The 288358-nt window shown below is 43.6% G+C and overlaps 1 protein-coding gene across 1 annotated transcript; it reads right to left on the reverse strand.

Moving 5' to 3' along the window:
* Positions 1–1523: 1523 nt before the first annotated feature.
* On the reverse strand, positions 1524–225326 carry LOC147683568 (galactose-3-O-sulfotransferase 2-like). The gene is made up of 4 exons (XM_086942547.1): positions 225307–225326; positions 224463–224573; positions 215640–216567; positions 1524–4455 (listed from the first exon to the last, which is right to left on the reverse strand). The coding sequence occupies exons 1-4, from the start codon at positions 225324–225326 to the stop codon at positions 3592–3594; spliced, it is 1923 nt and encodes a 640-aa protein (XP_086798673.1). The 3' UTR covers positions 1524–3591.
* Positions 225327–288358: the final 63032 nt, after the last annotated feature.

The following is a 288358-nucleotide window of genomic DNA, read 5'->3' on the forward strand; positions in this document are numbered from 1 at the left end:
TGGGATATGTATTTTACTCTTCCAAGTAAGTTCAGAGATACTCTCTCTTCACCAGCTCTTGATATGAGCACGCACTTTTGCTAATACTAATGGGCCTTTTAATTTCTTTACTTAGGATGAAATGCTTATATCAACCCTAACAAATTAATTTAACTCAGCAACACTGATTCAATCAGGTTAGTCTGACCTTGTGTGTATACCCTTATGTAACTCATCGAGTACCCGGTTCTTTAAATAATCTACTAAATCCTAAATATTCATTTGAATTTAGGTTGCCTGCCCCGCCACCCCCCTCCCGTCCTGATGAAGACCCTACTGCAAGGATTTTAATGCGTCCTGCTTCCCGTGGGTCGAAACGTCGACTTTCTCAGCTCTTACACAGCCTCCTCCTACCCCAATTTTGTATAATACGGACTTAGGGGCATGTGTTTTCTGAACTTTTAAGCTGATTTAATATCTGTATGTTGTCCAATTGACACTGAACCTATGACAATGTTTGAATAAAACGTGCTTTTATTGTCACCAATTACCCCCCTCACACTACCCTCACGACTGCACGTCCCCCCTTATTCCCCCCAGGGGCACTAATACGATTTTGTATTGTATATTTGATTTTGTCAACTTTTTTCCTATAATGTGAATAAAACATTATAGATGCATTTATCTCTTTCTACTTTGTCCTAAATTTCCTCTATTAATACGTCCTTCTTACTGGGACCCCCTCCTTTCAACGCTAAATACCCAGGTCCCAGTGACTCCTTTGGGTTAACCCTTTCTCTCATACCATTATTATGATTTATGGCATCCGGGATGTGCATTTCAACGTTCTTTTCCATTTCTCTATGAATTTATGTCTTGTTTTGTCTGTTGAGCTGTATTATTGATTTCAAAGTTATGCCATAATTTTTATGTATAAAATAAGAAGCAGAAAAGAATAAACTTTGTAAAAAAAACTTGTTTTTGTGCTACAAGAATTGTCTGAAGGGATGGTTCCCTACTGTGGTGTAGTGGGCTATAATGCAACACTTTGTGCTCTTAATTGTATTATTTCCCATTATAATGGTATTTATTCACCAGACAGGAATTGCTTTTGTTTACAAGTATCCCTTTCCCCTGGTCCTGCTGGTGTATCTGTTCTCAAGGGCCACCTGCTTTTCGTTTTTCTGCCCCTGACATTGTAACCACACTCTAAATGAGACTCATTGAAATGAATTGCCGTCTTGGCAGTTCCTGTCAATGCACTGTCAATGTGCCGTGCTGCTCCATCAACATGACAGAGCCATATGGCATGGTTTCAATCTCTTTTTTTATTTTAAAAAAGAAAATCCTAACAAGAAAAGCAATGATCCCCTCGCCATGGAGTAATTTAACCCCTTGCGTTCGTGGCGAATTTTCGCGCTGTGCGGCCGTTTTAAAGAGTGGGCGTGTTCATGACGGCCCCCAGCCGTCATCAGCACACGCCCACTGTGATGCATGACGGACGGGGGCCGTCATCAGCATGCAAGGGGTTAAATGTGTTTTCTATGATTTACCGCTAGGTTTTGGATGGCGGTATGCGAAAGTAAAAACTTGCAATTTGTTTGACCACTCTAAATAGTGGGCGGATAAATGGTAAATCCTGAAGGTTCACCTGACTCTATTGAAAGTGGGTGGACCTTCAAAACTGCAGAAATTGTACTCTTTAGCCATTGCGAGGGGGTAGCCTTTCTACTTCACTCTAAGTCAGGCCAAAATGTTTGAAATTGGATGAAAAAGAATATGGCACTAGCGGGACATGTTGGATTGTACAGGAGAGAGAGGGAAACCCTAAAGTTAAGTAGATAATATGAGGACTAAATCTGAGCAGAGGATGATCATAGGAATGTATAAACAGTTGAAAGTAACTAAATGGATAGGGGCTGTTGAGCTGACCTGAGGAAGGCAAGACCATGGAGGAGTGTGAATGCAGTTGTAAGTAACTGTAAATGAAATTGAAAGTGAAGTAGTAGCCAGGTCAAGAGAAGACGTTTAACAGTTGGAGTGCAGACTGTTAAAGAGTAATTCTGCAATAGTATCATATACCTTTTGGCAGGTGGTTTGAGTGGAATGCCCTGCTCACTTACTAGTAATTTTGATTACTCTGAGTACTATTTTTCACTATTAAGTCCATACACATGAGGGTTGTAATCTAGCAGATGAAGACATGGTTTAAGCTTCAGCTGCTTCCTAATTAGGCCCCATCCTATGAGATGTAGAATCAGTCTTCTGAAAGTAACAAGCTCCAGAAAAAACAGGACCAGAAAAGAACAAAGAAATCCCGGGGCAGTAGATGGGGCACAAGACTGTAACAAGGAACAGTAGGACAGTAATTTGGCGTTATGGCAAGTTATCCAAGCTTTGCCTCCTTGTCCCAGCTCATGCATTTGAAGATGTAGCACCACAGAAGGAACTGGAGAAACTAGCTTGTACTTAGGAGGAGCCAGAGAGGAACCCCCACAAGCAGAGGAGAACAAGGGAGAGGTCAATGGGAGCAATCCTGGTTATAGAGCTTTACAAACTACCTCTTGTTTATGCATCCCATCGGCATGAGCGGAATGAAGGGATCTTCTAGTGTCATGAAGTCTGACTTTGAGATTGCTTTCTACCGTCCAACACAGCACAACCTGACAACCACCTAAAGAAACAGCAAAACACAGTACCACAACAAAGCAAAGAACACTCTCCCTTCCTCGCAGATAGCTCATAGAAATACCCTCAAATGCCCATCTGCTGGTCCAGAATTGCTAACACTGACTACAGTACACCAGAAGCAAAAATGGCAAGCATGAAGTGATGAACCACAACCCAGTGAAAAATGAAAGCAAAATCGGCAGTTTGTATTCATGCTGACACCTCGCCTACGTGGTCGGGGGAGTTCCATCTGACAGAACAGGATTAAAAGAGTAAAGCACAGGTCATATATAGCATTTTTATGGCAGTGCCAGCATCTCTGGATCCTAAGGTGTGATACCCTGTATTCTGCTTATAGGTCCTACAAAGGGGAATCAGAGGGTTTAAAATTAACACATCTTCAGATAAAGGAAAGAAGTGATGAGTCATGCCGCCACTCACATATATAACAGTGAGAGACCCATCCTACACCAACAGGCAGTTCTTCTAGTAAGATGAGGTCCTTACAAGGGAGAACGCCATTCAAATAAAAAACGTTTGAAAACATTGCTCCAATTATTATTGGCCTGCTGTCAGGAGGATACATGCCCCTCATGGGTATGGACTGTGATAAGAAAGTGGGAGGTAATTGGAGATTGGAAAAGTGTAGTATGAATATGTACAGCAAACTTAAACAGCCATCAAAGTGCATCATTCGAACCTGATACTGGATATTCATGTTGATTAGTAATGAACAAGTAAGCTGCATGACCTACTTTTGTGGCTGGTGGAGTTCATCATAAATGTTAGACTCAGGCATAAAGACTGCTTGACCGATTCATCCTTGGTTGTGTCAAATACAAACCTCTATTTGTGATACAGTGTGTTGTTTTTGTCTACAAGTCACAGGTGAACCATCTTGGAATTCTTCAGTGAAAGACGTTGGACACAATTTGAGAAACGTTAATTTGGCCTCACAGCTGTGGAAGGAGAAATTATATTTGTTATTTTATGGTGGGCCAGTTTGATTTTCTGAAGAGCTTTTGCTTTTTTTGGGAACTGCTTCTTGTACAGGATGCTACTGTACTGAAGCTCTGGCCGGATCAGACTCTCGCAAAGTTGCCTCTTTTCCTTGTTGAGTCCTGCTTTAATATTGTAGCCTTGGATTCGGGCCCTTCCATACTGCAGAGGTACCAGCGACTCATCTTTGATGCTCTTCGGATCCACTTTGCTACCTTCTTCGAGGCATGTCTGGGCAAGCTGCTCCCTCCTTTGACGCAGCTCTGCTACTTCTTGCTGCATCCGTTCCCTGCCTAGGACCCTGTCAATCTTATTCCAGAATGTCCTGTTGAAGTAGTTATACAGCTCCCAGTCAAGTTTGTTCCAGTCCTTTATTTGCTCTGCAGTATCCTCAGAAAGAGTCAACCTGGTGCTGTCATTCCTGCTGTTCAAGGGGAAGGACAGTACATCATTCATGTTCCAGCAGAGCGTCTCCTTCAGAAGAATCATAGATTCATCAAAGTACTCAGCAATAAGAACCAGGTTGAAAATGGATTCAATTGCCAGGATGTCCATCTGAGAATATATGGAAGAGGAATTTCCATTGTTGTTGAAGCCAAAGTCAAAGGTCATGAGGTTCTTGGCATAATGGCTATCGTGGTCACTGGGAGTATAGAAGAGAGAGGGTTCAGCTAGAAATTCCTCCAATGTTTTCGTTCTGGAAAAAGAAGAGATGCCCTTGTAGTAGGCAAAAGAAGACTCCATGAGCTGGACCGGATTACGCAAGATAGCAAAGTAAAAAGTATTGTACGGCATTATTTTTTCAACCTGCAGAAAAGGAGAGGGGCAAAGAACAAACAAGTAAAACATGAGAATTCAACAGTGACAATTTCTATTTATGATGTTTCAGTTTTCAGATGAGTTCCCTCCCAGGTTTATCACTATGAATTAGATATTTTAAATAGGACACAATCCACCTTAGGGTGCTAAAGCATGCTTTCCACAGTAGAGAAATATACTATGTGCAAATACTCATGGAGGGTAAACTGTATAAAAGAAGTATGTGTTGCAACTATGCAATGACAGTGAGAGGCGATTATGCTTCCAAATTCCAGTGGTAGTATATTATATTCTGTTTCACAGATTCCTAACACCACAGGGGTCCAAGGCTGCTTGAGAGGTTATCAGTCACGAGAATGGAAAGGACATGTCCTCCCTCTTTTATATACTATTAACCCAGCAAAATGTCCATCCGATGGCCTCTTTTTGTGTTTACAACTCAAGTGATGGAGAAACAATCAAACGAAGACAATCAAAATGGGTGGGGGATTCCTACGTGTGTAATGGTGATTCTCTCAAGTACAGAGTTACTGAGCGGATCAAATATGAAGCCACCTGCTGCTGCGGGTGGGAAGGGAAAGAGACCCTTTTCTTTTAATTGCCTTCACTCACTCTAGTAGTGACATGCAAAGTCCTGGAGTCCCATGTCACTCAAACCCTTACTTCTTTTATTGAGGACTCTTGTGTTTTGGACCCCCAGCAGGCTGGGTTCAGACCTGCGCATTCCACAGAAGCAGTCATCCTCTCTGTGATGGACGAACTACGCAGGGGCGCCGACTCTAACACCTGTCAGGCCCTGGTTCTTCTAGACCTGTCAGCCGCCTTTGACACGGTCGACCACGATATTTTGGTCGACCGTGTCAGAGAGGCTGGCATCCAGGGCACTGCCCTGGATTGGGTGCGCTCTTTTCTGACTCACCGCCATCAAGCTGTCAGACTGTCCCAGTTTTCTGCCTCTCAAGTCGAGCTGACCTGTGGTGTCCCGCAGGGATCCTCCTTATCCCCTCTCCTTTTTAATTTATACCTAGCCCCGCTTATCCGTTCCCTCCGCCAATTCAATGTCTCCGCGTTCAACTACGCGGATGACATTCAACTGGTCTTCACTATCGACTCCAGTGACCAATCCATCTCCACTTTCCAAAACACCCTCTGCTTCATCAGCGATTGGATGGGCACAAACCATCTGAAACTTAACCCCGACAAGACTGAGCTGGTGCTTGTCGGGGGGCCCTCTAATCCCTGGCACTCTTCCTTTTGGCCTGCCAGTCTGGGCAGCCCCCCTTGCCCTGTCAACTCAGCAAAAAGTCTGGGAGTTGTCATAAGCAACGACCTTTCTATGACACCCCAGATCAGCGCTGTAGTCTCCTCCAGCCATTTCCAGCTCAGGAAAATACGCAAAATCTCCCGCCTACTTACCACCGATGCCCTCACTTTGGCCCTGCTTGCGTTAGTCATGTCTAGGCTTGACTACGCAAATGCACTTTACGTGGGCATTCCTGCATACCAACTTAGGAGACTCCAGCTGATCCAAAATCAAGCTGCCCGCTTGATCTATTATCAACCTAGAGATCAGCACGTCCAACCTCTCCTAAAAAGTCTCCACTGGCTTCCGGTTTCTGCCCGCTGCAACTTTAAGCTTGGTTGCATCATTTTTAAATCCCTCACTGGTCATGGTCCCTCCTTCATTTCTTCTTTGCTTCATCCTTATGTTCCCTCCCGCACTCTTCGGTCATCTCAATTGGCCTTACTTTCTGTCCCCAGATTCAAGCGGAAGAAACACGGTGGCCTCAGGTTTTCTTTCTTAGCCCCGTCTTTTTGGAACACCTTACCTCTTTCTCTTAGGTTGCCCTCCCCCTACACCACATTCAGATCCTCCCTCAAAACTCACCTTTTCACTGTAGCTTATTACTAGCCATCATTCTGTGTTATGTTATCTTCTGTCTCTCCTCCCTGCTCCCTCTGTATAGCGCCAAGAAACCTAATGGTGTTAGCGCGCTCAATAAGTTAATTTAACATAACATAACATAACATGCTTCATCATTGGGCCATCCAGACTCCTACAGGTCGGGGTGGGCTCAACCATTTTTCAGGGAGCACTTAGAGATATTTTGTAAGGGGGCATACCATTAAACATAAAATTCCTCAACCACACCTAAAGAAATCTTTAATAGTGGAGTGGGAGAGAAGGTTAAAATATACACAAACAGGTTTTGAAGGGAGCCGCACTTGCCTCTTCAGTGGAAACCTGCTCTGAACCATTAGTGCACAGTGGAAACATGTATTACAGACAGGTGGTCACCACTATGTAGTTAGGTAAGAGTTTCCATAGGAAGCAAGTTTTTTATTTTGCTAATGATTGGCATTATTTGACTAATGTTCACACTACTCTCAACCCAAAAAATCATAACATTTTAGCTCCTTTACAGAACGTTTCAGGGTGATCCATCCAGCAGGGTCGGAGAAAAAGGGGGTGCCTCAAAACATGGTTTTTGTCATGCTGGTTCCCATTGGAACTTTGGAAATAATCTTACCAAATTTGGCAAAAGGTTAGACCTTTACAGAGCAAGAGTGATTTCAGCTGTTTTTGGTTAATTAAAGATCAAAATATCATAGAATCTGGATGGTTGATACCACAGTACTCCTGTGGTACCGCAAGTTAAAATACATATGCAAATCATTGGCCAATAGGGCATTTTTAACCCTTGGCCCCTAGTAATCTGACTGCCTGGTCCCAACATCAACAGAAATGTTCCAACTACCATTTCAGGACTCAGTCTCCATTCCTGAATGTCTTAAAAAATATTATTCATTGAGGTAGGGGTACTCTAACACATTGGTCCTTATGAGGAGGACCCCCTCCAAACTTGGGGCTAAAACTAAAAAAATAAAAAAATCTTTGCTGTGGGTCCACCGGTACTCACATGGAACAAAGCAAAGCCTCCTTTTATGCCCAGTAGCACTCCCACAGGACCCAGTACTACCCTCCCAGTAGTACCATGGGGTACCACGAGACTGTGAAAGAATTAAAACATGAATATTGCCCTGTCCTTGGAGAGCCTTTTCCGCAGTGATAGTGCAGAAGTACTGCGCTACTGTGATTTTTTTGTTTTTTTAATTGAAAATGTGGGGAGTTGTGTAACAATGGGGAGCATTGGCTGCCTGCAGGGGGTTTGGTGCTACTGTGATTTTTTTGTTTTTTAATTGAAAATATGGGGAGTTGTGTAACAATGGGGTTGGCCAGCAATGGGGAGCGTTGGCTGCCTGTAGGGGGTTTGCTGCAGGGCCTGGCTATAGGCCTGATCCTGAAACCAACTCACCAGTGTACATGGCCAAATGCTGTGTACAAATGGGGGTTGGCTGCTTGTGGAGGGTAGGAGGCCCTACATCCAAACCCCTACTATGCACAGTCAGAAGCTATGCATTGTGAAAAAGTTGGATGAATATGATTAAAAAAATAGAAATATAGTTAGGTACGGGTAAGAAGATCTTACTTTGCATAATTGAAAAATATTAGAAATTCACTGAAAAAAGCTAAGGTTAAAGTAACATTATAGGTAAGGTACTTAGGCCCAGATTTACTATTATTTGGTGCAACGCAGTCCAGCAAATCAACTTGCAGCACATCGTCAAATGGGCCATATTTACTAATATATAGCACATTCCTGCTCTATCTCTGCATTGTCACACACAGTGCAGCCTTGCTCTAGTGCAGGCAGCCTTGCACCACGGTGCAAGGGTGCCTGCATTACAGGCAGTATTGTTTTTGTGCAGGAAAGGATACCTTCCGGCACACAAACGATCATCAGATGCATTTTCCGCTTTCTATGTGTGCTGCAGAATACATATTTCTCCTCATTACGCTTCTGTTGGGAAGGTATAGCATTTTGACACATTCCCAGGTGTGCTTGTCTTAGTAAATCAGGAATGTACCAAAATCCATGGGTGGATGTGGGAGAACAGTTATGCTCCACCCATAGAACGCCTTCCCAATGCAGAGTAACGCAAGGCAGTGACTTACACTGCCTTGCATTTCTCTGGATTTACTATGCCACGCAGAGCCATGCAAGGTGGCAATGCGTGGCTTAGTAAATCTCACTGAAGACCTTGTGCGGCCTAGTGACGAACTGGCAAAGCAAGGGCTTTGTAAATCTGGGCCAAAAATGTTTGCGTACATACAAAAAAGCTAAAAATTAATTGAAAAAAACAAAGGTTAAAGTGATGTTGTGGTTAGGCCTTTTAATAATATAAAACTATTGTTTTTTATTAAATATTCAAAATATTCAAATTCCAGCTTGGCAACGATTATGTTGTCACAGACAATATATGCTGGTTGACCTTGAGTATATTAAATACAATCCATTTCCCAATATCCTCTATTTCTAAGTTCTTCACTGAGATCTTATTGTGCAAGCACGAATAAGAAGGAAATTATGTTCAATAGGTTCAGGAAATCAGAGTGTTCCTCAGTAAACGTACAAGTCAATAAAAACTAGGAATTTTAATATCACAAACAAAGTGTCAAAATGGTCTGAGGGGTAATACACTTCATTGTGGTAAAACATGAAAAAATGTGACTCGATTTGTATGGATCATGACGAAACATGTTGGCTGGCTGGAATTATTAATATTTGAAGTAACTAATAAAAGAAGGAATATTACATCAGGTACGTGACGTTACAGGTATGGACAATTTCTATTCATCTTAATGGCATTGCCCACTTAAATCCATCACATGACCTGCCATTTAAAATCAACAGGTTAACAGGTATACATTTGCCTCAGTGAAGGTACTTTCTGCTAGACTCTATGGACTACACTTCACAGTTTAGTATGATACACTACAGACATTCCTGAGATGGGATAGTAATTTATTTATTAATTCATGTTCGAATAATTTAAACCATTGCATGACTAAGAACTGTGCAATACATTTTCTCTTGGAATAAAACAATACCTACAACCACCAAGATGGAGTTTGGAGCAATTAAAAGCAATACCGACTAGATCATGTCAAAAAAAGAAAGAAAAGAGTTAAAAGCAACCCTACATGATTAAGATAAAAAAAACAGTGTCCTAGATTTTACAAATAAAGTGGTGAAGTGCATTATACAGTATATATGCTAATAGGACCTCCAAGTGTATGGCTGGGGTTACTGAGGTCTCAATACCCCAGAGTCTTTGTGTGCAGCACATGATCATATTTTCTGGGTTAACAATCCCCACATCCCAGGGCCGCCTGACCATGAAGGATACTGCACGTGTCCCTTGAATTTACCAGTTCCCATTGGTGGCTCTCCTAATAGCTAGATACTGGATGCTGTTCTGGGTTCTATGGCCATTGGCTTTTGTCATTGCTTCAATAAGCAAAAAGCGAATAGAACTCATAAATTTCCCCACTCTCGCTAAGGTGCTTGGCATATTTTCAGTAAAGCACATATCTGATGCCTCCTTACAGCCAGGGCCGTTGCTAGGCATGGGCAGAGTGGACAGCTGCAAAGGACCTCGCGCTCAGCCTACCAGCATGGGGCCCGAACCGATCTTGTGCCCTATTGTTTCCCTGTCACCTTGCAATTAGGGTCCAGGGTAGCCCCTCCCCTCTCCCTGGGCATCTCAGGAATGGTGTTTGGAGGCCTAGGGGAGGGAGACGCTTCGACTTGTCCCAATTGCAAGGAGACCCATTCAGAGACAATGAAGGCTCATTGTACAGGATTTTGGCACACCCACAGTGTTAACTCTCAGCCCACAAGCAATTCTTACACCTATCAGGCTGGAGGTGTGAGAATTGCTTGCGGGCTGAAAGGTAAAACTGTGGGCACTAAAATACTGTACAATGGGCCTCCTGCAGTGTCTCTGAATGGTTTCCTTGCATAGGGTCACTTAAGTAAATTAGAGGGGCCTCGCGCATTTCCTTTTGGCTCAGGGCCTCGCAAATCATAGAACCGGCCCTGCTTACAGCACCCAACACCTTTTATGCAGCATAGCAAGAAAATCCCTTAAAACCCATCTTTTCATAAACATTTAAAAACCACCTATTTAATTTAATCAGCCACTTTTCTGACCATGGACTAGCACAATCTGTATTCCTCCTACTGGCAAAAGCGCGGAGATAACCCTTCGGGGGTCGAATCAGGCGCTCTACAAGAATATAAAATAAAAAATAAAGAAGAGCAGGTGCACAAATGATGGACAAATTAAGACAGTTTAGTCACTAACCCATGCTCTCAGTGAGACACATTTAATCACTCTCTCATACAGTCAGTCATGCACCTACTAAATCTTTCATCCAGACACTTATACATCCACTCATTCTTCAATATGTAGGACATATTTTAACTTTACAGAAACATACAGTCACTGGATGATGTCATCAGTGATGTCATCAGTGATGTCACTGACCATGTCATGAATGATGTAATATGTGACATCATCAGCAGTGGATTGCGGGTGCGCGATATATAGTTAGTGCAACTAACTATATATGGAATTTCAATGGTTTTGTGTGAGTAAAATAAGGTTTTGTAAATGCTAATTCCTAACTATATATGGTCTATAACCTATGGTTTTTTCAGTGAATTTTCAAGGTTTTGTAAATGCTAATTCCTAACTATATATGGTCTATAACCTATGGTTTTTTCAGTGAATATATATATATATATATGTATATGTAGGTACGCCTGTTTGCACATGGGGTACTGGGGTACTGGGAGGAGCAGGTCCTGATGGTAGAACATTCTGTCACCATGAATACTAAGGTGAAACTCTGGTCTAGGTACATAGATGATTTGTTTTTTGCTTGGGATGGGACTGAGACTGAGGTGAGAGATTTCATACACAAGCTTAACAACAATAATCTCAATATCCAGCTGACTAGCACCATCAGCATGCAGTCCGTTGTGTTCCTGGACGTTGAAATTTATGTTCAGGAAGGCACTCTCCAAACGAAATTGTACCGCAAGCCCACGGCAGGTAATACGCTGCTGCATGCGGATAGCCATCATCCTGCCCATCTGATTCGCAGCATCCCCTACGGGGAGATGCTGCGCGTCAGAAGAATATGCAGCAGTGAAGATCAATGCCGTGTAGCGCAATCACAGTGTAGGGATCGCTTCCTGCAACGAGGCTACAAACCAGCCATCATAGATGATGCCTTTGCTAGGGCTAACAGGACAAATAGGTTGGAACTCCTAGGCTTAGGAGGTGATAGTCAACCAATTGTCCCTGCTAGTGGATCTGATGAAGTAACCAGATTAATCATTGGGTTTAGCAACCAGCATAGATCAATTGAAAAGATAATCAAAAACAATTGGTCACTAATCTCAAATGATCCCATACTAGGTACTATCATGCCGAAACACCCTAGCATTACATACCGCAAAGCAAGATCTATGAAAGATAGCTTGGTATCAAGCAGCCCCGAGGTCATAACTGGCTCATGGTTAGATGACAGCAAGGGATTTTTACGTTGTTCCACCTGCAAAGCATGCAAGCATGGGGTGAGTAAAAGTGAGGTAGTCACACCTTTATCTCCGACTCCCATTAAGATCCAACAAAAACTAAACTGCAAAACAGAGTTTGCGGTCTATGTTTTGGAATGCCCATGCGGGCTCAGGTATGTAGGCAGCACGAGACCCCAGGTCCACAAGCGGATCTTACAACATCTACGTGCGATTGCACATGCTGATCCTACATATCCTGTAGCGAGGCATTTTGAGCTAGCGCATGTTAAAGATGCATCGGCCTTGCGCTATTTTGTTATAGACTGTATTCCCCCACAGAGGAGAGGTGGTGATAGGGAAGCCCTACTTAGAAAGTTGGAGACCCGCTATATAATATCCCTCGACACCAAGACGCCTCAAGGTCTCAATATGGGAGAGGATTGTTACACTCATCTATAACATGTACATGCCCTTGCTGTCTATACATTGCACTTTAACCTCAATCAATTGTATCTGTCCTGCAATTCCAACTTGTAATGAACAATTGTTGAGGCTATTTCTTTACATGAACCCTGGACCCTCGTCTTTTTGACCTGTGTTTTTTAAAAAAAAATCAAAAAAATAATGATTTAACATTTATTATTGCACATTTTCACTTTATGGTAGCACTTTAGCCATCTAACATGTAATGTACTTGATATAGCGTTTTTGCACAATTGACTTAGAAACTGACAATTGAAATGAAATTAAATGAAATTGGATTTATAAAGCGCATGGCTGCCCGTAAGCGTTCCAGCGCTACCATGCGAAAATAAGAGGCTCTGAAGAGGGGCAGGGGAATTTAAGAGGCTTTGGGAAAAAGAAAGAATTTAAGACATTTGCGGACTTTGCTGAGGGATGGTTCAGTGCGAATGTGTCTCGGGAGGGCGTTCCAGGTCTTTGCCGCAATTTCAATATGTAGTAGCCCACTTGGGCAGTATATCAACTTCTGTTTTCCGTTTTGTTTGACATGAAGGTTACTATGATTTGTGGCCCGCTCTATATGTACTGCAGTACTTGTTATTTAATCAATGGTGGAACTAGCTAATCCAACAAGTACCTGCTGCAGTGAAAATTTGAATGGCAACATAATTATTTATAATTATTTATTGGCTTTTAACTTTTGTATATTATGAAGTTTATTTATTAGCCATGCCATGAATCTTAACAATGTGAGTCAAACGAATGTAGATATTTTCTCTGTGCGACAAATCAGACCCTCCAGGATTTCGCGATTTCGCGATTTCCAAAAAATCGCGAAATCGGCCGTTTTGTAAAATTGCCGCGATTTTTACAAAACGGCCCGCGAAATTTGAAAAATGTGAATCCATGCCGGGATTTATTTCTGCGTTCTCGATGGCACAGAAGTTTTAAATGTGGGGAAACATTTTGATCGTAATCTCTTGGCCTTCCTTCCATAATAGATAGTTGTATATCGCCCTCAAGTGGCTATTTATAGAATTACGCTGCAGATTATTCTGAGAGGTATTTAAAAAGTGCGCAGACCTGGAAACGAAGCACACTGCGGCCAGCGAGGGACAACAGCACCAGCCAGAGAAAAAGGACAGGACAAGGGGGCTTGAAAGCTACAGGCGTAACAGGAATAAAAAGTGACAATTGCTGGGGTGTCAGATGTGCTCGATTGAAAAAATAAAATTGAGTACGTTTAAATCTAGCATTACTGGCTATTCAGCAGACCTGTGTAAATGCTCTCATCCACTCGCCCTCCGAAAGCGGAGCAGCAAGGTACGCTTCCCACCTATCTTTAGTTTGAGAATACCACACAGGATTAATTCTTGACCAAGGTTCCACCAGAGGATTGATCTCGAGTCTATATAAATCCCTAAAGGCAGATCGTACTATTGAGCTTCCCACCTATCTTTAGTTTGAGAAAGCTCAATAGTACCATCTGCCTTTAGGGATTTATATAGACTCGAGATCAATCCTCTGGTGGAACCTTGGTCAAGAATTAATCCTGTGTGGTATTCTACCCGTTCATCTGGGAACGAGGGCCAGATCTCCTGGGCTGTGCGTGTTATTTTTGCATGTTGCAAGACCTGGCCATCTGTGACCAGGTACCAGTCTTTCTCCTCTTGGAACGTCAAAAACGTTCCATTTGTATTTCGGTCTCCGGCAGTTAGACAACCCCTTTCATACCACTTCCTGATGTCCGTTACTGTTTTGATTTGGGAAAATCCCTGCAACCATTGCAGGGGGAGTGCTGTGGCTTATGGGGCCCTCCGGATAATCAGGGTGACTGCTTGTTCCCATGCTGTCGCCACTTGCCGTACTATGCGAGAGCATTCTTTAGGGGTGCGAGCGCCCATCATGACGTAGTGTGGGAGTGTCATACTGTTATTCCGATCCGCCAACAGTTCTTTCTCTGTGTTCCAGCCCTCCGCGCACCATTGTGTCGCATATTGTATAAGTCCCGCCAGATAGTAGAGCCTAAACCCTGGGAGACCCAGGCGACCCGATTCTGTATCAGGCTTAAGGAGATCTAATTTGACTCTGCTGCACCCTCCAGCCCATACTAAGGAGATCAAGAGACTGTTCAGTGTGTCAAAAATGGCTTTTCGTATTGTACAGATAAGGTGCTTGTTGTATCTTTCAAGCACCTACGCAGCTGTTTGGAAGAAAAGATTTATGGCCCTGAGAATGGGCGAATGGCCATTTTTAAAACACTTGCCTGCATGGCGTGGTTCAAATGAGGACACTAATTGTAGGGGCTGTGGTCATTAAACGGAATCAATTGAGCATGTCGTGTGTGTTTGCCCAGCATTTCTCAAGGATAGAAGGCGATTGTTGCGAGGTGAATGGATCAAGCACAAGCAATGAAGATATCCAGTAGGGTGTGTCTGTCAAGTTGGAGCAAAAGATGGCGGAGAAGTACAGGGCACCTCCTTCCTCAAGAAGATCCCTGGCAGAGAAGGCAAGGACACTGCACTCTTTTGCATATGGCAAGGGTGATGAGGGGAATACTAGGGATTATGGGGACAGAAATGCTATATGGTCAGCTGTAGTATTGGTCCTTAAGCATAGTGGTAGTGTGAGCGAGGGGATAGAGAGTAGAAGGCAAGGGTTAAGGTTGTCCGGCATGGCAAGAGTAGGACCGGACGTATGTAAATTCTACATTTCAATAAAACCAAAGTGTCTACATTGTAAATAAACCAAATATACATAGCTTTGTGCTGTTAAATAACTAAAAAAACAAAGATATATGTGTTTGTTGTAGGAAAAATGGCCAAATTAAATGCCGCAAAATTGCTGCAAAATTTCCATATTTGTGCCGCTAAATTTTCATTTTTGTGCCGCTAAATTTGCTAATCCATGCCGCTATATCCTGGGGGGTCTGACAAATGCATTTATGCAGTGATTTTACAATAACTTTGTAACTTAATTGAAAGTTGAGTATGTTTTCGCTTTCTATTACATGTGATGGCACTACTTGCACTTTAAAAGGGGTGGTCATCCCTCGTGACGTTGTCATGTGATCAAGGCTATCTCTAGCCGAAACGTGTCATGGCGGATTGGTGCTGGGCTGAACTTTAAATAAAATCAATTTGCACCACGTTGGGTCTCGCTGGTTCCTGATTGACGGTGTGGCTGACTGCGCTGCGCTGCGCTAGAGACTGGACGTACCTCATATATATATATATATATATATATATATATATATATATATATTCACTGAAAAAAAACATAGGTTATAGACCATATATAGTTAGGGATTAGCATTTACAAAACCTTATTTTACTCACACAAAACCATTGAAATTCGCATATATAGTTAGTTGCACTAACTATATATCGCGCACCCGCAATCCACTGCTAATGATGTCACATATTACATCATTCATGACATGGTCAGTGACATCACTGATGACATCACTGATGACATCATCCAGTGACTGTATGTTTCTCTAAAGTTAAAATATGTCTTATATATTTAAGAATGAGTGGATGTATAAGTGTCTGGATGAAGGATTTAGTAGGTGCATGACTGACTGTATGAGAGAGTGATTAAATGTGTCTCACTGAGTGCATGGGTTAGTGACTAAACTGTCTTAATTTGTGCATCATTATATCTGTTGTTCTGTAAACTGCTGCATGTGTTTATCAGTAGCTATATGAGTAACTATATGGGTTATTGATTGGTTGCCCAAGTATTTGTATGGGAGAGTGAGTGTGTGTGTGTGGGTGGCTGGGAGGTGTGTGACTCTGTGCATAGATGTGTGAACAGTTGATTCACTAGATGTATGGGTTCAAAACTGCATGTAGAAACAGCTGTATGGGTGGTTGACTGTGTGCATGAGTGTATTGGTGAGTGAATGGATATCTCAGTGCTACATGTCAAAGTTAGTACATATGTAAAACACAGTACATGTGAGAGTTGACATATATAAATTACTGTGTATAAGAGCCAGTGAATGTGTGAGTGGCTGCATGGATCATTGAAAACTTGTATCAGTGATTGTATAAGAGAGTAAATATGTGTTAGAATATGTTTGAATAAGTAAGGTGTGTATAACTGTATAGTTGAGGAAATGGAGGTGTGATTGATTCTTTGCATGACTGACTCGGTGTGTGAGTAACTCGATGGATGAGTGACAGTCTGTGAGTGTCTGTTTACACTGAGTGTATCTAAGGTTATATTAGAGTCTGAAGAGGTTCATCGTATTATCACATGAATGATGTCATCAGTGATGTTGTCAGTGATGTCATTTGAGTTGTCATCAGTGATGTCATCAGTGATGTCACTGACCATGTCATGAATGATGTAATATGTGACATCATCAGCAGTGGATTGCGGGTGCGCGATATATAGTTAGTGCAACTAACTATATATGCAAATTTCAATGGATTTGTGTGAGTAAAATAAGGTTTTGTAAATACTAATCCCTAACTATATATGGTCTATAACCTATGGTTTTTTCAGTGAATTTTCAAGGTTTTGTAAATGCTAATTCCTAACTATATATGGTCTATAACCTATGGTTTTTTCAGTGAATTTCAATAGTTTTTTAATAGCAAATATCAAAAGCTGTAAAATGTATTGTTCTTTTAAAGGAAAAATATATTTTATATGTATTTATTAAAAAATGTTATGCATCTGCCAAACCCTGATCTCTAATAGTGCACTGTGGTGAAAATGATTTGGGCACTATGACTGGGGTAGGTCTGGAAATGCTTTTCAAGGACACCTTTGAGCAATTGATGGCACTTTTTTCCTCAAACTGCCTTGGTATATTCAAATATATGCCAAAGACAGAAATGGAGGTGGTCCAATCAAATTTGTCCACAAATTGAGAAAACGAGGAAGCATGTAAATAAGTCTGTTTCAGCTTACTTGAGAGACCATGGAATGGTCTCCATCTACAACAATAACTTGCGTTACTACATGCAAGATATCTACAGAGGAGATGGTGTGCACTTCTCAGATGAGGGGAACAGAGTTTTCATCCAGAATTTTAGACTGTGTATTGATACCTACTTATAAGTACCTAAATCTTCCACAGACCCAAAAGCTCTTTTCAGAGCTACCCTAACTATGATCACTCTAAATAAATTTTAAATGTAACTTTTTTTTTTCTAATTTTCACGATTTACGCTTTCTGGAGCGCTACCCGGTTCGCGCACCGGGCGCTAACCGCGCGAAAATGTGAATTTTTTTTTCTTTTTTTTGGGCATATATGGGCCTCCTCATCCACCCTCAAAAAAAGTAGGGGATCAGGATATGTCTCCCTTGCCCCCTTTTACACAATCCCAGCATTGTTTATCATCCATCTTGTGTCCAAATTAGACCTTAACGCAAGATGGCGAACACCCGTTACGCTGCCGGTAAGCTACCCGGTGCGCGAACCGGGGCACGCAACAGAACACGTAGCAAAAAAAAATGTGGGAAGTTAATGTACCAAAAAAGCACTGGAGACACTTTCACCAAATTTTGAATAGTCCCTACTACATACCAGTCCCTACCATTTTCCCAAATTTGATGGAATTCCATAGAGCCTTTCAAGTTGTAGCCCTGTCTAAATAACCTGAGGTAAATTACATGGCAAAAACACATTAGGAAGAGTTGACATTTTCAACCACTGATAACATTACTTTCAAGTTGCATTTGTATGTGCTGACTCTTGATTGGTTTGCTACATGAATATATATGAAAAATAAGAGGGAAAGACAGCCATTTTGACTGGAACTCCCTGATACATATTTACAGAGCATTTCCTGAGAAACCTAAGACACTTTTCCAAAAGTAAGTTAATAGTTTCTGAGGAGAAATATGTTGTGCACCTAAAGTTATTTTTTTAAAAAAGTTTCCTGTTAGATATTTACTGTCCCTCAGTTATAGTTATAGATTGAGTTAGGCTTCTCTGTTGTAGTCATGGATTGAGTTAGACTTGATCACATGCAGTACTTTATATTTCTACTTCCTGCCTTGTACAATACACTGCCCAAACATAAATTCACTCCTAAAAACTCAGAACTATGTAGTACACGTTAAGTTAAACATAAAAATGTTGAAGTTTCTTACTTAAACTCTATTTCTCTCTCTCTTTTTATTCTACCTTAACAGCAATTATGGATAAAGAATCACAGGAACCCAAAGTACAATCAGAAATACAGGACAATATTGACGATTTTTTTAATGTGACAGTAGACGAACAACCGGTGGAATTTATGGACAATTTTGAAAAACAAGAGACAATTTATGAAAATAAAGATCATGAAATTTCAGATGAAGTAATACTTGAAATTTCCAAAGATTATTAAAATTAATATCAATAAAATTTTATTTATAAATTAAAAATTGTTTAAGACATTATTCATTTTTTTTCAAAATTTAAGATATAATAGTAGAGTAATTATAAAAAAAAGTCAGACTAATGGTAAAGAGTACAACATTTTTATATTACTATGTGCTCAGGGAGTGCTCAAAGGATCTGTTCTACTTTCCCATGAATCTTGGAGAATAATTTACTTACTTAATGTGTTTTAAAAATGTGTTTTTTGACTTAAAATGGCTCAAAGGCTTTGTAAATATGCCCCATGCTGACTATGAAACTCTAGCAGTACATATCAAGAAACCTAAATGAGTTCAAGAAACGTTTTTAAACACATCAAGTAAGCAAATTATTCTCCCCCATTCATGGGGAAGTGACTTAAAATGCCCTAACACACATGAGGGCGTATTTACAAGGCCCTTGCACCACTTTTGCATCACTTTTAACATGGGGAAAATAACTTGAAAGAGGCTCAAAGGCCTTGTAAATATGCCCCATGCTGGCTATGAAACTCTAGCAGTACATATCAAGAAACCTAAATGACTTCAAGAAACGTTTTTATACACATCAAGTAAGCAAATTATTCTCCCTGAATCATGGGGCAAGTGAAATATTTGTTTAAAGAAGCAGACACCATTTTTTCCTTCTCTTAAATTTAAAAAGCATTGCTTTTCCATAAAAATGATTTTCAAGTCATAATTTGAAAACACAGCACAGCTCCTATGTACAAGCACACCCTGTCAGTACTAATACTTCTCATTATCTCCAATTACAATTTCTCAAAGAAACAAAATCTTTTTGTAAAACATTTGACACAAAGCAACATTTTAAATACACAACTTTCTTCCTAATTTTCTCCCAAAAGCATACTAGTCTCTATCTAAATTAAATGAATCCTTTCTCACCTTAGCAAATGCTTTTTGAATTTCAAAACAGTCTCAGACACACACCAATTTTTCTTTAGCAGAGCAAAGGGTATGCACTCCAGAGGCTGCAACCAACAATGGCACAGAAATGCTGTATTTCATCACACATATCTCTCATGTCACCCAATCAAAACTCTTCCCTCACTTTTTTCAAATCAACACCCTTCCCCCCTCTGCCCTTTCTGCCCTTTTTCCATAGCAACTACCTCCTGAAAGACCTCTCATGTTTAGAAGTTCACACAACAATGTTTCAAATGAACTCTGAACTCTCAGTACACCTGCTAATCCACTCCAATGTTTCTTAAAATCATTATTTCTTAACCATTCAAATTACATCTTTCAAAGAACACATCCATGCACCCTAACTTTCTGTTTTCAGAAATGGAAATCCACCAATCACTGCTAGTGAATCATCAGCACTGAAACTCCACAGTTTTTTTTCTTTACAAACTCCTACTGTTTCAACTGCCATTTCATTCCCACACTTCATCTGACTGCAGCAGAACCTCCTCTCACCATGTTTTCTGTCTGGATTCTTGGACAGAGCTACATCCACTGGGCTCACAGGTATGCTGATAAGAGAAATTTACACAACCTCAATTTACAAAATGTGGAAATCAAATGGATTGGCCAGAGAGGATTGAGATGTCACCAATTGATACCATTGGTGAAAACCTTTTTGCATTTGCCAAACCCTGACCTCATAATAGTGCACTGTAAAGGAAATGAGTTGGGCACTTTGACTGGGGTAGGTCTGGAAATGCTTTTAAAGGACACCTTTGAGCAATTGATGGCACTTTTTCCTCAATCTGCCTTGGTATATTCCAATATATGCCAAAGACTGAAATGGAGGTGGTCCAATTTATTTATTTATTTATTTATTTATTTAAATTATATAGCGCGTTATAACCACAGGGGTCTCTAAGCGCTGTTTGTCCAGATTACGTAGTGAGGTGTGGCATTTACTTGATCCCAGCAATGCGCCTAGAGGCTGCTCCATGCTTGCTTGAATAGTACAGTTTTTAACTTTTTCCTGAAGGATAGCAAATTGCATTCCTTCCTAAGTTCTGGGGCCAGTTTGTTCCACAAAGCTGGGAGTGTGTTGGAAAAAGCGCGTCCCCCCACCGTGGCCAGTTTGAAACGGGATTGGGACAAGAGGGTAGCGTCCGACGAGCGCAAAGTCCTGCCCGGTATATATGGGAATAGGCGGGATTTCAAATATCTTGGTGCTTTACCATACAGCGCCTTATGTACGATGCACAATCCTTTAAATACAACCCTCTGCCGAATCGGGAGCCAATGTAGCTCCTGCATCAGGGGGGAAGAGTGGGCAGTCCTGGGTTTCTTATAGATCAGCCTGGCTGCATCATTCATAACCCCCTGTAGCTTATCCAGCAGCCGCTGGGGTAAACCTATATACAGGGAGTTTCCGTAGTCCAGCCTAGCCAGGATTATGGCTGAGACCACATGTCTCAAGGTGGAAAATGAGAGTAATGCAGAGATCTTCCTTAGTTGTCGTATCAGGCCTATACAAGTACCCACTACCGTAGTGACTTGTTTTTTCATGGATAGTTTATCATCCACATATAGGCCCAGACTTTTGACTGCAGTCGCCGGTTTCGGTGGCACACCCAGCTCCACAGGCCAGAATTTCTCGCTCCAGGGGTTGCCCGAGATGGAAATGGCCAACACTTCCGTCTTGTCCGGGTTGATTTTTAAGGAGTTCTCGGACATCCAATTAACCGTGGCTTTGAGTATGTCCTGCAACCTGGTGGACGCTCCCGGGCCATCATCCAGCCGGATGATTATCAGCGTAGTTGTATACTAGGCAATCCATCCTATTCAGGAGTGCGATTAATGGCTGCAGGTAAATATTAAAGAGTAGGGGTGACAGGGCAGATCCCTGTGGAACCCTGCAGGTGATGGGAGCAGAGGTGGAAAGTAAGTCCCCCAACTGTACTCTTTGTGTCCTGCCCTGCAGGAATGATGTAAGCCATGCATGTGCTGTACCCCTGATACCAAAAGATCTCAACCGCGACTAAAGCTGTTCATGACACACGGTATCAAAGGCCGCGGAGAGATCCAGTAGTACCAGGGCGCTCGGTGTTTTTATATCAGCCCGAGTTCTCAATTCATCCAGGATTGATAGCATGACTAATTCCGTGCTATGGTTAGCACGGAACCCTGCCTGATTGGACTCCAGCAGGTTGTTGCTCTGTAGATGACCTGAGAGTAATGCCAACACATGCTGCTCAATCACCTTAGCCAGGAAAGGCAACTGGGAGATGGGTCGGAAGTTCTTCAAACACTTCGTGTCAGATCTGGGTTTTTTTAGTAGAGGAATCAGGCGAGCCTCTTTAAAAGCTAGAGGGACCTGTCCTGTGTGAAGGGAGGTGTTCAGCAGATGCAAAACCTCTTCCTCAATTCCTGGCAATGCCAACTTGAACACATCAGGAGGGCATGGATCCACCAGGGAACCCGATTTGACTCGGTCCGTGATCGTAAATAGTTCCTGTTTTGAAATTGGGGAGAACTCAACTAACGGTGTAATATCTGGCGGGGCAGTGAAGTCCGGTGGGCAAGGACATTCGAGGGGTGTAGTTGCAGCAATTTCTCCCAGAATATCGGAGATCTTATTCACAAAGAAATCCTGGAACCTCTGGCAATCCTCCTGGGTGAACTCAGTGCTTTGCTCTTTATTTATCCTGAGCTCCGCCAGGACCCAAAAGATTTCCTTCTGTGGATTTCTAGCTGCAACTATTCTTTCCTCAAAGAAAGCAGCCTTCCTAGTTTGGATGGCTAGTTTGTAATTCGCTAAGGATGAAATGTATTCTTTCTTGGCAGTGGCGTCATACTCTGTCCGCCATGCTCGTTCTTTCTTCCTCACCCCACGTTTCATATCCCGTAGGGAGCATTGTACCAAGGGGCCCCAGCTCCTCTCTCCACCTTCTTCACCCTACGAAGGGGTGCCACCAAATCAATGGCTCTCCCTAGTTTATGCTGAAGGTGACCACAGAGGGCATCAATGTTAGCGTCCTGCTCCTTTACTGAAGGAGACTGTTCCAGGAGGTACACCATTTTCTCCCCATCAAAGTTTCTCCACTTCCGGGTCATTTTCCAACCTTCCCCAGGCTTGGACAGATGGCTGCTCAATAAAATTCTGCCCAATCAATTTTGTCCACAAATTGAGAAAGCGAGGAAGCATGTAAATAAGTCTGTTTCAGCTTATATGAGAGACCGTGGAATGGGCTCCATCTACAACAATAACTTGCGTTACTACATGCAAAATATCTACAGAGGAGATGGTGTGCACTTCTCAGATGAGGGAAACAGAGTTTTCATACAAAATTTAAGACTGTGTATTGGTACCTACTTATAAGTACCTAGAACTTACACAGAACCCAAAAGCTCTTTTCAGAGCTACCTTAACTATAATTACTCTTTTAAAATTTCGAATGTACCTTTTTTCACTAATTTTCACTTATGTTCGCTTCCCGGTTCGCTATCCGGTTCGTGTACCGGCAGCTAACCGCGCGAAAAATGCAATTTTTTTTCCCGACATATATGAGCCTCCTCAGCCACCCTCAGAAAACCTAGGGGGTCAGGATACGTCTCCCGTGCCCCCTTATACCCATTTCCCACATTGTTTTTCCTCCATCTTGTGATTAAATTCGACCGAAACACAAAATGGCGAACTCCCGTTACGCTACCGGTGAGCTACCCGGTTCGCGTACCGGGTAGCGCTTCTACCGCGAGAAATCGAATTTTTTTGCCCCACGGGACCATTTAATAGCCCCCACATCATTCCTAGGGGGTCAGGAGGGGTCTACCTTGCCCTCTTTCATTAATTTCCCCCTTCGTTTTTCTCCACCTCTTGTCTCTCGATCCTACAGAGAGACAAGATGGCGGCCGTTCCGGAGTGCTTAGAATGTTGACAGACACCGGAGAGCCAATCAGCTTCACTTCGCGAAGTTCCGTTACGCGTCAGGTACGCAAACCGGGGTGCTAACCGGAGCGCTGTCACAGATATATCTGTTTTTTAAAACGTTAATTTCTCAAAATCCACTGGAGCATATATATTGAGACATAGCAAAGGCACGTAGGACAAACCATATCTACAATTTTGCCAAGTTTCATGTAAATCCATTCAGCCTTTCGAGCTAAAACTGATTCCAACCGCCCTATAGAAAAATGAATGGGAAAAACGCGTTTTGGGACCCCCCTTTTTTCTCGTCCCCCCCTTGACTAAACCCCCCCAAATTTTCAGGGGCTGCTCAGAAACAAAATGTGCCATTTTCCTGAAAATTTCAGCCAATTCCGTCCACAAACGCCAAAATTATTCGACATAGAATTTTCAGAAATCCCATATGAAAAAAATCCTAACTATATATACCTACTGGCGACCGCCAGTAGGTAATATATATATATATATATATATATTCACTGAAAAAACCATAGGTTATAGACCATATATAGTTAGTAATTAGCATTTACAAAACCTTAATTTACTCGCACAAAACCATAGAAATTCGAATATATAGTTAGTTGCAATAACTATATATCGCGCACCCGCAATCCACTGCTGATGATGTCACATATTACATCATTCATGACATGGTCAGTGACATCACTGATGACATCACTGATGACATCATCCAGAGACTGTCTGTTTTTGTAAAGTTAAAATATGTCTTACATATTGAAGAATGAGTGGATGTATAAGTGTCTGGATGAAGGATTTAGTAGGTGCATGAGTGAGTGAGTGATTAAATGTGTCTCACTGAGTGCATGGGTTAGTGACTAAACTGTCTTAATTTGTGCATCATTATATCTGTTGTTTTGTAAACTGCTGCATGTGTTGATCAGTAGCTATATGAGTAACTATATGGGTTATTGATTGGTTGCCCAAGTATTTGTATGGGAGAGTGAGTGTGTGTGTGGGGGTGTCTGGGAGGTGTGTGACTCTGTGCATAGATGTGTGAACAGTTGATTCACTAGATGTATGAGTTCAAAACTGCATGTGGAAACAGCTGTATGGGCGGTTGACTGTGTGCATGAGTGTATTGGTGAGTGAATGGATATCTCAGTGCTAAATTTCAAAGTAAGTACATATGTAAAACACAGTACACGTGAGAGTTGGCATATATAAATAACTGTGCATAAGAGCCACTGAATGTGTGAGTGGCTGTATGGATCATTGTGAACTTGTATCAGGGATTGTATAAGAGAGTTAATATGTGTTAGTATATGTTTGAATAAGTAAGGTGTGTATAACTGTATAGTTGAGGAAATGGAGGTGTGATTGATTCTTTGCATGACTGACTAGGTATGTGAGTAACTCCATGGACGAGTGACAGTCTGTGAGTGTCTGTTTACACTGATTGTATCTAAGGTTATATTAGAGTCTGAAGAGGTTCATCGTATTATCACATGAATAATATTATCAGTGATGTGATCAGTAATGTCAAATGAGATGTCATCAGTGATGTCATCAGTGATGCCATTTGAGATGTCATCCGTGATGTCATTTGAGACGTCATCAGTGATGTCATTTAAGATGTCATCAGTGATGTCATCAGTGATGTCACTGACCATGTCATGAATGATGTAATATGTGACATCATCAGCAGTGGATTGCGGGTGCGCGATATATAGTTATTGCAACTAACTATATATTCGAATTTCTATGGTTTTGTGCGAGTAAATTAAGGTTTTGTAAATGCTAATTCCTAGCTATATATGGTCTATAACCTATGGTTTTTTCTGTGAATTTCAATGGTTTTTTAATAGCAAATATGAAAAGCTGTAAAATGTCAAGTACGTGGTAAGTAAAAACATTTTCGTATTTATGCACGCTGATGATTCTTGGAAGAGGTTGACACAGATGACATCTTTGTTCACTCTTGACACCCCAGGTGCTGTGTATGCAGATTTCGGCCTTATTTATTGCCTCTAGTTTTCAAAGGCAAATTTCTGTGGAAAACGTGCACATTAAGGGTTGCCTTTCCTTAAACCTTTGTTTTTAAAAAAAATTGGAAGAAACAAAAAATCTTCCCTTCCATAAATAACCCAAGACTTTTTTTTTGTTATGGCAAGGTAACGAAATAGAGAATAAACTATAGTTGGTCACCATGGTCCGGACGAAAATGAAAAATCAATGATACTAAGTACCTGTAAACACTGAGCAGACATGTGAATGTGACATTCTGATTATTGCTATGCCTGAATATGTATATAACTGCTCCAATCTCTATGCTAATAAACAATCTTTTGTTCTGTTTTGTAAAGTAAAACTATTGTGAACGCAAGTATTATACATAGTAAGTGTTTAATATAGCATTTGTCAGTCATTGGTTAAGCAGCTAGGACCTGTTCACTCTTGACACCCCAGGTGCTGTGTATGCAGATTTCGGCCTTATTTATTGCCTCTAGTTTTCAAAGGCAAATTTCTGTGGAAAACATGCACATTAAGGGTTGCCTTTCCTTAAACCTTTGTTTTTAAAAAAAATTGGAAGAAACAAAAAATCTTCCCTTCCATAAATAACCCAAGACTTTTTTTTTTGTTATGGCAAGGTAACGAAATAGAGAATAAACTATAGTTGGTCACCATGGTCCGGACGAAAATGAAAAATCAATGATACTAAGTACCTGTAAACACTGAGCAGACATGTGAATGTGACATTCTGATTATTGCTATGCCCGAATATGTATATAACTGCTCCAATCCCTATGCTAATAAACAATCTTTTGTTCTGTTTTGTAAAGTAAAACTATTGTGAACGCAAGTATTATACATAGTAAGTGTTTAATATAGCATTTGTCAGTCATTGGTTAAGCAGCTAGGACCTGTTCACTCTTGACACCCCAGGTGCTGTGTATGTTGCACTATAGTGCTGAATCGGGTAAATTTTTCTATTGTTTTCTACAGCACCCTCAGTGCATGAACAACTATAGCAAGAGTAGAAAATATGATCATTGCCTTTTAGTCTAGACTTCATTTTATATGGTTTGAGTGGGAGAAACGCCGTCTTTCACCATTTTATGTGTTTTGAGTGGGAGACACGACGTCTTTTGCCATTTTATATGTTTTGAGTGGGAGACACGCCGTCTTTCGCCATTGTATGTATTTTGAGTGGGAGACACGCCGTCTTTCGGCGCAGCATTGTAGGATGGCCACACCAGTGCGGCAACTTGCTGGACACCACCTCGGTGCCATCCGGATCTCGGCGCGTTGTGCTGCCTTCGGCCTATTCGCACATCGGTCCGCTACTGACGCCGCCTCATGGGCCAACGAGTTTTGTATGCTTTTTATAACCCAAAGCCGCATAACAGGTCATGTGACTTGTTTATAAAACTTTTCATTGGTTCATTTTACTTTTGGTTTCCTAATGATGGAAGGCTTGATCATATGACCTAAAAATAACACTTTTCATTGGATTAAAACATTTTTTTTTCCCAAACGATGAAAGACCCACCTTTTTTTTTCTCACTCGGCAATCAAAAAAGGTTCCGTTAGATGACAACAGAGGGGACAGGCAACAAGAACCATCACTCAAAAAAGGGGAGGGCAAGTTCTTCCCTACCGGGTCACGTTGGGGCTCCACTGGAACTCATCGAATTGATAGTCTACAGTGTTTCTGGATGTTTCAGACTGAAGCTGGCGTCAGCATGAGAGCACCACCACCTCGTAGCTCCGTCGTGGCCATTCCTCAAGCAATTATGGCAGCCGCTCCCCACCGGAAGACTGCGGGAGTCGGGGGACCCCAAGACTTTTATAGAATCTTCAAGGCTGAGGGGACGCTTTCGGGAATGGGGCCCATGCCCTAGCAGACAAGCGTCCGAATTCCAAGGTGTCCCAGGGCCATTTTAGTGGACCACGCCCAAATCCGAAGAGCCGGCCACCATTTTAAGAGTCCTGTGGCAGCCGCCTATCGCTGCACCGCAAGAGTGGAAGCAACTCAACTACATGGTGAGCGAGACGCTGTAGCTGCAAGAGCGGGCGGTAAATAGCTGAATGGCGGAAGAGGCACAGTGTAGCAAAAGCGGGCGGAATGGCAACTGAAATGGTAAAGGGGCGCCCCACTACAGCAGACGAGCCTCCACCTGGGGAGGCCCATTCACGCCGCCTCCCCCCCCCCCCGGGGCGCCCCACGCCGTTTTTCAGAACAGCATTGTAGGATACCAAAACCAGTGCGGCAACTTACTGGACATGACCTGGGTGCCGTCCAGATCTCAGCGCGTTCTGCTGCCTTGGGACTATTCGCACAACAGACCGCTACTGACGAGACACAGTGCAGCAAAAGCGGGCGGAAAACCGCTGAATGGCAAGTGAAATGCTAGAACAACGCTAGAATAACATCTGGAATAATTGTCGCTCAGAAGAACAACACACAAAACTCTGTAGTGTCTGAGGAAAGTAAAACAGAGAAGGTCACTGTAGTTTCAGACACACTTAACACTAATGACTTAACAAAGATATCGTCTGTCAATGAAGCAGCTGTCATGTTCACAGAATTGACAAAGAAGTGTGCAGACACCAATGCTATTAAGAAACACAAGGAAATCCCTAATGCATCTGCATTCTCGGAAGAGGTTGACACAGATGACATCTTAAGGAACAAAGAAAGACAAATTAAGGATGAGGAAGTTGTCACTTTAGTTTTTTCAATAATGGAAAATATGCAGTCATTGGCTATGAAGGATGTCTAGTGAAGCAGAAAAAATGCCATTTGATTAATCATCGAAAATTGAGTAATTGCGTAATTTGGGCATAAAAGTTATATTATTGGAAGTAGATGGTTATAGTTCTGGTTAATTTCCATTCAGAGTGTCCTACACAGCACCACTCTAGGTAAACACTACTTTATGTAAAACATGGGACATAGCACTCATTGGAATGTTTGTGATCTTTCCTGTTAAGTTGCATCATAAGTTATTTTAACCATTCCATATAAAGTCATGCATAAAAATGAATACACAGACACAAATAACATGTGTATCCAAAAACAAAATACAGATTTCGGCCTTATTTATTGCCTCTAGTTTTCAAAGGCAAATTTCTGTTGAAAACATGCATATTAAGGGTTGCCTTTCCTTAAACCTTTGTTTTTTTTTAAAAAGTTGGAAGAAACAAAAAGTCTTCCCTTCCATAAATAACCCATGACTTTTATTTTGTTATGGCAAGGAAACGAAATAGAGAATGAACTATAGTTGGTCACCATGGGGTTTAAAAAAGGGATGGTTCTTCACCAGATTAGATATTTACCCAGACCCTCATTCTCCAATGTGATGAACTAGGCTAAAATTCTTCTGGTGCCTGCACCCTGTCACAGAATATCACCCCAAAACATGAAAGCGCCCAAACACCAGATTGAGTTGAACCCCACAGTAAGCCTTATTTCTTCAGGGCCTCAGAATTTCTTTTGCTTTGCTCATGGAAATTGTGGGATATAGGAAAGATAAGGTGTCACCATTAAGCAAGGGTAGTATTTAAATTTGCATATCAATTATGTTTAACCTTTTAAAAATATGATATGCTAGCTTGAACTTATGCTTTACATTTGAAGCCGAATTCAACAGCTTAAGTAAGTAGGTTTTCGTAGTTGTAACTTTAAAGGGTGATGTAGTAAACTGTGAAGATTTTCTAAAACAGTGGAGCGTATTTAGTTTTTTAATGTACATGTTTTTGAAACGATTACACAAATGAAACATTTGTGAGTTTTAAATTTCCGAAGAAGTATAATTTACCAATAGTTTTCTCTGTAGATGTTTTTCCATTAACAAACCCAGTTCCATCACCCGCCCAGGATATCACTACTGTTCCCCATGTCATAAAACCTTAGGATGTTCAATAACTGAAACAGCTAATATGGGTTTACTTATAGGGGACATCTTTTGTTCTGTTTTGTAAAGTAAAACTATTGTGAACGCAAGTATTATACATAGTAAGTGTTTAATATAGCATTTGTCAGTCATTGGTAAAGCAGCTAGGACCTGTTCACTCTTGACACCCCAGGTGCTGTGTATGTTGCACTATAGTGCTGCATCGGGAATACGGACAACCCTATTGATGTCGATTTTTCATTATTGATTATTGTAAAGAAATGGCGACTCCCCCCTTTAGCAGATTAGCTAAATCTTTGCGTAATTTGGGCATAAAAGTTATATTATTGGAAGTAGATGGTTATAGTTCTGGTTAATTTCCATTCAGAATGTCCTACACAGCACCACTCTAGATAAATATGCTGCCTTGGGACTATTCGCACAACAGACCGCTACTGACCATTGTTCCTTCTGTTTTAATAAAAAAATGTTTTAAGGTGTTTACTGTTTTTGTTGCGATGTATATATTTATAAGTTATTAAAGTGTTACAATCCTACTACTTTGTTGGAGTGCTATATATTTTTAATGTGACACATAATTGTGAAGACTTTGATGTACAAAAAGGCATCCCTGGAATCTTCCGCTTCAGGCTCGGTCCCACCCACCCTCACAGTGAGAATCCCCTCCCCAATCACAATACAGGATGGTTATCAGATTGTAGGAACGCTTGTAGTGTGACGGATCTCATCGGGTGGGGGCCTTGATCTACTGTAACTCCTTTGAAGAGGGGTGATTCTTTACAGTTGAGACCATAAACTACATCCGCAGGGCTAGGTGATAGCCTGGGACCGGCCTGGACAATCGGACACAGAGGAAGAGGAGTGTCAGAGGGTGCGGTAGTGAATAGGGTGAAAGGGAGGTGTCGGACGGGCACAGGGTGTGATTCTCAGGGAAGAGCAGCGCAAATGGGGGGAGGTTTATGGCCCATGCATAAGACAGAGAGCGGGGGTGACCAGTGCGTGGGGGAGATGCTTGCAAGGGTGGGGAGCCATGCTGAGGATCGGCAGCGTGCAGAGAGTGGGTCTGGTCAAAGCATCTAAAATGGCTGCCGTGCACGACAAAAGTGTGGCATTGGAAAAAAAGCAAGATGGCGCACACAATGTTTATCAATACGGATTAATTTATAACAATCATTTTTAACAATATATTTACTTGCAGTGTCAAAATGGCGGTCAACACTTCCTGATTTCCTTCGAATCGAACGCCAACAGACGTCACGCAGAAAAAAAAAAATGCTCACGCGCAGCTGCTGGAAGACAAGTATCAACATATATGAGCCTCCTCAACCACCCTCAGACAACATAGGATACGACTCCCGTACCCCCTTATACCCATTTCTCACATTGTTTTTCCTCCATCTTGTAATTTAATTAAATCGAAACACAAAATGGCGAATTCCCGTTTTGCTACCAGTTTGCGACCCGGTTCACGAACCAGGAAGCGCTTCTACCGCGAAAAATTAAATTTTTTTTATTTGCCCCACGGGACCCTTTAATAACCCCAACATCATTCCTAGGGGGTCAAGAGGGGTCTACCTTGCCCCCTTCCATTAAATTCCCCCTTCGTTTTTCTCCTCCTCTTGTCTCTCGATCCTACCGAGAGACAAGATGGCGGCCGCACCGGACTGTTTAGAATGTTGACAGACACCGGAGAGCCAATCAGCTTCGCTGGTCCCGTGGGGCAAATAAAAAAAAAATTGATTTTTTTGCGGTAGAAGCGCTTTCCGGTTCGCGAACCGGGTAGCGAACCGGGTCGCGAAACGGGAATTCGCCATTTTGTGTTTCGTTTTAATTAAATTACAAGATGGAGGAAAAACAATGTGAGAAATGGGTATAAGGGGGTACGGGAGACGTATCCTGACCCCCTATGTTTTCTGAGGGTGGCTGAGGATGCTTATATATGTTGATACATGTCTTCCAGCGGCTGCGCCTTAACCTTTTTTTTTTATTTTTTTGCTGCGTGACGTCTGTTAACGTTCGATTCGAAGGAAATCAGAAAGTGTTGACCGCCATTTTGACACTGCGAGTAAATATATTGTTAAAAATAATTGTTATAAATTAATCCGTATTGATAAACATTGTCTGCGCCATCTTGCCTTTTTTCCAATGCCACACTTTTGTCGTGCACGGCAGCCATTTTAGATGCCGTGACCAGACCCACTCTCTGCACGCCGCTGATCCTCAGCATGGCTCCCCACCCTCGCAAGCATCTCCCCCACGCACTGGTCCCCCACGCTCTCTCTCTCATGCATGGGCCATAAACCTCCCCCCATCTGCACTGCTCTTCCCTGAGAATCACACCCTGTGCCCGCCCGACACCTCCCTTTCACCCTATTCACTACCGCACCCTCTGACACTCCTCTTCCTCTGTGTCTGATTGTCCAGGCCGGTCCCAGGCTATCACTTAGCCCTGCGTATGTAGTTTATGGCCCCAACTGTAAAGAATCACCCCTCTTCAAAGAGTTACAGTAGATCAAGGCCCCCACTCCATGAGATCCGTCACACCACACGCGTTCCTACTATCTGATAATGATCCTGTATTGTGATTGGGGAGGGGATTCTCACTGTGAGGGTGTGTGGGACCGAGCCTGAAGCGGAAGATTCCAGGGATGCCTTTTTGTACATCAAAGTCTTCACAATTATGTGTCACATCAAAAATATATAGCACTCCAACAAAGTAGTAGGATTATAACACTTTAATAACTTATAAATATATACAACGCTCCAACAAAGTAAACACGTTAAAAAAAATTTTTTTTAAACAAAGCAACAATGGGATGCTGTGAGGTGGCGTCAGTAGCGGTCTGTTGTGCGAATAGTCCGAAGGCAGCACAACGCGCTGAGATCCGGACGGCACCCAGGTGATGTCCAGTAAGTTGCTGCACTGGTCTTGGCATCCTACAATGCTGCACCGAAAGACGGCGTGGGGCGCCCCGGGGGGGGGAGGCGGCGCGAACGGGCTTCCCCAGGTGGAGGCTCCTTTGCTGCAGTGGGGCGCCCCTTTACCGTTTCAGTTGCCATTCAGCGGTTTTACGCCCGCTTTTGCTGGACTGTGCCTTATCCGCCATTCAGCTGTTTACCGCCCGCTCTTGCGGCTACAGCGTCTCGCCCACCATCCAGTTGAGTTGCACCCGCTCTTGCGGCTACAGCGTCTCGCCCACCATCCAGTTGAATTGCGCCCACTCTTGCGGTGCAGCGATAGGCGGCTGCTACAGGACTCTTAAAATGGCGGCCGGCTCTTCGGATTTGGGCCTGGTCCACTAAAATGGCCTTGGGACACATTTGAACTCGGACATTTGCCTGCTAGGGCTTGGGCCCCATTCTCGAAAGCGTCCCCTCAGCCTTGAAGATTCTACAAAAGTCATTGGGGCCCCCGACTCCCGCAGGCTTCCGGTGGGGAGCGGCTGCCATGATTGCTTGCGGAATGGCCACGACGGAGCTACGAGATGGTGGTGCTCTCATGCTGACGCCAGCTTCAGTCTGAAACATCCAGAAACACTGTAGACTATCAATTCGATGACTTCCGGTGGAGCCCCAACGTGACCCGGTAGGGAAGAACTTGCCCTCCCCTCTTTGACTGATGGTTCTTGTTGCCTGTCCCCTCTGCTGTCATCTAACGGAACCTTTTTGGATTGCCGAGTGAGAAAAAAAAGGTGGGGCTTTCATCGTTTGGGAAAAAAAAATGTTTCAATCCAATGAAAAGTGTTATTTTTAGGTCATATGATCAAGCCTTCCATCATTAGGAAACCAAAAGTAAAATGAACCAATGAAAAGTTTTATAAACAAGTCACATGACCTGTTATGCGGCTTTGGGCTATAAAAAGCCTACAAAATCTGTTGGCCTGTGAGGCGGCGTCAGTAGCGGACCGATGTGCGAATAGGCCGAAGGCAGCACAACGCGCCGAGATCCGGATGGCACCAAGGTGGTGTCCAGCAAGTTGCCGCACTGGTGTGGCCATCCTACAATGCTGCGCCGAAATACAGCGTGGGGTGCCCGGGGGGTGGGGGGGTGGGGGTGAGGCGGCGTGAACTGGCCTCTCCCGCCTCCCCAGGTGGAGGCACCTCATCTGCAGTGCGGCGCCCCTTACCGTTTCACTCGCCGTCCAGCAGAGTTGCGCCCGCACTTGCTGCTACAGTTGGCCGAAGGCAGCACAACGCGCCGAGATCCGGATGGCACCGAGGTGGTGTCCAGCAAGTTTCACTGGTGTGGCCATCCTACAATGCTGCGCTGAAAGACGGCGTGGGGTGCCCGGGGTGGGAGGCTGCGCAAACGGGCCTCTCCCGCCTCCCCAGGTGGAGGTACCTCATCTGCAGTGGGGTGCCTCTTAGCGTTTCCCTCGCCATCCAGCTGAGTTCCGTTCGCTCTTGTGGCACAGTGCCTCACCCGCCATCCAGCTGAGTTGCGTTCGCTCTTGCGGTACAGCGTCTCACCCGCCATCCAGCTGAGTTCCGCCCGCTCTTGCGGTACAGTGCCTCACCCCCCATCCAGCTGAGTTCCGCCCGCTCTTGCGGTACAGTGACTCACCCGCCATCCAGCTGAATTGCGCCCACTCTTGCGGTGCAGAGGTAGCCGGCTGCAACAGGACTCTCAAAATGGTGGCCGGCTCTTTGGATTTGGGCCTGGTCCACTAAAATGGCCCTGGGACACCTTGGAACTCGGACGCTTGCCTGCTAGGGCATGGGCCCCATTAACGAAAGCGTCCCCTCTTTTGACTGATTGTTCTTGTTACCTATCTCTTCTGTTGTCATTTAACGGAACCTTTTTGGACTGCCAAAAGGGGTTCTGGTCCGACCACTGGTGGTATCCTGGACCTGCCCGGCCTTGCCCAAAATGGCGCCGGTATAAATGGGACTCGTAACTCCTTGTTGTGTACTGGTTGCCCAACCTTGATATCACGAGATACGTCTGCAGTTTTGAAGCACATGGCAGGCGGGGACGAGTACTGATTGAACATTTGGACATCCCTATTGATATTAAGTTCTGATGTGTTATTGATTACTGTACTATTGAAAGTTCGAATTAACGTCACCCATGGTACTTGCCCGCAAATGTATATCTAGATAATTTTATTGTAACTGGCCCTGTCGTACTTTAATTATAAAATGTACGTCCACCGATTTCGCAACTGTTAGACACCTTAGTTCTTGCAACCTAATGGGTCGCCCGTTACGTTCTTCTACAGTGTAAATGTCCCCTCATCATATACGATTCCAGTTTGCTCCGTGGCCGGCCCACGTGGTTATAGGCCCGTATTTGTATACTGACATTTTCACAATAAAGGTTTTTAAAACAAAACATGGTAGTAGTACCTAGATTGGTAAAGTTTTGAATAATAGCCACTGTTTTCGAATCAGTAAAAGGCAAGTGAAATAAAGCAGCCCGATTACATGACGGTTAAAAGGTATAATATGCAGGAAAGCAGTAAAGATAAATGGTCAAGGTCTGTTGTGTTTTCCACTCCTGCAACATAAAGTGATCGATAAGAATCCGATATTCATGCCTATCAGCGACTAAGACAGCAGGCCGAGCCTCTTTTGTTCAACGGCTCCCTCATGGGATGAAGAAACGCCCTTTTTCTCGAAATAGGAATATTTTACTTGCAGGACAGTTGTAAATTTCCCGGGAAAATACATTAGCCTGGAACATTGTTAGTGATAAACTGTAAATGCATCTGGGTCCTTTGCTTTACAAGTCAGAGTGAGAAAAAAAAAGGTGGAGCTTTCATCATTTGGGAAAAACAAATGTTCGAAAGCAATGAAAAGTGTTATTTTTAGGTCATATGACCAAGCCTTTCATCATTAGAATAACAAAAGTTAAATGAACCAATGAAAAGTTTTATTAACAAGTCACATGACCTGTTATGCTTACGTTACGCGCTGCGTGCCGCGCTCTGGATCGTTTCCGGGAAGCTGCGCCTCGCGCACCGGAGCACTTCCGGGTGCGCTAACGTGGCGCGTCATATGACGCATTACGCGACAACGCAGGTCCAGAATATAGTCAAAATGTCTCCACCAACCAGCGGTCAGAACACAACCCCTTTCAGCAGTCCAAAAAGTTCTGTTAAATGACAAGAGAAGGGACAGGCAACAAGAACCATCAGTCAAAGAGGGGAGGGCAAGTTCTTCTCTACCGGGTCACTTTGGGGCTCCACCGGAACTGATCGAATTGGTAGTCTACAGTGTTTCTGGATGTTTCAGACTGAAGCTGGCATCAGCATGAGAGCACCACCATCTCGTGGCTACGTCGTGGCCATTCCGCGAGCAATCATGGCAGTCGCTCCCCACCGGAAGTCTACGGGAGTCGGGGGTCCCGGTGACTCTTGTAGAATCTTCAAGGCTGAGGGGACTCTTTTGGGAATGGGGCCCATGCCCTAGCAGTCAAGCTTCCGAGTTCCACGGTTGCCCAGAGCCATCTTTGCAGGCCAGGCCCAAGTCTGTGGAGCCGACCGCCATTTCGTGAGCTCCGTAGCAGCCGCCTGTCACTGTACCGCAAGATTGGATGCAATTCCGTTGGATGGCGGGTGAGACGTTGTATTAGCAAGAGCAGGCGCAATTCAGCTGGCCGAGCGAGGCACTGTGTCGCAAGAGCGGGTGCAAGTCAGCTGGTCGAGAGAAGCGCTGGGGTGTAGCTGAGAAACCTCCACCTGGGGAGGTGGGGGAGGCTCGTTCGCGCCGCCTCTCCCTTCTACTGCACCCCACGCCGTCTCCTGGCGCAGGTATATGTGATGGTCGGACCAGGGCACTGCAGGACGTGTCTTCAGGTCAAACGGATTGTGGGACAAGGTGTGGAGCATGCGCAATTATCTCGGGGGCCTCCGTCAAGTGGTTCAGGGAGGCACCGCATCACATTGTTTTCCAATGCAGTCAGGTCCACAAACAGCCCCCATTTACTTTGAGAATAGTGAAGCTGCAGCAGGTGCAAATAAGCTTCAGACAGTGTTACAAGCGCTGCTCGGAACCCTCAACTATGGCACCCAACATCCAGGACTTATGCCATTTGTGCAAGGCAGTGACATCGAAGCATCTCAGGGACCAAGCAACATACTATATCCAGAGTCCTTCCCACAACCTCTGCCTTCCTTCTTACCTAGTTATTGTTCTTTCACTCCCACTCCAGGCTTTTAGTCTGTGGATGGAAAACCATGAACCTACACTCACCTATGGAAATCTTACTATTGATGGTTGATTTTGAGCCCCAAATACAAAGGCTTGTTTGGATCGATGTTGAAGCAGGCTGCCATGTAAATAGATATTTAATAAAACGTTTTACCTTGTTACTTGTTGATTTTGAGTCCCAAATAAAAAAGCTTGTTTGGATCGATGTTGCAGCAGGCTGCCATGTAAATAGTTATTTAATAAAACGTTTTACCCTGTTACTTTGCTGGTGTGTTGTATATATTTATAATATTTGCATAGGGTTTGTCGTTATTTTGGGTGGGGTGGGCGGCGGAGCCGAGCTGTCTTGCAGCCATCATGGTGTCGAGCTCAGTTCCTCTCACTAGTTTCGTATTTGTCATGAGGAGTTGTTCATAATGTTTCTATTTTAGCGAGGTCAAAAAGAGATCCCATTAGTGGCCTACTGATTTTGCTTGATTCCTTTTGTTTTTTTAACGATTTTTCACTATCTGCAAAGACTAAACAGAGTATTGCGACTCTGTGCTTGTTTGTAAATAGAGAATGAACCAAAGGGAACCAATTCCAAAACAATAAATGCTAGGATAACAATCAATCAAATGGAGAGGGAAGCAGGCACGACGCATTACAACGGGGGCAAAGGCCTGTGTTACCTACCCTTCACTATCTGCAAAGAGAGAATACTCCTAAAAGAAAAGAGGAGGGGGGGCAGAGTTCAAAGCACATCAGTGTGCATAAACACGAAAATGTTTTTACCTACCACATACTTGACATTTTAAAGCTTTTGATATTTGCTATTAAAAAACCATTGAAATTCACTGAAAGAACCATAGGTTATAGACCATATATAGTTAGGAATTAGCATTTACAAAACCTTGAAAATTCACTGAAAAAACCATAGGTTATAGACCATATATAGTTAGGGATTAGCATTTACAAAACCTTATTTTACTCGCACAAAACCATTGAAATTCCCATATATAGTTAGTTGCACTAACTATATATCGCGCACCCGCAATCCACTGCTGATGATGTCACATATTACATCATTCATGACATGGTCAGTGACATCACTGATGACATCACTGATGACATCTCAAATGGCATCACTGATGACATCTCATTTGACATTACTCATCACATCACTGATGATATCATGCATGTGATAATACTATGAACCTCTTCAGATTCTAATACAACCTTAGATACAATCAGTGTAAACAGACACTCACAGACTGTCACTCATCCATGGAGTTACTCACACACCTAGTCAGTCATGCAAAAAATCAATCACACCTCCATTTCCTCAACTATACAGTTATACACACCTTACTTATTCAAACATATACTAACACATATTTACTCTCTTATACAATCCCTGATACAAGTTTACAATGATCCATACAGCCACTCACACATTCACTGGCTCTTATGCACAGTTATTTATATATGTCAACTCTCACATGTACTGTGTTTTACATATTTACTTAGTTTGACATGTAGCACTGAGATATCCTTCACTCACCAATACACTCATGCACACAGTCAACCGCCCATACAGCTGATTCCACATGCACTTTTGAACCCATACATCTAGTGAATCAACTGTTCACACATCTATGCACAGAGTCACACACCTCCCAGCCACCCACACACACACACTCAGTCTCCCATACAAATACTTGGGCAACCAATCAATAACCCATATAGTTACTCATATAGCTACTGATCAACACATGCAGCAGTTTACAGAACAACAGACATAATGATGCACAAATTAAGACAGTTTAGTCACTAACCCATGCACTCAGTGAGACACATTTAATCACTCACTCATACAGTCAGTCATGCACCTACTAAATTCTTCATCCAGACACTTATACATCCACTCATTCTTCAATATGTAAGACATATTTGAACTTTACAGAAACATACAGTCACTGGATGATGTCATCAGTGATGTCATCAGTGATGTCACTGACCATGTCCTGAATGATGTAATATGTGACATCATCAGCAGTGGATTGCGGGTGCGCGATATATAGTTAGTGCAACAAACTAAATATGGGAATTTCAATGGTTTTGTGCGAGTAAAATAAGGTTTTGTAAATGCTAATCCCTAACTATATATGGTCTATAACCTATGGTTTTTTCAGTGAATATATATATATATATATATATATATATATATATATATATATATATATATATATATATATATATTCGAAACAAACACTCCCAGTTTGCGATTAGCAATGACGGAGAAACGGACAACTCGGTTTTCTTCTTCTTGAAGCGTGTATTTTATTTTCAAGAAAATATTTCAAGTGAACTGCTGTTAAAACATCCAGACGCGTTTAGGCAAACGCAGTCGCCTTGCTCACCGGAACCGGGTGATTAGTGACCCAACAAAATTTTTTAAATACACCATCGACCAATCCTGTTTGAGCAGATCACATGGCTAGTTGATAAACATGAAAAACAGACTTTGTAATTCACGTTCTATCTGACAAAGACACTGGTATGGACCAAAGTGCAAAGACAACATTTCCCCAAATTATACAAAGCTGGGCGAAATAATGTTAACATTACTGAAATTGAAGTAAATCATAACTGTACAAATACATTGGGATAAGTTGTGTTTAGAGCGAGTGTAACAATAAAAACATATCAAATCAGTATATTAATTGCAAAAGGACAGTTGAATATATAGAATGCAAAATACATTAATTAAGTGAAAGGTGGCAATACCGTCAGGACAATGATAACTGCATAATACGTCTTTTCAAATTGTATACCTGAAATTGCCATTTTCCATATATTACTAGTAAGTTATTATTGCACTGATTAACTACACCCGAAAACTATCCCTATCATTCATTATTTGATGAATCTCTAAATATGGCCCATACCCTATCTACACCATGATCTGCACAAAGTGCTAGTGCTAAAGTGCATATGTAAAAAAACTTTTCTGGCAATTTGATATTGATTGAAAACATTGCCTGTATACTAACCCCCTCAAAATTCATAGGAAAATGTATTTGTTTGGACAAATTATAAAATATCCACCAAATCCAGCCGAATTTGGTATCATGGGGCTAGAGAAGTTGGGACGAGAGAGAGACTGTATGGAGGAGAGAAAATCTCTATACTAGCAGCGAATGAATGATAATTAATATGATTCTCAAAAAATGTATATGAAATAAATATCTAGTTGAAAACTATTATTCATAATACAAAAATGAGTGGGCAAAAATGACGAACGTACAAATATGTGCAAATATAGATGGCAAGACAGCATTTACATAAAGTGCACAGCACCAGCCTTGTCAGGGTATATTGAATCCCAGGTCAATCCAGAGACAGTTGATAAAACCGGAAATGAAAGTCAATAAATAGCATAAAACCAACTATTCACAAAACATAGTTTCATAAATTCATGGCTCAACACACATAAACCGACCACAAAAACCGACATAAAAACCGTCATAGCTAAAAAGACCATAAAAAACCCAATAAATATTCACTGTAATAAAATACCCTCATAAAATCAGATAATTCATATATATACACACATTTGTACAGTATACAGGTAAGCATCGTCAGATTAAAAACATGCCCTATAAGTAATGATACAAATCTTCACAAATGTTAAGACCTCTCGGACTCTTGGTATCTAGTTCGATGATATACCTTGTTTCCAATTGTCTGAGGGTCTTTTCACTGTTGCCTCCCCTTTTGGTCTGTGGGACACTACCTATCACAAAATATTGCAGAACATTAAGATTGTTGTTGTGTTCTGTTTTTACGTGTCTTGCAACAGGGTATGTAGGATCTGAATTGACCGTCGCCCTCAAATGCTGCAAAATTCGGGCATGGACTTGAAGCTTGGTGCTTCCTACATATCTGAGTCCGCAAATGCATTTTAAAACATAAACGGCATAGTCGGTTCTGCAAGTGAAATGTCCACTTATTTTGATTGGAACCTCAGAGAAAGCATTTGAATAACAGTTGGTATTGATGCCAAACTTGCATGCCCTGCATGTGCTGCATTTTTAAAAGCCTTTTTTAGATGATAGCCAATTGCTTTTGTTGTGAAGTTAAGAACTTCCCAACAGTGATACGCACATCAAAAAAATAAAGTTCATAATTTTTTTGTTTCTCTCTGTTACAAGTATTACAAGTTTATAGGACATATATATAAAATATATATATATATATATAAAGTAGCGTGATCAAGGACATAACTTGCCAGAAACGCGTAGCTGATCTCTGTGAATCAATAAACTCACTGATGCTGATTCGTTGTAGTCCGTCTCCCTTGCTTGCTTGTGTGCGAGGCTGTGCCTGAGACGCCGAGAGATTCGAGGTGGAGCTACATATTATATATATATATATATATTTACTACGGCGTGGTCCAGCCGTGGGAGCAGCGCACAGTCAGCCAGAGCGCCATCATTTCCCTAACAAGGACTATTGCTTAAACACCGTGAATGCGGAACACAAGGGAAGCGGCTGCCGCTGGAGACCGGCTCCAGCATGACTCCTGCCTGTACCTGAAGAGGGGTCAAAGCGGGGCACTAGGCGAGTGAAAAGCCACTGGAGGACTAATTCAATGCAGGGAAGGACTACAAGGACCAGCATGCCCACCAGAGGGAAATGAAAAAAATGCAATATAAGCATCACTAATTAACCAAGCTGGAACTGTGGGAACTCCGTGCAAACAAAAGCGGCATACCTTTGAAAAAGTCGAAAGCTCGACGAAACGCGTCAGGACTGTCCAACCTGCTGAAATGAAATAAAGAAACTCAGCCCAGTGAAGTGCGACTCCGCTTTCCTTAAGCAGAGAAGGAAGATTTTTTTAATTTACTACGGCGTGGTCCAGCCGTGGGAGCAGTGCACAGTCAGCCAGAGCGCCATCATTTCCCTAACAAGGACTATAGCTTAAACACCGTGAATGCGGAACACAAGGGAAGCGGCTGCCGCTGGAGACCGGCCCCAGCATGACTCCTGCCTGTACCTGAAGAGGGGTCAAAGCGGGGCACTAGGTGAGTGAAAAGCCACTGGAGGACTAATTCAATGCAGGGAAGGACTACAAGGACCAGCATGTCCACCAGAGGGTAATGAAAAAAATGCAATATAAGCATCACTAATTAAACAAGCTGGAACTGTGGGAACTCCGTGCAAACAAAAGCGGCATACCTTTGAAAAAGTCGAAAGCTCGACGAAACACGTCAGGACTGCCCAACCTGCTGAAATGAAATAAAGAAACTCAGCCCAGTGAAGTGCGACTCCGCTTTCCTTAAGCAGAGAAGGAAGATTTTTGTAATATATATATATATATTCAATGAAAAAACCATAGGTTATAGGCCATATATAGTTAGGAATTAGCATTTACAAAACCTTATTTTACTCGCATAAAACCATTGAAATTCCATATATAGTTAGAAGCGCTAACTATATATCGCGCACCCGCAATCCACTGCTGATGATGTCACATATTACATCATTCATGACATGGTCAGTGACATCACTGATGACATCACTGATGACATCTCAAATGACATCACTGATGACATCACTGATCACAACATCCAGTGATTGTATGTGTCTGTAAAGTTTAAATATGTTTTACATATTGAAGAATGAGTGGATGTATAAGTGTCTGGATGAAGAATTTAGTAGGTGCATGACTGACTGTATGAAAGAGTGATTAAATGTGTCTCACTGAGTGCATGGGTTAGTGACTAAACTGTCTTAATTTGTGCATCAGTATGTTTGTTGTTGTGTAAGCTGCTGCATGTGTTGATCAGTAGCTATAAGAGTGGCCATATGGGTTATTGATTGGTTGCCCAAGTATTTGAATGGGAGGCTGAGTGTGTGTGTGGGTGGCTGGGAGGTGCGTGACTCTGTGCATAGATGTGTAAGCAGTTGATTCACTAGGAGTATGAGTTCAAGAGTGCATGTGGAAACAGCTATATGGGCGGTTGACTGTGCATGGGTGTGTTGGTGAGTGAATGGATTTCTCATTGCTACATGTGCAAGTAAGTACGTATGTAAAACACAATACATGTGAGAGTTGAGATATATAAATAACTGAACATAAGAGCCAGTGAATGTGTGAGTGGCTGTATCGATCACTGTGAGCTTGTATCAGGGATTATATAAGAGAGTAAATATGTGTTATTATATGTTTGAATAAGTAAGATGTGTATAACTGTATAGTTGAGGAAATGGAGGTGTGATTGATTCTTTGCATGACTGACTAGGTGTGTGAGTAACTCCATGGATGAGTGACAGTCTGTGAGTGTCTGTTTATACTGAGTGTATGTAAGGTTATATTAGAGTCTGAAGAGGTTCATTGTATTATCACATGAGTGATGTGATCAGTGATGACAAATGAGATCTCATGAGTGATGTCATTTGAGTTGTCATCAGTGATGTCATCAGTGATGTCATTTGAGATGTCATCATTGATATCATTTGAGTTGTCATCAGTGATGTCATTTGAGATGTCATCAGTGATGTCATCAGTGATGTCACTGACCATGTCATGAATGATGTAATATGTGACATCATCAGCAGTGGATTGCGGGTGCGCGATATATAGTTAGCGCTTCTAACTATATATGGAATTTCAATGGTTTTATGCGAGTAAAATAAGGTTTTGTAAATGCTAATTCCTAACTATATATGGCCTATAACCTATGGTTTTTTCATTGAATTTTCAAGGTTTTGTAAATGCAAATTCCTAACTATATATCCACTATAACCTATGGTTTTTTCTGTGAATTTCATTGGTTTTTTAATAGCAAATATGAAAAGCTTTAAAATGTCAAGTACGTGATAGATAAAAACATTTTCGTATTTATGCACGCTGATGTGCTTTGAACGCTGCACCCCCCCCTCCCCTCTTTTGCCTTAGTAGTACTCTCTCTTTGCAGATACTGAAGGGTAGTTAACGCAGGCCTTTACCCCCGTTGTAATCCGTCGTGCCTCCTTGTCTCTCCATTTGATTGATTGTTGTCCAAGCATTTACTGTTTTAGAATTGGTTCTCTTTGGATCATTCTCTATTTACAAACAAGCACAAAGTCGCAATACTCTGTTTAGTCTTTGCAGATAGTGAAAAATCGTGTAAAAAAATAAAAGTAATCGAGCAAAATCAGTAGGCCACTAATTGGATCTCTTTTTGACCTCGCTAAAATAGAAATATTAGGAACAACCCTTCTTGAGAAATACGAAAATAGTGAGATGAACTGAGCTCCACACCATGAGGGCTGCAAGACAGCTCGGCTCCATCACCCATCCCGCACAAAATAACGACAAACCCTATGCAAATATTAAAAATATAGACAACACACCAGCAAAGAAACAGGGTAAAACATTTTATTAAAAAACTATTTACATAACGTTGGTTTATAAGATGATGTCAGTAGTGGACCGATGTGTGAATAGATCGAAAACAGCACAAGGCTCCAAGATCCGGATAGCAAGCTCCTGGATGTTGGGTGCCATAGTTTAGAGTTCTGAATTTCAGCCTTTTTCAATGCCTGTGCTTTGTTGAATCAAAATGGCGGCTTGACACAAAGCTGACTCAAGCGTTGTTACTGATGCTATGCAGACCAAAACTGGTTTTCAGTTTGTACATTTTTCTAGATTTTTCAATCCAAGTTTGGTTGACTTTGTAGAACGATGGCTTCAGATTTTCAACATACGGTGTGGTGGCGCTGACTGGGAGGGGGCGCTTCGCTCCTGCCCCCTCCCCAAGTAAGATTTTCATACGTGAAAGTACGTTAATGGTTTTGGTCCCTGAGATGCTTCGATGTCACTACCATTCTCAAATAGCATAAGTTCTGGATGTTGGGTGCCATAGTTAAGAGTTCTGAGCAGTGCTTGTAACACTGTCTGAAGCTTATTTCCACCTACTGCAGCTTCACTATTCTCAAAGTAAGTGAGTGTCGTTTGTGGACCTGACTGCATTAGAAAACAATGTGATATGTTACCTTCCTAAACAGCTTGACGGAGGCCCCTGAGGGGCGGTGTGATGGCCATGGACTCGGAGAAGACGCTTGGCTCCGACACCCTCCCCAAGTCTTATAGCACTGGTGTAGCCTGAGATCGCCCCCGACATAGGCGGCCGGCTCCCGGGGTCCGGCGGAACTTTTTGCCTTTTGATGACTCTTCAATTCTGGACCTTGTCCCACAATCCGTTTGACCTGAAGACAAGCTGTAGTGGGGCGCCCCTTTATCGTTTTAGTTGCCATTCCGCCCGCTTTTGCTACACTGTGCCTCTTCCGCCATTCAGCTGTTTACCGCCCGCTCTTGCGACTACAGCGTCTCGCTCACCATGTAGTTGAGATGCGCCCGCTCTTGCGGTGCAGCGATAGGCGGCTGCCACAGGACTCTCAAAATGGCGGCCGGCTCTTCGGTTTTGGGCCTGGTCCACTAAAATGGCCCTGGGACACCTTGGAACTCGGACGCTTGTCTGCTAGGGCTTGGGTCCCATTCTCGAAAAGCGTCCCCTCAGCCGTGAAGATTCTACAAAAGTCTTGGGGGCCTCCGACTCCCGCAGGCTTCTGGTGGGGAGCGGCTGCCATGATTGCTCGTGGAATGGCCACGACGGAGCTACGAGATGGTAGTGGTCTCATGCTGACGCCAGCTTTAGTCTGAAACATCCAGAAACACTGTAGACTACCAATTCGATCAGTTCCGGTAGCGCCCCAACATGACCCGGAAAAGAAGAACTTGCCCTCCCCTCTTTGACTGATGGTTCTTGTTGCCTGTCCCCTCTGTTGTCATTTAACAGAACTTTTTGGACTGCTGAAAGGGGTTGTGTTCTGAACGCTGGTTGGTGGAGACATTTAGACTATATTCTTGACCTACGTTGTCGCGTAATGCGTTTTATGACACGCCGCGTTAGCGCACCCGGAAGTGATCCGAGGCGCGGCGCGCAGCGCGTAACGTAAGCATAACAGGTCATGTGACTTGTTAATAAAACTTTTCATTGGTTCATTTTACTTTTGTTAATTTAATGATGAAAAGCTTGGTCATATGACCTAAAAATTACGCTTTTTATTATTTTCGAACAATATTTTTTTTTCAAACATATGTTATAATATTCCAGGCGAATGTACTTTCCCGGAAAATTTACAACTGTCTTGCAAGTAAAATATATTCCTTTTTCGAGAAAAAGGGCGTTTCTTCCTTCCATGACGGAGCCCTTGAGTAAAAGAGATTCGGCCTGCTGTCTTAGTCGCCGATACGCCTGATTATCAGATTCTTATCGATCACTTTATGTTGCAGACATGAAAAACACAACTGCCCTTGACCATTTATCTTTACTGCGTTCCTACATATTATACCTTTTATCCGTCATGTAATTGGACTGCTTTATTTCACTTGCCTTTTACTGATTCGAAAACAGTCACTAAAAGTAAAAACTTTACAAATGAAAATACTACTACCGTGTTTTGTTTTAAAAACCTTTATTGTGAAAATGTCAGTATACAAATACGGGCCTATAACCACGTGGGCCGGCCACGGAGCAAACTGAAATCGTATATGATGAGGAGACATTTACACTGTAGAAGAACGTAACGAGCGGGCCATTAGGTGACAAGAACAAAGGTGTCTAACAGTTGCGGAATCGGTGGACGTACATTTTGTAATTAAAATACGACAGGGCCACTTACAATAACATTTTCTAGATATACATTTGCGGGCAAAGAGTTACGAGTCCCATTTATACCGGCGCCATTTTGGGCGAGGCCGGGCAGGTCCAAGATATAGTCAAAATGTCTCCACCAACCATCGGCCAGACCAGAACCCCTTTCGGCCCTTTATGCTACAAGATGGTGTCTTCCATTCAGAAAATATTGGTGGCAGCATTTTGAAAGGAAACAGAAACAGCCGTTCTCCTAGTGAGTTTCACATTGTTACATTTAGGAAGAATGTTGAAGAGTAGTATGTGGAAAATCTGAAGCCATTTTTCTACAAACTCTCAATCAGACTTGGATGGAAAAAAAAAACCTGAAGAATGTACAAACTGAAAACCAATTTTTGTCTGTATAGCACCAACAGTAACGCTTGAGTCAGCTTTGTGTCAAGCCGCCATTTTCATTCAATCAATAGCGTCCCCCTGCACACATTCAGGGACCTGGTCGTGTCTTCAGATGAAACGCATTGTAGGAAAAGAAGCAGAAAGGAAAAGGAAAAAAGTTCCGCCGGACCTAGTGAAGCTGCAGCAGGTGCAAATAAGCTTCAGACAGTCTTACAAGCACTGCTCAGAAATCTCAACTGAGGCACTCAACATCCAGGACTTGCCATTCGGATCTTGGTGCCTTGTGCTGGTTCCGACCTATTCACACATCGGTCCACTACTGACATCACCTCATAAGCCAACGGGGCACCCCACGCCGACTTTCGGCGCAGCATTGTAGGATGGCCACACCAGTGCGGCAACTTGCTGGACACAACATCGGGGCCATCCAGATCTCGGCGCGTTCGACTCACTGTACCGCAACAGTGACCGCAACTCAGCTGGACACGCCGTCTTTCGGCGCAGCATTGTAGGATGCCACACCAGTGCGGCAATTTGCTGGACACCACCTCGGTGCCATCCGGATCTCGGCGCGTTCGAGTCACTGTACCGCAACAGTGACCGCAATTCAGCTGGACACGCCGTCTTTCGGCGCAGCATTGTAGGATGGCCACACCAGTGCGGCAATTTGCTGGACACCACCTCGGTGCCATCCGGATCTCGGCGCGTTCGAGTCACTGTACCGCAACAGTGACCGCAATTCAGCTGGACACGCCGTCTTTCGCCGCAGCATTGTAGGATGGCCACACCAGTGCGGCAATTAGCTGGACACCACCTCGGTACCATCCGGATCTCGGCCCATTGTGCTGCCTTCGGCCTATTCGCACATCGGTCCGCTACTGACGCCGCCTCACGTGCCAACGGATTTTCTACGCTTTTTGTAGCCCTATGCCGCATAACAGGTCATGTGACTTGTTTATAAAACTTTTCATTGGTTCATTTTACTTTTGGTTTCCTAAAGATGGAAGGCTTGGTCATATGACCTAAAAATAACACTTTTCATTGGTTTAGAACATTTTTTTTCCCCAAACGATGAAAGCCCCACCTTGTTTCTGGATCATTCAGACTGAAGCTGGCGTCAGCATGAGAGCACCACCATCTCGTGGCTCCGTCGTGGTCATTCCGCGAGCAATCATGGCAGCCGCTCCCCACCGGAAGCCTGCGGGAGTCGGGGGCCCCCAAGACTATTATACAATCTTCACGGCTGAGGGGACGCTTTTCGAGAATGGAACCCAAGCCCTAGCAGGCAAGCGTCCGAGTTCCAAAGTGTCCCAGGACCATTTCAGTGGACCAGGCCTAAAACCGAGGAGCTGTCCGCCATTTTAAGAGCCATGTGGCAGCCGGCTATCACTGCACCACAAGAGTGGGAGCAACTCAACAACATGGTGAGCGAGACGCTGTGGCCGCAAGAGCGAGCGCAACTCAGCTAGATGGCCGCCACCTGGGGAGGCCCGTTCACGCCGGCTCCCCCACGCCCCCCCCCCCGGGCCGCCGCACGCCAATTTTCGGAGCAGCATTGTAGGATACCAAAACCAGTGCGGCAGTTTACTGGACATCACCTGGGTGCCTGTCGTACATGTTGTGTCAGCCATGTGACACTGGACACAGACCGCTACTGACGAGGCCTCCCCCCGCACCACCCGGGACGCCCCACGCTGTTTTTCTGTGCTGCATTGTAGGATCCCTAAACCAGTGCGGCACCCAGGCGACATCACCTGGGTGCCGTCCAGAACTCTGCACGTTGTGCTGCCTTGGGACTATTCGCACAACAGACCGCTACTGACGAGGCCTCCCCCCGCCCCACCCGGGACGCCCCACGCCAATTTTCGGAGCAGCATTGTAGGATCCCTAAACCAGTGCGGCACCCAGGCGACATCACCTGGGTGCCGTCCAGAACTCTGCACGTTGTGCTGCCTTGGGACTATTCGCACAAAAGACAGCTTCTAACCATTGTTGCTTTTTGTATTGAGAAATGTTTAAATGTTTTTAGTTTTTGTTCCGTTTGTTAAAGTTAGTAGTTAATAAAGTTTTATAACCTTATTTTGTTGGAGTGTTATCTATTTTTTTAAAAACGGGTGAATGGGGCCTTGAATCGGGTTATTGTCATGTGTGGGCTTTGGAAGTGTGCTGCTGCAGGATCGGACATTTCAAACTCAAATGCACGTTCTTTTTCTTACCTTTCCGAAGCATGGAGCGCAATAGCAGGCAGAGAAAGGGTGATGCACGTGTTGAACACTACCTGACCTGGCAAGTTGCTGGCAGTGCCCCCCCGCCCGCTCCTGAAAGAGGGCACACACACACCGCCGCCCCGAGTACTTCACAAATCTTTAAAAGACCATGCGCTTGTTCATGAGGCTTAAATGGTTTATCACCTCTTCTAGAACCCCTGCATCGACCCTCTGACGTTTCATGGAAAAATTACCATGTAACACAATACCAAGCCCTGTCAGCTGAAACCCCCAAGGAATCGTGGGGCATATTATCAAGGGGGTTTATCTCCGCTTTTTTGGCTTTAAAAACCATGAAAGCGGAGATAAAATTATTCCCCTATTATCAAGCTGTCGCTAACACCAGTTAGTGACAGCTAAAAGGAGATAGCGACCATCTTGGGCCCCGCTTTGCATGTCAGTGATACTTATCACTAATGACATGCAAAGTGGCGTGCCAAGATGTTAGCGACTGGAAACAGTCCCTAACATCGCTACCTTCTATTACCAACTTTTGGAGATATTCGCGCTAAGCGCGAATATCTCCAAAATCTAACACCTGCCCTGAGCAGTTCTTAGCCATGTTATCCAATGGGAGGTGGATAACATGGCTAAGAGCATTAGGTCGATAATACATGAATATCGCTGACTTTTCTGCGATAATAGCAAGGTTTATCTGCGATAAAAATCGCCGATGTGCGGCGATAATTTTTGTCTCTAAACAAGTTAGAGACAAAAATTATCGCTAGTTGTTCGTAATATGCCCCCGGGTTTTTGCTTGCAGAAATCGGGAGGCGGGAGACTAGCACTGAAATCAGTACTCACACGCCTGAATCAGGAGGATTGGCATGTCTGAATTCTCTACAGCTGGGGCCATAAACTACATCCGCAGGGTTAGGTGATAGCCTGGGACCAGCCTGGCATCTAAAATGGCTGCCGTGCACGACAAAATTGTGGCATTCGAAAAAAGGCAAGATGGCGCAGCCGCTGGAAGAGATGTATCAACATATATCAGCCTCCTCAGCCACCCTCAGGAAACATAGGGGATTAGGATACGTCTCCCGCACCCCCTTATACCTAGTACTTTAATTAACGAAGCACAAAATGGCGAATTCCCGTTTCGCTACCAGTTTGCGGCCCAGTTCGCGGCCCGTGAAGCGCTTCTACCGTGAAAAATCATTTTTTTTTTATTTTCCCCACGGGACCCTTTAATAACCCCAACAACATTCCTAGGGGGTCAAGAGGGGGATACCTTGCCCCCTTTCATTAAATTCCCCCTTAGTTTTTCACCTTTTCTTCTCTCTCGATCCTACCGAGAGACAAGATGGCGGCCGCTCCGGACTGTCACGCAGCAAAAAAAAAAAAAAAGCTCACGCACAGCCGCTGGAAGAGATGTATCAACATATATCAGCCTCCTCACCCACCCTCAGGAAACATAGGGGATTAGGATACGTCTCCCGCACCCACTTATAACTAGTAATTTAATTTACGAAGCACAAAATGGCGAATTCCCGTTTCGCTACCAGTTCGCGGCCACGCTTCTACCGTGAAAAATCATTTTTTTTTTATTTTCCCCACGGGACCCTTTAATAACCCCAACAACATTCCTAGGGGGTCAAGAGGGGTCTACCTTGCCCCCTTTCATTAAATTCCCCCTTCGTTTTCCACCTCTTCTTCTCTCTCGATCCTACCGAGAGACAAGATGGCGTCCGCTCCGGACTGTTTAGAATGTTGACAGACACCGGAGAGCCAATCAGCTTTCTGCGCGCAAAGTTCCGATAAGCGAAAAGTAAGCGGACCGGATCGCTGCCCAGAGCGCCGTTACAGATATATATCTTGGTTTGAACGTTAATTTCTCAAAAACTACTGGAGCACATATATTGAGACCTAGCAAAGGCACATCGGGCTAACAGTCCCTACAATTTTGCCAAGTTTCGTGCAAATCCATTCAGCCGTTCGAGCTAAAAGTGAGTCCAACCGCCCTATGGAAAACTCAATGCAAAAAACGCGTTTTGGGACCCCCCTTTTTTCTCAGCCCCCCCTTGACGAAACCCCCCCAAATTTTCAGGGGCTGCTCAGAAACAAAATGTGCCATTTTCCTGAAAATTTCAGCCAATTCCGTCCACAAACGCCAAAGTTATTAGACATAGAATTTTCAAAAGTCCCATAGAGAAAAAATTCTAACTATATATACCTACTGGCGATAGCCAGTAGGTAATATATATATATACATACATACATATATATATATATATATATAAAAAAACATCACGAGTTCCGGTAAGAGATCTCCAGCTGTCATGGACGGTCCCAGTAAGGTCACCGGCAGACCTGTATCTTCGTTCCAAACAAACCTCCCGTTACAGGAAGAGACTTAGACACCCAGAGCTTCTTGCCGGAAAATGTATTGTGCAAGTGGAAAAATGACACGTTTCACCATTACGGCTTGATCACGCTCGTCAAACAGTGTAAGTAGCCATCTTAAATACGCATTGTAATCACCTCAAAGTATATCACACAGTGAAAAGTAATCATATGGCGGACATTTTAGCACAGGCAAATTAACCTTGTCAGTACATGCTTTCAGTGCCTATTCCATAATCAATAATGAAATAAACATATATCATAAATTGCAACCAATGTGTCACATCACATGGGGCAATTATAACGCCCGTTATATTCCAACACCAAAATTGAATATATTGTACATATACCTGTGTTTTAACAAAATACAAGCTCAGCGAGTCTAATACTATTTCTTAAGATTAACCTCGGTGTGTTTAGGCAATTTTACTGAACTCCGTGTCACATGATACGATCAAAATATAACAAAGCTTCTGATTGGTTCGGCCACAGGTGACTTTTCTATCATCACAATTCATTGGTTTAACCGCATGTTTATACGTTGCTGGGTTACTTAACATAGTTCCGAAATTTGCGGTTTATGCGAGCCAAATAGCATAATTCTAACTCAATTCAGAGAGGAAAATGCCCCAGTGGGCAGAAATTGTAAACAGAAAAAACGCCATACACAATTTTCAAGAGGACGTTTCTTCTATAGTAAACAAAAGTCTTTGCCCAAGTGGGCATAACCTGAAGAAACTCCATATCCAGTCCACGACCCATGGCAACTTGAATTTCATTTGTTAAAGTCTTGTCAAAAGAACCCAGAAGTGCCATCTAAAAATAATAATAAAATCACGTTTAAAACCTCACAGACTGCAGACTTCTTTGTCACTAACTTTCAGTTTATTATACTTTACTCATGTAAATGAATTGCCAATTCTTCGTTTATGTTTAGCCCATTAGGCGCTAAACACTCGAGGTCTATAATGTACCTTGATTCAAGTTTTCTTAGAGATAATTCTCGATTACCTCCTCTGACACCCAAGTCTACACAATCTATTACAACCAATTGAACCAAAGTATCATCTTGCATGTGTTTGTCTTAGAAGTGTTGTTTTATGGGATATTGCTTATTGTGATTTCGAATAGCACGTAGATGTTCTAACACTCTTTTCTTTGCCTCGTGATTAGTGCTTCCAACATACCACTTGTTGCAGGGACAAATTAGAATATAGATACTGTAAGGTGTATTGCATTTCAGTTTCTTCCTGAGAATGAACTCCCTTGATGAATTAGGCACTGTTAATTTCTTGCAATCCTTACTGTTCTTACATGCCTTACATTTACGACAACATTTGAATCCAAGTGTACTATTACTTTGACTCACTGCCTTAGTTGTTACGTAATTGTGGCTCAGTTCATCTCTTAAAGATCTCCCTTTCCTAAAAGTGATCTGAGGGTTGTCATTAATGTAGCCCTTTAAATGATCATCCGTCATGAGGACATGCCAATGTTTCTTAAATATTCTACGAATCTCCTGCGACTGTCCTGAAAATGTGGTGATTAATCTGATGCTTTCTGCTTCTTCTGTTTCCCTTCTAGGATGTAACAATTATTCTCTGGTTTTAGACTCAACTCTCGCCACAGCTGTATCTATCATTTGCTTGCTGTAGCCTCTGCTGAAAAAATCTTTGACGCATAGTCACCTCCTCTTCCTTATAGGCATCCTGCGTACTACAGTTTCTCTTGGCGCATAAAAGTTCGCCATATGGAATAATGTATACCAGGTTGCGGGGATGGCAACTAGTGGCACTCAAGATGCTATTGCCAGTTGTACTTTTGTGGAATAATTTAGTAGTTAGTTGGTTGTTTTTAACTTCCAACACTACATCCAAAAATTCCATCACCTCTCTACTAATGTGTTGGATGAATTGAAGATTCAATGTATTCTGATTAGGTTTGTCAATGATTGCTTTAACTGATACTGCATCTCCTGAAGGACTGGGTTCTTTAAGACCCAGCGGTGCCAGGGGACAACACCTGAAACCTTCGTGGGTAACCTGCTCCGGCGTACGAATGACAGAGACACGGGACACTTCCTTCGGCGTCAAAGATTCAAGGTTTATTTACTGCAGGGAAACACAGAAGTCACAGGAAGTACAACAAGTGTAGTTCGGGGAGACTGCTTCAAATTGGTTCTGTGGATCTCTCCTTTTATACACGATTCTCCCATAGGTTAACATGCTACACAAAGGTTTACAACTTGGTTCCCACAATTATCCCCGGGAGGGGTCGCTTTGGTCACTTTGATACATCCAAGGTCCGGAATATAAGTGCGGAATCATTTGGCGGTTCCCAACTGTAAAAACCCGTCTTCCCACCATTAGTACATTCCAATCAGCAGTAAAACAGATCGAAGAAGGAACAAGAACAGCTGTGGAGGAAGATGGAGACAGTGGGGAGATTGGAAAGGGTGTAAAAGGGGAGGTATCGGGAAACACGAGCTACAGGCATCAAAGGGACGTGCCTAATGAGATGCACGGCTGAGACAATAAACCGGCACGGCGAGATGGGCCTCGAGCGGGGCCATCTGCCTTACAGTATCATCCCCCTCATCATAAAGACACTTACAAAGGACATGTGTCTTCCGCAAATATCTTGGGAGCCCCAGGGTCGCGAAGCGGACAACGTCCGTTCGCTGGCTACTTGAGGGCAAGAGACAAAATGGATGCCGTATCTAAGATGGAACCCGTGGGTACAGATAGAAAAACCCACGTAACAGACGAACGGTTTAGGTTAGCACAGCGAAACTGCGTACACCCACTAAACTCGTCATTTGCGGTTCATAGATACCAGACTCGACCATATTCGTGCGAGTCGAAAACACCACTTATAATTGTCACGGAACCTCAGACGCTCCTTTTGCCCTCATGTAGGCAAGCACTAGTCGGAATCATACTCGATATTCATCAGACCATCTAGATGTTGCTGTAGCATAGCTCTGTCCAACCGAGTTCCATTGGTAACAGGCGGCTGTCTCATACACGTTGTAGCACAGAGGTCACACAAGGCAGGGCCGCACTGCACACAAAGGCAACACGTGAACAGGAACGCCACAACGACTCCGATAATCATCAGAATCTTCCAACCCCAAGTCGACATCAGGCCCCAGAACCACCCAAGTAGCGTCCAATCCCCTACATCCACGTGTATGGATTCAGAGATCTTATGCAACTTTGAGATGGCTTGATAGACAGTCGGAGCGTTATCAGGAATGAAAATACAGCAGCTCGAATGGATCACCTTACATACCCCACCTCGATCTGCTAAGATCACGTCTAAAACCATACGGTTTTGTAACGTCATAAGTCTATCCGCCTGAAGTTCTGTGGTGATATTACCAAGGGCACTGGCAGTAATATTAGCTGTCGATTCTACCACTCGAGTCAACCGTCTCAGGTTCCTACTATTAACCATAGGTCCCCAAAACGGGAGGAAACCCTTGAAAAAGTCTCCTGCCTCTTGACCGGCAGTATCCTCTTCGCTAATTACGCCTCTCACAACTCTAGTCTTGTGATAATCTGCATCTACAGTGAACGTCGGAGGCAACAAGTTTGCGATAAAGCATGAGCCCATGAAGTCAGAGGGCAACCACGCATATGCACGGTCATGACAGACAAAGTAGGTACCCTTGGCAGCCAGAAACACAGGGGACGAGATCATCGGCAGCATGTAATTTTCAGTGCAAGCACTCTCTCCAAGTCGGGCTTTCGGTCTTCGGCCACGACCCATTAGACAAAAATTACCAATGTGGGGAACGACCCATATCGGAGGCGAGCTTTTAAGCTGCTTATCACTCGTGAGCGCACTATACTCAACCTTACTCAGGACCCTATAGGCTTGTACCTCTTCCACTGGAATGAGCGACGGCTCATAGATATCTCTATCTAAGTCTTCTATCGCTATAGACAAAGGCTTATAGTACGAGCCAGGGCCAAGGTAGGAAGAACGTGGCTCTCGACTGGGGTGCGAATCTAGTGCGCTTCGAAACATTGTTTGAAATGCTCGAGCAGACCCTTGGGAACTATACGGTAACACCAGATATGGAATTCCCTTATCCGTGGTATATGGCATCAACCCACACACCCAACAATTAGTAGTGTTAACCACTAACTGGTGCTGGTGAAGAAGCTGAATAAAGGAATTATTGCAGAATTCTGCACGTCTAGCCTGCTCGTGTTCGGGTAAGATATGAAAAGAATGGGGAGATGCAACGGTGGTAAGTTTAGGGTCAGGAGTAGGAGTAGGTATGGCAGGAGATAAGAAACAAGACATCATGTAATACACCCCACCCGCCAATAATGCAGAAACAGTCAAAAGCAATACGAAAATTTGAAACATAAAACATTTGGTACGACTAAGTTGTTGTAGCTTGAACCTTTGCGCCTGAGCTTCTTCCAAGTCCATCAGCTTTGAGAATGCCATCCCCTACGACCGTCCGCAACGTTTCTTGACGCACTTCGTTCTGTGTAGCAGTAGTCAATCCCTAGGAGTTCCCAGGAACCGACGGTTTTTAACCTAGTGTCAAGACCTACTAACCAGAAGGAAGTACACGCGCGGCCCTACGGCCTTTATTCACAATTATGTGTATGCAGAATGTCTCTCAGCTGTGGAAGCAAAAATATGAGGAACGAAACTCAATGTATATATACAAGAATAATTACAATGATACGAGTGTTCAAACTGATCGTGGATAACGGGATAATGCAATTGTCAAGGGACAAAACAGGATCTTTTATTAGTCTTTAGTGCTGGATCGCAAAAAGTATCGGGTTTTCCCAGGACGTGTCTGTTCGTCAAACAAAGGATCCGTTGAAGAGACAGCGTCCTGTTGATCAGTTGAATGTTCTGGTCTTGAGTCTTTTGATGACAAATGTTCAACAGTGTCTTTCTGCTGCACTGAGGATTCTCCGACAGGTTGTGCATTCTGAAAGGTACAAACGCCGGCAATCCTTCGGTTTCAGTTGATGCAATGCCTCTCCTCACCCACGAGTCTGCCGGCAACGGAATAGGGACTTTTTTCGTATGGGTGGCGTGCACCCAGTTTTTCCGACCCTCTAAACGAACAGCAGTTCTCGTGGCAAGGAGAACCTGATAGGGTCCAGTGAATCTGGGCTCCAAATTCTTCTTGCGCATAAAATTGCGCGTCACCACCCAGTCTCCGGGCTGGAGCTGGTGGCCTGGACCCTCCGTCTGCGTCGGCAATGCTTCGTAAACCTGTTGGTGAATTAACCTCAGTTTAGCAGTCAAGTCATGGAGATAATCAATCAACATTGGGTACTCAAGATCACAGAGCACACCCGGCCTAGGGACCCCCCAAACATTTGCAGGACGACCGAACACTATTTCATAGGGACTGAGCCCTACTCGGGAGTGTACAGTTGCCTTTGTTGACAGTAATGCTAAGGGTAAAGCGTCAGGCCACGAGAGACCAGTGGTAGCCTGAATCTTCGCTAGCTTTAGTTTAAGGGTGCCGTTATACCCTTCAACCAAACCAGCCGACTGGGGATGATTGGCGCTATGGAATTTTTGATTAATTCCAAGGCCCTTACACACACTCTTCATCACACTCCCCACAAACTCACTTCCGTTATCTGACCATACAATCCGAGGCATTCCATACCGAGGAAAGTATTCCTTCAGTAGGATTTTCGCAGTAGACAAAGCAGTGTTGTCCTTGAGGGGATAGGCTTCAATCCATCGGGAGAACGCGCAAACCACAACTAAAACGTATTTCAGGTTATTGCATCGCTCCATATGGATGAAGTCTAATTGGATCACCTCAAAGGGACATGAAGGGGGAGCAAAACTACCAGGAGGAGTTGGGGTCCCCTTACCAGGATTGTACAACATACACACCATACAATTCTTAACCAATCGTTCAGCACATTTCGCGATACCATCATTCTTCCACACAGGGGACAGCAACTTACAAATACCTTTCACGCTAATATGTGCTAACCCATGCGCCATTGTCACAACAGCTAGCACATATGCATCCGGTAACATCCATCTCTTATGTTCTGACAAATCAACCCAACAACCATTCACATCCAACTTTCCCGTACTTTCTTTCCACTTTGTCTTTTCAGTCTCGGTGGCCTCATTCTGCATTGCTTTCACACTCTCGATAGTGTCCTCACACATACTCGATTCAGTAGGCCACCTAACCGAACTCATCACATACATTCTAGTGCTAAGATCCCGTGCAGTCTCCTTAGCAATCTCATCCGCAAAGGCATTACCGCGACCAACATCATCCGTCACCTTACGATGCGCACTACATTTAACAATCGCTACTTGCTTAGGCAACGTAAGTGCATCCAAAAGATCATTCACAAGCTGGCCATGCTGAATCTTCGTACCATGCGACGTCAGAAAACCTCTCTCTCTCCACAACCGTCCAAAGCTATTTGGCTGTCGGTAAACACATTCACACGTTTCCCTTTCGCTAACACACACGCTCTAGTTAGAGCGATCAGCTCTGCAGCCTGGGCAGAGTTCTGATTCAATCTCGCAGTTTCCACAACAGTATTCAAAGTCACAACAGCATACGCGGTAGTCACATCGCCATTCGGTAATTTAAAACATGAACCATCCACATACAACGTTCCATCTGGATCTTCCAAAGGAGTGTTTTTAAGGTCCACTCGACCTTTTGTTTCCTCTTCCGTTCTCAAATAGCAGTCATGGGCTGCTATTTCATCTGACTCTGTGCTAATGGGTAACAAAGTCGCCGGGTTCAGGACATTACAACGTTTTATCTGAATGTGGCTTGCCAACAACGTCAACTCGTACCCAGACAACCTCGCACTCGTCAAGTGCTGAGTTTTCGTACGATTCAAAAGAGTATCGACTGCATGCGGAACCATCACCGTAAGCATATTATCCATGACCAATCCTGCTGATTGTCGGATGGACACTGCAGCTGCCGCTGTTGCTCTCAAACAACTCGGCAATGCTCTAGCTACCGGGTCCAAGGTCGAGGAAAAATATGCACATGGACGTTGCTTACCACCAAAAGGTTGCGTTAAGACACTCAAAGCACAACCTTCCCTCTCGTGAACATATAATGTAAACGGCTTACTGTAGTCAGGAGTACCTAACACAGGAGCCGAACATAATGAGTCACGTAATTCAGAAAAACTTTTCTGACATTCTTCCGTCCATGGTAAAGGAGTTGAAACATCCTTGCACGTAAGAGCCACCAATGGTTTCGCTAGCAATGAAAAATTTGGAATCCATTGCCTGCAGTACGACGTGATACCTAGAAAGGCACGCACATCTCTTTGGGTTGTTGGCACAGCCATTCGCGCAATCTCTGCAATTCTCTCTGGGGTCAACCGTCTTCCCTCCTTTGACAATAAGTGACCTAGATAGGTTACTTCTTGACAACAATATTGGAGTTTAGAAGGTGACACCTTGTGATGTAAGTCACAGAGATGTTGCAGCAACGAGACCGTAGCAATTTTACAAATGTCCTGAGTATCTGCGTCCACCAAGAGAGAAACCGAAAAGGTCTCTACTCTCTTCTGCAATGGGAATGCTGAAAAACGCATTCTTCAAATCGATCACTGAAAACCACGATGCAGAAGCTGGAATCAGAGTCAGTAGCGCCGTGATGTCAGGCACAACAGGAAACTGAGGAATCACAATTTTATTTACCTCCCGTAAATCGATAACAAAACGATAAACAGGTGGTTTCGAAGGATCAGTACGTTTTAGAATGGGCAGTACAGGGCTGTTGCACACGTTTCCCCGTGTTTCTTCAATGACGTCTTTCTCGATCAAATCATAAATGATCGCTAACAATGCTCGTTCACCATCAAGAGAGATACGATACTGGGGAATACGTGGCAACCGCACATTAGATTTCAACTGAACAACATAAGGGGAAATGTCAAGCAGGCCCACATCATTGGGACCTGTGGCCCACAAAGATGCAGGAAGAGAACTCAATTCCGGTGGAAGCTTATCGAGAGACAAGTACATAGGAGAGACAACCCTCTCTCCTAAAGTAAGCTTTACACCCGCAGGAGAACAATACAGAGTTGCATACAAACGTTTTAGCAAATCCAGGCCCAAAAGATTTTCACCACAACCAGTAGGTAAAATCAACGGAGCTTGAAGCGCACAAGGCCCAATTGTAAGGGGCAAAGGGCGCGAAACTGGATTGCTAACGGGGGCGCCAGAGAATCCAACGGAAACATTTGTTAAGCTAGAGAAAGGTGCGCCAGGGAGTTTCGAGTGCATTATGGAACTTTTCGCTGCACCAGTGTCCAACAGAAAAGGCTCAACGACGCTCGAGGTAGCAACTGCGACGTAAGGCCCTCTCTGATCAACCGGAACTGATACCACTCCCTCTCCTTGTCTATGGCTGTCCTATTAATTACTGTCGTCAGTTCCCTGATCGACGTAATAATCGTCTACATTGTACTGCCCAGATCGACCTTGCGATGATCCACGTTGATCAAAACAGTTATTAGAATTTGATGAGTTATCTGAACGATCATTTTGAGCACCACGACCCCTACCGCGTGATGTCTGCTGTGAACCACCACGACCCCCTCTAGATGTATTACCACTATTACGATCGTTTAGAACAGGACAATTGAATTTTAAATGACCCTCCTGTCTACAATAGGCACATTGATTGTACCCCAACGAAGATCTTTGGGAAGAGGAGTCATTTCGAGGTTGTGACCTATTTGATTGCGACTGCGGTCTATTTTGTTGCGAAGTATTCTGATTCGAACGCGCAGGATACGCTTGCTGTAGCAACACTTTAGTTTTGAGTTCTTTCGGCTTTTTATCGGCACGGTCGTTCTCCTCTTTTTCTCTGTTCTCATAATACTGTGCCGTAGCCAATATTTGAGCAGAGGTAGAAACGGCCCACGCACTTTCTGAATTCTTCAATTTATTGCTCAAATCGGGCAATAAGTTTGAAACAAATTTATCCACGAACAACCGTTGGCCACCCTCAGTACCCATATCCTGACCACTATGGTCGATAAATGCCTCCTCAAACCTCGTAAAGAAGTCGGAGACATTCTCGTCCTTCTTCTGTCTACAGGCTGACAATTTGTCCCAATTCACCCTCATAGCTGGCATAAGAGTTTTCATTAGCGTGATTATTCTTTGAGGAAGAGCAGCAATCAACTGCTCGGGTTTAGCACCACCAGTTTGTCGACCATCCGCCGCTATAATGGCAGCCCAATCACCACCTAATTCATTCGGATGATTTTCCTGACGAATCTTAGCCCACACCGGTTGCGGTACAACATTACCAAAGAGCATGTCAATATCGGCAAGATTCATTACCGTAGCGTCTACGAGCTGCGATAATTCCTTGTAATACCCTGCAGGATTTTTGCGAGGGTCAGGCAAAGATTGCTTCACCTGTAAAACTTCTGATCGTTTCCATGGGAGGTGTATCCATACTCTCTGAAAGAACGGCAAGATCGGAGGTTGAGCTGCAGGATTACCTGGCATCCACACTGGTGGAACTTCACGCATAGGAAACTGGCCAGACTCATCTGACTGTCTTTCAACATCCTCAACAAACAGGGCTTGAGGTATAGGAGTGGGACGAAAAGATAGCAACCGCTCAACAGCACGCCGAACGTTGGTATCCACTATCAGTCCATTCGAGAACTGAAGCTGTAGATCAGACAAAGCGGTCAGCACCTCATCAGGTGCATCGGCAGATATCTGATCACGAAGGACCTTACACATTTCTTCGAACACGAATCTTTGGGTTGGCTCATTGAATTGGCAAAACGTATCGAGTACGACACGCGGAGGATTTCTAAGTCAAGTCAAGTCAAGTCATAAAATTTATATAGCGCACTACATACCCAGAGGGTTTCAAGGCGCTTGGGGAGGGGAGGGGGGTTATTTGTCAAATATCCACGTTTTAAGTTGTTTTCTGAACGCTAGGTGATTCTGGGTGAGGCGAAGGTAAGCGGGGAGTGAGTTCCATGTTTTGGCAGCCAGGTATGAGAAGGATCTGCCTCCCATGGTGGTTTTGTTGATGCGGGGGACAGTGGCGAATGCTTGGCTGGAAGATCGAAGTTGGCGGGAGGGGGTGTAGAAGGACAGTCGAGAGTTGAGGCAATCTGGTCCGATGTCGTAGAGTGATTTGTGTGCGTGGGTAAGCAGTCGGAAAGTGATCCTCTTATTGACGGGTAGCCAGTGGAGGTCTTTAAGGTGACCAGAGATGTGTTCGTTGCGTGGGATGTCTAATATGAGCCTGGCTGAGCCGTTTTGGATTCGTTGTAGTTTCTTCTGTAGTTTGGCGGTGGTACCTGCGTAGAGGGTGTTTCCGTAGTCCAGTCGGCTCGTGACCAGAGCATGGGTGACTGTTTTCCTTGTTTCGGTGGGGATCCAGCGAAATGTTTTTCTGAGCATGCGAAGGATGTTGAAGCAGGATGAGGATACGGCGCTGACTTGTCTGTTCATTGAAAGTGAAGAGTCCAGGATGACGCCAAGGTTCCGTGCGTGGTCTGTCGGGATGGGTGCTTTTCCGAGGGCTTCCGGCCACCAGGAGTCGTCCCAAGCAGAGGGGGATTTACCTAAGATGAGGACTTCTGTTTTGTCTGAGTTCAGTTTCAGACGGCTTTGTTTCATCCATTCGGCGACTTCTTTCATTCCTTCGTGTAGGTTAGTTTTGGCGGTGCTGGGGTCCTTGGTGAGAGAAAGGATCAGTTGAGTGTCATCCGCGTAAGAGATGATGTTAAGGTTGTGTTGGGTGCGTCATCCATCCCATCGCCATATTATATAGCGAAGCACGTTCCCTGTTACCAGGAAGCTGACTACGCCTCTGAGGACCATCTGAACCAGCGGACCCAAGAACAGGTCCGAGAGAATGAAAGAAGCTAGCCGCAAGAGGAGAAGTACGACTACGAGTAGAGGGAGAAGTATAACACACAGGACTAACAAGCGAAGGAGTAGAGACAGAAGCAACAGCAGGAGTTAACAGAGCAGGAGCAGTAGCGGGAGCAGGAGTATGTGAAAGCGGAGGAGCAGTAGGGATAGCAACAGGCAAAGGAGCAGGAACAGTCGGAAGAACGGGTGCAGGTTGAGGAACAGGCGGAGGAATAGGTGGAAGAATAGGAGGAAGAACAGGTACAGGGGGAACCACAGGAGCTGCGGCACCCTGTACATACGGAGGTGGCGACTTCATAAGATAGGACATTAAAGGATCCTCAACTATTTCTTCCTTCTTATCCGACTCCGTAGGCAAAGCAGGATAGCATTTATCTATAGTCATACGCTGTAGCCTATCAAACACTTCCTTTTTCTTAACCTCCTTATCACGCTGAAATTGCTCTGCTTTCTTTACAATGGCAGCAACACCATCCCTCTGATTACGTTTAGTCTGTCTGATCTCTTTCTGTCGGGCTTCTTTACGCCACAACCGAAAGGCGTCAAACATGGCCGGCCTTGACTTTTTCTCGAACAATTTAGCCTCTAGGTTATCTAAGATCGGGGTCTCAAAGCTACCATGAGGTGGCCAACTAAGGACACCGTCCTTCTTAGTATAGCGAATCCAATAATCATTAAAGGTAATCGGGCCGAGCCCGTGTTTACTGTACAGCTCATAAGTCGGAGTTCCAACCGGAGGTATCGGACACGAGTCCTCCAGTCGGGAATCCGCACCACAACGTCTGAAACAACTAAACAAAGTACTACGACCAGGCATCTTGCACACTAGCCAAGTTTCACAAACGTCAAGGGTTACGGGATTTACCAAGTCCCAGCAAAGAGCAAAAACCCTCGGTTTTTGGCGACTGCAGACGTCAAATATCACAACAAAGTACCAAGAACTACAAATGCAATGGAACCATGCAACCACTAAGCAACCACAACCAAGAACTCTGGGAGCGACCCACAAATACTTAACTCAAAGATCAATGGCGTCACCAGGAAGGCCCGTCAGTCGTCTCGATCTACCAAGGTCTACGCCAGGCGCCAAAACAGGTCTACAGTCAGGGCAGCAGTCCGTCGCAGCCGTCAGGAGGCGGGAATCTTCGCGGGAAAAGTCTTCGGGCCACTTGTTTCGACAACAGGATCGATGAAGCGGAGTGCACCTTCCCTCGGAGATTTCACACGAAGTTCCTCACGATCGTCGGGCTTGGACCGGTACCACTGATGCAGCCCCACGTTGGGCGCCAACTGAAGGACTGGGTTCTTTAAGACCCAGCGGTGCCAGGGGACAACACCTGAAACCTTCGTGGGTAACCTGCTCCGGCGTACGAATGACAGAGACATGGGACACTTCCTTCGGCGTCAAAGATTCAAGGTTTATTTACTGCAGGGAAACACAGAAGTCACAGGAAGTACAACGAGTGTAGTTCGGGGAGACTGCTTCAAATTGGTTATGTGGATCGCTCCTTTTATACACGATTCTCCCATAGGTTAACATGCTACACAAAGGTTTACGACTTGGTTCCCACAATTATCCCCGGGAGGGGTCGCTTTGGTCACTTTGATACATCCAAGGTCCGGAATATAAGTGCGGAAACATTTGGCGGTTCCCAACTGTAAAAACCCGTCTTCCCACCATAAGTACATTCAAATCAGCAGTAAAACAGATCGAAGAAGGAACAAGAACAGGTGTGGAGGAAGATGGAGACAGTGGGGAGATTGGAAAGGGTGTAAAAGGGGAGGTATCGGGAAACACGAGCTACAGGCATCAAAGGGACGTGCCTAATGGGATGCACGGCTGAGACAATAAACCGGCACGGCGAGATGGGCCTCGAGCGGGGCCATCTGCCTTACAGTATCATCCCCCTCATCATAAAGACACTTACAAAGGACATGTGTCTTCCGCAAATATCTTGGGAGCCCCAGGGTCGCGAAGCGGACAACGTCCGTTCGCTGGCTACTTGAGGGCAAGAGACAAAATGGATGCCGTATCTAAGATGGAACCCGTGGGTACAGATAGAAAAACCCACGTAACAGACGAACGGTTTAGGTTAGCACAGCGAAACTGCATACACCCACTAAACTCGTCATTTGCGGTTCATAGATACCAGACTCGATCATATTCGTGCGAGTCGAAAACACCACTTATAATTGTCACGGAACCTCACTCCACACCAAATGAAAAAAATATCATCAATGTACCACAGCCACAGGGCTACGTTGTTGAATTCAGCCATTTCTATGACAACCTGCTCCTCCCACCAGCCCATGAATAAATTTGCGTAGCTGGGGGCGAAGCAGGTTCCCATGGCTGTGCCCTGTGACTGCCGGTACACGATGTCGTCAAAATAAAAAAAGGTGGTTGTCAAGCAGAATTCGATCATAGATATGATCATCTGTGAGTGAAAGAGAAAGGAGACTGAACAGGTCTTCAAAAAGTGTTGTACAGCATCGAGACCCTGATTATGTTGGATACTAGTATATTGGTTACTCACATCTAAAGTTACCAATGTAAAATGGTTCTCCCAATGTATCCCATTGATAACAGTAAGGAAATGAATAGTATCCCTTATATAGGAAGGCAGGGCTACCACATAAGGTCTTAAATAGTGTTCAATGTATTTTGATGTGTGCTCTAATAGTGATCCTATAGAGGACACTATTGGGCGTCCGGGGGGATTGCTTTGATCTTTGTGCAATTTCGGAAGTAGATATAGAATGGGGATTCTGGGATGAGCACAATATAAGTAATGATACTCCTCCCATTCCAATAGTCCTCTCTCCCTCCATTGTGTCAATTTGTCTCTGAATACAGTGTTCGATTTCAAGACCTCATCTTGATTAGTTTTACAGTAACAGGTTCTGTCGCTGAGTTGTCTTAACCCTTCTTGTAGATATTTTTCTTTATCTAATACAACAACATTACCACCTTTATCGAATTGTCGAATGACAATCCCATTATCTGATCTCAAATTATCAATTGCTGTGATCTGATTATGAGTAAGATTCTTCCTATTCCCTGCTGTTTTTCTATAACGATTCCTAATCAAATCCTGTAAAACACCTTTCTCAAATATATCAACCGCTTCACACTGCACATTGGGGAGAAATATTGATTTAGGTTTAAAACTGGAAATAGGCTTGTCCCCCAATTCTACTCCCCAAGCCCCCCGATCTGGTGTAGAGTCCATATTCTCAGGCCCTTCATATCACACATGTAACAATTCACATCATACATGTCAAAATTACTTTGAGTGATTCTGTTACTCACAGTTCCAGAGCCTTTGGGCTTTGTACAGAACCACATCTTAAGTTTCAGCTTCCTAGAAAATAAGAACAGGTCGATTCTTGTCCGAGCAAAATTGATGTTTCAAGATGGGCAGAATGAGAGTCCTAGAGCTAGGGTCTCCATTTCATTAATCGAAAGAGTCAGCTGAGATAAATTTACTACTGTCATATTTGTTACTGTTTTTTGCTCCTTGTCTCCATTCCCACATGAGTTTTGGCGGCGCTTGTTCCCCTCTTTTTGGCCTGTTGGTTGCGTTTGATCCACTTCTGTTTCCTCGACCACGTCCTCTTTGAGTGCCCCCCTCCTGTTGTATTTCTGTCCTGTTTTGGCTTATCATCTGGAATTGTAACAAAAAATTTGATTTCCTATTGGGATCATTTACTATCTCTTGGTTCAAGCCAGAAGTGGAGGCATCCGACATATTGCCATCTGGTTCTTCACTCTCAACAATTTCTCTTGTTACTCCTCCTGTTTTAGAGGTTGTAACTACAACCCCCGTTTTTTTATCAAAAAGATGATCATACTTCTTTTGAAATGTGAGAGTGCGCCCCGATTGGTAATCCTTGTAGTCACGCAAGAACTTTCTTTGTTTCTTAGTGGTAATTTCTTCCTCCAATTTATCCATTTTCATTAGGAGTTTCTTCAGATGTTCTTCCAGAGCTTCCTTTGACATTAATTGACTGTTTTTCAGATGTAAGCTTGTCGATTTCCACTAATAGTTTTGCACGATCTTTGAGGGCATATTTTACAAGGATCTGCATCATAATTATTGAACATGCGGCAGAATTTTCCGACCATTCCTCCAACATATCAGGGTCCGGGTCTTCGTAAGTTGGTATTGTGAAGATACGAAGACCTCTCGCGACACGTTTGACATCTATGTATCGTTGTTATAATTCGGCTTCCCACCACTTAGATAGCTCTCTTCTGTAGAACCTTTCCAAAGTGCTTAACTGTGCTTGTAAGTTAATCTCAGAACCAATGCTAGATATGGTTTTTAATTCATCAGAGCTCGGTTCCGTGTTGACAAAAAATAGTCTGTCTGCAGTCTATTTACTCTAGAAGAAACGTCCTCTTGAAAATTGTGTATGGCGTTTTTTCTGCTTACAATTTCTGCCCACTGGGGCATTTTGCTGTCTGTAAGTAAGTACGTAAGTAATGTTTATTGTTTAGTTAGTTAAAACCATAACAATTTAAAACAAGTAGCAAAAGCGCAATTTTACAATAAGCAGTTAAAAGCAGGAATTTAAGTATGAAATCATTTTGTTTCTTAAAAGTTCAATGCAGAAAGTTAGACCTCATTTGCCCAGCTTCCGACCCTTTTAACAAAGCTTTTTAAAGGCTATAAGAAATTTGATCAGTCGGCCATGCAGTGGGGGGTCTGATGGGCTTAGGCATGCCATTATTGCGGCTCTGCAGGATCTTTCGTTGAAACTTGTCTTTAGAAAGATTGCACGTTCAGCCCACAGTTTTTTACATGTGCACAGCCGGCATGATTTAGGGCCTGTGTGCAGCCAAGCTGGCTGCTCAGCCTGAGATGGTAGTGTTCCAAAACGCAGTGCCATAAGTTGTTTTTTTATGTTAATTTAGTAGGTTTCGCATAAATAAGCTGCCGGTGCAAGGGACTTATAGTGATTTATCACCATACAGGCGTGCGACCTTGATCTTAGGATATTTTTGTCCACTAGCAATGAATGGGTTTTTGATGCTTTATTTACAACTTGTTTAAACGATTGGTACGATAGGTTTTTGTTCCATGTTTCTGTCGTACAGTGGCCGAAAGGGATTTGCAAAGGTATTGATTGAAAGGAGAAGATTTATCTTGGTTTAGTTCAGACCAGATGGCCTCGTTGATTTTTGATGTAGCAGCGTTTAGCTTGAAGCGATACCAGGTTTTCACCATTGCGTACGTTCTGCCAACTTCTTCATTTGTAAGGCCAAATTCCAGACGAACCTGGGCTGGGGAAGCTGACCTTGGAATCTGGAATACTTTTTTATAGATGGAAGCTATTAGTTGGTTTAGGTGCGCTCCATCCTCGCCATGGAAGGCCGCGCTGGCATATGTTAGAGTTGGCAGGATTTTTGCCTTCATTACGGCGAGCAAAGGTTTATAGGAGGGGCCCTTCAGCTTTTTAGCTAATAGGCTGAAAGCAAATGTTAGTGCTCTTGATCTCTGAGACATATATTTTTTATGCTCCGTAAGATTTCTTGAGTTGTCGCTATAAAAGCCTAAGTATTTGTATTTTTTTACCTCCTCGAGTTGGATTCCATTAGGCCAGATTGTCTGTTTTCTTAACTGTTTTTTCCAATTACCATAGTTTTTGTTTTGGATGTGTTTATTTTAAGTTTGTTTTCTGAAATGTAAACTGACATTTCATTCAGGCATTGCTCTCTGAATTGAGTTAGAATTATGCTATTTGGCTCGCAGAAACTGCAAATAACGGAAGTATGTTAAGTAACCCAGCAACGTATAAACATGCAGTTAACCCAATGAATTGTGATGATATAAAAGTCACCTGTGGCCGAACCAATCAGAAGCTTTGTTACATTTTGATCGTATCATGTGACAAGGAGTTCAGTAAAATTGCCTAAACACACCGAGGTTAATAATCCTATGAAATAGTATTAGACTCGCTGAACTTGTATTTTGTTAAAACACAGGCATATGTACAATATATTCAATTTTGGTGCTGGAATATAACGGGCGTAATAATTGCCCCACGTGATGTGACAAATTGGTGCAATTTATGATATATGTTTAATTTCATTATAGATTATGGAATAGGCACTGAAAGCATGTACTGACAAGGTTAATTTGCCTGTGCTAAAATGTCCGCCATATGATTACTTTTCACTGTGTGATATACTTTGAGGTGAGTACAATGCGTATTTAAGATGGCCGCTTACACTGTTTGATGAGCGTGATCAAGCCGTAATGGCGAAACGCGTCGTTTTTTCACTTGCACAATAAATTTTCCTGCAAGAAGCTCTGGGTGTCCGAGTCTCTTCCTGTAACGGGAGGTTTGTTTGGAACGAATATATATATATATATATATATATATTACCTACTGGCGGTCGCCAGTAGGTATATATAGTTAGGATTTTTTCCCTATGGGATTTCTGAAAATTCTATGTCTAATAACTTTGGCGTTTGTGGATGGAATTGGCTGAAATTTTCTGGAAAATGGCACATTTTGTTTCTGAGCAGCTCCTGGAAATTTGGGGGGTGTTCTGCAAGGGGGGGCTGAGATAAAAGGGGGTCCCAAAACGCGTTTTTCCCATGTTAATTTCCATAGGGCGGTTGGCCTCACTTTTAGCCCGAACGGCTGAATGGATTTCCACCAAACTTGGCAAAATTGTAGGGACTGTTAGCCTGATGTGCCTTTGCTAGGTCTTAATATATGTGTTTCAGTGGATTTTGAGAAATTAACGTTTAAAACAAGATATATATCTGTAACAGCGCTCCGGGCAGCGATCCGGTTAGCGAACTTTTCGCGTATCGGAACTTTGCGAAGCGAAGCTGATTGGCTCTCCGGTGTCTGTCAACATTCTAAACAGTCCGGAGCGGCCGCCATCTTGTCTCTCGGTAGGAACGAGAGACAAGAGGAGGCCAAAACAAAGGGGGAAATTACCATAAGGGGGCATAGTAGATCCTCGTTGACCCCCTAGGTTTTATGTGGAGGTTTTAAAAGGGCCCAGGAGGGTCAAAAAAAAAAATTTTTTTTTTTTGCGTGGTAAGCGCCAAGTTCGCGAACCGGAAAGCGTTCTGGGCAGCGTACTTTAAGGATAAAAGAATGATAGACTTTTCTAATACTGTATGTTAATTATTTGTTGTTTTTGTTGTTTTTTTTGTTTTGTTTATTTTAAATTTTTATTTTTTATTTTGATTGTGTGTCATAATTCATTAAACTTTTAACATTCAATAAACATATAAAAATAAATAATGTGTCAAACAATTTTTGAATTAAGAAATTAAAATTTATTTTTCATTTTGTTTTTCAAAATTTAAAAGAAAATCTAAAAAATCGTGATAATTTTTTTCTTCATTTTTTAGTAGAAAATCAACTGCATCTACGCATTGGACAAGTTCATTATTTATTGTGTCGTCGTAGAAATCCATGTCATCTTGTGTCTCAATTTTTTCTTCTGTTTCAGTTTTCATGTTGTTGTGTTGTTCTTCCATTTTCAATTCTGAAAAATGAATTTTTAAAAAATATATCAGTACAGAAAGGGCATTGTTGGGTTTCGGTACAGATTGGCAGTTTGGTTATTTATATAGAGTTTTTTTCACAAAGAAAGGTGTCGCCTGCAATTAAGGTCTATTGCAGGGGGCCCCCTCCTTGGGCCTCCCATGGATGATGTCAGGAGGTATAGGGGAGGGAGAAGGAGACGCTCCCTCAATTGCAAGGAGACCATTCACAGGCACTGAGGGGGCCCATTGTCCAGCATTTTTGCGCCCCCACAGTTTTAACTTTTAGACCACAATCAATTCTCACACCTATGAAGGTGTGAGATATGCGTGTGGATTTAAAGTTAAAACTGTGGGGGCGTCAAAATGCTGGACAATGGGGCCCCTCAGTGCCTGTGAATGGTCTCCTTGCAAGGGGTCACTTATGTAAATTGGAGGGGGCTTCGCGCACGTTCCTTTTTAGCCTATGGTCTTGCAAATTCTTGGAATGGCTCTGCCATAACTAAAACAGAGTAGTCTATTTTTTTCTATAAGTATTACAGAGTGATAGAATATAATTCTCAGAAAATGTTTTTCTAATTAGGTTTCAGTACAGAACATATTTAAGTTTTATAAATAATATCTTACCTTTCAAATATAAGTTGAAGTTATCAGTTGATTTTTTGTTGTGCACTTCACGAAGTAGCAGTCAAAATGGCTGTGTTTCCTTCTCTTCCTTTATATATATTCAGGTATATAACCAATCAAATGTCAGGTAATAAAAGTTGAAAATGAAAGTAACATTTTCATTGGTTGTCAATTCCAACACTTCAGATGTGTTTTGTGAAGTAATTTACCTCACGGTACTTAGAGAGGTCTACAGGCTAAATGGCTAAATGAAATTTCAATAAATTTGTGAGAATGAAAGGGATTGTTATGTAGTATGAGCTAATCTATATTTGGTGAGAGTGTCTCTAGTCGTTTTTCTGTAAATTACTTTCCCACCTTTTTTTAGGACCGCTTTCCGGAAAGCGGCCCGGTTAGCGAACCTTAAGCGTCACGGGAGTCCACCATTTTGTGTTTCGGTCGCATTAAGATACAAGATGGAGGGCAAATAATGTTTAGAATGGGTAGAAGGGGTCATGGTAGACTTATCTTGACCCCCTAGGTTTTCTGAGGGTGGCTGAGGAGGCTTATATGTGCGGAAAAAAAACATTTTTAAAAAAAAATCCGCGAGGTTAGCTTTCGGTTAGCGAACCGGGTAGCGCTCCGGGGAGCGTATTTTGTGGAAAATTAGTGAAAAAAGTTAGAGAAAAATAATAATTGTGAGTGATCAGATGTAGGGTAGCTCTGAGAAGAGCTTTTGGGTTTATGGTACATTTAGGTACTTATAAGTAGGTACCAATGCACAGTCTTAAATTCAGAATGAAAATTCTGTTGCCCTCATCTGAGAAGTGAACTCCATCTCCTCTGTAGATATCTTGCATGTAGTAACACAAGTTATTGTTGTACAGGGAGCCCATTCCATGGTCTCTCATGAAAGCTGAAACAGATTTGTTTACATGCTTCCTCGCTTTCTCAATTTGTGGAGAAAATTGGTTGGACCACCTCCATTTCTGTCTTTGGCATATATTGGAATATACCAAGGCAGTTTGAGGAAAAAGTGCCATTAATTGCTCAAAGGTGTCCTTTAAAAGCATTTCCAGACCTACCCCTGTCAAAGTGCCCAAATCATTACCTCCACAGTGCACAATTAACAGGTCAGGTTTTGGCAAATGCATAAAGGTTTTCACCAATGGTATCAATTGGTGACATTTTAATCCTCTTTGGCCCAACCACTTAATTTCCACATCTTGTAAATTGAGGTTAGGTAAATTTCTGTTCTCAGCATACCTTTGAGCCCAGTGGATGTAACTATGTCCAACAATCCAGACCTTAAACATGGTTGGAGAAGGTTGTGCTGCAGTCAGATGAAGTGTGGTAATGAAAGGGCAGTTGAAACAGTAGGAGTTTGTAAAGAAAAAAAACTGAGGATTTCCAATGCTAATGATTCATTAGCAGTGATTGGTGCATTTCCATTTCTTAAAACAGAAAGTTAGGGTGCATGGATGTGTTCTTTGAAAGATGTAATTTGAATGGTCAAGGAAGAAACATTTAATGAAAGATTGCACTGGATACGCAGGTGCACTGAGAGTTCAGAGTTCAATTGAAACATTGTTGTGTGAATTTGCAAACATGAGAGGTCTTCCAGGAGGTGGTTGCTATGGAAAAAAGGCAGAGAGGGCAGAGGGGGGAAGGGTTTTGATTTGAAAAAAGTGAGGGAAGAGTTATGATTGGCTAATATGAGAGATATGTGAAATGAATATCTGTATTCCTGTGCTTTGAATAGCTGCAGCCTCTGGAGTGCATCCTTTTTCTTCTGCTGAAGACAATTTGGTGTATTTCTGAGACTGTTTTCAAAACTCAAAAAGTATTTGCTAAGGTGAGAAAAGATTTATTTAATTTAGATAGAGAATAGTATGATTTAAGGAGAAAATGATGAAGAAAGCTGTGTTTTTAAAATGTGGCTTTGTCTCTAGTGATATACAAATAGATTTTGTTTCTTTGAGAAATTGTAATTGCATATTCGGTGTAGCATTCTGGCATGCAGTAACACAAGTTATTGTTGTACATGGATGGAGCCCATTCCATGGTCTCTTATGTAAGCTGAAACAGATATGTTGTTTTTAAAAACGATTTTTGAAATCACTTACATTTCTGGATATGTACTGCTAGAGCTTCATAGGTTGTTTTGGGTCATATTTATAAGGCATTTGAGTGTCTTTGATGTTATTTTTTCCTTTTTAAATGGAAAGCATTCCTCATGGGGAAAGTGTCTTGTAAATACGCTCCCATCTGCGCTTGGCAAATTTAGATTTTGATTATGGGAGTTACATAGCCATGTTAATAATGTCCAAAAAATTGTGCTAGGGCATTCCAGAAAACGCTTTCATGTGTCTCAAGGACATTTTCAGTCATTTCCTCTTGAATGCAGGTATACAATTGATTTATATGCTGTGTTTAAAAACGATTTTTTGAAATCAATTACATTTCTGGATATGTACTGCTAGAGCTTCATAGGTTGTTTTGGGTCATATTTATAAGGCATTTGAGTGTCTTTGATGTTATTTTTTCCTTTTTAAATGGAAAGCATTCCTCATGGGGCAAGTGTCTTGTAAATACGCTCCCACCTGTGCTTGGCAAATTTAGATTTTGATTATAGGAGTTACATAGCCATGTTAATAATGTCCAAAAAATGGTGCTAGGGTATTCCAGAAAACACTTTCATGTCTCTCAAGGAGATTTTCAGTCATTTCCTCTTGAATGCAGGTATACAATTGATTTATATGCTGTGTTTAAAAACGATTTTTTGAAATCAATTACATTTCTGGATATGTACTGCTAGAGCTTCATAGGTTGTTTTGGGTCATATTTATAAGGCATATGAGTGTCTATGATGTTATTTTTCCTTTTTAAATGGAAAGCGTTCTTCATGGTGCAAGTTTTTTGTAAATACGCTCCCTCTTGCGGTTGGCAAATTTAGATTTTGATTATGGGAGTTACATAGCCATGTTAATAATGTCAAAAAAATGGTGTTAGGGCATTCTAAAAAAACGCTTTCATGTGTCTCAAGGACATTTTCAGTCATTTCCTCTTGAATGCAGGTATACAATTGATTTATATGCTGTGTTTAAAAACGATTTTTCGAAATCAATTACATTTCTGGATATGTCCTGCTAGAGCTTCATAGGTTGTTTTGGGTCATATTTATAAGGCATTTGAGTGTCTATTATGTTATTTTACCCTTTTCAAATGGAAAGCGTACCTCATGGGGCAAGTTTCTTGTAAATACGCTCCCACTTGCGGTTGGCAAATTTAGATTTTGATTATGGGAGTTACATAGGCATGTTAATAATGTCCCAAAAATGGTGTAAGGGCATAATCAAAATCTAAATTTGCCAACTGCAGGTGGGAGCGTATTTACAAGAAACTTGCCCCATAAGGTACGCTTTCCATTTAAAAAGGAAAAATAACATCATAGACACTCATATGCCTTATAAATATGACCCAAAACAACCTATGAAGCTCTAGAAGTACATATCCAGAAATGTAATTGATTTCAAAAAATCGTTTTTAAACACAGCATATAAATCAATTGTATATCTGCATTCAAGAGGAAATGACTGAAAATGTCCTTGAGACACATGAAAGCGTTTTCTGGAATGCCCTAGCACCATTTTTTGGACATTATTAACATGGCTATGTAACTCCCATAATCAAAATCTAAATTTGCCAAGCACAGGTGGGAGCGTATTTACAAGACACTTGCCCCATGAGGTACGCTTTCCATTTAAAAAGGAAAAAATAACATCAAAGACACTCAAATGCCTTATAAATATGACCCAAAACAACCTATGAAGCTCTAGCAGGACATATCCAGAAATGTAATTGATTTCAAGAATGACTTACTTCATTGGTAGGCTTTCTCATGTATTATCTCCTTTGTTTTCTTCAGTGAAAATCTTATCTGCAACCATGTGTTGGCCTCACCTCAAACAAACAAAACAGGTGATGGACCGAATGTGGATCAATGACACACATTCACCCCAGTCCAAAGATCTGGGCCTAAACAAACCTTTAGATAGGCCACACCTTATCGTCATCCTGAAATAATCATTTAAAATATTAGGGAGAGATTTATGATTGTTGTATGCCTGTTTTGTACCACTGTGTGTCATTTTTGTGATGCAGTGCTGATGCAAAAGATTTGCTATGTTAAATAATAAGTAGGGCATTAAGTTTTTGATGACTGTTATTCATTTACTGTTTGGTAATAGTGGTTAATAACATTTTTTATTATATTTTTCCACAGATTCAACTGCAGATCTTTTCTTAATTTGAAAAATGCCAACGTAAAATCGAATTAGAAAGGCTAGAAAACGTCAAAGACAGCAGGATGATCTTTTATTGCAGCAGTCCTCTTCCCCAAATACTTTTCAAAACACCAAGAAAGCTCCGGGTAAGAGCACAAAATCATTCTTAAGAAATATTTTTAGTAAAAAAAGTATTTATCCCAAAAATGTTTCAGTTCAGAAAAAGAAAAGCAATTTAAATGGAAAGGAAAGACCCATCAAAAATGTTACTGGTAGAGGAAGAGATAACTCTGTGCATGATAGTAGAAGGAAACAACAGTTTAGGGACATTCGAAAACGAATGTTCCGTAACAGGATAATAGTTAATTTATTAAAAAATATTAAGAAAGGCCAACAGAAAGAGGCATTTTATAAGAAGAAGAAAAATGTAGAGAAAATTATTGATCATGCTTTTGAAATTAAGCGAAAGTTGTTTATTTTGGTAAGCAATAGAATTAGGAAACTAAGCAAGGTAATTTCTGATTTCAAAACAAAAAGTAGATGGAAGAGAGTAGTAAATCGTAGCAACTTTTGTGAAGTTTTTTCCGGAGAATGGATGCATAGTTCAAGTTGTGAGGCATTTTTTAATGAGGAGAGTTATTTTCAGGATAATGATTTGGTGTTTGCAGTTGACACCAGTGGTCGAGCTTATGAAGTGAAGGATGGTTGTCCAGTTGAAAAAGAAAAACTTGTGACAACAGAGACAGAAGAGGCGCTAAGTGATGAGGTTTTAGGAAGACGTCCTAAGGGTCCTGTGTACATTTGGAAGTGTATTTCTATTTGCAGTGTGCGACAGGTTTCCATCAATTTGCTTTGTGATTTTATACGGACATTTAATAAGAAAAGTTTGAAGCAGAAAATGAAGTTGTTGCAAGATTTAGATCCTTGCAGAGTGAGACAAATAACAGGTTTGCGTGGTCATTCACTGGCTTGTCTTACCAGGAGAGTATGCCAGAGTGTTTTTCATCATTTTAGGATGCTAGCAGTGCATCATAATAAAGTGAGAAAATTAGTGAGAATGTTGTATTATGCTAAGAGTCCAGCAATTATGCTTAAACAATTATGTGCTGCTCTTTTGCATGGTTCTGAAATAGATGTGAAGAATATTTGTGAAGAAATTGAGTTTTGTTACTTTGGTAGTAAAGATGAGAATGTTCAAATTGACCCAGAAGTAGAGGGTAATGTTGAAGATAATGTACAGGTTTCCAGTACAGATAATTTTCAGAAGGAAATTGCCACGTTTCAGATGAAATCAAGTGAGAGGCCTAATTTCACTTGTGTATGTTGTCGACGCACTTATTATAAGAATCAGACTAAGTTAGTGGATTTATATGCAAAAAGTGAAAGGGAAAATAATAGTGAATGGAAGGATTTTGCCACATACTTGATGGTAGAAAATTATTTTGATTTGGGATCGGATCAACGTGTGTGTACTTATTGTTGTAATAAATTAAACCAAAACCAGATGCCTGCTAGGGCAGTTCATAATAATCTGGAATTGGTTGAGATTCCTTCTGAATTGAAGGATTTAAATACTTATGAATCTATTTTGATTCAAAGTATCCATCCCTTTCAGGCTATTGTAAGAATGGAGCCAAAGACAGGGAAGTTGCCTCCAGCAGATTTACAGAGAGGATTAAAGGGAAGAGTTGTTTATTTGCCTCTAGATTTGAACAAAAACATTAACACAATTGGAGTAGAAAAAGTGGAAGAGGAACCTTTGGTTATCTTGGTTAATGGGGTTCCGACAAAGAGTAAGAAAATATGGCAAGATTTAGTGGATGTTAGGAAAGTCAAAAAGGCAACATTGTATTTGAAGAAAAATAATAAGTACTATAAGAATGTATATGTTGCAGAAGAGGAAGTAAGTGATGAAGAGGATAGCGATTTGTGTGCTGGCCAAATTGAGAAAGTAGAGGCCTCTAAAAGTGAAGAAATATATGAACATTATAGTGTTCATCCTTTGCATTCCAAGGAAGTCATGGGGAATGCTATTGAGTTGTTTCAAATGAAACAAGCCAAAGGGAGTCCCATTAGTGTTTGGGAGGAAAGTTTGGAAGCTCGGTGTTTCCCACAGCTATTTCCCACAGGTCGAGGAGGAAGATATGATGAGCGACCTCATCAAATTCCTGCATCTGAATACCGGACTTTACGATTGTATGCAGAAGATCCTAGGTTTCGTCAATGCATTCCCTATTTGTTTCATCTTCTGTTTGAAAGCGATCTGTCTGGACTGTCATATGCAGTGAACCACATCTTAAAAAGTGGTATACAGATGCGAAATATCTCGGCAAGGGACTTTATGCATAAAGTCAATGTCCAAGACAGTATTTTGGATTCTCACTTAATTAATCTCATGGCGTGTCAGCGTGGTACTAATGAGTACTGGTACCATCGTCATGGTGATTTAAAATGTATGCTGAGGAACTTAGGAACTCCGACATGGTTCCTCACTCTGAGCTGTGCCGAGTATGGCTGGGAAGACTTACTTGAATTTCTACGAGAGGCAAATGGAAATATTGAAAACATTGAATTCAAGACACCTGGAGAACTGTGTTCTTTGGATCCAGTGAATGTATGCAGGTACTTCAATCATAGATTTGAAGCTATGATGTCTTTCATCACAAATAAGAAGAATCCACCTCTTGGAGAGCTGTTGGATTTCTTCTGGAGAAAGGAGTACCAAGCAAGAGGTGCTCCTCATATACATATGTTGTTGTGGATCAAGGATGCACCTAAATTTGGAACAGATCCGGATGACTTAGTGATGAATTTCATAAAACAGTATTCTACGTGTGCTGTTCCAAACGCAACGGAGAAGAAAAGCCTAAGAGAACAAGTTCTACATTTCCAAAGCCATCATTGTGGAAAGTACTGTCGTCGTAAATTCAGAAACAAGGACAAGTTCTACACCAAATGTTGTTTCAACTTTCCACGACCGGTGATTTCTAAAGGAAGAGTGAACAGTTTGATGTCTTCACTGCGACATAATGTGACGAGGAAATCACCCAAAAATACATACAATTTGAAAAGGAACGAAGAGTCCAAGTACATCAACGACTACAACCCAGTGATTTTGTCCATGTGGAATGCTAACATGGATATACAGTTTGTGGCTGACAACTGTATGGCTGTGGCTCGGTATGTGACATCTTACATCACCAAAAAAGAAAAGACAGAACTGAAGGATATGTGGGAGGACATTTCCCATGAAAAGAGCCTCAGCAAGAAGTTGTACAGTTTCAGTCTGAAGATGTTGTGGCATCGAGAAATCGGAGCTTACGAATGTTCTGATCGATTGTCTTCAGCAAGTCTCTATGCCATATCCAGGAGTATCGTTTGGGCGAGTCTTGGTCTTGCTGCAACGCGAAATCGAGTTCTAAAACCTGTCCGGGAAATTGAGTATTTGGCAGAAAAGGAACCAAACAGTACCGACATTTTGAAGACCAACATGTTGGATACATATTATCCAAATCGAAGCAGTCACCTTGAGAATGTTTGTCTATATGAGGTTCTACAAAATTATATATTCAAGAGGAACATCAAAGAAGATATTGAGAAAGGAGTGTATGCTGTAATTGGAAGTGAGGGATGCCTGGTCAAGCAAAGAAAATGCCAATTAGTAAACCATTGAAAATTGAGTGGCGAATCTCCAGAAAAAAAGGAGTTCTTCTATTTAGCACTTTTGCAACTTTTCAAGCCGTGGCGTGCAGAAGAGGAACTGCTTGGAGATTTCCTCTGTTACGAAGACTCTTTCACTGCTGCTAAGGAGACCATAGAATGTCCTGCTTTTCACAAATATCAAGAAATGCTAACTTTGGAAATTGAGCAGGAAGCAACGATTGCAGCCGAGATTGCCAGAGACAGTTCTCAGGACAGTCAGAGTTCTGTTTCATTGAGTCAAGATCCACTTGGAGGACCTATTATCGAAAATGAAGCTGCCACTGCTATGAATGAAGTGGAAAGAGCCATGGCACATGCTCAGGAGGATTCAGTTAACTTAGAAGACTTGGAAAAACAACTCAACGTTGAGCAGAGGAAAATATATGATGAAGTTACCAAGCAAATTGAGCATGGATTAAGTCATGAGAAGAAAGAGTGCTCATGTACATCGTTGAAGCCTGTCCGACTGTACGTGAGTGGAGAAGCGGGAACTGGAAAAAGTTTCCTCATTAAAGCAATTTCTTGTTATTTGCAGGAAAGGACTGAGTCATCGCTGTCTTGTGTTGTCACCGCTCCTACTGGACTGGCAGCACATAACATTAAAGGTATTACTTTGCATCGTCTACTGATGCTGCCAGTGGAGCATGACAACAAATTACAATACCACAAGTTATCTGGGGATGCTTGCTGTGAAGTTTCAAGAGTCTTGAGGAAAATGAAACTACTTATCATTGACGAAGTAAGCATGGTTTCCAATGTCATGCTTGCCTTTGTGCATTTGAGAATGCAAGAAGTACTTAAAACTGAATATGATGTGTTATTTGGTGGCAAACACATCATTGTTTTCGGAGATCTTCTGCAGCTGACACCAGTAAAAGGTCAACCTGTGTTCAAAATACTCACGCATGAAGATACCAGGAAGTGCCTAGGGAGCATTGGCAACGTCAATATATGGTTAAACTTCAATTATGCTGAACTGCATGAAAATATGCGTCAGGCGAAGGATGAAGATTACAAGAAAATTCTACAAGATATTAGAATTGGAAAAGTGACCGAGCATGGAAAAGAAGCTTTAAATGCACGATTACTTTCAAATTTATATCCCGAACAAGAGATTGTGCCTGAGAATATTTTTCAGAAAATTACTGAGAAGAAATCCGGAATATGTTTGATGCCAACTCTTGCAGAATGTGCCTTCTTCAACAACAAAATGTTGAATTTAGAAAAGCAAGAGATTGTGAAACTTGAAGCTATTGACAAAATAGAGCATATGGGATCAACAATTATTTTGTCAGAGCATTTGAAATCAAAATTGGATTCATTAGAGAAGACTATATCTAAAACAGCGGGTTTTGAAAAGACTTTGAATGTGTGTTTAAATTGCCGAATCATTTTGAGAAGGAATTTACATGTTGAAAGAGGTCTGGTAAATGGATCAATGGGTAATGTTGTTGATTTTGAGAAATACAGAAATAGAGATGGAATAGAATTTTTAAAAATTAAATTTGATGGCATTGAGGAAGTACAGCTAATTGGTCGTTGTTCTGCTAGGTTTTTGCTTGTTAAAGACTTATATGTTCGCCGTAAACAGTTTCCTGTTTGCTTGGCATATGCGGTGACAATCCATAAAACGCAAGGTTTAAGTGTAGACAGTGCATTGGTGAATATTGGCAGTTCTGTGTTCAAGGAGGGTATGGCATATGTGGCATTGTCACGAGTTAGAACTTTATCGGGATTGTACTTGATTGACTGTGATGTCACAAACATTTGTGCGGATCTAGATTGTGTTAAGGAATACAATAGGTTAAGAAGAGAGTATGCGCCACATTTGCCTCAATATCCTTTGTTTGAGAAACGTGTGGTAGGCCGGAAACGTAGAAATATCAGTAATAGTAGGGAGGTTGTAGCAAAAAGACCAAAAGTCAATGAACCGAAAATAGTTAGCAGAAAGAAAGTGGATTCTGTTGAAGATGTTGTCGGTTTTCAATTTGAAAACAGTTCTGGTGTCAACTGCTATGCAAATGTAGTGGTTAATGTTCTCTTTTCACTAGAGAGTTTAAAAGAACAGATTCTGTTGAATTCGGGACAAAGTTTATGCTGTTTGTTGAATTCTGTTTTCGAGAAATGTAGCACTGATCGAACAAAAGTAGAAAGTGTGTCTGAAGTTCGTTATCTGTTAGATGAATGTTCAGGTCAAACAGACTTCTCTGAAAATAATCAGCAAGATTGTCAAGAGTTTTTAATGTATATGCTTGATGTATTGCAAGATGAGGGTGTAGATGTAGATCACCTGTTTGGGCTTTCTTATCAATGGCAGCATGACTGCGAGAACTGTATGGTATCAAGTACTACTAGTGTAGACTCAGAAAGATTTATATATTTAACTTTGCCAGACAGTAAATCAGTCTCCTTTAATAAGCTAGTAAATGCAGCGGATCACAACATGGAGTGTAGCCAATGTAAATCTGAAATGATGTCAACATTATTTATACGTAGATATGGCCAGTATGTCATTTTAATGATCCAACGATGTAGGCCTGATGGATCAAAATTGTCAACTTTAATAAAAAAATTTGTGGCTTCTCAGCTGTCAATATCAGGAAGGACTTTTGTAACTGTAGCAATTATCTATCACGATGGTCCTTCAACAACATCAGGACATTATACAGCTTATTTAAAGTCTCGAAACGGCTGGTCATTCTGCAATGATTCCGTTGTAACTTTCAAAAAAAAATTGCCGTTTGACCTTAAAAATTCTTACCTGGTGTTTTTAAAAAAAAATTTTAAAGAAAGAATCTCGGGATTTCCTGTGAGGAATTGCAAAAGGTTCATCAAGTAGAGGGAATGTAAGTCTGCAATGCTGTCTAGATTATTGGTCCAAAACTTTTAATTATAATGTCAATTTAAAAATCCAACTATATAAACCTGATGCAAGTAAGTCTGCTTCATAGTAAGCAGTATCAGTGTCATAGGAAAAGGAGAACATGACTGACAAAGAAGGGTAAGATATTAGTAGTCCAGGATTGTGAAAATAATCTTAAATGTTTTCTTTTTGAAAGTTGCGAAAATAGAAAATGACGGGATTTGATTGGAAGAATTACAAGACTTGTGAATCGCTGCAACATGATTTGGCCTAGTGGAAACATGTGGTAGAATGTGAGAAGTCTTTTCTTGTATGTAACATATTTTTCAAAACGATGGAGGTTTTCTTTCAGAAAGTGGCGGGCTGAAAATATTTATAGCACAACAGAGTGGACGCTGTTCATAGGACATCCTTCGACGTCATTGAAAGTAAGTTAATTTTAAGGAGTTTTGAAATCAGATTTCTTAGGTTGTATGGGTTTTTTAAACACAATCATTTTGATTGTGTTTTTTTTCCCCGCTGTTACATGATGAATACCTTCAAGTCACTGATTTAAGTGAAATTTGATACATTCTGAGAACAGCAAAAATAAACCATTTAACATGTATAATTAATGTTCTGCTTTTTGTACTTATGATATACATTTAGAAATGTGAGGTAGATATGGAGAAACTGAGTCTTCTGTAAGGGTCAATTTTAATGCTTACAGTGCTGTACTTCTGGGTACTGTTTTTTTTAAAAAAAAGAAATAGGCCTCACCTCAAAGAAAGCTCTTGAAAGCACACATCTTATTTGCATCCTGAAACAATCATTTAAAATGTTAGACACAATTTTATGATGGCTTTACATCTTTTTTGCGCTGCTATTGCATCACTATTGTGAGACATCAGCAGTGCAAAAGAAGCACCATGTTCCAAAATAGGCCTCAGTTCATCAGCATGAAGATACTGTTTGTTTAAAATATATATCTTTAGGATTGTGTAGGGGACGTAGAGAAGCAGAGGCTTCTGTAAATGTCAAAGTTGTTCAAAAACTGTTTCTTCTTGAACGTTTTCCCTTTTCTTTTCTAATTTTTAAATACATGTTTTAATATTTTTGGAAATGTTTGTTCTCTCTTTTACAGATTGAAAGTATGAAAAAATATTTTAAAAAGGTAACAAGAATTATAAGATAAATATTTTCTACTCTTTTTACCCGCAATGCACTGCTGATGATGTCACTGACCATGTCATGAATGATGTAATAAGAGGACATGACTTACTTCATTGGTAGGCCTTCACATGCATTATCTGCTCTGTATTCTTCAACAAGTGTAAAATTGATCTGTAACCCTGAGTAGGTCTCACCTTAAACAAACCTCAGGAGAGATCACACCTTATCGTCATCCTGAATTAATAAATAGATCTATTAAACAGTATCTCTGGTTTCCTCCCTATAGCTGTCTTTCTTTTAACATTACTCTCTGTTTACTTCCCTTATACTAACTCTTCTTTTTTTTAAAAAAATATTTTTTTGGTTCGCTTCAAGTTCGCGAACCGGGCAGCGAACCGGAAAGCGAACCAAAAGAAATAGAGCTTGCCAGAGTGCTAAACATTCTAGCAATTTTATTTGAAAGGGGAGGTAGTTCTGAAAAGAACTTTTTTTTAATGTTTTTGTTGTTTTTTTTTTCTGAACATTTTTCGGTTTTTTTGTATTTTTTAGAACAGTTTTATGTTTTTTTTGTGTTTTTCATGGATGGGAAACAACAAAAAAACAGGCATTGAAAAGGGCTCAACAGGAGCAAAAAAAAAAATTACTGTTTGGGTGGGTTAGGGCACTTATGGTTTTCAAACACCAAGTTGATTAAGTTCACGCTCATGTTCCCACATGAGAGCAGAGCACCACAATATATGCACGTAAACTTCATGTGCTTGAAGTTTGGCTGTATGTTTGGCACAGTTTCCTGTGCCTCTCTTCCAGTCAAAGATATAGTTGATGTTGATCTCGCCACAGGAGTTGTCGGGGGATTATCTTGAAGGTCCCTTAACTCTGCCCGGCTGTAGTTTAAAGGATGCCACCTGGCCATATGGCGATGCATAGTATAGTTGCCCATACTATACTTTTTGTCAGTGCCTCGAGATAATCTGTATTTGCAGATTAGGCAGGTGGCATACTTGGCATTAACCTTCTTCTCCCCTCGAGGGATTGAGAAAAACTGCCATATAAAACTTGTTTTCCTTCGGGAAACACGGGGCAACTCCTGTATAAATTGAGGTTCATCTGTGTCCTCTTCTTCTAGGTCCTCCTCTTCCTCCTCTCTGTTGGAGATGAATTGTGATGGTGGTCCTCTCTTGTCATGAGGAGGTTGAGGTGGTGGTGGGGGTCCACCAGCTGAAGCAAGGATAGAAGCCATTGCTGTAATATTAGAAAATGGTCTTTCTCTCACCAAGATGAAAGTCAGAGTGAGGAAAGAAGGAGGGGTTTACATGATTTGGGAAAAGCAAAAGTTCTGAACCAATGAAAAGTGTTATTTTTAGGTCACATGACCTAGTCATACATCATTTGGAAACCAAAAGTGAAATGAACCAATGAAAAGTTTGATAAACAAGTCACAAGACCTGTTCCGCTTACGTTACGCGGTGCGCGCCGCGTCCCGGATCGTTTCCGGTTCGCGGTCCGGAGCACTTCCGGGAGCGCTAACGCGGCGCGTCATAAGACGCATTACGCGACAACGTGATACGTCGCGCTTCCGGGACGCGTCACAGTTCCGCTAACAAAACGTATACCGGTTCGCGTACTAGATCGCGGCATCAAGATGAGCTAACGGAAAGCTTCCCGGTTTGCTTACCGGAAGCGAAGAAAAAAAATATTTAAAAAAAAATTATCAATAAACATCTAAAATATATTTTGGGATTTAAAGAAGAATACATTTTACAGCTACAGATGTTAGCTTTTAAAAAACCAATGAAATTCACAGAAAAAACCATAGGTTATAGACCATATATAGTTAGGAATTTGCATTTACAAAACCTTGAAAATTCACTGAAAAAACCATAGGTTATAGACCATATATAGTTAGGGTTTAGCATTTACAAAACCTTATTTTACTCGCATAAAACCATTGAAATTTCATATATAGTAAGTTGCGCTAACTATATATCGCGCACCCGCAATCCACTGCTCATGATGTCACATATTACATCATTCATGACATGGTCAGTGACATCACTGATGACATCACTGATGACATCTCAAATGACATCACTGATGACATCACTGATGACATCTCAAATGACATCACTGATGACATCTCAAATGACATCACTGATGACATCTCATTTGACATTACTGATCACATTACTGATGATATCATTCATGTGATAATACGATGAACCTCTTCAGACTCTAATATAACCTTAGATACAATCAGTGTAAACAGACACTCACAGACTGTCACTCATCCATGGAGTTACTCACACACCTAGTCAGTCATGCAAAGAATCAATCACACCTCCATTTCCTCAACTATACAGTTATACACACCTTACTTATTCAAACATATACTAACACATATTTACTCTCTTATACAATCCCTGATACAAGTTCACAATGATCCATACAGCCACTCACACATTCACTGGCTCTTATGCACAGTTATTTATATATGTCAACTCTCACATGTACTGTGTTGTACATATGTACTTACTTTGACATGTAGCACTGAGATATCCATTCACTCACCAATACACTCATGCACACAGTCAACCGCCCATACAGCTGTTTCCACATGCACTTTTGAAACCATACATCTAGTGAATCAACTGCTCACACATCTATGCACAGAGTCATACACCTCCCAGCCACCCACACACACACTCAGTCTCCCATACAAATACTTGGGCAACCAATCAATAACCCATATAGTTACTCATATAGCTACTTATCAACACATGCAACAGTTTACAGAACAACAGACATAATGATGCACAAATTAAGACAGTTTAGTCACTAACCCATGTACTCAGTGAGACACATTTAATCACTCACTCATACAGTCAGTCATGCACCTACTAAATCCTTCATCCAGACACTTATACATCCACTCATTCTTCAATATGTAAGACATATTTTAACTTTACAGAAACATACAGTCACTGGATGTTGTCATCAGTGATGTCATCAGTGATGTCATTTGAGATGTCATCAGTGATGTCATCAGTGATGTCACTGACCATGTCATGAATGATGTTATATGTGACATCATGAGCAGTGGATTGCGGGTGCGTGATATATAGTTAGCGCAACTAACTATATATGAAATTTCAATGGTTTTATGCGAGTAAAATAAGGTTTTGTAAATGCTAAACCCTAACTATATATGGTCTATAACCTATGGTTTTTTCAGTGAATTTTCAAGGTTTTGTAAATGCAAATTCCTAACTATATATGGTCTATAACCTATGGTTTTTTCTGTGAATATATATATATATATATATATATATTGCAGCTCCGTTGCACCAAAGATCCGGGTCACTCGCAGGCGGGTGCCTCTCGTGGTGGCGCCCCACGTGAAAAATATCAGCTCCGTTTCTCTCAGTTTTTCCAGAAAGAAATTGCGGCACTCGCAGGGAAAGTGTTCGATATGTTTTTAATCAACACACTCAGCAGACAAACGCGTTTCGGTTTTCCTTCGTCAGTGTCTACCATTGACACGGAAGGAAGCAAGTTTAAAAGCTCTACAGCGCCTTGTTGCATATACATAGAAAGAGGACTGACGTTTACCCCCGTGATAGACAATTTCACTTAGTACATTACTTTTTACTTTAACATTCAAAGAAAACACATTCACGAAAGGCACTGTGAAATACATTTCAACCAATAATTTCGAGTATTTAGCCTTTCTTATTTACGAAATTAATCACATTTTGTGTGAATTATATTTGCCTTTCGTGTGTGGTGTAAGTTATTCAGCCGTGGATCGGCATTGCTCACGGGGTGTGATGAATTAGTTACAGAGTTTATGCTTTTCCTAAATGGGAAGCTAATTCCTCATTCCTGTTTAATCCCAAAGGGGCCTTTGTCTGGAGGTCTATTATGTAGCGGGATTCAAGTCTTCTTAATTTCCGCAACCTGTCTCCACCCCTAGGGTCCACTGGTATATGATCTAGCGCAAAGAATTGCAACAGTTCCCTATTGCTGTTGTGTCTAAGGGCAAAATGTTTTGCTACGGGATAGTTGAAGTCCTTATTCATGATAGCACGTTGGTGCTCTAATACACGTAACTTGACGTTTTTCACTGTGCTGCCTATGTATTTTAAACCACATGGGCACATTAGGCAGTAGACAACATGGGTGGTATTGCAAGTGAGAAACTTAGATATTCTCTTGCTGTGTCCTGACCCTGGTATTTCATATGTAGTTCTTTTCTTACTCTTCTCGCAGGCTTTGCATTTGCCGCAGGGATAGAATCCTGGCATGTCCCTAATTCTGCCTGTCGTTGTGATTCTGTCTGGCAGATGGCTGTGTACAATTTTATCCCTGATGGACCTCCCTTTTCTAAAGGTGATTAAAGGAAAAGCCGGAATCTCTTTTCCAATGACCTGATCCGTTTTTAGGATATGCCAACTCCTCTTAAGGATATTTCTCAGATGATTAGAGTCTTCTGAGAAAGTGGTTATCATTCTGAATTTTCCTTCATTCAGACTTGATTCTGTGTTCTTCGTTTGTTCTTTTAGAAGTTTCTCTCTAGGGATTCTTTCTACTCTTTTTAGAGTGTTTTCCAGAAGTAGTTTGTTATATCCTCTGGCTTGAAATCTATCAATGCTTTCTCTTGCGGCTTTTGCAAAGTCTGCCTCTCTAGAGCAATTTCTTTTTATCCTAAGAAGTTCTCCGTAAGGGATACTTCTAATTAGGGTCGGGGGATGGCTGCTTCCGGCATGTAAAACTGAATTGCCGGCTGTTGTCTTTCTAAACAGTTCTGTCTCAATTTTTCCACCAGTCAAGTTCACTTTCAAGTCCAGATAATTCACTGTTGATGCGCTGATGTCTGTAGTGAATTTCAGATTTAATTCATTCAAATTTAGATGTGCCACAAACTCTTCTGCTGAAGTTACAGATCCCTCCCATACTAGAAAGAGGTCATCAATGTACCTATACCAGACTTTAAGATTTCCTATCCATTTTTGGAAATCCAGGCTTTGGGCAACCTGCTCCTCCCACCAGCCCACGAATAAATTCGCGTAGCTGGGGGCGAAGCAGGTTCCCATCGCCGTCCCAGTAACCTGCCTGTACATTTGTCCTTGAAACAAGAAAATGTTATTAAACAGACAAAATTCAATGAATTCAAGCAGCATTTGGCTATGTTTGGTGAATTTCATTGGTCTCTTGCCAAGGTAGTATTTCATTGCCAATAGCCCCTGATTGTGATCAATGCTTGTGTATAAGCTGGTAATATCCATAGTTATTAATATACACGAGGTATTGCACTTCACCGTTTCGATCTTATTCACAAAGTCTTTAGTGTCCCTGATATAGGATTTTAGTTGTGAGACACTCTGATAAAGAAAGTGGTCAATGTAAATAGACATATTCTCGGAGACACTTCCTATCGAGGAAACTATTGGTCTGCCAGGTGGGTTACTGCTGTCTTTATGTATTTTAGGCAACTGGTAGAAGGTGGGCACAGTTGGGTTGTTATTTTTCAAAAAGAAATACTCATCAGTGTCCAGCATATCATTGTTGTGCCATTTATTCACAAGTGCTTGAAATTTTAGGACACTTTCATCATACATCTTTTTAGTTGTTTTCTCGTATGACATTGGATCCTCCAATTGTCTATATGCTTCTTGGCAATATTGTGCTCTTGACATCACTACGATATTACCACCCTTATCTGATGGCTTGCAGATAATATCCGGATCGTTGTCTAAGGTTTTGAGGATTTCTCTTTGCTCAGTTGTCATATTCGGTCTTTTTCGTGTCATAGTTCTTTGTTGTGATCTGAATTTCACTAGATCCTTTGTCACTGCCTCCGAGAAGGCATCAATCGCATCATAAGGCATTATTGGTACGAATGTCGAGGGAGGTTTAAAATTTGTTGTAGGTGCTTCTTGTTCGACACCAATCCTTCTAGTTCTTTGAGTGATGGAGTCTGTGTTTTCTCCATCGCCACTTTCCTCAGTTCTTAATTCTTCTAGAAGCTCCCAGGTTGTGATATCATTTGTTGTCAAGATATCGGTTTCTCGTGTTCTTAGTTGTCTCGTTTCTTTCGTGGATGGTTTTAGTTTGAAATATTTATGAAGTTTCATTTTCCGCACAAAGGTAAACAAATCGATTCTAGTTTGGGTAAATTCGAGTCTCTCATTTGGGCAATATGATAGTCCCAATTTCAAAGTTTTCTCTTCTAATGGTGACAAGACTTTATCCGTCAGGTTTACAATTGTTAAACTGTCTACCATTTCGCTCCTCTCTTGCTCCTGGTAATTCTCGGCGTGAAGTTGCCTTGGTTTCTGCCTCTGCCTCTGCCTCGGCCCCTTCCAACCCCCTCTTCGGGTTCGTCTGTGGCCTCCGGGGGACTGCTTTTTCCTCCCCTTAGCCATGTTGACCGATATAGGTCGTACTCCATATGAAAAGGGGTCTTCTCCTGTGAGGTGCTTGCCAATTCATCTCCGGACTGTTCATTTTCCGTTACCTCCGATTCGGAAGTTTCTACTCTTGGCTGGGCTGCACGGGCGGCTCTCTTCTTCATCTCTCTTCGTGGAGCATCGAATTTTTTGGCAAATGTCAATATTCTGCCTAGGGAATAATCCCTTTCATCCCGCTCGAATTTTTCTTGTTTTCTTTGGCGGATTTTCAATTCATATTTCTCTAATCGTTTTCTCATTTCGGATCTTAACTCATCTTTCCTTTGAGTGTTCGTATCCTTGTTAATTTCGTCCTCCAATGCCTTGATTTCATTAATGGCTTTTTCTCTGTCGCTCCATGCGAATCGTATCAGCAATTTCAACATCCCTTGACTGGATAGGGCTGTGTGCTCTGCCCATAATTCCAACAGTCGGGGATCTGGGTTCTCGTATGCCGGGACAGTATATATCCTGAGTCCTCTCGGCACTCTATCCATGTCTACGTAGCTTTGTAGGGAGGTGGCTTCCCACCATTTTCTAGTTTCCCTTTCGCGCAATCTCTCAAGTTTGGTAAAGAGATTAACCAGTGTGTCTTTGCCGTTTTGGTTTTTCTTCCCGTTAGGTTTAGCACCCTCTGTCTCTTTTGGGCGTTTTTGGAATATGCCTGTGGCTGCTTCCTGCCGAGCCTTGTCACCAAACATTTCATCCTCCATAGTTTGGTATTGTATTTAACACTTCCCCTTCGCCTTGCGTTTCACAGACACAGTCAACACACCTGCACGCATTCGATCTTACCCGGTCGCGAAGCCTCGCTGTGTCGGGTTCCTTGCGTGGTCTCCGGTGTTTTTTTTGTTGTTCTGTAAACGCGGTGCCCCGTATTGTATTGCAGCTCCGTTGCACCAAAGATCCGGGTCACTCGCAGGCGGGTGCCTCTCGTGGTGGCGCCCCACGTGAAAAATATCAGCTCCGTTTCTCTCAGTTTTTCCAGAAAGAGATTGCGGCACTCGCAGGGAAAGTGTTCGATATGTTTTTAATCAACACACTCAGCAGACAAACGCGTTTCGGTTTTCCTTCGTCAGTGTCTACCATTGACACGGAAGGAAGCAAGTTTAAAAGCTCTACAGCGCCTTGTTGCATATACATAGAAAGAGGACTGACGTTTACCCCCGTGATAGACAATTTCACTTAGTACATTACTTTTTACTTTAACATTCAAAGAAAACACATTCACGAAAGGCACTGTGAAATACATTTCAACCAATAATTTCGAGTATTTAGCCTTTCTTATTTACGAAATTAATCACATTTTGTGTGAATTATATTTGCCTTCTGGAAAAACTGAGAGAAATATATATATATATATTACCTACTGGCGGTCGCCAGTAGGTAGTTATAGTTAGGATTTTTTTCAATGTTAAATCTCAAAATTCTATTTGGAATAACTTTGGCGCCGGTTGACGAATCTGCCTGAAAATTTCCTGAAAATGGCCTCGCGGGGTTCCGGTCCTTCCCTGAAAGTTTGGGGGGGATACGTTAAGCGGGGGCCGAGATAAAAGGGGGGTCCCAAAACGCGTTTTCCCCATGTTAATTTCCATAGGGCGGTCGATTTCACTTTTAGCCCGAACGGCTGAATGGATTTCCACCAAACTTGGCAAAATTGTAGGGACTGGTAGCCCGATGTGCCTTTGCTATGTCTCAAGATATGTGCTCCAGTGGATTTTGAGTAATTTAGGTTCAAAAAAATATATATATCTATAGGCGCTCTCCCGTGCGCGCACCGGAGTGCGCTCCAGGCGCGACACGCGACTTGCGCGCAGGAAGCTGATTGGCTCTCAGTTGTCTGTAAACATTCTAAACAGTCCGGAGCGGCCGCCATCTTGTGTCTCGGTAAAATCGAGACACAAGGGGTTTGAAAAAAAAAGGGGCAAATGACCATAAGGGCGAAGAGTAGACCCCCTCTGACCCCCTAGGTTTGATGTAGGGACTAAAATAGGGTCCTGCAGGGCATTAAAAAAATTTTTTCGTTTTGCGCGGGGGAAGCGCATGGTACGCGCACCGGCGAAGCACGGGGAAAATCCAGGACCATTTTTATGAAGGCCTTGCGCTGTTAGTTTTGCGCTTCTTGTGCGTCAATTTTTGTGACGCACCAGCGGTGTAAAAAAATGCGCATTGTTATGCAATATTTAAAAAGTGACGCATCTATCTAGATGCGTCACTTTTTAAATATAGTGCAACGAGGTACATTTTATTACACTGCTGGTGTTATGCGTCACTTTTCTGTGCGCACTCCTTATGACATTCCAGATGTGTCATATTTAATGTATGACGAATCATGTTGCAAGGAGTTACAGATACGTCAGTATTTCTGACATATCTGTAAACATAAAAGTGATGCGAGGCAGGTGCAAGATTTTGACGCAACAGCATCCTAAAAGTGACGCAGAGAAATCTTATAGATTTCAGTACGTCGTTATTACCAAGCTTTTTGCGGGGGAATGCCCCCTTTGCATACATTATACCTGACGCAGATATAATGTGGCGCAGAGTTTTAAAAAGTGACCCATGTACCTAGTTGCGTCACTTTTTAAAAATAGCGTCAGGTATAATGCATGCAGAGGGGGTGTTCTCCCGCAAAAAGCTTTGTAATAGCGACGCAGTGAAATCTTTGAGATTTCACTGCGTCAGTTTTAGGATGCTGTTGCGTCAAAATCTTGTGCCTGCTTTACAGCAGGTGTTAGACTGAGGCAAGACCTTTCACATGCTGCTTTCCACATTTGAAAGGACACATTACTGGAGTTGCGTCACTTTTGTGACGCACTCCAGCAATGCGTTACTTGGAATGTCATAAGGAGTGCGCACAGAAAAGTGACGCATCGCACCAGTAGTGTAAAAAAATGTGCCTCGTTGCGTTATATTTAAAAAGTGAGGTATCTAGGTAGATGGGTCACTTTTTAAAATCAAGCGCCACATTATATCTGCGTGAGGTATAATGCATGCAGAGGGGGTGTTCCCCCACTAAAAGCTTTGTAATAGCGACGCAGTGAAATGTTTGAGATTTCACTGCGTCACTTTTAGGATGCTGTTGCATCCTTTAAATATAGTGCAACGAGGCACATTTTATTACACTGCTGGTGTGATGCGTCACTTTTCTGTGCACAGTCCTTATGACATTCCAGATGTGTCATATTTAATGTATGAAGAATCATGTTGCAAGGAGTTACAGATACGTCAGTATTTCTGACATATCTGTAAACATAAAAGTGATGCGAGGCCGGCGCAAGATTTTGACGCAACAGCATCCTAAAAGTGACGCAGAGAAATCTCATAGATTTCAGTACGTCGTTATTACCAAGCTTTTTGCGAGGGATTGCCCCCTCTGCATACATTATACCTGATGCAGATACAATATGGCGCAGAGTTTTAAAAAGTGACCCATGTACCTAGATGCGTCACTTTTTAAAAAATAGTGTCAGGTATAATGCATGCAGAGGGGGTGTTCCTTGCAAAAAGCTTGGTAATAATGACGCAGTGCGTCACTTTTAGGATGCAGTTGCGCCAAAATCTTGCGCCTGCTTCACAGCAAACCTTTCACATGGTGCTTTTTCCATGTGAAAGGACACATTACTGGAGTTGCGTCACTTTTGTGACGCACTCCTGCAATGCGTTACTTTTGTGTTTACAGATATGTCAGAAATACTGACATATCTGTAACTCCTTGCGAATTGATTAGTCATATATTAAATATGACATATCTGGAATGTCATAAGGAGTGCGTCCAGAAAAGTGACGCATCGCTGTTTTCACGTAGCGATGCGTCACTTTTCAGAAATGAGGCCTCCAGTTTATTCACTGTGTCATAACTTTCTTTTCTAACACTCACCTTCTTTCATTCCTCCTACTTCACTTCCTTTCACCTCTCATACCTTTCTGTTCTTTCTTACTCATTCTCCTTTCAATTATCAATGCACTATATTTCACTTACTCTTCATTTTTTAAGATTATAGCTCTTTGATGAGAATTGGAGGTAGTTCTGAAAAGAACTTTTGGTTTTCTTCTTTTAACTGAACAGGAACAAAAACAGGGAATAGAAACTGCTCAACAGGAGCAAAAAGAAAAGAAAAAAATTAGGGGTGGGAAGGGCAGTGATGGTTCTCCAATGCCCGAACCATGAGCAGGACACTTTGCTCCCCATAGGTGAGGAGTTGATTGCAGTATCTGCATCTGACGACCCCATGGTTAAATGCAGGTTGAATGTTTGCTACCTGCCCCTGCGATTGTTCTCTTCCAGAAGAAGTTGCTCCTCCTGTTGATGTAGAGGCCCCATCTCTGGGAACCTCTTGTGCCAGAGCCCTGACACTTTCCCGGGCAAAATTCTGGGGGTGCCTCCTCTCCACATGGCGAATCATGGTGAAGTTGCCAAAAGAGTATTTTTTTGGGGGGTTACCCCATGACAGGACCTGTTTGCAGATCCTGCACTCTACTTTTGGTGCATTCACCTTCTTCTGGTCTGCTGGAAACTTAAATAATTTCCAGATGAAATGTTCTTTGACCTTCGGCTGAGGAGGCTCTTCATCAATGAAATCATTGGAGTCATCTTCACTGCTGGATGGTCTGGCAGCCATGATGAATCCAGGAATATGGAGCAGCAAAAAAGGCAGGTCTTTCAGTCACAAAAGTGAAAGAAGAAGTGAAGGAAATGGGTGGGGATTTCATTAATTGTAAAAAAAAACTGTTAGCAACCAATGAAAAGTGTTATTTTAGGGTCACATGACCCGACGCGTTTACGCTGCGCGCTCCGGAGCACTTCCGGTGCATTTACGCAGCGCGATCGTAGGCGCTTCCGGGGCGCAAATGTGGCGCGATCGTAGGCGCTTTTGCGTGCGTTTAGGCGCCGCGCACGTAGGCGCTTCCGAGGGCACTTACGTTGCGCGCCGAAGTGACGTCATCAATCTTTTATAGAAATGCATAATCATTTTCCATATTAAAAAAAACAAATTTTATTTGTATGGTACGAAATGTTTTGCATTATTATTAACTTTTCATTCATATTTTTTTTTCACGAACGACAGTTGCGCTCTGGGTGCGCTTTCAGATGAGCTCTCGGAGAAGCTTACAGGAGAGCTTAGCTGAAAGCTTCCCGGAGCGCGCACCCAGAGCGCAAAAGAAAAAAATTATATAAAAAAAATGAATACTTAAAAAAAAACAGCAAATTGTAAAAAAAAAAAAGGTTAGAAACTCGATATACAAAGGAATTAGCATTTAAAAAACCTATGAAATTCACTGAAAAAACCATAGGTTTCACACCAGTTATAGTTAGGAATTAGCATTTAAAAAACCTATGAAATTCACTGAAAAAACCATAGGTTTCACACCAGTTATAGTTAGGAATTAGCATTTAAAAAACCTATTAAATTCACTGAAAAAACCATAGGTTTCACACCAGTTATAGTTAGCTGGAAATTTTACTGATATAAAACCATTGAAATTCCCACGTTATAGTTAGATGGACTCACTATAACTTGCGCGTGCAATGCACTGCTGATGATGTCTTATTAAGCCAGTTAACCAATCAATTTTTAAAAACCATCCATTTAGACACTTATTTAAACATTTATTCTTCCATCAACTTTTACATATACATATATAAAATATATTTATTTTCCAGAAAGACACACATTCACTGGATGGTGTCATCAGTGATGTCATGAGTGATGTCACTGACCATGTCATGAGTGATGTAATATGTGATGTCATCAGCAGTGCATTGCACGCGCAAGTTATAGTGAGTCCATCTAACTATAACGTGGGAATTTCAATGGTTTTATATCAGTAAAATTTCCAGCTAACTATAACTGGTGTGAAACCTATGGTTTTTTCAGTGAATATATATATATATATATTCACTGAAAAAACCATAGGTTTCACACCAGTTATAGTTAGCTGGAAATTTTACTGATATAAAACCATTGAAATTCCCACGTTATAGTTAGTCGGACTCACTATAACTTGCGCGTACAATGCACTGCTGATGACGTCACATATTACATCACTCATGACATGGTCAGTGACATCACTCATGACATCACTGATGACACCATCCTTGTGACAGAGTGACAGACCTAATTTCAGTGTAATGTAATGCTTGAAACACATATTCAAAAATAGAAACAAACATTTTCAAAACAATGGAGATACCCAGACCAGTAACAACAACCAATTCAGTAATTCCACCATCTATATATACATCCACTCATTCACCAACAGTTCTATATAGTCACTCATATATACTCACTCATCATATGTAGTGATACACCTATACATCCTGTTACACATCAGCAATCATCCAAAAGTTACTCACACACATAATCACACATGCAAATAAACTATTGAACATCCATTTATTTGCATATACATTTATACACACACTGCCACCTTACTTCTAAGGAAACTTACCCATACTTACTCTCTTAAACAATCACTTATAGAAACACATACTTATTTAAACAGGAACTCCTACAATCTCTCACTATATATACTATACTCACTTATATACATCAATACTCACATATACTAGATTAAAACATATGTCGTTACTAATGAAGACACTAGTGAGACAGTCATTCACTCACTAACACACACATATATACACTCATCCACCCATACAGTCCTGCACATATGCTGTCTTCAAAACACATACAAACAGTGAGTCAGTCACCAACCCCTGTAGCCACTTATACACAAAGAGAAACACTGATACAAACATTTAAATATCTAAACAATACTCGCTAATATATGTATTCACTAAGATACACATAATAAGCCAGTTACCCAACCAATTTTTTTTAAAAAAACATCCATTTACACACTTATTTAAACATTTATTCTTCCATCGACCTTTACAAATACATATATAAAACAAATTTATTTTTCAGAAAGACACACATTCACTGGATGGTGTCATCAGTGATGTCATGAGTGATGTCACTGACCATGTCATGAGTGATGTAATATGTGACGTCATCAGCAGTGCATTGTACGCGCAAGTTATAGTGAGTCCGACTAACTATAACGTGGGAATTTCAATGGTTTTATATCAGTAAAATTTCCAGCTAACTATAACTGGTGTGAAACCTATGGTTTTTTCAGTGAATTTCAAAGGTTTTTTAAATGCTAATTCCTAACTATAACTGGTGTGAAACCTATGGTTTTTTCAGTGAATTTCAAAGGTTTTTTTAATGCTAATTCCTAACTATAAGTTTCACTTTATAAATAAGACTGTTAGCACTCTAGTTGTTCTTTTTAACACTCTGGTACATTCTCTCATTGGGCTACAGTTGGGCTACATCTAGTTGAATTTTGGGCTACATTTTCAATTTTTGATCTCTGGTGGCCATCTTTGGGCTACATTGGGCTACTTTGGGCTACATTTGGGCTACATTTTGGCTCTAACATATATTAAGCCCAATGTAGCACAATACATATTTTTCTAAAGTTAATGTTTTTTACAAACCACTTCAGAATAGGGCTACCTGTCCCTACAATTATCCCAAATTTTTTTTTTTAATTATTTTGGGGAGCGCTCCCGGAGCGCGCCCCGGGGAGCGCCCCGAAAAGTGTATTTCTGAAAAGCGCCCCGGGGCGCGCTCCGGGGAGCGTCCCGTGAGCGCCAATATCGCAAACGAAAACATGATCGTGACGTATCGCGTAGCCGCGACCGCGTGATACGCACGGCGTAAGCGCACCCGGAAGTACTCGAGCGAATACGATCGCACAACGTAAACTTCCGACGCGCTTACGCTGCGCGACCCGGGGCGCGCCCCCGGGCGCGCCCCGGGCGCGTAGCGTAAGCGCGTCGGGTCATGTGAGCAGAAAATAACACTTTTCATTGGTTCATAACAGTTTTGGTTTCATAATGATGAAGCCCCTGGTCTTGTGACCTGAAAATAACACTTCTCATTGGTTCAGGACAGTTTTTTTTTCTAAATGATGAAAGACCCCACCTTTTTTCCTTATTCTGACTTTGTCCTTTGACTGAGGAAGACCTGTTTGTTGCTCTGTCTACTTTTTTGCTCTAAATAATGGCTTCATTAGTAGCATCAGCTGGTGCATCTGCCCCACCACCACCACCACAACAACCAAGAGGACCAGCTCCAAATTATATTGGTGGTCAAGAACAGGAGGAGGAAGAGGAAGAGGAAGAGGAGGAGGGGAGAAGAAGATGGCTGCCAGAAGAAAATACACCTTATAAACCCAAACCACACTTTATTTGGCAGTTTTTTTCAATTCCAGAGGGGAAAAAAAAGGTGAATGCGCCCAAAGTCACTTGCCTCATCTGCAATGATGAACTTTCACGGGGCAACCCAAATAAGAAATATTCTTTTGGTAACTATACCATGATTCGGCACATGACAAGAAAGCATCCAAACAACTACTCTCGTGCAGAGTTCCGGGAACTGGCCAGTAACCTCCCCCATTCATCAAGGACCCCCTCCCAAAGAAACCAACCCACTTCCTCGGAACCAGAAACATCAGAGGTGATGCCTTGCATTCAGCCGAGATTTGCTGATTTTAAAATGACTTGCACTGCTTGTGGCAAGCTTATCTCCTATGGGGAACAAAGTGTGAAACTCATCGTCCTTGCAGGTGATAATCACAAGTGCCCCAAAAAGAAGTAATTTTTTGGGTTTTTTGTTTTTTTGCTCCAGTTGAGCCAGTTTCAATTCCTTTTTTTTGTTTCTCCCCCCAAAAAAATACAAAAAAATATATAAAACTGTTTTGAAAAGCCAAAAAAAGTTCAAAAAGTTCAAAAAACACAAAAAAATATAAAACAACAAAAAGAAGAAAAAAAAAAGTTCTTTTTAGAACTACCTCCAATTTCTAAATCAAAACTTCATTTTTTGAAAAATCTGTCACCTTTTTTCCTCATAGTACGCTCCCAGGGCCGCTCCCCGGTGCGCGCACCGGGCGCTTCCCCCGCGCAAAACGAAAAAAAAAAAAATAATTTAAATGCCCCGCGGGGCCCTTTTATAGCCCCCACATCAAACCTAGGGGGTCAAAGGGGTCTATCACTGACGCCTTATGGTCAGTTCCCACTTTGTTTTAGCCACCTCTTATGTCTCGATTTTACCGAGACACAAGATGGCGACCGCTCTGGACTGTTTCGAATGTTTACAGACACCCGAGAGCCAATCAGCTTTCCATGCGCACCTCGCGTCACGCGCCCGGAGCGCTCCCTGGTGCGCGCACCGGTGCGCTGCTATAGATATATATATTTTTTGGAACCTAAATTACTCAAAATCCACTGGAGCACATATCTTGAGACATAGCAAAGGCACATCGGGCTACCAGTCCCTACAATTTTGCCAAGTTTGGTGTAAATCCATTCAGCCGTTCGGGCTAAAAGTGAAATCGACCGCCCTATGGAAATTAACATGGGGAAAACGCGTTTTGGGACCCCCCTTTTATCTCGGCCCCCGCTTATTGTATCCCCCCCAAACTTTCAGGGAAGGACCGGAGCTCGACGAGGCCATTTTCATGAAATTTTCAGGCAGATTCGTCAACCGGTGCCAAAGTTATTCAAAATAGAATTTTGAGATTTAACATTGAAAAAAATCCTAACTATAACTACCTACTGGCGACCGCCAGTAGGTAATATATATATATATATATATATATATATATATATATATATATATATATATATATATGTATATTACCTACTGGCGGTCGCCAGTAGGTATATATAGTTAGGATTTTTTCCCTATGGGATTTTTGAAAATTCTATGTCTAATAACTTTGGCGTTTGTGGATGGAATCGGCTGAAATTTTTTAGGAAAATGGCACATTTTGTTTCTGAGCAGCCCCTGAAAATTTGGTGGGGTTTCGTCAAGGGGGGGCCGAGAAAAAAGGGGGGTCCCAAAACGCGTTTTTCCCATTCATTTTTCCATAGGGCGGTTGGACTCACTTTTAGCTCGAACGGCTGAATGGATTTGCACGAAACTTGGCAAAATTGTAGGGACTGTTAGCCCGATGTGCCTTTGCTAGGTCTCAATATATGTGCTCCAGTAGTTTTTGAGAAATTAACGTTCAAAACAAGATATATATCTGTAACAGCGCTCTGGGCAGCGATCCGGTCCGCTTACTTTTCGCGAAACGGAACTTTGCGCGCAGAAAGCTGATTGGCTCTCCGGTGTCTGTCAACATTCTAAACAGTCCGGAGCGGCCGCCATCTTATCTCTCGGTAGGATCGAGAGAGAAGAAGAGGTGAAAAACGAAGGAGGAATTTATTGAAAGGGGGCAAGGTAGACCCCTCTTGACCCCCTAGGAATGATGTTGGGGTTATTAAAGGGTCCCGTGGGGAAAATAAAAAAAAAATGATTTTTCACGGTAGAAGCGCTTCACGGGCCGCGAACTGGGCCGCAAACTGGTAGCGAAAAATGAATTCGCCATTTTGTGCTTCGTTTTAATTGTTTAGAGACAAAAATTATCGCCGCACATCGGCCACAATGCATGAATATCGCTGAAAAGTCAGCGATATTCATGCATTATCCAGCAAATGCTCTTAGCCATGTTATCCACCTTCCATTGGATAACAGAAAGCTGATTGGCTCTCCGGTGTCTGTCAACATTCTAAACAGTCCGGAGCGGCCGCCATCTTATCTCTCAGTAGGATCGAGAGAGAAGAAGAGGTGAAAAACGAAGGGGGAATTTATTGAAAGGGGGCAAGGTATACCCCTCTTGACCCCCTAGGATTGTTGTTGGGGTTATTAAAGGGTCCCGTGGGGAAAATAAAAAAAAATGATTTTTCACGGTAGAAGCGCTTCACGGGCCGCGAACTGGGCCGCAAACTGGTAGCGAAACGGGAATTCGCCATTTTGTGCTTCGTTTTAATTGTTTAGAGACAAAAATTATCGCCGCACATCGGCCACAATGCATGAATATTGCTGAAAAGTCAGCGATATTCATGCATTATCCAGCAAATGCTCTTAGCCATGTTATCCACCTTCCATTGGATAACATGGCTAAAAACTGCTCTGTGCGTGAGCTTTTTTTTTTTTTTTTTGCTGCGTGACGTTTGTTAACGTTCGATTCGATGGAAATCAGGAAGTGTTGACCACCATTTTGTCACTGCGAGTAAATATTTTGTTATAAATGAATCCTTATTGATAAACATTGTCTGCGCCATCTTGCGTTTTTGTCCAATGCCACAATTTTGTCGTGCACGGCAGCCATTTTAGATGCCTTGACCAGGGCCACTCTCTGCACGCCGCCGATCCTCAGCATGGCTCCCCACCCTCGCAAGCATCTCCCCCACGCACTGGTCACCCCCGCTGTTTCTCTCATGCATGGGCCATATACTTCCCCCCATCTGCGCTGCTCTTCTCTGAGAATCACACCCTGTGCCCGCCCGACACCTCCCTTTCACCCTATTCACTACCGCACCCTCTGACACTCCTCTTCCTCTGTGTCCGATTGTCCAGGCCGGACCTAGGCTATCACCTAGCCCTGCGGATGTAGTTTATGGCCCCAGCTGTAGAGTATCCAGACATGCCAACCCTCCCGATTCAGGCGTGAGACTACTGATTTCAGTGCTAGTCTCCCGCCTCCCGATTCCTGCAAGCAAAAACCCGGGGGCATATTACCAACAACTAGCGATAATTTTTGTCTCTAACTTGTTTAGAGACAAAAATTATCGCCGCACATCGGCAAATTTTATCGCATATAAACCTTGCTATTAGCAAGGTTTATCGCAAATGCGATAAAAAACGGCCGCAATGCATGAATATCGTTGAAAAGTCAGCGATATTCATGCATTATCCAGCAAATGCTCTTAGCCATGTTATCCACTTCCCATTGGATAACATGGCTAAAACTGCTCAGGGCAGGTGTTAGGTTTTGGAGATATTCGCGCTTAGCGCGAATATCTCCAAAAGTTGGTAATAGGAGATAGCGATGGTTAGGGACTGTTTCCAGTCGCTAAAATCTTGGCACGCCCACTTTGCATGTCATTAGTGATAAATATCACTGATATGCAAAGCGGGGCCCAAGATGGTCGCTATCACCTTTTAGCTGTCACTAACTGGTGTTAGCGACACCTTGGTAATAGGGAGATAATTTTATCTCTTTTTTTTTTGGCTTTTAAAGCCCAAAAAGCGGAAATAAACCCCCTTGATAATATGCCCCATGATTTCTCTGGGGTTTCAGCTGACAGGGCTTGGTATTGTGTTACGTGCTAATTCTTCCAGGAAATGTCAGAGGGTTGATGCAGGGGTTCTAGAAGGGGTGATAAACCATTTAAGCCTCATGAACAAGCGCATGTTCTTTTAAAGATTTGTGAAGTACTCGGGGCGGCGGTGTGTGTGTGCCCTCTTTCAGGAGCGGGCGGGGGGGGGCACTGCCAGCAACTTGCCAGGCCAGGCAGTGTTCAACACGTGCATCACCCTTTCTCTGCCTGCTATTGCGCTCCATGCTTCGGAAAGGTAAGAAAAAGAACGTGCATTTGAGTTTGAAATGTCCGATCTTGTAGCAGTACACTTGCAAAGCCCACACATGACAATAACCCGATTCAAGGCCCCATTCACCCGATTTTTTAAAGATATATAGCACTCCAACAAAGTTAGATTTTAAAACTTTATTAACATTTAACTATACTGAACGGAACAAAAACTGTAAAAACATTTAAACATTTTTCACCCCAAAAAGCAACAATGGTCAGAAGCTGTCTTTTGTGCGAATAGTCCCAAGGCAGCACAACGTGCAGAGTTCTGGACGGCACCCAGGTGATGTCGCCTGGGTGCCGCACTGGTTTTGGGATCCTACAATACTGCTCCGAAAATTGACGTGCGGCGTCCCGGGTGGGGCGGGGGGAGGCCTCGTCAGTAGCGGTCTGTTGTGCGAATAGTCCCAAGGCAGCAGAACGCGCTGAGATGTTGATGGCACCCAGGTGATGTCCAGTAAACTGCCGCACTGGTTTTGGTATCCTACAATGCTGCTCCGAAAATTTGCGTGCGGCGGCCCGGGGGGGGGGGGCATGGGGGAGGCGGCGTGAACAGGCCTCCCCAGGTGGCAGCCATTCAGCTGAGTTGCGCCCGCTCTTGCGGCTACAGCGTCTCGCTCACCATGTTGTTGAGTTGCTCCCACTCTTGCAGTGCAGCGATAGGCGCCTGCCACATGACTCTTAAAATGGCGGACGGCTCTTCGGTTTTGGGCCTGGTCCACTGAAATGGCCCTGGGACACCTTGGAACTCGGACGCTTGCCTGCTAGGGCTTGGGCTCCATTCTCGAAAAGCGTCCCCTCAGCCGTGAAGATTCTACAAAAGTCTTGGGGGCCCCCGACTCCCGCAGGCTTCCGGTGGGGAGCGGCTGCCATGATTGCTCGCGGAATGACCACGACGGAGCCACGAGATGGTGGTGCTCTCATGCTGACGCCAGCTTCAGTCTGAATGATCCAGAAACAAGGTGGGGCTTTCATCGTTTGGGAAAAAAAAATGTTCTAAACCAATGAAAAGTGTTATTTTTAGGTCATATGACCAAGCCTTCCATCTTTAGGAAACCAAAAGTAAAATGATCCAATGAAAAGTTTTATAAACAAGTCACATGACCTGTTATGCGGCATAGGGCTACAAAAAGCGTAGAAAATCCGTTGGCACGTGAGGCGGCGTCAGTAGCGGACCGATGTGCGAATAGGCCGAAGGCAGCACAACGCGCCGAGATCCGGATGGCACCGAGTTAGTGTCCAGCAAGTTGCTGCACTGGTGTGGCTATCCTACAATGCTGCGCCGAAAGACGGCGTGTCCAGCTGAGTTGCGGTCACTCTTGCGGTACAGTGACTCGAACGCGCCGAGATCCGGATGGCACCGAGGTGGTGTCCAGCAAATTGCCGCACTGGTGTGGCCATCCTACAATGCTGCGCCGAAAGACGGCGTGTCCAGCTGAGTTGCGGTCACTCTTGCGGTACAGTGACTCGAACGCGCCGAGATCCGGATGGCACCGAGGTGGTGTCCAGCAAATTGCCGCACTGGTGTGGCCATCCTACAATGCTGCGCCGAAAGACGGCGTGTCCAGCTGAGTTGCGGTCACTCTTGCGGTACAGTGACTCGAACGCGCCGAGATCCGGATGGCACCGAGGTGGTGTCCAGCAAATTGCCGCACTGGTGTGGCCATCCTACAATGCTGCGCCGAAAGACGGCGTGTCCAGCTGAGTTGCGGTCACTCTTGCGGTACAGTGACTCGAACGCGCCGAGATCCGGATGGCACCGAGGTGGTGTCCAGCAAATTGCCGCACTGGTGTGGCCATCCTACAATGCTGCGCCGAAAGACGGCGTGTTCAGCTGAGTTCCGGTCACTCTTCCGGCACAGTGACTCGAACGCGCCGAGATCCGGATGGCACCGAGGTGGTGTCCAGCAAGTTGCCGCACTGGTGTGGCCATCCTACAATGCTGCGCCGAAAGTCGGCGTGGGGTGCCCCGTTGGCTTATGAGGTGATGTCAGTAGTGGACCGATGTGTGAATAGGTCGGAACCAGCACAAGGCGCCAAGATCCGAATGGCAAGTCCTGGATGTTGAGTGCCTCAGTTGAGATTTCTGAGCAGTGCTTGTAAGACTGTCTGAAGCTTATGTGCACCTGCTGCAGCTTCACTATTGCCCTGGTGTGGCCAAAGGTCGCACATGACATAGGCGGCCGGCTCCCGAGGTCCGGCGGAACTTTTTTCCTTTTCCTTTCTGCTTCTTTTCCTACAATCCGTTTCATCTGAAGACACGACCAGGTCCCTGAATGTGTGCAGGGGGACGCTATTGATTGAATGAAAATGGCGGCTTGACACAAAGCTGACTCAAGCGTTGCTGTTGATGCTATACAGACAAAAATTGGTTTTCAGTTTGTACATTCTTCAGGATTTTTTTTTCTATCCAAGTCTGATTGAGAGTTTGTAGAAAAATGGCTTCAGATTTTCCACATACTACTCTTCAACATTCTTCCTAAATGTAACAATGTGAAACTCACTAGGAGAACGGCTGTTTCTGTTTCCTTTCAAAATGCTGCCAACAATATTTTCTGAATGGAAGACACCATCTTGTAGCATAAAGGCCGAAAGGGGTTCTGGTCTGGCCGATGGTTGGTGGAGACATTTTGACTATATCCTGGACCTGCCCGGCCTCGCCCAAAATGGCGCCGGTATAAATGGGACTCGTAACTGCTTGCCCGCAAATGTATATCTAGAAAATGTTATTGTAAGTGGCCCTGTCGTATTTTAATTACAAAATGTACGTTCACCGATTCCGCAACTGTTAGACACCTTTGTTCTTGCAACCTATTGGCCCGCTCGTTACGTTCCTCTACAGTGTAAATGTCTCCTCATCATATACAATTTCAGTTTGCTCCGTGGCCGGCCCACGTGGTTATAGGCCCGTATTTGTATACTGACATTTTCACAATAAAGGTTTTTAAAACAAAACACGGTAGTAGTATTTACATTGGTAAAGTTTTTACTTTTAGTCACCGTTTTCGAATCAGTAAAAGGCAAGTGAAATAAAGCAGTCCAATTACATGACGGATAAAAGGTATAATATGTAGGAACGCAGTAAAGATAAATGGTCAAGGGCAGTTGTGTTTTTCATTTCTGCAACATAAAGTGATCGATAAGAATCTGATAATCAGGCGTATCGGCGACTAAGACAGCAGGCCGAGTCTCTTTTACTCAACGGCTCCGTCATGGAACGAAGAAACGCCCTTTTTCTCGAAAAAGGAATATATTTTACTTGCAGGACAGTTGTAAATTTTCCGGGAAAGTACATTAGCCTGGAATATTATAACATATATGTTTTAAAAAAAATAATGTTCGAAAACAATAAAAAGCGTAATTTTTAGGTCATATGACCAAGCTTTTCATCATTAAAATAACAAAAGCAAAATGAACCAATGAAAAGTTTTATTAACAAGTCACATGACCTGTTATGCTTACGTTACGCGCTGCGCGCCGCGCCTCGGATCACTTCCGGGTGCGCTAACGCGGCGTGTCATATAACGCATTACGCGACAACGTAGGTCAAGAATATAGTCAAAATGTCTCCACCAACCAGCGTTCGGAACACAACCCCTTTCAGCAGTCCAAAAAGTTCTGTTAAATGACAACAGAGGGGACAGGCAAGAAGAACCATCAGTCAAAGAGGGGTGGGCAAGTTCTTCTCTTCCGGGTCATGTTGGGGCGCTACCGGAACTGATCGAATTGGTAGTCTAAAGTGTTTCTGGATGTTTCAGACTAAAGCTGGCGTCAGCATGAGAGCACTACCATCTCGTAGCTCCGTCGTGGCCATTCCACGAGCAATCATGGCAGCCGCTCCCCACCAGAAGCCTGCTGGAGTCGGAGGCCCCCAAGACTTTTGTAGAATCTTCACGGCTGAGGGGACGCTTTCGAGAATGGGACCCAAGCCCTATCAGGGAAGCGTCCGAGTTCAAAGGTGTCCCAGGGCCATTTTAGTGGACCAGGCCCAAAACCGAAGAGCCGGCCGCCATTTTGAGAGTCCTGTGGCAGCCGCCTATCGCTGCACCGCAAGAGCGGGAGCAACTCAACTACATGATGAGCGAGACGCTGTAGTCGCAAGAGCGGGCGGTAAACAGCAGAATGGCGGAAGAGGCACAGTGTAGCAAAAGCGGGCGGAATGGCAACTGAAACGGTAAAGGGGCGCCCCACTACAGCGTGTCTTCAGGTCAAACGGATTGTGGGACAAGGTCCAGAATTGAAGAGTCATCAAAAGGCAAAAAATTCCGCCGGACCCCGGGAGCCGGCCGCTTATGTCGGGGGCGATCTCAGGCTACACCAGTGCTATAAGACTTGGGGAGGGTGTCGGAGCCAAGCGTCTTCTCCGAGTCCATGGCCATCACACCGCCCCTCAGGGGCCTCCGTCAAGCTGTTTAGGAAGGTAACATATCACATTGTTTTCTAATGCAGTCAGGTCCACAAACGACACTCACTTACTTTGAGAATAGTGAAGCTGCAGTAGGTGGAAATAAGCTTCAGACAGTGTTACAAGCACTGCTCAGAACTCTTAACTATGGCACCCAACATCCAGAACTTATGCCATTTGAGAATGGCAGTGACATTGAAGCAACTCAGGGACCAAAACCATTAACGTACTTTCACGTATGAAAAACTTACTTGGGGAGGGGGCAGGAGCGAAGCGCCTCCTCCCAGTCCGCGCCACCACACCGTATGTTGAAAATCTGAAGCCATCGTTCTACAAAGTCAACCAACCTTGGATTGAAAAATCTAGAAAAATGTACAAACTGAAAACCAGTTTTGGTCTGCATAGCATCATCATGCTCGATCGATTGAGCTAGCCGGATCGGGCAATAAAAAGTATAAAATAGTTATGTAAATAGTTATTTAATAAAATGTTTTACCCTGTTTCTTTGCTGGTGTGTTGTCTATATTTTTAATATTTGCATAGGGTTTGTCGTTATTTTGGGCGGGGTGGGTGACGGAGCCGAGCTGTCTTGCAGCCCTCATGGTGTGGAGCTCAGTTCATCTCACTATTTTCGTATTTCTCATGAAGGGTTGTTTATAATATTTCTATTTTAGCGAGGTCAAAAAGAGATCCAATTAGTGGCCTACTGATTTTGCTCGATTACTTTTATTTTTTTACACGATTTTTCACGATCTGCAAAGACTAAACAGAGTATTGCGACTTTGTGCTTGTTTGTAAATAGAGAATGAACCAAAGAGAATCAATTGTAAAACAGTAAATGCTTGGATAATAATCAATCAAATGGAGAGACAAGCAGGCAGGACGGATTACAACGGGGGTAAAGGCCTGCGTTAACTACTCTTCACTATCTGCAAAGAGAGAGTACTACTAAGAGAAAAGAGGGGAGGGGGGCAGCGTTCAAAGCACATCAGCGTGCATAAATACGAAAATGTTTTTATCTATCACGTACTTGACATTTTAAAGCTTTTCATATTTGCTATTAAAAAACCAATGAAATTCACAGAAAAAACCATAGGTTATAGTGGATATATAGTTAGGAATTTGCATTTACAAAACCTTGAAAATTCAATGAAAAAACCATTGGTTTTAGGCCATATATAGTTAGGGATTTGCATTTACAAAGCCTTATTTTACTCGCATAAAACCATTGAAATTCCATATATAGTTATAAGCGCTAACTATATATCGCGCACCCGCAATCCACTGCTGATGATGTCACATATTACATCATTCATGACATGGTTAGTGACATCACTGATGACATCACTGATGACATCTCAAATGACATCACTGATGACATCACTGAAAACATCTCATTTGACATGACTGATAACATCACTGATGATATCATTCATGTGATAATACCATGAACCTCTTCAGACTCTAATATAACCTTAGATACAATCAGTGTAAACAGACAGTCACAGACTGTCACTCATCCATGGAGTTACTCACACACCTAGTCAGTTATGCCAAAAATCAATCACACCTCCATTTTCTCAACTATACAGTTATACACACCTTACTTATTCAAACATATACTAACACATATTTACTTTACTCTCTTACAATCTCTGATACATGTTCACAATGATCCATACAGCCACTCACACATTCACTGGCTCTTATGCACAGTTATTTATAGATGTCAACTCTCACATGTACTGTGTTTTACATATGTACTTAATTTGACATGTAGCACTGAGATATCCATTCACTCACTAATACACTCATGCACAGTCAACCACCCATACAGCTGTTTGCACATGCACTTTTGAATCTATACATATAGTGAATCAACTACTCACACATCTATGTACAGAGTCACACACCTTCCAGCCACCCATACACACACACTCAGTTTCCCATACAAATACTTGGACAACCAATCAACCCATACAGTTACTCATATAGCTATTGATCAACATATGCAGCAGTTTGTAGAACAACAGATATAATGATGCACAAATTAAAACAGTTTAGTCACTAACCCATGCACTCAGTGAGACACATTTAATCACTCACTCAATCAGTCAGTCATGCACCTAGTAAATCCTTCATCCAGACACTTATATATCAACTCATTCTTAAATATGTAAAACATATTTTAGCTTTACAGAAACATACAGTCACTGGATGTTGTAATCAGTGATGTCATCAGTGATGTCATTTGAGATGTCATCAGTGATGTCATCAGTGATGTCACTAACCATGTCATGAATGATGTAATATGTGACATCATCAGCAGTGGGTGCGATATATAGTTAGCGCTTATAACTATATATGGAATTTCAATGGTTTTATGCGAGTAAAATAAGGTTTTGTAAATGCAAATCCCTAACTATATATGGCCTAAAACCAATGGTTTTTTCATTGAATTTTCAAGGTTTTGTAAATGCAAATTCCTAACTATATATCCACTATAACCTATGGTTTTTTCTGTGAATATATATATATATTAGCAGCCCGCCCCGGCGTTGCCCGGGGCAGAAGGGGGCTGGGGGCAGCATCGCAGCAGGAGTGGTGCAGCAGAGCGGCCGTTTTGTTGGTCCTGGCCGCTTCTGCCCATGCTTTGTTTTCCCCGCCGTTCCGACTTTGACGAAAATGCTTTTTAAGCACTCAGTGTTTATGGCCCCCGCCCGTCGTTGGTCCTGGCCGCTTCTGCCCACGCTTTGTTTCCCCCTACGTCCCGACTTTGAGGAAAAGGCTTTTTGAGCACTCATTGTTCATGGCCCCCTCCTGTCCCTTGGTGCGCACCCACGGATACTTCTCTTACCTCATCCGCCGCTCCTCCCCGCGCTGCTGATTTTACCGCTCCACTGCTCCTCTGCTTCTCGCCGGCTCCGCAGCTCCTCCCCGCGCTCATGTCCACCGCTGTTCCTCGGGCTCCTGTACGCCGCTCCTCCCTGCGCTGCTGATGTCAGCACGCATGTCGCGGCCGGCCGGCGCTACTTCTAAGGGACTACTTTTTTTTAATCGTACATTTTTTAAATAAGGTATATTTTTTTTTTTAGATAGCCTATGTCCTTCTGCTTGTCCTGACGTTTTCAAACATGTATTGGGTGTTTGGATTGGTGGGGTATTCACCTGTTACAACGCATTTTTTACAATGCACTACCACTACAACGCAGGCATTACAACGCATACCATTACAACGCATAGCTCTGGGGGGCGCTCTAGGATAAGAGGTAAGTTTAATTTACTATCCAACACCTTCCCTAGGGTCCACGGGGACTGGAGTTAGAATAGTAAATTATACTTACCACTATCCAGCACCCCAAAGCGCTATGCGTTGTAGTGGTATGCGTTGTGAATACCGCGTTGTAATGGTATGCGGAGTAAAAGTATGCGTTGTAACGTCATACATCCGATTGGTGGTGTAGTTTTCGAGTTTACCTGGCTTAAAGGTCACAGTTCTCTCTTTATAATAGTAGTATAGATAATGTATTTTGTTTGTTTTCATCTTGTTTTATATGGTTTTAATTGCATGAATTTTTAACTCGCTGTGTTTATTTTTAATTGCTGGGATTTTACTTGTCATCTATGGATACTTGAAGAATTAAATCAATAAAAAAATTGGGTTCTGCGACACTGTTTCAAAGACTTGCTCTAGAAGATCTGAAACTGAGCAAGGAAAGCTCTCAGGTGTGTTATTTCAAGAAAGAAAGTCATTAGTCTTTAATCTCACCTTTGGAGAAGACTGGAGAACTTCAAATTAAATATATGACGGAATTGGTGCTCCAAATTTTTTTTTCTAATTCTAAATAGCACAAGATATAAGAGCAACCTAAATTCGAATCTGACGTAGGACCTATCAGCTAAAACGTGAGCTAGCCAAAACAGTGAAACAGTGGCTGACAGATGAAACGTCTGACAGAAAATCAGTTTTTGGGGTTGGCACTTACATATAATATAGGGCTGCCACCTCTGGCCAGCTTTTTATCAGTCTGGCAGGTATTTTCACGTGAAGATACATTTTTTTTAAAGTTCTGGAAAAAACTTAAAATCAGATGTTTTTCTAATTTTAAATAGAAACAGTAAAAGCAACAATCACAATATGAAAACACTCCGCATGCATGTAATGCTTTTTATACTAATCCCAAAGGACTATTGCAGCAAACAGTGGCTGATTTGCTAGGCTCCATAAAGAATAAAAATGATTTTCCACAACTTGATGTTCAAAAGCAAGGTTTCTGGACCGTCCAGAACCCCATAACATGCCAAGCAGCCGGTATTTTTTCTGAGAAAGGTAGCAACCCCACGAGTCGCACATGAACACATTGGGGACGAGTAGGACTGTAGATATCACTGCAAAATCAAGTACTGTTAGAATGGCCTTTATTTTTAACCCCTCCCAATCCACCCTTCGGCTGTGTTTGCTTGTATACCCGCTCTATGGCATGCTCTTCACCACGTTCCATCAACTATCCCCCCTCTGCCCTTCACCCTCGTTCTCCCCATCGTATTCACTCACCCACCACACTCTGCCACGCTCCAGTTGTCTTCATCTTATGCTCTACGGGACAACCGAGTCCATCAGTTTTACCAAACCCAGCTCGGAAATATGCAAACAACTGCCGCCACCCGTTCGAATGTTTTAGCGTCAGCTTCCAGGATGACTGCAGTCCACTCATTGGTTCTTTAACCCTATCCCAACCTTGCTGCTATTGGACAAAGGCACTAAAAGTCTAAAAGTAAATAAAGCGTCTGATTGGTCAGTGCTGGATCAAGGTGTGCTTGGGTGAAATTACGACGTATTGTTTAGTTTTCGTCTTAGCAATAGCAAATCGTTAACCTTCAGAAATGGCCACTCCAGCTGAAGTGAATCTATGACACAACCTCTTATCCACTCTAAATGAAGGTAAAGGCCTGACTATTAAAATTATCTTCAGATATCCTCGCCAACTACAGACCTATATCCCTGCTTCCTACTTTCTCCAAATGTATGGAGAGACACGTGCATTCAGCTCTTTCAAATTTTGCAGAAGAAAGTTTACTTCTACACCCCTCTCAGTCTGGTTTTAGGGCAGGTTTCTCTACAGAAACCGCCCTGCTTGGAGTCACTGAACATATTCGAAAGCTGCTTGATCAAGGTCAGACGGTCGCGCTCGTGCTGTTAGATCTGAGCGCGGCCTTCGACACCATCTCACATGAAATTCTCATCAAGGAATTGCATAAGAACGGTGTACGGGGAAAGGCCCTTGAATGGATCCGTTCTTTCCTGACGGAACGAACATTCCAAATTACTTCTTCAAGAGCCGTTTCGGACACCCTGCGAGCACCCCATGGAGTGCCTCAGGGATCTATTCTGAGCCCGTTATTTTTTAATTTATATCTCAGACCCCTGGCCGACCTTGCTGAAAAATCTAGTCTCACCCTTATGACTTACGCCGACGACTCCCAAATCATCTTTTCCCTATCCAAATCCTGCCCAAACTCCCCCTCTCTACTCAAAGCAGGACTCCAAAACATCCTGAACTGGATGACGAGAAACCAGTTAAAACTCAACGGGGACAAGACAGAGATCTTGGTCCTGGGAAAGCATCGAGAATTGTGGAATCCTCTACATTGGCCTGATCAGATGGGCACCTTTCCTACCCCGGTGACCCATGCTCGAAATCTGGGTTTTATTCTGGATAACTCCTTGTCCATGAATCAACAGGCCAATAAAGTTACTGGTCTATGCCTCACCATAGTCAAATGGTTGAGAAAAATCCTCTGGATGCTGCCTCTTGCCACACAAAAGACCGTAGTCAATGCCCTTATAACATCTCGGCTTGACTACGGCAACATTCTGTACCTGGGCGCTAACAAAGCAGTAGTTGGCCGACTACAATTGGTCCAGAATGCAGCAGTCCGCCTATTGTGCAATATTCCAAAAAACATCGGAGTCTCAAGTCATCGCCGGGAACTTCATTGGCTCAGGGTTGAAAATAGAATCCGTTTTAAAGCACTGAACTACATGTTCAGAATTAAAGCAGGCACGGCACCTAAATACCTCCTAGCTCTAGCCCACCCTTACACTCCAAAGCGTAATCTTCGGTCGCAATCAGCGGCCAACTTTTGTGTGCCAAGATTTAAACTGGCAAGAGTAGGTGGCAGATCTTTTGCACACCTAGGACCTTCCCTCTGGAACACACTCCCTCCCTTTATCCGAAAGGAGGAAAATTACGCCAGGTTTAGAAGGCATGTCAAGACCTGGCTATTTGATCAATAATTCTCAATAGCCACCTTCCTTCTCCTGTTTTTCTACTAGCTGAGTCTAGGCGCCGGGAAACCCTTTTTGGGTAGCTGTTGCGCCCTACAAATCGAAAAAATAAATAAATAAATAAATAACAATAACAAACCAAGGAAGGCACCTTCGGCCGGCCGGCGCTACTTCCAAGGGACTACTTTTTTTTAATCGTACATTTTTTAAATAAGGTATATATATGTTTTTTATATAGCCTATGTCCTTCTGCTTGTCCTGACGTTTTCAAACATGTATTGGGTGTTTGGATTGGTGGTGTAGTTTTCGAGTTTACCTGGCTCAAAGGTCACAGTTCTCTCTTTATAATAGTAATATAGATGTAGAGTACCAATAATTATCAATATCTTATCAACAATATGGATGGAATTGTGGCGCCTTTATCTTTTATGCCTTGGCCAGGTGAACCAATTTTAGAGTGGAAATAATGGAAAGATGGGTTTGAAACGTATCTTGAAGCTATAGGTGAAATGTGTATTCAGACAAACATAAATTAAGCATTTTAAAACACTGTCTAGGTGCTGAAGGTAGACGTATTTTGGGTCACTTACCACCCATTAATACTAATGAGGATGATGACAATGATATTGATGTGTATGAAAGTGCTGTATTACAGTTAGATGTACACTAAAAATGTTAACAAAGTGGTTGCCAGACACAAATGTTTAAGTGGAGGTCAACTAGCTAATGAATCAATTGTTTCTTTTGTGAACAATTTAAGAATTTGGGCAGAAAAATGTTATTTCAATGATTTACATGATCAGATGTTAAGGGACCAATTGGTTCACAAGATAGGTGATACTAAGTTACAAGAAAAGTTGTTAGCAGCAGAAGATTTAACAGTAGAAAAGGCTATAGATATCTGCCATAGATTTGAAGACATGAAATCTGTTATAAAAGAGTTAGCTGCAAAACTCACCACTGAAGTACAAACTGTTAAAAAATCTGAGGAAAATACAATTTTTGCTGCAATGTTTGCTGCAAGCAACAAAGCAAAAACTAGAACAATGTCACAAAATCTTGAAAAGAAAGAGTATGTTTGTTTTAAATGTGGGCAATCAGGTCATTTAGCGAACGATAGATCGTGTCCAGCTATTGGACAAATTTGCAGAGATTGTAAGACTAAAGGCCACTTTTCTCGCATGTGCAGGAACAAGAATAAATACAAAAACAGTTACAGGTCCACTTAAGATAAAGAGATCAATCAACAATATAATGACATTCCAGGGGAGTTTTTGCTTAATATTCATGAGGTCAATGAAAGTAATAGTGATGCTCCATTCTGTGTTATTAACATTGATGTCAACAAGGTCAGAGTTATGGCTGATTCGGGAGCTCACCACACATTATTTGGAGATCAGTGGTTAAAGCAATTTCCAAGTGTATGATTTTTACCGGTTCAGTGACTTAATATCGAGGGCCATAATATAGAATGCCCAAAATATGGACTCCAAAATATCGAAGGACAGAATATAGAATCCCTATCTACAAACAGGTAAGTACTAAAATATTGAATCCAAAATATATAATGTTAAAAAATATAGTTAACTAAAATATCGATTTTTTTAAATGTATTAAAAATAATATAAAATTAATGAAATATTTAAAACAATTAAATAAAACATACTTAAAATAATGTAAAAAATCTTAAAATGTAAAAATAATAAATGTAATGTAAAAAAAGTAGAGAATTTGTTGGATAGCGAGAAGGTAAAAATTACTATTCCTACTCCAGTGAGTGCAATAGTAGGGAAAGTGTTGAATAGCGTAGGGGTAAAAATTACTCTTCCCACTCCAGAGAGTGCAACAGTAGGGAAAGCGTTGGATATCTTAGGGGTAAAAATGTAGGGAAAGCGTTGCATAGCGTAGGGGGTAAAAATTATTATTCCCACTCCAGTGAGTGCAACAGTAAGGAAAGTGTTGGATAGCGTAGGGGTAAAAATTACTATTCCCACTCCAGAGAGTGCAACAGTAGGGAAAGTAATGATTTAATATTAAAATACAATTAAATTAATTTCCAATAAAAAATGTATTAAAAATTAATTACCAAATAATAAAAATGAATTACCAAATAAAAAAAATATTTACCAATTAATAAAAAGGTATTACCAATTATTAATTAATTATCAATTAATTATCAATACATATAAATAAAAATAAATATGTTCTTTATTACAATTAAATTACTTCCCACCTTATTCCCCTACAAACCCACAACCCGCTCCAAATAATAAATATTACAATTAACATAATTATCAATTTATCAAGTAATAAAAATTAATTACCAATTAATAATTAATTATCAAGCAATTAATTATCAATACATATAAATAAAAATTAATATTTAATTTACTATAATTAAATTACTTCCCACCCTATTCCATTATAAACCCACAACCCGCTACGGAATTAAATTACCCAAAAATTAAATTACATAACATTCATTGCTTTAAAAAAATTAAACATACATTACAAAATTAATACATAATTTTAATACATATACTACCATACATAACACACAAAAAAATTCAATATTATCGAAATCGATATTATAAATTCGATATTATGGAAATCGATATTTCATACCCTAAATTCGATATTCTGACTTACTATATTTTTAATTCGATATTTTGGGCCGTCTATATTTTTGATTCGATATTTAGGGTGTTCACCATTTTTACCACCTGATATCATATTGGTGGGATATGGTAATAAACGCATTGAAGTGTTAAGTTATTTTTCAGCCAACATTAGTTTCAAAGGCAAATCTATTGTAGTGAAGGTGTATGTTGCCAAGAAAGGATCCTGTTTACTAGGATGGCCACAACAAAGGGATTTGCTGATCATTCTCAATCCCAATCATCCTGAACAGCTTTTAGGTTATAGTGTTCTAATATCTCAGGTTACTGAGGATACAGCTGTTTATTGGAAGAAACTATTTCCTAAAGTGTTTTCATTCAACCGAGGATTACTAAAGGACTTTGTAAACAAAATTATACTAAAACGTGATGCTGTGCCAAAGGTGCACCAAGTCAGAAATATACCTCTATCCATGAGAAAAGCTTTAATGGAAGAATTGGAAAGACTATGCACTCAAGATATTATTAAAGAGATTGAGTATTCAAAGTGGTTGTCACCAGTGGTTGTTGTACATACACCTAATGAAAAATGAGACTTTGTGTGGATTTAAGAGATTGTAATGCATATGTGTTGGTGGATTGTTATCCTTTACCCAACATTGGTGAAATGTTTAGAGCACTAAAAGGTAAGGTAAGGTAAGGTAATTTTATTATGCATAGTTAATTAAAACCAGTGCAAACATTTTACAAAACAGATTAAATATCATAAAAGAAGTTGTGTCTTTAAAACGTCATTAAAAGAGCAAACAGTAAAAGCCCAATACAAATTTCCAGATGCGTTACTTTTGGGTAAGAGCAGGTGTCATTAAGTTCAAATTAGTGTCTATATGCTGTGTAATGTTTTTTGGCAGTTTCTGCTCAATTAGCGCAAGGAACTTTACATACCTGCAGTTCAGTTTTGTGTTTGCAGGGTTAAGACAAGCCAGTACTGCTTGCCTTCTAGTGCGAGTTCCTATCTGTCTAAGTTGGTCCTTTAGGAACAGCTGGCGTGCTGGCCTGAACTCTTGGCAGAGGCAAGTCATATGAAGTATGTCGCCCTTCTCTGTATTGCAGAAGGTGCAGGGTTCGTGGCCATTGCTCCTTAGCCATGGTGGCAAATGCTCTCTGGTAGGCAAGACCCATAGTCTGTATTTCAGAAACTTCAGTTTTATTGTCTTGGGATAACCCTGGCTGAAGTATGGTTGATGTGTCAGGGATTTATATGTGTTTATGGTCATCCATGCATGGTTTCTTTTAGCGAATGACTCTTTATCCTCTAGTAGTGAAAGAGTTTTGACAGTTTTCCAGACCAGTTTTTTAAATGCTTTGTGGCCGAGTTGCAAATCCCAGATCGCAGTTAGTTTGGTAGTCCCCAAGGCTGTCTTCAGGTAAGATCTTGCCTGAGATGCGTCCCTGCTTTGAATGTCTTGCCATAACAGCTCATTTAAAGTGTTAGTAATAGCAGAACGAAGTTTGTGGCAACAGATGATGTAAGCTCCCTGTCTTGCAAGAGCTTGTTTTTGTAGTCCAAATTCCAGCCTGAGTTGGGCGGGCGATGTATAGGATGGGAGCGAAAACATTGTTCGGTAGGCTTTTGTCTGGATTACGGCCAGATTCTTGGCATCTCTCCCACGTAGAGCCTCGCTGCCGTAGCAGATGGATGGTAGTAGCTTAGCCTGGATGATTTTCAAGTAAGGAGTCAAAATTGGTCCTATTAGTTGGTTAGCTATGCTTTTTAATGTGGCGGCAATACAAGACGCTCTCCTTTTTGCTTCCAGCATTTGCTGTGAGAATGAACCATCTTGGTCGAAGATGACTCCCAAGTATTTATAGTCCGAAGCTGGCTCAATATTTTGGCCGCCCAGTGTCCATATCTTCTGCAGCTTTTTGTGTATGTTTATTGACATAGTGCGAGTTTTGCTTAAATTTATTTTTTAGTTTGTTTTCCATGGCATAACTATGCATTTGAATTAGTAGTTGCTTGAGGCCGATGTAGGTATGGCTCAGTAGCACGACATCGTCTGCGTACAGTAGGTTGCTCAGGGGTTTCCCTCCCAGCCTCGGGGGATGGGAATTGCAAGTGTTTAATACGCCTGGTAGATCCGCCATATACAGATTAAACAGTGTTGGGGCGAGCACACACCCTAGCTTAAGGCCTTTGGTGGTGCGGACTTTAGATGATAAATTTGTGCCGCCTCCTAGCTTCACCTGCACCCAGGTGTCGGAATGGAGAAGCTTCAGCTTGCTTAACGTGGAATGCGGTATTCCCCATTGTGCCAGTTTCCTCCAGAGTCTGTCTCTATCGATGTTATCGAATGCCGCACTGAAATCAATGTAGCACATGTGCAGCGGCAATTTCCGTGTTTTTGCTGCGTCGATCATTAGTGAGATGGCCAGAATATTTGTGGTTGTTCCAGTGTTTTTACGGAAGCCGGTCTGGTTCAAAGGTATAATCTCATTGGAGTCCGCCCATGAGACAATCTCCTCCAAGATTGTACCCGCAAAGTATTTTGCCTCGTTGTCAAGAAGGGCTACTAGACGATAGTTGTTTGGATCAGTTTTATCGCCTTTTTTATATATGGGGACGATTGTCGACCCTCTCCAGGATTATGGGATTTTATTTAGAAGTCTAATTTCACAGAATAGCGGTTGCATGATAGTGGCCCATTCTGTGCTCTTTTCCTTGAATAAAGCTGGCGGTATGCCATTGGGACCTGGAGCACCATCTTTCCTGCCCTTGCGAATTTGTGTTGATATTTGTGTTATTTGCTGAGAGGCTGATGCAACCATGATGCTTTCCTGTAGGCCTTGCTCCTTCTTAATCTGAGACTCCGACGAGGGCGTTATGCGGTGGGGCTCTTTTTTGTTGGATTCTTGGGTTCCTGCCTGTTCCAGGTGATTGTTGAAATGGCTGGAAAGGTAGTTTATCCATGTCTGTTCCATGATGTGCGAGCCTGGTTCTTTATATTCTGGACGCAGAATCCTATTCACCGATTGCCAAAAGCGTGCGCTATTACTGCTTTTGGTATCAAATAGCAGTTTTGCCCATGTTTCGTTTTCAACCTCTTGTTTTATGTTCCATTTTGTGCGTTTGAGTTCCGCTCTTTGTTTCCTCAGCTCTATCTGAAGGTTTGTTTTCTCTGCAGATGATCTTAGCTTCCGTAGGGTTGAGTTCATTTGTTTTTTGTGTGACCTTAGTTGTGCTCTCTGACCTCTTTTTAAGTTGGATGTGGTGCCCTTATTAGGAAGATTGCTTTTTTGGATGGGCTTGGTGGCCAGATCTCGTAGCAGAGATTCAGTGTATAGCTCCCAGTATTGAATGTGCCCAACCACATTTGATTGTAGCGTGTTATGTAATATAAGGGCAGTTTCTGCCAGAGATGTTAGATTGGTTGGCGTGCATTTAAGTCTTTTTTGATTGATGGAATGAATAGCCCCTATCATTTTGTCTGGCTTGAATGCAGTGGGCATTTTTGCCGTTAAATGGCATTCCTGGGGGCGGTGATCACTTTCACCCTTGTCCCCCATTCTGAATCCCAGGATGTGGGGAAATAAGGCCAAACTGGCAAATGTATAATCCAGGATGGAGCTCGCTGTTTGTGAGTAGAATGTTTCTACAGGCGGAGAGTCGGTGGAGAATCTTCCATTTAGTGCCCGAAGATTGTAGTGTTCTAGGTCTTTGAGTAGAGCATTGTTTAAATACCTTTTCATGCGTAGCGGAGAGTTTTGTGGAGGTATGGTGTAAATTTTGTTTAAAGCCAGTGCCTCTTCTTCTGTTGATGAACCGAGCATGTTTTGATTGAAATCCCCAGTCAAGAGGAGGAGTGGTTTTTCCATTTGAGCGACATACTCCGCTAGTTGGTTTGAAATTGAGTTAGAGTCATTGACTCTATGTTTGGGGTGAACATATGCGTTAATCAGGCATATCTCTTCTTCTTTGTTGCCGAGCTGTAATTTTATCTTTACTGATAAAGTTGTTGATGTGGAAGATTTCATAAGAACTGCCGATGAGACTGTTGTGTTAGATATGTATGTAGCCAAGCCTCCTGACTGGTGACCAAATCTGTTGACTCTAGTTGCTGCCGATGAAAAGCAAGTGAAGCCCATGATGTGTTGTGTGGAAGTTAACCACGTTTCTTGCAACATAACTATGTCAAATTGAGAAATATACTTTTGGAAATCCATGTCATCCATTTTTGACGAGAGGCCATTTATGTTCCACGAGCAGATGCCTATAAGTGGCGCACTGCCCTTTGTGTCGTCTGTTGTCTGTTGGTGGCATCATGCCTCCTCGGGGCGTAAGAAGATTGTTCGAGACAGTGTTTCTCTTGTAAATGCTAGATTTTGATGGGGGGCTCCCCTCAGTGTAGCTTCTGTCCGATCCCATGGTCTGCATGTATTGTTGTTTGGCTGGCTTCCTCTCAAAAATGTGGTCGTAGGAAGGGTGTGTGTCTGATTGTCATTCGGCATTGGCCTACGCCCTCTTGTTGGATGAACTTCTGATACCCTCGGTCTGTCTTCCGAGTATTGCCACGATAAGTTTTTTCTTTTTGTGGGCAAGCTGCTCAAGGCACCTCTAAGGATGCTAAGAGTGTTTGCCTGTATTGCCGCTGGTTCTGGGCTTTTCCTCCTCTGTAGTGGTGCGGGATAAGCTGGTTTTGGTACGGGGACTAACTTAATGCCCCAAGACTTAAATTGCTCCGCTTCTGCTGCAATTAAGTCTGCAACGATGCTGGAGGACCAAGTGGTTTTGGTTGCTTCCGGACTATTTGGGGTTTTGGCAGGCAGGAATTCAACAGATATTAAGTTGTTCGAACTTATTCCCTTCAGACTGGGAATGTGTTCCATTAATTTGAGAATGTTGCCACGATTTAGCGTATCGTGCTGCCCTTGCGACGTATACTCTGGAAGGAAAACAAGCATCTCCGTTGCTAGGTTAGTCCTTCTTTCCTCCTGATGTTTATTTGTTGTATAAAGTGCTAGAGCTGACGAGCCCTGAGCTGAAGGAGCTTCGTAAGTTGCCGGGGTTGTGTCTTCGCCATGCCAGTTGGCTGTGTGTGTTGTTACTTTAAGAGGGAGCATTTGCTTTGGTGATATGTGTGTTTCAGAAGACCACTTTGTTTGTGGATGTTCCAGTTGGCTTGGATCCAGGTAGATAGTCTTAACTATTGTGTCTTTAAGGTGGTCTACATGAGTTTGGCTTAAAGTTTGGCCAGTCTCTCTATTCCTGTCCCCAACCTCAGAGTTTGGCATGAGTGGGCAGTTAATTACTGATGTTAGTGGCGTATCTTGAGTGGTAATTGCTTCAATTGGTACACAGACAAAATATCGATTTTTTAATATCGATAAGCAAAAATATCGAAGTTTAAATATCGATATACAAAAATATCGAAGGTAAGTAATATCGACAGTCTAAATATCGATATTGGTATGATATCAGTAATATCGAAGTTGTAAATATCGATGTTAATAATATCGAAATTAATAACTTTGATGTTACTAATATCTATTTTTAAATACATTTAGTGTATATTATATTGTATTAATTATGTTTTATTATTTTTTTTAATGTTATTTTATTAAATATTGTGTTTTACTACTGTAGCGGGTTGTGGGTTTATAGGGGAATAGGGTGGGAAGTAATTTAATTATGTTAAATTAATTATTAATTATTAGGAATTATTAATTAATTAATTGAGAATTAATTTTAAATTATTTTTAATTAATTTATTAATTGATAAATATGTTCTGTAGCGGGTTATGGGTTTATAGGGGAATAGGGTGGGAAGTAATTTAATAATAATTAATTAATTGATATATGTTTGTACATATTTTAAATAATTAATTGGTAATTAATTTATATTAATTAGTTAATTAATTATTATAATTTTTTATCATATTTATAATTATTAATTAGTTGGTAATTAATTATTATTAATTATTTTATTAAATTAATTAAAGTAATTTGTATATATATTATTTATTGTTATTAATTAATTAATTGTGCAAAATAATATTAATTATTAAATTAAATGAATTACAGCAAATGTGCTAATATATTTATTTTATTGTTATTGTTAATTAATAATTAATTGGTAATTAAATAATATTAATTAATTGTGGGTACAGGGGTATTTTTAGGGTTCAGGGTCAGTTTTCAGTTCATGGGTACAGGGGTATTTTTAGGGTTCAGGGTCAGTTTTCAGTTCATGGGTAAAGGAGTATTTTTAGGGTTCAGGGTCAGTTTTCAGTTCATGGGTAAAGGGGTATTTTTAGGGTTCAGGGTCAGTTTTCAGTTTTTGGGTAAAGGGGTATTTTTAGGGTTCTGGGTCAGTTTTCAGTTCATGGGTAAAGGGGTATTTTTAGGGTTCAGGGTCAGTTTTCAGTTTGTGGGTAAAGGGGTATTTTTAGGGTTCAGGGTCAGTTTTCAGTTTGTGGGTAAAGGGGTATTTTTAGGGTTCAGGGTCAGTTTTCAGTTCATGGGTAAAGGGGTATTTTTAGGGTTCTGGGTCAGTTTTCAGTTCATGGGTAAAGGGGTATTTTTAGGGTTCAGTGTCAGTTTTCAGTATTTGGGTAAAGGGGTATTTTTAGGGTTCTGGGTCAGTTTTGGGTTTTTGGGGTACAGTCGTACAGGGTAAAAATTAAATAAATTTAAATTAAATCAATTAAATGAAATTACAAAATATAAAATTACATTAAATTATTACGTTTTTAATTTATTTTAAATGTATATGTATTAGTTAAAAAATTTTTATTATGTTTTAATATTTTTATTTAATATTTGTAACATTATATGTATTTTATAATTATTTTAACATTATTATTAATACATTTAAAAAAACGATATTTTTAATTCCGATATTTTTGTACTACGATATTATTTTTTCGATATTTTTGTACTTACATTGTTAGGGATAGGATTCCGATATTTTTGACTTTGATATTTTTGTCCCGATATTTTTGTATGTCGATATTTTTGATTTCGATATTTAGTCAGACATTCGCTTCAATTAGTTCCTTTTCCCTTTGAAGCGGAGGATCCATATTATGTGGTGTTGGAGCTCCCAAGTGGTCATTGAGGTCCCTCTTTGTCGTATTCTTATCACAGTTTGGCTGTATGAGTTGTTTGGACTTTACTGCCATGTCTCTGTATGTGACTGTTTGTTCTGGTTGGTCGTTTGCTGGTAGTCCTTGAAGTCCTTGCTCTTCTTGATTCTGCAGGTTGCCAATTGTATTGTGCTGCTGCTGAATTGAACTGGGGGGTGAGCGATCTTCGCCCTCTATGGAGTGGGCATTAATGATGTTAGGAGGAGATTTATCCTTCGAACCGAAGAAAATTGGGAAGTATTTGGAAGTGGATGTTTCAGTGTCAGTTTTTTGCTTCCGCCCTTTCCTTTTTTGTTGGCGCCGTTGCTTGGCGTTGGGTTTCTTTGGAAGATCCTGTCCCATCTGGCTTGTTTCTTTGTGTGCGGGAATGTGATCGACTATTGGCTCTCCTTGGTTTCCGGGTAACTCCTCCTTTCTTTGCGTTCCATCGTCATGTATAGTGAGGCCCTTTTCTGCAGTTGCGTTTCCTCTATGTAGGTTCCTTAGGTCTCCTATTAGGTCAGTTTACATAGTCGGCAGTGTGGCTACTTTGTCCAGTGCCTTGCTGCAATTGCAACTTGGGTAGATGTTTGTCTGTGCTCTCACTATTAAGTTGTTTAAGTTCCCTAGCTTGTCGTCGATGCCGGCTGTGAAAACAGCCAGTGTATTAAGAAGAGTGAGTTGGAGCTCCATTTTTTCAGATTGATACTGTAATGCATCTACTGCTAACTGAATGGTATTTAGCAGTGAATTCCACGTTCCGGTGTTTTGTTCTTTCCCCCGCCCGTTCTCCTTGGCGGTGTTGGTATGCAAGTTTGTGTTTTTGACTGCCAAAAATGGATCAAGGGCGGGGGGATCTTTGTGGTTTGGTGTGTAGGTTGCTAACATGTCTTCCCATTCTTGTGTGTTGAGATAGGACATTGTAGCCTTGCCTTCTGCTTTACGGCAGAGGTCGTGTTGACTTAGTGCCTCGTGGATTCCCTGGCCTATGGGAGGTGTTGCACATTCAGCCGTTGAGCGAGACTTAATAGGGGTACTGTGGGTTTGGCCCAAGGATTGTGAAGCCAGCACCGGGCTGAGTGGTGCTTCCTTTGTGTAGAGCTGCTCTTGTGTCTGTAGGCCTGTCTGTGGGCCTCTCCCAGAAGCCCTATCAGTTGGGCAGATGTCTGTTCTATTCGTTGGTTTTTGTGCTGAGGTTGGTTTCTCATACGCATTCACATCGGCGCTGAGATCGTCTAATGGGGTTGGTAACACAATTTCCCTGTTGTATGGGGCCTTGCTGTCTGAATGAGAGGGTAAGGAATTCTGATTCAGGTTGAACTCATCAGCAAAATTAGGTGTCTCTTTGCTTATGCTTGTGCTTGAGCTCTCCAGAGGAGTGTTTGCACTCATGTGCTTCGCAAAGCTAATTTGCGTAAGGTCTTGCGAATAATTACCCAGGGCAGATGGACTTATAGCTTCAGGCGCGGGTGATGGTGGGCGTGCTGGGCTCGCAGTGGCTGGAAGTACTGGTGTTTGCAAGCCCTGCAGATGGTTGTTACTCGAGAAGATGGCTGAGCCTGCGTCCTTTAGAAATTCAAATTTTGTGTATATTTTAGGCTGGTAGGATTTTTTGATAGATTGTAGCGCCTTTACTGTAGGCTCTGATGATAAAACCGCTGACAAGCCCTGCACTGTTGAGCTTTGATAAAGCCCTGATGTTTGCTCTAATGGCAAAAAGTTCCCCTCTGTATTAATGGCAGGGTTTGCATTTATTTTCGTTTTCTTGTGTTCTTTCTCGTTTCCAGTTGTATCATTCATTTTTGCTGTGGATTTTGGTTTTGTCTCCAGGGGCTCCCTGACTTTCCCTGACCTCATGATGGTGTTTGCGGGCTGTGAACCGCCCTGGACCGCCAAGGAGAGGTGGAAATAACTGCCCCCCTCCTTATTTGCCGCCCCTTACTAATGCGTTTGCTCTTCTGCCGATGGTTGAAAACAGAAGAATGGGGAGGTTTCGAGGTACGGTTTTGATGGGGAGGGAAAGATGGGAGCGTTGGAGCAATCTGGAGCAATCTGTGAGAGGGCTGTGTGGAAACGTAGAAACAGGCTCAGAGTAGTGCTGAGAATAAGGATGTGAGAGGAGCAGACTATGAGCGGAGCACTCGGGGAAGACCCGCTGACAAGGACGGACCTAGTCGGGCCTGCCTAGGTCGAACCCCCCGGCTCTTACTTAGCGGCCGCCTCTATCGGGAGCCGCGCTCACGTCACGTCTTTACAGTCTCGCCTCGCCTCTCCTCCTTTGAGTGGCTGCTCCTGACGGAGGGAAAAGCGGCGATGAGAACAATGAATCGCTGTATCTGTACTGAAATCTAGCCAATGCTAGTTGTCACCCTAAAGATCGCCGCCTGCATGCTCCTCTCACACAGCGACACATGGACTGTGCGGCTTCTGTCAGCGAGGTTGAGGCGCTGTGTACTGAGCTCCTGTAGACCCAGGTCCACCTCCGGTTCTAGTGCTTCAAAAGTCTTCCAGCACTCTATTCAGTTTAATAAGTAAGTTAGGGCCTTGGTTTGCCTCGGGCTGTGCCCTCTCCCCTGCACCCCTCGCCGCTATAGAGACCGCAATGGGAACTTTGGCAGCCTCAGCCCCCCTGCATCCTGGCAGACAGACTCAAACGGGCATGAAACAAGGATGAGAGGTCCCGATGGTGTTAGAGTTTAGTGGCGCTGCCGAGGGTCTGGCAGCATAGGTTACAGGATACAGGAGCAGGAGCAGGGGCAGAGGGGGGGGGGGGGAGCCACGGGTGAGAGAAGCCGCAATTTGCCAACCGGTCTTAAAAGCAACTCACCGGGACCGTTTGCTGTTTTGTTGGATTTCCCTCACAATCCTCGTGGTTGAGGCTTCAATATTGAGCTCTGTTCAGTCTCCGTAGCTCTAACCCGCTCTGTTCGCCATTCTCCTCTGCGGCTCGTTAGTTTATTCGATACGGACCTCTAGTGAGGTCCGATTTCAGCTTGCAGCGGCTCGCGGGTGCCGGGAGCAAACAGCCGGGAGTGGGAGAAGTTTTGCCTTTGCCTTCTGACGCGAGCCAGGCAGGAGATGGGCAGGAGTGCTGCTAAAACTCCTGAGGACTCCAGGAGACTTCGGTGGGGCTCAACGAGACTTGCCCCCGCTGCCCCCGCTGCCCCCGCTGCTCGCAGTCTCGCTGTTCGCCGCTGTCCACCGCGGAAGGAATGGCGACTGGTGTCCGGCGTCTGGCGTTCGCTGTGGTCCTCTGCTGCTCTCTGCTGGTCAAACACGATATCACCAGCACTAAAAGGGGCTACAGTGTTTTCAAAATTAGACTCATCTAATGCATCTCACCAGATTTCACCGCATGAAGACAGCTAACATTATACATCTTTTATTACACCTGAAGGAGTATTTAGATACAAAAGAATGCTTTTTGGACTGATTTCAGCCTCAGCGGTATTCCAAAGAGTCATGCGTAAACTATTCAAGGATGTAAAAAATGCTCTTTACTTTCAGGATGACATTTTGGCCTTTGGCAAATCAAAACAAGATCATGCTGAAACCCTATATAAAGTTCTGAACATTTTACAAAGCCATGGGATGACCTTAACTAAGGAAAAATGCAAATTTGAACTTGACTAAGTGAATTATTTTGGTCACAATATCGGCAAAGATGGTGTTTTACCAAAACATAACCTATTTAAGATAATAGAGGATGCTCCAGATCCTTGGAACATGGATGATCAACTCAGGTCTTTTCTTGGGTTGGCAGAATACTATGCTAAGTTTATGCCGTTATTTGCAGAGAAAACCAACAACATGAGGGGTCTGATAAAAAAGAATCAGCAGTTTATTTGGAGTAAAGAGTGAGCTCTTGAATTTGTATCCTTAATAAAAGACATTGCTTTCACTCCAGCTCTATCGACTTTTGATACTTGTTACAAATCTGACATAATTTCTGATGCTAGCAATGTTGGCATAGGTGCTGTTTTAATGCAAGACCAAGAGGGTAAATTGGCCACAATAGCTATTGCTTCAAAACTTTTAAGAAAGGCAGAATTCAAGTATTCCACCTTATAAAAATAAACATTAGCTTGTTGGTGGGGATTGAATATTTTAGGAAGTATGGGTATGGTACCCCATTCAAGGTAAGATCAGATCATTGTACATTGGTAAACTTGTTTACTACTAAAGGGTGTAGTACGCCCACACCTAGAATTGCCAGATGGCAATACAAACTCCAAACCTTTCATTTCAAAATTGAATATATCAAGTCTAAAATGTTATTTGTAAGAAGGGTGGATGGGTGGGACCAAAGAAGAAAAATACTACAGGGGACTGTATCGTTGTTAATTTCAATGACCCGAGGGTTGCCGAACATGTCTGTTGAGGTGTACCGGCTGATCCACAATCCCATATACAAGCAAGGGATTTGAGCTATTTCTACATACTCCCAGGCCCAACGGTTGATTTAGTGAATTTTGAACTGGCAAGAGATAGGAGGGGCCATTTTCCCAGTAGGTCAACACGCCCAAATGGGAGTAATCCATTTTATATACCTCTGCAAAATAGATTTGCACGTTTAGATTCAGTAGATTGACTGACCCTAGCTGAGGCTAATCAGGCTGTTACTGTGGTCGGGGAACTGGTGGAAGTAATCCAAGGGCCCCCAGGGAGGACGGCGCAAGAATCCCCAGGATTGGAGAAACCAGGAAATAGTAACTCCGTAGTACAATTTTTAGTAGATAATATGGGTGAGGGCTGTAGTCAATATCCAACAAGGGACAGATCCAATACACCCAGGGTACCCATTACACATTTAGCGGTCCAATCATATCAACCACCTAGCCCGGATGGGGTAGGTGGATATGCGTTCACAGGGCCTGATGTTAACGCAGGGATCCCCCGAGAGGACGTCAAGGATCTTGGTTTGGAGGTCAGGGGGATGGACACACATTGCCACGATATTATCTGAATTCTCTTGTCAACTGGGAACGTTGTAAAATTGGCACTTATTAATATCTACTCTCGCCCAGTACAATATGGAGGGACCTCTCTGATTCTGGAATCCTTAAATATTTTTTTGACAACTCTTCCAGGTCATGTTGATCTCCTAATCGGTGGGGATTTCAACTGTCATTATGAACCCCTCAATGGAATTTCACAATCTATCACCGCAGACGAGGATGCAGTTTAATCAGTTCCACCTCCAAATATGTATCCGTTTAAGGGATGGACCCCAGTGGTGCTCCAAATGATCTCCCTCACACTAACATTCTCTATAAGGGCTTGTAACGTGTGTTTCCCTAAAGATAACCCAGGCCAACCGACGTTTGAAAGAGCAGGCCAGACTTCGACAATTGATTATTTTTTAATTAGCACAGATCTCTGGCAAAAAGTTTGAGATTTTAGCATTGTGAAACGCATTGAAAGCGATCACAACCCTTTGGTTACCCTTCTAGATATTTGCCCAAGTGACGTAGCTCAAGGTTCTGAAAACACCTATGGTAGAGTGCCCCGAGTCGGTTTTCGGAGGAAGACGTATTCGCTGGGCCAAAATCACCCAATCTACCGAAACAATGGAAAGAATGTACAAAAGTATAATTCCATCGTTAGAAAAGGTAAGCCTTGTTTCAGAAAATTCCCTTAATAACGCCAGCTTGGAGGAATTGGGAGAAATCCACCAGGAAATGGTTCTAATCCTGGCTGGTTTCTTTTTTAACTCTAGGCTTAATAAGAGTAAACAACATGGCGATAAGAATCCATGGTTTAATAGGGGATGTAGAGCAGCGAAGAACTCTCTTTAATAATCTCTTAAGGAGGGTAATCGTCCACGTATTAAGGAAGCTAGGGCAGCTTTTAAAAAAATTGTTCTATATGGAAAAAAAGAGTGGGAAGCAGAAAGATGGCAAAGTATCAAGTCTGCGTTAGATGAAAAGGATGCCAAAACCTCTGGAACTTGGACACACCGGGAAGCCTGAGGGCAAATCTACCATCGATCCAAATATCTCTGAAGAAGCATGGCGCTTATACCTCAAAGACTTATATTCAAACCACTCAGTGGAAGCAAGTGAGCCCCCAGCTACTATTTGAAATCCCGATCCCACATGGCATATACCACCCTGTACAATTGCTGAGGTACAGCAGGCCCTAGCTAGGGTTCAAAGGAATAAAGCGCCCGGCTTGGACAGGATTACTGGTGATTTGTGTAGAGAGGAACAAGGAGTGTGGGCGCCTTATTTACAACTTTTATTTAACACAATTTTAAGGGGTCTCCCAGCCCCCTGCACTTGGGCGGGGGCTGAGATTATCCCTATCTATAAAAAGGGCTTTTTAGCCTTATTGACGTATCTCAAAAGATCTACGCCAAGGTCCTACTTCAACGGTTGCAAGATTGTATGGGTGAGCAAGAGATTTTGACTCCGCTCCAAGCAGGCTTTAGGGCCAAGACATCAACAATAGACCAGCTATTCAGGCTACAGCTAATCCATTGGAAGCAAGTAGTGCTGGGAGGCGGAAGTCTATACCTAACCTTCGTAGATTTAAAATCGGCATTTGACTCCAGCTTTGGAGTATTTTGCTGGCTATGGGGGTTCCACCATATCTTTGTCACCAGCCTAAATTACTACATGATGGTGCCTTTGCAAGGGAAATGTATGGAAGGAAGGGCCAATTGACGGTCCCATTTCCTGTAGAAAAGGGGTTTAGGCAGGGCCGTGTGCTCGCGCCAACCCCATTTTCTCTTTTTTTAAACGGGCTGGTGGGTGACCTTCTTGCCATCAAGGATATAGACTGTCCGAAACTGGCATCTCGCAGTTTTCCCGCACTTATATTTGCAGATGACACGCTGCTGCTCTCAAAGTCACCTATGGGCATGCAGCGTGTACTAAACAGGTTTTGACTGTTTTGCTAAAAAAGAAACCTTGTGGTCAATATCAATAAAACCAAATATATGGTGTTTAATGCCAGTTCCATTAACTGCCCCCATCCAATTATGGAGGATAGACCCCTGGAGAGGGTTTCCGTCTTTGATTATTTAGGACTCACGTTGAATGACAACATGGGGGGGCCCGCAGATTGAAAAGGCTAATCTGAGACTGAAGCAGGCTATGGAGGGAATCCTGAAAGTTCAAAAGAATTGTGTTGTTAAAACCAGCAGTCCACCTATCGAAATCTATAAAGTGCAAGCCAGGGCAGCATCGCTCTATGGGGTGGAACTGTGGGGGCATAGATCTGTTAGCACCCTCACACTAACAGAAAATGATTTTGTAAGACAAATTTTATCCCTGCCAAAAATACTCCATCAGTACCGCTTAGAATGGACCTTAACATCCTACCAATTGTTGATGTTATTGTAACACGCCCATTGCTCTATTGGTGACGGCTGTGGTCCACCCCCGAGCTAGGTAGCTATAGGAAAGAATTGAGAGCGGTAATGGGAACATTAGGGGCAGGTAGCTTACCTTGGTTAGCCTTTATAAGACACTCTTTCTGTGCAATAGGTATGGAAAACCTCTAAACAGATCCGGAAGGCACATGTCGGGAGATATAAAAAAAAAAACTGAAAATTGCACTCAAAGAGTTCAGGCTGATGGAAATGTTTAGGACTGTTAAATCCAGAAGTCTTACATATTGGTTCCTTGATTTCAAGTTCCATTATGAATTCGAACAGGTGATTGATACTATTCAGCCGACTTTGGCCAAAAAGTTTTTTCTTCAGTTAAGATATGGCACTCTCCCACTCTTTGCAATAACTGGCAAGTGGGCGAGTACCCCAAATTGCCTCTGCCCTGGATGCCTACTAGAAGAGGAAACAGCAGTTCACGTAGTACTCTTCTGTGTGGAATATAAAAAACCTAGGCAGAAATGTTTTAGAATTAAGAATCTCCAGAGACCAAGGTAAGGTGAAAGCAGGTCTGTTTATTAACCATCCACTCTCCTCACTGGAGAGTGTCTCAACATTCCATGGCAAGCTTCATGGTAGGGCATACCAACCGGGCCCCAGGGGAAGGGGTGGATGGGACATACCATTTGGGAGATTAATTACAACACATCTCATTCCCATAGGGTGATACAGAACTGGAAACAGGGTTTCCCCCCTCGGGGATAGGGCTGTACCATAGCACCATAAAAAGGAGAAGAATAGAACGCAGAACATTAATCATGTGCACTTACGATCTTGTCAAAGCTCCACCATTGGCCATTCTCAAGTTGGACCACATTCTCAAGCACTTTAACAATTTTACAAGGCATGTAATATTTACATTGGGTAGCTCTCACTTTGATGTTCTTTCTGACTTGTACCCTATCACCTACCTCCCACTTAGAATCCTTCACCCCATGCTTAGTGTCATACCACTGTTTGTACCTATCTTGGTGGAGTTGGACTTTCTCTGCTCTTGCCTCTTGGTCCGCTACTCTGGGCTCACCCCCACTCAGCCAACTAAGATTCAACTTGGTGCAGGGTTAACGCCCACGCAGTGCCACAAAGGGTGAGATGCCTGTGACCTTATTTGGGGAGGTGTGATACGCCCACAGGCACCTTCTAAGGGACACCTCTATATAATGCCAGTTGGTTGCTGCCAATTGGATGTGTTCCTTTATGATTCTATTTGCTCGTTCGACTAACCCGTTGGCTTTAGGGCAATATAGGGCAGTGGTCTCATGTTTGATGTTCAACCCCTGGAGAAATGCATGCATCTCTTCCGAGCAAAATTGCACTCCGTTATCTGTTACCAAAGTCACTGGAATGCCCTCTTCAACAAATACTCCGTTCAAAAACTCAATCACCGTCCTTGTGGTGACGGAGTGGACAAACTTCTGTTTGATCCAATGGGTTGTGTAATCAATTAACACCAGCATGAATCTTCTATTCTCTCCTAGTTCTTGCATAGGCCCGATAATGTCCATGGCCAGCTTGCTCCATGGTTTGGTTGGCACTTCCACTGGAGATAATGGTGCTTTCTGTACTGCTTTAGACTTGTCGCTTTTAGCGCACGCCCCGCAATCCTTGACGGCTTGTTCAGCCATGGCATCCATCCTGGGAAACCAGAAACTGGATCGGACTCTGGCTTTAGTAAGGCTGCGCCCTAGGTGACCTTCATGTGCCAAGTCGATGACCTTCTTCCTGAGGCCTTTGGGAGGAATCACTCTGTGATTACGATAGATTCTGCCTTTTATGAAACTTAGCTCATTTCTCACTTCCCAAAACTCTTCAATGCAAGCTTCGAGTTCACTCTTTTTGCTTGGCCATCCATTTTCCATGTACTTTTTCAGCACATTTATTTCTTTGTCCTCTTTTGTCTCTTTTTCCCATTCCTCTTCCGTGATTGCAGGTGTTTCTGTCATTAGGATAGGACTGTCTAGGGCTTCTTCTTTTTCCTCCATCTCTGGTAATGGTGACCTTGACAGGAAATCCGTGATCTTATTTTCCTTTCCTGGCACATACTTCACTTTGAAATTATAGTGTTCCAGCCCTAAGATCCACCTGCTGATGCGAGGTGTACAATTCTCTAATCCCTTCACGGAAAAGATGAAGGTGAGGCGTTTATGATTGGTTCAGATGGAGAACCTTAAACCCCACAAGAAAAACTTGAAATGTCTGACAGCCCAGAACAGGCCAGGGCCTCCCTTTCAATGACGGAGTAGTTCCGTTCTGGGTTAGTGAGACTCCGGGGTGCAAACGCAATGATTTTCTCCTCTTTACCGTCTTTTTGTATGAGTGTTGCACCCAGGCCCTTGTTAGAAGCGTCTGTGGCTAGGATGGTTTTCTTAGATGCATCAAATGTTCCTAATGCTGGGGAGGTTACCAATTCCTCTTTAAGTGATTTAACCACAGCGTCATGCTCTTTGTTCCATTGGAAATCCTTGTTTTTCTTCATTAATTCCCTCATGGGCTCACATTTGGCCGCAAAATTGTCCACATATTTTGACATATACTCTAAAAGTCCTAAGAAGGACCTTAGTTCTTCTTTGTTCTTGGGACTAGGTGCTTCCTTCACAGCTTGAATTAAACTGCCCTTCGGTCTGAAACCATCTTCTGTGATCTTGTGGCCTAAGTACTCTACTTCCTTCACTTTTATTTTACATTTTTCCTTCTTCACAGTCAGGCCGGCCTCCATAAGTCTTCTGAACACTTGTCTTGCGACCCCATCGTGTTCTTCCTCAGTTTGCCCGTACATGAGGATGTTGTCCTGGAAACACATGGTGTTCTTTATTCCTTCCAGTATTTTCTGCATCGCTTTCTGGAAAATGGCTGCTGCAGACGCCAGGCCAAAGGGCATCCTTTTGAACATGAATGCTCCTAATGGGGTGATGAACGCCGTGAGGGGCCTTGATTCTGGATGAAGTTCAATTTGGTGATATGCCATGGACAGATCGATCACACTGAAGTATTTAGCTGGACCCATGGTGCTCAGCATCTCATTAATTATAGGCAAGGGATGTCTCTCCACCCATATATTGTCGTTGAGGCTGCACAAGTCCACACACAGATGAATGCCTTCCCCACTGGCCTTGGCTGCGATGACAATCGAAGCCAACCATTCAGTGCAGGTTACAGCTTGAATTATATCCACCTCGCAAAGTTTTCGCAACTCCTCTTCTAGTGGTACCTTCAACTTGAGGGGTACGGGGCGTAGTCTATGTACAACTGGTCTTGCGTTATGTTTCAACTTGATTCTGTGTTGGAACATGTGTAGACAACCAAGCTCGTCTCTGAATAGTTGTCCAAATTCATCACAAATGTTTTCACCCCCCTTGGACCTGTCAGTGAGTAAAACCTGCTCAGCACTATTGGGATCTAGGATGATTCCCAGCTCTTTTTGGTGAACCCATCCCAGTAAGTTGGATCCTGATTCCACTACATACACTGTACCAAAAGTCTCCCTGTCTTTAAAGCGTAGATGAACATTCTTCATGCCCACTAACAGTATTTTACCCTTGTTATACCCTGTGGGAGAAATGTCAGGCATTTTTAATTGTTTTACATTACAATTTCTCATGGACACAAAATCACCTTGGTTCAGTAAGGTGTAAGGCGAGCATGAATCTGCATACATTTCTACACATTGGCCATCAAGGAAGACATCACATTTAGAGTAAATTGCATTGTAAATGTAAATGTAAATGTATAGGCATTTATATAGCGCACTACTTACCCGGAGGGTCCCAAGGCGCTTCGACCGCTGCGAAACCCTTCCTGGCTTCCCTGAGAGATGGTCCCTTAATGGGTATCTCCAGGGTGAGACCAGGCATCCCCGGCGGTCTGGTGGGGTCGTTAGTGAAGATGAGGCAAGCTAATGCCCAGAGTTGCCGAGTGTGATCGCTGATCAGAGTGGGCACCAAGGCGAGAGAATTATCGAGTCCGCTGACCCTGGTCCAGAAACCTGCCGCGCCGGGAATCGAACCCTGGTCCCGGGCCGTCCTCTGCTCTCGGGTCTGCCGCCTCTAACCAGTGAGCCACACTACTTCACTACAGTACCATCAATGTCTTTTACCTGCAAAATAATTTTCTCGCTTCTAGGTTCTATGCATTTTACTTCCCTGGCTGCATTTTTTTCCGTACTCTTACCATCAATTCTTGTGTGTTGTTCACCATCGCTACATACTCTCGCGAAATGCCCTCTCCTATTACATTTTTTACACGTAACAAACCTGGCAGGGCACTGGTAAAAGGTCGCAAAATGGTTGTTGCTGCCACACCTGTAGCACTTAGGACCCTTCTCCTTTTGATCTCCTCTCACTCCGTAATTTTCTTTTGACCTGACCTTACATACTTCATTAAAATCCTCTTCATCCTTTACAGAGGCTACTTCCTCCCCATTGGTTTTCATCTCCTTGATACATCTAGCTGTATGTTCTACAGATTTGGCTATTTCCATGGCTTCTCTTAACCCATGGGCGTCCGCAGGGGAGGGCAAGGGGGGGCACTTGCCCCCCCTGGAACACCGGTCCGTCACTATTAGCAGCCCCCACAGTGGTGTTTGCCTGCAGGGCCAACAATTTTAAAAGCGTGAGAAAGCGCTTGCAATGAAGGTCCTGCTTGATGAGCGGGAAAACTGCTGCTGATGGGCAAGAGAGAAGGTCCGGGCCTGGCTACTCCCACAGCTTGAAGCAGAGGCGCACCCAGAGTCAAATTTCGGGGAGGGGGGCACATTTTTCAAGCTAAGGAGCTGCAGCCAGGGGCCCTAGGAAGGGGTGAAAACCATCAAAGCCTCATTAACGCGGCGCACCGAATTACACAATTCGCCCAGAGATGCAATGGGTGCGTCTGCCTGTTTTTTGCGAGATCAATTGGAAAGTCCTTCTGTGCACTCGTGATTTATTCGTACTCAAGCTATATTACTTTCTTTTGTTGGTGCTACTACATCCTGGTATCTACTCTTTAGGTGCCCTTTCGTATACCATATCATGTGTGGTACAGACACTTCTGTTCCGATGGATGTGTGCACTTTTCAGCGAACATGTTTCATCAATTTCTTTTCCATGGTAATAATCAGTTTTAACTCTTTTTCAGTTGTCAACAAAATATTTTAATTCATATTTTGGTTTCCATTATTAACTGTTGTGATACGTTTTTTAATATATCCATTATTTCTAAAATAAAATAATGGATATATTAAAAAACAGTTAACAATGGAAACCAAAATATGAATTAAAATATTTTGTTGACAACTGAAAAAGAGTTAAAACTGAACAGAAGTGTCTGCACCACACACGATATGCCTGTTTTTTGCACCATAAGCACTAGTATTACAGAAGGGTCTGCATATGAGATGGATTAAAGAGTTTACGCCTTGAGCTCCAAAGGGGCAGTCCCTAATGTTCATTGCAGTATCGAGTGTAGCCCCTGGACCACTGTCTGTACTCACTGTCGCCTGACATGATTCACGAAGGGAAAGCTGTCCCACAGGGACAACTTTTCTTTTCTGAATCATGTACCAACTGCAGCTCAGTGTTGATATCAGATCAACGGTTTGCGACTGCCATTGCGTTTGAAAACCATTGATATATGTCATTGTAAATTGCAATTTGAAGATAGCACCCTTTCCACTGCCCCTCCAAATTCCAATATGAAGTAAGATGCAGAACCCCTTTTGTCAATCATGAAGGTTATACACAACTCTAAAAAGGGGTTTTGCAGTAGCAACTACTGTGATGCTGCAAATTGTAAGCTTTATGACCACAACATCCTTTTGTATTTGAGGGCCCTAGTTATTTAGATAAAGCAGGATGTGCAGTGAAAGGAATGACGTTACAAATGAGTAGTGACTTTAATGCTCTGGAAATGCTAGGATCTCCAATCTACCTCTCTACCTCTCTCTCTCTACCTCTCTCTCTCTACCTTTCTCTCTACCTCTCTCTACCTCTCTCTCTCTACGTCTCTCTCTCTATGTCTCTCTTTACCTCTACCTCTCTCTCTACACCTCTCTCTACACCTCTCTTCCTCTCGCTATCTCTCTCTCTCTACCTCTGTCTCTCTCTACCTCTCTCTCTCTACCTCTCTATCTACCTCTCTATCTACCTCTCTCTCTATCCCTCTCTCTCTCTATCCCTCTCTACCTCTCTCTCTACCTCTCTATCTACCTCTCTCGTTACCTCTCTCTCTACCTCTCTCGTTACCTCTCTCGTTACCTCTCTCTTTACCTCTCTCTCTCCACCTCTCTCTCTCTACCTCTCTACCACTACCTCTCTACCACTACCTCTCTACCTCTACCTCTCTCTCTACCTCTCTCTCTACCTCTCTACCTCTCTCTCTACCTCTCTCTACGCGTCTCTCTCTCTCTATGTGTCTCTTTACCTCTACCTCTACCTACCTCTCTACACCTCTCTCTACACCTCTCTACCTCTCGCTATCTCTCTCTCTCTCTCCACCTCTGTCTCTCTCCACCTCTGTCTCTCTCCACCTCTGTCTCTCTCTACCTCTACCTCTCTCTTTCTACCTCTCTCTCTCTCTACCTCTCTCTCTCTACCTCTCTCTCTCTCTCTCTACCTCTCTCTCTCTCTCTCTACCTCTCTCTACCTCTCTCTCTACCTCTCTCTCCCTCTCTCTACCTCTCTCTCTCTACCTCTCTCTCTCTACCTCTCTCTCCACCTCTCTCTCTCCACCTCTCTCTCTCCACCTCTCTCTCTCCACCGCTCTCTCTCCACCGCTCCCTCTCCACCGCTCCCTCTCCACCGCTCCCTCTCCACCGCTCTCTCTCCACCGCTCTCTCCACCACTCTCTCTCCACCAATCTCTCTCCACCTCTCTCTCTCCACCTCTCTCTCTCCACCTCTCTCTCTAGACCTCTCTCTCTACCTCTCTCTCTCTACCTCTCTCTCTCGCTACCTCTCTCTCGCTACCGCTCTCTCGCTACCTCTCTCTCTCTACCTCTCTCTCTCTCTACCTCACTCTCTCTACCTTCTCTCTCTCTACCTTCTCTCTCTCTACCTCTACCTCTACCTCTCTCTCTCTCCACGTCTACCTCTCTCTCTCTACCTCTCTCTCTCAACCTCTCTCTCTACCTCTCTCTCTACCTCTCTCTCTACCTCTCTCTCTACCTCTCTCTACCTCTACCTCTATCTACCTCTACCTCTCTACCTCTACCTCTCTACCTCTACCTCTCTACCTCTACCTTTCTACCTCTACCTCTTTACCTCTACCTCTTGCTCTACCTCTCGCTCTACCTCTCTCTCTCTCTCTACCTCTCTCTCCCTACCTCTACCTCTCTCTCTCTCTACTTCTCTCTACCTATCTCTCTCTACCTCTCTCTCTCTCTACCACTCTCTCTCTTGACCTCTACCTCTCTACCTCTACCTCTCTCTCTACCTCTCTCTCTCTCTACTGCTCTCTCCCTCCCTCTACCTCTCTCTACCTCTCTCTCTCTCTCTCTCTACCCCTCTCTCTACCTCTCTACCTCTACCTATCTCTACCTACCTCTCTCTCTCTACCTCTCTCTCTCTCCCTACCTCTACCTCTACCTCTCACTCTACCCCTATCTCTCTCTACCTCTCTCTACCTCTACCTCTCCCTCTCCCTACCTCTCGCTCTACCTCTCTCTCTACCACTCTCTCTACCTCTCTCTCTACCTCTCTCTCTCTCTCCCTACCTCTACCTCTACCTCTCTCTCCACCGCTCTCTCTAACCCTCTCTACCTCTCTACCCCTCTCTACTTCTCTCTCTACCTCTCTCTTCCTCTCCCGCTTCCTCTCCCTCTCTACCTCTCTCTCTCTCTCTCCCTCTCTCTCTCTCCCGCTCTACCTCTCCCTCTACCTCTCTCTCTACCTCTACCTCTCTACCTCTACCTCCCTCCCTCTCTCCCTCTACCTCTCCCTACCTCTACCTCTCTCTCTCTACCTCTATTACTCTACCTCTCTCTCTCTCTCTCTCTCTCTCTCTCTCTACCACTCTCTCTCTCTCTCGTTCTACCTGTACGTCTCTCTCTACCTCTCTCTCTCTCTACTGCGCTCTCTCTCTCTCCACCTCTCTCTCTCTCTCTCTACCCCTCTTTCTCTCTCTACCTCTCTACCTCTCTCTCTACCTCTCTCTCTCTCTCTCCCTACCTCTACCTCTCTCTCTCTACCTCTCTCTACCCCTCTCTACCTCTCTCTACCTCTCTCTACCTCTCTCTCTACCTCTCCCTCTTCCTCTCTACCTCTCTCTTTCTACCTCTCTCTCTCTACATCTCTCTCTACATCTCTCTCTCTACATCTCTCTCTCTCTACCTCTCTGTCTACCTCTCTCTACCTCTTTTATCTCTTTACCTCTCACCCTCTCTACCTCTCCCACTCTCTCTACCTCTACCTCTCTCTCTCTACCTCTCTCTCTCTACCTCTCTCTCTCTCTACCTCTCTCCCTCTACCCATGTCTCTCTCTCTACCTTTCCCTCTATCTCTATACCTCTCTCTGTACCTTTACACCTCTACCTCTCTCTCTACCTCTCTCTCTCCCTACCTCTACCTCTACCTCTTTCTACCTCTCTACCTCTCTCTCTCTACCTCTCTCTCTCTACCTCTCTCTCCCAACCTCTCTCCCTCTACCTCTCTCTCTACTTCTCTCTACCTCGCTCTCTCTACCTCTCTACACCTCCCTCTCTCTACTTCTCTCTACCTCTCTACACCTGTCTACCTCTCAACCAGTTGAATTCCGGGAAGCCCAAACCATCAGTATTTCAAATCTGCGCATGAAACGTGGGTAGGATGAGCCGTGCAGCTCAGAAAGGGATGTTCTTTTTACATCATTTGTATTTAATAGAATTGGGAAGCAGGAGAGCAGTCTCACAGTTGAGATAGGGATTAACATATACTGGTGACAGCTTTTGAATTGGCTTTAAAACCATTCAAAGATGGCTGCAGCATCTACGTGGGATGTGGTGGACTAAGTGGCAGCCGGAGCCATATAGCACTGCTTGTCATTTAAAAACAAAAACAGCATTGACATAGCCAATAGGTCTCCCCTTTGGGACCTTATAAGTGTTTAGTTGTCTAGTACAATATCCTTGGTGCAACAACTTCAAGTGTTGCATGGCTAAATACTTTAAGGTCCCAAAGGCGAGACCTATTGGCTATGCCAATGCTTGTTTGTTTTTCCTCTGTTTCATTGTGGTTGCCAGGTAATCTGCTGTGAAGCCTCACATGATTTTTCCCCCACCCCATGGGTTTCTTTGTTTATTTAAGCTCTTTGTCTTATTAGATTTTTTTATTTGTTTATTTAATACTTGTGCTCAATAATGTCGGAGGATGGTGATGAAGTAAAAATGTTGCCCCCCCCTGGAAAAATTTCTGCGGACGCCCATGTCTTAACCCTGGGTTTTTAGCTAGTAACTTTTCTTGAATTCGTGGATTATTGGTACACCTTACAAGTTGATCCCTTATAAGGGAATCAGTTAAGTTATCAAACTCGCATTGCTGTGTTAAACCCCACAATGCAGCAATGAAATTTTGCACGGATTCTTGCTTACCCTGACATCTTTTGAAAAACTTATGGCGCTCCAACACTACATTTATCTTGTCCCCAATTTTTTTTTCTAGTTTCTCCATAGTTTGCTCATATACATCTACACCTGTTTCATCCTCACCCTCCAGTTCTAACATTGGAAGAGATTCGTATACTTTTCGCCCTTGCCTACCCAAGTTGTGTAATAGAATGTGTTTTTTCCTTTCTCGCTCGTACTTTTCACCACCCACAGCTATCAAATATGATTCAAATAGCTTCACCCACTCCTTCCAGCTGATTTCTGGTTCTCCTATCTCATTAAAAAAGGGTGGGGGTTGGCTCATACTAGCTGCTGCCATGGTTGACTATAATCACCAAGAGGAAAAAAAACAATCTCCTAGGTGACACCCCAGGAGTAGACAATTGAATAACCAGGAGGACACTTATAGGTTTTCACATTAGCAAACAGAATAACTATGGACACAAAATCTATCAAAAGGTAAAATTCCTTGACAAATGTGATAATCCCAAAAGAATTACTGGCTTTCCCCTCCCTATTCGATGTCAAGAGTCAGTAAATCACTTATGTAGCGTATAATGTGCCCGCAAAGCAACATTACCAGGCAGAAGGCAGCATTCCTTGTTTGTAAAGAGTTAATGACTTCACGCAACTCCCGGCCCTCAGCTGTTGGTGCGCCGGGGAACGTCCCAAATCCGGCTAGAGAAAGCTCCGAGACGCTGACAGGAATCTTCGTGTGCCCGGCCCCCCGGCTCTCCACAATGCGGCGCAAAGACGACAGTCTGACCAGATCCACACTACAGCGGGCACCGAATCGTGTCAGCCTTCACCCAGTCCATCGACTTTCAGACGCCAGCAACCGCAGGCACTCAGGGACAGCAGGGCCCAGAACGGCGTCACACTGGTAAGACTACAGGCTCCGATGTGACCGCAGGCGTCACCCACTTTGCCGGACAGAAGCGCAGGTAGGCTCAGGTTTTTTTTTTTTTACTTCACCAAAAGAACATGAAGCAGAGCACTCGGTCAGCCCTTACACGCGCCAAACCTTACAGGCAGACAAAAGTGCATTTACGATCTTAAATACCAAGCAGTCACAATTGCGCGAGGCAAACGGGAGGACTTCAAGGACAGTCTTTTCCTTCACAAGATCACTACGGGAACGAACCCTTTTGCATCAACCTCACACGCCCAGCCTGATAAGTATTCACAGGGCTAACCGCACGTCAGTTCCTTACTCCAATCATCCACTGCATACACAGGTTCGCACAGGGACGGATGACATCTGGGAAATGTCACACCACAGAGCCTAGCGCCACACCACAGGAGTAGGTTGGCTCTCATCTCCCGTACACGTACTTCCCTGTCACTTTTTCCGACCGCTTCCTCCTTGAATTCAGAGTTCCTATTCATCCAGCGTAGATCCCTGGATCGCTGACACTTCCAGAGTCCTTTTTAAAAAAAAATTGTTTCTTCCCACACAAGGCTTCCTTTACTTCTTGTGTGTGTGTGTGGAGAGGGTACTCAAAGGGGAGATGGTTAACTTCTGCCCCCTGCGCAGTCCGTCGTCAGTGTTAGAATTAAGAATCTCCAGAGACCAAGGTAAGGTGAAAGCAGGTTTGTTTATTAACCATCCACTCTCCTCACTGGAGAGTGTCTCAACATTCCATGGCAAGCTTCATGGTAGGGCATACCAACAGGGCCCTAGGGGAAGGGGTGGATGGGACATACCATTTGGGAGATTAATTACAACAAAATGGTTAATACAATTGTGTAGGAACATGGGTATCAGGCACTATCCTGATTTTTTCAGGATCCTAACAACAGATACCAATCCAGTTTATGTGGCTTCTATAGCGAAGTTCCTGCACTCCATGTGGCTAATTCGTAGAAATTTGCTAAAATTGGACCAGGTTCATTAGTGGTATTACTTACCCGCTATCCTGTAACAGATTTACTGAGTATCAAATATCTGGTGTAGCAGGGTCTGGAACAAGTACTAACTAGCATGGGATCGGGAAGATTAGGGTGACGATTATAAACTTCGAGGTAACCTACTTATATTTTAAGATGTTTTACCAATATTAATGATTTTTATATAATTCTTAATGATTGTTATATAATTTTTTAATATGGTTGTATTATGCCCGAAAATACAAATGTACATAAAAAATATATTTTTTGCTTGTAATCATGACATGATCTGTACAGTAGTTGTTTTAATGAAATGTGCTTTTATAGTTCTAACTCAACCGCAATAACGTTTTTTTTAAAATGTAAATATATCCTTGGTGCCAGAAAAGTCCTAGCGGTTTGTATATCCAGATTGCCTATAAAAGAAGACCAAGATTTGAGTATTGTTGATGATGGATTGGAAAAAGTTTAATCCATATGTCAAGTATCTAATGGTTGTATTAAACAAGATCAATGGAAAGCAGCGTGTTACCTAGACAAAGAATTTCAAGAAGTCATTGAACATAATATGTCCGGTTGGCCAGTAAAGAATGATTTAAACAAGGATTTGTTACCTTACTTTTATGTTGTTAATGAATTGTCTGTTTTCAATATTTTTTGTTTCTCTGTAAACAATTAGTTGTACCCCAAAGCATGAGACAGGTAGTTTTGGGTATGGCTCATGTAGGTCACCCTGGCATTAGCAGTATGAAAAGAAGAATTCACAGGGAATTTTGATGGCCAGCCATTGACAAATGCATTGAAGCCAAAGTTAGATCATCTATTGAATGTGCAGTAAGTGACAAATTTCAGAAGAAAGTCACTTACGATAAGGCTCTAGACCCAGTTGGGTGTGGGAAGGAATTTCCTTGGCTATTGCAGGTGCCATGTGTTTGTCGAGTACTCAATTATTTGCCATAGTTCTGATGGATCAGTTTTCTCAATGGCTGGAGGTCAAGCTAGTACATCAGGTTGACTCTCACACTGTGATCCAGTTTTTCAAGGATGTTTTTGAGAAGTAAGGTTTTCCCAAGTGTTTGGTCACAGAAAATGGGGTGTAATTGAGTTCGTTGGAAATGAAAAAGTTTTTAGACGAATATGGAATCAGTCACATACGTACCTCGGTGTGTTATCCACAAAGTAATGGCATTGTAGAAAGGTGGACAAGATAATTGAAAGATGGTTTACAGTTGGCAATATCGAATGAGAAAAACTATTGTCAAGCTCTAAATGACTTGCTTTGGTGTTACAGGGTTACACCAGGGTCATTGGGAGATGTGTCTCCATTTGAGAAAATGAGAGGTAAAAACGCGGTTTGCAAATTAAATCAGATGTGGATGATGGAAATGAAATCAGGAAAAGTTGATCATAATTGGAGATTGAATCACAAGATTGTGGTGAAGGGTGGATGTTTTGGTTAGGTACAACTGTTCAAGGTTGGTGATTGGGCCCATGTGAGGAAGGAAAGGATGGTTAGATCATGTGAATCCAAGTTTTCCTCACCCATGAAGGTTATCAGAGTGGGACATCAGGTAGTGGAATTATCTGATGGAAACGTGTGGAGTATGAGTAAGGTTGTCAGAGTACCAATGTGGTTGTGGCCTAAAGGAACAAATGACAATAGTAGAAATATGGTGTCTAGTTATGAAAGTGATGGATACTGGGGTGGTGATGTTTTGCTTGGGTGTCAGGATAGCAGGTTGAAAAACAAACCTGTGTGGAGCAAAGCTAATGTGATTTCATGATAGGTTTCCTCTCGCTGTACAACATGACATTTTGTACTATGTGTTTTTTTTGTTTTATGAGATGATTATCTCATGCATTGCAATCTATGTGTTTTGTGTGCCGATGTTTGATTAAATCAAATGATTATTATTTATGAAGGGGAATGTGTGGTATCCTGGCCAATGGGGTTGTATGGAATCTGGTGGTTAGTGAGAGCTCCAGATTCCATACAATGACAGTTGGCACAGGCTTTCATTGTGGATAGTCACCTTTATACATATAAAGAATAAACCTACCTTGAAATTAAGCCTGTGTTGTTGTGGTGTCTCTGGAGCGGAACTCAACAAATGGCTTTGCACTCCCCTCACATGAGGATCAGGCCACCTGCCCTTTACAATGCCTACTGCACAAGCGGAGATAACCTTTTGTTGCAAATCCTCCCTGAACTTCCTTCACTGGTCTGCAGCGAAACACACCCCGATAATGCAGGCAAGATAGGTTTTATTGTCCTGAGAAACAAACTGTTCTCTCTCTGAGAAAAATCTGGACCAACTGCCACATAAAATCTCCAACCCAATCTGATTAACATTCCACCCAAAGAATCCATACCATTAAGATTCCACACTACGCGGCTGATGAACCCATAACATTGAAACATACTTTCACAAACAAGGGCATGGGCTTTGTGAACCATACCATAATATGGATGTTTGTCTGTGTCCCATTTGCCAGCTGTAGTAAACAAAAATCCTGCACTGATAGTCCCGCTCAATTTTGAAGGTAAGCTTACACAGTGATGACTTTGAACTTGTAAATATAGATTTTCAGTTTTCAACGCTTTTGTTGGGTTGTCAACACAGATCTGAGTGAGGGAAGTATGAGTACCAATTGGCTTTTCACCCAACTCTAAAATCTCCCTAATTTAATATACCATAAACATCTATCAGAATCTCCTAGTGCTAGAGCTTGTTTTCTAAGGGGTAGGACCCTCAAGGGAGCCTTTCATCCACCAGTACCTATTCTAACCTATTCTAATCTGACAATAGCACAAATTCTCAGAATGGGCAGGCAAATAGATTGTAATGTGCTGCATGGAAGGAGACCTGTAACAAAATGGCCAAACGGGTAAACAATTGCTTGCCTATAACAAATAAATAAATAAATACAGTGGTTTTGTGGTGAGGCTCAGTTGTGCAGTGTACTTTTCACCCTTTCCTTCCATGCATCATCTCTACAGGGACGAAGGATGAAGCTGTAATCAAGAATAGATCCTAAATGCTTGGCTCTCAGTCACCTCGATCTCCCCATGATCTAAACCTTTCTACACTTACAGCTCATATACACCAAATGCAGGCACTTTAGTAATGTTCAGTCAACCAGAGTCATTGGTGTTCTTGCAAGGGCTGCAACTGTAGTGAAAGGTCTACATTAAACTCTGGGCACTATCTTCTATCAATAGTGCTCAGAATGTCACAAACGATAAGAGAGTGCAAAGGCAAGAGTTATTTGGATGTTTGGCACCTAACAGCAAGAGGTGACTATGTCCATGGAGTATCCCCATTCTTCCTGACTTCAGAAATCTGATCAAATCAAACTGGATAAAAAAAGACAAAACTGGGCACTCTTGCGATGTATCAGTAGGAATGAGTTTATTTGTGGGCTTAAACCACTATGTCTCCCCTCAAATGGCCATGAATATTTCCAGTATATCTTGCTAAGAGGAGTGCTGGGCTGATATGAAAGTCAAGATATCCAGTGACAAGCAGAGGCAAACGTCGCACCAAATTTCTCCTGTTTCATCAAAATAGTGAGCGGCCCAGAAAAGAAATGACTTTCTTTTTATACATGCAGTTTTAAAATTGTCGCACGCATAGCCGCATGTATGAGGTACTTTTTTGCTGATATGTTGCTGTATACACCTTGAGGGAACCAGCAAGCATTTGTTTTGCGGCACAGGGAGCAGTACCACCCCAACAAAGGTCAGATGCTGCCCCAGCCATCATGCATCTAGCTTCAGACTTGACCTCAGAGTAGCCATGTCCGCTGCACATTCATCCTCATCACGGTGGCTGCAGAGAGGCAAATAGCTCCTACTACAAATCCACTAAATGCACTACTGCAACCAATGTTAAGGTGCTGCGTTACATGAAAGGGAGAGAGCAGGATACCGCCATATCAAGTTAGATATGACACTGTCCTGCTCTCTCCCTAGTACTAACACAAAATCATGCTGCCTAGCGCCCTAATGCTAGACCAAGCCCTAACCTCTTCACCATAGAGTCATGACTAGCATAGGTTTTGTTCTGGTAGTGTACCCTTCTAGTACAAAATGCTATCCCTAGACAAGCTTTAAAACATTTTACACTTTGGGTGCATGTTGTACGGTGAAGCACACATTCAAAGTAAGAAAGGTTGGAGAAATGAAAGCATTTCTCCAGGTTAACACCATGTAGGAAAGTGACCTTTCTGCATGGTTGCCCTAAATGTTTTTGCTTTATACCTGATGCAATTTGGCTAAGTGTGCCCTGGCTCCCTGCCAATCAGGTTCCCAGGTTCTGTGTCGTTTCCCTAAACTGTACCATTGTTACCACAATTAGCACAGCTCTGGTCTACCTGTAAGGCTCTTGTAAGGTGTACCTCTGGTACTAAGGGCATGGTAGCCAGGGAAAGGCCTCTGAGGATTGTTGAATGTATTATGCCATCCTCAGAGACTTCTCACCACAAACATGCACTAATGCCATTGCAGCCTGCATGTTCTGATGCAGCTAAATGTGAAGAGTCAACATGGCACACACCCCTGTGTGCCATACCTGCCCAGCACTGCAATAAGGCCTTGGTAAGTCACCCTTAAGGTAGGGTGCACTGTGTCTTTATGTGAGGGCCTATTGTAGGAGCAGACATGGCTCTATAACATCTAAGGCCATTCTTAGATATTATAAGTTCTCAGTTAAACCCATCCTGAATATATGATCTGGAAACTGGTCATTACGAGTTTCCTAGCATTATAATAGCTTTACTGAATCCTGAGATATTTTGGCATCAAACGTCTCAGAACAATAAACCTGCATTGACTCCAGTGTCAGATTTATTATTCCCTGCACTCATGGGGACCTTTTAGACTGGACCCCTGAACCAAACCAGCCTCTTGTGGGTTTCTGACTGGTGAACACCAGCCTGCCACAACAAGACAAGTTTCTGGACCCCTGGGGTGGGTTCTTTCTCCCTTGCTCACTTTGCCACTGGATTCAAGCAAGCCGGGCTGAAGACGGTTGAAATGCCAGAAACCTGTCCTCGGAAGCTTGTTTCCGGTCCAGGGAAGGCATGGCTTGGCAGTTCAGGCTGGACTGTTCTCATGAGGCACAAGGTCAGACTGATTTGCATATGGCCATGTCTGAACTGGGGTGGCAGAGTGGGCAAAAGAACGGTGATGGATTAAACCCAGATCTGTTCACTGGGTGTGAGTGTTTGATTGGTTCAGATGCTCCGTCCATCACCACCCCCTTTTGTACCGATTTGTTCTTCATAAGTCGGCAGGGTATGCTCAGACGTGAGTCCCTTGCTCACTTTGCCAATGGATTCAAGCAAGCCGGGCTGAAGACGGCTGAAATGCCAGAAACCGGTCCTCGGAAGCTTGTTTCTGGTCCAGGGAAGGCACGGCTTGGCAGTTCGGGCTGGACTGTTCCCATGAGGCACAGGGTCAAACTGATTTGCATATGGCCATGTCTGAACTGGGGTGGCAGAGTGTGCTAAAGAACGGTGATGGATTAAAGCTAGATCTGTTGACTGGGTGTGAGTGTTTGATTGGTTCAGATGCTCCGTCCATCACCACCCCCTTTTGCACCGGTGGGTTCTTTCACTACCTGGATGCAGAAACAAAGCTATTCCTGGATGGAGGTGCTCACACAGGAAGAACCATCTGTGGCAGGGGAGCTTCAAAGGCCTTGCCACTTTTTCAACATGATCCACATCCTCTCCTGCTATCGGAAACAGGCCCCCTTCCTATATCACCCCCTTTTTGTCTGGAGACAGATGGGAAAAAAGTAGAATATCCCAAAAGGTGTGGCCACCTCTGCCAACTCAACTCCGCAGGTGGGGGTGGCAAGCTGAAGCCCACTTCAAACTAGAAAAGTAATCACAAAGTAACTGGAAAGTAATATAAAGTAATTTCAAGTACTCTAAATTACCTACAAGCCATTTCTTTTACTGCAAAGTAATTTGTATGCTTCTACAAAACTGATACACACTGTATCTTGAAAAATATAATTGTATTGAAAGTATCACATACCTGCTGCTGAGTAAATCTTGGTTCTAGTAATAAAAATAACAAAGTAGCAATTTTTTATACAAACAATTGGTCTGGATTAAGTTTTTGAGTGTGTGACATTATTTCATACCTGAGTGTGTACAACAAATGCTTAACACTACCCTCTGATAAGCCTGACTGCTCAACCACATTACCACAAAAGAGAGTAAGGTATTATCTACGTTAGCCTCTGCTATACATCTGGGGATTCACTGGACTTTGTGCACACTAAGGACCAGATGTATGACCAGTTTTTGTGCACGTAAACAGGTTAGTGAACCATTTCTGCACGCAAACACATGACCATTTACAAACACTATTTTGCTACTTGCACAATAGTGTTTTGCGACTCGCTATTAGCAAGGGGCATCCCCTTCCTAATAGTGACTCTGTAGCCATATATGAATGTTTTGCGACTGGAATTACTGTCCTCTTGAAGAGGGTGGAAATGGAGTCGCAAATGGGAAATGGTCCCCGGGGACCCCTTCCCCTTTGTGATTGGCTCTAAAATTATTTTTTAAGGGCAAGCAGTGGTCCCAGGGACCACTGGGTGCCCTTAAAAAAATTAAACAAAAACATTGCATTTTTCTTTTTTTAAATGCATCCCGTTTTTCTTTAAGGAATTTAAATTTAAAAAAAACGCTGCTTTCTTGACAAGCAGTCCCAGGCATGGAGGTTTGCTGAACCCATTAGGCCACCAACCCTGGAAGAGCCAGCCATTCCCAATGGGGTCGCAAATTGTGAGTGGCTTATTTATATTCATGAGCCTCGCATTTTCCGACCCCATTGGGAATCACACACTGTTGTACATTCCAAATTATGACTCGCAATTGAGCGCAAATTGGGAGTCGCAATTTGGTATGGTCGTACATCTGGCCCTATACTTTACTTTGGTATAATATTTACAGAGCAAGCTTCCTACAAGCCACTTTCAAGCAGGATATTTTTGGTGCAGAAACCTGTCCACCATTGTTAGTCAAAAGGACTTTGCATCAAAACCCCTGAATGATTGCATGGGAATCCCCATGTGCCACCCATCCATGGAATTTGAAGCAAATTTTGAGTGCAAAACACGTTTTGTGCTGGGAAATATATACCAAATATACCAAGCAAACATTTTGCACCAGTTTGTGTCACTTTTGTGACGCAAATCTGGTGCAAAATGTTAGTAAATATGCCCCCTAGTGTTTTTCTCAAGTTACATTACAGATGGTTGTAATGACCATATTTTAATTCATGTCCCAGTGTAATTTCTTCTTTGTCCATTATCAGCACAGAAGATATTTATTCACACCTTTAATACTCTTTTAGAGCCACCCGTAAATTACAGAACAGATCAGTAGCAAAAACTAATTATAGATGTATAATGATGTTAGGTGGGACGGCGGTAGGGAAACAAGTTAGCCAATAATGTTTTGACCTCTCCCAACCCTTGGGTTTGGGCTTCCTTCTGAACAGAATTGTTTTTATAGAGATTTCTCTTCAAAGCATCTTTTTCAGCTTCATAAATGAATTTGTTCAAGACATTTGTCTTAGGTAGGTGAAATTTAAATAGAAGTGTAAAAAAATAAGAATTGGAAGGGTGATTGGCAGTTCATAAAATGGGTTAACCTGACTTTTCAAAGTCCGCTTTGAATAAACATGCAATTTAATTTGAGTACTACATGTGTGCACTCCGGATAAGTTGAAATTAATTACCTTGCATTGCTCTAGTTGGAGAATACTGTACGTTTTCATTGCTAACAGTGTTTTATTAGTTTTATGAGTGTTAATGTTCTCAGTTATGTAAAACAGGAGAAGAATCTGCTCTTTATAAGAAATATGCTGATTTTATTGTTACAAATACAATGTGCATACTTTAAAAAAAAATTGTTATTAAAGTTTTCAAAACTACACAACACACCAAGTTATATAACACCATAATAGCCGGTAGGCATAATGTGGAGCAGGACAGTAGGATTCTGTTCATATAATAGAGGTACAATTAGTGGCAACAACAGCCTCACCATGCCCATCAGAAGAAAGGTACTGCAATAAGAAGAGCCAGTGAGCCCTCGGGAGCAGAATTATCGCATTACTGGAGCCGTGTATTGTCACCTCTCTTTCTGAATAGACCTGCCAAGCACTACTCCCTGGATCCCCTACCCATATCAGGGGGAACAAACAGAGTGAGAAGGCAGATAGAACCAGAGGCCGCTAAGGGGACCCTCACGGGGTTGGTCCATTCATGCCAGCCTCTGGGGCAGGAAAGGATCCACCGGTGTCTAAAATCACACGCCCCTCATGATCTACTCGTGGACACACTAACAAGATACCATCCCAAGGAGGCAAATTCATTACCTTCTTTATCCTCCGAGCCCCCTCTCTGTAAATCACTCCCTTTGCAGTCTTTCCACTTTGCCAACACTAACCACCAGTGGTATACATTAAGACTCCGGACGGGCTTCCAACTCATAGTCAGTTGCCTGCGGACAAGGATCAAAGCCAGATCTAAAAACCTATCAGTAGCCGGACAAGGATCAAAGCCAGATCTAAAAACCTATCAGTAGCCTTCCCAGCCGCCGTTCATTCATAGAGGCCTAGCAGGCACAGTTGGGGTCCCAGAGGAAAGACTTTAACCATGGCCCCTCAAACCACATGGAGGACTGTCATCCTAAGGCAGTTAGAACGGGCAAGACCAGACATTGTGGAAAAAATCTGCATCTTCGACAGCACACCCGGGACACTCCAAGGCTGCAGGCGGAAACATATTGTGTATGCGCTGGGGAGGTCAAATAGGCTCAATGAAGATAAAAGAATTGAATGAGTTGGAATTGTGCATTTCTAGACACTTTAGAACTAGACTCTAGGACCTTCCAGCAGGATTAGTCAGTTATAGGTATCCCCAGGTGCTCTTCTCAATGCATCAAGGGGGTCGTGAGAGCCCACTGTGCCCCCTCTGACAAAGCCCTATGAAGTAATGTGATTGCTCTAGTCTGTTCCGTAAGAAAGAAGAGATGGTATAAACATCCATGCTTTGGAGGTTCCGCAACACCAGAGCACCACCAGTGGCATATTTTGTGAGTCAGGGCACCATAAAGAATGAAGTTGCTCACCAGGAGATCACTGGTCTCCTGGAAGTCTTAAAAAGGCCACAATTCCCCCCCACAAAAAAATCACTCAAGGACATCAACCGCAGCCGAGGGCCACTCACGGAGTACTGACCAACTCTCCTCCTCGGGTGGCCCCCAACGTCGAATCACCAAAAGAGGGAGTACTCGCGTGTACAGTGTTGGCATCCAGATCTGCCGCAAGTCCCAAACCCAGACAAAGCGCACAGTCCTATTCAGGATGTTCATGGTCCGTACGCTGGATGCAGATGTCAGTTTCAGCAGGATACCCAATAGGAGAGAGCCATACTCACAAGTTTCAATACCATACCACAGAAAGTACAGCCAGCAAGCCACCCACAGGAGTTGCACTGCCAAATAATATAATTCCAGGTAGGGTGCTGCTAGGGCCCCTTTGGCCACCGACAGATGCAATTTCCAAAGGGCAACATGGCGATGTGAGGTGACCCATGAGAGCGACAGTAACAAACCATCTAGCTCCTGGAAGAATTTTTGAGGCTGCTCAAGGAGGAGGGTCCCAAACAAATAAAGGAGATGGGGCAATAAAAATATTTCCAACACAGACACCCAGCCACTCACTGATAAAGGCAACGTAGTCCAGAATGCAACAGAGCATCAAAGCCCAGTATTCACCCGCCCGAAGTTCCCCTCATACAACAAGGCTGGGGAGCCGTAAACAGCCACACCAAGATATCGATCCTGTTGCTCCCATCGCAACATTGGTGCCGTGGGGCTAGGACTGCGCTCAGGCACTTCACCCCTCAAAGGATAAAAACATGATTTAATCCAATTGACTTCTAGTCCTGTGTGAAACCCAAACACCAACCATGCTGCCACCTACTACCTGGTGTCAGTATCCTTCCCTCTCAGATATAATATCATATCATCTGTGTACAGAGAGAGGTATGTGCAATTAGACTGCAAGGCTTAGGCCTTGTTAGTATAGGCCCCAGTGGATATTGTGAGCAAACAGTTCCATGGCCAACGCAAACATAGGTGACAGGGCCACTGTGATAAGTGCCTCGTTCCACCGAAAAGGCTTCTAAGATCAAGGCACTGGTACAGATCCTTGCTAAGGGGTTAGTATAGAGAAGCTTCATCCAACTGACAAAGGGTAAGCCCAGGTCTATGCCAAATAGGGTAGCATAGAGTAGCTCCGAGTGGAGCGAGTCAAATGACTTCCTAATATCCACGGAGATGACCAGTGTCCCAGGTGGGAGCTGCTATAAAGCATTTCCACCTCACTATACGACACCCCCGAAGGAGTACAGATCACGATAGTGCTGTAGGAACATCTCATTGACCTCCTCCTACTTAAAGACATCTTGTCATGAGGCATCGCACAGGTGAGGTTTAGTGTGACCGCCTGACATCCTGCAGAAGCTTAGCAAGCATCCTGCCTGAATTATTTCACTCCCCGTGGGTTCTGGTCACATATGCCTTATAATCAAAGCGATGAAGGCGCTTGACCAGTTTAAACAGTATCTCCCACTCCTCTAGCAGCCCCCCGTCACATCCAGAGTCTCCTCCAGTCCACCATAAAGACCACCTAATACCGCCTCCTGACGTTGAATATCTGAAAGTAGCTGAGTAAGAACCCCACTCTATTGGAAATACAATATCCCAGAATGACCACCCTCATGGCCTCCCACTCCACCCCTACTGACGAGGCTGAACCAGCATTATCATGCCAGTACTGTGAGATGTGCTCCCCCAATGAGACCCAGTAGGCGGGGTCACCCAAAAGTGCCGGATCAAAGCGCCAGGTTGGAACACTAGGGCTAGGTGAAGACGATTGAAACGTGCCCACAACAACAGGGGAACAGGGGGGTAGGGCATTGGCTCTGCAGATAGGGCAAGAGAGGACTAAGAACTTAATTTCCCATATACAGGACGAAGACAAGGAGTATATGGAGCCTAAAGACATTTTAAGGGTCTTTCAGAATTTTTATCAAAAGTTGTATGATGAGGAGGGTGACTTTGGTGTGCAGGGCCCAGGTCCTGGTTATGTGGATGGTGGTCCGGGTTTAGATGTACACTCCAGAGAAGAACTTGATAGAGACTTAGATATGTTGGCATTAACCAAGGCCTTACAGGAATTAGCTGCAGGCAAGGCTGCGGGCCCTGACGGAATCCCCCTTGAGGTTTATAAATGCTTAGAAAAGGAGATCGCCCCAATTTTACTTGATCTATTTAATGGGATCCTGTGCTCAGGTATAATACCTGAGTCCTGGAAGGAGACTAACATCATTTTTTCCATAAGAAGGGGAAACCTAAGGAACTACGGGGGCTTATCGCCCACTATCGTTAATTAATGCAGATACAAAATTATACTCTAAGGTCTGGGCTGGCAGGTTGGGGGGATCATTGGCCGTCTCGTTTCCCCGTGGCAGCATGGGTTTATACCTGGGAGAGGCACTACGGAACATACTAGAAGAGCAATAACGCTATTTGATGCGCATGGTGTCACGGGGGGGGTGGCCATGATCCTCCTCGACGCGGAGAAAGCCTTCGACCGAGTGGTCTGGGACTTTCTCTGGGGCATTCTGGCCGGCAGAGGCTTTGGTAGCAACTTCCTGAGGGCAATAAGGCTATGTACCTTGACCCGGTGGCTCGTGTTATGGTTATGGGGCAACGGTCTGATAAAATAGTGATTAAGAGAGGGACGGGCCAGGGCTGCCCTTGCTCCCCCATTTTGTTCTCCCTATATATAGATCCTTTTACACAAAAATGTTTAACCTCCCCTCAAATTAGCCCGGTGGTGTTTAATGGCTTTACTACAAAACTGCTTGCCTACGCCGATGACTTGGCGATAACTACTCCTGACCCACACCAAGCAATCCCTGCATTGGTACAACTGGCTAACAAATTTGGGCTTCGATCTGGCTATCGGTTAAATGAGGGGAAAACTCAGATTATATGAACTAAAAATATTGTGAAGACCGATTATAGATTTGTAAACTCAGATGTATATCTCGGGGTCAGAATTAGTGCATCAGTTGAGAAGATGGTTGGAGAGAATTACCTTCCCCTCATTAACTCAATCGAAAAAGATCTGAAAAGAATTGACGTGTTACATTTATCTTTGATTGGTAGAGTGAATGTTTTAAAAATGACCATGTTCCCCAAATTATTATATCTGTTTAGGGCTATTCCACTGCTGCTAGAGGAAGGTGTGTTGAGGAAAATCGAATCCACATTTGTTAGGTTTGTTTGGCAGTATGGCAAAATTAGACGCTCAATCAATCATATGCCATCACCTTGGGATAGGGGAGGCCTGGCTTTGCCGAACCTGAGATTATATCATCTGGTATGCCTCCTCACTCAAATGAATATACTGATTCAATCTGATCCCCTACCATCTGAAGGTCAAACTGAGAGTCAGGACCCTCCTCCTATCTTCGAAATATTATTAGGGAGGAAGGCCTATGGATTACTACAGTGTTAGGTGGATCGAAGGTATTATAAGAAGGCAAGGTATAAGATCATCGAATGGGTCTGGGGAACCTGGAAAGCTATTAGTAAAATTTTGAAGATCCCTAAAATAAACGCCAATACAAACCTCTGGCAATCTAACCTATTTCCTCATTTGGGCCAAAGCGCGTACTGTACAGTATGGAGAGAGCATGGGATTAGATGTCTGGGCGATATCATGACAGGCGGTGTTGTCCTAAGCTTTGATGAGATACAGAAGAAATATGGGATTCCAGGTAGTCACTGGTTTTTATATGGACAAATTGCTCAAACCCTATTGGCATATAGACTAAAGATTTTTCTACCCCCAGATAGTCAATTGGTTGAATATTTTAAAAACGGGGGAAACTAGATAGGTACTGCCTACAATCTCTCGCTGCCGGGCCTTCCAGATGATTTGGAGAAAACAGAGGCCACATGGGCACAAAAATTGGGGGATCCGGATGTTGACATAGACCTAGCCCTAATCTTAAGTAAGAAAGTATTTCGAACATCAAATTTGAGGTCCCAACATTATAAGACTCTGTTTAACCTCTATTATACCCCAGCGAAATTGTATGGGTGGGGACTAAGAGAAGATGATAAATGCCCTAAATGCAATAGAGGCCCGGCAGACTTACTGCATATGTTTTATCATTGTCCTAACTTGGTCTTAATACGCAGTGAGATAACCCTGTTTTTGGAGGGGCTGCTAGGTATTAACATCGACCTATCCCCTACCTTGGTTCTCACAGGGACAGATGATAAACGTAATGTCGGGAGAGACACCCAAGCGTTGTTGTTCATTGCAGTAGCGGTATTACGAATCTTTATCTCTGCTGGGTGGAAGGATTCCATCGCTCCCACGTTTCATATGTGGCTGTCCAGACTGCTAGGTATGCATAACCTAAAGGCCTGTCTATATGAATTTAAGGAGAGGAAAGTGCAAGAATTTGGTAGAAACATCTGGGCGCCACTGAAGAAATGGAGGAACTAATGAAAAGCCAAGTTTTATGAACACATTATTTAGGAGTGTTTTAAAGCTGATCAATGTTTTTATATTAGAAATATGAATTTTCCACGAGCTATGATTGTATTTATATTGTTATTGAATTATGTTGACTAAATTATTGCACATTTTCTATCTTTATAATGAATGAAGTGAATATGTATTGGATCTTAATGGAATTACACCTTATATCTCAATAAAAAAAATGAAAAAAATGAAAAAAAAAATGAAACGTGCCCACAACTGGAGCATGATCAGAGTATGTTTTTGCTAAATACTCCAGTCCCACTACCCTGCCATGGAGCTCCCTGCACGAATAAAGCCTAAAGAATCTATCAAATCCCTTTTTACGTTTTCTTTATTGACAACACGACAATGGAGACAAAATACAGATACAGAACATTCGGAGGGAGGAACACATTGGCAGAGTTATGGTAGAATGAATGAATCAGTTCGTAGACAGCAAAAACGACATAAAGGAAAATCAATGATCCTCATGCTCACTCCTTCATTTTTTTTTTTTTTTTTTTGTTGGTGCGCTGACGGGACGCGCACCGGTACGCGCACCGGGGCGTTCACCGGTACGCACACCGGGAGCGCTCCAGACTCAAATATAAAAAAAAAGTAAAATACTATTTTAAAACAAAAATATTATCTTAATATACAATATAGGGTTAATTTATAGAAAAACATACCTTTCTCAGCTATAGACATTTGTGAAAAAATATAGTGAAAATTTAGTGAATAGAAATTCACTAAAAAGTACATAGGTATGAAGCCCTATAAAAAGTTAAAAATTAGCAGTAAAAAAACCTATGAAATTCACAGAAAAAAACAAAGGTTTCACACCAGTTATAGTTAGAAATTAGCATTAAAAAAACCTATGAAATTCACTGAAAAAAACAGAGGTTTCACACCAGTTATAGTTAGGAATTAGCATTTAAAAAACCTATTAAATTCACTGAAAAAAACAGAGGTTTCACACCAGTTATAGTTAGCTGGAAATTTTACTGACATAAAACCATTGAAATTCCCATGTTATAGTTAGTCGGACTCACTATAACTTGCGCGTGCAATGCACTGCTGATGACATCACATATTACATCACTCATGACATGGTCAGTGACATCACTCATGACATCACTGATGACACCATCCTTGTGACACAGTGACAGACCTCCTTTCACTGTAAAGTAACCTTTGAAACACATATTCAAAAATAGAAACTAACATTTTCAAAAAAGTGGATATACCCATACCAGTAACAACAACCAAATTCAGTAATTTCACCATCTATATACACATTAACACATTCACCAACAGTTTTATATAGTCACTCATAGATATACTCACTCATCATATGTAGTGATACCCCTATTCATCCTGTTACACACCGACAATCATCAAAAAGTTACTCACACATATACTCACACATGCAATTAAACTAATAAACATCCATTTATTTGCATATACAGATTTACACACACCACCACCTTACTTCTAAGGAAACTTACACATATGTACTCTCTTAAACAATCACTTATAGAAACACATACTTATTTAAACAGGAACTCTTACAATCTCTCACTCTCACATATACTGATTTATATACATCAATACTCACATATACTAGATTAAAATATATCTTGTTACTGATAAACACACTAGTGAGACAGGCATTCAATCACTAACACACACATCCACTCATACAGTCCTGCACATATGCTGTTTTCAAAAAACATACACACAGTAAGTCAGTCATTGATACATCTATGTGCTAAGTAACACCCTCATCAAACTATACAGACACTCATACTGATACTACAAAAACATATAATAACCTATATACACACACATGTAGCTACTCACCAACCCATACAGTGACTTATACACAAAGTGAAACACTGAAACATATATTTAAATATTTAAATATTACTCGCCAATATATGTATTCACTAAGATACACTTAATAAGCCAGTTAACCAATCAATTTTTAAAAAAAAACATTAATTAAGACAATAATTTAAACATTTATTCGTCCATCGACCTTTACATATACATATTTTAAACATATTTATTTTTCAGAAAGACACACATTCACTGGATGGTGTCATCAGTGATGTCTTGAGTGATGTCACTGACCATGTCATGAGTGATGTAATATGTGATGTCATCAGCAGTGCATTGCACACGCAAGTTATAGTGAGTCCGACTAACTATATTCGTCTTTATTCATCGAAATGGCGAATGCATTTCGGCTTAACTACAGCCTTCTTCAGCGCCCAAGCATCCGGGAGGTTTCGCAGCAAGCTGATGATAAGTCCTGCCTCCTTATCTGCTATATATATATATATCATCATCAGAGCTTTATTTCGATATAAAAATATCCTAAAAGGATTTTACAACTTATATAAAAATCACATTTTAAGAAGAATACACATAAAAGTTAAATTGGGAAATCTTTAAAAAACAACTCTCAAAGGGTGCAGTTTACTGTACAGGACAATGTAGTGGCTATTCAAAATTCTAAACAATTAGTTGACTGCATACCACAACCTGAGAGATTAATTCATCATAATCATTCGATCAATAAATAACATTTTAATGCGAGATAAAAAGCTAAGAAACTCACAGGGGAAAGTTAAAAATTAATTAAACTATCTCATCTTTGATGCAAAACAAGTTTAAAAAGAGATAAAATCTTCAATCAGGTCCTAACGCTTTTGATCTTATCGCCCAAGCCCAGCTTAGGAATTTAGCCACACCGCAGGCGAAAGTTGTATTGGCGTCAGCTTGCAAAATTCTAAGAGCTTTGCGGTGGTTCCTAGTTCCAAGTTGCCAACAAATGGGTTTCAGCCACTTAATTCTTGGGTTAGTGTAGGCTGGGCATGCGAACAAAAGATGTGGGACACTTTCAACTACTCCTTCACAATGTGGGCAATTTGGAAGAGTTTGATAGGGGGGCTTCCATTTATTTGTGTGTTCACGCACAGGAAGCATGCCTAGTCTAAACTGAATAAAAAGAACCCTAAGCAGAACACCTGCTTGTACTGACAAAACTCATCGGTCAGTCTACCTGAGCTAGGGTTTCTGGTTTCCTGACTATCAACCCATGCTCAGTAGGCTCCCTTGATCTCTGACTTGGTCAACGGGGTCTCTGACTCCCACGCCCCTTTAAGTCCCAATGCTAAGAGAAACTTTTTTGTGTTTGTTAGCCAAATAATCTTATGGGATCCCACAAGATTCATCACTTCTCTAAGGCCGTCTGCATATTTTGATAGTTCAGGTGTTCGCCAAAGACGTGCTCAGTAGAGAAGAGGGCGTAGGGTAGCAAGATCCTTGATTGAGCGGCGTCCCAGATCACTTAGGAGTGGCTTGGTAGGGGTTCCCTGCGGGAGTGAGGTCAATTCTCTAAATAAATTTGTTTTCCGCTTTTGTAATGAAATCAACACTGTCAAAGCCCCAAAGCTCGGCACCATATAGTGCCGAACCTTCGGCCCTGGCAGCATAAAGTTCAAGAGCGGGAGCAATTGGCCTGGATTTTGAAGCACGATGTTCCCTCCCTATCACACCCACAACACGCTTGTGATTCAAAGCCATTTTGTCAATGTTTGGGCGCCAACTTAAGTTATCAGAGATTCTAATTCCTAAGTAATCAAATGTTTTGAGACACTCTAATGGTGCCCCATCAAGTGTGAGGGTAGACTTGGCTGACCTACTAGGATTGAAGTAGAGAAGCTTTGTTTTAGAAGTATTATTTACTAAGCCCCTCAAGTGGCAAAAAAGATGGAACCTGTTTAACAATTTCTGCAGTCCGACACGGGTTTTAGGTATTAATAAAGTGTCGTCCGCAAAAAGTAGGGCAGGCACCTTATCACCCGCGAGAGCAGGGGCATCAGCATTTATTTCCAATAAAAAAGAGACCACCCCATTCACGAACAGTGAAAAAGGGTGGGAGCCATGACGCATCCCTGATGGACCCCTCCATTAACAGGGATTTTATCTGTTTTCTGTTCCTGTGAGCCCCACCTGATTCGGGCATAGTTATCCTCATGCATACAGACCAAAAGATTTAAGATAGGCTGAGGAAACCCCATCCCCTGTAGGACCGACCACAGGCGGTCTCTAGGGACCAGGTCAAAGGCAGTCTCTAGGTCGATAAAGGCGAGATAAAGACTGCCATTGCCAATGGTCACCACTTTCCAGTGCAAAAGAGCCAACCTAAAGGCCTGATCAACCGTACTTGTGCATGCCCTAAACACTGCCTGAAATTGCGACAGGATATTGTTCTCCTCGGCCCAGGAGAGAATTCTCTCCAGTAGGACCCTGCCAACCACCTTCTGACCCGCATCTATAAGGCTGATGGAGCGATAGTTGGCAGGATCCCCCCGTGGGCCCCTCTTATAGATGGGAATTACTTCCGCCCCCTTCTAAGAATTGGGGACGGGGCCCCTTCCAGGAGAGCGTTAATAAGAAGAACAAAATATGTGGCCAATTTTCCGGGGTTTGCTTGAAATTAATCATCTGGTAGTCCATCTTGGCCAAGGGCTTTTGCCGGGACGATCTTATTTATGGCAGCCTCTACCTCGCTTTTCACTACAGGATCAAAAGGTGCTGGGGAAAATGCGGGCGGGGGGCAATATGGAGGCCCTCTTCCATCGTAACTCTCATCTCCCGCATAAAGTTTTCTAAAATGGTCATGCCATTCCCTGTCGGTAATATGATTCAGAATCTGGTCAGGGTCCCGCCCATTGGATCTCCTGCCCATGCTCCAAAACAGGTCACCGTTTTTAGACAGACTAGCATCTTTTAAGTCTTCCAAAGTAATTCCTCCCATGCCCTCTTGGCCTCTACCACAACCCGCCTGTACTCCAATCTGACCAGACGTACCTCAACAGTGTTATGACTTTTGATAGCAGATATCAGTAAAGTCTTTTTCTGTCTACATGCCTTGTTGTACCATGTTTCTGATGATTTACGAACTATAGGACGCCTATTGGGGGGAAGAGTCTCTATAAAAAGAGAACCCATCTGGTCGACGGTATGTACATAGATCGACTCAACAGCTAAAGACCCATCCTTGTCCAAACATGCTATAGATAATTTAGTGGTCTGATCACTCAGAATCTCCCCTAAGACTCGCATTTTCTGTTCGTTCACTAAAATCTTTGGCCATTTAACACACCTCTTGCAATTGGATGGTAAAACTTCTTTTGTGGATATCCTGGGGCCAGTTTTGGGGCAACATTCCTTACTGGGCCACAAATCCATCATAGAGAGGGATAAAGGATTGTGATCACTATCAGTGGATGGAGTAATGATCATATCGATCATATGTCTCCAGAGTCTCCTGTCAACAAAAATATAATCAATCCTAGAGGGACACGAAACCATGTTAAAAGTGTTGGCTCCAAAAGGGTCCGAAGGTGTACGTCCATTAGCAGCCCTTAGCCCAAATTCTAGTGCTAGGGCATTCAGTTGAATAACCACAGGTGACCATTTCTTCATTGGTGGTATAGTTAGTGATGGTATGCCCCATCTAGCATCCTCATCCTCTATTCCTGTAATGTCATCAGAGGCCAGGGGTTCAAAAGTGGAGTTTAAATCTCCGGCGACTATAACAAAGTCAGACAGGAAAGGAGTTTGTTGGATAAAATGGAAATAGTTGGGGATTTTATCCACCTCTTGTGCCTCTTGCATAGATGTTGAATAATTCATGGTGTTATCACCTGTTGGCCCCCTCAGAGTTAATCTCATCAGATCTGTGGTGGAACAGGGATGTTGGATAACTCTGCAGTTGAGGTCAATCTTTACCCAAAACATAAGCCCCCCACATGGGCGGCCACGCCCTGCAGTAGTTGCTGGTATACAGAAACACGAGTAGCCAGATTTATACAACGGCTCTAAACTCCATGTTTCTTGAAAAATGCATAGTTCGTGGCCATCTATAAGGCTATTTCAATCAGGTAGTGATAGTTTGTTATGTAGACCGGCTATATTCCAAGAGATCATTTTAAGGTTCCCCGAACTAATACTTAGGGGAACAGGACCACAAGCGGACGTGACTTTGAGAGGAGAATCCCCAGCACTAAGTAGTTCTCCTTTCTGATTAACATTAAGCATCATGGGGAAATCATCATGTTGGACTGGTGAATAAAGAGATGTTATACTTATATTGTGGGCTTCAACAAGAGTGCTGACATGATTACTAGTAGAGTTGCTACCTTGGAACAGTCAATCATTTAGATCAAAGGTGGAGTCCTCCGCCGTAGTTAAAGGATAGACGCGGTCATTCCCCTTGATGATTCCCATTGTGGGAAACCGCCTAAACTGAATCGCAGAAGAGCCTGATGGTGAAGTTCTAAAATCAAGTACTGATAGACCCTCGGCAAGCGCATGGTTAGTAAGTGTTAGCTCAATAATATATGTGCTATTATCTCCTGACCCTCTTCTTTGGGCCCTTATTATGTCTTCCCTTATCGAGGACCGACATTCCCTTACATGGCGGATCTAATGTGTAGCTTTATTGATCAAAGAGCCCTCATCTTCTCTTGAATGTGGTTTGGGCACGTTCACCATGCAGACTCTAGGTTGTCTATTCATAGATGAAAGAGGGGGATTATATGATGATGAAAGTGGTGGATTAAGGCCAGGATTATTATGCATTGAGTGCGAAACCTGTCTGAGGCTAGAGGGATGGAAAAAGTTATCAGCTGTAGGCCGATTAGGTGCTTTATTTGGATTCAAATCCTCTAGCCTATTCGGCTGCCTATAAGCTTTGCATGGATCAAAGGGAAGCACTGGTGCAGGCAACTTAGTGTTTTTGATATTGGAGATTATTTGTTTTGGTTCTCGTGATAAATCTCTATGGACATTATTACTACTGTCTAAAAATAGAGAATTGTAAGATGGCTTCTTGACAACAGAATTTCTCGCATCCACAGCTTCAACTCTGCCATTTCTATTTTGAGCGAGGCAATGGGTTGAACAACATCATGAAGGTTCCCTACATCAGAAGATTCCCTTGAATTGCCAGCTGAAATCGTAGTATTTGCCTCTTTCCCAGGTTCCTTTAGGAGGACTATGGTGTCCGCCAATACAGAATACCAATTTGTACATGAGACTACCAAAGGCTCTAATGGTATATGGTTAGGAATGGTTATGGGGCCGCCAGGTTCATGCAATGTTACCGCTCGTTTTGTAGGGGGCTTGCGAAACATTTGCGGTACAATCAATAAACTGGTAAGGCTAGTGTTTTGAGAACAACTTGTGGGGATATTACTTGTGAGGGCGGAAGAAGAGGTAGTATCTTGTAACAGGACACCCTGACACTCATCTACCAGAGTCTCAATCCTGTCAAGAATCAGGGAGGCACAAGTGTTTTTGGAGACTCTCATCACCTTTTTCCTCTTAACCGCCCCCCCCTTCAAACCAGGATCCCCACCCACAAGTTCCATTGACTTTCTTTTGCCCATGTGTAAAAAGAAAAGGAACAGTATCTAAACAAACTCTTGATTGAGACAATTCCAAATGTATCGGGCAGAAAAGTACCTTTAACACACAGTGTATTGGCCAGGTCCCAGTTCGTTGTATCTAGGTCAGAGGGGTGGCCCAGCCTAGCCTCTTCCAGGCTTTGCTCGGGCACGCCGGCATGCGTTCCGCGCTTTGGGAGCCCGTGCGCGGTTTTAAGCATGTCCAGTACGCTTCCTCTGTTATCGTGATGTCCGGCGCCACAGAAGAGGATGCTGGGGTTTGTAGTTTTCTCCTCCTTGTATCCGCTGGTTCCGGGAGCCTGAGTGAAGCTTGCCGGTGCATGCATTGCAGTCCCCTTGGACTGGAGAGCTCCTACGAGGTACAGGGCAAGGAAGAAAAAATCAGCAATGGGCGTTTGAGAAACCCGCATTGCGGGAGCCCGTGCGCGGTTTTAAGCGCGTCTTGGCGCTTCCTCTGTTATCGCGATATCCGGCGCCACAGAAGAGGATGCTGGGGTTTGTAGTTTTTTTACCCCTTGTATCCGCTGGTGCCGGGAGCCTGATGGAAGCTTGCTGGTGCATGCGTTACAGTCCCCTTGGACTGGAGAGCTCCTGAGAGTTGTACTGATCCTGTTGGTCTTCGGCAATCACTCTTGGAAGGTTTGATGCTGCAATTCCAGAAGGCCCAGTATCCCGTGGAACACTCTTGTATGACAGTCACAGGTTCCCAGGCAACTTGCTGAGAAAGTTGTTGGTAAGCAAAGATTCAGTGGGATTTTCTGTCTCATCGTGACATATGATGATTAACATCCATTTTGAAGCAACCCAAACTCGCTTGGTGCCAGCTCTTTCTAAGTGAAAATGTTAATTATGTCTCATCTCGTCAGTATTTCACAGAGTGCACAAGCACACGTCTCCCTCCCAGTAATAACACAGAGATATTTCTATACCTCTTTGAGTATATATATATTAGTATCACCAAGTTGCTGCAAAAACGATCCTCCACCTCACAACGCTGGCGCCATTGGTGGCAGCAACCGCCACACTTTATGGTGGTAACTTGATAAAGGCAAAAGCCGAAACGCGTCGTCCTTGTTCCATAAGTGCACAATAAAAGGATTTGTGCTGGATTTTCCTGGTGTGCCGTTTTCTGTGTCCAGCTATTGGAGGTGGATGGGAAGCAGGTTCAAATATATATATATTCCCACGTTATAGTTAGTTGGACTCACTATAACTTGCGCGCCTGCAATGCACTGCTGATGACGTCACATATTACATCACTCATGACATCACTGATGACACCATCCAGTGAATGTGTGTCTTTCTGAAAAAAAATATGTTTTATATATGTATTTGTAAAGGTCGATGGAAGAATAAATGTTTAAATAAGTGTCTTAATGGATGTTTTTAAAAAAAAATGTTTTGGTTAACTGGCTTATTAAGTGTATCTTAGTGAATACATATATTAGCGAGTAATTTTTAAATATTTAAATATAAGTATCAGTGCTTCACTTTGTGTATAAGTGGCTGCATGGGTTGGTAAGTAGCTACATGTGTGTGTGTATGGGTTATTAGATTTTTTTTAGTATCAGTATGAGTGTCTGTATGGTTTGGTGGGGGTGTTACTTAGCACATAGATGCATTAATGACTGGCTCACTGTTTGTATGTGTTTTGAAGACAGCATATGTGTTGGATTGTAAGGGTAGATGAGTGTGTATATGTGTGTGTTAGTGAGTGAATGACTGTCTCACTAGTGTCTTTATTAGTAACTAAATATGATTTATTCTAGTATATGTGAGTATTGATGTATATAAGTGAGTATATGTGAGAGTGAGAGATTGTAAGAGTTCCTGTTTAAATAAGTATGTGTTTCTATAAGTGATTGTTTAAGAGATTAAGTATGTGTAATTTTCCTTAAAAGTAATGTGGTGGTGTGTGTATAGCTGTATATGCAAATAAATTGATGTTCAATAGTTTATTTGTATGTGTGATTATGTGTGTGAGTAACTTTTGGATGGCTGTCGGTGTGTAACAGGATGTATAGGTGTTTCACTACATATGATGAGTGAATATATGTATGAGTGACTATATAGAACTGTTGGTGAATGAGTGGATGTGTATATAGATTGTGGTATTACTGAATTGGTTGTTGTAACTGGTATGGGTATATCCACTTTTTTGAAAATTTTAGTTTCTATTTTTGAATATATGTTTCAAGGGTTACATTACACTGAAAGGAGGTCTGTCACTCTGTCACAAGGATGGTGTCATCAGTGATGTCATGAGTGATGTCACTGACCATGTCATGAGTGATGTAATATGTGACGTCATCAGCAGTGCATTGCAGGCGCGCAAGTTATAGTGAGTCCAACTAACTATAACGTGGGAATTTCAATGGTTTTATGTCAGTAAAATTTCCAGCTAACTATAACTGGTGTGAAACCTATGGTTTTTTCAGTGAATTTAATAAGTTTTTTAAATGCTAATTCCTAACTATAACTGGTGTGAAACCTATGTTTTTTTCAGTGAATTTCATAGGTTTTTTAAATGCTAATTCCTAACTATAACTGGTGTTAAACCTATGTTTTTTTTCAGTGAATTTCATAGGTTTTTTAAATGCTAATTCCTAACTATATATAGGGCCTCAAACCTATGTTTTTTTCAGTGAATTTCAAAGGTTTTTTAATATCAAATTTCTAAAGCTATGAAATGTAATATTTTTTATAATGAATCCTATCTTGTATATTTATGTAATACTCTTTTTTTATGTATATTGTTAATGTTTTTTTTTTTTGCCCTGGAGCGCTCCCGGTGCGCGTCCCGGTGAGCGCACCGGTAAGCGCAGTCTTGCGGCGCGCCCCGGGGCACCGGTGAGCGTCCAGTTAGGGCTATAGCCGCGAACGAAAACATCATCGTGACGTATCGCGTAGTTGCGTCCGCGTGATACGCACGGCGTGAGCGCACCCGGAAGCACTTGAGCGCATACGATCGCGCTACGTAACCATTTGACGCGCTTACGCGACGCACCCCTGGGCGTGCCCCGGGCGCGTAGCGTAAGCGCGTCGGGTCATGTGACCTAAAAATAACACTTTTTTATTGGTTCAGGCCAGTTTTGGTTTCCAAATGATGAAAGCCCTGGTCATGTGACCTGAAAATAACACTTTTCATTGGTTCAGGACAGTTTTTTTTCCTAATGATGAAAGCCCCCACCTTTTTTCCTCATTCTCACTTTGTACTTTGAGTGAGGAAGACCTGTTTCCAGAGCTATTGCTAATTTGAACTCTGAAATGGCTTCAGTAGCAGCAGCAGCAGGAGCATCTCAGCCACCACCACCACCACCACCAAGAGGACCACCACAACACCACAGCGGTGGAGATGAAGAAGAGGAGGAGGAGGAGGAGGAGGAGGAGAGGAGGACGTTCCTGCCAGAAGATAATACCCCATATAGGCCAAAGCAGCACATTATCTGGGAGTTTTTTTCCATCCCAAAGGACCAAAAAAAAGTAAATGCGCCAAGGGTTACTTGCCTAATCTGTGGCACTGAACTTTCACGGGGGAACCCTAACAAAAAGTACTCTTTTGGCAATAACACTATGATTCGCCACATGCAACGCCGGCATCCTAGCAACTATGCTGCGGCAGAGGTCCGAGAACTGGCCAGAAACCATCCCCAATCTTCACCCAGCACCCAAAAGAATGCAACCCACTCCATCGGGTCCAGAGACAAGGGAGATGGTCCCAAACATACAACACCAGTTTGGACAATACAAAATCAGTTGGGACGCATTTCTATAGCGCGCACGCTGGGATTTGGTGCCGCTGAGACTTTCCCTGCTTTTGAAGATACTGCTTGCGGAACCCGCATCGCGGGTCCCGCTTCGTGTGGGGGCATCAACCATCGCCAACATCAGCAAAGTTTGTTGAGGAGCCTGTTACTCTACGCCTGAGGCTCTGACTGTGGGTGTCTGTGCAGGGCTGCGAGCAAGTGCGGGCGCAGGACTTCAAGTACCAGGAGCGACCGCCTGACCCAATAGCCAGCACCTGGGCCGCTCTCCCTGCTTTCTCCTCCCCTCTCACACTGACAATATAAATACAATTGACTAGTCCCGCTGCGCGGGAGCGACCGGGAGAAGCCCGGGACAAGGGCGGGGCCGTCTGCAGCCGTCAGAGGCCGGAAGAGACTGGACTGGGCCTAGGCTCTTGACTCTTGGTTATCCACTGAAAATATTGTCTAAGTGTCCTCTGTTTGCTTTAGCGGTAAGACCAGTGCGGGGAGTATTGAACTGTTTAGCTGTTATCTCGGTATAACCCCTTCGGAGTTAATAGTGTTTGTGGTTCTTGTTACTCCCGCTCTTTGTTTCTGGCTAAGTATATGGAGTGTCGCGAAACCAGAAGCATGGCAGCGGCGAGTGGGAAAAAACTTACCGGTACACTAGACAATTTCATTGTGCGTACCACTTCTCTGATTAATCAAGGTATCGTTCTTATGGAGAGAAGGGTATCTCACGAATTGGCATTAGCTAGGAGATCCTCTCTGGGTCTCATTGGTTCTGCCCGCACTCCAGACAAATCACTACATACACCTAACTCGGTACAGGTCCTGGCTGATATTCATAGCACGAATTGTAGTTAGCCAGGTTTACAAGATCCATCACCCCTTAATCCCCAGGCTGAGTCTTATATCCCTACGGATATTAGTACGGGACAAATCCAGCCAATCCCCCAGGTAGCCCCCCAGTTAGTACACACAAACGAACAAAGTAGGGGGAAGAGGGGGGCAATCCCTAAATGAAAGCCATCTCTAGTTATAGTTACTAGAGCCAAGAAAGCTCGTTCCACTCAAGCTGGGAACACTAGTGAGGATATAAATGAGATTGGTGGCTCGGGAGAAGCAAGAGACTCTGTAAATGAGTCCACTAGACTGAAAAGTGGGGCGGATCAAAATGACACAGAGGCCATCAGTTTACCTCTGACTATTATTGATGATACCATCCTGGATAATTTCTTGGCGGGTATTCTCGAGGACAGCACTATGGCAGATGGGTCAAGGGTCGATATAACAGGGGTAGTTAACGGGGAGGAGGAGCCAATAGGTGGTCCCATAACTAAAATCATTAAAAGCTTACTCGCACCCCTAGAAGCTAGATTGTATGGCATCGAAAAAGTGCTCCATGACATACATAAGGACATTAGGTTTCATGATAGCAACTATGCCAATAGGGCCACTAATGTCACTGCTGCAGCGTTAAATCACGGACAGCGACTAAGAGCATAGCAACAGAAAATAAAAAAACATCAAAGAACCAGACCTTGAACCCACCCATCCCTGTGACTGATAAAGTAAGCTCCCAAGCTCAATCTCAAACATTAAATAGGCCCACTGTCGAAGCTAACCCAAAAAACCCCTTAATTTCTGCCCCAAAACCTGACCTTGCCACCACCCACAAAAATCAAATATGGCGAAATATTCACCTCCCGCCAGATGCCTGTCCCTATGTAATCATTCTGACGGGGGTAACAGAATTGGTTCTCCCTAACATAGAAACTTTTCAGGCACTTAAAAATAAGGTATGCCACTGGCTTGCGAATAATTACCCCCTACCCCCAAATCTTTGTGGTAACATCTTAATGGTTGAGAGAACGCCATGGGTAGGAAATAATCGGAAAAGAATACAGGGAGGTTACATAGTAGTGACCTTTGAGGAGCCACATATTGTAGAATATATTTGTCGGGGGAATCCCCGTAAGAACAATGGCACCTTGGTTACGGCTAGACCCCTGTCTTATTTTTATATGCCCAAAGATCAACAGGACAATAGATGGCGTTGGCTTAAAAAGTCTTCAAAATGAGAGACAAGGGCGTCCCCACGAGAAGACAGTCTAGGACTGTGTCTCACACCTAGTTCCTGGAATCTAGGGTGAATGTTCCATTTTTCAAGAAACAAATTTATAAAGCATGCCAATAATCTGGCGGGAAAGGTAAAGTTACAGTGATTCGTGCTCGATTACTATCCGTGTATGTTCAAAAGAGCTATGTATATTTACTGTTCTAGTTACTTGTATCCCTAAAGATGCCAACTGTTATCGAAAGAAGACTGTTGTCTCACCGTATAATCAACATTAAGAATGACAGTTTTTTAGTAATACCCACAATGAACACAAGACCTAGTTTTCAAAAAGAATGTACATAAGTCAATGTCTTCAATAAATGTTAAAAAAAAGGAAAAGTTTTACCACACCATGAGTTACTCTGTTACACATTTATTATACATACAAATTTAAAATTCCATCATTACAAAGTATACAATTAATTGAGGAAACAACGTTAATACATTTGCATAAAAACCAATTAAAAACAAAGAATCACAGGTCGACGCGGCGTTTCGGTTTCTTGTATTTCTACCTTCTTCAGGACAGATTCTACATAAATTTAAAAAGAGATTTAAAAAAACAGAGTTACTCTACGTTGCATTGGTGCAGACCATTGTGTGTTCACAGTTATGAGTAGTTACGAACTTGTTAACTGAAACTTCATTTTTAGGCATCTCTAGTACAAACAGGCATCATTTTGTAGCCCAGACTTTTCTATTCCATATTGCTGGTGATGTTTCCACACAGTTAGGTTTCAAAACCTCATGCTTATTTTTAAAACATTAATTGAGAAAACATATCAACCATATCTTTTCTATTCATACACTTCGAACAAAACTAGTGGTGTTTACCTCTCTCATGGACTGTATAGTCCAATGCTTATGAAGCCCAAATGGAGCAATCCTATCAATACAATCGGAATAGTTATAGATTTATTGCATACCTTAAAACAAGTGGAGTGAATTTCCCCACCAGACAGTACTTTCTGTTCAAAACCTTGTTGCCATCTGATTTCTGGGCTTATTTTCGGTTTTTGTTTGGTATATTGCCTCTGGATAAAATAAATTCAATGTAAGGGTAGCACATTAATGATTTTATATCTTAAAGGTGTATATCTATATGTCACAATGGACATTCTTATAGACTAGACGGGAGGTTGTGGTAAATTCATACCTCCAGATATAGTGTGTAAATATTATTATGTACCTTGTATTTACACTTTGTACGCTTGGTCTTGGACTACCAGGAGGAGCCACCGTATTCTCCTTTGTGGGTTTCTTCAATGACCCTGGGAAATATTTTAATTGTTTAGTTATAGGTTTTTTTCACAAAGTCCAAAATGGGCTCTATTTAATTTGCAGTAACTAAATTCTCACTCACCATTAAAAGTTGCTGCTAGTTGCAGTTCCTTTGGTGTTCTGGTTCTCAGGCACCTCGTTGTGGATGTCAGAGTTCGTGCTACATTAAGTGATAGAAAAGATATTTTCTTTATTTTTCTGAGTTCCAGAAAGTTTTTCTTAGTTACTACAGTCTTTGACTCTATCATTGCCAGCGCTGTCAGATTGTTTGTCTTAAGTTAAAAGTGCTTTTTGGATATTGCTGCTAGACTCTTTTTAAGCTATTATAAGCTTTTAAGTATTTAAATTATGCCCTCTCTTTTTTAGTAGTCTTTACCTTTTAGTTTGCAAACGGCCTCCCTGCTCCTGGGTCCTGGTAGTCTTTCACAGCGTCCCTTCGCCGGTCTGCTACGATCCGTCACGAGAACTGAATGCTAGTTACCAACGCGGTATTCATATAGTAGCCGCGCGTTAATTGGATTGTTTTACCTCCAATGCCGATTGGTTCTTTATCATCCAATCAGAGTCCGGTTACCATGGTAACCGAACGCTTTCCGCCGTGTGCGGAACCGGCACTCGATTTGCCTTTCTCTTTCTTGTTAGCTCCTCTGGTTGGACAGGGGGTTGCTAAGTGACCGAACGCGTTTCTAGTTCACTAAGCGCATTGGTATGCGGTTTGGTTACGTGGGGTATTTTACAGTTTTCCGTGTGTGCTCTATGAAAGACTCACACGAAGGGGACTCGAAGGATGTGCCTCCCGTTTGTTTAAACCATTACTTTGTAGGCTTCATGATTGCTATTCGCTCAGGCAATATGTTATTGTACAGTATGAAGCTAGGTTATTTTCGCGGAGCAGCGGTTCAACTAGACCTACATTGTTGCTGCACGTCTATTTAATGGTATTACTAAATCATCCCTTATAGTATTGTTTGCCACTCCCTTAGCAGTATGGCGCTAGGTTATTTCCGCGGAGCAGCAGTTCAACTCGACCTACATTGCTGCTGCACGCCTATTTGATGGTATTACTAAATCATCCCTTATAGTATTACTTTCCACTCACTTAACATGCAATTCTCTCCTAGAGATTTCAGTACAATCTTACTCTCACTCCCGTGGTAGGAGGTAAGCTCACGGGTACACAAGTTTTGTTCAGATCTTGTTTGTATTTGCCTTATTCTTTCTATTATCCTTGGATAATTCTCTCCCAATCCTCCTTAGAATTTAAGCCACACCTAACACTATTCAGGGTTGACATAAAAAATTGTTCCCTTCTTTTCCTTTTATTATTCTGATTCCCTCCTCTGATGTTCTCACTTACTTTTTCTAGACCACACCATTTTAGGTCCTCAATTTTATGGCCAGCTTCCCTCCAGTGTTCAGTAAGAGGTGCTCCAATTTTGTTAGTCCTGATGGCTGAGCGATGTTCATTAAGCCGCAGCCTGAGTTCCCTAGAAGTTTCCCCTACATATGGTTTGTTGCAGGGGCATTGAATAAGGTAGATTGCGTTTGTGGTTCTGCAATTAATAAAGCTCCTGATGTTGATTGTTTTATCATTCACTGTGATAGTACCACCTTTAATAATATTAATACAGTTGACACAACCCGCACATGGGTGGGTTCCTGTCGGCAGCGGTTTGCCATCTATGGTGGTTTGAAGGTTCCTGTGGGCCTCCTTGTATGTGTGTACAAGGGAATTTCTGATAGTTCTGTTTCTCCTATACGAGAACATGGGCTTTGGGATGGGTTCCTGTGCTCTATCTGAGATAAGGTGCCAATTTCTATTTATGATATTTTTTACCTTATAACTAACTTGGGAGAAATTAGTAACAAACATGATAGGCTGCTCTTTATGTTGGCTATTTAGTTCATTATTAAACAGGTTTTCTCTATTAAAATATTTCGCTCTTTTAAAAGCATGTCGGATCATTCTCTTTGGGTAGCCCCTTTCTAGGAATTTTTCTTTCAATCTATTGGCATGGGTTTTGTAGTCTGTCATTGAGGTACAGTTCCTTCTCAGACACCTCCCAAGGTGCATAAAAACATTGATGATCCCCCGATGAGACCCATAGTTTCATGCATAGGGTCTCTGACTGAGCCTTCAAGCAAGTACGTTGAGGTATTCCTGCAACCACTTGTACAGCAACAGAAAGCCTATATTAAGGACACCACCTCAATGATTAAGAAAATAGAAAATCTGAGCTTCAATCCAGAGTCACAAATATTGGTGACTCTGGATATTGAAGCCTTATATACTAATATCCCTCAGGATAGCACTATTGAAATCATGGAGGATATATTAAGAGTGGGTGAACAAGACCTAACAGATCATCAGACCTTCATAATTGATTGCATCACGATAATTCTTAAGAATAATATCTTTCTATACAGGGACAACCTATTTAGACAGATCAAGGGGACCAGCATGGGGGCCACCTGTGCCCCCAGCTTGGCATGTCTTTATGTATCCAAATTTGAGGAGAAACATGTCTACAATGTGGCGGCCCCATTCTATGAAAACATCTCGGAGTGGGGCCGTTATATTGATGACATTTTCTTTATATGGACAGGTGAAATGGATACCCTGAACGAATTTTTGATATGGTTGAACCTGGGAGATGCAAATCTAAGGTTCACATCCCACATCAGCAGAACTCAGGTAGAATTCTTGGACATTCTTATTAGACATCGAGAAGGGAGACTAATAGTGGAATTATACACCAAACCATCCGATATGAATAGCATGCTGTATTACAAAAGCAACCACCCACCGTCACAGAAAAATAATATTCCTTTTGGCCAGTTCCTTCGTCTGAGAAGGAACTGTACCTCAATGACAGACTACGAAACCCATGCCAATAGATTGAAAGAAAAATTCCTAGAAAGGGGCTACCCAAAGAGAATGATCCGACATGCTTTTAAAAGAGCGAAATATTTTAATAGAGAAAACCTGTTTAATAATGAACTAAATAGCCAACATAAAGAGCAGCCTATCATGTTTGTTACTAATTTCTCCCAAGTTAGTTATAAGGTAAAAAATATCATAAATAGAAATTGGCACCTTATCTCAGATAGAGCACAGGAACCCATCCCAAAGCCCATGTTCTCGTATAGGAGAAACAGAACTATCAGAAATTCCCTTGTACACACATACAAGGAGGCCCACAGGAACCTTCAAACCACCATAGATGGCAAACCGCTGCCGACAGGAACCCACCCATGTGCGGGTTGTGTCAACTGTATTAATATTATTAAAGGTGGTACTATCACAGTGAATGATAAAACAATCAACATCAGGAGCTTTATTAATTGCAGAACCACAAACGCAATCTACCTTATTCAATGCCCCTGCAACAAACCATATGTAGGGGAAACTTCTAGGGAACTCAGGCTGCGGCTTAATGAACATCGCTCAGCCATCAGGACTAACAAAATTGGAGCACCTCTTACTGAACACTGGAGGGAAGCTGGCCATAAAATTGAGGACCTAAAATGGTGTGGTCTAGAAAAAGTAAGTGAGAACATCAGAGGAGGGAATCAGAATAATAAAAGGAAAAGAAGGGAACAATTTTTTATGTCAACCCTGAATAGTGTTAGGTGTGGCTTAAATTATAAGGAGGATTGGGAGAGAATTATCCAAGGATAATAGAAAGAATAAGGCAAATACACACAAGATCTGAACAAAACTTGTGTACCCGTGAGCTTACCTCCTACCACGGGATTGAGAGTAAGATTGTACTGATCTCTCTAGGAGAGAATTGTATGTTAAGTGAGTGGAAAGTAATACTATAGGGGATGATTTAGTAATACCATCAAATAGGCGTGCAGCAGCAATGTAGGTCGAGTTGAACTGCTGCTCCGCGGAAATAACCTAGCGCCATACTGCTAAGGGAGTGGCAAACAATACTATAAGGGATGATTTAGTAATACCATTAAATAGACGTGCAGCAACAATGTAGGTCTAGTTGAACCGCTGCTCCGCGAAAATAACCTAGCTTCATACTGTACAATAACATATTGCCTGAGCGAATAGCAATCATGAAGCCTACAAAGTAATGGTTTAAACAAACGGGAGGCACATCCTTCGAGTCCCCTTCGTGTGAGTCTTTCATAGAGCACACACGGAAAACTGTAAAATACCCCACGTAACCAAACCGCATACCAATGCGCTTAGTGAACTAGAAACGCGTTCGGTCACTTAGCAACCCCCTGTCCAACCAGAGGAGCTAACAAGAAAGAGAAAGGCAAATCGAGTGCCGGTTCCGCACACGGCGGAAAGCGTTCGGTTACCATGGTAACCGGACTCTGATTGGATGATAAAGAACCAATCGGCATTGGAGGTAAAACAATCCAATTAACGCGCGGCTACTATATGAATACCGCGTTGGTAACTAGCATTCAGTTCTCGTGACGGATCGTAGCAGACCGGCGAAGGGACGCTGTGAAAGACTACCAGGACCCAGGAGCAGGGAGGCCGTTTGCAAACTAAAAGGTAAAGACTACTAAAAAAGAGAGGGCATAATTTAAATACTTAAAAGCTTATAATAGCTTAAAAAGAGTCTAGCAGCAATATCCAAAAAGCACTTTTAACTTAAGACAAACAATCTGACAGCGCTGGCAATGATAGAGTCAAAGACTGTAGTAACTAAGAAAAACTTTCTGGAACTCAGAAAAATATAGAAAATATCTTTTCTATCACTTAATGTAGCACGAACTCTGACATCCACAACGAGGTGCCTGAGAACCAGAACACCAAAGGAACTGCAACTAGCAGCAACTTTTAATGGTGAGTGAGAATTTAGTTACTGCAAATTAAATAGAGCCCATTTTGGACTTTGTGAAAAAAACCTATAACTAAACGATTAAAATATTTCCCAGGGTCATTGAAGAAACCCACAAAGGAGAATACGGTGGCTCCTCCTGGTAGTCCAAGACCAAGCGTACAAAGTGTAAATACAAGGTACATAATAATATTTACACACTATATCTGGAGGTATGAATTTACCACAACCTCCCGTCTAGTCTATAAGAATGTCCATTGCGACATATAGATATACACCTTTAAGATATAAAATCATTAATGTGCTACCCTTACATTGAATTTATTTTATCCAGAGGCAATATACCAAACAAAAACCGAAAATAAGCCCAGAAATCAGATGGCAACAAGGTTTTGAACAGAAAGTACTGTCTGGTGGGGAAATTCACTCCACTTGTTTTAAGGTATGCAATAAATCTATAACTAATCCGATTGTATTGATAGGATTGCTCCATTTGGGCTTCATAAGCATTGGACTATACAGTCCATGGGAGAGGTAAACACCACTAGTTTTGTTCGAAGTGTATGAATAGAAAAGATATGGTCGATATGTTTTCTCAATTAATGTTTTAAAAATAAGCATGAGGTTTTGAAACCTAACTGTGTGGAAACATCACCAGCAATATGGAATAGAAAAGTCTGGGCTACAAAATGATGCCTGTTTGTACTAGAGATGCCTAAAAATGAAGTTTCAGTTAACAAGTTCGTAACTACTCATAACTGTGAACACACAATGGTCTGCACCAATGCAACGTAGAGTAACTCTGTTTTTTTAAATCTCTTTTTAAATTTATGTAGAATCTGTCCTGAAGAAGGTACATAATAATATTTACACACTATATCTGGAGGTATGAATTTACCACAACCTCCCGTCTAGTCTATAAGAATGTCCATTGCGACATATAGATATACACCTTTAAGATATAAAATCATTAATGTGCTACCCTTACATTGAATTTATTTTATCCAGAGGCAATATACCAAACAAAAACCGAAAATAAGCCCAGAAATCAGATGGCAACAAGGTTTTGAACAGAAAGTACTGTCTGGTGGGGAAATTCACTCCACTTGTTTTAAGGTATGCAATAAATCTATAACTATTCCGAATGTATTGATAGGATTGCTCCATTTGGGCTTCATAAGCATTGGATGCCGAAGTGTATGAATAACTATTCCGATTGTATTGATAGGATTGCTCCATTTGGGCTTCATAAGCATTGGACTATACAGTCCATGGGAGAGGTAAACACCACTAGTTTTGTTCGAAATCAGATGACAACAAGGTTTTGAACAGAAAGTACTGTCTGGTGGGGAAATTCACTCCACTTGTTTTAAGGTATGCAATAAATCTATAACTATTCCGATTGTACTGATAGGATTGCTCCATTTGGGCTTCATAAGCATTGGACTATACAGTCCATGGGAGAGGTAAACACCACTAGTTTTGTTCGAAGTGTATGAATAGAAAAGATATGGTCGATATGTTTTCTCAATTAATGTTTTAAAAATAAGCATGAGGTTTTGAAACCTAACTGTGTGGAAACATCACCAGCAATATGGAATAGAAAAGTCTGGGCTACAAAATGATGCCTGTTTGTACTAGAGATGCCTAAAAATGAAGTTTCAGTTAACAAGTTCGTAACTACTCATAACTGTGAACACACAATGGTCTGCACCAATGCAACGTAGAGTAACTCTGTTTTTTTAAATCTCTTTTTAAATTTATGTAGAATCTGTCCTGAAGAAGGTAGAAATACAAGAAACCGAAACGCCGCGTCGACCTGTGATTCTTTGTTTTTAATTGGTTTTTAGGCAAATGTATTAACGTTGTTTCCTCAATTAATTGTATACTTTGTAATGATGGAATTTTAAATTTGTATGTATAATAAATGTGTAACAGAGTAACTCATGGTGTGGTAAAACTTTTCCTTTTTTTTAACATTTATTGAAGACATTGACTTATGTACATTCTTTTTGAAAACTAGGTCTTGTGTTCATTGTGGGTATTACTAAAAAACTGTCATTCTTAATGTTGATTATACGGTGAGACAACAGTCTTCTTTCGATAACAGTTGGCATCTTTAGGGATACAAGTAACTAGAACAGTAAATATACATAGCTCTTTTGAACATACACGGATAGTAATCGAGCACGAATCACTGTAACTTTACCTTTCCCGCCAGATTATTGGCATGCTTTATAAATTTGTTTCTTGAAAAATGGAACATTCACCCTAGATTCCAGGAACTAGATGTGAGACACAGTCCTAGACTGTCTTCTCGTGGGGACGCCCTCGTCTCTCATTTTGAAGATTTACTATCCCCCCAGTCCCCTATTAGTCTGTGTGGGGTCCTCCTTTTCTTTTTAACGTTGGCTTAAAAAGCCAATCTTTTATAGAGGAGTAATGAGGCAAGAGGTACCCGGGGAAATGAGGCAAGAGGCACCTAGGGAAATGAACCCCTATGGCTGGGACAGGGCTGGTGAGGAGGGGTGGAATTTAGTTCAGAACAGAGGAGGCAGGTATAACCATGACTTCAGAATAAGCATGGGCGGAAAATCCGTTACGCTCGCGGATTTTGCGGATTTTTGGGAAATTCGCAATCCGCGAGATTTGCGAATTTCCCGCAAAATCCGCAAATTCGCACGCAGCGGATTTTTTTGGCGGCGCGCGGCGTTGGTGATACAATTTTTGCGGCGCGCGGCGTTTATCATCGTTTGCCGAGTTGTTTTTCTCGATATTTTGCGAGTGCTGCGCCATTTTGGATCTTGCTGTGTGATCCCGCGGGAATTTGGCGAGCGCGATTACGTAATCGCGGCTTGCCAACTTGCACAGCGAGAGTTTGTCAACGCGAGTACGGCGAGATCACGTCTCGCGGTACTTCGCAATTGCGAGATTTGAGATGCGGCGAGCGAAAATATAAATTTGCAATTCTGCACAAGAAATCCACCAGCAAGCAGCATAAACCTTCTAGAAATGATGATTTTTATCTGAATAACTCCTTAGTTTGACATTTGCCTGCACTTTTTTAGCGAGGAGTCCATTTTGGGGAGGGGGCAGGGGGGTGGGAGGAAGGAAGTGCCCCACAGTCTTCAACTTCCTGTTCCTGTTCAGCAGGCTCCTCCCAGTGCTTTGTCCATCTCCTGGTCACTTTTCATTTGGGTCTGGAGCTGGAAGGATTACTTTTTGTGGATGCTGCTGGATATTTGGATTTGAGGCCTTTTTGACTTTCTTTGGATCACTGTTGGATTAGAAATTTTACAAGTAAGTTTGTTTGGGGCATTACAGTTGCTGCAATTAAAATTTTGGAATTTTCGATTTTTGGGCTGTTTTGGGGCCTTTTGCCCAGGGGTACTCAGTGGTGGGTGGACTGAGTCTTTCTGTGGGTTGTCTTGAACTTAAACATCATGGAGGCCATGGATGAATTGGGATTGTGCTGATTTTTCTGTGTTTTTCGATTTTTGACCTGTTGTTGGGGCCTTGACCAGGGGTAGTGAGTGGTGCATGGGCCTAGTCTTTCTGTGGGCTGTCTTGAACTTAAACATCATGGAGGGCATGGATGGAATGGGATTGTGCTGATTTTTCTGTGTTTTTCGATTTTTGACCTGTTGTTGGGGCCTTGACCAGGGGTAGTGAGTGGTGCATGGGCCTAGTCTTTCTGTGGGGTGTCTTGAATTTAAACATCATGGAGGGCATGGATGCCATGGGGATTGTGCTGATTTTTCTGTGTTTTTCGAATTTTTGGATTGCTCATGGGGACAGGCCATGTGGGTGGGGGCCATTTTGAGTGCTGGTACAGGCAGGCCCTGGCCATGTGCTAGGAGGCAAGTGGCCATTTTGAATGCAGGCTTTGTTGTTAGGCCTCCAACCATTTTGCCTACTTTTCAACCTTTATTTATGCCCAGGGGTAGTGAGTCTTGCATGGGCCTAGTCTTTCTGTGGGTTGTCTTGAATTTAAACATCATGGAGGCCATGGATGGAATGGGATTGTGCTGATTTTGCAGTGTTTTTCGATTTTTGGGGGTGTTCATGGGGAGGGACATGCCATGTGGCTGGTGGCCATTTTGAGTGCAGCTACAGGCACTGGCCATGTGCTGGCAGGCAAGTGGCCATTTTGAATGCAGGCTTTGTTGTTAGGCCTCCAACCATTTTGCCTACTTTTCAACCTTTATTTATGCCCAGGGGTAGTGAGTCTTGCATGGGCCTAGTCTTTCTGTGGGTTGTCTTGAATTTAAACATCATGGAGGCCATGGATGGAATGGGATTGTGCTGATTTTGCAGTGTTTTTCGATTTTTGGGGGTGTTCATGGGGAGGGACATGCCATGTGGCTGGTGGCCATTTTGAGTGCAGCTACAGGCACTGGCCATGTGCTGGCAGGCAAGTGGCCATTTTGAATGCAGGCTTTGTTGTTAGGCCTCCAACCATTTTGCCTACTTTTCAACCTTTATTTATGCCCAGGGGTAGTGAGTCTTGCATGGGCCTAGTCTTTCTGTGGGTTGTCTTGAATTTAAACATCATGGAGGCCATGGATGGAATGGGATTGTGCAGATTTTTCAGTGATTTTCGTTTTTTGGGCCTGTACTTGTGGCCTTTTCACCAGGGGTATTTGAGTCTAGCATGGGCCTAGTCTTTCTGTGGGCTGTCTTGAACTTAAACATCATGGAGGGCATGGATGGAATGGGATTGCGCTGATTTTTCTGTGTTTTTTGATTTTTGACCTGTTGTTGGGGCCTTGACCAGGGGTAGTGAGTGGTGCATGGGCCTAGTCTTTCTGTGGGGTGTCTTGAATTTAAACATCATGGAGGGCATGGATGGAATGGGATTGTGCTGATTTTGCAGTGTTTTTCGATTTTTGGGGGTGTTCATGGGGACAGGCCATGTGGGTGGGGGCCATTTTGAGTGCTGGTACAGGCAGGCCCTGGCCATGTGCTAGGAGGCAAGTGGCCATTTTGAATGCAGGCTTTGTTGTTAGGCCTCCAACCATTTTGCCTACTTTTCAACCTTTATTTATGCCCAGGGGTAGTGAGTCTTGCATGGGCCTAGTCTTTCTGTGGGTTGTCTTGAATTTAAACATCATGGAGGCCATGGATGGAATGGGATTGTGCTGATTTTGCAGTGTTTTTCGATTTTTGGGGGTGTTCATGGGGAGGGACATGCCATGTGGCTGGTGGCCATTTTGAGTGCAGCTACAGGCACTGGCCATGTGCTGGCAGGCAAGTGGCCATTTTGAATGCAGGCTTTGTTGTTAGGCCTCCAACCATTTTGCCTACTTTTCAACCTTTATTTATGCCCAGGGGTAGTGAGTCTTGCATGCGCCTAGTCTTTCTGTAGGTTGTCTTGAATTTAAACATCATGGAGGCCATGGATGGAATGGGATTGTGCTGATTTTGCAGTGTTTTTCGATTTTTGGGGGTGTTCATGGGGAGGGACATGCCATGTGGCTGGTGGCCATTTTGAGTGCAGCTACAGGCACTGGCCATGTGCTGGCAGGCAAGTGGCCATTTTGAATGCAGGCTTTGTTGTTAGGCCTCCAACCATTTTGCCTACTTTTCAACCTTTATTTATGCCCAGGGGTAGTGAGTCTTGCATGGGCCTAGTCTTTCTGTGGGTTGTCTTGAATTTAAACATCATGGAGGCCATGGATGGAATGGGATTGTGCAGATTTTTCAGTGATTTTCGTTTTTTGGGCCTGTACTTGTGGCCTTTTCACCAGGGGTATTTGAGTCTAGCATGGGCCTAGTCTTTCTGTGGGCTGTCTTGAACTTAAACATCATGGAGGGCATGGATGGAATGGGATTGTGCTGATTTTTCTGTGTTTTTCGATTTTTGACCTGTTGTTGGGGCCTTGACCAGGGGTAGTAAGTGGTGCATGGGCCTAGTCTTTCTGTGGGGTGTCTTGAATTTAAACATCATGGAGGGCATGGATGGAATGGGATTGTGCTGATTTTGCAGTGTTTTTCGATTTTTGGGGGTGTTCATGGGGACAGGCCATGTGGGTGGGGCCATTTTGAGTGCTGGTACAGGCAGGCCCTGGCCATGTGCTAGGAGGCAAGTGGCCATTTTGAATGCAGGCTTTGTTGTTAGGCCTCCAACCATTTTGCCTACTTTTCAACCTTTATTTATGCCCAGGGGTAGTGAGTCTTGCATGGGCCTAGTCTTTCTGTGGGTTGTCTTGAATTTAAACATTATGGAGGGCATGGATGGATTGGGATTGTGCTGATTTTGCAGTGTTTTTCGATTTTTTTGTGCTCTATAACTGATTTGATGTTCCTCTGTCTTCCATTTTTTTTAGGTGCACAAGACTCAAGAGAACCACCAGTGCCAGGAAGAAGTCCTGCAGCGGTGTGTGTGTGCAGCATAACGTCACGCGACGTCACGTCTGGCCTCAGACAACTCTACAATTCGTGCAACTGCGGTCTGCTGTCTGACCTGCTCTGAAGAAGATGGCCCCAAAGAAAGTTCTCCGTAGCTCCTCTAGCAAGAAAGTTGCTAGTAAGGAGCAGAAGAAGCAAGTTACCAAGGAGGCTGGTGTGCCACCCGCCACGTTTTTTGGGAGAAAAAAAAAAGTACGCCTGCAGCAGCAGGATCTGCTGGGGACCAAGCTGGGAGCAGCACCCCTGCTCCATTGGGTTCAGTGCCTCCACCACCACGCCAACTTAAGTCAAAGCCCTTGAGTGCTTCAGAGGCAGTCAGTGTACTTCTCCAATCACCATCGACCAGTGATGTTGGCTCATCGCAAGAAAGTAGCAGCAATGTCCCTGAATCAACACAGGTTGTTGTAACTCATCTGACAAGTGTTGAACAACCACAGCCGCAACAACAACACCATGTGCAAGTACACGCCCAAGTACATGTGGAAGGAGAGGCAGCAAAAGGAGATGCGCAAGCAAAGGTGCATGGAGGTTCACAAGTGCCCACAATAGTTGTTCCTCCCGAAGTAGGGGCACATCAGGAAATCGACAATGAAGCCGAGGTATCATTGGAAGCCACTCCTCCTGATGATCATTCATTGTCTTCCACATCCCTAGCAAGGAAAAGATCAAGGGGGGTGTCTACATCTTCTTCAAGCCCACCTCGTTCTGATGCAAGTGATCTGTCTTGGGAACCACAACTGCGGTCTGACAGTGAGGCACACCATGATCTGACACCGGTACCTAAGCGTAAAAGGAAGGTCGTCCAAAAACTCAAACCTATGGAGTGTGATGAGGCTCAACAAGAAGTGACAGATACTGCTGGTGATGAAGCCTCTCACGATGACGAAGAGCCAGTCATCACAAAGGTCACTGCAGCCCCACCGGGCATGCAGCAGAGAGACATTTTGACCCTATCCCGAGAAGCTGCTGAGCGTGATGATGATGTCGGCGAGGAGGCAATGGAAATGGAATCATTAGATTTGGAGTTAAGTAGTACACCAAAACCTACCGCTTCCATATTTCTTCCTCGCAAGAAGGTACCCACCTCGTCCTCGACCTCAATTCGTGGTGGTGAAAGTGCAAAACGTACTGAAGTTCGGCAATCCACATCCTCCACTTCATCTGGCATTAGCAGCAGGACCACCACCACCAGTATCGCCGCCTCCTCCGGCCCCCAAAGACATTTCAAGTCTCCGGTTTGGGACTTCTTTAGTGTTTGCCCAAAAATGGAAAACGTAACCATTTGTAGCCTTTGTAAGGTTCGAGTTGGTCGTGGTAAGCTTGGTTCTAACTATGGTACCGGAGGCCAGAGAGGTCATCTTAAGAGAGCGCACCCTGTCCAATGGCTTCCGCACCTAAAGGCGTTTATGCAAGCCAGAATTGCACGTAATGAAAACGTTGATTTTTCATCTGATGATGACGAGGAGGAAGAAGACGATTCAAACACTTCACTTACACCCAGTTCCCCTGTCAGCAGCACACCCCATGGGAGCCACACTAAGAGTGTGGGAGAGAGTGAGACATCAATGCGGAAAAGTTCATCAGCGAGCGTAACTGGGTCGAAGAGATCATCATCATCCTGTAAATCCTTGGTCCAGGGCAACATTAAAAAGATGTTGTTTACAGAAGCGCAATATGAACGCAACCACCCAATGACCCGTCTGTATAACACTAAGCTGGCTAAAATGCTAGCTCTGGACCTTCTCCCTTTTTCTTTTGTAGAATGGGTTGGTTTTCTAGAATTAGTGGCAGCGCTCTGCCCTAAATGGAAGGTTCCTAGCCGGTTCTATTTTGCCCGAGTTGCGGTTCCAGCACTACATGAAGATGTTCTGAAGGTGATTGGGGCAGCTTTGCAGAAGAGTGCTGTTCACACTATACATCTGACAACAGACATGTGGACCAGTGGCGCAGGCGCTGATTACATGTGCATCACTGCACACTGGGTCTCTTTTTCAGGGGCTAAAGCAAAGCTAAACACAGGTGTTGACACGAACATTGTTTTTAAAGCTGCTCGGAAACATGCAACACTAGCCATGTTTGGTTTGGAGAAACGTCACACAGCAGAAAACATTTTGGATGTCTTTAACACAAAGGTCCTTAACTGGCTGTCCCCACTAAAACGCAAGGTTGGTTATGTTTCCACGGACAATGGCGCCAATATAGTGAAGGCCATGAGGGACGGTTACTATTTCAGAGTGCCGTGTTTGGCGCACTGTATAAACCTGGTTGTCCAAAAATTCTTGGGTAATAAAGGCAGTGCAGCGTACAGTGTATTGGAGACCTGCCGAAAAATGTGCAAGCATTTCAGCCATTCTTTTAAGGCCCGGAAGCAGCTGAGGAGCCTGCTATATCAACGTCAAATGCCAGTGAAAGCACTCATCCAGGAGGTGGTAACACGTTGGAACTCAACCTTCTACATGCTTGAGCGTCTGTATGAGCAGTATACGGAACTCGATCAATATTTCCTTAAAGAGGGTACAGAGGAGCTGAGGATGGGTGGGCCGCAATGGAACATAGTTGAAAGCCTGACACGCATGCTTCGTCCTTTTGAGTTCTTCACGCGTGCAGTCAGCAAGGAGGACTCTAATTTGGGAAAAGCTATCCCATTGTTGTACATGCTGGAGGACCAACTGAAGGAGGTGTGTTCTGTGTTTGGAAAAGATGACAAAAACCAAGACTCTTTGCTTCTGGCTGAGCAATTATTAGAGCTCCTACAAGGTGATGAACGTCTTAAAAAGATCCACTCAGAACAGCATTACATTTGTGCTACTATTCTGGATCCACGCTACAAAAAGGCGCTGGCAGGCCAAGCATTCTTTCCTTTTGATGATGAACATGTTCCAAAGTACAAACGTTGGCTAGCCTTGTCAGCCAAGAGGTTTGAAACAGAACGGCTGGAAATTGAAGGAAATGGCAGTACATCAGCAGGCCATCCCCAGTCAAAAATATCCACTTCTGCACCTGTGGCTGTGGCACAAGTGACCTCTCAGCCGTTAAAGACACCGGCAACCGGATCATCTGCACGAAACACAACAGAAACATTGGAGGCTGAAGAGGATTGGCTAGCTCTGCGTGGGTTTGGTTCTCAAAAGGTCAGAGGCACAGCAAGAGCTAAGCAAAGTGGAGGAACCTTGGATGAGGACCTTGAGTCGATGGTGAAGGACTATCTGAATGACTCAACAGAGGTCTATGTTAATTCTGACCCATTGGCGTATTGGCATGGGAAAAAAGAATTGTGGCCACAGCTCACCAACCTGGCTTTAAACTACTTGTCTTGCCCACTCGCAAGCGTGTCTTCTGAACGGGTTTTCAGTGCGGCTGGTGGGATTGTAACTCCCAAACGGAGCCGCCTCTCGCCCAAAAATGTGGAGAGGTTAACAATGATCAAGATGAATCAGCACCTCATACCACCAGATTTCAGAGTACGAGAGAGCGTGCCGGATGAAGAGGAGGTGGCCAGCAACATAGATGAGGGAATTTCTACTCTGTCAGGTGACACTGAGCTCACCCTGCCTGAATTCGCAGAGTATGATGACAAAGCCTTATTCTCATTCCTGGACCGTGATACCGAGCCCTGAAAATGAGACAACGAATCAATAACTTTCTTTTTCGTCCCTATTCACTTTTATTCCTGTGTGTCTGTCTTTCTTTGTTGTGCACAGTTAATATATTTCAAACTTTAATCAGATAATCACAAAATCAAGCCCATCAGCAGAACTGTCTTCGCTGGTTTGCTAATTGATTTGAAGTTGCCGCAGTCTGCATTCCTCAGGTTCACAAGTTCAGAAGAACATGCTCCTCTATCCTCCTCCTCCAGACTCCTATTTCCATCAAACCAGAGGGCTGGTTTACGCCCAATGAAGAAAGACTCAGCACTTGTGGGGTTGTTGTTGTACCTCTTTGCAGGTGAGTTGACGGCTCTGGGACCATTGTTGGGAAGCTCTAATACCGGATAAAAGTGGTTTGGACCAAATCCCAGGAAGAAATTTTTGTGTGTTTTTGATGACTTGCTTGCCTTTTAGGTGCTCTTAGGGAAGGTTCCGTCTGTTTGTGGGTGAGTTTCGTGGTCTGGGAGCATTGCTGGGACACTCTAATCTTGATTGCATTTGCTTTTCAGGAAATCCGTCGTGCCAACCCCGACTTATGGCCTAGCTACGCAGCGCGTTTGGACCGAAGGCCGAGAAATATTGCAAGTATGAGATTTTGCTTTTGGCCTGTTTGGGGGTGTTATGCTTCTTGGCGGGTGGTTTGGCGGGTCTTGGGGCATTCCTGGGAAGGTCTAATACCGGGTAGAAGTGGTTGGGACAAAATCCAGGCCGATTTTTTTTTGGCTATTTCTGACATTTTGCTCTATGTAGCGTTTTCGGGGGCCTGTTTGGGGGGCTTCCTGGTGTTTGTGGGTGAGTTTCGTGGTCTGGGAGCACTGCTGGGACACTCTAATCTTGATTGCATTTGCTTTTCAGGAAATCCGTCGTGGCAACCCCGACTTATGGCCTAGCTACGCAGCGCGTTTGGACCGAAGGCCCAGAAATATTGCAAGTATGAGATTTTGCTTTTGGCCTGTTTGGGGGTGATATGCTTCTTGGCGGGTGGTTTGGCGGGTCTTGGGGCATTCCTGGGAAGGTCTAATACCGGGTAGAAGTGGTTGGGACAAAATCCAGGCCGATTTTTTTTTTGGCTATTTCTGACATTTTGCTCTATGTAGCGTTTTCGGGGGCCTGTTTGGGGGGCTTCCTGGTGTTTGTGGGTGAGTTTCGTGGTCTGGGAGCACTGCTGGGACACTTTAATCTTGATTGCATTTGCTTTTCAGGAAATCCGTCGTGGCAACCCCGACTTATGGCCTAGCTACGCAGCGCATTTGGACCGAAGGCCCAGAAATATTGCAAGTATGAGATTTTGCTTTTGGCCTGTTTGGGGGTGTTATGCTTCTTGGCGGGTGGTTTGGCGGGTCTTAGGGCATTCCTGGGAAGGTCTAATACCGGGTAGAAGTGGTTGGGACAAAATCCAGGCCGATTTTTTTTTGGCTATTTCTGACATTTTGCTCTATGTAGCGTTTTCGGGGGCCTGTTTGGGGGGCTTCCTGGTGTTTGTGGGTGAGTTTCGTGGTCTGGGAGCACTGCTGGCTATATATACTTTACTTTGCAAGAGGTTTCAAGCAAATCCATGGTGGCAGAGGGGAGTTAGGGCCTAGCTGCAGAGCGTGCGCGGAGTGATTTGGGAAATTTGTGAAAAATTGACTAAGTCCCCATTTTTGTACTTTTGCTCTTTGGCTGTTTGGGGGTCTTCTACTCGTTTTCTCCTGGGTTGACGGCTCTGGGGCCATTGCTAGGAAGCTCTAATACCGGATAAAAGTGTTTTGGACCAAATCCCAGGCGGAATTTTTTTTGTGTTTTTGATGACTTGCTTGCCTTTGAGGTGCTCTTAGGGGGGGTTCCGTCTGTTTGTGGGTGAGTTTCGTGGTCTGGGAGCACTGCTGGGACACTCTAATCTTGATTGCATTTGCTTTTCATGAAATCCGTCGTGGCAACCCCGACTTATGGCCTAGCTACGCAGTGCGTTTGGACCGAAGGCCCAGAAATATTGCAAGTATGAGATTTTGCTTTTGGCCTGTTTGGGGGTGTTATGCTTCTTGGCGGGTGGGTTGGCGGGTCTTGGGGCATTCCTGGGAAGGTCTAATACCGGGTAGAAGTGGTTGGGACAAAATCCTCGCGGAAAAGCCTTTTGGCACTTTTTGTAACTTAGGGTTCGTTAGGGTTAGCCCTAGCAGCAGGATTGCATGTGTTTCGGGGTGTTCTAGATTTTTCCAACTGAGTTCTGGGGTCTTAGAGCACTCGTGAGAATGTGTAATTTTGGTTGCAAGTCATTTGAAGAAAATCCATGGTGGGAAAGGGGGGATTTGGCATAGTTAAAGAAAGCCTTTGCCACTATTCTTAACTTAGGGTTCGTTAGGGTTAGCAGTATTTCTATTGCATGTGTTTGAGTGGGGGGGATTTCGAGTCTTGGAGCGATGCTGGCTATGGCTACTTTTGCTTGGTTGCTTGCAAGTGGTTTGAATGCAATCCACGGTGGGTAATGGGTAATTAGGAAGGGGGTACTTCGGCCTACTTTTACTTTCAAAGTAAGTTTTGTCACCAGTTTTCTGCTAGGCCTCGTTTTTTGAGATTTGATTGGGAGTCTTCTACATTTTTGCGACTGGCTTTAGTAAGGGTCTGGGTGGGAGCACTGCTAGGAAGATCTAATTTTGTTCTAAAACACAGTTTACAGTACACCTAGCTTGAGGGGCAAGATCCGCTACATTAATTTGCCCATACTTATTTATCCTTCAAAAGGTGACTCAGAGTACGCACTTTCAAAAATATTGTACTGTCTACTAGGAAAATCAAATTGTGACTTTTTGCACTCCACAGCCTACATACCTTATATTTATTTATCAGTGGTGTTGTAATATTATATCACTTCCTGTTTTTCGTTGAATAATTACAGGCCGGGTTTCAGTCTCTACAATGGGGAAAAAAGGATGGAGTCAGGCTTCACAGTAGCGAGCCACAATTCAGCATCAGGCAGGCGGTGGACAGGGTGTCTTCTGGTGACCAACATCGATGGAAGAAGCGTCGGCTGCAATGGAGGAGTGCCGCTAATAGGAGGATTTTTTTTCTGCAGGCAACTTACTTACCACTTCCAACAGGACCACTACAACCACATAGATACAGTATCCCTTGCCTTTTTCTCTGACTGTGACTGCATTTCTTGGATCTCTCTCTGCTTCTAAATTGATCCCTTAACACATCACTTAGTCCACTCCACTATCACATCTGCACCACACATAGTCATTTGTAAGTGCTCCTACGTAATTCGCAAGTCGCAGCACGCCCCAGGCCGTAGAGGACTGGGATGGCCCCAATGATGAAGCATGTCACCAAGGGGCAACCCTGGTGAGTGAGGGGACACCTAGAAAACAAGCAATTTCTCCTTTTCTATCTACTATACCTTCCAGACCAACCCCACTGAGTGTTGTTGTGAATGGATTTATAGTGACCAGCAAGGCTCTCGGGTATCTGGCTAAGTACAGAGACCTTATGTTGAATATCGTTATCAATAATTCCACACAGGCCCTGTACTGTCGCATTCTTTCTTCCACAGTTGTCAAATGTACTACTTACTTTTCACTGACATGCATGCAGTAGTGCATGCACTTTCAAAGATTGATGGATAGGTTTGTACCCAAAGAATTGTTTATGTTCCATTGTTTGTCTATGCTGTGCTTTTTTTTACAGGGTGTCTTCTGGTGACCAACATCGATGGACGAAGCGTCGGCTGCAATGGAGGAGTGCCGCTAATAGGAGGATTTTTTTTCTGCAGGCAACTTACTTACCACTTCCAACAGGACCACTACAACCACATAGATACAGTATCCCTTGCCTTTTTCTCTGACTGTGACTGCATTTCTTGGATCTCTCTCTGCTTCTAAATTGATCCCTTAACACATCACTTAGTCCACTCCACTATCACATCTGCACCACACATAGTCATTTGAAAGTGCTCCTACGTAATTCGCAAGTCGCAGCACGCCCCAGCCCGTAGAGGACTGGGATGGCCCCAATGATGAAGCATGTCACCAAGGGGCAACCCTGGTGAGTGAGGGGACACCTAGAAAAAAAACAATTTCTCCTTTTCTATCTACTATACCTTCCAGACCAACCCCATTGAGTGTTGTTGTGAATGGATTTATAGTGACCAGCAAGGCTCTCAGGTATCTGGCTACAGAGACCTTATGTTGAATATAGTTATCAATATTTCCACCCACGCCCTGTACTGTCGCATTCTTTCTTCCACAGTTGTCGAAAGTGCTACTTACTTTTAACTGACATGCATGCAGTAGTGTATGCACTTTCAAAGATTGATGGATAGGTTTGTACCCAAAGATTTGTTTATGTTCACATTTGTTTGTCCATGCTGTGCTACTTTTTCTTGTCTCCCAAAACCTTTCCCAAAAACCCCCGTACCCATCCATTTTTCAAACCCTAACCCTCTTCCCCCGGGCTGTGTGGTTTTGATTGATGTGTGACTAAATTACAGCAATAAATCCACACACTTGCTTGGGAGGATAAGGTGATAGCAACAGGCTGGTGAAGAAATCCGAGGATATATTCTTACTCTGCTTGACAAAGACCCATGGCTAATGTCAAAGAACTTCAACCGAATTAGTTATACTTTAACATTTGTTAGGCTACAATGTGGCACTGTTCTAGTGTACTTCTGTCACCTGCTATATTCTGTATTGTACCTTTGTATTGCTCAGGAGGACAAACCAGATTTAATTTTCTTTTTTTTCATAGGCAAGCAACTGCCACTGTGTCACACCACTAGTACCACCGCTATGAGGAAATTTTATTCGCCCAGGATTGCCAACCTTATTTGCTGTTTCCTGTGGAGCCAGCCCTGGGCCTAGCCCTACTTGCAAACAGAAATTACAGGTAAGATAGGCGTTTGGTTGGAGGTAGTATAATGGAGTATTAGGAGAGACGAGAGATTTGATTGACGGTAGTACTACTAAAGTCCTAGAACTATTCAGGAAAACAAACTTACTGTTATGTTAAACCCCCACCCACCAGACTCAAAAGCAGTAAAAAACAGGTATGGTCAGATAAAGTTTCAAAAAGTATATTTTTATAGCCCTAACAAAAGAATCTCCCGCAAGACCCTCCCTAACCCCAACAATTGTCCTTCAAAAGTCCCCAAAAATCACAACTCCCAATTCCCACCCCCCAAAAGTCTCTAAAAAAGGGGCAAGGGACACTATGGCAGGGTGCTGTTGGAATTAGCAGCCAGGGCATCATGCTCCTTGCGGAGGGTGGCAAGTTCGAAGCGGAGGCCCTCCACCACATTCTTATAATTATGGACCTCCTGCTCCAGGTAGGACAGTCTGAGGGATAAGCGGCGCCGGTGTGCCTTGCAAATCCTGTGAGGGGCAGCTGCTTTCTTTGCTGCTGGGCGGTGGCGTTTGGCTTTGGTAGCCCGGCTCCATACCGCTGGAGCACTGCGCTGGCTGGCAGCACGCACGGAGGAGGATGCAGCTGTCCCAGTGGACGTTGTTGTTGTACCAGACTGCGTCTCCTCCTCCTCCAGGGCCACCAGCCGCCGATATTCAGCAACAGTGGCATCCAGCCTCCGTTGCCGGGCCATTCGAGCCAGCTCCTTCCTCCTTGATGGTGTCTTGGATTTGGAAGGAGCAACTACACGAAAAAAGAAAGACATAGTCTGTAACCAATGCTCCTTAAGATTAACACAAAATGATTGAGCAGAAAGTTGTCACAGTACAAGTAGCAAATTGAAAGCACAGTGCATAACTATTGAGGACAGTATCTATGTAACCTCCGACTTCTTCATCCTTGCTCTAACATTAGTGGGAGTTTAAGGAACAAATTCTACGAGCACTATGGACTTCTATTACAGTCGACTATGACAGTACACCACTCTTATTCTTTTTCTTCTCTCTTGTTTAGGAAAATTGGTACGTTATCTTATGCAAGCCGGCATAATGCCAGCGCAGTGAACTTGCACCCGAGAAAAACAGACGCACACCATGGTGAGTGAGACAGACTTGCGTTACTGTACCGGTCCAGTACATGCAGGTGGTGAAGCTCTTACTTTTCTATTACGGGTGGCACTGAGAATACTCTGTTAAAAGGGCTACTGCTTAATTAATTTAGCTTTCACCCTACAGTGCAAATGAGTATTAGAAAAGGAAAATGAAGAAGCTAAATTATCTGATTATCTATCACTTCACATGGGATGTATTTGATGACATATGGGATGACTTTAGGTGCTTTGCTTATTATTGAGTGAACAGTGATACCCCCACACATGAATGACGTGCTACTACTAAACTAAAGTTATTAAGGGAGGTAGGGAGTGTCCACCGTAATAACTGGATATATGCTGTGCTTGCAGTTGCAATACAAACTACTGCTACTATTCATGGTAGTCTTTGGACAACGTTACAACTTCTTTTCCTTCCCTTTCCTACACTGGAACGGACGTGCGGGTGCGGTGTTACATGCTCTTCAAAGTAACACTTAGTTCATCCAGTGACCGTCTACTCTCTCTAGATTCACATATGCTATCTAAGAGTCAGATAGTACCATGAATGATCCAGGCATCCATCCATTCAAAGTATATTGCACACATACAGTTTCTGTCTCACCCACCCAGGCTGTTCTCCTTCCACCCATCCTTGCTTCATCATTCACCCAGCCATGCACCATACCATTTTCTTACCTTCCCAGCCACCTCGGGGACCAAGCAAACACATATCATTCTTCTTTGCCAGTCATCATTACATTTCTCGTGCTTCCACACTTACACCCTTCTTTCGCTTTTCGTTCATCCCATCCATCAAGTTCACCTCAGATCTGATTGGGATTCTTCTCGCCAAAAACTTCACAGCTAAGTCGAAGTACATTTAGAGGAGGGTACTACCTGCTTTTTTTATAATACACCCGTGCAGAAAGCACACTCTGCAGTCTTCAATCCCAATGACTAAGGAATGTATAGCTTACCTCTGCCCGCCACCACCGTGTGAACCCTCACAGGCATGTCCTTGTCCGGCACTTGCACCGCCTCCTCCCCAGAGTTGTCCTCCTCGTCCAATGCCACCACCACCTCCGCGCTGGCCCCGTCTCCAGATGTTCCACCTACAAAGTACATTTAATAATGTTAGAATACACCACTCACTACTATATAATATTTGGTCTAGGAGGAAGAAAGAAATGTGAAAAAAAGTGTACAATTTAATAATTTTTGACTGTGTACTCTAGAGTAAAAATGTCCCTTTTTCCAGGGAAGGCTGTTGTCTTGCTGCACTTTTTGGCACAACTGATGAATGTTTGCTTTTTACTTTTTAACACGCACCACTTTTTCTCCTAACAGACAGAACCTTGACTTCTAAGAACACGAGCAGGATCAAGTTCAAACCAGGTGAGAGCTCGGCTCGACCACAAGAAATGTGTCCAATTAATCGTCAGCACTAAGCACTTTTCCATTTTCAGTTACACGTTCACTTTTATGACAAACTTGAATTTAATAAATGTGTTTACTTTTAATAAAGCTTTTAAACTTAAATAGACTCTGTGGTTTTTGGTCCTCCAGACTAGAGTGGATGAGCTAAAGGTTTTCGAATTTTTGCAAGCATGCCTCTGCCATCGGTGACTTTGGGAGCTAAATGACTCTGCCACACTATCTAGTCAGTAAGGAGATTGGGGGTTCAACTACAAAGTCTGTTATCACTGAGGTATGTGGAAAGTCTAACAGTTACAGCACCTATTATAATTGATAAGCTAAGCGATGCATTATTTAGTGTCCATAGTTCTGTTTGTGCAGATTTGTCCCTGCAACAGTAGTAGAATAGATTGTCCTCCTATCCAAACCAAAAGTAAAGTAGTATCTTATTATTTCTTGGTGGTGGTCATTCACCTTTTTATTGTTGGCAATGGTCAAAGCATTAACATTTAGAATACTTGAAAAGACATTATGGACAATCCCAGAGGACTACACTCAGTGCATAGAGCTATTGCTGACTAGAATGGGAGTCCAATGGAATTGCCAAATGTGCAATCTTAGTTAGCTACACAGACAGACTAATAAGAATAATCTAGTAATACCACACGGAGTCATAGTCGAGGCAGGATAAGAATTTAGATCCTGTCTACAAGAAGATCAAAGGCGATTTAGAAAAAATTGAATGAGGAACGCTAGGAAAAAATAAGTACTCTATATTAAAATTAAAACTTACTGGGGCCAGCAAAGGAGCCCTCGACTGCCCGGTCCTGGCCTGCATCGACAACAGCACCCTCCTCCTCCTCCTCCTGTGTCCTCCTCTTGCCCCTGGGGGAAGCTGATGTACAACATGAAAGAAAGAAAAACAGAAAACATGGATGATATTTCTCAACCAAATCAAACATTTAAAAAAGAACTAACAAAGTAACAAAATATTTTTGCGAAATAGCAAATAGGGAACGACTCCACGGGATATATTATTGACCAATCTCATGTGGTCGACTACGTCATTACTTTAGTATTGCTTGATTTGAGGACCGTCGAATTGGAAACTACCCTATGTAACTCACTAAACAAAGTACTAAAAAGGTTTGCCTAGGATTGGCAGGCAGCAGTCCGCAGCACGCAAAGTGACAGCCAAAGTCCATCGTGATTGAAGATCAGCGACAACACTAAAGTTTCCTACTACATTCACCAGTCATTAAAATACTCAAACTATTAATCCACCACCACTATTTCTTCTTATCGCCATGTGTACAAAGGAAGGACTGGACTTGAGTCTGTAGGGGCTGATTTAGAAGGCCCTTCCGGCTCTTTTGCTCCATTGTTGCGTGACTTTTGTGACGCAGCGACAGCACAAAAGAGGCGCAATGGTGCGGCGTATATTAACAACGTGACGCATCTGGGAGATGCATCACGTTGTAAAGCCCTGCGCCAATAGGGGTGTTCCGGCGCAAGGGAGGGCGTTCCTGCGCAGGAACGCATCCTAAAACTGGCTGAGGGAAATCTACAAGATTTCAATCAGTCACTTTGAGGACAATGATGCGTGACTCAAACCCTGCGCCTGCTTGAAGCAGACGTACGGCTTGACGCAGCATTGGGGAGATAGGGCACCCCAGAGCATTGATGGAGTTACACCATCGTTGCGACGCAACTCCAGCAATGCGCCGCCTTTACGGCACAGATGCGTAACGCTTTGGTGACGTTTTGGGCCCATGGCGCGCCGCATTGTAAATACGGCGCACCATGGGTGATGGTGGCGTGACGCACAATTACTGGCGCATTCCTGCAACTTTGCAGGGATGCGCCGGTAATTAAAAATCTGAACCTTAGTGTGTAGCATTACGCAGTTCTTTCAACTACACTCATACATAATTTCACAGGCCAATGAAATGAACACAAAATCTAAAACAAATAAGCATAGTAGCAACACTACTGAGAAGAAGGAGAGCAGTGTACCTGAAATGCACAGAAGATTTTGAAATAAAATTTACCTACAATGTAATGAGCAGCATTATTGCTCTTGGTAAAAAACAAAAATTTGCAATATAATAACACAGCAGGAGAAAACATAGTAGTAAAGACATAGCTACTACTACTCACCAAGCCCGGGGATCTCAAGGCCAAGGAGGTCGAGCAGATCTCGCTCACGGGTCAGGACATCCGTCCAGCGGTGGGTGGCCTGGTTGTAGGTGCGCCAGACCCGGGAGTTGGTGGTAAATGGCCTGGCACACCTTCTCCCACCGCTTCCGGCGCTCCCGGGCCCCGTACCCGGCACTGATCTTGCCGCCTCCCATGATGGTCCTGGGGAGGCGGCGCTGAACATAAAAAATGAGTTGGGCCACCTCCTCCGGGGTAAAGATCTCCCGTGGCATCACTAGCTCCCCCCTCAAACGCCCGCACGGGAGCCGGACACGGGGTGCGGGACCCTTCCCCTTCTCGGGATGCTTCCCGGCTCCCTTCACCATGGTCTGGGCGGAAAGGAATAAAGAAAATAGAATAGGGAAGAGAAGAAAAGAAAAGAGTTTACAAAAGTAGTTTAAAATTAACCAAAAGTAGCAGTAAACACACAAATATAGGGCTAGAAAAATAGAGGGATAGATAATAAGTAAAATAGATAAAAAAAAACTTCAAACAAGCAAAGGATGGCAGAGATTGACAGAGGATACAAAGACCATGCCCAGAACCATAGCAATGAATGAGAAACAAGATGGCCGCGCCCGTTCACGACCGCGCGGGTAAGTTCGCGCGAGATTTTCCTTGCGAACACGCGCGAGACTGTACTGGCAAGCCACGGACTTTGCGAGATTACACTTCGCGCCCGGAAACGGAAATACGTCAGGCAAACAAGATGGCTGCGCCCTTGAACGACCGCGAGGGTAACTTCGCGTCTTGCGCTACGAGCGGCTCGCAAAAACGCACAAAACCTTGCCAACTAACACGCCGCAAAAAAAAACAAATTGCATATTCGCACGAATTTGCGGCTTCCGAATCCGATCTCGCGCGTGTTTGCACCCCGCGAACCCCGCGAAATTGCAGAAAAACGAGTTTTTCAAAACTGAAAGCACTCGGCAGGGGCAAGAGTTCAAACTCATCATTAGTAACAATTCCCGGTAGTGCTTCCTGACTGGGGCCCCTCCAGAATTCAGTTGCTAGTTGCAACAATTGTATGACCCTGCTCTGACCCTCACAGCAGGCTCATACAATAGCTACAAGTAGGCCACAAAGAAGGTCCTGGGGAAAAAAATGCACTGCAACAGAAAGCAAAATTACAGATAAGGAAGCAGGTGCCAGACTGGAATTTTAAAACAGTGACACATTAATAAACTAACCCCAAATTAATTCATCTCAGTTGAAGCAGGGCTGGTGTGCTTGCTTTTCCCCCCCATAATCTACAGTAATGATGAACCAGAGGGTGGCATTGATGTAACAGAGGGTTGCAGTGGTGAAACAGAGGGTGCTGGGAACCTGTGATGATGAACCAGACGTAGAAACAACATAATTCGCGACCGTTGCGTGACGAAATGTAAGTTCGCAATTGCGAACTGGTACGAACCCCTCGCGAACTGGCAGAAATCCTTGCGAACACACAAAAAAAAAATCCGCAAATTCGCAAGAATTCGCGGATTTTGCGGATTGCGAGTTCGCAAATCCGCAAAATTCGCGAACGCGAGATTCGCAAAATTCGCCCATGCTTACTTTAGAACCCATGTAGACAGGTCCAGGGGCAATGGCATGAACTCTGGTTACATTCATAACTATGTTGAGGCCCCTTATTCATTAACTAACCCCTATAATGTCCCGATGGTTAATCGGTACGAGTGTCTGGCCAACTTAGATTGGGTTGATTGACAACAGGCGGTCACTATATCAGGAATTGATAAAAGAAAAAAGCCTACTCCGGTTTCTCCGACAAACATGGTCTTGGAGACCAGGGACATAAACACAGATAACCGGGTATTAGCTCAAATCTCCAATGAGCCCGGCATTGGTAAGGCGTCAATAATTAGTTTAGCAAATCAAATGGAGTGTATGATAGCCCCTAGAGATAAAAGATATACTAAGGTAGGAACTTGGAACATCGCTGGGCTTAGGAATAAAATTAATGATCCTATCTGGAGGGAACTCATAGGCTCTACCGACATTATTGCTCTACAAGAGACATGGGACACAAATAACATACTTACCCTGGATGGTTACACCACCTATTTTCTCCCTGCAGTTACAACCACTAGAGGTAGAGCAAGGGGAGGTCTGGTAACCCTAGTGGCAGCCAATATTACAGGAAAACACATGATGGTTGATTCAGGTTCCCCCTACTGTTTGGTAGTTAAAATCGTCTGTAAGGGGGCCCACAATGTGTTAATTGTGAATTTTTACAATTCTTTTGATAGAGCCACCTCAACCAGCAACCTGACAGCGCTACACTCTTTTTTAGCAGATTATAAGGATCTGATGCCTGCCCCACGACCCCTTAGCCCCTTTTGAGCAGGTTGACTCTCATTTTGAGCATACGGAGCAGGGGAACTTACTGGAATATATTTTGGCGGAAAATGGTTTGATGCTGCCTATGGGGGATGACATGAAAACACCAACTTTTAAGGGTAATGGTAGTGGGTCCACTATTGATTTTATTTTCACAAGCTTAACATTAGGGAGTAATATAGTGGACTATTCCCCGGTCTGGTCTCATTTTAGTGATCATAATCCCGTTTTTTTACGAGTTAGTGGAATTCTCAGTAGATCCGATTTGCAATCAAATAGGGTGGACAAACTGGATATCCGGGCCACAGATCAGGCTCGGAGAATTAAATGGTACAAAATCGTCCCCGAGGATTTTTTAGGCAACCTCTCCCGCAGTAGAGGCGAGGAGATGCGTATCTGTATGGACAAGGAAGCAGGGGACAGTGAGGTAGTGGAGGCATACCAAATGGTTTGTCGCCAGATTATGACTGACCTAATAAATAATGGTAAAGCCAAAGAATCAGGATCTGTTGGTTGGTTTGATCACAACTGCTCAACCTCTAATCGCAAACTGAAGGAGGCCCTGAAATGTAAGCCCGTTGATAGGAAACGTGTGGCACTCCTAAGGAAAGCTTATAAAGGAGCAGTAGAACAGAGGAGGCGGGAGATCAGGGAAGACGCCTGGGCAGAATTGACCTCAATAGACGTCATAAAAAATAGCGCCAAATTTTGGGCTGTGATCAATCAACCTTATTTTACGGATTCAAGCAATAATGTTTTAGATTGCGGTATTCAGGAGGACAAGTGGTTCTCCCATTTCAAGTCAGTCTATGAACATATGTCCACAGGGGTCGTTGACTCAACTATGGGGGCTACCCATTCTTATACCTTAGAGGTGAATGAGGCTGAGGTGGCTGAAGCCATCAGTAAAATGACTAGTAATAAGGCCCCCGGACCCAATGGCGTTCCAGCCGACCTCTTTAAGTTCAACGTAGTAACATGGTCCAAAGTTTTATCCAACGTATTTAACAGAATTCCCACAACTGGCATCCCAAAGACCTGGTCGCAGTCGGTAATTGTACCTATTTTTAAAAAAGGTAACAGAGGAGAGCGAATTAATTACTGTCCAATTTCCCTTATAGATTCTGCAGTGAAGGTCCTTGGCAGAGTGGTACTGTGTAAACTATCTGATTGGCTCGAGGATACAAATTCCTTGTCAGCCGTACAGTGCTGGTTCAGAAAGGGGCGGGGCACCATAGACCAGAGCCTTAACCTCCAATTGCTGATCAGAAAGTATACTATAGCGAAGCAAGGTTGTTTGTACATAGCTTTTATGGACCTGTCCTCGGCCTTTGATCGAGTATACAGGTCCAAGCTATGGGACTTGCTACTAAAGATGGGCATTGATGAAAACATAGTATACTTTCTTGCTGATCTTCACCGGGATCTCACAGCTACAGTGAGATACGATCGTAAGGGGAATTGCACGGGTAAGATAAGCATATCCAACGGGGTCAGGCAAGGCTGTATTTTAGCTCCTTTATTATTTACATTTATATTAATGAGTTAGCAAGTGTTTTGGGAGCAGTTTGTAAAGATATTCCAAATGCAGGCAAGTTTTCCCTACCCGCATTGTTATATGCGGACGATACCGCACTTATAGCGCGCACATCAGTAGGCTTACAAAGCCTTTTAAATTCTTTTTATGAATTTATGTCTGCTCTGGACCTTAGCGTTAATTACACCAAATCTCATGTCATGGCTGTGGGCACAAAGGGCAGGCATAGGAAGTTGATGACACTACACTGTAATGGAAATAGGTTATCCAGGGTAGCTAGATTCCCATACCTTGGGGTGGTTTTTGATGAAAATTCCACCTGGCTTCCCCAGTTGTCCGAGAAAAGAAATGCGTTTGTAAGGTCCATCTCTGCTGTTTTGAGTTTTTCCCGCAAATTGGGGGTTAAACCATTAGAAGCTGTGTTAAAAGTTTACGACGCTAAATGTGTTTCCATAGCAATGTATGTTGCAGACCTATGGGGTTTTAAGAACGTTAAGTTGTTGCAAGTGGCAGAGGACACATTTTTAAAGTCTATTCTCTCCGTACCACAATCGACCCCAGGTTTCATTGTTCATCAAGAAAGTGGGGTGGGGTATTTAGAAGATCGAATTGCCATCGCCCCCCTTCTAAAGTGGATTATGGTATGGTTGAACCCAGAAGTTGATGTAAACCACGAGATTCTGACGGATTGTCTTAGATTAGAACATTGGGGTTCTATACCTTGGTTAAATTACGTCAGAAATATTGCAGTTCTACTGGGGCGGCCAGAATTATTTGAGGAGCCATCTAAACTGTTAAAGAAGACATAAAATGGGTCTAGACTGCTTTTAAACTCCATAGAGAGATGGAAAGAGAGGGCTCTGAGTTGATTAAACCAACCGTGAGAGCCCACCAGCTAGTCGTAACATTGGATAATGACCTAGAATTATATCTGAAAGTTGTTAACAATGCCAACCATATGAAGCCGCGAAGGCAGCTGTGCAAACGGCTTCCGTAGCTGCTATCACTCGGTCAAAAACAAAAATAGACAGCGATATAATGCAAGCTATCAGTGCTTCAGTAAAAGATGATAGAAAAACACTCCCGAAAGGCTTTCCAGTAAAGTATTCATACATAACTGATGCGAACAATGTTCCATTTGCTCGAATCCCTGGAGTGGGGGATAGGGCAATTCCAAACATGGAACACAGATTAGGACTTATTTTAGCGGTACACGAAGGGCTAGCTTCTGCACATGCTGGTATTTCTGCCACAACATCATTATTAAAACAGAGATATTGGTGGCCGGGCATGAGAAAACAAACTAAGAACTATGTTCTAGAATGTGAAATATGCCAAAGAATGAAAGTATCAACAGTGAAACGACCAGCGCAGACGCCCCTTCTAATCTCATATAAACCATTAGCGTGTGTTTACCTGGACCACTGTGGTCCCTTACAAAGGGATGGCAACTATACATATATCATGGTCGCAGTGGATTCTTGCACGAGATTCATTTGGATGTGGCCCCAGCGCTCAGCTGACACCAGAACTGTTATGTTTGCGAGTCTTTATCGGCACATACGCAATTGGCATGCTACATTCTGACCAGGGTCCTGTTTCAGCTCTCGGACTTACAAGGAGGCCATGGCCAGCATGGGCATTGTATTGTGGTACTCTTCTCCCTTCCATCCTGAGGGAAATGCGGTAGTGGAAAGAAAAAACCATGACGTAAAGCAATCTATAACGGCGAGGGTATTAGTTTCGGGTGATGGGTGGGTCAAACATTTAATAAGTGTCCAACGTAGTCTTAATAACATGCCAGGAAATTCTCTAGGAGGTATCAGTCCGTACAAACTTTTGTTTGGTACTAGAATGATTATCCAGGATCTGGATCGTCAAACTTCAGTGGTAAAAGAAAAAACCTTTGATATCAAAGATTGTTTGGCTGTTTTACAGGACTTGAATGAAACAAGAAAGAGTCTAAGTAATATAAAGTTTAAGCCAACAATCACTGAAGAACCACCTGTCCCAGCAAGACCTGTCTGGATTCCGAATATTGGGGATCTGGCCAGAGAAAAGATCGTGGTGAAGAAGGAATATGGGCCTTCTTACAGAAAAGCAGTACCTGTCTTAGCTGTCAGCGGAACAAGATCAGTAGTACTAACGCCACTTGCTTGTAAAAAGCAACACAGAATTGTTTCCATCGATCTGGTGAAACCACAAGCATGTGGCCTGTAATAAATAGCAGGCCCAGTGGACTACCAAGAAATAGCAGAAGACCACACTTTGCTACAATCCGAGAGGTTCAAACTGAAAGACTAATCACGTTCGATAAACCTGCAGTAAATAAAAAAGGACTATGCAACAAAGCCATGGAATGGTGCCTCTTGAAACCCAAATTGCAACAATTCGTCATGATACACCAATCTACAACAATGTAGCATCAGAATGTACAAATGTAATAAAAGAAAATGCAAAGATCAATGGAAATCCAGAAGCAATCCCACCAATTGACAGAACAGCATCTGGCTATTTTATCAACTTTGATGACTTTTCCGATGATCCACGTGAACATGGAGACAAGCCAGGAACAAAAACTTTCAAAGAAAAAATGACTGAGCTTTTCCACCAACTGAAAGAAAAATATCTGATTTCGCCATGGATTGAATTTTGGATTGTGTTAGGTGTACTTTTCCTCCTGCTTTGGTTCATCATGGTTTTATGCTTGGGTAAATTCATTGATGGAAAACATAGTACAATGGACACAGCAAGTCAGAACATCAACTTGGTCCTAAAGTCTCACAGATCATCTCACATCAAGAAAAGGGAACCATCATCAATGAACATTACAGCAAAGCCTATACCTGGTGGTATAGATTGGGACAGAACTGACTATGATATTTATGGCTCGATTGAGCTCTTGAAGTATCTACACCAGTTTAAGGTTTCCTTAAGTGACTTTGTGATACCAAGTTATTTTTCTGATGATTGGGACTTTGAAAATATTAATAATATGATGTCAGATTTAGTAATGTCAGCTAAATTTACAGAACATGATTATTTACAGGGTTCATCAAATTATGAAGAATTATACTGTTACAATCTCTATGGTCATCACTATTTTCATAAATCTGCTCAACCTAGAAATGTTTTTAGTTATAATCAATGGGAACATTGTCCAACTCTGCCAAAAGGCAGCTCGAAGACATTTTACGAGAAATTTCCATACTTTTCAGGGTTTAACAATAGTGATCCAGAAAGGTTTTATTTTAAAATGATAAACAGACAGGAATGAAAACAATGTTGACATATACTAAATTGATTTATTCTAAAAAATGTTATGACAAAATGTCTACATTTGGTTTTGAATTTTGGAAAAATAACATTGAAACAAAAACCATCTGGGGTACAAAAGACTGGCAGGTACAAGGTCTAGAATCTTTATTTAGAGCCTGCATGATCCCAGAACAAATAATGTTCCTGAATGATACAATTCAACAAACTACTTGTCTTGGCTTAGCTAAGATAAAAGACTTAAACAAATTGTCTATTCCAAAGCCCATACCTGATAGTAATAGCACTACGGATGTGGAAATAGACGTATCCCATATTTTTCACCAAAACAGAACAAATCCTGATTGGAAAAAATGGCTGATCTGGCCCACAGACACAAACAACTGTCAAGATAGATTCCTGAACAAAAAACAGGGGTTAAAAATGACCAGGCCAGACCCAAGATATTCCCAGAAACAACATCCAGGGATAGTTACAACATACAGTGAAGGGAAATTATGCCTTGAGTGGCTACAGAAATCCACACTGGCTGAAATTAAGCAACACTTGACTTTACCTAAAGAAGGTGCTGATTTGCGAGATTTCATAATGGGACCTCGCAAACAGCATTAAAAACGTTTCATAGCAGCCAGTATATACGCTGCATACAACAAAGCTTGGAAAGTAATGCAAATTGAAACAGCGGAAAAAATACGAGAAATTGATTGTATACATTTGGAAAAATAACTTTCTGTAGTGGACTATGGGCTAACGACTCTGTCCTCCAGAATATATTCACTGGAATGTATTGTATCATCTGCCTTTGATATAATAGAACAAGACTTACTAATGTTACAACATGGTCAGTCCCAATTACGTTGTATTGTACAGCTTGGCTGGACGTTGCAAAACCTACATTCAGGCTACGTGCCATGGCGTCTAATCAGCATAAGGTCATTATTTTCAATCTTTAACCTTACTGATAAACAAATCAGTTTGGCACAAAAAGGAGCAGCCTATAGGATTCTGAGCATTAAAAAACTTGAGAGATTACTGTAGGAAGGTGGATACCTGACTATGGTTACCCCAGATTTTTTGCCTTGTGTTTAGCTGGTTTTCGACTTAGTTGGCCTGGTTCCCTGCTAATCAGGGCCCCAGGCTATCTGCTCTCTCTGTAAAATAGATTCCATGGACCCTAGGGGCATAACTAAATAGGCTTGGGTCACCTTATCAGCCCCTGTACAGAGCAATACAGGTGCCCAGGGCATAGGTGCATCCAAGGCCTACCAGGGGCTGCAGCATATCTTTTGCCACCCCTGGCTGGCTATCCAAAATTGACACAACTGGCTGATCACTCATCTGGGGCAAGGTGGTGTAATCACCCCTTGCTTAGATATAGTATGCCTATATCTAAACCTAACTGGACACATATAAACCTATAAGCCACTCCCATGGCAGGCCTTAACAATCCTGGAGGCAGAGTGCGTGGTTTAATATGAGATGGTGCTCTAGCATGAGCTGAGCCTGTCTGCAGCTGTCGGGACCAATTCCCTTAGCTGTTCCGGAATAATGCCAAACCATATACTATTAGGTGCATTATAATCCTCGCGGTTCTATGTTAACTTTGGTTTGGCTTTATCAAAACATGTTGTGTAAGGTGTCATACGATTTGGATTACTATCCCCTCAACAGTCCTGTTGACGGGGATAGCATTCCACCCCTCTAGAGGGTAAGGACAAGTTACTTTGCTAAAACGCGGTTGATTTTTAAAAGAGCCTCAGATCCACAAAATGGATGCTTCTGCCACAGACACGAGTCTGACCTCCTGCTGCTGACCGAAACTCAGCAGAGGAGGCCTGGACAAAGGGTTTCCTGTCACAGGGAGGTGTCACACCAGCCCAGACAGGAGATAGTGGATTGTAGTAGGGAGGTTTGAAAGAAACCAGACAGTGCCTGGGGAGCACAAGGCTTCCCCTTGCATAATCCGGTCAACAGGTTCTGGGGCACACCAGCCCCAGCTCCAGTGCGACCTGGACAAAGGGAAAGGGGTGTAACCACCCCCTCCCTGGGTCCCACCCATAGGAGGGGACCAAGCAGGATACCCAGCCCCCAAGATTGGTATAAGAATTGGAGCAGTGCCAAAGCACTCAGATAATCCTGATGAAACATTAGAAATGAACCTCTGGACCCTTCGACATCCTACTCGACGTAGAAGACTGAAGAATCTCCCTTGTGGTCAAGGAGTGACCACCCTGTGCAAACAGGCACCATCCAGCACCTCAACCCTTGCTTTGTTGCAGTTCCCGCCGGAACTCGAGCGACAGAGTTTCTACAAGACCCAGCGTGCCTGCCTTATAACAGCCCGATCCACAGTCCCTGCAGAGCTGAGACCCGTGGAGGCGACCGGAAGCGTGGCGCCCGTCATCTTGGAAAGTCCACGAGACGCTGACCGTGCATCCTACGAGTGACCCTCGAAGCTGTACACCAGTGTTTAAGAAGCCCCAGCCCTGAGCCTCTCTTGCACCGAAGCTCACCCCTCCACACTCGACGAGTGCTGCGTGGGGCCCTTCTGCACCTTTTGGATCAACGCGTTGCCCCGGTCACTTGCCCGTTGGCTTGTGGCCCCTGTGCTGATGAAATCCAAAATAGGACTTGTGATTCTGGTTGCGCTAGACTTGCACCCATTCCTCTGAAAAGGAGCACCCGCTCTGACCCTCCTGGTCCGAGTGAGAAGCAATCTTCCAGTGCTGCGTGGATTGCTCTTGCCAAGTGTTGTTTGCTCCAATCTTGAAGCCGACTGCGCCGATGGCGAGAACCTTTGTGGGACAGCTTGTGACCCGCTCCTGGACATTGCAGATGCCCTAGAGCCCACGTGGCAGCGGAGAGAAGCTCCTCAAAAACCACCTGATTGCGCCCGACATTGCTTGGTTCCATCCTGGTTCCACCCTGGTCACTGCTGAGTGACCCAGACTCTGTCCCCTCTGCTTTCAGGTACTCTACAACTCTGATCCACCCTTGGATCACACCGGACACTTCTCCTTCACATCGCCTACAGCATCTTCAGCTTCAAGCACCAACAACCTGCGTGACGAAACCCGACACAACTTCGACCCTATGCACCCGCTTCCTGTGGGTGAGGTAACTCAGCAACACCGGTGTTCCCACACTGGTACACACCTCTAGTGTATGTGTCTTATGTTTCATCCTTCTAGGTTAAGCGGAAGTCTCCTTAAACTATAACTTTATAACTTTTACACACCATTGACATTGCTTTGGTGCATGCGTGTGCTTTAAGCGCTGCACCCGAGTTCTGCTGGCTTTTCCCGACTTCAACATTGCTAGTCCCGACCTGTCCCAGCGATTCCCCAGGCCCTAGGCCTGACCACTGTTCGATTGGTATCTCTTATACCACTTTCTTAATATATGGTTTGAGTGGCCACCCGCCCTCATCCATAATTGTGCAACTTTCATATGTTATACTGTGCTTTTGTTTAAACGCTTGTGCCCCTTTGCTCATAAAGGGTACTGGGGATTATTCTAGTAATAAATACATATATTTTTATAATATATACTTGTGTGGTGTCCTTTCATTTGATATTACAGGATTGTGATTTGTAAAACAGCTCGCTTAACACGACCTCTAGAGTTTAGCCTTTCAGGCTGCTTAGTCCATGCTACCCCTAGGATAGCTTGTCTATAAGGTTGACTTACAACCAGACACCATAAGGGTTGTTGGGACTGATACAAGGTGGTTCCAGAATTGGAAACATCATATATCAGGCCAACTTCTCACATTGGTGTGCAGCGGTGCGGATTTGAGCTTGCTGTTGTTTTACCATTGCAATCTTTTTATCAAATTGAAAGATCACATCAAGTACCTTAGGTACATATAAACAAAAGCTTAGCATATTTAAGTTCTACTGAACTTAGTAGTTGTAGATCAAAGGGATTAGCACACCCTGCCCACAACTCACTAGCAAGGTACAGTAGGAAAACAATTAGTGTAGGTAAGCGCACCACTTGCACCTCACTATCAGTCATGTCTGACACAGGTGTAGCCTATGGCTCTCAGCCTGTGACAGTTGACTTACCAAGGCAACTTCCAGACATGACACCCTCAGCCACAGAGACCTGAGTACCTTGTGTACTGTAAGGGGGCTGAAAAAGGGTCACAACCCTACCATTCCTATCCTGATAGCCATCCTGGAGAAGGATGACCTTGAGCAAGCTAGCATAGCTCCCCCAAGATCAGGAGATAGAGTGAAACACCAAGAGAATGAGAATAGCACCCCAGAGAATGAGGTGGACCCTGAACCAGATAATGATGAAGATTCAGATCAAGATCAAGGGGATATCCAGGTACATATGGGGAGGCTTAGCCAAATCAACTTGGACCTACTTGGAAATGGAGAGGGCCAGAACCTCCCCAGAGTACAAAACAGAACTGTTCCAGACACTAGAAGGGTAAGAACTTCTTCAGGGGATTCTCACATTTCTAGTGTCTCAAGAACCTCTCAAAGGGGAATGACTTCCCCCCAGAGAAGAGAGCATAAGGCCAGGATGAGGGCTGTAGAACTCTAGATAGAGAGGGAAGAGTTAGCCTTGGCCCAAGCTAAACTTGCTTTAGCAAGGGAACAGAAAATGTGTGGCTTAGATGCCACTGGTGGCAGCAACATAACTCCTATAGAGAAAGACAGGTCCTATAGTAGTAGAAACCTGACAAAGATTGTGCCCCCCTACACAGAAGGGGATGACATCCACAAGTGGATAACTGCTCTTGAGAGAGCCTGCATAGTACAGCAGGTTCCTGAGGAACAGTGAGCAGCAATCTTATGGTACTCCTTTTCAGAGAAAGGGAGAGATAAGCTCCTTACTGTCAGACATGAGGATGCTAAAAACTACAAAGTCCTGAAGAGTGCTCTAATAGATGGGTTTAGCTTAACCACTGAGCAATACAGGTTAAGGTTCAGAGATACCCAGAAGACACAGACACAGGACTGGACTGGTTTTGTAGATTATGGTACTAAGGCTCTGGAGGGTTGGCTACATGGCAGCAAAGTACATGACTTTACACGATTGTATAATTTGATTATGAGGGAGCAGATCCTAAGTAATTGTCAGAACCAGCTCTTACACCAGCGCCTGGTGGACTCAGATTTGACCTCTCCCCAAGAATTGGGAAAGAGGGCAGATAAATGGGTCAGAACCAGGATTTGGCCGAAGATTCATGACAATAACCAGAAGAAGGAGTCTACCAAGCCTCAAGATAAGGGTGGGGATAAATCAAAAGAGAAGACTTCCCCAGGGCCCCAAAACTCCAAGGATGGGGGTGGGTCCCAAGACACTACATCTACCCAGAAAAAGCCATACTGTCATGTCTGCAAACAGGCTGGCCATTGGAAATCAGACAGCTGTTGTCCAAAGAATGGCAATAAAGAAAGTATACCTCCAAAAACAGCTCCAACACCTCCTGTTACTGTCAGCAGTAATCCCCCAGGAAGTGGGAGCACCCCCAGAAATCTAGGTGGGTTTACTTTTGGAGCACAGGAGGAGTCTGGCCTATCCAGGTCCCCAACCTCTTCTGTCTGTGAGAGTGGCATGGGGTTTGCCAACTTCACTGATTGCCCAAATACCTTGAGCAAGTACAGACAGGAACCCATCATCAATGGTTTGAAAGTTGAGGCCTTTAGAGACACAGGGGCTAGCATCACCATGGTGGCTGACTGTATAGTCCCCTCTAAGCAAATCTTACCTGGTGCCACATACCGGGTAACAAACATTGATGAAATCCAAACCAATCATCCCATGGCAGTAGTAAGTCTCAGCTGGGGAGGTGTCACTGGCCCAAAGAGAGTGGCAGTGCCATCAAACTTGCCTGTAGACTGCCTACTAGGAAATTATTTGGAAATCTCAGCCTCGGCTGAGGTTGAACAGCAAATCCATTCTAGAATGGTAAACTCCAATGGAAAGGTTAGTGGGGCTGTGATGGCTACAGCCCCAATCCAAGATGTCCTTTCTGAAAAGGTTGGTAGGGCTGAGCAACTCTCAGCCCCATCTTTAGCTAACTCCCTTCCTGAACAGAATAGCAGAACTGTTAAGATAACAGCTCACGCCCAAACTGAGTCTCCTCCTGAAAAGGTTGGTGGGGCTGTGATGGCCACAGCCCAAACTCAAACTGATATATGTGTTGTGAAGCCCGAAATGATGGATCACTCCACCCAAACTGAGAGCATGGAGGAGTAAGAGAAATCTCCCCCTCACCAGACACTAGGACAGGATCAGCCTCCTCAGGGAACTGATCTTACCCCTGATGAAGGAACTGTCCCAGAGGTTGTTAGGCCTGGCCTGACAGAGCCTCTGATGGCAGTGGACCCTTCTCAGGTGGGACCTAGTCTGGAGCAGGTAACCTGCCCCTCTCAACCTTGCCTTAGTCAGCCCAGGGCTGCAGAGGACAAGAAGGACAGTGAGACCCAGAGGGCCTCCTGTCAAATAAAGCACCCTCATCAACAAATTAGGGGCACCAAAGCTAGCAGTCCTAGCCAGGTGAAAACTTTAAAAACTCCTGAGGGAACCCCCTTAAAAGTAGTTAGGGAACTCCCACAGATGGATTCTGTTTAGCACAGCCAAACCTGGGACCCAAAGGGCCCAAACCTGAACTGTCCCTCCAGTAAGCCAAAACAAGGGACCCAGCCTCCAGCTTTAGGCAGCCAGAGGTTGACCCTGAGAGCACAGTGCCACTCAGTTGAAGAGAGAAAGGCACACATAGTGGAAGATAATTGGTGGAAGCTGAGCCCTAAATTAGTGGAGCCTCACTTCAAAACTCCATATCCAAACCAGCCTTCTAACTTGCAAAGACACACCCAAGGTAGTGATTCCCTATGGCGGAGACCCTCTGATACCCCAAGGGTGAGGGATGGCTTAGTGGACCATGAGACAGGGGGTACCCATGCTAGTGCAGGTACTTCCTTATATGGCAACTCAGGCAATATAGGCTTACCTGGCCAAGGATAGCCTTATCTCCTTTCGTTTGGGGGAGGGGGGGTTGTGTAGGAAGGTGGATACCTGACTATGGTTACCCCAGATTTTTTGCCTTGTGTTTAGCTGGTTTTCGACTTAGTTGGCCTGGTTCCCTGCTAATCAGGGCCCCAGGCTATCTGCTCTCTCTGTAAAATGGATTCCATGGACCCTAGGGGCATAACTAAATTGGCTTGGGTCACTTTATCAGCCCCTGTACAGAGCACTATAGGTGCCCAGGGCATAGGTGCATCCAAGGCCTACCAGGGGCTGCAGCATATCTTTTGCCACCCCTGGCTGGCTATCAAAAATTGACACAACTGGCTGATCACTCTGCTGGGGCAAGGTGGTGTAATCACCCCTTGCTTAGATATAGTATGCCTATATCTAAACCTAACTGGACACATATAAACCTATAAGCCACTCCTATAGCAGGCCTTAACAATCCTGGAGGCAGAGTATGTGGTTTAATGTGAGATGGTGATCTAGCATGAGCTGAGCCTGTCTGCAGCTGTCGGGACCAATTCCCTTAGCTGTTCCGGGATAATGCCAAACCATATACTATTAGGTGCATTATAATCCTCGCGGTTATATGTTAACTTTGGTTTGGCTTTATCAAAACATGTCGTGTAAGGTGTCATACAATTTGGAATACTATCCCCTCGGCATTCCTGTCTACGGGGATAGCATTCCACCCCTCTAGAGGGTGAAGACATGTTACTTTGCTAAAACGCGGTTGATTTTTAAAAGAGCCTCAGATCCACAAAATGGATGCTTCTGCCACAGACACGAGTCTGACCTCCTGCTGCTGACTGAAACTCAGCAGAGGTAGCCTGGACAAAGGCTTTCCTGTCACAGGGAGGTGTCACACCACCCCAGACAGGAGATAGTGGATTGTAGCAGGGAGGTTTGAAAGAAACCAGAAAGTGCCTGGGGAGCACAAGGCTTCCCCTTGCATAATCCGGTCAAACCGGTTCTGGGGCACACCAGCCCCAGCTCCAGTGCGACCTGGACAAAGGGAAAGGGGTGTAACCACCCCCTCCCTGGGTCCCACCCATAGGAGGGGACCTAGCAGGATATCCAGCCCCCAAGATTGGTATAAGAATGGGAGCAGTGCCAAAGCACTCAGATAATCCTGATGAAACATAAGAAACGAAACTCTGGACCATTTGACATCTTACTCGACGTAGAAGACTGAAGAATCTCCCTTGTGGTCAAGGAGTGACCACCCTGTGCAAACAGGCACCATCCAGCACCTCGACCCTTGCTTTGTTGCAGTTCCCGCCGGAACTCAAGCAACAGAGTTCGACAAGACCCAGCGTGCCTGCCTTCAAACAGCCCGATCCACAGTCCCTGCAGAGCTGAGACCCCTGGAGGCGACCAGAAGCGTGGGGCCCGCCATCTTGGAAAGTCCACAAGACGCTGACCGTGCAGCCCACGAGTGACCCTCGAAGCTGTACACCGGGGTTTTAGAAGCCCAAGCCCTGAGCCTCTCTTGCACCGAAGCTCACCCCTCCACACTTGACGAGTGCTGCGTGGGGCCCTTCTGCACCTTTTAGCTCAACGCGTTGGCCCAGTCACTTGCCCGTTGGCTTGTGGCCCCTGTACCGACGAAATCCGAAATACAACTTGTGATTCTGGTTGCTCAAGACTTGCACCCGCTCCTCTGAAAAGGAGCACCCGCTCTGACCCTCCTGGTGTGAGTTAGAAGCAATCTTCCAGTCCTGCGTGGATTGCTTTTGCCAAGTGTTGTTTGCTCCAATCTTGAATCCGACTGTGCCGACGGCGAGAGCTTTTGTGGGACAACTTGTGACTCCTGAACATCGCAGATGCCCTAGAGCCCACGTGGCAGTGGAGAGAAGCTCTTTGACAACCACCTGATTGCGCCTGACATTGCCTGGTTCCGTCCTGGTTCCACCCTGGTCACTGCTGAGTGACCCAGACTCTGTCCCCTCTGCTTTCAGGTACTCTACAACTCTGATCCACCCTTGGATCACACCGGACACTTCTCCTTCACATCGCCTGCAGCATCTTCAGCTTCAAGCACCAACAACCTGCGTGACGAAACCCGACACAACTTCGACCCTATGCACCCGCTTCCTGTGGGTGAGGTAACTCAGCAACACCTGTGTTCCCACACTGGTACACACCTCTAGTGTATGTGTCTTAAGTTTCATCCTTCTAGGTTAAGCAGAAGTCTCCTTAAACTATAACTTTATAACTTTTACGCACCATTGACATTGCATTGGTGCATGTGTGTGCTTTAAGCGCTGCACCCGAGTTCGGCTGGCTTTTCCCGACTTCAGCATTGCTAGTCCCGACCTGTCCCAGCGATTCCCCAGGCCCTAGGCCTGACCACTGTTTGATTGGTATCTCTTATACCACTTTCTTAATATATGGTTTGAGTGGCCACCCGCCCTCATCCATAATTGTGCAACTTTCATATGTTATACTGTGCTTTTGTTTAAACGCTTGTGCCCCTTTGCTCATAACGAGTACTGGGGATTATTCTAGTAATAAATACATATATTTTTATAATATATACTTGTGTGGTGTCCTTTCATTTGATATTACAGGATTGTGATTGGTAAAACAGCTCGCTTAACACGACCTCTAGAGTTTAGCCTTTCAGGCTGCTTAGTCCATGCTACCCCTAGGATAGCTTGTCTATAAGGTTGACTTACAACCAGACACCATAAGGGTTGTTTGGACTGATACAAGGTGGTCCCAGATTTGGAAACATCATATATCAGGCCAACTTCTCACAATTACCATTGCCAATGTCAGAGAGACCTGTCATTGAATGGATAATACACGGAACAATTACAATTCCGATAACTACTTTCCAGTTTAAATATTGCCAAGAATATATACCAGCAGGCTAGTATGAAAGATTGGGTAAAGGATACATCAAATCAACCTGGGATTACCTTACACACACAAATGTTATAGTGAAGGGAAAAAGGAGGTATTCCTTAGTGGTAATAATTGTAAAAAATCACTAAGCGGTACACTTCTGTGTGAAGGTATTAACTTCCCTGGAGCTTGCGAAGGGTCTTCAAATAACCTTTCATGTCATCTGCAGGGCACTCCTGCAACACAGATAGAACCCTTCTTCAGACAGCTTTCCAACTGTAGCTACGTTTTAATTAATGACCACAGCTGTTGTGGAATGGTGCCAGGCGAATGCTATCTCGTAACTGTTACTTCCATGGTTGTTTGCTGTATGCAAGTATTGTATCCAAACAGCAATCCAGACATGGAGGCGGCAATATGGCCTTATGTGAATATCTCTTCTATTCGAATTGATACTTTACGCAGAATGAAGTCTATTCTTTTACAGACTACTGTGCCTCTGACCTCGTCCAAAGAAACGTATGATCTGCAAGTTGCAAGGACAGCAGCAGAGATACATACCCTTTTATCAACAAATTGCCCCGTGCATTTCGTAGAAATGTTAAGCCAAATCTTAAACATGTCTGATACCAGTGGCATTGCACATGTATTTAAGACAGTTTTTTCGGGACTGTTAACACCCTTTAAAACAGTTCTGGGCATCTTCCCGAATTTTGTCCATTCTGTCTTTGGCGGCCAAACCTTTAATTTTGGGACTCGTAGCAGGAATATTATTATTGTTCCTTTTGCTCCGATATGGCAAGCCAAGCCACAGACAAGACTCCAGCAACGATGGAAGAGACAATCCTAGCAATACACTACAGAGACAAAATCACTAAGGTCCTCGGATTAGCCCGGCTAAGAGATCTGAGTACAACTTGATTTCTTTCATTCAGACCAATCTGGCAAGATTGCATCTTACCTGTGCTTCGATGTCTGCTATGCGGAGAAGAATGTGTGTCGGAAGTCTGTCTTACACTACCATCAGCAGTACCAATGGATATCGACGCTTTGCTTCGTCCAGTAACGACTCATGCAACGTGTTGTCCCCAGCGGCTACCTATTCTGATGACGTAATTCGTTGAGACTTCACAATTACGAGTAGGTGGCAGTGAAGTACGAGAGGAAAGCATCACCAAACAGGTACAACCTTCTGTGAGCATTGCTGATCCGAACATCGATGATAGCAATCACGTACAGAACTGCACAGTTACAGTATTTTCAAACTTGGTCGTACTTTCACCCGATGTTGTAGAAATATTTTTTGCGAGTCTGTCTGATATGATTTTCTCTCCTAACAACGAGAATAACTTTTAAAAACAATGAGCACACAGCGTTCCCTGAACTCTGAATTCGGCCTTCAGTTTTGTTAAACAATGCTACTGAAACCATTTGGAACTATTTTTTTCTCTCCCCCGGAAAGCGAAAAAAAAATTCTTTCACTTCAAAAATGTTTACCCTTTTTCTAGCACATGGTACTCTGCTTAAAGTAGAACTATTCTTAGAGAACAGAGCTTCTATTTTTAGAGACGTTAGAGACAATATTTACCTCAGCCTCTAGCACATGTACAGTATCGTATATATATGTGATGAAATGGTCTCAACCTTCTTTTCTGTATACAGAGCCATTTCATGTGTAATTTTCGCAATTCGTTCAGCTGATATATATGCATTTAACTGAATGATAACACTGCTTGAAGAGCGTACAGTACCAATTCTCAGTTTCGTGTTTAAACCATACACCATTTTCAAATACAATATTGTATTTTGGGGTGGGTTGGAAAACACACATGCATCGTTATATGTTTATATTGCTTGTTATTTAGTAATGATGGACATTCATACGTGGAGTGGGTGTTGTATTTCTATCTAGGACCCTAACTCGATATTCCCGATGTGGTTATAACAAATAATATCCTTATAAAGGCATAGGAATCACATCCATATTTAGTAATAGCCCATGCAGTCCAAATACGGCAAGGCTACTCCCATAGACTCCTAGAAAGCACAACGCGTTCTTTAAACAAACCAAGCCACCAGCAGCCCGGGAAAACCCCCTGCTCTTGTTTTGATTTGCACAAGAACTCCTAGAGTCCAGAAAGAACTGTTAGTTCTTGGTGACGTCTTATGTCCAACCTTACGTCAAACCCGGCACCTTTCAGGTATAAATATACCAACGTTGCCTTAAGCAAGCACACAGTGGTTGGGAGCAGAGCAACGTTCTACTTGCTCGAGAGCCCAGCTGTTGCGGAGAGCCGAAGGAAACCGCCCCACCATTTGATGCACTGAGAGAGATGCTGTCTTTTTCTCCAGCCGAGAAAATCCAGCTCCGGTGTTCCCAAGTTACCCTCGCGGGTTGCTGGGAGATCGAGTCCTGAGAAGCGAGATACAAGACCTCCTTCATTCTATAACCAAGGTACAGAGCTGATTGAAACCTTTGATAGAATTCTTGATTCCGATACTTGGCAAAACTTAACTTAACTTAAAACTGCAACTTACTTACTCCTTTCCATGTATTAGGCTTAGGTCAGGTACACTGGGGTAGGCGTATCTTAGAAGCACCAGTAGAGTTTGTTAGTCAATGTTTTTATGTATGTATATATTTTATCCATTTTAAAGTATCATATGGCTAAGAAACCACATCAATGCTTTTACAGTATTATTTCATAATACTACTTTTACTGTACGCACTTTACTTTATAATAAGTATTGCAATTGTGGCAATTCATTTCTCTTGCATGAGAAAGGAGACTGCTCAATAAAATAACACCTTTTATTGAAAACACCCGTCTCTCTATTTCTCTGCACTCTGGTTGAACTAAGCATGCACGATTGACTGAGTGAAATAGCTGTCTATTGTTTCACACGACTCTAGAGATACACTCTTTATTCTGGGGGAGCAAAGTTGTCATGTTATATGGTTGTCAGAAGCTAATCCCTTCTTGTCTAAATGAGGATGGGTAACCGTTTCCTGAACATTCGAGAAAGTTTCTAGTGACCTCTGAGCTAGCTGGCAAAACTAATTAAGTCTAACATAGTCAGTAGAGACCTAGATGACCTCAGTCCTACGTCTACACTGCTGTTTATGTTATTCCAATGCGCAGAGCCTATTGAGAATATAGGAACTTCACTACACTTTTATGTAAGATTTATACCAGACCACGGAGAAGATATATTGTCCCAATATTAAAACAGCATGGCCCTTATTTATGATGCCTTGCGTCAGTTTTGCGCTGCTGATGCGTCACTTTTTGTGATGCATCGGCGGCGTAAATCATGCGCCTTGTTGCGCCATATTTAAAAAGTGACGCATCTAGGTAGATGCGACACTTTTGAAACCCCTGCGCCACATTATACCTGCGTCAGGTATAATGTATGCAGAGGGGGCGTTCCCCCGCAAAAAGCCTCGTAATAGTGACGCAGTGAAATCTATGAGATTTCACTGCGTCACTTTTAGGATTCTGTTGCGTCAAAATCTTGCGCCTGCCTCACAGCAGGCGTAAGACTGACGCAAGCCCTTTCACATGGGGCTTTCCCCATGTAAAAGGACGCATTGCTGGAGTTGCGTCACTTTTGTGATACACTCCAGCAATGCGTCACTTTTGCGCTTACAGATATGTCAGAAATACTGACATATCTGTAACTCCTTGCGACATGATGCGTCATACATTAAATACGACACATCATTGGTGTCGCAAGGAGTGCGCAGTGAAAAGTGACGCATCGCTGTTTTCACGCAGCGATGCGTCACTTTTCATAAATGAGGCCCCGTGATTTTACCCACTGTGGGCCTGCATACCTATTCTTCCAAACTCTACCTTCTCTAAAAATATTCTGTAGAATTATGTAATTTTTATGGGCGGTGTTTTATATTAGAAATAATATGGCCTTAATATGATTAGATCATGATGTAGCAAATTATTTTTAATGTTGCATATGAATATTTAGTGGTATCTAGGGTTATGTAATACAACGTTTTCAGAGTCACAATTTTTTTACATTTTAATACATATCAGCACATGGGCACTTTATAGAATTGGGCTGGGCATGCTCGCCAACAAACCTGGGGAACAGGATTTGCACATAATTGCAAAAGGCCAATATAAATGGTATTCTAAGTTTCTTAACATTACTGGGCTTATGTTTTCGGACTTGCATTTCTTTTGTGGTTTTTAATGCTTTTTATGCTTTTATGGATGTGTTTTTATGCATTCGAATAAAGACAACTTGACTTGACGTGTGATTGAACTACTTAGCTTCATTTACACCTCAGCTTAGCTCTCCATCTTCCACTGTTCCTTTTGTTCCACAAACGTTCTCTTATAATCTTTCCCATCTTGTATGCTCCCCTCCACCTTTTCTGAGGATCTGATTTTTTAATATTCTGTTCTTCCCCTTTATTCCTCCTTTTGACTCTATCTTTCACATCAACCATTTCTTTCTCTCTCGTACATGTATCTAAACATACTACAAGCTCTTTGTTTCATTGATGTTTTTGTAACAGTCTTTATCAACATCTATATTTTGTAATTATATCCCACTTATTTTGTAACATCTCTTTCACCTTTTTAATTCTAGCTCACTTTCTTCTTCTCTTACATGTTATGTATCTCCATCTAACTAGAAAGCAAGATTATAGATGTGTAACAGTGAACTGCAGGGATGTTTTTCACTGAGGGATTCTGAGTGACGTCAAATAGACAACGAGAGTGAAGGTTGAGTTGTCTATGATGTTACTCAGAACCCCAAAGTGAAAAACATCCCAATGATTCACTTTTTACCCATCTTTAATGTTATGTTTTGTATGTCCCTCAAAATCATCTACCCCTGCCTTTAACTACTGCACTGGGGCAAAGGATTATGGGAGAGCTTTACATAACATGCCTTCCCCTCCCTGACACAAATGTAAAAGAAATACCTTACCTACAATCCTTAATCAAAACCCACTGTCTTTCCTGCCTGCTTCCCCCTCCTCCAGTTGTGCTTTCTGCTTTCATTCAAAGCAGACAAACAGAGCTGCACTTACAGGGGCTAAGAGAGCCCCGTCACCTGGCCTGGAAGGAAGTTGATAACCAGTTTTGTGATCAACTGTTGTGATGTCATAGCAAGGAGTTCTGACTTTCAGAAACTGAAATAAACGATAGAGGCTCTCTATGAGAGCCATACATAACATCTCTATGCATGCACTCAAGCACATATCCCAACCGTTATATTCACCAGCTCTCACCTCTTGTTGTTGAAACCTCATGTGGTGGCACATTATGTTGAACCGGTTGGCGGTGTCTGAGGAGTAACCTTCCACAAACCGTGCCATGAAATAGTGAGGGTAGTACAGCTGAGTAACTGAGTTGTAGGGCAATGCGAATGTGAGGTTGTGAGCTTCCCCGAATCGGAAGAGAATATTCATGATGGTGCTGCTGGCACTCTTGTGTATTTTGAGGAAAACAATGTTGGTCTGGGGTTCGCAGGTCATAACTGGAGATGAAATGGACACATGAGATGAGCCGGTCAGTGTCATTTTGATTTTACCAAGAACATCATTTGAATCTTCTGTCTGTGATATCTGCTGTTTGGTCGGCCTGAAGTCAATGTTAGAACTGCCTTTGCTGATGACTTCCGTTGTAAATTGTGATTGGTGAGTTTCGTTTGATGGTAGACTGGCTTCCATCGTCGGTTCACCCTGCGACATTTGTCTATCCTTGCTGGACAATATTTGTTTATTCCACTCAATAAGCTTCTGTTCCTTTCTTGCTCCTAGCTCTTTTTTTAAAGGTTGTTCCTCATTCCTGTCCTTTTGTCCAAAAGAGGGTTCAGCCAGGCTATCCGGCCGACCACCTTCTTTAGCACCTTGGGCTGTTGCTGCCAAGATGTTGGTCTGAAAGATCCAGCTTTCATTATTATCCCCAAGGGCAGTGACCGTATCAGACATATCTTGAGCCCCTGAGTCACCGACCTGAAGATTGGACATAATAAACTCCTGCTTGAGTTCCAATAAGTTCACTTCATCTTCAGTCGGAGTTGGGTCAAGTGTGAGCTTTCGACTTTTACCTTGTTCACCTTCATCCGTAAGGACTCCCAGGGGTGACCTTTTCTGGGTAAGAATGGCACTACCGGACATGTGGTGTAGAAGAAGGCGTTTGAGCTCCTGGTCGCACCTAAGAAACAGAATTTGTCTTACTGTTAAAACCCAGAAACAGTTTTTTTTTAGATTGCAATGTTCATTGTATAAACGTGATTAATTGTGATGATTTCAGCGTTAACTCCAATTTTGAGTTACTTTCTTGCCCGTTAATTATTATGCTAGCATGAAGGAATTGCGGCTGTTCCATCACATGCATTACATTTTTCCCTTGCATGATTGTCTTCATGTTATTGAGACTTGTTTCACATATACTGGTGTAATGTGAAAATGAGAGTACAACCGAATTCTGATTCTGGACAAGCCAATGCCACTAAAAACCCATTGGACTGGGGCAGGGCCATTGATTCACCACTTCCATAGGCAAATGATTATAATACTAATGCGTCTCCTGTTTGAAAGGTATGGTATAAATTAACATTCTAACGTAAGGGAAGGGAACCACTCTACTTCAATGACGTCAATTTGGGGAAGTCAGGGGTAAAAGCTACTATCTCTGGATTGCTTTTTTGACTCCCTGGCACTACCCTTGCTTGCCCTGGTCTCAGAGCTCTGATACTTAATGTTCCTACTCCTTGCCCTTATATTATCCCCTCAGTAGTACATACAACAGTGTTGAAAAGTGGGCAAAGGGGCATCCGTTTCTTCTCATTGGCTCTAACAGGTGTGATGTCCCTTCCACTATTCTGTCAACCTGGTGAATCACCATATATGCATCACTTCTAATTCTTACTAGAGCCCATACCCAAGAGGCAGTGTTCTGCTCCCATTGCAATGGTACTTGGAAGCTCAGATGCATTAACTTACTTCATCTTGAGCACACAACTTGGAATTTCTGCAATGAGAGACCCTGTATTCACTTCCTATTCAAAATCTAATACACATCTTAGAGACAGTCAATACGTTTCCGTTTTTATGGTAGGTCCTAGTCAAACATAAATAATATCGTCCCATTCCAACTTTAGCTTTCAATAGGGTGCCATTACATTGGGAAACAGTATTAACAAGGCGAGCTACACCACGCGTGCCATTACAAGACAAGTGGAATCATTCTTGCATTAACCACAAATATGCCTTAATCATGCATATTCCTCTACAATGATTTCCGTTGTGATGGCGGTAAAGGCAAATGCGTGTTAAAGAAGTCAGCAGTCTAGCACTAGAGCGAGTGGGCCGGAGGTGTTGGAGACTTCCTACTGCAGCAATGGAAGGAACAGAAGCTTGGTGAGTTATTTTGTTTCTGAATTAGGTTTTAGGACGGAGAGTAAGGATATTTTTAAGGGCTGGGGCTGGGTTTTAGGGCTTAGGGTGGGGGTCATGGTAGTTTTTTGGGCTAGAGACGGGGTCGTTTTGAGGGCTGGGGGTGGTTTTTAGGGCTCAGGGTGGGGGGCTTGGATTGGGGTTGTTTTTAGGGCTGGGTTATAAGGCTCAAGGCAGGGGGAAGGGGCTGTTTTTAGGGCTAGAGCCGGTTTTACGGCTCAGGGTGGGGTGCTAGGGTTGGGATAGTTATTAGGGCTGGAGGCAAGTATTTAGGGCTCAGATTGAGGGGTCGGGTCATTTTTAGGGCTTGGGGCGGGGTGGTTTGCAGGGCTGGGTTCCGGGTTTTAGAGCTCAGGGCGGGAAGGGCGGGGTGAGATTTTTACAATGCGTATGCATTTACCAATCATGCCTGTACAACGGAATTCATGGTAAATACATGCGTGGTAAAGACTAAAGACGCAGTTGTGGTGGAGACCATGTAGTTAAGGCATGCAAAGAAATCACATGCTTTGTATTGTCATACAACCCATTACATTTAGTTGTATTCCAATTCAGCCTTGTCTCTGATCATATGTGTAGGAGAGTAGGGTCTGCTTCCTATGGTCACCCCACTTTCTTTTTGCTGTGATAACCTGGTTTTTCGACTTTAATGTGGCTGTGGGCCTGCTAATCAGACCCACAGCCCAGCTGTTCTCTCGCTAAATTCATACCATGTACTTTAGGTACATACCTAATTGAGAATTGGGTCACCTTTGTGAGCCCCTGTATAGTGTACCATAGGTACCCAGAGCATAGGTGCATCCAAGGCCTACAACGGGCTGCAGCATGTATTATGCCACCCTGGCTGGCCATCCAAACTGACACAACTGGCAGATTCCTCAGCTGGGGCAAGGTCGTGTAATCGCCCCTTGCTTAGATATAGTATTCCTATATCTAACCTTATATATAGACACATATATACCTATAAAGTCACTCCTATGGCAGGCCTTAACAATCCTGAAGGCAGAGTGCTTGGTTTTATGTGAGATGGTGCTCTAGCATGAGCTGAGCCTGTCTGCAGCTTTCGGAACCATGTCCTGTTCCTGTTCTATGATATAGCCATACCATATACTCTTAAGTGCATTATAATCCTCGCGGTTAATGCTAACTTTGGTTTAGCTTTATCAAAACATGTTGTGTAAGGTGTCATATGCTTTGGAATACTACCCACCCCCTGCCAGTCCTGGTGGCGGGGGTAGCATTCCACCCTTCTAGAGGGAGAAGACATGTAGTTGTAGCTTTACTCGGTTAAAGTTAAACGGAGCCTCAGCATCACAAAATGGATGCTGCTGCCACAGACACGAGTCTGACCTCCTGCTGCTGGATGAAACTCCGGCAAGGGAAGCCTGGCCCATAGGTTTCCTGCCTTGGGCGGTGCTAGCACCTCCCCAGACAGGCTATAGTGTATTGGGGCAGGGTGGGTTGAAAGAAATGAGACACTGCATGGGGCACACAAGGTGCTCCATGCATAGCCCGGTTCAAACCAGTTGCTGGGGCACTCCAGCCCCAGCTCTGGTGCGAAACTGGACAAACGGAAAGGGGTGTAACCACCCCCTTCCCAGGTTCCACCCATAGGAGGGACCTAGCAGGTAATCCAGCCCCTTAGATCAGTATAAAGTTAGGAGCTGTGTCTAGAGACATTAGATTATCCTGGAAAGAAACTCTGAAACAAAGTTTTGGACCTTCGACGTTCCATTTCGACTGGAAGACTGAAGACATCTCCCTTGTGGTCAAGGAGTGACCACCCTGTGCAAACCGGCACCATCAGTGACTTGCCGGTTTGCTTTGTCGAGGCTCCCACTGGTACCCGAAGACTTAGCGATGCAGCATCTGGACTTCCAGACTTCTCCGACTCCGACCCATACCCACAGCAAAGCTGAGACCCGTGGCGGACACGAGAGACGTGGGGCTGGACACCCTGCAGTACCTGCTTTTTGCTAACTGTACAGCTTCTGAGGTGTCCTAGATGCTGTGCATTGGGATTTGAGAAGCCCCAACCCTGAGCAGTAAGTGCACTGAAGCTCAGCCCTCGACACTCCGCAAGTGCTGCCTGGGGCCTGTGCCTGCATTTCTCCTCAATGCGTCTTTGCTGTTGCTAGCCCGTTAGCTAGTGGCCCTCCTGAAAACATCCTATTGAAACAACGCTGCTTGCCTTGTTGCTTTGGGCTTGGTCCTGCTTTCCTGTAAAGGGGAAGTTCCACAGACCTTGCTGGTCTGAACAAGAACCCATCTTCTCTTCCTGTGTGGGTTGCCTTTGCCAAGGCTTGTTGACTCCGATCCGGAAGTCAATACCGTCAACAGTGAGATCCTTTGTGGGACAGTCTGTATCCAGCTCCTGGTTGTCGTCAACGCCTCCTGGTTTACGTGGCTGCAGAGACATGCTTCACTTCTTCACCTGATTGCATCTCGACATCGCTTGGTTCCTTCCTGGTCACTGGCTAGTGACCCAGACGCTGTCCCCTCTGCTTTCATGTTCTTCACTTCTCCGATCCACCCTTGGATCCACCCGGACATCTTCCTCCTGGTCGCCTGCAGCATCTTTGTATAGCTCGCCATAGGATTCGACGACGAAACCCGACACGAAAGAACACCTATGCACCCGGCTTCCCTGGGTGAGGTAACTCGAGTACTCCAGTGCTCCTGTGGGTAATAACTATCCAAGTGTCCTAGTTTAACTGGGTTTTCCCGTAGTCCACCTGGAAGTGTTTGAAATCAACTACTTTGTAAACTTTACGTTCCCATTGAAAGTCTATGAGAACCCACGTGTGTGTTTAGACACTGCACACGCATCCTATGGGACTCCTGCTTCCTAACCTTCAGTTACTCAGTGTAGCCCCACCGATTTCCAAGGCCCTAGGCCTATTCACCTTTCCTGAAGTGGCTCTTATACCACTTCTTTCGTATATGGTTCATGAGGCCCCTAGGGCAGAATTGTATTTGTGCAACTTATAGAATGCTTATTGAGTAACTTGTGCTGTATCTCCAACTCTGACCTCATAAAAAGTGAAGAGGGGTTGTGTTAGTAATAAATACATATATATTTGAAACCTTGTGTGGTGTCCTTCCTTTGGTATTCAAGGGGTTATTATTGGTAAAACAATTGGCTTCACATGCTCTAGCCTAAGACTGCTTTGTCCATGCTACCACTAGGATAGCTGGTCTATAAGGTTGACTTTACAACCATCACCATAAGGGTTGTTTGAACTGATACAGGGTGCCCACTAGAATAGTGGACATCACATATCAGGCCAACTTCTCACAATATGTTTATGTTTACTTTTATGTTTGTGTGATTTGTATAGCGCACAAACACCCTGGGGTGTCTCTGCGCTTATGGGCTTAGAATCCAGGCAGGAAAAAGACGCTACAGTGCGGTTATTGGTTAAAATGCCAAGTTTTTAATTGTTTCCTAAAGGTGATGAGTGTGGGACTGGTTTTGATGGGGAGAGGAAGGGAGTTCCAGAGTCTGGCCGTGGAGACTAGGAAGCGCCTATCACCCCAGGAGGATTTTTTGGTGCGTGGGACAGGGAAAAGGTAGGCTGTGGAAGAACGAAGTGGTCTGTTGGGTGTGTATAGGGAAAAAGCCTTTTTTCTAAAACTGGGGTCCTGAGTTATTGATGGCTTTGTAGGCAATGCATAGTGCTTTGAATTTGGTAAGGCTTCTGATAGGCAGCCAGTGAAGTTGGCGGATGGCTGGTGTGATGGATTTGAACTTGGGAATGCCAAGCAGTGTTCTGGCGGCCGCGTTCTGAACAGATTGGATCTTGTTAAGGACCTTTTCTTGGGCATTAAGCAGGAGCCATTACAATAGTCAGTTTTAGAGAAGATTAAGGTGCTGATCAATGTTTTGCCAGCTGAGACTGGGAGGTATGGTAGTAATTTCTTAATTTTTCTTACGGTGTAGAAAGAGGAGGAGACAATGGCGTCGACATGGTGATTAAATGAGAGTTTGTCGTCGAATAGGACACCGTGGTTTCTAACCTTGGTGACAGGTTTTGGTTTAGGTCCCATTTTGTTGGGCCACCAGATGGGGGACCACCCGGGAGTGAGGTTCCCAAAAATCATTACCTCTGTCTTCTCCCAATTTAATTTTAAGCAGTTGCTCATCATCCAGGAGCTGATGGCTAGCATACCCTCCTGGAATGTGGACGCAACCGCTACCCCCTCCTTATGTACTGCTAGCACCAGCTCGGTATCATCAGCATAAGAGGTTAAACTCAACCCGTGGGATTTAATCACCCTCGCTAAGTCGGAAACGTAAATGTTGAATAAAGTTGGGCTTAGCGAGGATCCTTGGGGCACCCCACAGGGGAGAGTAAAAACAGGTGAGTAGAAGGAGCCCAGTTTTACTGACTGGGTGCGGTTGGTAAGGAATGAGGTTAGAAGGCCCCTGGCTGTGTGATTGATACCTAAGGTTGAGACACAGTCGATCAGGATAGCATGATCGACCGTGTCAAAGGCGGCGGATAGATCCAGAAGTATGAGGACCGCCGCACCGCCTTGATTTAAAATCATTCTAACCTCATCGGCGGCCTTTCTGAGGGCCTTTTCCGTTCCGTGACCCTGTCTGAATCCGAATTGTGTATCTGCTTTTTTCCAGATGGAGGGACAGGAGCCTGTGATGAACATGGAATTGCAGATATTGGAGAGGGAGGGGGTTATGACCTACGGAATGAGTTTAAGGAAGGAGGGTGGACAGGGGTCGAGAGGGGAACCAGACATAATGGAGGAGATTAATTGAGAGATTTGTTCGGGTGGGACCTGATGGAAATTTGATAAAGTAGTGGTGGTGGGGCTGTTGGGGGGGTCAGGGTTCGTGGAGTTAGGATATGTGTGAGAGGTAAAAACAGAGTATATGGTAGTGACCTTGTTTGCAAAAAAGTTGGCAAGAGAGTTACAGAGGTCTTGTGAGGCGTCCGTGGTTGGGTAGGAGGGGGGGTTGGAGAGAGTGTTGACTACCTGGAATAGCTTTTTAGAAGAGTTTCGAGCGGATTCAATTTGAGTTAGATAGAAGGTGCTCTTCTCTGAAATAATAAGGCGTTTGTATATGGCCAAGGAGTTCTTGTACGTTTGTTTGTCCCGGGGTTGTAGTGTTTGCGCCAGTGTCTTTCTAGGTTTCTACAGTGTTCTCTCTGTAGTCTAAGAGCCTCCGATATCCAAGGGGAGGAAGGAGTAGATCGGTTAGGGAATATCAGTTTGGGGGGTGCCCGAGAATTGAAGGCACCATGTAGCCAGTCCAGATACTTAATGGATGCAGTGTCGGGGTTGGAGTTGAGCTCGTCGAGGGAGTTGGAAAGGGTAGTTGTAAGTAGAGGAATGTCCATGTTATTCCAAGCTCGGGTAAGTTTGGGAATGCGGGCCTTGGACTGCGTGGGGTTGGGGGTCCGAGGCTGAATAGTGAAGAGTACTGCAGCATGATCTGTCTAAACGAGGGGGGTGACAGAGAGAAGGGTGATATCGGGGTTATTGGTGAAGAGATCATCAAGAGTGTGACCGGCTTGGTGAGTGGGAGTGGAAACTAGCTGGTGAAAACCGTCTGCTTGTAGATCAGTGGTAAGAAAGACAGTGTCTTTATCGGAAAAGGATTCTAGGTGGAAATTAAAGTCTCCTAGTATGGTATAATCGGGGGCTCCCGCTGAAGGCTTTATCAGGCTATCTAGGACTGAAAGGAAGCTTTTTCTGGGGCCCGGGGGGCGGTAGGGAAGAATGCCTTTAAATGCTTGGTTGTTGGAGAGGGCAATGGAGAAAATGAGAGCTTCACAGTCTGAGCGGTCCAGGGGTTCTATTTTGGTGGTGTGGCGGACTCTATGAATAATGGCTAGCCCACCTCCCTTTCCGATGGGTCTGTCATGTCTAAGAACACAATAACCGTCCGGTAAGGCAGAGCCAAAATCGGGTCCGGAGGAGTGGTCACCCCAGGTTTCTGTTATAAATAGGAGATCTAAGTTCTGACTGGTAGTTAGCTCTAAGATGTCCAAATTGTGTTTGGGGGGGGAGCGGGCATTTATGAGAGTGGCGCGAAGAAGGGCAGGAGGGTCTGGTGGTGCCAGGAGGCGGGAAGGGACTAAAGGAGGGAGTTTAAAGGTGCAGAGGTGGCAGTGAGTAGGTTCTGAATTGGGACCGGATTTTAAGGGAAGAGGCAGACAGTGGGGCCTGTTGATAGAGATGTTGATCTGTCTGAGTAGGGCTGAGGAGTAAGTTAGGACATTACAACCAGATGGGTGAACATTAGGGCCAGGGGTGGTGGCCCTGGGCCCGGCCCAGGCGCGGACGGGCGCAGATGGGCTTGCCTTAGGCGCGCTAAAGCTGCGCGTGTCTGCTGCGCATCAGTAAGGCCATGTGGTTTATATGCTGGTGGAGGCGATTAGCTAGACTGCTAACCTCCGTCGTGACTGGAAGTGGAAGGGAACCCTTCCTGCTGTGGTGATTGATCCCTCCACGCAAACTGAAGAATCAGCGGTGGACCGGGGAACACGCCAGGACACAATATGGATAGTAATTTAGTAAAAATGGTTTGAAATAGAAGATTCATGACAAGTAACTTTTTAGTTAGCTGGGCAATGGGACTTTCTACTGAGTCTTGTGGTGGTAGTTTTCTTGAGTGATCATTACCTGTTTAAGCGAAGAACACCTGACAACTGATGTGTGAGAAAGAGAACACTGAAGACAACAAGGCCAACCCAGAGCAGTGCCACCTTGCCCCTGAGATTCAGCAAGAGCTTCCTGAAAACAAAACAGAAATAACTGGTTAATTTCAACATCATCACAAACAACATAGACATCTTAAAATATGTGATCAGTACTTGCTGGTTTGCTTCCCAACACTTTTAGTGACTCATTTCAGAAATGGGGGTTACATTTCCACCCCGAAGTAAGTTGGGAAAATACTGAGTTCATGGTACCATCTAGTGCACAGTGGCCTCTGTCAGAGGCTTCTGTCTGCAGAAAAACTACAGGAAATGTGGGATAGTGTTGTCAGCGGATAGGTAGGTGGAGATTCATATGCATGTGAACATGCTGAATCGACTTGACCCTCACCAGTTTTTATGGCTTAATCAGCATTATATTACAGATGACGTAAGACTACATGCCACAGAAATGTGTATGGTCAAGTGTGTGACATTCAAAGATCTCCCTGAAACTCGCCAGTGAGTGGGTTATCCCACTTACCAGTAAGTCAGTAGTATATCCCCTACCTCTTCTCTGGAGGGGTATTTATGTATTCTCTCTCTACTTAGGCTTTTATATATCTTGTGTTTAGCAAAATGACAGACATCATTCCTGCAATGATTGAATCTTATGCACTGTAAACCTCTGTTCAGGTCATGGAGCCTACTCCTTTATTCTCTTGGGAAACAGATATATCCATGGGAATACATAGAATAGGTAAAGCCATTCAAGGAAGAACCCCGTCTCCTGGTCAGTATGAATTTTGGACAGCTTTATTCTCCCTCACTTAATCTTCAGCATCATCATGTTTTAAACTTCAAAATATTCCATGAAACATACGGTAAAACAATACAAAAAATACAATTTAAGAAAAAAACAAAACTAACATCCGACCTACATCAACATCATTCATATTAAAAAAGTAACTATATATATAGGGCCAGATGTATCAAGAAATGCTTTTACGATTCTTAAATAGTGAATTTTACCGATTCACCATTTAAGAATCTCAAAATGAAGTGTATGGTGGATTTGCTTAAAAAATTGTGAATCCTAAATATTCCTTATTAGCGAATCGCAAATTGTGATTCGCTAAAAAGAAATACCTTCCCATTCCTTCTTGTGGGCCACGAGGCCCATTGGAATTAATAGGATTGCATTCGCAATTTGCGAGTACCAAATAGGTACTCGCAAATTGTGCATGCAATTTTAAGTGTGCAAGTGTGCCAAAACGACACCCTGTTGCACCCCTGAAATATGCATGTGTGCACATGTGCTGCATATACATGGCCTAAGGGCATGTATGTGCACCACATGCCACTTAGAAAAATGCTAAAAAGTATATTTTTAAAGGAATTTGCAAATTACCACCAACTAGAATTTGGTGGTAATTTGTGATTCCTTAAAGCAAGGTCGCAATTTTTTCTTGCTTCCTGCATTGCATTTAAGGAATCACAAATTGCCATTCCCTAAATGCATTTGCAAAATAGGTAATCTCAAAAATTGTGATTACCTATTTTGCGAATGCCTTTTGGGATGATACATCCGAAAAGGCTTTTTCACGTTCGCAAACGGGCCGATTCTGCGTATTGGCCCGTTTGCAAACGGGAAAACGCTTGATACATCTGGCCCATAATGTTTAAGATAATACACTACAGTTAATTCCTCCTTAGCCTTTTCAATCATCACTCCAAAATAACATCCACAAACTTACAGACATAACTCAAAGCAAGTAAAGGAATAGAGAACTGTGATAACGTAGGATTTCCTTGTAATGAAAACGTAGTTTAATGTTGTACTAGGTTCAGCTCCCAATTTAATGCACCTCATCCAGCACAGCAGCCAGTGTACTGACTACAGTTGAATACTAATATTCTACTCAGCAGACGTCCACAGCAGAACGCATGACATCACTTGTGAGTTTAAAAGGCTAGGTCAGAAATACACCACACTTCTTGACCTCAATATCTAAAATATAAACTAATATTTTATGTAAAGTGATCCAGCTCTGTGTCAACCTCTTATCATTGGTTATCCGATGGGTCTTTCTTTGTGACTGAGAGGTGAAGAGAGTTAACACTTGGTCAAGCACACATAATTTACTGTGTTACTCATTTGGCTACACAATAAGGACCAGGAACCAGTAAATAAAGTCAAGATGTTTTATTACAAGTAAGCAGTTAAATTAATGTAAATGAACCTCAATACCATGCTTAAAGGTACAGAATAATAACTGGCTAGCCAAACCTCCTAAAGAAGTTCAGGCTTATCAATATGAGAGAAACAAGAAGTTCAGTGACAACAATACAAAGAATTAACAACAAATCTGGTGCTCAAAGAAGAATCTTCGATTTTCTTCCTTAAACTTAAATAATATCTAAGGTCCTCTACTTTAGATTCTAAAACAATTAAAAGTGATTTAGTCTAAAGAAGTCTCAATAAGTTGGAAAAATTCAGAAAAATGTGAGAAGTATGTGGGAAGGTGTCAGCATTTCAGAAGCTCAGTCAACAGTCTTCTTGTGATAAGGAAATAAGTGGTAGCCTAAGCCACGCTCAGAAAATAATCAAAGGGGTAAGCATAGAGGTCTGTCTCTTTCAAAGTCCAAGGAAATGTGGCCACCATCATCCTGTGAGAACACTAATTACCACCACACAAATCCTCTGGGTAACTCCCCTTTCTCACACCATCAGGGGCTCCATTGTCCTTTCCATCTCACGTTGTGAGCTGCATATTAGAAGACTCCCCTAGGCCATTCCTGAGGACGACATTGTCTTTGTTGCTGCAACACTTCGATACATTACTGCAATTAACGCTCTGGGCCGCCATGTTCTTTGGCAAGGTCATCTTGTCAGGCTATCATATATGCATATATTCTCAAACTAACAAACCATGCAAACATACCTGCAAAGAAAAAGACCAGCAAGCAGAGAAAACTATATTTTAAGCATAACGAAATTCAGGCCTACTTGAGTCAATTTAAGCATATTGCTCAATGGTACACATTAATATGTGGTGTTTATGCACATCCAACTACAAATGAATGCCACATGTAAGTACATACATTCAACATTAGATTCACATTGCACCCTAAGTAAATATAAAGTAACTTTGAATGCACAAATATAAGTGTGTCTGCGAAACTACATAATGAATACAATGAGAAAACATTAGTGCAACCGTTTACATAAATCTCTCTTGTTTCTAATGTAAATACATTTAAATAGTGGGAGCATTGTTTATCAAATCTCTATAGACTATATTTCATTTTAATAAGGGTGTTTGATTTTCTAGTGCTACAGTGAATATGCTAATGTAACACTTTACATTACTAATGTTAGTCTGGACAAGCATGTAGTGCTAAGTTCACTGATATATTGCGTATTTATGACATTTGAGGGTGGAGCCAAAATTGCGCTACTCCAATCCCCCCATGGTAAATCAAGCCATCACATTAAGATATTAATATATATATTACTATGTCTGTCTTCTAATTCTATATCTGCTATTTTTCTCTTGGTTCCCTTCTTCACCTGTGCCCATTTGTATCTCTTATAGATCAATACCAGGAATATTGCACAAAGAACAATTATCCCAAGGGTCTTTGGGGAACCTCCAATAATTCAATTCTATAGGTTTCCAAATCATCTGCCTATAACAGAAAATCAATTTCCAACTGCTTTCCAAGCACCTGTTTCTTCTAACTCGTTCAAATCTCATTCATGTCAGTTATGTTTTTGATATCATTCAAGTCCTTACTTTTGTCAAGGATGTAAGTACAGCATTGTTGAACCTTTAACATCCAACAGACTCCACCCTCCTTAGCTGGAAGGATGACTAATGCAAGACTGTTCTGCAAAACCATGGATCTCACAGCTACCATTTCAGTGTCTACAATGAATAAATCATCTGCTATACTAGTAGACAACCTATCTACAAGTGTGGACAATTTTCTAATTATTATGTAATTCAAAATCTCACCCACAGATGGAATAATTGCACCACACATATTTCCTTCTACTTCTCAAGCACTATTTCCTCTTTTGGGTCTAGACTTCTGTTCCCACACAGGATCATCAAAATGTTCCACATGATAAATCTTTGGAAAATCTATGCCTAAATAACGTGTACCATACCATCCTTTTGTCAATCTAAAATATACATGTTCTCCACCAACCTAATAAACTCCAGGAGTCGCAGGATCTTTCCCAATAATAACTCCCAATGTACCTTGGTTTAAAATATGTTTTTACACTCACTCTTTCCCACAAATCTTGAGTCAGGTGTGAACTTTCCTCTACTTATGCATAATTTCCCTTTCTGTCTCCACTCTAAAATGAATGCAGCCTGATTCCCTGCTACTTAATGTTCAATTTCTTCTCTGGACCACTGATATCGCATTTTAACTTCCTTTAATTTAGGCTCCATTCCTCTCTTTCTGTCCTTAACTGAATGTATAAAGCTCTTTTCTACATTGAATAAGATACAGATCAAATTGTTTTGGCTAGCATAAACAGAGTTCAGTGTCATGGAGGGGCTGAAAAAAATCCTTTAGCTCTCTCTATATGTTTTGCTTCAAGATAATGATTCATCTGCCTACATATGGGAACTACCAAAAATATCAAATCATAATTTGAAAAATAATACTGGAAATTAACCTGGCCATACAAAAGACTCATTAACAAGCTAACAGTAGCACCATAAATCAGAGGAATGTGATGGTAGCTCATTCTGTCTTCAGCTGATGCAGGCAATTGTGTACAAATGTAACAATCCCTAGCACCCATAGTGTCAATGTACTCATAAAGCAATTCGTACTAAACATTTGAAGAAAGGTCTTGTATAAAAGCATCCATGTGTAACCCTTTATCGTTGGGTGAGTGCATTTTATCATCAGTAGCAAGTGGGGTCCTAGGAGTAAATATAGCCCTAGTTTGCTCTAAACTAGATGAAGTGGGTGAGTGTAATACCAGAAGTAAGCATGGGCAAAATTTGCAAATTCGCATTCCACGAATTTGCGGATTTACCTGCAAAATCGCAAAAAAATCCATGAATTTGCGAATTTTCCCCCAAAATCGCAGATTTTTTTGCGATTTGCCTTGGAGTGCATTCTACTGGCTAATCCTGTAAGTGCTCCCTCATTGGGTAAATGTATAGTGCTTTTACTATACTGCAGCTGCGTAAAGGGCCAGAAGATGTGTCTCCAGTGACCATGTGAGCCTGTAGGCACACATGGTCACTGGAGACACATCTTCTGTCCCTTTACGCAGCTACAGTGTAGTAAAAGCACTATGGGGCAGATTTACAAGCCGCTTGCGCCTCTTTTGCGCCGCAGTTGCGTCACTTTTGTGATGCAGCGGCAGCACAAAAGATGCGTCATGGTGCTGGGTATTAACAACGTAACGCATCTGAGAGATGCGTCACCTTGTAAAGCCCTGCACCGTCAGGAGGCGTTCCGGCGCAGGGGAGGGCGTTCCTGCGCAGGAACGCCTCCTAAAAGTGGCTGAGTGAAATCTACAAGATTTCACTGTCACTTTTAGGCCAATGCTGCGTCAAAACCCTGCGCCTGCAAGGCTTGATGCAGCATTGGGGAGATAGGCCCCCCCAGAGCATTGCTGGAGCTGTGTCATACTTTTCATGCAGCTCCAGCAATGCACTGCTTTTACGGCACAGATGCGTGACGCATCTGTGCTGTTTTTGCCACATGATGCACCGCATTGTAAATGCGGCGCACCATGGATGGCGGAGCTGCGGCGCACAATAACTGCTGCATCCCTAGGGATGCGCCAGTTATTGTAAATCTGCCCCTATATATTTAGCCAACGAGGGAGCACTTACTGATTAGACAGTAGAAAGTACTCCAGTTGAGTAGAGGTATTGCACAAAAAGGTGGCATCTTCGTGGACAAACACGCAGGGCGGGATTCATTGTGCCTCCTGTTAGACTCATTTTTTGTGCCCTTCTGCCCTCTGTTAGACTCGTTTTTCCCTTGTTTTTCTGCCCTTCTGCCCTCTGTTACACTCGTTTTTCCCTTGTTTTTCTGCCCTTCTGCCCTCTGTTAGACTCGTTTTTTGTGCCCTTCTGTCCTCTGTTAGACTCATTTTTCCCTTGTTTTTCTGCCCTTCTGCCCTCTGTTATTACTTTGTTTTTGTGCCCTTCTGCCCTCTGTTAGACTCGTTTTTTGTGCCCTTCTGCCCTCTGATAGACTCGTTTTTTGTGCCCTTCTGCCCTCTGTTAGACTCGTTTTCCCTTGTTTTTCTGCCCTTCTGTCCTCTGTTTGTTAGACTGCTTTGTGTGCCTTTCTGCCCTCTGCATCACCACATCATCACTCAGCGCTACCCCAGCATCACTCAGCACCTCCACATTATCACTCAGCACCACCACATTATCACTAAGCACCACCAAAGCACCACTCAGCACCACCACAGCATCACTAAGCACCACCACAGCACCACTCAGCACCACCACAGCACCACTCAGCATCACTCAGCACCACCACAGCACCACTCAGCACCACCACATCATCACTCAGCACCACCAAAGCATCACTCAGCACCACCACAGCACCACTCAGCACCACCACAGCACCACTCAGCACCACCAAAGCATCACTCAGCATCACCACAGCATCACTCAGCACCACCACAGCACCAATCAGCACCACCACAGCACCACTCAGCGCCACCACAGCATCACTCAGATTCACTGCAGCATCACTCAGCACCACCACATTATCACTCAGCACCACCACAGCACCACTCAGCACCACCACAGCATCACTCAGCACCACCACAGCATCACTCAGCACCACCACAGCACCACTCAGCACCACCACAGCATCACTCAGCAACACCACAGCACCACTCAGCGCCACCACAGCATCACTCAGCGCCAACACAGCATCACTCAGCGCCACCACATTATCACTCAGCACCACCACAGCACCACTCAGCACCACCACAGCATCACTCAGCACCACCACAGCATCACTCAGCACCACCACAGCACCTCTAAGCACCACCACAGCACCACTCAGCGCCACCCCAGCATCAATCTGCGCAACCATTCAACAACAACTGGTTCAAATATGTTCTCTCAATGTTTCAAGCTTTATTACAAATGTCACAAAAAGATGTTAATATTTCACTTCTGTTCTTAGATTTTCGTCACAATAAAATACACTGAACATAATCTTCACAAAAGTTATTTACAAAAGTTTAAGCTATTGCCATTATATATTAAAATCACTTTTATTTAAGTATTAATTATTTAAAAAAATTAAAAGCCATTGTAATTTGTAATATCAATACATTTAAGTCACGTAAATACAAAACATGTTGCATTACAAATGCTATAGGTGTCACCTTTGCGAAAGTTATAACTATTGGCATTGTAAATGACAAAGCAAATAATTTAGCTATGTTCAAAACCAACACATAAATAAAAAAAAATGTCATTTACAAGACCAATAGCTCAAACTTTCCTAATGCGAGACCTATTGCATTGCAAATGCTTGTTTTTATATCTGTCAGTGCTTCCTGTTGAGGTTTAATTTTCGTGATAGGCGCCTCATTGCCTACTGGTAACTATTCTCTGACCCTGCTTCAAGGGTCAGAGCAGGGTCAGAGAATAGTTGCAAGTAGGCAACGAGGCGCCAGGAAGCACTTACAGGCTTACAGCAGCAGGTGCCCAAGTTGAAGTTAATCTCTGTGTAACCCTTATGTAAAAGGTTACAAAAAATTTGCTTCAACTTTTGCACCTGCTGCTGTAACCCTGTAAGTGCTTGGCTGAAAATTCGTCCCCGCTGATTCGCGGATTTTACCGCGATTTCGCGAGATTCGCAGATCCCGAAATCGCGGAAAATCCTCAAATTCCACGAGCGGAACGAATTTTCAGCCCATGCTTAACCAGAAGTAGCATAATGAGTGCTACACTTGCAGGTATCAATACATCTGCTATTATGTACCTGCATCTATTTGTGTAAGTTCCATAACCTTTCTGAAACAAGACCGTTTGTGTGAATAGCAGCAAATGTCTTTCGGTTAGTTTCCAAATGAGCAAATAGCAAACATTGTCCATGTAATTAAAATGCAATCATAGTATTTACAAGGTCTAAGTGAGTCTTCATTAGCACAACACCTTCTTGTATGTGTCAGCCTTAAGCTTCTTCAGCAGACTCAGGCCTAGGCACTCTATTCTTAATGCTTTTATCAAACTCTATTTGTAAAGTCTCTGTTCAAAAGCTCATTTCAAAGTTCAATCTTGAAAGCACATTAAGGACAGTGTGAGTAAGTCTTTTCTGTGGCAAAGTAACGTCAAAATGTAGTTCTGCCACAATTATGTAATCACTGAGGTTCAGCTAAATTAGTACCAAAACTCTTTCTTGTGGGCATTTATTGCAAGATATGTCATTCAGGGGGAGAATACATCTGACAGGGTACTCGTGCACTCTTTGATCGCCATACTACTGTCCCTTCATTATCACTGTCACTTAGGCCATATTCCTCAGTATCTTCTGAGATAGTATGTGGCATACATCTTTCAACAAAACCTTGTCGTCTGTCCTCTTGGCCACTGGTCTCTAGGCACTAGGCCCTTCACCAGGGTCTCATTCTGATGCAGTCAACACTTCAGGATGAGACACTCTTGTTCCGACTTCAACTGTTGACTCATTCAGCCCCGCTTCAGGCCAAACATGTGCTGTCCCAGACTCTTGTTGATCCCCAATGGTTGGACTAACCTGCTCCCTTTGTCTCACTGTAACCACTTCAGGGAGAGGTGCTGTTACATCATTAATGGATCACGGGACTCTGCGAGTATGCACGGCATGCACCAATTTGGGGCGACATCTGCACTTCACAGCTGTTGTAGTGATCAAGATGACCCAGTAAAGTAATTGCCACCACAGCTCCAAACATGTTTTGCACATGTCCTTCTTCACCATAAACCAGTCGCTGGGACTGAGGTCATGGCACTGCTCCTGATGAAGATAGGCTCTAGTCTCTCCAACTAGAGGAGACTCAGAACACACCACATCAGCCAGTAATTTGCAATATTCAAGAACCATATCATCTGTAATATTCTAAAACTCATTTGCAGGCACAGCTGGCAATCTCATTGCTATGCCCATGAATATCTCAATGGGAGATAATCCTGTCCTCCTATCGGGGATACTCCGAAGGGTCATCAACACAAGGGGTAACGCATCAGGCCACTTCAGGGATGTCTAAGCACATTCCTTAGTAAGTCTGGATTTCAGCATCCCATTGACTTGCTTCACAATGCTTGAAGTCTCAGGTAGGTAGCTGCAGTTAAGTCGCTGCTCTACTAGCAATGCTGCACACAATATCTTCGGATCCTCATTATTACAATGAGTTCCTCTATCTGATTCCAAAGAAGTCGGGTACCCAAATCTTAAAATGAACTCCCTCAATAACAACTTAGCTGCTGTGAGACTGTCATTTATCCTAGTGGGGTAAGCTTTAACCCAACACAAGAAGATGCACACAATCACCAAGAAAGCCCATTCCTACAGGCCTCTTGATAAAGACCAGCTGCATCCTATTATCTCATCTCCCTATGTGACTCAGTGTTACTGCAGTTCTTCTTCCCACATTCATTTGCTGAAACACAACACACCTGTGACAGAACCCTTCAGCCATCAGTCTGAACCTAAGATTGAACCATGTCGGCCAAAACAGGTGAACCATAGCATCTCTACCTTCATGAGCAGGTCCATGAGAGTGTCTCGCCCTTGGGGTAACAGGCTGTCTACTAACACAGGTCATCCATCTCTTGAAACCCAAATGCCACGTTCATCTCTCTTGACATAACCCTCTCTAACCGAGACCTGATGTTCTGCTTCTGACAGTTCCTCCTGAAGTCGCTTAACTTCCTCTCGTGCATCAGCTGTGTGTAGCAAGAGGTTGTACTTGGTCTCATCTCTTCCCTCATTTAGATATTTACCATTAAAAGTACAAGCATTTAAGGTACAATATCTGGCAATCTCATCAGCCTACCTGCTGCCACTGGATTCAAGATAGCCTGGTTGATGAGGGTTATGAACCCGAAACCGGTCCCAGAATGCTTGTTTCCGGTCCAGGGAAGACATGGCTTGACAGTTTGGGCTGGACTGTTACCATGAGGCACAGGGTCAGACTGATTTGCATATGGCCAAGTCTGAACTGGGGTGGTTAAGTGAGCTAAAGAATGGTGATGGATTAAACCCAGATCAGTTGACTGGGGGTGAGGGTTTGATTTGCTCAAGCGCTCTGTCCATCATCCCCTTTGGTATCACAGTAACATAATCATCTCCTTTGTGGTGTGCAGAGCATTTCATAGGTGCAATTCTAGCAGGTATGTGTAGTGACTTCAACAAGCTATGCACAAGTTCTCCATTCCTAATCAGGGACTCTGAGGAGGTCATTTTTCTCCACTGTGACCATAAGTCTCCGAAGTTGGGGACAACATCAAAGCCATACTGAATACCAGAGAAAATGGTCACTTTCAGCTGATCTGAAACACAGCATGCTCTGGTAAGATTAATCAATTCAGTCACTTGGGCAGAAAGCACTACTTGAAGCCAGGAGGTTCGACCACACCTAGGGCAGTACCAACTGCATAGGCAGCTTTAAGACTTCTTGGCCTCATAAACAGGAACCATCAACAAACATTACATAATCTGATATAGGTAGTGGTACATCTTGTATGTCAGTTCTTGGCTTGGTGCAGCGCTCAGTAATATCAAGACTCTCATGCTCAACTTCACCCCAAATGACATCATTTACAGGACTAGGCAGTATAGTGGCAGGATTTAATGTGTTGTAGATCTCCTTAGGATCATATTATCTGCCCCAAGTATGGCTTGCTCATACTTGGTCAAACTGCTATTGGGAAGGTGTTTGGTCTTGGTATGGGTCAACAATATTTCCACAGAGAGGGAGACAAAAACTACTAGAGGATGACCCATAACAATGCTCTCATACTGCACAATGCTGACACCTGTGGAGGCCATGGATTTGAGACAGCTGGGTAAAGCAGCTGCTACTGGATCAAATGTAGCTAAAAATTAAGCAACAGGTCAGTGAGAATTCCCGTGCAACTGAGTAGGCACTGAGAGAGCACAGCACTCCCACTCACTGCGAACACAAAGTGAGCCACTTATTGTAATCAGGCATTTCCAGTGCTAGTGTATGACAGAAACGTTCTCTCATCCCTGAGACAGCATGCATACAAATTCCATCCAATGGTACCAGATCTGACATATTCTTGTGTGTCAGCGTCTGTAAAGGCTTAGCTTCTAGGGATAAGTTGGGGATTCACTGTCAACAGTAGCCCATCATTGTGACTTCTTTCTGAGTTGCTGGCAGATTCATTTTCAAAATTGCTGAGATTTTCTCTTGTGACACCTACCTTGCTCCTTTCTCAATGTGAAGTCCAAGGTGCAGGACTTCTCTCTTACATTAATGCAACTTTGTTGAAGATATTTTATGTCCATTCTCAGCTAAGTGGTTCAGCAATGCAATAGTATCTTGTGTACAAGTTCCTACGTATTTGACGTCTTTAACACTTCATCAATATACTAGATCAAGACTGAATAACAGGGCATTTCCAGGGACTGCAGATTCTTTTTAGGAATCTGTTTGAAGATGGATGGACTCTCCATATACCCTTGTGGGAGTCGCACCATGGCAAAACATGGCTGCCAAAACATGGCTTCCGCACCAAAATGGAATCTGAAACAAAATCACAGCTGGATTTGGTACCACAGGACAATGGACAACAATTGTATTGATCTTTCTCACGTCATGCACTATGCATTATTTGCTGCTGGGTTTCTGCAAAACCATAGTGGGTGAGTTACATGGATCTCCATAATCTCCTTCAAAATGTCAGATCATATTGCGGAATTCTCTTACACTCAGCATTAGGTTTCACTGTTATATGGATAGGTTAAACACCTTTAATGTTTAACCTATCCATATAACATTCCCTAAAATGTACCAGACTTCAGGTGGTACTGTGACCCTCAGTTTTGGTGGCATGCCAACATAGGGTACAGTCTAACATCTGAACTCTGATTTACAAGTTTGAAGAGAACATATTCATCATAAGTTTGAAACTTGATGCCCTTCGGTTTACAGTAAATGGAACAATGAAGCTTGAACAAAAGGTCAGGTCCAAGCAGATTTATAGGACTTGAATCACACACCGCAAATTAGTGATTCTCCTAAAAGGACACTATTTGAATAGGTACAGCTTCAAGTTCAAGTTCAGGAATTTGTATAGCGCACTACTCACCCAGAGGGTCTCAAGGAGCTTGAGGGAGGGTGGGTGTATTACTTATCGAAAAGCCAGGTTTTCAGCTGCTTTCTGAAGGAGAGGTGGTTCTGTGTAAGGCGGAGGTGAATGGGGACAGAATTCAAGGACTTGGCCACCAAGAAGGAGAAGGATCTATCTCCCATGGTGGATCTATGGATGCGCGGAATTGCGGCGAGTGCTTGATTGGATGATCGTAGTTGGCGGGTGGGTGTGTAGAAGGAAAGTTGAGTGTTGAGGCATTCGGGTCCTAGGTCGTAGAGGGCCTTGTGTGCGTGGGTGAGGAGACGGAACGTTATTCTCTTGTTGACGGGGAGCCAGTGGAGGTCTTTCAGGTGACCGGAAATGTGAGCTTGACGGGGGATGTCCAGTTTTAGTCTGGCTGAGGCGTTTTGGATGCGTTGGAGTTTTTTCTGTAGTTTGGCTGTGGTTCCGGCGTAAATGGTATTCCCATAATCCAGTCGGCTAGTGACCAGTGCGTGGGTAACTGTCTTTCTTGTTTCGGTGGGCATCCAACTGAAGATTTTTTGAGCATGCGTAGGATGTTGACGCATGAAGATGAGACGGCGTTGACTTGTCTGGTCATCGAGAGGGAGGAGTCTAAGATGAAGCCCAAGTTACGTGCGTGATCTGTGGGTATGGGTGCTGTGCCCAGGGCTGGTGGCCACCATGAGTCGTCCCAGGCAGAAGGGGATGATCCTAAGATGAGGACTTCCGTTTTGTCCGAGTTTAGTTTTAAGCGGCTGTTCTTCATCCATTCGGCTACTTCTTTCATTCCTTCGTGTAGATTGGTTTTGGCGGTGTTTGGGTCTTTGGTGAGGGAAAGGATCAGCTCGGTGTCATCTGCGTAGGAGATGATGTTGAGGTTGTGTAGTCGCGCGATTGATGCGAGGGGACTCATGTAAACGTTGAAGAGGGTGGGACTGAGTGATGATCCTTGTGGTACGCCGCAGATGACTTCGGTGGCCTCTGATTTGAATGGGGGGAGGCGGACTCTCTGGGTTCTTCCGGCGAGGAACGAGATGATCCAGTCCAAAGCTTTTCCTTGTATTCCGACGTTGCTGAGGCGTTGTATGAGGGTGCTTTGACAGACTGTGTCGCAGGCAGCGGAGAGGTCCAGTAGGATGAGGGCAACTGTTTCTCTGTTTCTCAGCTTCAGTAACAGAGCTGGTCAGTTGTTTGTCTGCAACTTCTACAACTTGGATTATTTTTCCAGAGAGGGGTAGGTTGGGAATCTCTGCTGTTCTCACAATAGAGCAGGTAGCACCCGTATATATCAAGAATGATACAGGGTAGCCATTCACCTAACAATCCACGAATGGACCACTCTGGTCTACCTCCAGGGATAGCTCCAAGAACCCAATCCTCCTCCTTCCTCCTCAGGCACAGCAATTGCGACAAGTTGGAACTGTAATCCTCATCTGTTTGTATCATAGGGTACTGTTGAGGCATACCCTGATTCACAAAAGGGTTGTTGTTTGCATTAAAGGCCTGATTGGGATTAAACCCTTAGCTGCAGCCTCCCCCCTCCCCACCTCACCTAGTGCTGAGCCCTTCTCAGGCTATTTGAGGTAGTTTATGATTAGGGCTCCATACCTTTTTCTCAACATAAATTATTTCTTTTTTCCCAAAATCCTAGGGAGTCTAAAGGTATACAGAGTTTGTGGATTCTGTCAGGATTCCCGGCCACTGGTAAATCACTGCCTGCAGCCTGAGTGACTTACGGGATTCAAACTACAAATCCCATGATCCTTTGAGCGTCGCGCCGGTGTGATGCTATGCGACAGGAAAACGCATATCTGGGAACAAGCAGGAAGACGCGCTGCCGATTATTCTTGTTTGGTGGCATAGCGTTCTGTTCCGGTTTCGTCTGAATCGTTGTGGGAGTGGTATTGTGCTCTCTACACTCCTAACCTGTGGATTCTTGGCAGGGGCTTAGGAAGCACCCGTATCGTTGGGACCCTGTACCATCCGTGTGTTCCTCCTGTGGATTATCGGCAGGGGCTTAGGAAGCGCCCCCATCGTTGGGACTCTGTACCATCCGTGTGTTCCTCCTATGGAATATTGGCTGGGGCTTAGGAAGAGCCCGCATCGCTAGGACCCTCACACCAGGTTTTGTTCTGGGGGTTCATTCTGGTTCAAGTTGCTGGGTAACTCTGTGCCGTCTCCCCGGTAAACTTTTGAGGTGACATTTGCTTGTATTAGTCTTCTGGTTTCTTTGAGCGCCTGGAGTCATTGTGCTCATTTCCGAAGGCATTATTCACTTTCTCCTGTTGTAGATGGGCTGTCTGCAGCAGTGACGGTTTATTACTTTATTTGGGCTGGGCTGCCTTTTGTTTTTGTTCAAGCCGAACTGCAGTAACTTTCTACGAGAGAACGTTGTGTTTGTAGAGATCATTGTGACTGAACTAAATCATTATCTACAGACACACACTGCTGATACATGAAGCAATGTATTATGGAACAACATCGGAGGGGATGAATGATAATATCCTGTGAAAGAACCAGAGCGTTTTTGTTCTTTCCCTTTAATGGAGAAGGGTGATAGAAAAAGGTATCAGAAGTCAAGAGGGCAGTCGGGTCTTCCTCATTCCAAATAGGGTAGGTGTGTCCCTATCTCTCTACATAATAGCTCAGTGATTATTCCTTGAAGTCAAGTAATAGTGAGATTGTCACTTATCTTTTACAGTAGGAAACCTGGGGGATGGGAAGTGGCCCATTCTATTACCCGATTTATTCAGCATTCCTGTTTAGTTCTTACGGGTGAGATACGAATAGCTTTCTTTTTGGAGTTGTATGTTAGTAATAGGGTGACAGTGCCACTTATTTCGTGCTTTGTATATTTACAGGTCTCCAGTTCCTGCAGCCCAGCCGTTCCCCTCCGGACCTTTTTTCCCCCGCTTGATCTCCTTAACAGTCTGAGAACATTCATTGCCAGACTTGGGATGATCTAGAGGAGGGCCCCTTTACAGCATCAATACAATCCTGGGGATTAGCAACGGAGGATTCTGACAGATTCACTTGGAGGGGACTAAGAAATTTGCCAAAATATAGCTAAATTTGAGTGTTTTGAGAACAATTTGGAAAAAAAGTGCTGCAGAAGAAGGTGTCTGTGTTTTTTCCTGCAAATAGCATCAATGAAGGGTTTATAGTTCTAAACTAACCATCTTCCCAACTTTCAGGAACAGGTAGACTTGAATCAGCATTCCAGCTGAAATAAAGTATGATGATGATGAATAAACGGTGCAGGAATGGGCACATCAGTAGATCAACAATATTGGCAATACATTTGTATAGACCCGATCATATTGAGACTGTTGTACTCAGCATAAACTCTTCACCTAAATTGAGGCAATTATAGTGCACATCAGAGTCCTTTTTTTCAACTAAACAACAAGAAGTTCCGATATTTAATTGCACTGTGCTGGAAAAACTTCCGGCACTTGGAGGTCCTGACTAACTCGCATCAACTAAAATTTCCATGAGTCCTAGCAAGATCTGTGTGTCAATTATATCTCAGCGCAAACCTTAGATCATAGTAACTTCCCAGGAAACCTATGTGATTGGAGAAATCCATTTGAATATGCAGAGCACACAGCCTCCATCCAGAAACTAAAAGATCAAATTAGTGGAGCAAGGGGTCAGAGTATGGACAGCACTTGGAAGAGGGCCTGGCTGGCTGATTACCAAAGAAGAAGTAAATGACAGAGTAGCAATGTTGGGGGGTTTTAGCGATCATAACAACCCTCATCAAGGTTTACATTCTTTGTTAAAAAGTGTATTTAAAGAAGTACAACATGAGTGTTTAGTTTTTTTTTAGCCTGCATTTTAATCTGTATTTCCTTCACCCTTGACTTTGAGTTAAAGTACTACTCTTTTTGAGTGTAGCAAATGTTATACATCTGTATGTTATTGTTATGTGGATTTGTAAGTTGATATATGTAAAAGATACAAGCAAGCAAAATGAAGGTGCACATTGATTAAAGCCCTTATGTATAAGGCACAATTTGTCTTTGAATCTATGGCTAGAGATTACTCTATGTGTAGATATTATAAGATGGCCACCTAAAACACTTATAGGAGTCAAACTGAATGTGTATGCCACATCCCAGTTGCAAGTTCAAGATGTGTGTGAGGAAATAACCCCATTTACGACAGAGTTTAATGACATCTTTAGTTAAGATCTAGGTTGTTTGACCTGGATCAAGCTAAAGAGCAGGGCACCAGCTGTAACTTCACAGTTAGAACTCATATCATTAAGCATGCAAGACAAAGTGTATAAGGATTAGATCCCCTGACTGATTCAGGGTTGATAGTACCAGTTGAAATATCCAAACAGATCACTCCAATTGTGGTTTCAAGGAAGGGCATTGAAGGGATTTGCCCGGGTGCTGACTTAAAATCAATGGGCTGTGGTGGTGGTCAGTATCCTCTTCTGAATATTTAATAAATAGTGATAACTTTGGAGGGAGAAAGATACTTTATCACCCCGGATATTACCTCACCATATCACTACATTTCGCTAGACAATGATTCACAAGTGTCAACGTCATTTGTCACCTCTCGGTCACGGTGATCGAGGGAATGACGGCGGAGTTCCACGCCTCCGCGTAGTCACCTGGAACTCTAGCCCCACCCTCAAACAATGATGGCGAGTTACTGCCGGTGTCGACTAGCTGGTCACGAGTCAGCGAGCGTTCTTTCTCCGGTACGCCAACGGGAATGTTGAGAGCCTCGGGAGTTTGAGAGCCTCGGCAGGGGAAAACACTGTTCAGAATTTTGAAAAAAATCACGGACGCATGCACAAGCAGGTATGAACAGGTACGAGCTGAAGAGTCGAGACGAGCAGGAGGGAGAGGTTGAGCTGCGGTCACAGGCTCCCTCGGCAGCTCCTTCTGCGAGAAAAAAAGGCACCTGCTGATCAATATCATTATCGGCAGCTCGGCTGCGGTGGGACACACGCTGCGTGTTTTTCTTTTTCTTGGCTTTTGGCTTTTGGAAAGACAGACTTTTTCGTGTGTTGTTTAGGTGTTTGGCGCAGTTGGAGGAGCTGTTTGGGTCTGTGCTGTGCTGTGTTACGCTGTGTGTAACGCTGTGCTGAGGCTATTGACTCTGTTAATCCTGCTGGGGGACTGCACTGACATTAAATTTCGGACGCTACCCTCCCCTTATAAATGTGATACCCAGTGCAAAGTGGGGACATCAGGGGGAAGAAAAGGAAATAAGAAAGTGCTTTGGTTGGAGCTAAAGGAGAGCTTCAATTACCTCTTGAAGAAGGTAGAACATGTCAAGAAGAGCGATCAGGTGTGCACGGCCAGGTGTACACGATAATATGGGCAAGCTCCTAAACGCACGTATTAGAGCCAAGGCTCGCCGCCTTCAGGCGAAAGACGCCAAAAAAGAAGCAGCCAGATTGACGCGAAAGGAGTGTTCTGAGTCTTCTGAGAGCGCAGATGACCACGAGGTGTTGTTGACCGATCAGCTGAATCCAACTAGCCCTGCAGTAATATCGGTATCGGCGAGATGAATATGCCGATTGTCAGCCCAGAAGTGACGCTGCCAGATAAAGCCGGGCTCAACAATCTTAAAAAAGATAAAACTGGCGCAGTTAAAGGGTCGAAACAATTCCCTCTATTTGCTAAAAAATCCAGCACGTACCCCTCTAACAGCTCTCCCCAAAATGTGCAGCATTCAGGAGGTAACCAAGGGGTTACTCAGCCAGGATCTACTCAACTGTCAGAAAAACCCGCAATAATTAATTCTGTGGTATCTGATCCTGTTATAATCAGGTCTGTGATGGGCGACTCTGGGCCTAAGTTTACACTACTCCCGGTCTCAGTTTTACATCAGGATGAACATTCTACATTATCGCAAGAGGATGTATGTTTAGAAAATACAACAGCATCAACAGCATCATTATGTCATAATCAATCGGTGAAAGCTTCTGATTTGAAACCCGGGCTCCCTTCAGCTGCAATACAGACACAAATGCAGATACAGGAACTGAAACAGTCACATTCAATATTAAAGAACTAACCTATACTACCAGCTATGGATGCTCATACCGATGTTCCCCCGTCTTGTTTAATTGATCCCTTTAGTCCCATTCTGGATATGAATACTGAATCAGCCGTCGAGATTTAGATGACGGTAAAGGATATGTTAAATTTAATCCTGGATGAGGTTAGGGAGCTGAAAAGTTTTCAAAGACCCGAACTTGCTTCGATTTATCAGCGACTGGAGAAAATCGAGGATTTGGTCTCAACCTTTCCACTCAGACTTCAAGAACCTGATTCTCGAATCTCGACCTTGGAGGATCAGATGACAGAGGTTAAAGAAGTGGTCAAGGTGGTCGATAAAAGCAGACGGGCGCTCGAAACAAAGCTGGACGATCTGGAAAATTATACAAGAAGATCAAACCTACGAATAGTTGGAGTTCCTGAAGGGTTAGAGGGATCCTATACAGTTCAGTGGGTGACCTCCTTCTTAAAACAGAAAGTAGTTCCAGATTTTGAAGGGGATTTAACTATAACCCGGGCACACTGGGTACCGGCCCATCCTTTCCCTAACTCCACGCTACCCCGTACAATCCTGTTGAATTTTTCGGACTCCCGCATAACAGAAACTATCTTATCCAAAGCAATTGAGCAAAGACAATTTGCAGTTTATGAGACAATTAAGGGTCGAATATTCTCGGATATGTCCGCAGCAGCAGCGCGTAGGCGGAAGGAATTCGTAAAAATCCTTCATTTATTTAAGGCAAACAGTGCCCAGGCCACGATTGCTCACCAATCCAAATTGAAAGTGCTGGTGAAGGGAAAATTGTATATGCTGTCTGATTTAGATGCGTGGAAGGGTATACTCAGATGTGAGTCCCTAGCTCATTGCACCATCAGGATTCAAGCAAGCCGGGCCGAAGACGGCTGAAATGCCAGAAACCGGTCTCCGGTAGCTTGTTTCCTTCCCAGTATAAGAATTGGCTTGGTAGTTTGGTCTGCCCTGTTCCCATGATGCACTGGGCCAGGGTCAGACTAATTTGCATATAGCCAAGTTCTGAGCTGGGATGGTGCAGTGAGCTAAAAAACGGTGATGGATCAAGCCCTGATCTTTGGACTGGGTAAGAGTGGTCTGCTTAATTCAGACACTCTGTTCATCACCACTCCCTTTTCTGAATCATTTTTGTCCACCATAAGCGTGGAAGGGTATACTCAGATGTGAGCCCCTAGCTCATTGCACCGTCAGGATTCAAGCAAGCCGGGCCGAAGACGGCTGAAATGCCAGAAACCGGTCCCCGGTAGCTTGTTTCCTTCCCAGGATAAGAATTGGCTTGGTAGTTTGGTCTGCCCTGTTCCCATGATGCACTGGGCCAGGGTCAGACTACTTTGCAAATAGCCAAGTTCTGAGCTGGGATGGTGCAGTGAGCTAAAAAACGGTAATGGATCAAGCCCTGATCTTTGGACTGGGTAAGAGTGGTCTGCTTAATTCAGACACTCTGTTCATCACCACCCCCTTTTCTGAATCATTTTTGTCCACCATATGCGTGGAAGGGTATACTCAGATGTGAGTCCCTAGCTCATTGCACCATCAGGATTCAAGCAAGCCGGGCCGAAGACGGCTGAAATGCCAGAAACCGGTCCCCGGTAGCTTGTTGCCTTCCCAGTATAAGAATTGGCTTGGTAGTTTGGTCTGCCCTGTTCCCGTGATGCACTGGGCCAGGGTCAGACTAATTTGCATATAGCCAAGTTCTGAGCTGGGATGGTGCAGTGAGCTAAAAAACGGTGATGGATCAAGCCCTGATCTTTGGACTGGGTAAGAGTGGTCTGCTTAATTCAGACACTCTGTTTATCACCACCCCCTTTTCTGAATCATTTTTGTCCACCATAAGCGTGGAAGGGTATACTCAGATGTGAGTCCCTAGCTCATTGCACCATCAGGATTCAAGCAAGCCGGGCCGAAGACGGCTGAAATGCCAGAAACCGGTCCCCGGTAGCTTGTTTCCTTCCCAGTATAAGAATTGGCTTGGTAGTTTGGTCTGCCCTGTTCCCATGATGCACTGGGCCAGGGTCAGATTAATTTGCATATAGCCAAGTTCTGAGCTGGGATAGTGCAGTGAGCTAAAAAAGGGTGATGGATCAAGCCCTGATCTTTGGACTGGGTAAGAGTGGTCTGCTTAATTCAGACACTCTGTTCATCACCACCCCCTTTTCTGAATCATGTCTGATTTAGATGAGGCACAGGAGCTACTGAAGAAGATTTCACATGGGCGTAGGGGGTGAATGGAAGATAGATGAGAAGGCTAAAAACAGAACAGAGCCAAAAACCACGGGGCGCGAACATAGAAATGGTTACCTAGGAGATGAAGGTTTGCCTTGTCAGAAGGGTTTAGTAGGGATCCGGGATTGAAAAGGAGAACAAACTACTTAAAATTAGGGATAGGTCATTATTAATTAAATGGTTTGAGCAATGCTCGAGATGCCCTAGATGATTAGAATTTGTTTGTTTTTTTGAGCAGCCAATTGTGACGTATCATGAGGGGTGGCGGTGAGGAAGAGGGCTCTCAGGGCCCCAGGGGAGTAATAACAGGACACCCAAGTGTTTTGTGGCTGGCGTGGGGGAGGAAGAAAAGGCCACATGAGGGGGGATGGGGGGGCACATGGGTAGGTATAGGAGCACAATAGAGGAGGGAGGGGATGGAGGGGATGGTGTAGGGGAGAAAAGTAATGAAAAAATGAAGTCCTTTGTGTTTTTTTTGCTTTGTTTTGCTTTTCGTAGATCCAGGTTTAATGCAAAATGTGAAGGGAGAGAGTTGGTTCAAAATAGGGTAAATGCTCCGGATGTCTAGTAAAGAGCAATTGAAAATAGTATCATTTAATGTCAATGGTTTAAATAACAAAAAGAAAATGCAGGCCATAGAGATGTGGTTAAGACTGAAAATCCTTCGGTAATATTGCTACAGGAAAGCATATCTCTTCTATGAAATTGGCTGAGTTTTCAATACCAAGTTTTCTCTTCGATTTTGGAATCTAAGAGAGGGTTGCTATTTTTCTAAATAAGAATATCCATGCTGTAATTTTACAATGTGAGAATGATGATTCAGGGCGTTGGTGTTGGGCCACATGTAAAATTAAACATAGACAGAGACCTGTCACTTTTGTAAGCTTTTATGCACCAGTAGAAGACAACTCTAGAGCCTATGAAGAGCTGTTTCAATCACTTTTGACCGTGATAGGAGACATGATCATCGGAGGGGATTTTAATATTTTTATTAATCCTATCCTGGATTCTATTACCCTGTCAAGAAAACAACCCAAGCCAAAATCACAGAAAATTATTATGAATTATAAAAAAACCCTAGATCTTGGTGATCCTTGGCTTTTACAATTTCAGTCCAAAACAGAATTTACATGTTGGTCGGGTAGATTTAAGTCATCTTCACGTATAGATTTTTTTTGGTTTCTAGACAACTTAAGTTTTATCAGCAGAAGATTTTAAATAATCGATTCTCTGACCATGCTATGTTAGTTATTGAGTTCTTGTTCGAAAATACTGTGAGAGTCCCTAAATGTTGGCTGTTTAATAAACAATATCTAAATGACGAAACATGGGTTGGTGCAATGAAGATAGAGATCAAAGAATTTGTTCTTAGAAATATCGAGTCGGCACCGCTTAATTTAATCTGGGACTCTTTAAAAGCTTTCATTCGCGGAATCATCATAGGTAAGGATTCAGCTATCCTTAAAGCAGTTAAATCTAAGAAGAAGGCTCTTGAACAAAGAATACACGTGCTAAGTAAGACGAGGCAAGACGGGAACTCAGTGCTAATTATTATACCCAAAGTGAAGTGGTCTTTCAACGACAATGCCATAAAATATATGAAGAAAGCAACTTCACAGGGAAATGTTTAGCTTGGCAGGTCAGAGATCAAGCTGCTGCTAACCTGATAAAAGAGTTAAAGTGCCCATTCACCCATGTAGAGACAGTTGATCCAGTTAAAATCGGAAATATAATGCTCAGTCATTACAATGCCATCTACAGCCATCAACATAGCATAGATTATCGAAAGTTAGAAACGTTTTTAATAAAATACACTTTGCCCACGCTCTCTCATGCTGATCAATTAACTATGGCAAGTCCATTTTATAGGGAAGAACTAGAATTAGCTGTTAAAAATCTTCCAAATGGCAAGGCCTGTGGCCCAGAAGGCCTACCTTCTGAATTTTTTAAAATCTTTTCTTTCTGTTCTTTCGGATTTACTGCTTCAATTAATCAACTCTATGTTGGGGGGCGGGTCGATACCAGACTCCTTTAGGGAGGGCAATGTGGTGAGTTTTTTGAAGAAGGGAAAGCATTCCAAAGACCCAAATTCATATCGTCCAATAACTTTGTTAAATTCAGATTATAAGATTGTAACCAAACTCCTATCATTACGATTTAAACAATACACAACAGATTTGATCCATCCTGATCAGAACGGCTTTATCCCTGGCAGGCAACTTATCACTAACACTCATGACTTAATTGAAGCTTTGGATTATTTTGAGACACAAGGGATTTCCGCATTGGTTTTGTTATTAGATGCAGAAAAAGCTTTTGATTTGGTGGTTTGGGAGACACTGTTTATTATTTTGGAGCACTTTGGTATTTCGGGTAAAATCATAGCTCTGATACGGAATCTTTATACTACTGCCAAAGCTAATGTCATCATAAGTACGGCACTGGCTGTGTCAGTTTTAGTCAAGCGTGGTACGAGGCAAGGCTGCCCACTATCGCCAGTTCTCTATGCGTTTTATATCGAACCACTCGGAGTCGCATTAGGGAACTGTGTGGAAATTCTTCCCCCAATGCCGTCAATGACTAAGGTAAAACTATACGCAGACAACATTATGCTTATGATTAAACCTGAATTGCAATCACAAGCCAAAGTTTTCAGATATTTGAGGATTTTGAAGCTTTGGGGGGGTACCGTATAAATAAAAAGAAAACAGAAGTTTTGGTATGCGGGGGTAAAAATCCGGATTTGCATCCTGATATACGAAGCTGTATTAATACTAAGCCTAAGAGATATCTTGGAGGTTTTTTTTCTGCATCAGTCAAAGATTTGTATGGTTTAAACTTTGAGCCCCTTCTTCTAAAAATGCAGGCATTGTTCTCTCGTTGGACTACATTGCCACTGACTATTTTGGGTCGGGTGGCTTAGATAAAAATGTCCGTTCTTCGTTTGCTTAATTTTTTGTTTTCTACCGTTTCATGTTCTTTACCTGGGTCCTTTTTTAACAGGGTGGAATCTATGTTCTCGGTCTTTATTTGGGCAAAGAAGACACCCCGTATAGCAATAGGCATGTTACATGAGGAGCTGGAACAGGGAGGACTTGCTTTACCAAATCTCAGAGATTACTATATTGCATACTTCGCACAGTACCTATCAAGATTCAAAGGCCAAACTCAGAGTAAAAATCTTTCCATACATTTCTTTTTTGATTTAATGTGCACAGAAACTCAGATACCACCCCCTCTGCAGGTACTTAAATCTCCAAAATTAGTTTGTTACATGACATTATTATGGTTTCTTAAAGGACGTTGCGCTCTGTTTAAAAGATACGCGCTTCCCCCTATTAATTCAATAAATTTATTGTCTAGTATCTTTCCTTTAATGGGGATAGAACGAGGTTCAGATTTAGCTGAAATTTGGTCCATGGGGGGATTTGTTAAAGGTATTGAATTTTTAAGAAATGGAGTTTGGATAACCCCGATGGAAATGTCGCATCTAACTCATAGGAATTTTATGTTTTTAGGGTCTTATAATATGTTTTATAAGTTCTTTGTGCAACTTGACACTACACAGTTAAGCCAATCAAATCAATTAATTAACGATCTTTTAGTTAGTGTACTTGATAGGAAACCTGGGGATTGGAAGCGTTGCTTAGCACAGAGTAGGAGGCTGGATTTAAGCCAAAGGGCAATTAAAAAATAGCAGGAGCAGGAAAATCATGCAATGTTCTCAAATACTTGGATGACTATTAATAAATTCAACTTTAGTACATTACGGGGCGCTAATTGGCGCAGAATGCTATTTTTCAGTACATGGTTGCTGTATCGTACACCTGCTTCCATCTTTAAAATGTACGCTAATTATTCTTCACATTGTTTTAGATGCTTATTCCCCTCTCCAGCCAATTGGACACATGTTCATTGTGTTAAGATTGTGACGTTTTGGAGAGATATTTTACCTTTTTTACATTCCCAATTTAATTTTACGATCAAAGTTAACGATAAATTATTTTTGTATGGTTTTGATTTTGATCTTATGCTCTCCGATCAAATAGCTAAAGTATTGTACATTGCTATGGCAGTGGCAAGATCTCTGTTATTACAGCAATGGCGTTCAGATCAGATTCCAACCAAGTATGAATGGCTACAGAAGATGAGGAGAGTTAAGACTAGTGAGCAAATTTACGCACTGCAGGTAGGGGGATTAGAAGATTCGATAAGGTCTGGGGGACTTTCTTTGATTGAAATTCAGGCGATATATCTAGGATTTAAGTTTATGGTAATCATGTGCTGTGCTAGGAGGTTAATTTTGGATGTATAAAAAGCCAGTTTCGTTTTTATTGTACTTTATGAAATGTTAATTTGAATTGCCACTAAAGGACTTCAATAATAAATGTTTAAAAATAGAAAAAATTAAAAAGTCATTCGTCACCTCTCTTAGTTCATTAAGTTTACACAAAACCCATTTGGTTTAATAAACATCTGCCTTGGTTTTTCAATGGGCCATGACATTGATCTTGAGAGAACTCATAAGGATGAGGTGTTAGCAGGATGATATTTTGAATTTTAGTAGCACCAGGAGTCAACTCAGCATGATGAGCAAGTGAGATTGGTACTAAGGATGTTGCTGGAGACTGGTTTTACACTAAACTCATGAAATGCAGATTTGGTATGAGTGAAGTGAACTGTGTGGGATAGCACATTACTAAGAAGTCAAAGGCTGATTTAGTCAACATTATTAAAGATTTAAGTCAACTATCCACCAAGGAGGAGTTGGCATCCATCTTTGGGATGGAACAATATCACAGTATGTTTATAAACAATTATGCTGACAATATCGGAAATATGAGGGCTTTAGTTGCCAAAGGGGTGGAGTATATGTGGTGTGGCATGTGCACTGATTAATTCAATTTGATACAAAAGAAATTATTCGGCTGCCTATTTACAACCTTATGCTCTGGGTGAGGCTCCCATAATTGGTTTAGACTCAATATTGTTAAGGATTCTGAGGTAGATTGTTTCCCTTCAAGAGTTCAGTCTTATATAAAACATATTCCAGGAGTTCGTAATTATATGGTTAACTGTATTTCTAGGTTAGTTAGAGAGGATCATGGTGGAAATTCTTAAGAGAAGGGGGATATTATTGACATGTGCCATCATTATGGGAGCTATCACAGAAGATGAATGGAGAGAGGAGTTGACAAAAGATATAACTTTAAGCGCGATGATGAATTAGCAACAGAAAAGAGTGTTGCTTAGGATTTAGGAGAAACTTGGTGAGGTAGATTGTGAGAAATTAGCTGTCTGTGGACAAAGGCATTTTGCCCAGGGGGTCTACGTTAATACCTATAGAAGGGCTTCAAAAGAAACTTTGGAGCAGTGAAAACCAAGAAATGGCTTAGAGTAGACTACTGGTGGCCTGACCTGCACTGAGATGTGGAACATAGGGCGCGAGAATGTATGGAATGCAATTGCAGTGACAAAGGGTTGAAGGTTAGGCAGATACAGTTGGAATGTAGGAGGTTACTGAACAATTCTTCGGAAGAATTTGTATTAGTCTTTGTTGGGCCTATCTGAGGGAAACATGCTACTATATATCTCATTGTAATTATGGATATAAATTCACAATAGGTGGGAGTGTTGTAGGTCAAAGACATTTAAGCACAATAGTATTCTTAGATCAGTGGAAAAGGTTTAGCGTGAGAGTTATCCTAAAGGTTTGCCCTTGGACAGTACAGTTTTGGTCGAGTTTGAGGAGTTATTTTGGGTCATGTGTGAATTTGCACTAGAGAATCTCTCTCTACCGTCCAAAAACCTAATGGTGTGGTAAGAGATTGACAATACTCTCAAGGAGGGCATTCAGTTGTGAGGTCCAATGGACTGGCTGAGGGGTTCAGCTGCAAAAATTGATTACAGTGTATCACATGAGCCTTCATTGCCAGTACTGAGCTTTTGAGCTTTTTAAAGGACGAATACCATTCACCAAAGTATGTAGGGGATGGATGTTTTTGAACAAAAGGGTGCATGTCCATGGTACTGGAACGTACTGTAAGAAAGAGGAAATATTGCAAGCAAAGACTAAAATAGCATTTGATAGGAAGCAAAGTGTGAGAGTTATAGAAATGCGTTTGGGTGATGTGATCAAGGTCAAAGCTCAAGAGGGCTATTTTGAATGGCCAAAGGTCACAGCTAAAAGGAAAGTAGCATGGCTTTTTCAAGAATTCAGTCAGAACAGACAAATGCAGAATATGGAATCACTGTAGAGTGTTTGTAGTGAAAACGGATGGATTTGTACATGGTTCACCAAGAATTTGATGTTAGGATTCTTCATATCAAGCCAGTTAATGGAAAAAAAGCTATCAGGAACAGCTGGCACATTGTCTCAGAGCTGGAAAATTTCCGGAGTGACCCACTCTTTGTCTTAAAAATAAACAAGAACCTGTGTGGTAAAGTACTTCATACAAACGCAGAAGTAAGGAAGTCACATTCAAAATTAAGAAGTCTACTTAGGCTTCTTCTTATATAGGGACCCCACAGATGTGCGAACTGCTCGGGGTATGTTAGTACTATAGAACAAGTGAATTCACATACAATAAAATCACCATCAGACACATGGAGTTTACTAACGGCTACATCCACATGCCAGGGCTAGTGGCTTAGTGGACTAATACGTCCACTGTAGGGACTTGGGGTTTGACTCTATGGTCACAGATTGAAATGCTGGTGGGACCACACTGCATTTCATCCTTCTGAGGTTGATAACATGCGTGCCATTGAGTTGGGTAACATGAAACATCTGTTATTCAGCACCAAGATACACTTCTGGGTAAACATGTGCTTTATGGTTTGTTATGTGTTACATTCTTATGCAGTAAGGCAAATGCAGGAAAGATTAGATTAGAGATAAAGAAAAGTATAGGGCAAAATAAAGCAAGAAATAGATGCAAACACCTCGCTGCCCTGCTGGTTGGTCACTTTCTGGAAAACAAACATATTTAATCTGATCTAAAATAGACGATCCGGCAGCATGTTACAACTAGCACAATAGATGTGGAAACCAATTTACTGAAACAGGAGGTGCGCATGATCCTGAGTTTACGCACAGAAAAAGATCTGAATTAAATTAATGAAATCAGCAATATTTGTCTCTAAACATGACACAAGATCTCATACTAATCACAGAATGCCTCTACACAACTAGGTAACATCACTATGGAGGACCCAGAGTTAACAACAGAACATCCCTAATAAAACATTGATCTCTAATTTCATCATGACAGATGTCACTCAGGTAAACTGTGTAAGAAGTTGAACATCTAGAAATGTCCAAAATGGACATTATAGTAAACAGACTTTGATAGTACTGAGACTACCGCATTGAGACTATCATAACTGGAACAACAATTTATGAAGAATTCCATTCCCAGAATGCACCTGTATCAAACATAATACCACAGTGGACCATTTAGAGACATTAATAGGAAACACAACATGAAATCTGTTTTGGTTCTTACTATGACAAATGCATATATATCATCAATTATAACTGTGCGAGAAATGGCACATCGATAGATCAACAATACGTGTGTACGACTCTTATCATACTGAGACTCAAACTCAGCTCAAAGCAACCACTCCAAAATGGAGCAATTACAGAGCACATCGGAGTTCTTATATTCACTTAAACAGCAAGAAGTTATGAAATTTAATTGCACTGTGTTGCAAAAAATTGAGGCACAGGAAAGCACAGAGGAAACTAAAACGCATCAACTACAATCCAATGATGTCCTCAGTGTGAGGCACTGACAACAATAACATCCCCAGTAGCAACTAAATTGCCATGTGAACAGCGGCCGCCACTCCATTAGAGCGGCGGAGCGCCGCCCCCCCTGCCACCACCAGTACATGAAATAATAATAAAACTGGTTTTATATATGTTTTATTATCATTTTATTTTAATCCCCTGGACCTGCCCCCCGGACTCTGTTGAGTCGTGGGGGCGGGTCCACGGTATGACACCGCTGGTGGTGGAGTGGTGGGCACTCTTTTTACTGCACATGAGGTGTTTGGCTGGTCGTCTCAGGCCGACCAAAACCCTCATACGCAGTGAAGCTCTCTCCAGCCTCAGTTGCGTTGCTGGGGCTGGAGAGAGGAGTCACAGGTTCCCAGTCTGCCTGGGAGTGAAAGTTGCAGACGCTCAGAACAATTCTGCAGAGCAGCTTCAGGATTGGCCACTGGGCAGGCTGGGGGCCTGTACCCAGCCCTAGAGCCAGAAGCTGAAAGAGCTGATGAGCGGGAGACTGCGGCGACATCGTTGATGTACGTTTATTTTGAATATTTTTTTTGGTACCCAAACCCTCCCCACCTCCCTCCTCCGGCCCAACCCTCCCCCACACTTTGGCAGGGGACGGGCCACTACTGCATCTGAACCTATCTCATGAAAATGATGCACTGCGGGAAATCCATTTAAATAATCAGAGCACAGAGCTGCCATCCAGAACAACAGGAGTGAAAGAGGATTGAGAGGGACCAAGTGTAGAGAAGACTTGGAGAAGAGCTTGGACTACCAACACGCAAGAAGAAGAAAGGGAAAGAGTAGCATCAGCTCATACCACAAGGATGAGGTACCTCTATTTTCTGACATGCCATTCAGTGTCCAAGTCAATGCAAACTGATATGACACTATCTTTGAAACAAAAATGATGCGGTACAATCCTTTTTCTTTTAGCTTTGTCTGAGAGGTTCTCAGCAACTTAGGTGAGATGAAGATCTTAATTATTTCCCCTGCTGGCGTAACATGGATGATACATTCCTAACTCACCGCACCCTTTTTAGGTCTTGCCTTCGCAGCACGCATGCAATGCAAAGGCAAAAATACATTTTCCCGTCGCTTTGGCTTTTCAGCCAAGCACGTGCACGCTTTCTATTGCAACGCGTGCAGGTCTGGAGATTTATCGAGGGAGTACGCACCACCATCTGGCAGCAATTATCGCTCCCGCGAGTGAATCACGCCCGCACCCCACCGCGTGAGGCGCTCGTGTTCGTTTTCTGCTCGCTGCGAAGGCTGGCTCGTCTCGGGCACACAGAGCCTCACCTCCCGCCGCCTGGCTGAGAGCGCCGAGCTAGGTTTAATTGCGCACTCTCCTTGGTTTTATTGGGAACATCCAGGGGTGCTGCCATCCGATCAGGCCCAACTGGCGCCCCACAGAGTGCTTACCGCTGTTGTCTCAGCGTGGGTCCTGCTTCAGAAGTGCGGCGGACATTCGCTGTTGCCGGCTGCCAAAGTGTGTGGAAACTGAGGCGATTGATGCCTGTGATCAGTCAATGCTCAAAGGGCCACGCGGCAGTACAATGCAAGTGCACATTTAGAGTAATTGCCCCCCTGCCAGGTGAGGCCCGAGGCTCTACTTGTATAGAAAGTGCTGGAGGTGGCAGATGTGTGGCGCGCACCATCTGCTCCCTTCCCATTTTCTCATTATTACTTCTGTCCCCTAAGCCGCACTGAGTTAAGCTGATGCAGTCGAGGGGGCGCTAGAGGGCGCACTGCGGAATGGCTGGCTAGCGTGTCAGCTCCGCCGGACGGGCGCAGAAATAGCGGCCTTTGACCCTCTAAAGACACCGCCGCTGGAAAGAAAATGATCGAACTGGACGTCGGAATAAGCAGCCCATACATTTCTGACGCTATAATGCCGAAATAGGGAACGCTGTGGCATATAACGGCAAAAACTACCACGGAGACGAGCGGAGCTCCAAGATGGCCACGCCCGACGCTCGATGTTGCTGGTGATTTGGATGGCTACAGGTCCAGAACTGCACTATCCCCGACCCTCTGAGCAATATACTAAGGTAATGCCCAACTACCAACACAGCGCGGAGGCCGTGGTCAACTGCAGGCAAGGAGAATGCAACAACACGAGATGCGTTCCAGCGGCCACAAAATGGCGGCGGCGCTGGAACGCAAGTAAACTATAGCGACGACTGACTATGAAAAGACCATTAAGGGTCACAGCGAGCGCGGGGTGTCTCTGAGCGACAGACGGCTGGAGCGGAGGGCGAGTGGGGGAGATGGAGAGAGGAGAAGAGACCTCGATCTAATGGCACGAAAAAGATCGTAGCCCCCAGCAACTCGCTGCTGCACAGACTGAGAACCATCGAGGGAAGTAGGGCGCATTACCGGCGGTGCCTGCTGTGTGGATGAGAAGACTGCCTGCATTGGAAGACGTTTGCCTACAACTATATAAAGGCTGGCACTCCTGACTTGAGCGAAAAAGCAGTGCGCTGGGAGCTGCGTGAACACCACAAGAATACTAACAGCGTGCAGGTTACCACTATACTAAAGCTCACAAGGGTGCTGACTGCTGAACTGTTGGGGAGCGAAGTGCACGGAGGCCTGTGAAAGAGCAGCTGAAGGGGCACCCTGGCACTGCAACCATAGCAGAACTTCCCGAGAAAGCGCCAAAGGCATAACTGGAGGCAAGAGAGTGCGTACTGGGGTGCGGCAGGGGTGTTTTGTTGCGCTGACATTGGCGTCCTTGCACGAACATTGAGCAGTCACCAGTGGACATGTACACTCATATAACGTCTGATGAATAAAACTGCCTCTCTGTGGGGGACTAGAACACCAACACTCCGCAACCTGTCTACTGCAAGAACTCCGGCAGCAGTTAGCCTGGGAGTGCTGAGTCGGAGCCCACCAACGTGCACCAGCAATATGGGAAAGCCGGATAAACAACAGGCCAAACTTCCATTCGAGACCAGCAAACAGGTCAAAAACAAAGCGACTACCTCGGATGTGGAGGGGGAGCAGGAGATGACAGACGGGACTGGCCTGGAGACTGTATTGCGGGCAATTCAACAAAGCCTACAGGAGATGAACGGCAAACTAGATAATGTGATGATACGAGTGGACAATATGGCGGCGAAAATAGAAAAGCACGACGAGCAGATTGTGGAGGCAGAGCAGAGGATCTCTAAAGTGGAAGATGACTCCAGAACCACATCGAAAACGTGCGGTGGCATAGAAAAGACTCTGGAGGGCCTACGTGCCAAGGTGGAGGACCAGGAAGCGAGGTCAAGGCGAAATAATGTCCGCATATCCGGCTGCCGGAGTCTACCAACACGGGCAAAATGGAGACTTTCATCGAGATGTTAATGAAAGAGATCTTTGGCGCTGAAAAACTGTCATCGGTATTCCTGGTCGAACGGGCGCACCGCTCCTTGGCACCCACACCGAAACCGGGTGCTGCACCGCGCATGATAATTGCCCGCATGCTCAACTACAGAGACCGGGACACGATCCTCAGACTTGCCATAGAAATGGGTAAAATCGCATATCAAGGAAATACCCTGGAATTCTATCCAGACCACACCATGGCAGTACAGTTGGCGCGCAAGGAATTTGCTCCGGTGAAAAAGAAACTGCGTGATCTAGGACTGGAATACGCCATGCTGTACCCAGCAAACCTTAAAATCACGAATGCGGGTAAGCCTATTATTCTTCCAACGGTACAAACAGCACAGGAATATGTCAAGAAAATGGGAAAACGTCGGAAGGCGCAGGACCGAGATGAACTAACGAGTGATATCGACTGAGTCGATGTGGGAATAGGGACCACACCGCTTTACAGGGCAAGACGGAACTAGAGACACCTTGGTGCCGCCACCGATTAGCACCTGTGCTAATGAACATTGCATCAACAGAGGGCCCGTGGACTACACCCAGAACGGATCGGTGTATGACAGCGGGAACCAAAATGAGCCATGCACACGGTCCACACTGACAGTCTGAGCACGAGATGGTATCTTGCACAGTGAGTACATTGATGGTACATTGCGGACCGGGGTTGAGGGAGAGTCCTTATGACCGCCAACGTGACATGCAGCGCCATATTGGGAAGGGTACTCTGGACCCACTGGTCATGAGGGCGGACAATTCATGGGCCAAGTGTGCACGGCCGAGGAACTGAACCAAACTGCACAGTCCTAATGGACGAAACAGCAGAGATAGTCTCGCACACGAGGTCCTTATTGTGCTACACTACTATAATACGGCAGACACAAGCGAATGGGGTTGTATTGAATAGTACTGCTGTTCGATTCTGGCAGGGGGACAAGGGGGTAAAAGGGAATTATTGCGAATCTTGAATAGAGCGCATGCGCCTGTCCAGGTCCACTATGTGGATGGAGACGTGTGTACCTGGCGACACCCCCAAGTGGGTGCGCCCCAACTCAAGTTCTACTACTGGTTTAATTGTTGTGAAGGGACGGCTTTGGCAAAGTTTGGGCGCTAAAGTGGGTGGGGGGTGGGAATGGGAACTGGGAGTTGTTCGACTTGAATCACTGTGTCTGAGAAGCATGGCGACCTCCTTATTCATCAAATGCATTGTAACGGATGTTATACTCCATTTCAGGTTCACAATCCCCAGACGAGGGATAGAGCAAACTGCAAGCATAACATACACGAGTCAGACACCTAACAAGACACGGCAGACACTGCACCCAATGCCGTGACACGACCTTGCACACTGAAATTTATCACGTGGAATGTGAGAGGCCTAGGCAACCCGAAAAAAATTCGGCAAATATTTGCATATTTTGATCGCTTACACATTGACATAGCCTTCCTGCAGGAAACGCACATAGCAGCAAACAACACATCTACGTTGGGCGCTAGATGGGCGGATCAGTCACCAGCTCGAATTACTCATCTTATTCTAGAGGGGTCAGCATTTTAGTACGGAAGGGGGTACAATTTAAGATCTCAGGCACACACAGAGACTCTGAAGGCAGAAGCGTCATTGTGGTGGGTACGGTGAGACAGCGACAGGTAGTATTGGTGAACACATATGGCCCTCACGTAGACGACCCAGGGTTCTTCAGGACAGTGTGGCACACCATAGCAGATATCCAGGCCGACAATATAATATGGGGTGGTGATTTTAACATAGCGCTGCGGGACGGGCTGGACAGGACACTACACACGCAGGAACCACATGTTAAAGCGAGAGAAATGCTCTGAGATGCAATGGAAGACTTACAAATGGCTGATATGTGGAGGGTTCATCGCCCAGGGGAGATAATAGCAACACACATAAATGCAGCACACAACAGCAGGTCTAGACTAGACTACTGGCTAGGCACACAAGATGTGATCTCATGGGTTACTCATATAAAACATCTCCCAAGAACGCTTTCAGACCATAGCCCTGTGCTCCTAGAGGTAAATATTCCGAACTACGAGCCTCCGCCTTTCACTTGGCATTTTAATGCGGCAGCATTGCGTGACTCATTGTACTTAGACACCATACATAAGGCAATCGTGGATTACTTTGACCTGAACTGCCCCATGACTGAAGACCCTTGCCTATTATGGGAAGCTTTTAAAGCCACAGATCGGGGGGTATGCATAAGTACATCCACGGGCATACTGAAGGAAATAAGGCAACAGCTAAAAACACGTGAGAGTGCCATACACGCTTTAGAACAGAGATATACACAAACGGGACACTACAGTATTGGGAGAAATACAAGCACTACTGGTAGAACATCGACAATTTGCAGCTGACGAGCTTAAATATGTGTCCAAACGTAGAACTGCTAGAATGTACGGAGAAGGAGGCAGACCAGGCAGAGCCCTAGCTGAAAAAATGTGTTCAGGACGTGCGACCCAACACATAACCATTATACAAACCCAGACAGGAAGTGTAACGAGGGACATTAAGGGGATAACGGGTGAATTCATGGCTTCCTATGGTAAACTATATGAGGCACGCCCGTTGATACCGCAGGGGGACCTACTGTCCTACATGGCAGATGTGGAAATTGCGTGGCTAGCTGACGGTCACAGGGAATACCTGGCTAGCCCTATAACAGTGGAAGAAGTCACGGATACTATCAAACGACTACCGAATGGCAAAGCACCGGGGCCAGACGGATTCGTGATGGAATTCTATAAGATGTTCGCGGACTTGCTTGCCCCAAACTTAGTGAGACTGTATGGAGCTGTGCATGAGGCCCAAACTCTACCGACGTCTATGAGAGAGGCTCTGCTTATTGCATTATTAAAACCGGGTAAAGAAGAGGATAAATGCGACTCATATTGCCCCCTCTCACTTATAAACGTAGATATGAAAATAATAGCGAGCTTATTGGCAGACAGACTTAAACCACTAATGCCCTTGCTGATACGGCCTGACCAGTCTGGCTTCATACCAGACAGATCTACTACACATAACACGCGCACATTATTTGCATTAGCCCACTACCTGGCGCCAGAAATAAAAGCTGTGGCAGTACTGTTAGATGCGGCTAAAGCGTTTGACACAATAGACTGGCCCTTTCTTCACGCAGTGCTGTTACGCATGGGGTTTCCGCCTATATTCATGGGGTGGATTACGATGCTGTACACGAACTTAACAGCGCGCATTAGGGTAAACAAATATGTATCAGAGCCAATTCCAATCTGTCGAGGCACTAGACAGGGGGGTCCACTCTCACCGATGCTTTTTGCTTTAATACTATAACCCCTAGCTTGCAAAATTCGACAACACCACCATTATTCGGCCATACAACTCCCGACACGCCCCATACACATCTCGCTATATGCAGATGATATGGTACTGTACGTTAAAAATCCGGAACAGCACCTTAACCCATTATTACGAGAATACATAAAATTCGGTCAGCATTCAGGTTTACAAATAAATTGGGCCAAGTCCCTTATTTTGGCGCTGACGGATGGTACACACCCGATGGCCTTGGACTATCCACTAGAATGGCAAGATGAGCCAACAAAGTACTTGGGAGTGTGGTTCCACAAGGATCCAGAACTGGTCATCCGTACTAACTACGGAAGAGTGATAGCGTCATTAGAAGACAAGGTTAAACGATGGAATAAACTGCCACTGTCCCTGGCAGATAGAGCGGCGATAGTTAAAATGGTGCTTTTGCCTAAGTTCCTCTATTTATTCAATAATATCCCAATAAAGCCACCTGCGGAGGTATTCCGAAACATTAAAAAACTGGTGCTTAGTCTGCTCTGGGCGGGAAAACCAGCCAGGCTGGAATTGCACACTATGACACTGCCATATGCTAAGGGGGGTTTCAAGGTCCCAGATTTATATCTTTATTACCTATGCGCTCAGGCGCAATTCGCACACTACTGGTACCACGAGATACCTTTCCTGACTCACGTGGCGGTGGAGGCAGGAGATGCAGACCCGATCCCACTGGCCAACATATCACCACATAAACAAATTAGATTACATGAACACGACATTAACCCGGTTAACGCTACCACAGAAGCGTGGAGACTGATGGGAAAGGCTGCAGACTGCCTACCACTTTACGCACCTGCGCTCCCGCTGGCACACCACCCGGCGCTTTCGGTCACGCAGGAACATGTTGGAATGGATTTACTAAAGTGTGCTGGGATAGACAAGCTAGGCGACCTATACAAAGAAGGAGTCTTCCAGATACTAGACAAATCAGAGTATGTTAGTAATCCGACACTACTATTCAGTTTTAATTACTACAGGCTGCAAAGGGCATTAAAAGAGCACTTTCCTACTTACCTGGAGGAACCCAAGACCCTGACACCATTGCAGTTGGTACTCACAACGCCCACGGCCTCCCACTTGGTATCGAAGTTATACACAAGCATACTACAAGACATTGGAGGGAACACTGAGGGGGTGAGAGACAAATGGAGCGCAGTGTTCGAGGAGCCACTCTCAGAAGACGAATGGGCAACTACTTGCCTGCTCACTAGCATACTGACGCCGAATGGAAACTTGAGGATCATTCACTATAAATATCTACACCAAATGTACTATACACCCCAGAGACTACACAGATACGGGTTAAGGGATGACTCCAACTGTGTTAGATGTAGACAGGAGAATGCGGACTTCATGCATTTAGCTTGGCACTGTCGCCGGGTGGCGGGTTTCTGGGAGCAGGTGATACAAGCTCTAAACGAAATGCTTGGGGCATCACTTGAATGTAGGGCCAAGGTTTGTTTGTTGGGTTTTGTTCTGCAACTGAGAGCGCACAGGCGCAAATTTTGTGTGGTGGCACTGCTACTGGCTAAACGGAGGGTGGCTTTGCATTGGAATAGCAGAATGGGACTGAAGGTTAAAAACTGGCTGGAAGATTTAACATATTGCCGAGACACACTGGCCACTTATGAGGAGGAGTTGCCGATCAGGTCACGTCCAAGAGACTATTGGATGTATTTACGTACCTATTTACTAGAACATGAAATGGCGCAGAATGACGATAATTAATAACAAGGTCTATAACACAGTACATGGAATGGAGTAATGGATTGTCAGTTTTGAAATGGGAGGGGGATGCTGTGACACAGTGAGCTTAATTCTAAAAGTTCTTTGTTTTTTTAATTGTTTTGCAATCTTTCCAACAAAAAAATATACAAAAAGTAAGAAAACGAACATGATTGCATGCATATATAGCACTGTTCTACATTTCAAATGCTTCTTCCTGCAACGCCGCCGGTCCTACGGATGTCGGCTGATGGGCCGTGTACAACAAGAACGTAATTTACGGACTGTACAACTGTGTAGCCGGCCTGTTAAGGTTGTAGGCGCAAACATGTATATTATTTATGTGAAAAGTGCAATAAACTTCTTACACCAAAAAAAAAAAAAAATGAAGCAGTCAGTAACTTTGCTCTTTCCATATTCCCATCCGCCCCAAGCTGCGTTTAAACAGAGCTCGTTAGCGGGACACGTGAGGTAACGGCATCTTCTTTTGGGAGTCGAGGCAGGTGGGCTGAAGAGCACCGCGGTCAGCGTTCCAGATGCCTCGTGAGCAAGGAAAGTGGAGGAGCTGTAGTTCACATTTAGTCAGCAGTTGGCCTTGCATACTTTTTCCTGGTGCCTTATTATTTCCCAAGCTGGCTCCTCTTTCGAGGAATCCAAAATTCACACAGCCAACAAAATGAAGAGCAGAAACCCGTGGGACTGTGAGCTTTACAGATGTGGCTTGTTTAAAGATGGCGTAAGCTAGCGGGTGTGTCGCAGTAGGGCTAAATTACTATCAGTGCTTCATGAAAATCAAAGGGAGATTCTAATACTTCCCATCGTCTCTCCAGCAGTAAATGCAAAACATACGCAGGACTATTTCGTTAAGTGGGATGAAAAAACTGGGGGGGGGGGCTCTCAAAGGGGCATGGCCAATGGAATTAAGGGCATAACTTTAAAAAAATGTACGCAAAAAATCTGTGGTTAGCATAGTGGGCCACCTGACTAGTATTTTGCTGTTTCTGTCATTGCATCCAGATATATGATGATTTCTGGTGGGCCGACATGTCAAGTCAAGCAGAAGAGTGGGTTTGTTTGAGCGGAGGATGCTGTGAAAAAAAGCCGAGATTGATATATGTTTCCTTGGTAGTACACTGAAAACACCTGCTTACAACTCTCAGCAAGCCGGGGCGGGCTGGGCCCGCAGGATCAGGGCGAGCAGCTGAGCAGTGTGTCCGTGTCCCTCCATGGCTGCGCAGGCTGTGAGTGCGGCTCTCCTCAACAAACAGATGTTTTTAATCAGAGGTCAGTGAGGTCAGGGCTAAAAGGCGGGGAGGGGTGTGTGAAGAGAGGACCTGTGAGCTCATCATTTGCACAACCACAGACTTTAGAAATGCTTTAAAGTGGGCAAGCCTCGCCAGGGACAACATTATCGGGCAGAACTGAGGAGCTGAAAAAAAAGTCTGCAGGTTTTATACTCAGCCAGAAATGGCCCAGCTCCAGGTCAAATGCCCAGCTGCACTGAGGTTAGATGCCAGCCTTGGCCCACAGGATGCCCTGACTCATGTGCCTAAGGTCTAGCATGGCCAACCTTTTATTACCTCCTCGTAAGTCTTCCTCGCCACATGAATAACAAAGTGAGCTTCAGTTCCACACCAGAACCCTCCAAAGCAAAAGTTAGCCTCCCATGCCTCCCATCCCTTCTCAACATGGCCGACTCCTACCACCCCTGACCTCTATAAGAGGAGGGCCGGTCCAACCCTTCAGCCTGTTTTTTTTGGTTCTGCGCTGCTGATTCTCCAGTGCGTGTTTCAGGTAAGTGGTTCCAGCTGTAGCTGGAACTGGGGTCTCTGGTTGGTGACCCTGCTCTAGCGGGCCCTGGGACTCTAGGACCATCCTCCTTTCTTCCCCCGGTATCTGGTTAGGCTCTGCTTTAGCGAGCCATGGGTTTACAGTAGGCCGGGCGAGGGGGTCTGGGGCTTTTCCCATCTGCCATTGTGCTGTCCACTCGTCCGTGGGGGTGGAGTATTTGATTGTTACCCGGGTCCCCCACCCCCCACCCAGCTGTTGTCACTCCATGTTTTTCCTGTTGTGTCTGCTGGTCATTGGGTCGGCTTGGGTGTGTAGTAGGGGGTGGGGGCTCCTGGTGGTCCATTCTACGGACCCTGGGCTCGCCTCCGCTTATTTGTTTTGTTTTTTGTGGGCCCCATGGGGCCTCACTGTGGCCTACACTGTCAGGGCATGCTTGGGTTCCCTGTCTGTACTGGGTAGGTTGGTTCGCCTGCTGGCGGGTTTCCCATCTGGCTTCTGTTGACCCTTCCTTGCTTTTTGCCCCTGCCCTGCAGGGGCTTCTTGTTGTGTTTCTGGGTGGTTTTTCTCCATCCTTGTTCACCGTGGGGTTGCTGGGCCTACGGCCTTTCCGCCATGAGCCATGTTCTCGTCTGTCTCTGTGGTTGAGCTGGTTCTGGCCTGTTTTGGACCTGTAGGGGGTCCACCTGGGTTTACCTGTTTTTTTTTTTGGCACAGTTGTGCTGTCCTTGACTGGGTCATTTGTTCCGGTTTGCGTTCCCGGTGGGGGCTCTTTCTGCCTTCTCGTTTTGGATCCTGGCTTTGCGTGTGCATCTGTTCCCTTTAGCTTTAAGGTTCTGGGCTCGTCTAGCCTGGACGGGGCATTTGCCCTTTGGTGGCGTGCTGGCCCGTGGAGCTGTGGCTCTATGTTCAGTTTTATACTTCTGGGGCCTCGTTCTTACACAGGCTGAGGGTTTGCTTCCTGCCGCGGCTTTCGAATTTTCCCAGGGTGGTTTGTGTTCGTAGGGTGCTTTTCATTGTCCGGGGCTGCTGGGTTTTCCCGGTTCTTCTTCCCCAGGTGGGGCGATGTGCTTCCTGTGTGGACTTTGCGTCCTCTTCCTCTTTGTCCTTGGTTTTGGCCTGCTGGCTCGGGTTTCCTCCTTGGAGGTGTTGGCGTTGTTTGGGCTCATTTTGCCCGGATTTTCTGTCCTTCTCGCCTTTGTTGTGTTTCTGACTGTGGCTTTTCCACCCTGTGCGCTCCTGTTGCTGTTGGCTCTTCTTTGTTCGGGCCAGGTTGTTGGTTGGCTGAGTGGCAGCCTGGGTGCTCGCTTCGGCAGCTCGCTTCCTTCTTGTGGAACGTTACTGGGTCGGTTTGCTTGGTCCCTGTGCTGGGCGGTCTCGCTCCTTCATGCTGCATCCTCCCTCCCTGCCAGGTTCTCTGTGCGTCCTTCTGCATGGTGGCCGCTGGTGGTCAATCACTTTCTTTCTGGTTGCTTGGCCTTGGGCCTGGGCTCTCCAGGCTCTGTGGGCGACCTTGTGGGCCTTCCGTTTTTTGCTGTTGGTCGACAGCTGGGGTCCGTTTCCTGCCTGTTTATTCCTTGCAGGTGGAGTTGTGGTACCCTTTGTTTTTTTGGTTGTTAGGTTGGCGTGCTGGGTTCCTTCTGCACGTCTTTCCGTTCTTGCGACTCCTGTCGGTCTGTTTTGTTGCGTCTTGTTCCGCTGCTCCAGTCCTCTGGTAGTTTCGGCTCTCTCTCCCCGTGCAGTGTTGCTGTATTTCAGTTGGACTGCGTCTCTTTTTGCTGTGGCTTTTTGTTGGGTCACTGAGGGGGAATGCCCTCTGTTTCTTCTGTTCCGCTGTCAGGGCTTTTGCTCCCCTCTCGCTCTGTGTGTCTCAGGCGTTTGGGTTTTTGGCCCTCCCGGTGTCTCTCTGTCCTGGGCTGGTTCGTCCTGCTCATGGTTGCCTCTCTCGTGGGTGGTCCTTCTGCTCATCTGATCTTTTGGATTTGCTTGCTTCACTGGCTTCCCGTTCTGGGCCATTGGTCTCTTGCAGGGCTGGACTGGGAAGAAAAACCGGCCCTGGCAAAGTTCTGGGCCGCCCGCCCCCCCTTCTCCCGGGGGGGGGGGCTGTTGGGGTACGACGAGCTCTTTGCAGGGGCCGGTTTTCAGCCGATTTTGTTACAGGGCCAAAACAGCCCTGTAACAAAAACGGCCCACAGGAGCCCAAAACTGGCACCCACCCTTGCGGTGTACCGGGGGATTGCCCGGTGCCCGCAACGTCCAGTCCGGGCCTGGTCTCTTGTGAGTTTCCATGAAGCTGCTTGGCTTTGGTATGTGCTCACTTTGTTATTCATGTGGCGAGGAAGGAGGTAATGCCCCGGTTACTTACCGGTAATCTTCATTACTCCGAGTATAGTCTTCTTCGCCACATGAGTTCCCATCCCTCCCTCCCTGTTTGGCTCTCAGCTTCATGTTTCTGCTTGGTATTTTCGGGCTGAAGGGTTGGCCCGGCACTCCTCTTATAGAGGTCAGGGGTGATAGGGGTCGGCCATGTTGGGAAGGGATGGGAGGCATTGGAAGGCTAACTTTTCCTTTGGAGGGTTCTGGTGTGGAGCTGAAGCTCACTTTGTTATTCATGTGGCGAGGAAGACTCTACTCGGAGTAATGAAGATTACCCATAAGTAACCGGGGCATTACCACTTTCAGCTCAGGGAGACACGTGGACACATCACAAGACATGATTTCCACCAACTAGCTTCTGTTAATCGTTTCTATTTTATTTTTAAAAGTATATAGGTTTTTTTTCTTATATCTTATTTCATTTAGACCATTTAATCAATGGGGTATTACCCATAGAATCAAAGGACCTGGGTATAAATTAATATGTAAACAAACAATGGTCCTTGACTATTGATCAAAAGGAAGATCTTATCCGGAATTCTTTTCTAGTTTAGGAAATGCAATTAAATCTGCATGCTTTAACTTTAAGCTGGTGGGGGAGATATATTCAATTTCACACTAGTTTTATACACATTAAATGCAAGAAAAGAAAGCAGTACCCAAGATTAAAGAAAAAGGATTGTAACCACACTTCGGATGTTTGTACTAACCAAATTTACATATTTATTTACAGTTTCATAAAACAATAGTAATTGTAGACGGCGCAAGCACAGTGTGAAAAAGAAAGGGGTGCTCAAGTGTTTATAGAGAAAGAAAGAAAAGCGTATTATACTGTACAATTCCAATATTTACAACAAACAAAAGCGGGGAACCTTCCGCTTTTGGGTCGGCCTGTCCACACAAATTTAAAGGGAGGGGGTGGGACAGTATCGGTACAGGCACGCAAGTTGAAAGGCGTCGACGTTTCGACCCTGGTGCTCCAGGGATATTTGGGGCCTCGGCTGCGGGTCTTCTTCAGGACAGGGGGCAGGGATGGGATAGGGGGGAAGCTTGGCCGTGTTCGGGCACGTAGTCTGGTGGGGAACACCAATGAAGCTTGTCAGGGACAAGGGGATTCCGTCCCGGCTTCCAGGGGGTAGGTCACCTTGTGATCTCTAGGTGATCTGGTGTGGAGTCACTAGATTGGTCAACTTGATCTTTGTGTGGAGTGACCACTGTCTGTGGTGAAGATGGAGAGTCCAACCGGTGCCCCCACGGGCGGCCCGGTGGTGAGAGAGTTGGTATTAACCAAGTTTCTTCTTTGCATATCTTTTATTTAATTCTTGTTCTGAGGTCCAGTACTTCTGTCACCTCAATAGAAAAGACGGGGTCTTGTGAGTCCACGCGCAGCAATTAACGTGAAGTGCTCCAAACTGCGGGCAGCGTTCGAATACGGCTGGTGTTTCCGCGTCACCAGCCGTATTCGAACGCTGACCGAAAATGCACCGGCCAGTCAACCACGGTGCATACCTGGGCAGTAAAGCTAATGTCTATGTAAAAAAAGAAAATGCAGAATTCCTGAGGAAGGCAATCGGCGAAACGCGTTGAAGGGAATATATTCTGTATTCAAGAAATAAAATTATGAATTGTTTAAATTAAGATATTTTATGAATCAATCAGTGTAAAATTACTGTCATGTGTTATATGTAAAAAAAATTGTAAAAAAACAAAAATGTTATGATAAAATGTATAAATGAAATAAGATATAAGAAAAAAAAACTATATACTTTTAAAAATAAAATAGAAACGATTAACAGAAGCTAGTTGGTGGAAATCAGTCTATTAAAAAACAACGTCTTGCTTACTCAGAAGTAAATGTGCACGCAACCCGGTGTGTACGGTTCACTGTTACAAACAGTACTATACCATGCTAGGGTTTATCCTTTAAGGCAGGGGCCCCGATTTTCCAAAATAAACACATCACAAGACATTTCTTGGGGAGCAACAGGAATTGCTCTTTTAAACAACACGATGTGATTCAGAGGAGGGGATTATGGATTTAAAAAAACAAAAAAGATATAACTCGGCTAGAGGATGAGCGCATTGATTCTGATTACTTTTTCATATAGTATTTGATTTCCAGCACCGTTATCACCTCCTGGAGGAAGCCTTGCTGTGGGAAGGGGCAGGATACCTACAGAGTCCCGGCCCAGCACCTGCTTCCTCAGGGCTTTAAGTGGGATGAAAAAACGGGGGGGGGGGGTGCTCTCAAAGGGGCGTGGCTAATGTAATTAAGGGCGTGGCTTAAAAAGACCTTAGCTAAAAATCAGTGCTTAGCATAGTGTGCCACATGTCATTTCATTGCATCCAGATATACCATACAACAAGTAACATCATAATTACAACTAGTCAGGACTATTGGTTTTGTCACTGGTTGTTAGTTGCATAAGATAAATAAGCAGCAACTATAGCTTGTATATAATATTGAAAAAGCTTCTACTTAAAGCCCTGGTGATACCACGACAATGTTGCTGCTCCTGAGTTTCAAAAAGAGAAGGGAAATCCAGAAAGAAAATGACTCTCTAAAGGATTTCCCTTCTACAACGCTCACCTGGCATGACGTCATGCTGCAACTTCTCACTAGTGAGAAGTTATCAGTGTGAGCACGAGCACATCGATGTGCCTGCGGTCACTGAAGACCGGGAAAAAAACAGACCACCTGTGCTAGGGCACAAAAAAGAGCCTAATAGAGACCTGTTTCAAGGCCCCCTTTAAAAAACTGCCGGTGCTCAACCCTGGTGAGACCCGGGCTACTTAATGCCCTGCGCTTCCTAGAACTAAGGTCGGTGTGGGATGATGGTGAACATATTGGGTTGTGTGTGTCCTGCATACATACATACAAGGGAGATTCGGTGCTTGACTGGTGGTTAGAACCAGTGTTTGAGTGACAGTGAGATCCAGTGTTTGAGTGATAGTGAGATTCAGTGTGTGAGTGATTGTGAGACCCAATGTTTGAGTGATAGTGAGACCCAATGCTTGAGTGATAGTGAGACCCAATGTTTGAGTGATAGTGAGACCCAGTGTTTTTGTGTAGTGAGATTCAGTGTTTGAGTGATAGTGAGACTCAGTGTTTGAGTGATAGTGATACTCAGTGTTTGAGTGATAGTGAGATTCAGTGTTTGAGTGATCGTTAGATTCAGTGTTTGAGTGATAGTGAGGTCCAGTGTTTGAGTAATAGTGAGATCCAGTGTTCCCTCTGTGATGTGCTCACCCATGTGTGCTTCCCTCCACTTCCCTCCGTGATGTGCTCACCCATGTGTGCTTCCTCTCCACTTCCCTCTGTGATGTGATCACCCTTGTGTGCTTCCTCCCCACTTCCCTCTGTGATGTGATCACCCTTGTGTGCTTCCTCCCCGCTTCCCTCCGTGATGTGCTCACCCTTGTGTGCTTCCTCCCCACTTCCCTATGTGATGCGCTCACCCATGTGTGCTTCCTCCCACTTCCCTCCGTGATGTGCTCACCCTTGTGTGCTTTCTCCTCACTTCCCTCTGTGATGTGCTCACCCATGTGTGCTCCCTCTCACTTTCCTCAATGATGTGCTCACCCATGTGTGCTTCCTCCCCACTTCCCTCCGTGATGTGCTCACCCTGTGTGCTTCCTCCCCACTTCCCTCTGTAATGTGCTCACCCAGGTTTGCTTCCTCCCCACTTCCCTCCATGATGTGCTCACGCATGTGTACTCCTCCCCACTTCCCTCTGTGATGTGCTCACCCTGTGTGCTTCCTCCCACTTTTGTTTTACTTACATGGTCCCAAAGGCGAGAACTATTGGCTATGTCAATGCTTGTTTGTTTCTTACCAGGGAGACATAAGTGAGAAACACAGTTTATGGGTATGTTACTTATGGAATATGTTCACCTACACATCAAATGTTATTTAAATAAATGGAATATCATCCATTTGTTAAAAAATTGAATTACTTTGAAGAAGACGTTGTTGTAACTTTGTGTCCCCACCTGAAGGAAGTCGATACGCTTCAGCAAGTACCACTTTTTTGATGAGTGTTCTGTCACTACTGCTTATTCCCCTTTAAGAACACCAATTCATTGTACACTATGAATTCTGGGATTTCTAAAAGATGGGAACCTAGATTGACTGTGAACAAGCGCACTTAAACAAGTACAAAATAGGCATTTAGTTTGTTGGATGCACTCTGTATTTTGCTTAGCCTTGACTTTAAATTCAAGTATTACTCTTTTTGTGTGGCACATGTTATAGATAAGTATGTTATTGTTATATGGATGTATATGTTGATGTATTCTGCTGAGCAACATTTGTAAAATATATAAGCAAACAATCTGAACGAAACATATATTAAAGCCTTTGGGCATGAGGCACAAGTCTCCTTTGGATCCTTGGCAAGTGGGGTATTTGTGTGTAGTTTTTTAGCTTGATCCCTTCCCTATGGGCCTTAAAGAAATCGGACCCTAATGCTGTATATAACAGCCTATGATAGCATGACCCTTGTATGAAACATAGACTTTCCCGTCTGATTACACGCCTCTCGTTTTACTACAAACCAACGAAATAACTCAACATTGTATTGGTTGTCTTCTATGCGCCCAGTCTATTGTTCATCTTCTACAAAATATTTGTGGACCTAAACTATTCATCAAAGATTTTGATTTAAATGTTTGTGAGACAAGAACATGAGTCAAACATCATGCAAATTTCTAATCCATACATTTTCTTTGCATCTGAAGGATGTTCTGATCTACAATAAAATCTATCCATTCACCTCCTCGACCATTCTTCTAATGTCTATCTGATCCCTTGTTCTGCCAAATGTGCCCCTTCTTCCCACAATATTTACATGTTCTGTTAAATGCAGGCCACTCCTACGCATTCACTTTCTGCCCTAGAGTGCCACAATGAAAACACGTGCACCATTATAAAGTTCACTCCCTTTCTAAGTAAGTAAGTAAGTAAGTAAGTAAAAATTTATTTGTATATGATTAATTAAAATCTTTACAAAATTGAAAAGTATCCGTAGTAATTTTTGCTTTAACGTACAAACAAAAACAAAAAATAAGGTGCATAAAATTACAGTGATGTTAACAGTTATATGGTTAGCATCATAGGATTAAAAGTTCATATGGCATGGTTAAGTCTCTTTCTTATTAGGTCAAAGAACTTCACAACTTGACAGTTCAATTTAGTGTCGCTAGTAGAAAAGCACAATATGGCTGCCTGTCTGCAAGTCCGGACAGCATAAAAGTTAAAAAAAGGACGTAAGAGATTGAACCTCAGGTCCTTTATGCTAGGGCAGATGCAAATCACATGAATTATGTCTTCCTTGCCGGTTTTGCACATGCGACACTGTTGTGACGGGTTATTTCTCTCCCAAGGTGGAAGATGTGGAAGTATGGGAATTACACCAAGTCGTAATTTTAGGAATTTTTCTTTAACATTTATTTTCATGCCAATACTGAAGTACGCTTGTGGCCGCAATTTTTCATAAGCTCCCACCGTTAGCCATCCATGTGCTCGGTTTGCTAGGTCTTTCTTGTCTTCTATCGCTGAGATGATGCTAGCTGATTTTTTAGCTACTTTTTTAAAGGACAAGAGATCCATTGATGTTTCCCAGGTTTCAGTCAGGCCTAGAACTTTGAGAGAATCATATAAGTAGGCTCTCGGCGCGAGATTGCGGTGCCGAAGTAATTCTTCCCATAGGTTTGCACATAGAGATCCAGCATCTGCGTTGCGAATTTTATGCCAGTTTGTTGCATACACGCTCCGCCTCTCTAGAGTTTGTTTCAAGATACCGAATTCTAGTCGTATCTGAGCCGGGGAAACGTACTTGGGAAGATTGAAAATAGCCCTGTATGAATTGGCAATAAGAGTGTCCAGTAACGCCGCGTCCTTACCATGGTGTAATTCACTCCCATATGTGAGAGTCGGTTTTAATTTGGCACTCAATAGATCGAGAAGAGGTTTCAGAGTCAGATCAGGTAATTTACCCTTCAGTGTTTTTAGAGACATATAAGTCATTATAGCCTTCCCTCGCAAGGATTTAAACTGCGCCCTCGAGGTGTTATTTGAGTCCAGGATTACTCCCAGGTACTTATATGTGGTAACCTGCTCAAGCATTTCGCCATTCAAGTACCAGCGGGGGTTCTTTTTTTTCTTATAGTTCACAGTCATCACCTTTGATTTGTTGAAGTTTATTTGTAGGGCATTTTTTTCTGAAAAGGCATTGGTTATGTTCAAAAGATGTTGAAGGCCCATTGGAGTCCGACTTATCAGCAACAGGTCATCCGCATATAACAGGTTTGAGAGGATGATTTTCCCTAGTTTTGGGGCGTGATTGGAGCATTTGTCTAGTTGCACAGGTAAGTCGGCTAAAAAAAGATTGAATAGGATCGGTGCAAGTAGGCATCCCTGTTTCAGTCCTTTTGTTGTCGTTATGGGTTTTGAAAGATGCGTTCCAGCCCCAAGTTTAATTTTAATCCAGGTGTTTGTGTGGAGCAGTATTAGGACGTCTAATAGGTGTTTAGGTATTCCCAGTTTGTCCAATTTCATCCAAAGTTTGTTTCGGTCCACGTGGTCAAATGCAGCTGTATAATCAATAAATGAAAAGAATAGAGATGACTTAGTTTCTTTTGCTGCTTCCATCAGCAGTGATAGTGCCATTAGATTGGTTGTGGTCCCTTGGCCTTTACAGAAACCCGTTTGGTTAATTGGCATGATGGAATTCTCAGTTGCCCATGATGTTAACTCCTCCAGGATAAGGCCAGCAAAGTATTTTGCCTCCACGTCTATGAGGGCAATGAGGCGGTAGTTGTTTGGAAGCCTCTTGCTACCTTGTTTATGTATCGGGCTAATGATTGAACCGTGCCAGGACTCAGGAAGGGTCTGTGTGAGTCTGATACTGTTAAACACTGGTGCTAAGGCTGCGCTCCAAAATTCAGCATCTGATTTGTAGAGCATAGGTGGTAGGCCATTCGGCCCAGGAGCTCCAGTTGGTCGCCCCCTTGATGTTTGTCGTTGGATGTCTGATGGGCGAATTGGCTTGGGCCCTGACTCAAGTGCTTTTGTTAAGTTTTTATCCAATTTAGCTTTATCAGTTTTTAGTGCATTCAAGACAATGTGTTCCCCCATTTCACAGGGGTTTGTGGGGGTGTAGTGGTTGAGGTTTGCTTTTTTGTTATGTTTTGTAGGTATTAAAGAAGGTTTATTTGTAGTAACTTTGTCTATGGCCCCATCGTTGTTGAAGTGCTCCTGTAGGTATTTCGACCATACTTCTTCCGTTATGTGCGAGTTCTGACCTGGAAGGTCAGGATTCTGTATTCTTTTAACCATTTGCCAGAATCTGGAGCTGTTCTTCTGCTTCCCCTCGTGCACTAGTTTCGCCCATAGATCTTCGTTCCTTCGCTGCTGGTTGCCCCATTTTGTCCGTTTCAATTTTGTTTTAGCTTCCCGTAGGGCAGTTTGCAAGCTATGATTTGTGGGGTCCTTTCGCAATTGTCTCAGTGATTGATTTACTAATCTTTTTTGTAGTTTCATTTCTGGACATGAGCGAGTCCCACCAAGGGGCAACTGTTGGTGATGTAGCTTGGTGGGAACCTTTTTTACCATTTGCTCCCTGATGGTTTTGATGAAAGTGTCCCAGACGTCCGATCCCTTGGGGGCATAGCTGGTGGCTTGGGAGAAGAGATTTTTCGCCATGGAGCTAATTGAATCGATGTTCTCGGCGGTACAGCGAAGCTGCCTTAAATTTGGAGCAATGTCTGTTTCGAGGCCTGTGAATGTTTCAAGTCCCAGATGGGAAGTGGCATTTATTGTGGCCTCTTGTGGCAAGTGATCACTGAGGTCGGTCGTACCTATTCTAAAGGACTTTACCCGACAGAGTATGTTTAGTGATGTGAACATGTAGTCGAGATGGGAAGATTGATTATTCGCATGAAAGGTGGCAACTGGTGGATCATCACCAGGGTAGCGGCCATTCAGGGCCCTTAAGTTGAGTTGTTCCAAGTGACGAAGTAGAAGTTTTGAGTGCTTCGTTAAGCTCTTGTTTTTTGTGTGGCCTTGTGTCGGCACGGCCCATGCAACGTTCAGGTCCCGAGTAAGGTCGCTAGGTTGCTCTTTATTAATTAGGAGCATGTTGAAGTCCCCTGTCAGGATGAATAAGTCAGACTCGCTTTCCTCCATTATTTTTTCCATCAGTTTGACTAGGTCTTTCGCGCCTTTTTGTTTGTCTTTGGGATGGAGGTATGTATTAATTATGGTTACAGCTTGGGGCTGCTTCTTTAACCAAAGTGGGACCTTTACCGCCTGAATGACACTTGGGGGAGGGATAGAAAGATCCATTGCCTCGATTTCACCTATTGATGATATAGATGCAAAAAGCATCAGACCGCCTGATCTTCGGCCAAAGGTTGAGTTTTTATTTGCTGGAATACAGCAGGACGTGAATCCTTGGAGCTCAAATGCTTTTTCTTCCCAGGTCTCTTGGAGCAAGATAAGGTCAAATGTAGTTAGATATTCTAGGAACTCGGGGTCATTCCTTTTAGACGCCAAACCATTGATGTTCCAAGAGCAAATTCTAATGTCCATGTTTCCCTCTTTCTGTCAGTTATTAATAGTGGAATTTGTGAATGTGCGTTGAATTAAGTTCCAATTATGACCAGTTTGACGTGGTGAACAGCTACTAAACTTTTGGTTTAGTTCAGAGTTGGGATTTTCTAGGTCTCTGGAGCACGGCCTAGGCGAGCTGCTTCTCGCTCCTTTTAATATTGAAGTAGTGCTTTTTTGTGTTGGGGATCTGACTAAAGGGAGAAAAGGAGTAGGATAGCGAGGTCTTTCTTCAAGTCTCAGCTCTATTCCCCATAGCTGGAACATCGCTATTTCTTCCATAATTTTAAGTGCTGTCTCAAGTGAGAGCCAAGTTGCTTTTGTGATTTCAGGGCGAAGAGGATCGGTGTTTGGCTGGAATTCTATTGCCAGAAGATCAGATGAACTGATATTTGATAAATTTGGTATTGAATGCATTAGCCTTATTATGTTTCCCCTATTCAGTATGTCACTCCTGCCACGAGATGTATATTCCGGGATGAAGAGAATTGGGGTTGGATTGTTCGCAACCTGTAGTTTGGTTGGGTCCGACAGTGATCTCTTGACACCCTGTTGGATTGGATGAAAAAGGTTGCTTAAGTCTGGTATGACTGTAACGTTTGATTGCTCGCGTTGAGTATTGGCTATGTGTGTTGTTGGACTGTTCACAAGCAGTGGTTTGGTTGAGTCCGACAGTGGTCTCTTGACACCCTGTTGATTTGATTGAGAAAGGTTGCTTGGGTCTGGTATGACCGAAGCGTTTGATTGCTCACGTTGTTTATTAGCTATGAGCGGGTTACCGTTGGTACTAACCGATGTAGGTGTCGAGTGTAAGGAGGACTCAGTGTTGTTAGCTACGGCGGTATCCACTCTTCCTCGTGTTGGGACGGATTCATGTGATGTTGGTTCCGGATTAATCGAGTTTTCTGCCACTTTAGTTTTTGTGAATTGTAAGGTTTTCTGCTTAAGTTTTTTTTGTGCAGGTCTCGTAGAAGCCATTCTTGTTGCTTTTGAGTGAGCCACTGGGGATACGGGAGATGCAGTTCCGGATGCCTTATACTGAGGGGGTTGTGCTACGTTGGCTGTTGGGGACTCTGTAACAGACTCTGTAGCGGTCGCTACTAAAGGGGAGGAATTAGAATATATTACCGTCATCTTATTTGAGCTTTTTTGTGCCCGATTCCTTCCTTTCCTTTTGTTCTTTCTACGGGCCTTAGAAGATTCCTGGACGAGTGTTGAAAAAGGTGTGACTGTAATGGCAGTCGTGATGGGTTGCTCAGATCCCAGCGGTCTGGTTGGTAATATTTCGGTTGAAGATGAAATGATGTTTGACCTCCGCTCGATAGGGTATTCAAATAGGTCCGTTTGTGTTGATGGGACATCTAAGGGTGAGTCGGAGGTTTGTGATGTATGGGTTGGTAAGACTGCTGATTTTAGGTCACTTATTAGTGCCCCCAACATCGATGGTAAAGATGAAAGTTTATCTAAAATTGGATCACAAGATAGTGGTTGTGATAATGTTGGTTGGGCCGCAAGGACGGCATCTTGACCTCTCCTTATGAGGCCATTTAGATCAGCGATTTTACAGTCAATTCCTGAAATTGAGTCAGCCATTGTCTGTAAAACACAGAGCTGTATGTCCATTTTTTGAGATTGAAATTCCAGGGCTGTAGCCGAGAGTTGCAATGTGTTTAAGATTGTCGCCCAAATTGATTCAGGAGCTGTTTTTCCTGGGCTGTGACTTCTCTCGGATCTTGGCAAAGCATCGGCAGTGGGCTTCCATTCAGATGGATGACGGTTATAGGTCGCCACTAGTTCTTCCCACTCCTGTGCGGCTATAGAAGACATGTCATTATCATTGTCATTGTCAGGGAGATTTTTTGTGGGCGAGAAATCATTATTCGATAATAAGGTACCGCCCAGGGTGGCCCCTTGCACTGTAGGCTTATTGATCGCCATAGTGTGGTCGGTGGTGCTACTTAAGATTAGCTGGAGTGACTTGGATGCAGCCGGGCAGGTGAATAGCGTTGGCGGCAATTTGGTACCGCGTTGTTGCTCTTCAATTTCTAGTGGTGATTTTACTTGAATCGCTCTGAAGTCTTTTGTTGGGTTTGGAGAACTGCTAACTGGATGGGGCGATTGTTGAATTGCCCTTTCGTCCTCTTTATGTATCAAAACCTTGATTTCCATTGTAGCGTCTTGTTTACCGAGGTAATGGGGGCTGGTCTTGCTAGCGTGGGTCTCACACTGCTGAACTGGATGTGAGTCGGCCGCTGTGTTTGGAGACCTTGCCTCAGTTGGTATAATCCAGCCTTTTTCGGTGGTTTGACTAGCGGACGTCAATCCCCACGTTTTGGAGGGGGTTGATTTAAGAACTTCCTGAGGGATGAGTGCTACTGGTCTTCTTATTTTCGGCGAAGTTGATATGGGAATAACAGTCGCTATCTCATGAGTGGGTTGACACTGAGTTTCCACTGGGGTGGATAAGCCTGTTTGGCTGCTGATCATATGGCTGGAGTCGAGCTCGTCTTTTAAGAGTGGAGATTGAAGACCTCTGATGTTCCCAGTCATTGAGAATATGGCTGTTCCCGGGTCTTTAAGAAAGGCGAACTTTGTATAAATCTTAGGTTGGTGTGAACATATCCTTTTCTTCGCCGGTGTGCCGTCAATCATTACAAGATTAGCTGGGTCCGTTGATAAGGATTTTTCCATTTGAGGTACTTGAGAAAATTTGGACTGTGCCTGTTTTTGTGGTTGTTGTTGTTGTGGTAGCCGGAGGGCAGTAGTTAAGGAAGGTGAGGCGGCGGGGACCTTGACTTGACCGTTAATGTTTAGCGATTGAGTTAGGGTCAACTTAGTTGTTTCCATTACTGTAAGAGATGAGACCTCTATGTTATTTGTGATTGTTTTTTCTTGGTCACTTGACCCGGGTTCCTGGGGATTAATCGGCTTTGTTGGGATTGTTGTCTCGGGTTTCCCCAGTTTTCTTTTCCGCGATCTCAGAGTGGAGTTAGGTTTAGGGTGTTGCCTGATCAGTCCAGATCTCATCGCGCTCCCTTTTGGTTTGGTCTTAATACAATTTTCTTTTTTTTTTTTTTTTTTTCCGTTGTGGAGTGGACTCGTGAGGGCCTCTCCCCCTGAGCCCAAACTCTACCTCTGATCTCGGTTTGATAAATGAGAAAGAGTTGTTGTAAGCCTTGGATTCTGCAGCTTCAAACTGCTCTTGATTCTCTCAGACACAAACGCCCTCTTGGACCACTCTGAGCTCGAAGGCACGCCGCTCCGCACAGGCTGCTTAAGGCAGCTTCAGGTGAGTCTTAAAACCGGCGTGGCACGCTAATGAGTACAGCCTCAGAGCGCAGCAAGGCTGTGTTCCTTTATCCCACCTGCCGATGGCTTTCTCCACAGCCCGACTCTCAAGATAAAAAAAAAATGATCAGCTGCGTCTTTTTCTTTTTCCCTCGGCGCTGAGCAACGCCTATGCACTGCTTGCACTGACAGCACTGCTTGACTGACTGCAGCTCGGTGCCTCAGCTGCAGGATGCGGGCAGAACGGACTTCATGGGGGCCGCTAACTCACAGCCTCTCACAGCCTCTCACCCGACCACTCCAGCAGCTGCCGTCTGCCACCGCAGTTGAGTCCACTCTTAAAATCCAGGCGGGAGGGGGTGGGAGGAGGGCCAGCTGCGGCGAGTTTGGTAACGCAGCGCTCGCTGGTCCTCGCAGCCCCTGATGCTGTAGAAATCCCTCGGCGGTTACCTCTTGGTCAGGCAATCCGACTATCCGACACTGACAATCCTTCGACCGGCTCCCGCGGCTCGGAGCGGGGGCCGCGAGCCGTGGGTTGAAAGACAGCAAGATGCTAAAGGGAGCACCCGGTGGCAGTCAGAAGAGTCTCTGTTAGCTGTAGGATGAGGCTTAGGGGGGGGCCCAAGGGACGTGAAATTGCTGGATTTTTCCAGGCCCCCAGACCCCACTGGTCCCACTGGTCCCACCTGCTACGCCGGCCTCGCCTCGGATTTTTTTCCGATTTTCGCGGCTCCGTTTTTCGCTCCCGTTTTTCGGGACTCTCCCGCGGCTTCTCGTGCCTCCGCCGATTTCCCAGGTGGAAGGGAGGGGGAGAGGGCAGGAGTGAGGTTGCAGGGCTCACCGTGTTGCCTTTCTCGGCGTCTCTTTGTGCAGTAGCTGGTTAGCAGGCTCCGCAGGCAGGCTCCGCTCCGCTCCGCTCCTCTCTGCTGTCTGACACAGCTCTGGTCTGCGGCAAGATTGCAAGCCCGGACTGGATCAGCTTAGTGTCTTAGTGCTTAGGAATTCGGACTAAGCAAACAAGCAAAAGACACTAGGCTATTTGGAGATGATCAAGAAGGAATTTTATTAGAGGATTGGGATATTTCTGATGTGTGCAATCATGATGGGTGCTGCCACTGAGGATTAATGCTGTCACAGCACAATGGGTGTGGAAATAGAAGATGAATCTTTTTATGCCCTCCTGTAATCCTTTCTTTTCCTTTATTACACAAACTGGCTCTGTTGTATCCTTCACCCACATACACCCTTCATATCCCTCTCATTACTTTACTCATTCACTGTTTTTAACATACGTTCAACTCTTTTCTCATTAGACCCATTGCCTCTAGTGGTGGCTCTTATTTTACACAGATTTCATCCATTATGTATACGTTATTACACTTCAAAACAAATTAGTCATATATTCTTTCCTCAGACATTGATCCAAACCTACAGGTTAATTCAAGTTTCCTTAGCCTCTCAGCTGACTCACTGTTTCCTCGCATTCTTAATCTGAAATGATATAGTTTAGGAATTGTGCTCACATGAGATAGATCCCTCAACTTTAAACAGATGACATATATATGTAGTGCTTTCTCCTCATTCGCACTTAGGTCTGGAAAATTCTCTAAAACGTCCTGTCCTTCAGCCTCCAAACATTTCAGCAGTAAAGAGTGTTTCTTTCCACACTCAGTTCTGTGCTACAAACTAATGCATAGTTTGTAAACACCTTATTCCATTTACTCCAGCAAATTCTTGGTGCCCCTGAAATTGAAAGTAAGAATGGAAGAGGGAAGTACAAAGTTGGGTTACTGATTGGAGGGGGGGTGAAACCTTTTCAAACAGCAACCACAATTCTGTCAGGGTGCAACACATATAGCCCAAATTAACCTGTACTTAACCCTCTAGTTACTTGGCACAAAAGGAGTCAGGCTTAACTTTGAGGTGATATGTACAGTATTTATACAACACTTAAACAATACTTAAGTAGAAAAACAGCACCAGAAAAATCGCACAACAATTTAGAAAAATAGAGTACATTTCAATAAATTATTTAACACCAAAAATTACAGAACTGAAAAGATGCAGTTTTAAAGATTTGGATAAAAACAGTGCTTAGAAGCACAAAGAATCAATAATGGTTATCTGGTTGCACCAAACCGAAACAAAGTCACATGTTCAGGACAACCGCGATCATGTGTTGGCCAGATACAGGGGCCAGGTTATGCTCGCTGAACAAAGTACCTTAAATCTGAGTTATGGAGAATTATGAGACTATGGCATGTTACAACGCATGCTATTACATTGTGTGGTTTTACAACGCGGTCGTTAAAACGACTGCGTTGTTAGTACGCAATACCTTTACATCGCAAGTCATAGGAAGGACTTGCTGTAGAGGGCGCGCTGGACTTAGGAATAGTATTATTTACTATTCCTACTCTAGTTTGCGTAACAACAGGGAAGGTGTTGGATTTCATATCCAATACCTTAGTGCCCCCTTACAGCAAGTCATTCTAAAGACTTGCGATGTGAAGGTATTGCGTACTAACAACGCGGTTTTATGTAAAAGCACTGCGATGTGATGACAGCATTGTAAATGCTGTTTCCCATCTGCGATGTGAGGTCCTACAATGTGGAATACGTCACACAGAAGCAGACCTAGTGAAGCCCTCGACAAAGGCTTGCAATGCAAAGTCCTGCACTGCAGATGCATCGCTCAGTAGTCGTTTAGAGGAGCTACGATGCATGGTCCTATGTCTGGATGCATTGTGCAGCGGTGGTTCCAATGTGGAGCTTCGAGGAGATGCACTGCATTGCGTTGGTTCTGCTCAAGTGACCATACTAAGCTGGCAGAGCACTTTCAGGTCCACTTTCAAGGGTCCAGGACTGTGGTAACACCAGTTGGGGGGAAAGACTCATCGCAGACATAGTCCAGGTGTTTGGTGCAAGGTGGGTGGAGCATTTTCTGTCCCTGAGGCTCCGATCAGGAGGCCAGTCAAACAGCCCTTGGAGTTACTCTAGTGGCCCTTGGTTCAAAATTCAAGTCCACTCTTTCTCACTCAGACAGCAAGGCAGCTGAGTTGCAGAGTAGCAGAGCAGCAGTCCTTCTTGCATAAGAGCAGCACATCAGTCCTTCTTCTGAGTCTTTCACAGGTCCAGATGTGTACTGAAGGGTCCAATATTTATACTTGGTGCCAGCTTTGAAGTGGGAGATGTTTCTAGAGGTTTCCACCCTCAGAGGTGTCTGGAATTTTCAGCCTCCCTGCCCTCAGCTTGCCTGGTGTGAAACCCTTTGTGAGTGTGCTGAGGCAGTTTGATGAGAAAGTGTGATAGGTGCCTGCTCCTCCCTCTATCAAGTCAGAGATTGCCTGTACTGCCAATATCTATTCCCTCTTTGTCTCACTGTTTGGGAGCAATGCACAAAGACCAACAGCCAGCTACATCTAGTCATGTGACCCAGGATACAGGCTTCAGGCACCAAATGGTTATGAAAAGAAAATGGCAAATTTATAAAAGGGACATTATCGGAATTATGACCCAAAATCCGACCCGACCATTAAAGAGGGTTTTAAAGTACAATTATTCAGAGACTCGACATTCCTACTTGCTTCCAATAGAAAGATGTCTCTTAATAAATGTAACCAGGTAACATAATGTTATCTCGTGTGAGAGGTAGGTCTTGCAGTGCTGAAAACAAGTACTGTAAACAAATGTAAGAATTTGTCACTAACAAGACTGGTAAAACCTAAAAGTACATGTCCAACTTTTTAAATACACTGCACCCTGCCCTCTGGGTTGTTTAGATCCAGGGGTGGTTTCTTTGCTTGACCATTTGGGCGTCCCCCCACTGATTATTATGCCGCAGGCCCCATGCAGTTGTGAACAAAATTACAATGGAGTGGACAGTGTTCTTGGTACTTAATTTACAAAATTTCAATCTGCGGCAATCAGTGGTCTCAGCCTTGGTCTCCCAAGGAGCATCGAGTTGTCCTGCCCAGGTCAATCCAACCTGAATTGGCAGCTTTAGGATCTCTATGCAGAGAACGCAGAGCCTTTGACTCGTCATGTCCACTGACCATGGGGAGCATATCCACCAATCACTGCATGGCTTTATTGTGAAGGAGTGCAGTGATTGGTCATTGCTGCCCTAGCTCAGCATCTCTCTACCCCTCCCCTCTTCGTTTGTGCACGCCATTACTGATTGCACACAAGGAAGGGAGCGGAGAGAGAGAGAGAGAGAGAGAGAGAGAGAGAGAGAGAGAGATAGTCGGGAGCACTCAGGAGAGCTCCGTCTGACCTTGTTGTTCTGGCAGGCCTAACGCACACTACTTCATATTGGCAGCCTGCAGTGAAATGGCTGAGCAAAGAGTCAGACAGGAGGATTCAGTGAGTACTGACTAGTTGTATAATATATTGAATATTGTTTTATCATGTGACGTGTGCACCTGCAGTCATGGCCGTAATGACCAGAGCAGAGATGCTGACTTTGGTGACTCCAAAGTTGGCAGCTCTGCTCTGGTCATTACAGCCATGATTGCACACTAAGTAGCACGATAAAATGTTGAGCCATGGATGACAAGACTCGAAACTGGTTCACCTGAAGGAAAGCATTTTCCAGTATCGGCGTCATCGGCTCAACATCCTGTGATTCTGGACAAGTGATCACTTAATAAAACTTAGTCTCCCCATGACTAACAAAAAAGTATGTTCCATCATGGACTTTGCATAGACCACTGCTTGACTTTGTGTGTAAGGACATTGTGTCCTCCTTGTGTACTAACTGGCGCGCTTATGTAAAGCCAGATGCACTCTTAATACCTCCGGGTCACGTTCCCGCTATGTAAACACTCCCAATCGTTGAAGTGCAGAGTGACTCTGCATTTCAAAGAGTGTGTTTTAATAGCGGGTACGCAGACTGCTGCTGACAGAAAAGCTTCTGAAACCAGTCCCTACAAGTACCTCTGAGAAGCATACCCGCTACATGCCAGCAGAGCCTAGTTCCAGAAACATTTCTATTTACAAGGAACGTTATGATTCTGAAGCCAGGCCAAGCTCTGTTCTGCAGTCTTTTCCTGATGGTCTTCAATAATACTTAAACAGATTTTTTATAATACCGTTTTCCTGTCATTTGGGTCAGTGGGTGATGTGTGAGACTAGTCTATTACAGACGTTTTGTAGAGAAAGGTTGTTTAGTTTACATTTCAGGCAACATCCTTAAAAGACGTACTTTTATGTCAAAACATTACCTCACACATATGCGAAATGGGAGGGTGTCACAGAGATTATTTGAATTAATATTAGTGAGTTGCTGTTGTGCTGCAATATCGATAACACAAGTCATCACTATCAATAAATATTATAGATGTAAACACATTATACATTTTGTAGGGTGACTGTGCACTGTCAGTGACCTGGTCAAAGAGGCCATGAAATGGCTGAAACTGGATCATATATTCAAAGCTGTTCCGAACAGGAGCCGGTTTCCTCCTAAATACGTTTGGCCCAGGGCCCTCAAAATCCTTAAGATATGCCTGTTGGTGTGTGCCAGCCTAGCTTTAGAAACATTGTTTTTGCACCACAGAAAGAAACAGCAGTGATTGCATTTTGTGTATCCACTTAAATAATAGTTGCTGCAATATCTAAAGCCTTAAGCTTTAAATATTACAGTAACACATGGTGCCTCTGTCAATAGCTGTTCATTCCTGTGCTGTTCACAACAATAAACATTCAATAACCAGCTTTCTTTCGGGCCTGAGGTGAGTTTGCTTAAACTGGCACTTACCATCAGCACCCTAGGCCCACTTCAAGCAAGTGGAAGTGCGTGTGCAGCCATTGAGTGAAGGTCATTGGTGTAGTATGCCATGATTGAAGGCTACTGTGCTGCTAGAACACTTTTTATAGTGGTGCCAATGTTGCATGACTGACTGAAATCATAGGGTTTGTGAAAATTACAAAGAATAAGTGTTTCTAATTTATGTGTTTGGTTCGCACCACTACTTATTATGTTATATTTTTCTTGTGCCACGCTCTATATAGTTTTTGGGCAAAAAACAAGAGGGTTCTGTACAGAGCCCAGCCTACTTTGCTGCCCTTGCACCCCCCAACACAACTCCAGTACTTAAGATAAGGAAACTGATGCTATATTTTCTTACATTGTAGTTAAAGGCTATATATGTGGTCTACACGCTGAGTGGGGTGGGTGCACATCAGTATCAATTTAAGGCATGGAACTGTGTAATCAGCATTAAAAGATGGATTGGAATGTTGCAGGTTCCATTGGAAACAATGAAGTGGGTCAGGGATTGTAATGGCAGGTGTAAGCTTTCAGCTCCAACTTCCCAATGTTTGTTTTTCTGTTCCTCCCTTTTTAATGTAGAACTTACAGTGGGTGGAATGTAATACAAACTTTATAGCCCAGCATTCTCGGTCTACACCAGTTGTTAAATGCCCTCTCCCTTACTTTGTTATAGGCCCTTACCTGTCACATGAGTTATGTCTGCTTCAGGGCCTTCAGCAACTAGTATGGCACACTGAGGCAGTAACGTACAAGGTTGTATTTTTAACAGTCATGTAGAGTGTAGGAAAGTAGGATCAGCGTCTTATGGTTACCCCACTTTTTGCTTCATGTTACACTGTTTTTGACTAGTCTGACTAGGATCCTGCTAATCAGGAACACAGTCTATCTGCTTTCTCCCTAACCTGTTATGACATGTACTTAAGTACACTCCAGATTGGATATTGGGGTACCCTTGTCAGTCCCTAGTATATGGTACCCATGTACCAGGGCATAGGTACCCCAGAGACCTCCCATGGGCCAAAGCATGTATTATGCCACCCATGAGAGGCCTTGCAAAATGGATCTACAGGCCTGCCATTGCAGCCTGTGTAAGTTGGTGCATGCACCACTGACTTAAGATATAGGTTTACTATATCTAAGGGTCACTACACTTACAACCTATCAATCACCCCTATAGCAGGTCTTGACAATCCTAAAGGCAGGGTGTTGGGTCTTAAGTGAGAGGGTGCCACTGCATGAGCAGGACATCCCTACAGCCTACTGAGTCAATTCTCCCGGGTTGTTAATGCTGCAGCCATTTACGATATGTAGAGTGGCATTATGAGACTGTGTGATGACCAACTCTAAAACAGCTGAAATCAAACATTGTGGAATCATACCCCCATACCGGAACCTGGTGTAAGAAGTATGATTCCACTTCTCAGAAACAAGCTTTGTGAGGACCCTGGTGTTCCCAGTACCAGCCTTCTGCTCCCGGGTAGCCCAAAATGGTTGCTGCCGGCCAGAGACACATTTCTGCACTCCTGCTGCTAAGCCAAGCTCGGGCAGGAAAAGGCAGAATAATAGGCATCCTGTCACAGGGAGGTGTGACCACCTCCCAGACGGTATTTAATGTATTAGGCCTGGGTGTGTGCACTTGCCAGCGACCGAAAGTCTGCATGAGGGGCACATTTGGTGTCCCTGTGCATAGTCCAGTTCAAACCAGTCCTGGGAGCCGTTGGCGCCAGGTCTGGTGCAAAACTGGACAAAGGCCATTGGAGTAACCTCCCCACTGTCCAAACCTTCCCCTGGGAGGGTCTCCTGAATCTGTACAACCCTTTCCAGTGGGTACAAAGGGGCTTAACTGGCTGTAGGACTCTAGATTCGATGTAGACAAAATTCTGAACAAGAAACCACTGAACAGACTTTGCTGAACTTCGTTTGGGCCCAACTTCATCTCCCACTCTGTCCAAAGCATTGTTTGTGCCTGTGCACCATACAGGATCTGTGCAGGGACAGTGGAGCATCAAGGACACCTGAAGACATCTCCGTTGGAGTGAAGGAGTCACTCCCTTGCGACCGTAGGCACATCATTACAATTGACCAGTCTGCTGATCCTGAGCTCCTATGGACTCCAAAGGCTCCAGAAACATAGGCGCAAGGTTTCCATGTGCCTCAAGGTCTGAGCTGCCCTCTCACTAAGTTTGAGGTCAGAATCCCTCATGGGGGCTGCATTACCTGTACCCCTGCGCACTGCATTCCTTTGCAAGTGCATATGCTTGTTGACGTTCCCAAAACAAGTGCCTTGGGCTCCAAGCAGCAGCAACCTCTGGCACCATTTTGATCAAAAAAGAACATTGGCCTCCTCGCACTGAGTGCTCTGTGGGCTCTTGCTTTGTAATTGTGCTCGAGGTCCCCTTGTGACTCCTGTGACTCCGGCCTGTGAGTCCTCTTGAGGGTCAACTTTGCTTTTCTTGGGCTTCCCTGGTTGCTCCCGGCATGCCCTGACTCTCCTGTGTTTGGTGAGTCTCCTGACCCTTGCTGGTCTGAACCGTAACCTTTCTTGACCATCTTCGTGGGTTGCCGCTGCCAAGGCTTGTTGGAGCTCCAGCCGGACCCCGACCCCTCAGCACTCGACATCCTTTCTGGGGTAGCTTGTATCTGGCTCCTGGTTGTCCTTGACATCTCCTGGTCCCGGTGGCTGCAGAGTCAAGAACCCCTCAATGCACCTGAAGCACCCAACATCGGTGGGCATGTGTCTACCGAGCCTCTGGTCACTCCTGAGTGACCCAGACTCGATCCCCTCTGCTTTTTGGTACTCTTCACCAAGAATCCACCCTTGGATTCCATGGAAACTAATCTTCTTTCCCGCAGGGGCATTTCCTTGAAGCCCTCCATTGAGATCGACGGCGGTTCCGGGCACCACTTCAGCCCTATGTACCCGGCATCTCTGGGATAGGTAACTGCAACTGCGACTCTCCCATATAATTGTACGGCGCACGTGGTTGTGTTCCAACACTGCACCCATCCTCCGTGGGGTCCCTACTTACTCACCTTGGGTGGTTCCTTGTGGTCTCAGCAGTACTACATTCACTAGACACTGTCTTGGCTCGAGTTGTGGTTCCTATACCACTATTTTAGTATATGGTTTGGTCTCCCCTGGAGCCCACTGCGTATTAGTGCTACTTACCACTGTTTCTGTGCTACAGTATTGTGTGTTTTGTATTTATCTGCATGCAGCAGCTACTATGAAGTACTTAGAGTGTGTTATAATAAAAAAAATATATTTTTTTATAACTACTGTATGGTTCTCCTTTCATTAACCAATACAATCAGGTTGCATTCTGGTAAAACAAGCTGCTTACCATTCTTTCAAGACGAGGCCTGAAGGCTGCTCACCACAGCTACCACTTGGATAGCTATCTAAGGTTATCTTTGACCTCCTAAATCACCAAAACGTTTTTTTGGACTGGTACAGGGTGCCCACTTTCATTAGTGTACAGCATATACCAGGCCAACTATAGGAGAGTAGGATCTGCTCTTTTTGATGATATTTCACTGTTTTTCGCCTTTAGTCTAGCTGGAGCCCTGCTATCCAGGACCCCAGCATAGCTGCTTCCTCTTTAAGTTGGTTCCATGTACTTTAGGTACACTCCAGTTTGGTTACTGGGACACACTTATGAGTCCCTAGTATATGGTACACTAGGTACTAAGAGCATTGGTACCCCAGAGGCCTACCAGGAGCTTCAGCATGTATTATGCCACCCCTGGGAAGCCTTCCAAAATGACACCACAGGACTGCTACTGCAGCCTGGGTAAGGTGGTGCATGCACCCCTTACTTAGATATAGGTTACCTATATCTACCTTAACCCGTTAAATCACTACACATGCAAACCTATCAGTCATCCCTTTAGCAGATCTTATCAATCATGAAGGCAGGGTGCTGTGTTTTGTGTGAGAGGGTGGCCATGCATGAGCATGGCCCCTCTGCCGCCTTTGGAATTTATTGTCTGGGTCTGTTCTGTGATGCAGCCAGTCAATATACTCTTAAGTGCATTATAACCTTACTGTAAATGCTAATTTTTGAATGGCTGCAAGGAAACATGTTGGGCTTGGTGTCAAACACTTTTGGAATCATACCCCCCACCAGTCCTGGCGGTGGGGGTATGATTCCACCCTTCTTGAGGGAGAGACATGTACACACCGGTACACCCGGTGCCAGTTTAAAAGAGGCCTGGCATCACAAAATGGATGCTGCAGCCACAGACACGAGTCCGGCCTCCTGTTGCTGGACGAAACTCCGGCAGGCGAGGCCTGGACAATAGGTTTCCTCTCACAGGGAGTTGTCACCATCTCCCAGAGAGGCTTTAGTGTATTGAGGCTGGGTGGGTGCACTCCAAGAGTGCTTTCAAGTCTGCACTTGGGGCACCTTTGGTGTCCCTGTTCATAGCCCAGTTCAAACCAGTTGCAGGGGCTACCAGCCCCTGTTCTGGCACAAAACAGGACAAAGGAAATGGGTGTAGCAACCCCTCTTTCCAAACCCTCCAACAGGTGGGTCCCCAGAGTATGTCCAACCCCTTCCTTGGGTATAAGAAAGGAATCCCTGGCTACAGGATTTTAGATTACACCTGGATGAAACTCTGCTACAGAAATCCGGGAACTTCGATGATCTACAAGACTAGATGACTGAAGAATCTCCCCTACTTGGCAGGCACCAAAGACGCATCTGCGGGTTTGCATCTCTGAAGCACCCGCCGGACTCCGAAGTATTTGTAACACAGGAGCTGGGTTTCCAGACTTCCCAGAGGCTGAACTGAGTCCGCAGCAAAGCTGAGTCCCGTAGCCCTCGTGGGTACAGTGGAACCGGAACCCCTGGACACCGTGCACATTTGCAAGTGCATTAGCTTCTCGACGTTCCTTGAGGCTGTGCATTGGGTTACTTGTAGCCCAGACCCGAGCACTTTTTCCATTGAAGATTGCTGGCCTACACTCCACGAGTGTGCCGTGAGCCGGCCCTTTGTGTTTTCGCTTGAGGTACCTTTGCGATCCCTGGTTCATTGACTGGTGGGTCCCTAAGAAGGCAACTTTGACTTTCATTGGGTTTCCCTGGTTGCTCCAGTAGTGCCCTGACTCTCCACCACTTGGTGAGTCCC

The sequence above is a fragment of the Lissotriton vulgaris genome, chromosome 11 (genome assembly GCF_964263255.1).
Source record: "Lissotriton vulgaris chromosome 11, aLisVul1.2, whole genome shotgun sequence".
NCBI lineage: Eukaryota > Metazoa > Chordata > Amphibia > Caudata > Salamandridae > Lissotriton > Lissotriton vulgaris.

What these genes read in the sequence shown, in the direction of transcription:
- LOC147683568 (XM_086942547.1), bottom strand. Translation starts at nt 225,326, where the DNA reads ATGATGATGCTGAAGATTAA. An exon ending in ATGATGATGCTGAAGATTAA is followed by an intron (nt 224,574 to 225,306) that starts GTGAGGGAGAAT and finishes TTTTGTTTTCAG; the next exon opens with GAAGCTCTTGCTGAATCTCA. An exon ending in GGTGTTCTTCGCTTAAACAG is followed by an intron (nt 216,568 to 224,462) that starts GTAATGATCACT and finishes TCTGTTTCTTAG; the next exon opens with GTGCGACCAGGAGCTCAAAC.